At 39.2% G+C, this 288,358-nt stretch overlaps 11 protein-coding genes across 18 annotated transcripts; 6 read left to right on the top strand and 5 right to left on the bottom strand.

Moving 5' to 3' along the window:
• Positions 1-540: 540 nt before the first annotated feature.
• Positions 541-3,260, bottom strand: phax (phosphorylated adaptor for RNA export). The gene is made up of 2 exons (XM_041780326.1): positions 3,123-3,260; positions 541-2,623 (listed from the first exon to the last, which is right to left on the bottom strand). Exon 2 carries the CDS (start codon positions 2,614-2,616, stop codon positions 1,411-1,413), a length of 1,206 nt encoding a protein of 401 aa, XP_041636260.1. The 5' UTR covers positions 2,617-2,623; positions 3,123-3,260; the 3' UTR covers positions 541-1,410.
• A 1,660-nt stretch (positions 3,261-4,920) lies between these two features.
• pmpcb (peptidase, mitochondrial processing subunit beta) lies at positions 4,921-11,800 on the top strand. The gene is made up of 13 exons (XM_041781226.1): positions 4,921-5,020; positions 5,664-5,801; positions 7,222-7,308; positions 7,531-7,660; positions 7,781-7,979; positions 8,242-8,321; positions 8,569-8,681; positions 9,045-9,188; positions 9,313-9,473; positions 9,556-9,641; positions 9,723-9,811; positions 10,225-10,300; positions 11,592-11,800. Exons 1-13 carry the CDS (start codon positions 4,937-4,939, stop codon positions 11,654-11,656), a joined length of 1,452 nt encoding a protein of 483 aa, XP_041637160.1. The 5' UTR covers positions 4,921-4,936; the 3' UTR covers positions 11,657-11,800.
• Positions 11,739-22,051, bottom strand: dnajc2 (DnaJ (Hsp40) homolog, subfamily C, member 2). The gene is made up of 16 exons (XM_041781225.1): positions 21,707-22,051; positions 19,353-19,543; positions 18,762-18,837; positions 18,570-18,668; positions 18,261-18,483; positions 18,079-18,144; positions 17,902-17,993; positions 17,672-17,793; positions 16,255-16,404; positions 15,741-15,829; positions 15,508-15,577; positions 15,042-15,226; positions 13,543-13,643; positions 13,165-13,275; positions 12,013-12,173; positions 11,739-11,894 (listed from the first exon to the last, which is right to left on the bottom strand). Exons 1-16 carry the CDS (start codon positions 21,759-21,761, stop codon positions 11,826-11,828), a joined length of 1,860 nt encoding a protein of 619 aa, XP_041637159.1. The 5' UTR covers positions 21,762-22,051; the 3' UTR covers positions 11,739-11,825.
• Positions 22,052-22,128: 77 nt separating this feature from the next.
• On the top strand, positions 22,129-28,151 carry psmc2 (proteasome 26S subunit, ATPase 2). Its single transcript, XM_041780463.1, has 12 exons — positions 22,129-22,292; positions 22,594-22,631; positions 24,346-24,427; positions 24,585-24,684; positions 24,991-25,122; positions 25,229-25,301; positions 25,453-25,548; positions 25,675-25,839; positions 25,931-26,018; positions 26,142-26,344; positions 26,490-26,586; positions 27,889-28,151. The coding sequence occupies exons 1-12, from the start codon at positions 22,223-22,225 to the stop codon at positions 28,044-28,046; spliced, it is 1,302 nt and encodes a 433-aa protein (XP_041636397.1). The 5' UTR covers positions 22,129-22,222; the 3' UTR covers positions 28,047-28,151.
• Positions 28,124-54,136, bottom strand: slc26a5 (solute carrier family 26 member 5). Its single transcript, XM_041780462.1, has 18 exons — positions 53,990-54,136; positions 49,032-49,320; positions 47,987-48,126; positions 46,891-47,001; positions 41,129-41,310; positions 40,749-40,913; positions 40,421-40,656; positions 40,101-40,248; positions 37,401-37,514; positions 37,214-37,291; positions 37,025-37,120; positions 35,334-35,440; positions 35,178-35,247; positions 34,990-35,082; positions 32,905-33,006; positions 31,069-31,275; positions 30,861-30,915; positions 28,124-29,673 (listed from the first exon to the last, which is right to left on the bottom strand). Exons 2-18 carry the CDS (start codon positions 49,211-49,213, stop codon positions 29,510-29,512), a joined length of 2,250 nt encoding a protein of 749 aa, XP_041636396.1. The 5' UTR covers positions 49,214-49,320; positions 53,990-54,136; the 3' UTR covers positions 28,124-29,509.
• Positions 54,137-58,162: 4,026 nt separating this feature from the next.
• Positions 58,163-95,265, top strand: LOC121505466 (chloride anion exchanger-like). 2 transcript variants are annotated; one of them, XM_041780832.1, is made up of 22 exons: positions 58,163-58,195; positions 58,278-58,346; positions 71,237-71,410; positions 75,830-75,969; positions 78,165-78,275; positions 78,361-78,521; positions 81,083-81,247; positions 81,324-81,476; positions 81,748-81,830; positions 84,341-84,488; positions 84,569-84,682; positions 85,663-85,740; positions 85,839-85,934; positions 86,022-86,128; positions 86,564-86,633; positions 88,346-88,438; positions 88,633-88,728; positions 91,603-91,833; positions 91,917-91,971; positions 92,224-92,369; positions 92,450-92,509; positions 95,203-95,265. In XM_041780832.1, exons 3-22 carry the CDS (start codon positions 71,280-71,282, stop codon positions 95,227-95,229), a joined length of 2,265 nt encoding a protein of 754 aa, XP_041636766.1. In that variant the 5' UTR covers positions 58,163-58,195; positions 58,278-58,346; positions 71,237-71,279; the 3' UTR covers positions 95,230-95,265. The 2 variants fall into 2 exon arrangements, with proteins under 2 accessions (XP_041636766.1, XP_041636765.1); XM_041780831.1 differs by lacking the exons at positions 58,163-58,195; positions 58,278-58,346 and adding an exon at positions 68,557-68,855.
• A 908-nt stretch (positions 95,266-96,173) lies between these two features.
• Positions 96,174-108,531, top strand: LOC121505467 (chloride anion exchanger-like). Of its 2 annotated transcripts, XM_041780833.1 has the most exons (20): positions 96,174-96,418; positions 96,559-96,698; positions 98,368-98,478; positions 98,576-98,736; positions 99,094-99,258; positions 99,592-99,744; positions 100,505-100,587; positions 102,383-102,530; positions 103,754-103,867; positions 103,987-104,064; positions 104,150-104,245; positions 104,327-104,433; positions 104,705-104,774; positions 104,845-104,937; positions 105,034-105,129; positions 105,215-105,436; positions 107,473-107,527; positions 107,616-107,749; positions 108,094-108,149; positions 108,241-108,531. In XM_041780833.1, the coding sequence occupies exons 1-19, from the start codon at positions 96,291-96,293 to the stop codon at positions 108,127-108,129; spliced, it is 2,190 nt and encodes a 729-aa protein (XP_041636767.1). In that variant the 5' UTR covers positions 96,174-96,290; the 3' UTR covers positions 108,130-108,149; positions 108,241-108,531. The 2 variants fall into 2 exon arrangements, with proteins under 2 accessions (XP_041636767.1, XP_041636768.1); XM_041780834.1 differs by lacking the exon at positions 108,094-108,149.
• A 3,952-nt stretch (positions 108,532-112,483) lies between these two features.
• cbll1 (Cbl proto-oncogene-like 1, E3 ubiquitin protein ligase) lies at positions 112,484-120,471 on the bottom strand. Of its 2 annotated transcripts, none has more exons than XM_041780454.1 (6): positions 120,398-120,471; positions 116,559-116,723; positions 114,774-114,880; positions 114,566-114,649; positions 114,409-114,482; positions 112,484-113,800 (listed from the first exon to the last, which is right to left on the bottom strand). In XM_041780454.1, the coding sequence occupies exons 1-6, from the start codon at positions 120,408-120,410 to the stop codon at positions 112,795-112,797; spliced, it is 1,449 nt and encodes a 482-aa protein (XP_041636388.1). In that variant the 5' UTR covers positions 120,411-120,471; the 3' UTR covers positions 112,484-112,794. The 2 variants fall into 2 exon arrangements, with proteins under 2 accessions (XP_041636388.1, XP_041636386.1); XM_041780452.1 differs by lacking the exon at positions 120,398-120,471 and adding an exon at positions 116,918-117,157.
• A 1,543-nt stretch (positions 120,472-122,014) lies between these two features.
• ppp6r2a (protein phosphatase 6, regulatory subunit 2a) lies at positions 122,015-152,401 on the top strand. The gene is made up of 24 exons (XM_041780451.1): positions 122,015-122,434; positions 130,602-130,771; positions 136,161-136,415; positions 138,678-138,864; positions 138,961-139,098; positions 139,186-139,251; positions 139,355-139,467; positions 140,934-141,047; positions 142,405-142,531; positions 142,770-142,922; positions 143,834-144,058; positions 144,163-144,227; positions 144,452-144,567; positions 144,666-144,751; positions 145,778-145,858; positions 146,186-146,283; positions 146,523-146,580; positions 147,286-147,413; positions 148,495-148,619; positions 148,723-148,864; positions 149,048-149,136; positions 149,262-149,454; positions 150,242-150,349; positions 151,873-152,401. Exons 3-24 carry the CDS (start codon positions 136,189-136,191, stop codon positions 151,919-151,921), a joined length of 2,688 nt encoding a protein of 895 aa, XP_041636385.1. The 5' UTR covers positions 122,015-122,434; positions 130,602-130,771; positions 136,161-136,188; the 3' UTR covers positions 151,922-152,401.
• Positions 152,402-176,428: 24,027 nt separating this feature from the next.
• On the top strand, positions 176,429-185,883 carry LOC121505776 (NXPE family member 3-like). Its single transcript, XM_041781330.1, has 6 exons — positions 176,429-176,443; positions 177,096-177,575; positions 181,940-182,235; positions 184,778-184,848; positions 185,056-185,262; positions 185,336-185,883. Exons 1-6 carry the CDS (start codon positions 176,429-176,431, stop codon positions 185,881-185,883), a joined length of 1,617 nt encoding a protein of 538 aa, XP_041637264.1.
• A 4,963-nt stretch (positions 185,884-190,846) lies between these two features.
• sbf1 (SET binding factor 1) lies at positions 190,847-282,068 on the bottom strand. 5 transcript variants are annotated; one of them, XM_041780366.1, is made up of 43 exons: positions 281,872-282,068; positions 239,659-239,744; positions 239,019-239,156; positions 238,758-238,886; positions 236,448-236,558; positions 233,707-233,784; positions 226,498-226,527; positions 223,107-223,212; positions 222,886-223,018; positions 222,624-222,732; positions 220,745-220,858; positions 215,159-215,236; positions 212,336-212,449; positions 212,092-212,220; positions 211,868-211,966; positions 211,451-211,658; positions 211,153-211,265; positions 210,905-211,054; positions 210,250-210,318; positions 209,972-210,133; positions 209,542-209,807; positions 208,086-208,258; positions 207,921-207,994; positions 205,548-205,740; positions 205,328-205,455; positions 204,957-205,132; positions 203,624-203,760; positions 203,110-203,317; positions 202,814-203,010; positions 202,556-202,693; positions 202,372-202,467; positions 201,410-201,484; positions 200,792-200,964; positions 200,523-200,699; positions 200,344-200,445; positions 200,079-200,264; positions 198,089-198,215; positions 197,875-198,005; positions 197,434-197,778; positions 195,728-195,933; positions 195,541-195,628; positions 195,337-195,468; positions 190,847-195,034 (listed from the first exon to the last, which is right to left on the bottom strand). In XM_041780366.1, exons 1-43 carry the CDS (start codon positions 281,924-281,926, stop codon positions 194,936-194,938), a joined length of 5,838 nt encoding a protein of 1,945 aa, XP_041636300.1. In that variant the 5' UTR covers positions 281,927-282,068; the 3' UTR covers positions 190,847-194,935. The 5 variants fall into 5 exon arrangements, with proteins under 5 accessions (XP_041636300.1, XP_041636304.1, XP_041636301.1 ...); XM_041780370.1 differs by lacking the exon at positions 233,707-233,784; XM_041780367.1 differs by lacking the exon at positions 226,498-226,527.
• Between the last annotated feature and the right edge of the window lie 6,290 nt (positions 282,069-288,358).

Here is a 288,358-nt window from a genome sequence, read left to right on the forward strand (position 1 = left end):
AAATTTGCAGAGGTAGCAAAAAAGGTTTCGATACCTTGCATCTAGCTCTAGATTTGGGTACCTCCTGTATTTCTCTGGTTTTGTTACCTGAAAAGAGGTGCTTTTCACACAAAATTCAAAAGATCTAGGACAAAGTCAAAGAAGGGAGCTTTAACTTTGAAAACTGTTAGGGTGTGCTAGTGAGGCGATTCCCAACATCCTTTGCGGAGTCCCATAAAATATCAAACTTCCATTAGACCTGACGCACATGCTGAAATTCAGGACTTTGTGCACATTTAGACCCTTAATCTACAATTAAATGTGAGATATAATAAGAAAAACAAAGAAGAATCCTATGAAACCAGGTAAGTCCTTGCACCGGTTTGGTGCTCTGGTCCTAAAAATGTTTCTGAATACTCCCAGGGTCAAAACAGTCCACTCAGGTTTGACTGTTGCTTTGTCTCAGTATTAATACCATTCCCACCATCATTAGAAAAACTCTGCTGCCACCTACCTGCAGTGTTTGATAAACACAGGAATTATTTTGTTAGGAAATATGGTACAAGACTATGTATTTGTCTTCCTTCATTTATTCTTTCTTGATATACCACATTTTTTTCTTCTGTGGTTTCATTTTTTTCCTTTCACCCAGTGAAGTCAGAATAAACCTCAAACTTTGACATGCATCATTTGACTGTCACAAACATTAAAAATTCTCTCAACTCTTTCTGAAATGGCGTCTCATATTTAAGATGTTTGGAGTTGCTAATTTTGCCTCAAAACCCTGGGACCTCAGTCCTCCCAGGGAATCATCAGCTCTATAAAATAAACTATCAAACTAGTGGCACAAGTTTCCTTGCATCCTCCAGTCCCTAGCCCCCTTTAACTGTCAGAATTGACTGTTTACATCAGATCATGACAACAGATTTTAAAACACTTTCACAACATGTATCTTTATCAAATTGATATAAATTGTCCATATTTGTATTAAATGTTTAAATATTGCTACATCCCTTGTGACTGGCATTGAATGAGCGGAGTGTGCAGATTCATTTTCAAGTATCTCTGCCAGATTCACCTTTATTTATATTCCATTCGCAGACAAACAAAGGAATTTAGTAAATCAAGACCTCCTTAACTTATCATAACAAAGAAAAGCTCTTCAGGAATCAACAACAGGGCTTCACTGTTACTCCAAGATTTTGTCAAAAGACATGGATTTAACAGTAAACATTTAATCACACATTGCAGTAGTTATAAATGCTTAATTTTGTAAACCCATGCAGTTCCAAACAAATTACTTGTTAACATATTTTCTCTTAAAATATAAAACAAAAAAAGGTGTGATTCTGATCTCAGTAGAGAATCTTCCTACGCAGTGCTTAAACTTTAATTCAAAGTGTTCTCACTCTAACCCTGACAGTTTGTTCGTCAGAAAACCTCCAGATCTGCAGAGTTGTAAACCACCGCCGTCTCTTCAATCCCCACAGCAGCTTCCTCGTGCGCCTCCTCTTCCTCCTCCTCCGCGGCCTCCTCTAACGACTCCAAGGCCTCGTTGGTATCACTGGCGAAAGTCTCCCTGGAGACGTCGTCATGCTCCTGGAGGTTCAGCGTGCCGATGGCCTGCTTCATTTTCTTTGCCACCAAGTGCCGCCTCCTCTTCTGAGCCGCCTTCTTGCTCTTGCACTCCTTCTGCTGCTCGTCAAAGAAGATCTTCTTGACCTGGGTTTTGCTGATGCTCGGCGTGTTCTTCAGCAAGTTCAGAAACACTCCACCTGGCGTTCGTCGCCTGCTTCCATCCATCGTGTACACTCCGCCGGATTCCTCCAGCGTGGCGGTTTCTCCAAGGAGCTCTATAGCTTTTTTCTTCCCGATGACTTGAACTACACGCTCTATGAGGTCCTTTTTAGGCTCTTGCAGCCTGTATGCGATCTCATCCACCACCTTTTCCTCAGGGTCATCCTCTGTGATCTCATACCGGCCCTTGATGTCCATCTCAGCTCTGGGGCCCAGTCTTTCTTTAGCCGACCTTTTCCTCTTTGCATCCCCTCCCGTGTTCCTCTCTTTCATGTACTCCTCTAGTTGTGCATCCAGCATGCTCACCTCTCCTTGATCCTTTCCCTGCTTCTCCATCTGCCTCTCCTTCTCCATCATCTTTTTAGCCAGAACAAAGTTATATGTCTCCACATTCCTGCTAGACATATTGACCTCCCCCTCCATGCCGAATATACCCAGTTCTGCAGCCACGGCATCCTGGCACTGCTCCTGCACCACAGAGCCCCAGATGTTGTTCACTTTGCGGCCCCCATGGGCGCCTGGAGTGGGCATGCGGATGTTGCTGGAAGGTGGCTGAGGATTGTTGGTCACTTTCTGGCGTTTTCTGCGCCAGAGAGCAGCCTCCTCGTCTGAGGAGTCATGGTCACTGTCGCTGGACTCTACTGGCCTTGAGGTGCTGCGGTAGGCGGCTGCAGAGGGCTGGGGTGCAGCTCTGCTGGAGAAGGACTGACCACTAAAAGCTGGAGGAGGGGGCTGGGGTCGAGGCTGTGCTGCTGCTGTCCCCATCTCATTATCAGAGCTGGACCCGGAGATCTCTCCATCCTCCAGATCACCATCCATTAAATCTCCACCATCTGCCATTTCTCGTCTGGAAAGTCACAGCAAAGATAAACCAATCAGGAATTTGTTTAAAAACCCATGTGTGCAATCCTGATGCTAAAAAAGATAATAGCTAATGAGCCTTTTGTGCAATAATCTGTATATGTCTTGCTCATGTGCAATCTGTTTATTGATTTTGTATTCTGTATATAGTTTATATCTTCAGTTCCCTTAGCCTTTGAACATAGGTTTATAATTTCTTCGTATAGTCTGGGTACGTATTGCTTATTTCTACTGCCTTCTGCCATACCTTCATTGTATTTCCTACAGCTATATCGCATATAGGAGCAGCTGTAAAGTCCGAATATCCTCCTGTGGATTTACAAGGTATTTATAATTCTGATAAAGGCGGTTAACTTATGATTTAATGCCTCAAATAAAGTTAAGGCCACTCCTCGTCGATGATAGCTAGCTAGCTAACGACAACATAGAACTTCATATCAGAACTGGCACAAAAATAAAACAACTCTGCGTTTAAATAGAAATACCTTCAGTTATGAGACACAGCAGCCGATATTTCCATCCAAAGTAAATAATAATTAAGCCTTCTTCGGCTCTTTCGCTCACTATGAACTATATAAGCGAGGTTGACAATCTACACACAAACTTAGGACCTCCTGAAGAAAATTCGCGCTAAGCTAAAGCCAGACTTCCGCCTGCCAACTGTCACACGCTTTCAAAATAAAAGCGACCATGGAAAAAAAATAAAGCAAGATGCTGTCATTATTTTCAGTAATGAGCAGGAATAAAAAAAACCTTCAAAATGAATATATTTTCATCCACTACATTATACATAGCATTAATTATTATACCGACTGATAGTAAAAAACGGCAAAGAAAGCGTAAAGAAAACCATTAGCCATATTTTAAACCAAAAGTTGCTGCTACTTAAACCAGAGCTGTAGTCCAGGGCATGCGCAGGTATTCAGAGTATACCCACTTATTTTAGTCTCCATAGAGTATACCCACTTCTAAATAGAGAGTATACCCACTTCTAAAGAGTATATAAATTAAGAGTATACCACTTCTGCACACACTACTGCAACACTGACCAAAAAATATTAAAAACAAAAAACATTAACCAGTGTTTAGTGCCAAGAACATGTATTTTGAATTTAAAAGGTTTTAAGTAGAAATCAATCAAACCCCATATTAACAACAAAACAAATTAAAAGGGAAAACAAACGAAGAACCTTTTAAGCTATACTGGTAAACAATACACACTTTTTACATTAAATATATATATAAATAAATAAAATAATACGTGAGTGAGGCAAAAGGGAATGTATGAAGATAAAGTTTGTATAAGTGCTGTATGCTTTCAAAAATATATCTAATTGGGATTATGTTGACTCACATTGCAAATACAATTTGAATTGTTGTATTTGTATACGTTTCTATGTTCTCATTTCTAAAAAAAAAAATGTTTAAAAAAATAGGAAAGTAGGAATTTTTGCAAACTATTCTAGAATAAACAACATTTAAGTGTTGGCATGATATGTGGAGCAGCCTCTCCCAAACTTTAGTATGCTGTGGCCCAATTTGAGACCTGAAAAATCTATTGGGGACCACAAAAATCTTAATTCAAACATAACATGAGACTTGAAGTATGGTATACTGTCTTATTTTCATTCCACAAACAGAGGATTTTAAAGCAATGCTGGGTTTTCAGAGACATTTATGTCACAAGAATATGTTTGTATTGTCATCAAGTTCAAGTAATCAGCCACCAGCATCTATTTCAATTTAACATGCATTAGTAAAGTCAAATATATTTTCCTTTTTTCAAACATTAATCCCTTAGAATGTATGTTGTTACTCCATAAACCCTTTTGTTGTAACATTAATTCAGCATAGTATAATATTTGTGTCACCAGTTTATTCAGCTCTAGTTAAACCATTGCATCACAAAGTAAATGTTGGTGTAAAATCTTCTGGCTGTGTTTTGTAAGTTATGGGACTTCAAACCCGTTTTACCATACCATCAAATATGTTATGTCATTTAAAACTTGATTTAAAAAGCATATTAGAGCATAGAAGCATAGCATAGAAATAACTCACCTCCTTTGCAGTAGGACATATTGTCATGTTATTTCACTGATAGCCGGGGCTAGTTTATATGAAACATTTTACATGAAATATTTTCAAAAAATATAATTTTACAGGTAAGATATGTTTTGGTTTTATTTTAAAAGACATCCACCGAAGTTCATTTCGCTTGATTATCTTGAAAATTGGCGGATGTTGCGTCATGTTTACGTAAGAGAAAAACTACGCGTGCGCAGTCTGGCAAATAAACAATATGGCGGCGTCCTTACAGCGCCTCACGTCTGCTGGAAGATTACTTTTTCAACGACATCTTTCAAAGACAAATTCTTTAAGTAGGGTAAGAAAAATGTGTGATCTTATTTTTGATACAGCGTTTCCTCGATTTCACCTTGACAGTTATGATGCACATTTTAATGTAGAAAACGCCATGTCGTGGACCGTTTAGTGTAACAGATTATACTAAATTGTAGCTGCGACATTGACAGCTGATCGTAGATGAGTTCTGAACTTTATGTTTTGAACAGTGTGAGTTTAAAACAGGTAATCTATCGTTGACATATGCCATTTAAATGCTTTAAGGCAGGTAGTTTACTGGTCCAGCCTACGTGACGTCACTGCCCTTGATTTGCAGTTTCACCATGACTGGCTGTGTTTTTTCCTTAATTCGAAAATCTTACATTTGTACATTGATCATGAAATAATAATGATTTAAAAAAAAACAAAGAAAGGAACCACCGAGAGCAACATTGCCAGGGGGTTTAGATATGGTCAGGGGTAGTTAACAAGAAAAAACTAATAATATCAAATGCCCAAGACAAATGATTCACAGAATGCGCAGGGACCTTATTATCCCGTTTAAACCGTTAAGGGGTAACTTGAATAAAACGATGAATTATTTTAATTTTAATTGTATTCATAATTGCATAGTTAGAGGACCAGTATCTGTCTGTTAACACCTGTTTGCCTGTTCGCACCTGCAGCTTCCAGCTGGACCTTATAGACTCTTAGCCACTCAGGCTGCTCATCAGGTGGTTCTCAATGTTCCTGAGACCAAGGTGACCACTCTGGAAAATGGACTCCGGGTGGCTTCGGAGGACTCTGGACTCTCAACCTGCACAGTAAGTTTGAAGATGCATTCTTATATATTTTGTAAACTTGTTTAGAATCGCCTCTAGACCAAAGACTTTAGCTCTGACCCAGGACCTAGGTTTTTATAAAATACTAAAATTAACTAACCAAACTGAAATATGAAAATCATTGAAGTTCACTGATTTTACATCTTAAATAGAAGACTTAAATAGAATAAAATCTATCCATCCATCTTCTGCTTACCCGGGGCCGAATCGCGGTGGTAGCAGGCCAAGTAAGTCAACGCAGACGTCCTTCTCCCCAGCTACACTGTCCAGTTCCTTCTGGGGGATCCCGAGATGCTCCCAGACCAGACAGGATATATTATCCTTCAAGCACATTCTGGGTCTTCCCAATGGTTTCCTCCCAGCTGGAAATCCCTGGAATACCCAGGAGGTATCCTGATCAGGAACTGAACCACCTCAACTGGCTCCTTTTGATGCAAAGGAGCTGTGGCTCTACTCTTAGCTCTCCCCAGATGTCTGGACTTGTCGCCCAGCCATCCCCCAGAGAAAACTCATTTCAGATGTTGAAATTTCACCCAAAATTCTTGACCATAGGTGAGGATTGGGAGGTTGATCACAAATAAATCCAAAGCTGTGCCTTCTGGTTCTGTGCCCTCTTCACCACAACAGTCTGGAACAACACCTGCAGGACTGCTGATGCTGTACCAGTCCACCTGTCTGTCTCACACTTCCTTTTACCCTCACTCATGAACAAGACCCAGAAAAACTAGAACTCCTTCACCTGAGGCAGAGTCTCATTCCCCACCCGGAGCAAATGATCTTCTGTTTTCTGACAGATCACTGAATTAAACTGCAAAAAAATGTTGTACATTGTACAATGACAATTAAAAAAAAAAGGACATGATTCTGAGATAACCATGGCCTCTGACTTCGAGGTGCTGACTCTCATCCTGGCCGCTTCGCACTCAGTTGCAGACCATCCCAGTTCCTGCTGGAGGTCCCCAGCTGAGGAGGCCAACAAAATGGCAACCACCACCCCCGTCTGCCACTCTACAATCATGCTCCCAGACCTCCACACGACATTGCAAAGGCGTGTTGGCCGTGACAGCCCAACAACGTCCAAAGCCTCTGGCATCTCAGGGCGAATCTCATCTACTTCTGGTGCCCTGCCACCAGGGAGCTTTTAAACAACCTCAATGACCTCCGCTAAGAGGCAGACAAAATATTCGTAGTTTGATCTGTTGACATCGGCATACTGACTGACTTGTTAACCCAAGCATGGGGATTGTAAATGGTTGGATTTGAAGGAAAAAGACTTCATACAATGGTTATTTTAGATCCTTAATTGCAGTCAAACATCCAATTTAAATAATGAAATGCGTGAAGTTCTGGTACAGAAGTAGAAGACATTTCGTGGTGAATATTTATCTCGGACTTCCTCTAGGTGGGCCTGTGGATAGATGCTGGGAGTCGCTACGAGAATGAGAGAAATAATGGCACAGCTCACTTCCTGGAACATATGGCTTTTAAGGTGAGATGATGATGTTTATAATGTACAGTTTACACTGAACTAAATGCTCTTTCTTCTCATATTTGTATTTACATGTATACGAGAATAAACAAGAAATACAATAGCATTATAACCAAGTTGTGCCTCTGTATTTGTAAGAAAAAATGATACTTGTAAATGTTTGCCTTCAGGAAACAAAAACATTCAGAGGTTTACTCACTTCTTTGTGTTTGTGTTTGACAGGGCACAAGGAAGCGCTCCCAGTTGGATCTAGAGTTGGAGATCGAGAACATGGGGGCTCACCTGAACGCCTACACGTCCCGAGAGCAAACGGTCTACTATGCCAAAGCTTTCTCGAAAGATCTTCCACGAGGTAAAACACAGCGATAAGTCTGCCCACATTGATATGAACCAACCAGACTGACCTGTTTAAACAAACACCATGGTTTAATTTATCCTAATTAGTTTTTATTTGCTTCTTTTCCTTCTGAAGCTGTAGAGATCTTGGCTGACATCATCCAGAACAGCACGCTGGGTGAGGCGGAGATCGAGAGGGAGCGTGGGGTGATCCTCAGAGAGATGCAGGAGGTAGAGACCAATCTGCAGGAGGTGGTCTTTGATTATCTTCATGCTACAGCATACAGATCCACTGCTCTGGGTCGAACCATCTTGGGCCCCACTGAGAACATTAAGTAAGACCAAAACATCTCTTTATTTACTTACAGTGCCTGTAAAAAGTATTCACCCCGTTGGATGTTTTACCCTTTTTTTGCTTTCATAAATCAGCCACCCCCCCAAAGTGAAAACAGTGCCTGTGCAATTTTTTGTGTATCCGTCCTCTGACTTGAACTTTTCAAAAACCTTTCCCTGAGTTGCTAGGGGTGTTCTTTTGTATTTATGGTGTAATGGTAGCCAGGAACACTTAAAGTGACTGGATGATTATGGTTGTTTCAGGACGATCAACAGAGGGGACCTTGTGGAGTACATCACCACTCACTACAAAGGCCCCAGAATAGTCCTGGCTGCTGCTGGAGGTAACTGCTGTTTATCTCATTCATGATTGGTTTATCTTCTATAGGTGCATGTCTTTATTTCTGGAGATTTGTCATTGTCATTTCCACATTTTTGACATTAATAATAACACCAATGGAAGAAGATGCCTTAGTTTTATGGGATTTTCTTTATTGACTTTATGACGTAGATTAACATTGCTGTCAATTTTGTATGAATTCAAACAAAAACCAAACCTTGTGTTATAAATAAACTTTCTTTTTTGATCAGGAGTTTCACAAGATGAGCTTATTGATTTGGCAAAGTATCACTTTGGAAAACTTCCTGGCAGATATAAAGGTGAAGCTCCATCTCTTCCTCCATGTGATTTCACTGGGAGTGAGGTAAGTTTGACCTAAATGCATCATGAATCTGCTCCGCCTCTCCACTAGCTGTCACACAAATAATACAAAAGTTTCAGGGGCATCTTTATCAGGATCTCCAGATGATCTCAAGAGACACTTCTCCCCTTGATGATAAAAGTGATGTTTCCATCTCTTGTCACACTCCTGAAAACCTCACACCAGAACATTTATACCCTTACCAGATAGCATTAAAATAGGAACTGGCCGTTTATGACCACAGCATGAGACACTACCAAGCATGTCTTTGACAATCTTATTAGATGTTTACTTGTGTTTATCACATCAAAAATACAGTACTACAGTTACCAACAGTGGGAAAGTGATACCATATTTCCTCTACAGATTCGCATCCGTGACGACAAAATGCCCCTCGCTCATATTGCCATCGCCGTGGAGGCGGTCGGATGGTCACACCCCGACACCATCCCTCTCATGGTTGCAAACACACTGATAGGAAACTGGGACCGCTCATTTGGTGGAGGTGTGGTGAGTACAAATTAAATCTCAGCATCAAATCTGAACACATTTTATTAATCTTTATTGCAGTTCCTTGGTAGATTGATTCAGTGCTACATACCATCTAATTCTCGATTGTCTGCCTGTGACTCAGAATCTGTCCAGTAAGCTGGCTCAGATGGCCTGTCAGGGTAACCTGTGCCACAGCTTCCAGTCCTTCAACACGTGCTACACAGACACGGGTCTGTGGGGGCTCTACATGGTGTGTGAGCCAGGGACCATCAATGACATGATGCACTTCACTCAGATGGAATGGTGAGAGCGGTTAGATTTAAGTAAAAAAACTCAAAATGTGATGGGATCTGGTGTGAAAATGCATCTTGTCTCTTTCCATCAGGATGTCTCTCTGCACCAGTGTGACTGACAGCGAGGTGGCTCGAGCCAAAAATCTGCTCAAGACCAACATGCTCCTGCATCTGGACGGTAAGGCAGCCGGACTGTCTGATAATAAATGAAGTGTTTTGAAATGCTTCGCTAATGTCAGCATGTTTATCTCCACTCTAGGATCCACGCCCATCTGTGAGGACATCGGCAGACAGATGTTGTGTTATAGTCGAAGAATTCCTCTGCACGAGCTGGAGGCCAGGATCGATGTGAGTAGATACAGTCAGATTTCACCCACATTTAAACCATACAAGAAAAATGTTAATAGGCACAGGATTGAAATGGATGTTTTCAAAGCCCAATAAATATGTTTCAGTCCCCTAAAGATGAATGAGAAAAATGTCTCAAGTTTCAACCCTGGTAATAAGAATGCCACCCATCTAATAAATCACTGCTTTTCATTGCTGAACATTTCAGAATGTTTGCAAATATCGTATTAGCATAGAGCATTAAGCATGCCACCCATATATGGAAAAAAAACTATTATAGTGCACTAGATCCAGCTAAAAAAAAAAACAAACATTTTTTAGAAAGTTCTGGTACTAAATGTTTTTTTTTTGTACATGTGTTGTGTAAACTTTAGAACACTAATACTGTTTTATATTTTTCTGCTCTTAAACAGGCTATAGATGCTAAGACTATTAAGGACGTATGCACCAAATACATCTATAACAAGGCCCCTGCCATCGCAGCTGTTGGTATGTTGTCTTTTTTGTTTGCTTCAAATGTTCTCTATATTTTGGTTCTGGTGTATTTATAATGTTACTCTTTGAGTAAGGTGATATTTATACCATAATACAGGATGTCATCCTAACTCTAATTGTGTTACACAAGCTGTAAACAAGATAGCTGTTCAAGTAAACAGTGTTGCTGCTTTTCCCCACCAAAAAAATAAAATTGAGGTTAGATCCTTCTTTCTGTTACATTTTTTTGATATCAGTGCAGGTTGGAACCTATCTTATTGTATTTTTATCCATTTCTACACTATATAGACTAAAGTATTTGGCCACACCCATTAATTATTGAATTCAGGTGATTCAATCAGGCCCATTGCCATAGATTTACATAATCAACCAAGCCATGCAGTCTCCATTTGCACATATTTATGATGCTAAATCGAGTCGTTTGGAAGAGCTCAGTGACTTCAAGCTTGGTACTGTGAGGGATGCCACCTTTGCAATGAGACGTTTGTGAATTTTCATCCCTGTTGGATATTCCACAGTCAGCTGTAAGTGATATTAGAAAATTGAAACATTTAGTAATAGCAACTCAGCTACTGTTCAGGGTGAACCCTGCATATTTCCTCTATGGGAATTAAAGTCAATGTAAACTAATCTGATGTAGATCAGCCATCTCTACAGTTATTACAGTGTTTTTATAACTAATTGCAAGAGCAACAAGAGTCCCCAGGTATCTTTATTCATCCATTTTTTTAAAGACCCTGTAAAGTGAAAATAAATCTTTATTTAAAGTCACTGTGTTATGAACCTCTAGGTCAAATTTCAGTCATGAAAAACAATCTCAACGTTCATAAAATTAAGCTTCAAAATCATGAACAATGAGGCAGTAAAATCTGCTCCAGGATAGTGTGGATTGAGCAAATTTGCCTCACAATAAACAAAAAAACGGCATTAAACTGTTAACTCTCAATAAAGGCAGTGATATCAGCTAACAATAAACTATACTGAGATGAACTGCTCTGATTTTATATCATTGTAATGCTAGAGGGGAAGGGTCATCCCCTACTGTGGCCTGGTGACATCACCAGCCCACATATTTGTCCCACCCAAATTATACCAAGCCAGGAAAGAGGTGAAAAACTTCCTGATAGTCTAAATCCAAAATTCTGTCACATGTAGATTTCAGTGTTTTCACATGTTCACAGCAACCATATTCCAACATATCTAGTGTGTTAAGACACAAATTTTGGATTTCACTTTACAGGGTCTTTAAATGAGATGTTCATGTTTCTTTTTCTTTCTTTCTCAGGTCCAATCGAGCAGCTGCCTGACTACAACCAGATCCGTAGTGGAATGTTTTGGATGAGATCCTGAGCAGATATTAATCTATAGACTGTCCTGCCCCCTCCGACTGTATAGCATTTCAACAAACAAAATATTTATGACTCATCTGTAGTACTTTTCCTCCTTTAATTTTTATTATAAAATAAAGACCAACACAATAATGTTAAAATAACACAGATACTATTCTTTGTGGTTCTTGTCATTTTTTACTCTTTGCTGCCACCTGTTCCTGCGCAGCTTTCTTGGCTTTAACCATCTCCACCAGCTCCTGCAAGAGAAACACGGACAAATACATTAGCAATATTCCAGATTTCTTATATTTGGTTTTCCAACTTAGTACAAAAGGGCTGAACTAACCCCAAGTCAACAACCAAGACTCTTCTTACCTTGTACCTCTTCATACAGTCTTTTTTGCTTCTTCCTGGGACGGCTGCAGCAATCTTCTCCCACCTCTCTGGTGTGCTGACGGGATAAGTCTTCAGTGCTTGTTCCAGAAGTTTCTGTTCCTCTGTAGTCCAGGGGGCGGCGTTACCTTCACCACCAGCAGCTGAAGGACAAAACATGATGGGTTAGTGTGGAACATTTGTGGCAATTTTAACTTGTCAGCATAAATAGTGAAAAAAAAAAATCCACAAAGGGATTCAGGATTTTGCAAAACTGAATGTGATGAGGAAGACTTAGGAAGATAAGGGTTGTTTTAAGTTTTTTTAATTCAACTTTATTCATAAACATAGTTTTGCAGTTGCACTCATGAAATAACCAAATTGCAAACATTACAGACTAAGAAACATTTCATATAAAAGAAAAATGTCAGAGGTCTAATTCAGGATTAAATTATGTTTAGACCTGTTTTCAAAATCATAACATGAACTGTGGCTCGCTTTCGTTTCATTCGCTTTAACTGCAATTAATAAAGCTACGCTAGCCATGCAGTGAATGTTACTATGCAAGTCAATGTAGCTATGTTAGCTTTAGCAAAAGTGGCTAATGCTAACATAGCTACCTAGCTATATTAGCATTAACTTCATGAATAAAATATCGGTTTATGAGATTCGCAAAACTTAAAAAGTGTACAGTCTCCAGCTACGTTACTTATAAGTAGCTTTGTTACATTTAGCCTTAGCTATGTTAGCTGTGTTTTAACAGAGGCTTTATTTCTGTAAGCAGTGTGTTTAATTGGCTTTGTTAAATGTTTTGTAGTAACGTTTCACAGATCAGACTTGTAGTTTTAGGGATCCCAGCCCTCACCCCAAGTCCTATCCTTACCAGAAGCTAAATCTGATTTTATTTCCAAACTTTTAGCTTGTATTTCCGGCCTGACAGAGGTGCAGCTAGCAGCAGTGGTTTGTGTCTGAGTCTACTCTGTTTTTTATGAGGGGCGGTTAACTTCATGTTAACTCATGGTTTAGGCTCTTTTATTAAATCCTTTTTTAGTTAATATCCCAGTTTTTGTGTACCTCGTTTCTAAAATCTTACCATGTTTGGGGTATCTGCTACATTTTCAGACAACTTTAAAAACACTGAGCAGAAAAACTCACCATCAAATCTCTCTGAGGGCACGGCATTGTCAATGGTTGGAGGGACTGAAGAGTGTTCTTTCTTAAACTTCTCATAAGCTTTTCTGTTGATGTCGTCTTTCTGCTGGGGATCTGCAAAGATGGTAACAATTTATGTTTGAGTTCAATCAAAATCACATAGATCAAATGTGTAGTTCAGTAAATCACCATTCTGGATGACTTGCAAAGAAAAACTGCAGTACCTACATCTTTTTTTCCCCTATATTCTACATCAGTATTTTAGGCTCACTACAAGAAGAGAAACTCACTTTAAGTAGCGTACCATTCATGCTGTTTCAATTTAAAAAAAAAATGTCTGCAATGATTTGTGGGAAACGTATTTTCTTTAAGTGAACTCACCGAGTCTCTGCAGGTTCTTGGCTTTGTTGATGACGTCTTTGGCGGTCCTCTTCATGCCGCTGGTGGAGTGCAGGTTCATATAGTTGGCAATAACTTCCCATCTGGAGAGAAAATGACACTTCTTACTAGGGCAGCATCAGAATGGATGCATTTAAGGGACATTTCGGAAAAATGGGACATAAAACAATACTGGATTAATTGTACACTATATTGAGCATTTTTGGAGCTTTTATTTTTCACCCAGAATGCTTCTGTGTTTGGCACTATTTTGCAATGCGAGCTTCAGCTATCTGCTACGTGCTCTTCGGCCTCAGTCTGTCTGAACAGCTGTTGGAGCCTGTGGGCTAAGTCAGAGGAAACGAGCTGAACTAACACTAAAATTAGTGATATCAACTCGAGTGATGATGACATGCCGTTTACTGTACATGCGAGGGGATACTTTTACAAGCCGGAGGGACTTTTACAATGGAGACTTGGCAGAAAGAAAGAGGAAGAGAAATTTTAGATGGAGACTAGCTAGCAGCAGAGATCCTGAGTAACCTGGTGATGTAGATGTGGAAACTTTTAGCCCATTCCAACGAGAGCTGCTGCTGTCATGAGTGGGACTTCAAAACTTCTTCAGGACATTTCTGATCAAGGACAGCGGCTCACACATGCCTGCAGCCTGCATCACTTCCTATCCAGAGTTCCCTACCGGTGTTTTACAGACCTTCGTCAACTTATCAGAGATAAATCGGAGTGACCAAACAACCAACCAAAAGAGTTGAATGGAATGGGAACAGGACATGGTGGAGCTAAAGTGCAATGCGCCTCCAAGTAAGACATTTTAATGTTTTAGTGTGTGATCTCCAAAGTAAGCTTCCTTGCTTATGCTAGGAGGAAAGAGGAGAAAGGATGATGGTGAGTTAAACTGGGCACTTGGAAATGATGTTAGAAAGGGAAAAGACTGGTGTATGCGTCACTCTGTCTCGCTGTTATTTGTGCTGCCCGCTACACTCATCCGAGTAAGCTTATGGCTGTTTTATTCTTCTGATGGCTGACGCTTAGAAAAACTATAGTCAGCATGATATGTTTACTTAATAAAAGCATGTTAGCTGTTTAAGTGCAAACCTGAGTGAAAATAACTAGTTTGAGCTCAGTTTGGTTGTGTTTTCTCTGACAAAACCAGCAGACCCAAACAGCTGTCCAGATACTATATAGCCTAGCTTCTCCAAGCATCTTCTGGTTTAAAGGGCAACACTCATTGAAGGCTAATGACACCAAGTAAATCAAACAACTCAACTTAAAAAATAACAACATATCCCTTTAATCACAGATGGTTCTACTTTTTCATGTTTCTGTAGGGATGTTGTCATTCCTCTTCTATTCTAACACACATTAACCTTCCTTAAACTATTTTACACATATTTCTCAAGTCTACTGTGAGAGTGCTTTTTGAATCTAAATGACCTACTCTCAGTTGTGTCCCTTAACACATCACGTGAACGTGTTGTTTGTACCTGGCATTGGTTCCAGCAGGAAACAGATTTACAGCTTTGATGAGCAGCTGGAGATCGTCTTCGTTCCAGCCCTTCCCTCCCCCTCCACCTCCTCCCCCGCTGGCCTGCTCGGCGCTGCGAGCCGCCTGCCTTGCTTGGACCTCCGCCTCCCGCTCCTTCTGCAGCTGAGCGTTCACCTCCTGCACCTAAAGGGGAGGAGATACAAAAATGTTTGGACACTTGTGAGGACTTGGGAACATGAACGGAAGGATGCAGAGCTGGAGAGACTAATTTAATACCTGTCCACTAAATCAGGGGGGAAAATTTTCCTCTGATTAAAATTTGTTAAATGATATTTATGTCTTTACTTTTGAAAAAGACAGTAGACTGAATAGGTCTTAGTTGGAAGGAATGATCTCTATCCTATCATCAGACATCAGAGAAATCTATAAATAAAAGAAAATTTAGAAACAAAATGCTTTCCTACCTGCTTCTCCACAGCTACCTTGCTGTCCTCTTTTGAACCCGTGGACAGGATTTCATTCAAGGACTGCAGACTGAAAAAAGACAGGCAAAATGTAATAATCTTCCACCTAAAACATGTTAAAAGATTGAGTGCTCTATGATAATTAAAATGGCTAAAATCAGCTGAAGAACTGAGTCTAAACCATCTTTAAATATTACATGAGCTTAATCTCATGATCTCGTTCTTATCTGTACCTCGTCAGCTCCAGTCGATCACACAACTTCTCCACCTCCTCCATCATTTTCACACTGTCAGCTTCGTTGTCAGCAAAATAATTCCAGTTCTGTCAAGTAAGAAATGATGAGGGAGACAAAAACTGCTTTAAAGGAATAGTTCCAATAACCTGAAACACCGCAGTGAGCATTTTACCATTGCATTCTGCAACGGTAAAAATGAGCTGTTTTATCAGTCAAGACTAATGTCTTTGAAAGAGAAATCAAACATTTTTGTATAAACTCCGCACATTGTCATAAACTATAAGTAACAATCAGAGTCCATCAGGCTGCAAATTGAAGTAAAAAGATCCCTTCTGTAATGTTCTGATGCACTAAGAGTAATAGTCTGAGTTGTTCTGAGCCAAAACAAGCCAGTTTTGTGTCTGTTTTCCTGTTGCAGCCCATTTGTATTTTCATTTTGAGGAAACTTTCTAAGGTGCTTAACAACAGCTATCTAATGCAAGACTTAAAGAACACAGAGGTTTTTCTGAACCTTGCATGTAGTCCTGAGTTTCTGTCTCTCCTTTTTGATGGCCTTCTTCTGGATCTCTTTTTCTTTCTTGGCCTGTTGAGCTGCCTGTTTGGCCTCCTCTTCCTCCTTCTCCTTCGCCAATCGAGCTGCCTCCAACTCTGCCTGACGGGCCTGAAAACAAACACATTATTGACTGATGATCAGGTTTCTAAAATCCCTAAATGCTGAATAATCTCAAGCTTCACATCCATCTTTACGCAGTTTGAGTGATTTCAAAATCATTTTTTAAAACATTTAATTATTTTGTTCATTAAGGAGCCCTTCATTGTATACTAGTACGTACATCGCCTATAACAAGTATTCATCCGTTGGACATTTTGTACCCTTTGATTTTATAAAAATCAATCATGATTTCTACAAAGTAATGTGAATTTTTAAAAAAAATCTGTAATGTAAAATAAGGGGCTGCATAAATATGTAACCCATTTAACCCCAACTGGTGCTAGTAGTCTCACCATTAGTGAAATGGGGATCATCTGAGTGTAGTGAATGTGTCTCAAGTGATTGTAGTATAAAGACACCTGTGTCTGGAAGGTCTTGTCACTGATCAATAAGTATTCCTGGCCACCATTACACCATGAAGACAAATGAACAGCCCAAGCAACTCACAAAAATGTTATTGAAAAGTATAAGACAGGAGATGGATACAAATAAAATCCAAACATTCCCCAGAGTTCAGTTAAATTCATCATCAACAAAAGAGTTCACCAAGACACCTATGACCCCTCCGAATGAGTTACAGCTTCAGCAGCTGAGATAGGAGAGACTCTGCATATAAGAACTGTTGCCCAGGGTCTTCACCAGTCAGAGCTTTGGGAGAATGGCAAAGAGAAAGTCATTGTTGAAGAAAACTCAAAACTAATCTCGACTAGAGTTCACCAGAAGGCATGTGGGAGACTCCATGGTCAAGTGGAAGAAAGTTCTTCAGTCTGATGAGACCAAAATGGTGCTTTTGAGCCACCATGTTTGGCGGACACCAAACACTGAACATCACTGCAAACACACTGTCCCCCCTGTGAAGCACAGTGGGGGCAGCATCATGCTGTGGGGATGCTTCTAGGTCCCAGCCCTGGAAGGCTTGTAAAGGTAAAAATGAATGTGGCAAAATACAGGGAAATCCTGGAGGACAATTTTATTCAGTCTGCAGGAGCCTACAGCCTGGGATTAGATTCATTTTCCAGCAAGGCAATGACCTGAAGCATGCAGCAAAAGCTACACAGAAATAGTTTAAGCACAACAAGGTGAGTGGCTGAGTCAAAGCCAAGAACTCAGCCCAATAAAGAACTTGTGGCTGGACTTGAAAAGGGCTGTACGGATGGAAGCTGAGTTTAGCAAAGGCTGTGATGTCAGCTGGCAATATGCTTAGTTTAAGACTTACTCTCTCCTTCTCCTCCTGCTCTCTCTTCTTGGCATCAGCTTTAGCTTTCTTCTCTGACTCTTTCCGTGCTTTTTCTTCCTCTTTGAATTTCTTTATTCTAGGGTCACAGCTGTACGCCGTATCTGAAACAAAGAGAAATCTTTAAGTATTCAAAGGTTTCATGCAGCTTTGGTGTATTTTAGCTGTTTTTGATCTCCTTCAGTGACGTTGCAATGGGTGAGAGACCATACCAACTAATGTTCGTATTCTGTTCATCTCCTCTTTCTTTCTCTGAGCTCTGGAGGCTCGATTTTGCTTCTCAATCCATCTCCTCTCATCTCGACTGTAAGGAAGAGTTTGAGCATGTCAGTCAGGTGATTAAAACTGGGCATCTCAGCAATGAACAGCCATCACAAACTCCAGATTACCATTCAGCCTTTTCCTTTTCCTCCTCATCCAAGTAGGAGAACTCCCTCCATGAATCAAAGTTGTACCTGTGAAAGACACAAAATAAATGCTATAAAATGCTCTCTTTCCAACACAATAAAAAAACCTCTCTGATAACAGATAAATGTAATTCAATGCACTAAAATAATACTCTTCATCTTACCAAAACGAGTAAAAATTATCGACTTCTTCAAAAGAGGAGTCCATGGTTCCAAGTGTGGGCACGTGCTTCTTAGAAGACCATCTGGCATTCCTCTCAAAAGCTGCAGAAAAAAACTCGAAAAAGTTCTCTTTGCCGTCTCCTTTTGAAGGCACAGAGTTGTCAAAGGTGGGGTCTACGCTGTCAAAGGCTCTCCTCTTCACCGGGTCTGACAGGATTTCTATCGCTGAGGGTCAAAGAGAGAAAACAGTGTGTTCAGGAGCATCAATGAATGACATTAGGGCTGAAAACATTTAAAGATGTGTTTCATACCTTTAGTTATACATGTAAAGTAGTCGTTGTCTCCTTCTACTATCTGCTCCCCTGCAGCTTTCCTCTTGTCAGGATGGTGCTTCAACACGATTGCTTTGTCTGATGAGAAACAGCAGAGAGTATGACTGAAGTAAGTCAATTATTCTAATAATAAAACAGTTCAAGAAGAGCAGGATGAGGAGTGATACTCACGGGCAGCTTTAATCTGTTTCTGTGTGGCTTTGTATCTCAAGTGTGGCAGCCCGAGGACAGAGTAGTGATCCTGATTCTGTCACAAAAACAAGTAAATCAAGATTGTAACTGCTGAAATACAGGATGTTGACTTTTGATGACACATTAGCTATAATTTAAGCACAGAGTTTTAGGTTGGGACCATTCATGTTCTTTTAAAAGGTCTAAGTCAGAAATCAATGATTAGACCACTAATGCTGCAAACTCCAGAGGCAAGACTATTCAGAAAGAGAAAAGGATTTTTTAATGGTCACCCATTTCTTTTGGAAATGCACTTTTGGGCTTTTTGCATATTGATAAGACAGATAATAGAGTTGGAAGCAGGGATTATGCACAACATAATCCTTTAGAAATCTGCATCTAATATCCACATAGTGGCTTATGCCATTACAAGTATTTCAGATTTTTACACCTATTTATCACCATTCATTGCTTGTTTTTCCAGAATGTTTAAATGTTAAGTTGTTAATATGGAGGTTGGACAATGAGTAACTCTGTTTAATGATCAAGATCTCAATTAAAATCGAAATAATTGCGATCGAGCAGCCCTACCTTCCAGTCTTTGGGGTCAAGTGTTCGGAGCATGGGGTACTCCTCCAGCTGAAACTCCTCATCCTCCTCCTCCTCTGAGGATTCCTCCTCCTCCTCCAGCTCCTGGAAGGAGGTCGATGTACTCCTGTTCCTCCTCCTCACATAGGCCTCAAACCAGCGACCCACTGGCTCCACCTGGACCTGCACAGAGGCTGAGGGAAGGGCAGAAAACGAAGTGAATCTGATGTTTGTTTTTTTGATACTATGAAAGATACTAGATTAATAAGCCATAGGTTGGCATTAGAATATAATTATTTTACACAACTACCCAACTCTAGACCACTAATATTTTATTAGCCTCTTGATATTTTTATTCTTCCTCTATGACATTTGTTTTGCACCAAACATGAAGTCAAATTCCTTGTATGAGGAAATGTACTTGGCAATAAACCTGATTCTGATAAGATGTAAAATATTTCATAATATTTCTTCAGATTTGTCTCCTGAGACCCCAGATTTTGTATGAAAAATAATTTCAGTGTCTCCTACTTATTTGGTATAAGTATAAAACCTAAGCCACATCTTTGAACAGGAAGAAGTTTTCACCGAACAGGAAGAAGTTTTCACCAAATAAAAAAATGTCTGCATATGAGGACAACAGGCTGATCATATTGTACAACACAAAACAAATAAATTATTTCTTCACTTAAAGGAAGCCCTTTTCTCAAAGATAGCACAACACATCTCCAGAAGACCCTGTTTCTGCAGAAAAAAAAATAATAACTGAGTAGGTCTTTGACTACACAATTTGTCAGTTCTTACAAGCACAAGAACTCGTTGAGGCTAGGTATGAATGAAAATATCCTTTAAAATTACTAGAGATTTCCAAAAACAAAAAATCCCCACCATATCCACTAAAATTTGCATGTCTTTACTATACAAATCTGAAAATTTTCATATATGTATTTTAATCCCATAAAAACTTTTGGAAAAAGGCTAAAATTTCAATTCTTTGTTTTTTTTTAACCAAAGTTTCCATTAAAATGCCAGAAAATTTCAAGCAAAGAAATGTTAAAAACTATAATTACAACTAAAATCTTAATCAAGATACATAACCATTTCAAAGAAAATACCAATCCCAAATATTTAAAAGTAAATTCGCCAAATTCAAGTTCACAATAACTCTAAATCAAATGTCAAACCCCAAATTTTCCCAAATATTCCCAAAACATTTAAGGGAAACTTTCTTAAAAAACCCCAACATTAAAAGAAATTTAAAAAAATATATCAATTAAAACTAGTAATCTGTACTGATTTCTTAAAATGCCTAAAATATTCTCTAAACATGTTCTGGAAACTTCCTGAATAAAAGCCTAAGGATTTCAATAAAAAAGGAACCAAAAAATTTATAAGAAATTCCTTTCATTTTCAGGCAAATTCCCAAAAATGTCAAAGCCAAATTCAGCCAAAATTTCCAATCAATTCCAAAATTTTTTAGAAATAAATTCCCCCAAAAAATCTTTGGAAAATTTCCAAACAAATTCCCCCAGACATCCGAAGAAATTCCCTGAAATCTTGATCAAAATACAGGACATTTTTATCAAAAATTCAAGCACAGATGTACAACCAAATTCCTCAGAATTTTAAATTCCACAAAGCCTCAGGAATTCAAAACAAATCCCCCTATAATAACTTAGAAATCAAACTCTCCAAAAAATATATCCCCCAAATAATCCACGAAAGCTTCACAGCAAATTCCCCCCACATCCCAAGCAAATCACACAAACGTCTTTAGAAGTTCTGGACAATTGTCCTAACACATTGTGATAGCAGGGGGTCTCGCAGAGCTTTTGTTTATTTTGAACCTATCAATTGAGTTGTTCGATTGAGAGGCTCGACTTTAATAATAAATAAAATACATTAATTTTAACCTAAGTGAAAAACTGTGACAGGTGTCTGTCTACATGTAAAACAGGTGTCTGGACATTATGTAACAGACCTATTATGACTGTCAGAATCGTGGAAAAGCTTCTAAAATATCGAACAAAATGGCATCTTACATTAAGTGTGTTTAATAACAAGCACTGCCAACAAGAATAAACTGAGGTAATGAAAACGTTTCATAAATCACAGCAGCAGTGAAAGCATGAGTGGGCAGCAGCTTGGCTATTTTACCACATTATGCAACACACAAAAAGGAAACCGATAAAGAATACACATATTAGGGAATAAACAGACCATCTCAAGCCCTAAGAATGCTTATTAGGGGTGTAAATTGGTGCTATTTTCCTTTTAAGCTCAATGCTAATGAGTCTAGCACACTCTATATTTATAACATTGGTAGCTTAGCTTAGCTTGGCCTCCTTCATGCTTACCGGCAGCTGTCGTAAAAACAACCGTTTCATCTCCGTCCTGCGCTTCTAACAACATTTTAAAAGAACTGACTACACGGACATTCAGGTGCCGAAATTATCAAATGAAATCTCTCTAAAGTGCTGAAGTTTGTGGCCCGCTCATTAATACACCACATGGGCCTCCCTTTACAAGTGCCAATCCGAAACGAGCTCTGGTGTCACGCCGTAAACCACTCCGTCGTGTAATCCTGCGCAATGGTTCCACAGTTCCACTACAAACTTTTAAACCAACGCGGTTTTGCCACGAAAAATAAAAGATGCAACATTCAAGTACAACTATCGTTAAGTGTATAATTTCACTCGTGTTCAATGGTTAAAACTATTTGTTATTCCATGTCCATCGTCATAATAGGCCCGACGGCCATTTCCTGTGAATAGTGCCGTAACCGGAAGCTCAAAGCTGCTGTGTAATGGTTCAGTTTGGTCGGTGAAGAAGCTCGGTATTTTTGTGATAAACGATTTAATAACAGATTAAATATGCCGGATTATTTAGGAGAAGACCAAAGGAAGACTAAGGAAGAAGAGAAGGATGATTCACCCATCAGAGGTAACCTCTATACTTAAATAAAACTGAATAAATTCTTAAACATCAGTCCCTACTGAAAGGAAACGATGTTAGCAGCACAGCTAGCGTTAGCTCTGACCGTTAAACTAGTCTCTTCTTATTTACCGCTATCTTTTCAAAGCTTTGTGTTATGAGATATGTAAGGATATTATCAGTAGGGGCATAAACGTTAATTGCATCTAATTTATATATTTGATCAACACCAGCCAGGTTCACATAGATGCTTACGGCCCGGTGACAGTGTCATTCTGCGGACTCATTCATGTTGTTTTCATCCTCACAGCTTTGGATGAAGGGGATATCGCTCTGCTGAAAACATATGTAAGTATGAAGTTAAATGAGCGGAAGTCCAGTTTTAAAAGATGTTATTTACATTTATTCGGGAAGTGACGACTTTCCCGATTCACATGTAACTGTACTGGGTTATCAATACGAGTTAATCACGATTTTCTTAACGAGAGGACCTGGGACTGACGTTAATTTGTGATTGAGTATGATTATTAAATTCAAACGATCCGTCTATGGATATGCAAGCTGTTTCTTGTCCTATTTATTTGCATACAAATAAGTTTGAGCTCAGGATGCACTGAAACCAGTGCCAAAACCTAGTCAACTTGTCGTCGTACTCATATACAGGTGCATCTCAACATTTATTCCAGAAAGTTAAATTTCATATATTCTAGATTCATCTCATACAAAGTGAAATATTTCAAGACTTTTGTTTTCATCTTGATGATTACAGCTTGCAGCTCACAAAAATAGAAAAGAAATCCACAATTTCAAAATATGGGAAAATTGTTGAAACGTCCAATTGCAAAGGTTTCCCAAGCCTTCATTCTCTCACTCTGGTTTAGTACTTATAACCACTATCATAGGAAAGACTGCTGACTTGACAAATGCCCAGAGGACAATCATTGACACCCTTCACATGGAGGGTAAGCCACAGAAGGTCAAGGCTGAAAGGGCAGGCTGGACTGGAAGGGAAAGGTGTAGTAAGAAAAAGTGCACAAGCAACAGGGATGGGCTCAGCCCTCAGAGAATTGTCAAACAGTGCAGATTCAGGAACTTTGGGTAGCTCCACAAGGAGTGGACTGACGCTGGAGTCGTTGGATTAAGCACCACCACACACAGACGTGCCCAGGAAATGGGCTTACAAGTGCCATCTTCTTGTTGTCGAGTCACACCTGAACCCCAGAGAGTGTCATCAGTGTCTCACCGGGGTTAAGGAGAAAAAGAACTGAACAATCAGTGGTCCAATGTTCAGTTTTCAGATGAAACTAAATTTTGCATGTCATTTAGAAAAAGTCTTAAAGTTTGGAGGAAGATCTGAGAGGCAGAGAGTCCAAGGTGCTTGACATCCAGTGTTTTCCGTTTACAAAGTCAATGATGGTTAAGGTGCCTTGTCTGCTGATGTTGGGCCACTGTGCTTTATCAAGTCCAACGTCAACCCTGTCAGCCGTCTACCAGGAGATTTTAGAGCACTTAATGCTTCCATCTGCTGAGAAGCTTTATAGAGATTCAGATTTCCTTTTTCAGCAGTACTTGGCAACTGCTCACTGAAGCCAAAACAACCAGAAACTGGTTTGCTGATGAGAGACACCAGACTCAACGCAGACCCTGAAGGCTGCTGTCAAAGCAACCTGGGCTTCATAACACCCCAGCAGTGCCACGGAATGATTGGCTCCATGCCACACTGTGTAATTTGTGCAAAATGTGCTCCAACCAATTACTGAGTGCATAAATGAGCATACTTCCTGAATTTTTCCTATTTTTTTACTTTCATGAGCTGTAAGCTGTAATCATCAACATTGAAAAAGTAATGAGATGAATGAAGAATAAATGGAAGTTTCCCTTCTTGAAATAAATTGCAGGAAAAATGACTTTTCATGATATTCTAATTTTTTTAGATGCACCTGTAATATTGCTGTTATTATACTTGATACCATTTTACAGCATGGAGTCAGCCACATTATGAGTGCATGAAGGCATGCCTATGTCTACTGTGTATTTGTTCTAACTTGTCACTCATCATTAGGGTCAAAGCACGTACTCTAGACAGATCAAACAAGTCGAAGATGACATCCAGCAGCTGCTTAAAAAGATCAATGAGCTGACAGGTGAGTGAAAATAAATAGTTCATATAAAGGTTGTGTGTTTGCAGACAGAGGGAGATCTTTGACATTATTTAGATTTGTCAGTAATATAGGCTATCAAATGCTGTAAATGGATATTTGCTTGTATTGAAAGTTTTTGTTATGTTTTTGTCTTTTGTAGGCATCAAGGAGTCAGACACAGGCCTGGCTCCTCCAGCTCTCTGGGATCTGGCTGCCGACAAACAGACACTGCAGAGTGAACAGCCACTGCAGGTAGCAAGGTACAGAAACCTTTGGCTTTCTATTTAGTTTATAATAGCCATATTTTTGGACATGACTTTTGTCTTTTATACAAATAATGACATGTAAAGAAAAAAATACTTGTAATTTGGCTGATATTATGAAGCTGATATAGACCAATCCTGGATTCTTGATACGTCCTAAAATGTGCAGTGGTAGACAACATTTCACCATCTTCCATTGCACTGTAAAGACGTGCTTCTGTCATGGCTTTTTGTCTAAAAATATGTTAAGAAAATCCATTTTATACACCCTATTGTTATTATTTCTGTTTTTTATTCAAACAGATGCACAAAAATAATAAACGCAGACTCAGAGGACCCCAAATACATCATCAACGTCAAACAGTTTGCAAAGTTTGTAGTGGACCTGAGCGATCAGGTGGCTCCCACTGACATAGAGGAGGGCATGAGAGTCGGGTAAGGCAGCTTGTTATTGGTTGGTCTGTTCATCATTTAAAAGTCACATTTATCTCAAACGATCTTGACCCAGTGGCTTAATTAAGTGTATATTCTCCTCTTTCAGTGTTGACAGAAACAAGTACCAGATCCACATTCCTCTGCCTCCTAAGATTGACCCCACTGTCACCATGATGCAGGTATGAATCAAAGAAAGATCCCACTCCTATGAAATGTATGAATACTTTTTTTTTCCAGCTGGTTTTCAGATTTGACTAAAATTACACAAAAAATGACCATTGTTGGCTTCTGCTGTTTTCAGAATTACCCTATTCTGTTCTGTTATTGTAGGTTGAAGAGAAGCCTGATGTGACCTACAGTGATGTTGGTGGATGTAAGGAGCAGATTGAGAAGCTGAGAGAGGTGGTGGAGACTCCACTGCTTCATGTAAGTCTTTAAAAATGAAGAAAATCCTTCAGATAAGCCACAGCCAAAGCTTTTCTATGCTACCATGTTAATTAAGAAAAGACCATCCCCATCCTGATTGACAATCCTGTCTGTCTTTTTCCTCAGCCTGAGAGGTTTGTCAACCTGGGTATCGAGCCTCCTAAAGGTGTGCTGCTGTTTGGGCCACCCGGCACAGGAAAGACCCTTTGTGCCCGAGCTGTGGCTAACAGAACGGACGCCTGCTTCATCAGAGTCATCGGCTCTGAACTGGTTCAGAAGTATGTGGGAGAGGTGAGAAACACAGCTGGAAAAGTGGAGCCACCGTTTGAGATAATGCATCCTGATCTATTTGAATATCAACTCTGGGTTTTTGTGTTTGCAGGGAGCCAGGATGGTGCGTGAGCTGTTTGAGATGGCCAGGACTAAGAAGGCTTGTCTGATCTTCTTTGATGAAATCGATGCTATTGGAGGTAAAGCTCATACCAGGGCTTAAATGCCCTCTTAAGATAAAAGCAAAGAAACAGAAATAAATCTTATTAAGGGCCAAAATTAAAAACGCTAGAGCTTGATTCGATTGTTTGTGAACCTGCCAGGTGCTCGATTTGATGACGGTGCTGGTGGAGACAATGAAGTCCAGAGGACCATGCTGGAGCTCATCAACCAGCTGGACGGCTTTGACCCCCGAGGAAACATCAAAGTCCTGATGGCCACCAACAGACCCGACACCTTGGACCCAGCCCTGATGAGACCCGGGCGTCTGGACAGAAAGATCGAATTCAGCCTGCCCGACCTGGAGGTGAGTTAACAAACCTACAGACACATTCTCATAATTTAACATTAGACAATCTCTTTTCTCTTTGTTAGACTTTGTGATCTTTGAATGTAGTCTTAGCTTTGTAGACCTTTTGAAGTTGCTTAGTTTTTTGTTTCACGCCTTTCAGGGTCGCACACACATCTTCAAGATTCACGCCCGCTCCATGAGTGTGGAGAGAGACATTCGCTTTGAGCTGCTGGCTCGGCTCTGCCCCAACAGCACCGGTAAGACTGAGACACAATCCCGTCTTTGGGCCTTTCTCAAACTGCTCCCTCTTCATTCTCACTCTTGACTGCTTGAGTTAAGATGGAGGGTTTTAAGTACAGCAGCTGGCTTTGGGACAAACTCCCTCACTGCCATGGAAACCACAACTTTACATGGCATGTTTGTAAGATAAGGAGTCCATATAAATCATGTTAGGCAGCTCATTAGAATCACTCCAACGTGAGGGAAAAACGACATAAAGGTGCATCAGAAAAATCAGAATATCATGTACAAGTTCATTTTTTAAAATCATGATTTTTATAAAGTTCAACTTTTATAAATTCTAGATTCATCTCATAGAAAGTGAAATATTTCAAGCCTTTTTAGACTGATGTTTAGTGGTATTTTAATATTTTAAGTTTGTGTACTTTTTTTTATTTTAGTGAGCTGTAAGCCTTTGTCATTGTCCTTTTAAGGCTGGATATTCACTTGATGATTGTAGGCCCAAATTTTAGCCTGGTATGCCTGGGCATGGTCTAATTCAAGGCTTCTCAGTACCAATTCAAAAAATAACTTGGTTATGATTGAAAATCTGAGAAACCTGGGTTTGGATTTTTTTTTTTTTTTAAAGAAGGTGGTGGTGGATCTTGACCCTAGACCAGTTGAGAACCACTGATCTAGTGTGTAGCTAGGCTAGGCTAACACCATAAAATATTTTTTTTAATATTATTATTATTTACTAGCGTCACTTTGGATGTTAGTTTCCCTTTGCTCTAAAATTTGCCCTAAAGCATTTTGTCACAACATGTAGCTCTGTGGTACGGCCACAAGAGTGCACTGTAGCAACATATTACCAATGTTTAAGCAACTTAAAAGAAGCCATGTAACACTCCCGACTGTCAAGGCAAATCTCTCTGTGAATGAAGTTAAAACAATTTAAAAATAAAGTCAATAGCTAGTTGAAACAAAGCTGTTAAAGGACATTTTTTCTTCATAAAGGTCATGAATGTTAATGATGTAGGGATAAGACATTAAGGGGATTTTTTATTATTCATCACTAACCACTTCTATTGCATCTATGTTTAAGTTCAACCAGATTGAGATGACTATTAGGACTGTAGTCAATGCAATACTCAGATCTTAATAACTTTTTGAAGTATTTCACTATAAAAAGACCACACAAGCATTTTATCCAACTCCTAAAAACTTGCAAACATAAGATTGTAGTTCCACATATAACCCAACCTCTGTACACCATCTCCTGTTGGCCCTGAAAAGTGCTGTGCATGCAAAAACTTGACAATGTGCATCTTCCTCTCCAGGTGCTGAGATCCGCAGCGTGTGCACAGAGGCCGGCATGTTCGCCATCAGAGCTCGCAGGAAGATCGCCACCGAGAAGGATTTCCTAGAGGCCGTCAACAAGGTCATCAAGTCCTACGCTAAGTTCAGCGCCACCCCGAGATACATGACCTACAACTGAAGAGTGTGTGTGAGAGAGAATCCTGTTTGGCTTTTTACTGTCAAACAAGTAAAAAATACAGTCCTTTTCTGTCATTGTTCACTTAAAAATAAAGTTTATTCCAGATTTGAGTCTGTGGTTTGTACAAGGACCAAACCGTACCTGTGATTTGTAAAGGCATCCTGTGTAAGAGAGTAACAGCACAACTTTTCAGAGAAGAAAATGGTTTCCAACAAGCTGTTTGGTTTAGTATGGTGTGTAGTTATTAGCATTTCCAGGGTCTAAAGTTGGGAAAGTTCCAAAATGACCAAACTGTACCGTCCTTTTTTGGTACCCTAAAGACCTAAAGAAGGATCTAGACTCACTGCGGTCTGTTTATTGGTGGAAAGACTTCCATGCAACAAATGAGTATGGACAAAACTATAGTTTGACTGTTACCATCTGAATCATGGATCAATTTGTTAAATTGTTGCATAATATTGCCAACTTTGGTCTGTTTACATAGGGGCATTTCAAGTGAGCCAAAATATCCAATTTGCATTGAAAACGCCCTAGGATTTGTCAGAATTTCTCATGGTTTATGAGTACAAAGTATATGAGTATGCAACATTGATACTTTGATCCAAGATAAACAGCAAATAAATTATTCTGACTCTGTAATAAGTCTCAAAATATCTTGTAAGGAGCAAACCTTGTCCATTATAGTCCCAAATGAAGAGCTATCTGGGAGCCGAAAGACTGGCTCTTTTTGCTGAGCTTAGTCACATGATCTGGATCTCTGAAAACAGCTGAGACTCCCATCATTAGCAGCAGGGCTGGATGAACAGTGGCTGTGAAAACAAGCATGATCAGGGTTTACTGGACCAAACTGTATAAACCAAACCATACAGCATGGTGGAAACACACCATCAGAAAACACTTGCAGTATTTTTACATTTAACTGGCAGCATGTATAATACTACATTAGTGTTGCACTCATTCTGCAATATACTGTAACAACAAGATAGTGCTTTTACTGGCTTAAATACACATGTACACAAAAATACAGCAGAAAATATATCCATCAAAATATGTTCTCAGTAACTGTTTACAATTCTTGAAGAGCATTATAATGACATGGAGCTTCTGGTCAGTTTCCACTTTTACATAAATCATCCTAATAAGGTCACTCAGACCACAGCAGCAGCCATCCGGTCTGATTTTTCAGCATAAGAGCAATGAAGATTTTCTACAAAAGCCTTAAAAGTACATCTCTAAACAACCTCAGAGGATGCAGATATGGGAATGTCAGATTGAAACTCAGTACTGAATTTCAGATTGGCCAGGAGCCTCATTAAACTACCTTAGTGGCACTTTAAATTAACAAACACTCCTCTATTCAATATGAATGACTGTTCAGTTCATCTCTATATGATGCTTAGTTATCGATAGATAGAGATTGCTCTCAAACAGCTGGATATCAGAGATTAAATTGGCCCTCCAAGTCAGGATTCACTGGCAGTCGTTACTTCATTGGTTGGAGCAGCTGAAGGGCGGGGTTTTGAGTGTAGACATCGTAGCACGGCATCGTGGACGGTGGGAAAGACCATCTCTGGAGTCACGACTCCAGTGAAAAACTGCAGACTGTCGAGCTCAGTGAGTAGGGTTCCTTTAAGACAACAGGAGACACAACATAAATCTGGGTTCAAAATTTTCACAAAACCAGCCAAAGAATTTTAACTGAGTCCAGTGAGGCCTGTTGGCACCTCCTGGATGAGACGCCGAAGTGCTCTTAGAACAATTTGGTAGGCCGGCCACTCCTGGGAAAGTTTACCACTGTTCCAAGTTTTCTCTATTTGTGGATAATTGTTCCCACTGTGGTTCAGTGGCATCCCAAAGACTTAGAAATGGCTTTGCAACCCTTTCCAGACTGATAGATGTCAATAGCTGCGTGGTCAGTACAGATCCTCAGCTGATTAAATGTGTTCTAAGAGCTACTGGTTATGTCTTTTACCTGTAAGCATAGTCCTGTGACGTCTGATTCACAGCTTTATAGGGGAAGGACCAAAAATTTGTGAAGTCCACTGATATTTATCACAGATTGAAAAAAGTAGCTTTTCTAAATAAATCCAATTTCTATTTGGTTAAATACTGAAGTTATTTCTGTGAATGCTTTATACAGTGAATGTATCCAACGCTATTAACAGTTCATATGGCATAACAGACCTTAAACCACACTTTCACGTAGGGCCATGTATGTTTAGATGGCTTTTTCCCCTTATAAATGTAATCATTATTTAAAAACACAATTTTGTGTTTACTCAGGCTATCTTTGTCCAATATAAAACATGTTTGATGATCTGAAACATTTACGTGCGACAAAAGTGCAAAAAAGGAACCTGGAAGGGAGCAAATACTTTTTCACAGTACTGTAAGACAGTATAAAATGTGTGCAGGCATCCACAGACACTACATTCCCCTATTGTTTTTATGGCAAACAATCCTGTGATTCACTGTAGCAGTCATACAAATTTAAAAAAAAAAAAGGCGGTTAAAACAGTCATTGATTTGCATATGTTCTCATGGGAATTTGCCTAATCTTCATGAGGAAGAACAGGCTGTCTTTAGCACTTTGGAGTTACTCAAAGTTTCAGTCTTTTGTTTGTAAACACCAGTGATGTTACTCTAAGTCAAACAAATGGATTCAGGTTCAACTGTTACTTAAAAAGGGGAAACTGAATGTTAATAAACCCAGAAGTTGTTTCTGTACTTCTGTTTTAAATAACTACCAGTTTGTCTCCTGCCTGCAGTTCTTCTTTAAACAAACAGAAGAAAGAAATAATACAGAATACTTACTGTTGCAGCCAGCTATGAAAACTTTGACATCCACAGCCTGGTACTCTTTAATAAGCTGCAGAGACAGAAAATCAATCACTTAACTTTAGGCCAACATTTGCACTTGCTGAATATTGGTTAACTATTTTCCAGGTTTTCTAGATACTGAAGCACAACCTCCCATTACATCTGATGATTTAAAAGCTTTTATTGAAATGGATCGATGAACCTGTTTGATGGCTTTGGCTCCCACAGAGTCGATGAAGCTCACGGGCGTCCAGTCCAGGATGATGGAATGGACACCACTCAGAGGTTTGAGGAAGGCGGCCTCCTCTAAGTCTGTGTTGCTGTATCGGTCTCCGAGCTGACCATTTCTCTGCTCCTCCTCCATATGGTTCTCGGATAAAATTTCATGGGTCACTCCCGCCTCCCTATACTGGAAACAAGGACATATTTCAGTTAAAGCACTTCAATAAATAGCATGTGTAAAAAGTGGTCCTTTTGTGTTAATCAAGTGATAATCATGTTAAATTATGGCCTGGTTTTTTTTTGTGACTGTCTATAGTCACAATACCAAATGTTGAATTTTGATATGACACCATTAAAAAACAAATGCTATCTAAACTACTTACACGACAGAAACTAAAATAGAAGTCAAAGGAACACAATCTTAGGATTTTGTTGTTTTCTCCAAATATTTCATGCAGACTATAAGACACTGTCTGAATGTGACCCAGAGTTTCTCTGATGATCACGAAGGTCACAGAGTTTCTTTGAAGATCACTCAAAAGTCACAGAGTTTCTCTGATGACCACAACAGTCACAGAGTTACTGTGATGATCACAACAGTCAAAGAGTTACTCTGATGATCACATCAATCACTGAGTTTCTCTGATGACCACAACCGTCAAAAAGTTACTCTGATGATCACAACAGTCACAGAGTTACTTTGATGATCACAACAGTCACAGAGTTACTCTGATGACCACAACAGTCACAGAGTTACTGTGATGATCACAACAGTCACAGAGTTTCTCTAATGATCACAACAGTCACAGAGTTACTGTGATGATCTCAACAGTCAAAGAGTTACTCTGATGATCACATCAATCACTGAGTTTCTCTGATGACCACAACCGTCAAAAAGTTACTCTGATGATCACAACAGTCACAGAGTTACTTTGATGATCACAACAGTCACAGAGTTACTCTGATGACTACAACAGTCACAGAGTTACTTTGATGATCACAACAGTCACAGAGTTACTCTGATGACTACAACAGTCACAGAGTTACTCTGATGATCACAACAGTCACAGAGTTACTTTGATGATCACAACAGTCACAGAGTTACTCTGATGACTACAACAGTCACAGAGTTACTTTGATGATCACAACAGTCACAGAGTTACTCTGATGACTACAACAGTCACAGAGTTACTTTGATGATCACAACAGTCACAGAGTTACTCTGATGACTACAACAGTCACAGAGTTACTTTGATGATCACAACAGTCACAGAGTTACTCTGATGACTACAACAGTCACAGAGTTACTTTGATGATCACAACAGTCACAGAGTTACTCTGATGACTACAACAGTCACAGAGTTACTTTGATGATCACAACAGTCACAGAGTTACTTTGATGATCACAACAGTCACAGAGTTACTCTGATGACTACAACAGTCACAGAGTCACCCAGATGATCACACAGTCACAGAGTTACTCTGATGATCACAACAGTCATGGTCTTTGTGATGTCAAAATTAGTGTGAAAATATGCAGGTTTGAAAGCAACCACACATACAGCTACAGTTCGTTTATCTAGCTACCATGGTGACGATGTCTTTTTTTCACTGACAATGACAATCCTGAGATTCTTTGAGCTGCTGATGTAGACACGCCCCGCCACATGCAACAGTCCTGGAAACAAGTTTTTCACTCTCTCCCTGACTTCAACAAAGTTCGTCATGACAGACACATGCAGCCTGACGCATATTTATACTGTCAACAAAGTTGACGGAGAACATCGTGTTCTTTCTGAGGGAGAGGAGGGCTCACCTTTGCACAGATCTTCACAGGAGAGTTGTGATTCCCGTTTGCCTTCTCTTGTTTCTTTTTGGCTTTTTGACCAGCTTGTAAATCCTCTGGGTTTACTCCAGTCTGTAAAAATAACAACAGGAACAGCAATCATGTCAGACAAACAGTGTGTGTTATGTTTACTTTGGCTGTTACAAATGTGAACCTTATCAAGAGGAAATACAAATTATGTTATAGTATTTTTTCTATAAATGGTTTTGTTTCATGTTTATTGATCTGATTGATATAGGCACTGGATGGTGATATGTATGTCCTTGATTCCACAGCTTCTTGCTGCTGATATAACCCTTTACTCCTGGATATCAGGATGATAGCTTCGATATGTTGCTGTCAACAATTAGCCTTCACACATGCAGCTCACCTGCTATGACCATTGAATTTTGAGTGAAGTATTTCATAAAGTGAGTGATGCTATCTAACCCTTTTTACGTTAACTTATTGTAAATGACTACTGTAAAATAAAGCAGAAACACAAAATATTTAATTTAAAGAATAAAGCATGTCAGGATGGCCACCCCTATAATAATGTCATTATTAAGGTAACACTTGTGTTACAAAATTTTGCAATAAACAGGAACGTCAACCAAAAGAGATTTAATTTAGGACATTTGTTTTATAAGGATACAAATTCCATGCACCTGTGCAGATGACTAAAATATAATTGGACCTTTTGACATTGGAAAGCAGATGTTGAAACAATATCTGCAGTAGGTTTATACAAGGGAATCTGCTTCAAATCACAAGTTCATTACACTCAGTTGACATTACGCTACACTACAACTGTTTGCATACAGTTCAAACATTTACTTGATACATGAGTCTGGTTAAATATAATTATAGCTTTCGTATAAACAATGTCTGTAAATACTAACTTCATTTCAAGTTTCATAGACCAATTAAAATAATGAATAAACAGATTTCTAATACTACAAATATTATCAATCTTTTGTATCTGAGGTCATAATGTCTGCCCTGCCCCTGCCTGGAGAACAAAAAGGACACACTAATTCAATGGTAAACTGAAAACTAATTTTACAAAGAGATGTCAGGTAAATAAATTATGTTATGTTAAACAAGTAACTGCATGAATGTTCAACCCCCTCAGGTCAGTATTTAGTAGATGCACCTTTGGCTGCAATCGCAGCTCAGAGTCTACCATTAAAAAGCTTCCAGGGCTAGCTGTTGAGAAGCATCCCCACAACACGATGCTGTTGGCCATCGTGCTTCACAGTGGGGATTATGTGTTTGCAGTGACGTGCAGTGTTTGCTGTCCACCAAACAAAGTGTCTTGTCTGATGGCTGAAAGCACCATTTTGGTCTCATTGGACCAACAAACTTTCTTCCTGTTGACCATAGAGTCTCCCACATTCCTTTTGGCAAACTCTAGTCCAGATTTAATGAGTTTTCTTCAACACTGGCCTTCTCTTTGACACTCTCCCATAAAGCTTTGACTGGTGAAGAACCAAGGCAATAGCTGTATGCAGAGTCTCTACCATCTCAGCTGCTGAAGCTTGTAACTCCTTCTGAGTAGCCAATGGTGCCTTGGAATTTTTTTTCCATCCCCTGACTTTTCTCTGAGTTGCTTAGAATTTTCTTTTGTTTTCAAGGTATAATGGTAGCCAGGAAGGATGATTAACCAGTGACTACACCTTTCAGACACAAGTGTCTTTATGCTACAATCACTTAGAACATATTCACTACACTCAGGGAATCCCCATTTCACTAATTGTGAGACTACTAACATCAATTGTCTGGACCTCTGTTGAATTAGGCCATTCACTTTAAATGGGGTAAATATTTATGTAATCCCTTACTTTACATTACATGTTTTTATTCGAATGACAATCCTTTGTAGAAATCTGTTTTCACTTTGATATAAAAGGTTTTTTTTAATTTTTTGTTAAAAACCCAAATAATTTTGACCATTAAAATCAATGAAAGGGTGAAACATCCAAGAGGGTGAATACTTCTTGTAGGCACTGTATGTATATAGATATTTGTTAGTGCACTTTATAAACCCACTCAAATACCTTTATCTGACATTACCTTTTCTTTGAGAGTGTTCACATAAAGGTCGCTGTTCGCAAAGTAGATTGAAGAGTTGGAGTGGAAAATCTTAATCCCTTCATATTCAGCCGCCTGGGAACAAAAACACAGATCAGAGACGATGAGAGCTCAGACAAAGAGACTCCCTGAGAAAGTTTTAGTCTGGAATTAGACGTTTGTGTTCTCACCTCCTCATACTCAGCTACATCACAGTACAGGCCTGAGCCGGGAATATGACCCAGGACGGCACTTTTAGGGCTGAAACACAAGAAGAAACGGCTTTACACCTTTTTACAAGTATTAATGATGAATTAACAAGACAAGCGGCTGCTTTTGACTGGTACCTCTGTGTTCTGTAGATGACTGTTAATATGGCAAATGCGATGGCCACCAGGAGGCCGTAATCCAGACCCAACAGTACAGATGCTACAAAGGCAACCAGCCAGATGGCCTGAGAGAAAAAGGAAATAAATGCTGGTATGAGGAAATAAATACATAACACACATTTACAATAAACATACAACAGTTACATCTTCATACATCTTCTTACATCAGATACTTATCTGATTGTCCGGATAAAGCAGTTCATTTTACTTTGCCCTCCTTAAGTTATCATTGGTGTGAATTAGATGCCCACAATCATCATGTATCACCAGTAACAGAAGAGGAGAATGACATTTTCTCAGGCAATGACCTTTTGATATCTAATAAAACAATAGACTATTCACTTAAAAAATAGATTGGTATCTTTCTTACTCCTCTAACATGTTTATGATTATAGATGCTCATTCAGATCATGGCTGGCTCTCAATCTGTGGTGGTCAACCCAAAACGTCACTTTTCTCTGAGAACCATTTTTATATAAGGATATGAAAAAGAGTTAACAAATTGAAGGAACGAAAGCAAGATGTATAATGCAAACACGGATAGGGATTGTCATTTTTACTGAAACTAAAATCCCTATAAATACTGCTTAATGATTGAAGGCCTTGTCAGTATCCTACTGAGTAGCAATATACGAAGCAGAACTTGTGTTAAAGTTACACAAAGGGATTTGAACCGTTATATTTTTTTATACCACTGGAAAAAATATTAAATTTCACTTTAAATAACTGGATCTAAGAGAGTGTCTTGTTAAAAGGTTGGGGAGAGTTTACTATGGCTGGTTTTAGAGGAAGGGGGATGACTATCCTACAGCAGCAGCTAATTAAGCTTAGCACAAGAAGTAAGGAAATTAGTGTTTGGTAGATTATTTCTTTGTTGTAAAAAAAAAAAACATTGGAAACCCCATTTATTTCTCTTTTAAATGGTGCCATGTTTGTAAGAAACATGCTTTTGTGGGATGAGCAGCAGAGCGAAGTATGTGGGTTGTGCACATGAAAAGTCAATGGCAGAATAACCTGTTTGGCATTGGCAGAGAAACTTTGGCAAATTTTTTCATGGGTGCAACCCACATACTCAGCTCTGCTGCTCATCACACAAATGCATGTTCCTTACAAATGTAGCACCATTTATGAGAGAAATTAAAAGACTTTCCAGCAGTGTGAGATTTATTGTCAAGAAGCATTGCTATAACAAATAAATAATCTACCAAATACAAATGTTCTTACTTTCTGTCTTGTAGTAGCAGGCAGGGTTAACAGTTTTTTTTTTTGGTTTTGTGTTAACCTGAAGGCTGTCAAAGTGAACACTTATTGGTTTCATTTGATGCACAATGCCGATAGGCCTGGAAGTCATGTCTTAATTGCCCTTGGTCTTGTTCCCCCAGCCATAACTGATGTTTGTTTACATCCTAGTGATTTGATGTAAATGTGATGTAATTAAAACAAAGAAAACACTGTTTTGTCCTGTTTGTGCTTAACAGCAGAAATCTTAAAATCCTTTCTTAAAAATCCTGTAACCGTCTCTTAAAATGCTGAGCTTCACTATTATTGAAATAAAAATATTAACGTAATCTCAAAGAGCAGAGACTCAGAGAATCTGATCAAAGACAGAACTTAGACTGTTATGATGAAGTTTAATCTAACAGACTGACCAGTTCGATCTTGCTCGTCCTCCATAAATTAGGAATGTCTCTGAACTGTTTGAACATCCCCAACAAGTTTACCATGATGATGGCAGCCAGCGCAGTCTGGGGAAAACAGCAGATGATCAATCAACAAGACAGCAAAACAACAAATACACATATACAAAACAAATTTAAGGTTTTCAAAGAAATACCCACCTGGGGAAGTGGTTGGAAGACGAAACCGATGGCCACCACCACTAGCAGCACCACCAGAGACGCCAGCAGCCCTGCAATCTAAACATGATAATAATAGTGTCGGTATTAGCGCTAAAACTCATTACAGCTTTACAGCACCAATAAACACCAGTGAGATAAAGCAACCGCTGCTGTGTATGTGCCTTACCTGGGTTTTTCCACCTGTGCTCTCCTGTACCAGACTCCTGGACATGGAGCATGTGATGGCAAAGGTTTGGAAGAATGAGCTGATGAAGTTACACAGACCAAGAGCGATCAGCTCCTGAAACAGAAATGTTTGGTGTCAGAGGCATTTAAAAGTTCAATATAAGAGAATGTGAACAGAAGCAAAAAGAACAAAAAGACAGACATTATTTTCAATGAGGAACTTCAATAAAGCATACAAAATATTAGCTTAAATCTAGGTCTTTCTTTATGGAATATAACTTTTATTTAATCAAGGTAAGTTTTAGCTAACACAATAAAATATCTCTCATTATTCTCTGACTATAAACCAGGTCTTGGTCATACTCTTAAAAATACCCACAGAAACCTGCTTGAGTTCTCAAGCTGGCCCGCTCCTGCCTATACGCAAACTACACAGCGTGTAGGGCCTCATCACCTGGGGGGCCTCACTTTGAGAGTTTTTCTTCTCTCTCTCTCTCTCTCTCACTACACATCACTCAGGTGTTTGCATGATAAATATGATCCAGGTAATGTGTATACTACAAAGTTGACCAAACATAAACTTTACCTGACCGTGAGTAAATTAACCCTATCTATTTTGGTAGATCAGTGCCAACCGTGATCAATAAAGTGTGCTTGCTCACCCTTGCTCTCTCTCTCCTGATATTTGCAGCACAGAAACTGTCATCGCAGTGGTCACCCCTTATCCTGCAACATCTCTTGTCAAACACTAACTTCTACTATCGTTTAGTTTGTGAATTTATGATAAAACCGGGGGGGGGGGGGCTCATATCAGTGTTTGCTAAGGGCCTCACTTTGGCCAGGGGCGGCACTATTTGTAGTCTAAGACTGTGAGGGAATTCATTTAACTGAGAACCAAAAAACAAAAACTAGAAAACTGTGTATGTGACACCCCACTGTGTCTGGATAAGACTATGTGTGTTCAGAGATGCTTTGCTTTTAGGGAATGTCTTGTTCCATCTTGTTTAATATGTTAAATTACCAGTGGAATTTTAAATTGTTTGGAAAAGAACACTTTTCATGCACTTAGTGTTTTTTTTAACAATTCTTCAAATTCTAATGCAATAATATTCTCATTCCTCTTAATTTGTTTTTATATATAGGTTTAAAAAAGTAACTCAAAGAAAAAAGGAAATTCTTTGGCATATTCCCTTTTAAATGTTTGCACTGTGCAGCATGCTGTAACATCGGTTTGGCACAGCCCTTTATTTGCTTTGCGAAAGGTAATTGGAGGCTACGTTTATACGCTCTTTGGTGACCTGTTAACTTTTTGTTCATGCACACGTGCAGCAGGTGAGTGGCTAGAGGTGAGTCAGCTTTACTGACTTTTACATTCAGGTTGAAGCTTTTCCTCTCCCCACAAATACAGTGGGTTCAGAAAGTATTCAGAACCCCCTCACTTTTATCCATTCTGTTATGTTGCAGCCTGATGCTTCAGTCTGAAGAATTCATTTTTATTCTCATTAATCTACCCTTAGTATCCCATTGTGACAAAATGGAAACAAAGTTATAGATATTTTTGCAAATACAAAAAATAGGAAACTGAAGTATCCCATTTACCTCAGTGCTCAGGTACAATGCAAAACACTTGAAATTTAGCTTGACATTTTAACTGGAGTCCATTTAAGGTGTAGAATTTCTCATGGCGTTTTTGCAAACTTCATGCAGGCTTTCCTGTGTCATATGTCAACGTGATATTCGGGGGTGGGGGGGGGGGGGTGTCATACATTTGAAAAAAGAAATCTAAAATTCTGTTTTAACTTTTTCTTTATGGGGTGCTGAGTGATAAATAAATGAAAATAAAAATGAATTTAAATTACTGTAGCATTAGGCTACAGCATAAGATAATTGAAAAGGGGGTCTGAATACTTTCTGAATCCAGTGTTTCAAAATATAATTTAGACTTCTAGGGGGTACATCTTTGTGCAGATAGATTATATGTCTTTCCTTTGTCATCCAAATCACTCTCATGCCTTTAGGGTTTTTTTTACTGATTACAAGCTGATCAGACACCCTCAGTCAACCTAACAAACTGAAATACATGATTTTTGTGTCTTTAATGATGCCACTATGTCAGACAATGCAGAAAAACTCTTGCTCTGTCTTTGCCTACACACTGATAACAATACAAGTGTGATTTGACCAATTGTTGTGTGCAGTTATGATGTTATCTGCTGTCTTCATGACTATACATGAGTTATTAGGTAGTCAGGGAGACAGGTCTAGGAGGGTCAATCATGGCTACAGCAGAAGCCCTGTGTGTTGCTAACATTTTGTGCTCTAAAAAAGAAGAAACAACAAAGAAGAAACTATTGTGGACTCTTCCCAGCTAGCCTAGCTAAGCCCTGTGTGTTAATCTGTGGGACAGCACCAGGATAAATGTCATTCCTGTCAGGTCAGGGTGTCAAACTAAATGGAATCTGACATGCCAGTCTTGTTGAATCAAGGCCATGGGGCACCCTGTGAAATGGCCCACTGTAAAGCCATTTGTCATTCCCAACATTCACAGTTGGGCCTAATGTTTGACGATGGGGAGCAGCAACACAATCGAGTCAAAATCTGGCAACATTTTAGTAGTGGGATGCAGACTTAAGTGCCCTTAAGAAAACATGAGGTGTCAGACATCAAAGTAATTTCAGTGTGTGTACAGTGTCAGACTCACCTGGTTGCCATTCACACTGTAGCCGTGCTTCAGGGCAAAGATCTTTGCCAGTGAAATGCACATTGAGAATCCCACAATTGCAACAGCGAAGGCATCAGCGACCAGGTTAGGCAACAGGGAAAACATTGGGGCAGCAGGAGGGAGAAGCCTGAGAATGGATAAGATTACACTTACAATACACCTAGAATTAGGGATTGTGTCACATTTTGGGCAAATTGAAATAATACAAAGCATGTTTTATTTCTTGGATTTTTAGACTGAGATACTCTAGTAAAAATTCTATCACAATCAAGGTATGCTCTAAAAGTATAAAAACATACCCTGTCGGTATCTTTCCAACCACATCCACCCTGTAGTTGTCATGTAAAGAGAGACCAAACGAAACACCGGTCGACACAATGACCACGATGATTTCTCCCGGAATAGGAATGGGCATTTTCTTCTTAAAGCGCTCATTGAGGTCTTTAATAATGTACAGGAATATGAGACACGCGATGCCCAGGATGAGAGTGGGGACTTTGGTGTTTGTGATGTCACTGAGAACAGCTTTGATGCTCTGCAGAAAGAGAAAAGGGGCATAAATATGACATAGCAATAAAAAAACAAAAACAAGCTTAAAAAGTTAGCTAAAAATACATTTTCTCTTACATAAATGACAGACAAGGGCCCACTGAAGCGCTGTGTTTTCACCCCCAGCAGGTACTTTAGCTGAGAGATGACAACGTGCACCGCTGCAGCTGTGGTGAAGCCTCGCACCAGGGGCTCTGTGAGGTAGATCGCCACAAACCCAAACCTGAGAAGACCTAGGACAAACTGAGAGAGAGGAGAAAGAAAATAAGAAAAGGAGAAATAATATTAGAGGCAATGGGAACAGGCACACAGATGTGGTTTTGTTTCAAATAAAAACATGAAATCTAAGTGTTGATAAAACAACAGTGATCCAGCTTCTTTGGATAAACAGTGATTTTCAGAGCGTGAGAAGGTTTCAAGCTGACAGTAACCCTTTGCTGTGATGTTTTGAGGCTGACCTGAATGATTCCAACCAGCGTTGTAAGCACCACAGCCACCTGTACCCTCCTTGCATCTCGAGCCTCCACGTCCAAGACGGCAGACATGTTGGATCCATTTGTATGCATGACGTAAAACATGGAGTCTGGGGCCTCTCTTACTGCAACACCTCCAATCATCAGACTTATGACTGCAAAGGTCCCTGCAAACAAACAAAAATCATCCTTAAGACCCTGTTATTAGGATTTAATCAACACAGTTTGAAATCAATCAATCATCAGTTTCAATCAATTGAACAAAAACATATATTGTAACATTTTTTGTTTTAAATCAGCAGAGGGACTTGAGAAATGTCAGTGTTTTTCTCAAAGCTTACTGTACTTCAGTTCCAAACACAAGCTGCGAATCAGCTTAATTAAAGTGATATTTTCTTTTTAAATTTTTTGATTGAACTTTTAAAGGTGCAAGATAGACAATCCCCGTACCACAGTTGCCCGTTTGACCTTAAGTTCTGTGTTAGTTTCTTATTTTATACTTTAAAAAAAAAATAATACTGTAAACCCAGTAATGTGGGATGCATCATATCGTAAGTTTGGTGATTTATTAGATTATTTGTAAGAACTAAACTATGAACGTTCACTTTCAAGGCTTGGTTCTCTGCAGATATATGACATCCACTGTAAATTTAGATCACCTAAACCATGTGTCTGTTTATGACAGTGCATTTCTTTGAATGAAAAGGCCATCCTGCCCAGCACTTGAACAGAAGCCCAGTTATTCCTTCTCACCCTCTGCCAAAAGTCAAGCGCCAAATCCACAGCAACCTTCTTTGGACTGACTTTCATTTGAAGTGAGTTAAAGTGTTCTCTAAAAACACCTTTTGTTTTAAAAAGGTTAGCAGGTTTGGTTTATCGTGTCCAGTGGTCAAATGGCCGCAAAGGTTAGGGCTGACACCTGAGAAGACTTGGAACTCATTCTTGGAAAGACAGAAGTCAGCTGAGTGAGCGGTCGGGTCAGAGGGGGTCACCACGTTTCACAATCCAGCTGCTCATAGCAACTGTGGCCACAGAGAGACCCCGTGCAATGAGAAGAGCTTGCAGTATATTTTAATTTTGCATGCTTTTCTGTCTTTCTCAGCACCCCTAAAAACACTAGGTAATCAGACTCAGCATGCAACTTGAGACTCTCCAGATAGTTTTTATAGCATGCCCGCTGTTTGTTGGAAGGACACATTTGGAAGTTTGAGCCAATCAAATACTTCTTGGCACTAACACTGGAGAGAAACCCAGCAGTCTGAAAAGGTCACCAGTTATTTAGACCAGGGTAACAATCTACAAAGTTAGCACTAGGATGAAAAGAAATGCCACAAACATGTGTATCCTCAGCATAGTTACCAACATTTAACATACTTTGATACTTAACTAATGATACCACATGTTGTAAAAGGATACAATCACTAATATCTTATTGATCAATACTATTGAAAAGTGTGAAAACTTTAAAAGTCTTTACATATACAGTGCCTATATAAAGTATTTACCTAGATCAGGGCATCCTCACAAACTGGAGACCATGCAAAAAGGAGACTAGTGTGAGAGGCCACCGTTGACTTCTCTGAAGGAGTTGCAAGTACTGTACAGTACTGCGATTTCAGCCAAAGGTGCATCTTAATACTGACTTGAAGAGGGTAGCTTCAATACTTATGCAATCATTTATTTTACATTACATATTTTATTTAATTGACATTACTTTGTAAAAATCTGTTTTCACATAGATGTTAAAAATGTAAAAGGGTAAAACATCCAAGGGGAGTGAATACTTTTTATATGCACTGTACTTAGCTCAACATGGCTTTGCCATGGGAGTGTAAAAAGTGTGCAAACTTTCCCTTATCATGGTTTTCCTTCAGGGTAGGTAAAAAAGCAAACCAACCAGTCACATTTCACCTTTGCCCCATTTACAGTATGTCCAGGCTCTGACAGGAACATGGGGTCTAGCTTGTGGCTTTCAGTCATGTACTCTCTACGTAAATGTGTCTGTGAGAGTCTGTGTGTTTCCTCTATCTTGCCCAGCCCTTGAACAGTAGCCCAGCTATTCATCCTCGCTCTCTGCCAGGAGGAAAGAGATAATCATATGTGCAGCAACGTGCTATGAGGAAGTGAAATTTCACAATCCTGCTGCTTGTGACAGCTAGGAAACAGTTATCACATCTACAGGAAAACATTTCCTCCACATTACATCTCTAATGCTTCCTAGTCCAACTCTGTGATTTGATATTCTAATAAAGCTGACTGATTATACCGATGTCTTTCTCATTACTTCTTCTGTTGTAAGACTCTCACTTTGTCTGTATTTCTCTCTCATGTTCAACCTTGAAAACAAATTTGATTTTGATCAAAGCCATGCTGTTGTAACTCATTAAGGATGTGGCAGTGTCTCGCTGAAACAAGCAGGGAAGTCCCTGAAAAAGACGTCACCTGATGCTTCAAAACCTGAATGTACCCCTCAGTATCAATGGTGCCTTCACAGATGTGCAAGGGACCCATGCCATGGGCACTAATACACCCACACACCATCACAGTTACTGGCTTTTGAACATTGTGTTGAGAACAATGTGAACAGCCTGCCCTTTCAACAATTGTGGCTGACATCTGTATGACTGTCAAGGCTGCAGTCTTCCCCATGATTGCGGTAGTGTGTACTGAACCAGAGTGAGGGAGTGAAGGCTCAGGAAACTTTTGCAAATTGGATTTTTCCCACAATATTTTGACATTTTGAGATAGTGAATTTTTAATTTTTGTAATCTTTAAGCCGTAATCATCAGGATTAAAATTTTAAAAAGTACTAAAAATGAGATTAATCTTGAATATATGGAAGTATTGTATGAAGTATTATGGACTGTAGACAGTGAACTCTCTCTCTCTTGTAGTTGCATATTGAGGGACATTGTTCATGTTGGAATATTTGCCCATGCAGTCTTTCATAAAGTGGAGAACCTTGCCCTATTGTTGACTGTGAACAGCTGAGCCTATCAGAAGTGCTCCCCTCATACCACACCATGATATCATCACCTGTTACCACTTGTCTGTTGAGTGTTCAAGGTGTTTCGTGAGAATTCAAAAACTTTCCCAGTCTTTTCTTGCACCTGTCCCAACTTTTTTGGAACACATTTCCAGAATTCAAATCATAGCGTGTGCATATTTACCCCCTGAAAAACAAAGTTTACCAGTTTAACATTAAGTATCTTGTCTTTCTGCTTTATTCACAGGAATGTGAGTTGAAAAGGACTTTCAAATCACTATATTCTGCTTCATTCCCATTGTATCATCCAAACATTTTTGGAACCTTTGCTGTATTATTCAACAGAAAAGGAGCAGAACAACCTTGTTAATGTTTGTCTTTCCTTTTGGAAGTGGCATTAATAGTTAGAAACTGTACAAACAAGCAGTTAGTCAAGTACAGTAGCACTTTGGAAATGTTAAGCCAAAGGCTGGCTAAGTGCCAACAGCCTGGTCATCCCTCGTAACTGTGAGAAATGATTGAATGCACTCCCTTCCCTGTTGACACGCTGTTAAATGCTGGCAACTATTATTAAATCTTGTCTTAGCAACCTGTACCCAGGCATGGAGCTCTGTTTATGCTTCAGTTGTCTCCCTATGCTAACTCTGCAAACATAGAGCTGTTTAAAGACAGAGACTTAAATATAGGATTTTTGTGCCTACGCCAAATAAAAAAGTGAAAGTACCAATAAAGCAGCATGAAGAACTAGGTTAAGGTTAGCTGATGTTAGGATGAGCCTGTCTGACACAGGAAATCACATGGTGTGAGGTGCGTGAGTGAAAGAGGAGTTCATGAAAACAAATCCGAGCCCGAATTTCCTGAAATTATCTAGAAAAAATGAGCAGTCCATATGTGAAAACAAGCTTTACAGCTCTTTCCAAGATAACAACAATCAAGTATTTCTTAGTTTTGAGGTTGTTTTACACTAAATTTATTGTATTTATCTATTTATTACTTATATTGGTTAATTTATTGCTTTCTGTTATCAAACACTTCAAGCAAACTCATGTACACTCTCTAAATTGCAGAAAACCTTTGCCAGTTTCACCCCTTTTCCAAATGTTGCCTATATCCTCTATATTGCCAAAAGTATTCGCTCACCTGCCTTGACTCACATATGAACTTAACTGACATCCCATTCTTAATCCATAGGGTTTAATATGATGTTGGTCCACCCTTTGCAGCTATAAGGTTTAGGAGTGTGTTTATGGGAATCTTTGACCGTTCTTCTAGAAGTGCATTTGTAAGGTCACACACTGATGATGGACGAGAAGGCCTGTCTCTCAGTCTCCACTCTAATTCATCCCAAAGGTGTTCTATTGGATTGAGGTCAGGACTCTGTGCAGGCCAGTCAAGTTCATCCACACCAAACTCTCTCATTCATGTCTTTATGGACCTTGCTTTGTGCACTGGTGCACAGTCATGTTGGAACAGGAAGGGGCCATCCCCAAACTGTTCCCACAAAGTTGGGAGCATGGAATTGTCCAAAATCTCTTGGTATGCTGAAGCATTCAGAGTTCCTTTCACTGGAACTAAGGGGCCAAGCCCAGCTCCTGAAAAACAACCCCTCACCATAATCCCCCCTCCACCAATCTTTACACTTGGTACAATGCAGTCAAACAAGTTCTCCTGGGAACCGCAAAACCCAGACTCATCCATCAGATTGCCAGATGGAGGAGCATGATTCGTCACTCCAGGGAATGCGTCTCCACTGCAGTGGCAGAGTGCTTTACACCACTGCATCTGACGCTTTGCATTGCACTTGGTGATGTATGGCTTGGATGCAGCTGCTCGGCCATGGAAACCCATTCCATGAAGCTCTCTATGCACTGTTCTTGAGCTAATCTGAAGGCCACATGAAGTTTGGAGGTCTGTAACGATTGACTCTGCAGAAAGTTGGTTGTGGTCGTTACGTGGCCTACCACTTTGTGGCTGAGTTGCTGTCAATCCCAATCCCTTCCACTTTGTTATAATCCCACTGACAGTTGACTGTGGAATATTTAGGAGCGAGGAAATTTCATGAGTGGACTTGTTGCACAGGTGGCATCCTATCACAGTACCACACTGGAACTCACTGAGCTCCTGAGAGCTACCTATTCTTTCACAAATGTTTGTAGAAATGGTCTGCATGCCTAGGTGCTTGATTTTATACACCTATGGGCATGGAAGTGATTGGAACACCTGATGTCAATTATTTGGATGGGTGATTCAATACTTTTGGCAATATAGTGTATTTGTGCAATTTGAACAGAGTTCTCTCTGATAGTTAGAGCATGACTCAAGACCATTAAGTTTCTGTACTTTCTGACATCACCAACCATTAAGATAACGCAGATGTTATCATTTGGTAACAGATGTAAGGAAGTGTTGTCAATATTGTGTGCAATCTAGACAGTGTGTACGAGTTTGTCTGCAATTTATTATGATTAAAGATAATAAATTTGGGTGTCTATGACTTTTTTTTTGCTGTGGTATTGAACAGGTGTCAACATGGATTTTACATCTGCACGTTCTTAGTTTGCTAAAGTGTGCCACCATATTTGCTACCCCTGTAGAAACTTTAAAATATTAAAAGCAGCCCAAAGATCATACATTTATATTGTTAAAGGAAACACTGGGCTTAATTTGCACTTGATCATGCATTTTTTAACTTAATTTTGCCTCCAGCCACAGCGTAAAGGAGGATGTTTATCACCCCCAGAGTTAAACCTTAAGTCCTCACCCACAGATACGTGTCTGGATGTGCCAAAGAAGGTGTACAGCAGGACAGGGTAGAAGGAGGAGTACAGACCATAAACTGGAGGCACAGCAGCCAACATGGCATAGGCCAGACCTGTGGAGCAGATGAGAGGAGGGGGGGAGATGTGAACAGGGCTGGATGTAAAAAAACAGCTTGAGTTACCAAACAGCATGTACTTTGCACACATAAACAGTAAGGTTGGGAATACAGTTGCTGTTAAATGTGTGTACACAAAGGCATGATGGATGCCATGCCTCCCTTGCGTTGGTTTAATGCCTCAGCTGTGCACATCCTTAAAAAAAATCAATGGGACATGAAATACAGGGTGTTAGACATGAGGCAGGGGCAGTTTGTTGGCAAGGAAGCTGTGACAATCACAGCAGCAGGGACAATAATGGGTCAAAGTTTAAAGACACACTGATAAACCAAGTCCAAAATTCTCCACACCTTAACATTGCCTAATTGTCTCTTCACTGAGACAAACATGTATGCCAAACCAGCTGGGATGGATAAATTCTGATTTAAAAATTGACATTTAACCTGTACAAATAATGAAAATACTAATCAGCATTTCAGTCCAACTAGTATCTATGAAAACTGGTGACTTTCAGCTTAGTACGTCTATGGCTGTATTCATTTTTTTTTGTCATTATAAGCATATCTGATGAAGATATTCAGACTTTCTCTCACTTGGTCTTTTTTTTCCTCACACAGCTTCATGACATTGATCCAGCATGGTGCCAGATAACTTTAAGTGCTTTGTAAATAAACAGAAGAGTCCCAGGAGCAAAATGATTTCAACAGTGTCATCACTGTGGAGATAGAAAAACAAGCACACTGTGAGGCTGGAAAAGCCCCTCAGGAAGAGTCAACAGCTGGTTTCTAACAGAGTTAACCCTTTATTTTAACCTGTACTAAATTGTCCGGTTTCTATTGTGCTGCTTTAAATAAATGGCATAATTAGTGTTATTAATCAGTGAAGGTGATGTTTTTCAGGCATACAAACAAGCCACAACTTAAGATTTATAATTCCGTGGAGCTCAACTGCAAAGAGAACACCATGTGGTGATTTGCTGACCTTGTGGGAGCTGCACGACCCCTGTGCTGAGACCCGAGACCACATCTGAAAACAAGTACTCTTTGACTGGGTAGGATGGCAGCCATGTTAGAATTGGCAGGAAACTGAAAACTGCTGCCTTAGCCTTTTCTGATGAACACCTAAACAAGGAAAAAAAAGAAGAATGATTCATTTAAAATAGATCATCTTTATTAAGATTAACTTCTTCTCTTTCTGAGATCTATATCTTAGGAAAAAGAGCAAAAGCACAGAAGAGCATAGAATTAAAACCCATTTCTTATCAAATGCTGCTATGTTTGGGTCAGTGACATGGCGTGCATATCTTTGTGTCTGATTCTATAATTTCCTTTTGAAACAGAATCAATTCATGGCATACGTCAACTGGTTCTATAAAACTAACTTTGTTAAAATGCATTTTTATTATGAATAATTTTATATTTTGGCATCCAAAACCTTCGAAATGTCAGGTGGCGCAATCATAAATGAATGACGCCTCATATGTCATTGACCCGTTTACAGTCAGCATCTAATCGAGTTGCTTAATAAAGTTAGCACATCTTTATGGTTAAATAACTTCCTGTAAAAAGCACGCAGAGACAGTGAGTAAGATGGGAGTGTTGCGTTTCCCAGGACAGCAGCCATAAAAGTGACCAGCCCAAGATGACGATAGGGCAATATAAGCGCTGTTTTTACAGCCTTTTACCAGTTTTATAACCATAAAATGAAATTAAAACCAAGAATGTACTGTCAAAGCAAAACGTTACTTGGCTTTTAACAGATCACGTTAAGGTTTAATACAGAAGATGATGACTTGATAGCAAACCCGCTGTCAAAATGTGTTGATAAATGTCTGTAGGTCAACAAACCAATTGAAATCCATATTTTTACCACTTTGTCTTGCACTTTTGCCATTTTTGCATCCAAGTTTCTGATCTACATGTAAAATAAGTTCAACAGAGTCCTACAGAAACATAAAATGTTTGATCATCATTGATATTCCCATCATAACTTAACTCTACAGGATGACACGCATGTCTGAACACACCTGAAGTGTTGTGCCAGCCTCTGTCGGAGGGTTGTGGAGTTTTTCCTGCGATGAGGAAGCTTTGTCCTGATGAAACCTTCATCATAGACTGGACGCTCTATCCTGTACATCAGCTGTGACTCTGCATCTTCCAGAGCTACAGCTCCTTCTGGCTCCATACCAGAGCCAGCAGAGCTCATCATAATGAGTCAGAAAGTCTTTGGTGTCACTTATGTGTCCTGTTGTTTCTTCTCCATCATTGTGCTGGCTGGTTCCTCTGCATTTTTTATCTGTTGATCTGCTCTGCTTTCTGCTCAGACAAGAAAGAACATGTCAAATATATCCTCACTTCTGAGTCAAACAAGTTTCACCTATAGATCCCAATAGCAGGACTGATAAGAACCAACTATGTTTGTTCATTTTTTTAACCAGTAAGAGGGACTTCAGTTGGATTATAATGCCACCACCTTTGAGTGAAATGCTTTAACTTTTTTTAGGGCAAACGTCTGTGTTTTATGTGACTGTGATGTGTTGTGATAACAGGATATGTGATGCATTTGTGGGTCAAAGTCTTCTTCACAAAAACACATCGGGTAAAAGTCTATGTTTGTCTGTTGTAATGGGCAGCTATATCAGAGGACAAAGACCTTTTGTGTGGAGTAAATGTCTCATTCAAAAGTCACGCAGCTGCATTTTTCACTGGAACAATAATGTAGCAAACTCTTGCATTACAGCAAACTCAAAATTTAGTAGGGCTGGGAAGTATGTCACATTTTAAGATATAGTCTATCCCACTAAGGCTGGGAAATTAATCACAAATTAGATTAACTCACAATATGGCTTGCTGCAATTTACAAATGGCAAAAGTCGCAAAAATTTTTTAACTGGAAATATGCCCAAATTCCAGTTTAATAAATCTTTTTTGCAGCAGCAGCAGAGATTTTATGCACATTATGCAAACACTGAAGTGCCAGTTTTTTATAATGGTTAACAAAAATCCCCCTTTTTTGTGTTTTATGTTTTTTTTCTACATTATAATGAGTGACATAAAAATGATACTGCCCTTAGACAAAGCATCACATTTGCAATACAAGCAAAAATAGTTATCCTACCTAAAACTGATGAAGCCTAGTGTTACTTCATGAAAGTCATACCCTAGCTGCGATCAGGTGGTATCCAGCCTCACCTTCTCCACCCCAGCTGCCTCCTTTATAGCTTAAAGCTTGTTGCACCCCTATATTCAGATTGATGCTACTATGGATTAACTGCTTCAGAAATAATTTCATTTCAATACACATGGTCTTATTTATGAAATTATTTATTGCTTGAATTTCTCAAAAAAAAAACAAAACATAAGATTAACCCAAGAATAATCGCTTATTAAATCGCATTCTCAATATTTGGGAAAAAAATTGCGATAAGGTTGTTTTGGCAAATCGTTCAACCCTATATCCCACATACATTACACTCAGGTTGGCCATCCAGGTATATTTACAGCCACCTAATTGTATTTGCCAACCTTCTTTTATTCTTCTTCTTTTAAAACCCAAACATAATCATCATCCATGCACAAGAGAGAGGCTTCCACAAGTGCAACCCTTGGGTAAATGCACAGTTTAAGAAGTACCGTCTAAGGTTAAAAATTAAGCTTCTATCCTCATCATTTTAATATTTCCTGCAGCTGCTTGCAATAGATATAATACTGGACTCCTGGACTCTACAACGATGTTTGTAACATACAATCTGTTATTACCAATTATTAGTCCCCAAATGAAAAGTTATGCTTTTCCCCAGTATTTTCCAAGTGCTGTTGAACAGAACAAGGAATTTTCTTCACAGCTTTTTATTTTGGATGCTTACATTATTTTACTTTGCACATATATGTGCAAAAAAAAAAAAAAAAAAACCAAAATGTAACAAAAAACAAAAACTACCAGGGTCTGAATTATTAGCCCCCCTGGTGCTAATAGTCAACTGTGTCTCCTTTTTGCTGGATAACAGCCTACATTGGTTGTTGGTAGTTTTCGTCATGTCTCAGAAACATCTCCTGAGGAATCCCAGCCCATTCTTCTTTGACCAATCTCTCAAGCTCCTCCAGATTTTACAGTCCTCCGGTTTGAACCTTGGTCTTCAGTTCACCCCTCAGATATTTAATGGGAATCCGGCTGGTTTTGAGCAAGCCAGTCCATAACATTCACTTTGATCTTCTGGAGGTAGTTCTTTACCAGGAACCATGTATGTTTTGGATCGTTTTCTGCTGAATGCCTGAAGTTTTCTTTCAAAGTCTTTGCATATCCTTCTTTCTTCATGATTTCTTCCACATTTATGAGACTCCCAGACAGACTGAAGCATCCCCACAGCATAATACCCCCACTGCTGTGTTTCACTGTGGGGACAGCGTTCTTTGGGTTATATGCCTCTCCCTTCTTTCTCCAAACATAAGTGACACCTCTTTGGCCAAGGAGCTCTAGTTTGGTCTCATCTGACCAAAGGACATGCTTCCAGAATGCATAGTCTTTCTCCAGGTTGTCTGTAGCATACTTCTTCTTGGTCTGCAACCTCCCAGTCCGTTCCTGTTTAGGGCTCTAGTGACTGTCTGCTTGGAGACTACAGTTCTTGACTTGGATAAGTCTACTACAACCATCTTTGCAGTTGTTCTTGGGTCTTTGGACACATCTCTCACTAGTTTTCTTTCCAGACTCTTTTAAATCTCTCTCTTCTTACCTCTGCCAGACTTGTTCAGTACTGTGTGGCTCTCTTTGAACGTCTTGATGATACTTCTTACTCCAATTCTTGACACTTGGAAATACTGTGATAACTTTGTAGATCCTTCTCCTGCTTTGTGAGAATCAACAATTCTTTTTCTCAAGTCTAAACTGATGTCTTTTGTTTTTGCCATGATGCTTTCCCCAGTGACAGCTCAAGCCATACTTAAGTTTTTAACCTGTGATCAAATTGCAAAATAACCCTCAGTTTAAAGTTGATTTTACAAGCTTTGAGCAAGTCAAAGGGGACATATCGTGCAAAAATCAATTCTTTAGGCTTTTCTAACACAAATATGTGTCCCTGGCCTGTTCACCTTTCAGAAAATGTGTGCTAAAACAAGCCGTTCTCAGATTTTCCCCTAATGATGTCATGTGGGGGGGTTAGTACCTCCCCCAGGTTCAGTTGGCCCTCCATGCTTGTAAGAAAGTTCCGCCCTCCTCTCCTGATCCTCCTCTCGGCGAGAAGGTAATGGCTGCGCACCGCGGAAAGGCGGAGTTGGATCATCCAACTCCACCCCAAAGATCCAGCCCCGTCCACAATACATCCTTGGGCATCACATGATGTCCTACCATGTCGTCATGCAATTAGAAAGAGAGGGGTCCAGCTGCAGACCTCCGGTGTCATTCGGCTTAATGGCTCCTCCAACGAAAAGCGGAGGCCACCTCCACTCGGGTTTTAATAGCGTCGCCCCAGCGAAGGGGTCGGGGTCTGCTACTGCACGGCCCGGTGTTGACCCACGGCCCGGCGTAGACCCATACGCTGGGGCTTGGGGTCGGGGTCTGCTACTGCACGGCCCGGCGTGGACCCATACACTAGGGCTTGGGGTCGGGGTCTGCTACTGCAACTGCATGGCCTGGCGTAGACCCATACACTGGGGCTTGGGTTCGAGGTCTGCATGGCAAATATACACCTACCCCAATGAGCTACCCCCAAACTTAACCAGTTAAGATGACAATGCAAAAACTAACCAGTTGAGATTAAAATGCTAAACCTAAGCTAAAGCTAAGTAAAGGATGTGGGCGGAGTTGGATCATCCAACGGACATTGGATCATCCAACGGACGTCATCGTGGGCGGAGTTGGATGATCTGACTCCGCCTTCCCGCAGTGTGCAGCTGTTAATAGTAGCTCTCAGCTGCCATCTGAGAGGAGGATCAGGAGAGCCACATCCATTTCATGAGGGGGCATGGTCGGGGGTGGAGTCAGACAGCTCAGTGACATTCAACGCCACAGACACAGAAACGGCTCATTCCGAGCAGGTCTGAAACAGAGGGGTTTTTAGACATGCAAAAATCCAAAACTGGAGCGTTTTTTCAGCAACAGACTTGACAGTCATGTTTTGGGGACCTTTGAGACCAATACTAACTTGTCTTAAAGAGGTAAAATATGTCCCCTTTAAAGCACATCATCGCACATCAGTGCGGTTTTTGGGAAACAAATTTTGTTTCTGTGTGTGAGTAAAATTATATTAGCATCCAAAAACTAAATGTGTTGTCAAAAATTTAGCAGATAACATCTATACCTATGCCTTCACAGCAGTGTTTGATATCGAAAGTTATGTATTGACAATCTTAACCACGTTAATTTACATAAACGTTGTCTTTCGGTTTGTTTCAATTTCAATATGTCAGATTATTATCTTTTTCTTTCAGCCATATTTAAGGTATGCAAGTAGCTCTTATGTAACAGCTTCAGTGTTATTTCAATGTTTTGGTTTCTATGTTGGGAAACTCGTCTTTCTAGAAAAGACGTTAAGAGTGACAAAAACAGCTTTATCCTCCCGAAAATATTCTGATGTTGGAAATGATGCCAGTATAATTTGAACCTGATACAATACTTTAAAGAGACATAAACGGACTAAAATGTGTAGATATGTTTCTTGTTTTCTCAGTTTTTGTTCATATTTATTCGAAATGTGTCAAATTTTCGAGATTTTCCATCGTCCTCGTCAATTTTCCAAATTCAATCAACTGTCTGACGCACGAGCAGCGTTTGACAGCCTCGAGCTTCTTTGACGTTTGCTAACTTAGCTAACACCGTATCAACATAGGACAGGAAATTAACTTAAAATAGTGAGGAAAAAATAATTATCAGCTCTGTATGTGTCACAAGTATAGACCACTGTCCAATTACACTACCGTCTCAGTGACAGGAGGATTTTTCTGCTTCAGCTTTGACGCTAACTAAAAGATGCTAACAAAGATCGCCTCTTACCTGCGCTCTCCTGTCCTCCGGCTCCTGAGAGGATGCTGCCGGCTGGAGGTTATTATCAAATTAATAAACTGATGTCTTCAGTTGAAGTTTAACGAGGAGAACGTCCTTCGAGGGCAGGAGCAGCAGCTTATGATACACCGATAGAGATAGGTTACACCGACAGGATGGTTCACTTCAGAGGGAAATTCCTTCCTCACTTCCGGTGTGGCGAATGTAGCAGTTGGTCCACACGCATGCGCTGTTTTTTGAGAAGAACATCACAGCAAAGGCACTGCGTTTTGTTGTTGTTGTTTTTTTTTTTTTGCTTTGCAAGTTGATATATTCTTGACTATATTTAAGGTTATTTGTGTCACTTTTCAAAAACTACTCCTTTTCATGGCTTAATTTATAATCTGAGTGATTGATTTGTTGCGTAATTAAAGTTTAGCATTATGCTTTGACAACCAAGAATCATAGCTTCAACATGATCTCAGTGGTGTAACTTGTTAATCAACGGTTAAATAAATTATTTGTTTTTATTCGTTGGTATTTTTGGAATTCATTATTGCAAGAGTAGCTGTGAGGGGCAGAGACCAATATACGTCTTATATCCTCTCCTCCCAACGAGAGGAGTGTTAGTGCTCTAAATTTGCTTTCAGAGGGAGAGCTCTTGATGTTGTGGATCTCTGGTCGTTTGGGGGCAGGGAGCTGGATGATGAAGGCGGACCCGTCGTTCATGACCTGACGTGTGAAGTCACGAGGCTTCCTCCTGCGAGCTGCTGTTTCACATGAACAACAACGCTGTGGAAACTTTACTCATTGTGTTGTTCTACAATCTTGAGGAAATAGCTGATGAATAAAACATTTGTTACTGCTGTTTGTTACCATGCTTTGTTGAAATCCACTCAGCTTCACAATGGTGTTATAAGTGAACAATCACCATCTAACATGCTTTATCTGACCATCACACTTCCCATATACAGTGTTGTAGTAATTGTTATGCTACTAACTCCAGCCAGAGTTGATTGCGTTATTGCCAGTTGTATTTGTGTATTAACAGTTTTATTCCAGTAGAGGGCAGTAAGACCTAAAGAGTTAAAAATACAGGAGGAGAGACCAATAACACATAACGTGTAAAACAGAAGGTGAAATATAATTAGACTGCTAAAACTAGTGCTGGGTTTTGTTAAATAAAAATAGTAATAAAAATTTGTCACCATGTTTTTATGTTACGTATATGTGAGACTTCCCAAGTCCTACTGAAAAGAGCACAGGATGGAGGCACAGGTGCTTTAAAAAGCCCTAATTCCCGTGTGATATATTCATCACCACAGGGCGGCGTCCTCTTTCACATCATGATAGCTTCTCCTTCCTTATCTGAAAAAAAAAAAAAACATTTACATTTTAATGGCGTGTCTGCTCTCCCATTTAAAAAGCTTGAATTATTCTTATTGCTCCACAGGATGTCGTAGTACGGTGTGAACTGCAACTGTTTTACAATTTTTTTGTTTAATTTAACTTTTTTTTTCATGAAATGTTTGTTGTTTCAGAAATTATTTTTAGTCTAATCAAATTACTTTATGTTTCATAAAATGTTCTCATAATTGGAAAAAAAAAGTTTTGATTGTATTTAGTTTCATAATTTTTTGTTTTATAAAATCTTTTTAGATTCATTAACATTTATCTTTAAAGATATTTTTAGTTCCATGATATGTTTTTGTGTTCTACAAAATGTTATTTTCATTATTTTTGTGCTTTTTTTCTTTTAAATTTCATAAAATGTATTTGTGCTATTTAATTAATTCTTGCAGTCCATGACATGATTTGCATAACTTATACAACTTTTGTGTTTTATAAAATGTTTTTTAGCTTCATAAAATGTTTTTTAATAAAATGTCCCTTTGAGTTTCAAGAAATTTGTTTGTGTTTTGTAAAAAAAAAGAAAAGAACAATCATTTTATGAATTTTTTTTTTTTTTTTATGTTTTCACAGACCATGAAATAATTTGCATGCTACATAACGTTTTCGTGTTTTTTAAATGTTTTTTATTTTCATTTAAAAAAATCTCTCATAAAGTGTTATTTTTTAAATTTCATGACATTTTTGTGTTAAATATAGGTGTTTTATTTTCATGGGGTTTTGTTGTGTTTTATGAATTGTTCTTAGTTTCCTGATTTCTTTTGTAATATATATATATTTCATGAAATATTTTTGTGACTTATAAAATGTTTTTTTACTTTCAGGTTTTTTTGTGTGTGTGTGTGTCTTTTAAATGTTTTTGCTGTCTGTGAAATGATTTGCGTGCTGCATAAAGTTTCTGTGTTTTATAAAATTCTTTTGGTTTCATGATTTTTTTTCATGCTTTATAATGTTTGTTTTATTTAATTTAGTTTCCTGAGATGTTTTTTGTGTTTTATAAAATATATTTATTGATTTATTTATTGATTTATGTATTTATTTATTGATTTATTTATTTATTCATTTTGTGGTCCATGAAACGGTTTGCATGCCACATAAAGTTTTGCATTCTATAAAATTACATTTTTCCATACTGTGTAAAATATTTTTTATTTTTGAAATGTTTTTGTGTTTTATAGATTTGACTGAGTTTATTTTTTTTATGAACAAAATGTTTTTTGTTATATAAAATGTTTTTGCAGTTGACCTTGAGTGCCATCATAACTTCAGGAGTTAGGTACATTGTCTTTGTATTCATGAAAGTATTTTTCAATCATCAGATTCTTCCTCTCTTACTGTCCAGAGACTTTTACTCTAAATAAGCGTCTAACATATGACAGGTAAATGCGACCTGAGCATACATAGAGTTAAACACTCTGCTCCTGGTGTTTATCAAAGCTTGAGATATTTTAGTGTTGTTGTTTTTTTCCAGTAGTGTAGAAATAACGTTGTTTACTACTCCATGAATGAGAAGTGAATGAGCATTGTTCTTATGAATGACTTTCTCTACGTCGTTCTGCCGGATGACCACTTCCTGCTTCCCTGCATTTGAAGCGTTTGTGTAAGTCAATAGTTGTTGATGAATTTGGAGCTACCTGAACTACATTTATACTCCTTTTGCTTCAACAGCTTGTGTCTTTTTTTCCACCAAAGTTTTCCATGTTTCTGCAGCAGTTTTGTCTTTTCCACCAACATTGACGCAGAGTCTCATGGCGGCGCCAGCATTTTCCCAAACAGAGCACTTCCTGTTCTTTGTCCTGTCCTTTATTTTTTATTGGCACAGTTCAGCTGTCTTTATAATGTCACTGCTAAGTAATGCAGCAGACGGGATTAAATAAGTGCTGCCAGAATTAAAAAACAATGGCCAATGACTTCAGGGAAGTGAGGTAAACTTGTAAATCAAATGTACAGCAGTACTCCTGCTTGATGACACTGAAGTGTCACCATCACTGGCTGCATGTGCTGATTTTAGGAATAAGATACAGGTTAGGATACAACACTGTACCATAAAATTCAGTTTAATGTATACACTGAACATTATTCCATTCACCCCCTCATCCACGGTCGGGTCACAGTGGCAGCAGGCTAAGCAGAAATACATTTTACAAAAAGATTAAACTGATTATTTTGAAATTTTATGCCTAAAACATACTCAAAAGAACAGCGTATCACTAATAAACATGAAGAGCAAGGGTTAAAGGTATTCTCAAACATTAAGGAGTTTGATTACAGGATTATAAAACACTGATAATAGTCAGACTACTGTAGCCACTACTGCTGATTAAATATTTACTCCACTACTTTTTTGGAACACGTTAAAGGCAACAATTCATAATTTGTCCATATTTAAAAAAAAAAAACATTAAGCCAATGAGTTTAAACATAAAACATTGTGTTTGTGATGCATTCTATATCTTGTCTCTGTGCTGTATTCAACTAAATATATAGAGAGAGAAGGATTTGCAAATCACTGTATTCTGGTTGAATTCACATTTTACACAATGTCCAAGCTTTTTTGGAATTGGGGTTGGCTGAAGATTTGACTAAAGTTCAAAAGGAAGCATTTGTCAGCAAAAATCTTTGTTTAACTCTTTTACTGTCAGTATTGATCACTCAGGCCCACATACCTGAACTGGGAAACTTTGAACCTCTTGTTGGCGTTTGTTCCCAGGTGGAGAGCTTTGAACAGCAGACATCAACACAATGTTTACTCTGTCTTCAACCACGACTGCAGAACACTGCATTAGCATTGGTCACGCATGCTTACATGTAAGAAAACACATGTTGGACATACTCTAGTAGTGCAGTTTTATGGCATCTATTCACAGCTCATTTTTGCATGTTTTTTCAGGGTTTGAAAAGTTATAAAGGCAGGAAGACAAAAACAATAACATCAAAGCCGCTGAGGCCTGAACGTGAGGTGAGTGACCTTCCTGCAACTGCAAGTGAATTTTATTGCTCAGTATTTACACGTTTCTTTGCATCTTCACCTCAAACTAGGATCAGGGAGTTTCAGGTCAGCACATTATGAATTATTAACTTTCTCATTGAGAAATTATAGGACGTTTCTTGATCCCAAATCTCCCGTTGATTGTCATTATCAGTGCCTTGGTGTTAATCTTTGATTACATCAGTTATATTTGAGCACTATCTCTGATCTGAAATTGGTAAATAGTTCTGTTGTCTGCAAGCTTTATGGTTATTGTGTTATTCCCTGTGAGGGGATTAAAGTCTCGGCCATAAAAAAAAAACACTTGATGTCTCGAACCTTAGCTGCTCTGTGTGTACACAAACACTCTATTGGAAAATTACCTGAACGACGGTTTGTTCTAAGGACTTCTTGGACAGTGTCTGTGCCATGGGTCGTAAACGTGTGTGGATATCGTTATCATAGCTCTCATAACTTTCAATCTCTAAATCAAAACAGTCACATAATTTAAACTAAGTTTCCCTCACTTGCAAAAAAAAAATAGAAAAGAACATTTTGTAACTAGAACTACTGCCTGGTGGTTGTTTGTCTCTGCAAAGTTTCTGACTGGCAGACTGTAAGAGTACAGTGATAGGTCCAGAAGAAAGGCCGGGATATTTTCCATCGTACAAATGTCATAAGTAAGGCTGAATGAGCTTTACCCTCCCCCAAGCCATAGTTCTCTTGTAGACTGATTAAAATTGTCCTCAAGGATTTTCCTATATTTGGCTGCCTTCATTTTAACCTTTACCTTCACAAGCCTTTTAGGGCCGGCTGCTGAGAAGCATCCCTCCAGCATGATGCTGCCACCACGGTGTTTTGCCATAGTCCTTTCATTTCTTGATTATGGATTTAACTGATATCTGGTGGATGTTAAGCTCCTTGGATTTTTGTGTCTCCATCCCCTGACTAAAACTTTATAATAACCTTTTATCTGAGTTGCTCTAAGTGTTCCTTTGCCTTCATGGTGTAATGGTAGCTGATTATCCAGTGACTGGACCTTACAGTCACAGGTAATACAAAAACATCTAAGGGTGGTATTTGTTATAGGCATTGTTCGTACAAAATTTTCATGCAATCTCTCAAAGCTTCATTGAGATATGAAGTTATTAAGCAAAGGAAGCACATGGACCTTGACCTTTGACCTCCAAAATGTAATTAGTTCATCATTTAGTTGGGACAAATATTTGTACAAAATTTTATGGAAATCCCTCTAAGTTCTGTTGAGATGTTAGGTTCACAAGAACCTGGATGGACAAACCCAAAAACATAAAACTTCCAGAGGCAAAAAAAAAAAGGAATTTATAAGTAAAAATAGATGTTTGCATGAATTATGTCTTTTGATTTTGAAACCAAACAAGCTTGTGTTGTTTTGATAAAGAATGTTTTTGATTGGTCTTTCAGATCATGTAATGTATGACACATGAGGTCTGATGGCAGGTATTGCATCTTTTTTGCATCAAGTACATTTGCACAAGGGCCAGATTTAGTCTTGACAGAAACTCTGGGGGCCAGACTTTCAAATAAACAAAAAATAAATACATATTTTGGTCTGATTAACATATTATTGTAGTAGTTATTGTATTTTTTTTCAAAACCCAGGATATTTTTAAGCATTACCACTGAGATCCAGCCCTTTTATCTATAATGCAGCAGGCCACAAGGAGACAGGCCTGACTACAGAATTGGCTGGGCCCCTGAAAATCTCAGAGAATGGGTCCTCCCCAGTTGTAATTTAGTACCAGTATTAACTCGTTTTTGACCCTTTAACAACTTTATGATACTTTTTGCCACTTTTAACAAATTTTTGCCTGTCTTTAACCCATTTTAAAGTAATTTTCTTGCAGATTTACTCCTTTTGTGCCACTCTTTTACCCATTTTGGCCACCTTTTAACCCCTTTTCATTATTTTTTGCACCATTTTTGCCACTTTTTTGATACTTTTAGCTCTTTTTTTCCTCTTTTACCAATTTTTGGCACATTCCTGCACAATTGCCTGCAAATTTTAGTCTGATTATGCCACTCCACAACCCAGTTTGCCACTTCACACCTATTTTTTGATACTCTCAAACCCTTTTTTATCACTTTATCTGAACATTTTGGCAACATTTCTGCCAACCTTATCCCCTTTTTTAATATTTACTAAAACGGATTTTATATTTACTATGAAAAAAAAAACTGTTTCAATATTAATCATTTTTGGGATGGCTTTAACAACTGCAGACATTTAAAGCCAAAGGATACTCTTAAAACCACAACATCTTCTTTCCCCCCTTTTCTTAATTTAATAATCTTTTGGGGGCTAGACAGGAAGCTTTGTGGGGCCTGATATGGCCCCCAGGCTGCCAGTTGATGATCAGTGATCTATAGAGTACAAGCAGATAAACAGAGCAGCTACTTAGTGAGCTTTAAAACTGTGAAATGGCTTTTTCCATAGAGACATTTTGGCTAACTTTAGAAATAGATAATGTCTCCATGTTGTGGCTATCAGAGTGATTTGAGTATAATAAAACTGATGCTCATGTTCAAAATAATACAAGCTTGGTTGAAAAGGAAATACTGAACTGCTTTTATTTACTGTAGGAACAAATGTAGGTAACAAATGAGTAAGAAACTCCTTATCAGTCTGAAGCTCCACTTTACAGCAGGGGATACAAAATGAGTAACTGATGAATAGCGTGCTGATACTACATGCTGAGTCACTGCAGACTCAGCTATACCCTGACTGACCGGATTTTGCTTCCTCTGATTGGATAGTCAGTAAAAAGGTAGTTATACTGACTGACTGGCTCAGCTGAGCTGTAAGGAAAGGGTCGAGATTCGTAGGTGTAACTCAAGGCTCGTAACTTCAGGATTGCATATAAATATTTAGAAATGTGTGCCTCACTAATTCGAAGCTTGGGCTGCACTTGAGGATAGGAAATTTGTGTGTCCATAACTTGGTCAAAACGTTAAAGATGAATTGAATTGTCCCACTGGAAACAAATACGTGGCAAAATATGCTTATTATGATGACTGGTATCATCAACAATCCTGCATATACATTCAAGAGATCCATGTGGGAGTAAAGTAACAAAAAGGATCCCATATTACATAATTGACAAATGCAACTTAAAAACATTTATTCAAACAGGCTAATGCAGATCTTTTAGATTCTATCATGTCACTTACAGCTTTCTAATTCACGTTTATCTGCTTCTTGTTGAACTAAACTTCCCGAATGCATATATTCACTTCCACTCAGCAGCAATGCTTTGATATTTTCTTACCGAAGAATGGGCATCGCATATTGCAGCACCAAAGGAATTACACAAACTGCTTCCCTGATTTCACTCCCCGTCTTATCTGTGTCACAACGTCCTGTTCACATCAGCAGCATGAAGCAGGACGCTCTAAATGCTCAAGCTGCAAGTTGTTCTTGTTCTCTGGAAGTTACAGTGTCATTTGTAGAGTACATTCTCTCCAGTGTCGTAATGTTTCATATGGCTGGTGATAAAAAAAGAAAAAAATGCAGCAGATGAGGACGTGCATAGAAGCAAGTAGGATTGCAATGTTTGGTCTGTGTCCCTTAGCTTCAAATGTTCAGAAATAATGGTGAAATAATTGCAGAGTTCGTACACATTTCAAACATACACCATAACTGATATGTAATATAAATCCTTATATTGAAAGAATAGCTTTTTTATAGATTGCGAAAGTGTGCAGGTCTGTCTGCATGATAGGAACTATCCTGAGTGTAAACACGTGCATGTGCATGTGAACACATGGTTTTATTCGCCACTCTCCCTTTTATTAATGGAAATAAATCCGTGCCAAGAATAAATTGTCTGACCTTTATCAACAGTAGTTCAGTGTTCCAACATTAATCATTACACTGTGTCACTTTGGCAGAACAAATGCTGGCAGAAAGTACGCAGTCACATCACACCAGTTCATCGAGGTCAAGATTTTCCACTCGTGGGTCACTTTTCTAATGAGTAAGAAAAAAAACAAAAATCACAACAATGAGCAATTAAAGTACACAGATTCTAAAAACCAGTGTGTCACTTATTGTTACAGACCATTAGACCCTGATTAAATCTTGTATAGCATGATTTTTACTAAGAATGTTCCTAAGCATCTATTTTCCCATTCAGGTAAGTGCAAATAAATGTAGTTTAACCGACTAGTCTAAAGAGGAGAAAATCCTTTGAAAACAGTCAAATTCATCACTGGGTCATTGTGTTAGCAGCTGTGATGTGAGCCTGCTATACTCTCTACAGCGTGGCTAACATTAAAAGCCAGCGCTGGCAGCTTTTGTTCATCTTTGTAGATTAAAATCATGCTTTGATGTGTGGCCTCTTTTCACTTTGGCTGAGTAGTTATATGTGAGCTCAATCCTTGACAGCCTAAATACCACTTTATTTCCATTTACCACTTAAAAAACCGTAACGATGTGCTGTTCTTGCTACACACTAACTGCTAAGCTTCTCATATTTATGTCCAGTGAAGTGTGGTTAGAAACATGCTGACTGAACATAGCATCATATTTGAGAAAATACTTAAGTTCCTGTGAGGAGATTTATCTGGTTACAAAATAAACTGAAATGCACACAGGTAACTTTAGATGTTATCATACCTAACCTGGTTGGTCCATTCAAAACAAATTATTTGCGAAGTTAGATTGTCCTCCAGGATCGTCAAATGTTTTGCCGCACTGATTTTATCCAAGCCTTTCAGGGCCGGCCGCAGGGAAGCATCCCCATAGCATGATGCTGCCACCATTGTGCTTAGCTGTTGGGATGGCGTGTTTGTGGTGATGTGCAGCGTTTGGTGTCCCTCAGGTCTTGTCTGATGTCTTACTTCACCATGGGGTCCCCTACATGCCTTTTGGTGAACTCTAGTCCTGATCTGACACAAGTTTTCTTCAACATGCCACTCTCCAATAAAGCTATTTCTGCCATGTCTTGGGGGATGTTCAGTGCCTTGGATATATTTTTTTAATCCATCACCTGACTTGTACTTTTCAATTACCTTTTCGCCAAGTTGCTTGGAGTGTTCTTTTGTCTCTATGGTGTAATGATAGCCAGGAATACAGGTGTCTTTATACTACAATTACATTCACAGTACTTTTTACTCAGAAACTGCTACCACCAACTCCCTGGACCTCTGTTGAACTAGGTCAGTCATTCTAAAAAGGGGTGAATATTTATGCAGTCACTTATTTGACATTACATATTTTTATTTGATTTGTATGTCTTTGTATACACCTGTTTTTACTTGCACACTCGCAAAACTCAAGAATGTATTTTTAACCTCCTGAGAGCATGACTCTTCAAACTGTCTTTGTGCTGAAAACTGCCACTTTGTCCTGAGATTTTCTGTGTTTAAAACGCCTGCTTGCTCTCAGTTGCATGCTCAAATTTGAAAACCTCCAATGGACCGTGTTTGGGGAAAGGGCAAAGCCTTTGAAAAAAAAAAAACAACCTCAGAGGATTGGATGAATGTTCTGTCTGTCAAATCTTTGGCCAATCAGAGCAACAAAACGTGACGTTGTAGGTGTGCGCCGCTACCGAGGCATAAACTCCATAGAGAACTGTGGCCAACCGTGGCGACTGTAGACATGTTTTTGTCGTTTTGGAAAAGAAAACAACTCAATGCTGTTCTTTGTTTTTCTTTTAACGTAAAAATGTCGTCAAGTTCTGATAAAACTGATGCTATAGCAGCATCCACGCTAATCTCTTCCACCATAATTGTGCCGGCCTCTTGTCGCTGCTTGCTTACGTTATGACTCCACTGCGCCCGAAAGTACTGCCTCTTACTCCTGATTGGTCCTGTCCCTTGCTTACAAGGCCCAGTCTGTTCAGATGGGAGCTTTGCAAGATGGATTCACCGGTGAGAAACACAGAAAGGGGCAAATCCATCTGCTTTGCAAGGTTACAAATTTCCTGCAGTCATACTCAAACTATTCCCTTCTTTCACTTTTCTTGTGCTCTAATTTTCTCTGTGCATTCGTACGAAACTTTCAATTCAAGCTCAAAATTTTTCTTGCAGGTGAACGAAACTCTTTAGAATAGAACAGCAAAGTGAAAGTTGGCGGAGCAATCAAGGTTGATCAATCCTGTACTGAATTAATGCAGTCTGCATTTTTATGTCTACATCTGAAACCCAACATTTAGCTTTCTACTTTAGACTAAATTGCAACCATACCTTTGTCATGTAATTTAAGAAATAAACAGCAGATCCTTACCTTTTTTAGGAGGCAGATGGAATAATGACGACACATTGAAATCAATTAGAATTTTTAAAAAATGTTGGTTAAATATGATTTTGTTTAGATTGAACTGTATAATTTTTGCCATTAAGATTTATTGTTTTAGAAGCATGCTAAATGACGTGGCATGTTTGTATTTTGAATGGCTTAAGAATTGAGCATGTAAGTGCCTGGTAGGCCAAAAATAGACTAAGCGAGCATGTCCCAGGATCTTAAGTTTGGGTTAAGCCCTGAATATTGAACACTTAAGGCTCCACCCCTGGCCCATGGGCAAGAATCTTAACCCCAAACGTTCCCACTGCTGCGTCACGTTTGGATTGGTTTGAATGGGATTAGTTAATACTGAGGGCCACTCTACATAGCAGCCTTCGCCAGCAGTGTGTGACTGTGGAGTGAGTGGGTGAAAATGGGTAAGTGTGAGCTGCAGCATAAGAGTAGTCCGTAGTTAGAAAAGCCCTGCACTCTTAACCTGAATCAGCTGACATAACTAGAGATCTGCATGGAAGCCTGTTGTCTTAAATGATTTTAGTTTTTACAAATGGTAGAACTATAACTACTAGACTGGAGTAATGATAACAATGGATGCTGATTGGATGAAGCAGAAATCACAAGCTTTTACTGGTAGTCTACTCATAATCATTAGTTAGCATGAATATAACATAACAGTTACCATGTATGATTACTTGAAATGATCTGTTACTTTACATCGGGCCTTTTTTGTATATTTTACTCAATTATAGTGACAATTGGCCATTGTTGTGGCATATAGTTTGTGTTTAATTTGGTAAAACATTATCAGATTTTGATGAGGTTAAATCTGCGACATGTGAAGTTACAGTAAAGAATTTACATTATTTTTGACATACCAGACATTGGATATGGATAAAAATATGACCACACCTGTGAACTATTGAATTCGGGTGTTTCAATCAGGAGATTAAAATCACCTAGTCATGCAGTGTCCATTCGCAAACATTTGTGATACAAAATCATTCTGAAGAGCTCAGTGACTTCAAGAGTGGTGCTTTGATTAGATGCCAGCTTTGCAATAAGACAGTCTACGACTGTTGAGGCACACGGTGCGTAAAAGTCTGCTGATGAATCCATAGCCTGATAATTCAGAGCTTCCACTGGCGTTAGTGTAAGCACAAAAACTGTCTAGTAGGAGCTTCATGGAATGGGTTTCCATGGCCGAGCAGCTTCATGCAAGCCTCCCATCATCAACTCCAATGCCAAGTGTCAGATGGAGTTGTGTAAAGCACACAGGACTGTGGAGCAGTGGAAACATTTTCTCCCGAGTGACGAAAGAAAAGAACTGCTGCTATACTATAGCTACATCCAAGCTAACCACTACACTGGCAGCAGCCATGGTTTAAACCAGATTAAAACTAAACCCCACCTGTAAGTGTTGCAGGTTGGCAGAAGAGCATCTTTTCCGCCATGAGAAGCTTCCAGTGGCGTTCTTTAATCTTTATGACACAATTTAAAAAGTTGGTTCAGTCCTGATAAAACTGCCACTATATTATAGCTGCATCAGTGCTAAACACTACGACAGCGGTAGCCGTGGTTTCTGTACAACTAAACCCCGCCCAAAGTTATTGCGTCTATCTCCTCAGATGATGCTAATTGGTAAGGTCTGTTTTCAGATTTTTTCAGACTGGAGCTTTGCAAGATGGATGACAGATGTGGATTCTGGCCAATACAGATAGATAGATAGCCGTTTATTGTCACTGCGTTGTAATAACACTAAATTACTTTTGGCAGTCTCCTCTGTAGCAGTAAACACAGTCGACCAAGCGGTGGTTAGAAATCCGCAGCCTCACATCATCCAGGGAGCAGCGAGGGAGCGGGCACCTTGGATAAAGATGTTTAGTACAACAGGTTTGTGTGGGGCCGCTCTTAGCCTTGCCTGCAGCCCAGCTTGTTTGCCCCGCTTCAACCTTCTCACACTATGCCGTCTCTGCCTCTTACTACCAGCTGTAGGTTTTGTGCTGCTCCACCTCCTCCTCCTTTCAGTCTCCAAGCACCCCGTTCTCCGACTAATCTCTGTTGGGAAAGATGTAAAGTCCATGGGCACGCTGTCAGTTCTGGTGTAAGTGTAGAGCTTTGTTTTGCTGCTAGTGATGGAGCACCGGGCAGCTGTGTTCGTACGCGCCGCCCCATGCTATCTCGGTAGGTAGCATTCAGTTGCTCAGGCAGTGGTCTGTTGCAGTTACTGGCAGTTGTTGTCAGCTTTTAAGCTGGCCAGGAGTTGTACTTGAGACTGGGGTCTTCTTTTTCACCTTTTATGGGTTTTTCTTGATGGAAATTTCCCATGCTTTCTCTCAGAGGTGTCCTAAACTATCCATCCTCTTTGTTTTCATAGGTTTCAACATATGTTGTCAACTAAATGTGAAAAACACTACAAGTCCAAGATATATATATTAAAATACAATACATTTGCTTTGCAGGATTAGTAGAAATTATGAGGAGTCAATGTTATGAGAAAGTAAGTCAATATTGTAGAATAACTTACAATTTTAATAAAAGTTATTATTATAGGATAAAAAGTCAAAATTTGTAAAGAAAAAAAAAACATTTAAAAAGTCAGAATTATAGGATAAGACGTCATGATTGTAGCACAAAGTCATAATTATATGATGTCATGAATGAAAAAGTCATAATTTTGAGGTAAAAAGTCCCGAGATAAAAAGTCAGAGGTATAGGAATTTTAAAAAGTTTCGATGAGATAAAATAAGATAAAATATTCCTTTGTTAGTCCCACAAGGGGAAATTCCAAATGATTATGGGATTAAAAGCCATACTTCTATGAAAAAAAGACAAAATAAAATAAAAAAGTCATCATATAAGACAAAAATATCACAAGATAAAAAGTCATAACTATAAGAAAAAAGTTATTTTAAGATAAACAGTCAAATTTATATTTTAAAAAAATCAATCAGGAAAAAGTCATACTTATAAGATAAAAATTCATGATTATGGGATAAAAAATCTGATTTATAGAATAAAAAGACCGGAATAATTAAATCTTTAAAAACTATCGGATAAAATTCATGATTATGGAATAAAAAGTCTGATATACAGGATAAAAAGTCAGGATTACTGTACTTGATTAAAAGAAATACTTATTTGATAAAAAGTCATAACTATGAGATAAAACATCAGTTATTGGAGAAAAAAAAGTCAAAACTGTGAAATAAAAAGTTGTAATCATGAGATAAGTCTTTAATATGTCCAAAAAAGTTTACATTTTGACTTTCTCATTACAACTTTGACTTTTTATCTCATAATTTGGACTTTTTATCTCACGATTTTAAGCTTCTACCTTACAATAACGTACTTTCTCATAATTTCAACTCAAGATTTTTTAAAAATATTACCTAATTTCTTTTTTTGAGATGTGTAAATGGGTTTCCCTGCAAACCAAGGGGTTTTTGTACCTTGTTTGTCTACACACACATTTCCCATGAACCTGGCCTGACCCTGCAGACACCAGCGGGAGGTATCACTTCCACTGATCCTGAGTGGGCACATCGATAAGATTTCACTGAAACCAGTGAGCAAACCAGTGAAACCTAAACACACATACACTCGCTCTTTCTTATCAGCTGTTTGGTGCTGTTTTGAGGCAGAACCACGCTTCCTTCCCGTTAGTTTTCTTTTTCCTCTCTTTTGTGTTGGAAAAAATTTAAAGTTGGCAAAGTTTGAAGATTTCTCGTAAATTTACCTGTCGTGACACTATCATAGTGTACCATCAGGTGGATAAACTCATGTAAAGCAGCAAGCATAGTCCTGCAGACTATTTTTACCTCCAAGAGCTGCAGCGGACCTTTAGCAGCATCCTGAAAAGCTACTTGATTTCCACTTTATAACAATGACCTGCCCTGTCCGTCGTGTCCACATCCTCCCTACCCTGCCCATCGGTACAGTTTATTCCAAACAGGGGCGGAAAAGCCTCCAGTGAATGTTGCAGGTTAGAGATATCAGTAAGAACAATGGTCAAGGATAAGGCAGGGATCCAGGATTTGTGCGAAGCAGCAACTTTATCATAATTGCTGTTAATAATTACAGTGGTGATAAGTGGCAGAGGTGGCATTTATTGATGGAAAAGTCATCTGGGGTCTCAGTATATCTACCGGAGCTGGAGGAGGAGGAAGCAGAAGACACAGAGGGAAGTTTGGATTTAAGACAGATCAGGACATAAGCAGGTAGGTGGAACGAGCTGCTGAGGATGTGACAGACTTTTTAGGCTCTTGATGGGAATTTCTTTAAAATTTGGGAGGATTTTATGGGCAGCAAAAGGGCCAGATCATAGAAATGTTATCACATTTTTGGATATTAAATGGATCCAGTTTTGAGACTGGGTTGCTTATAATGTAAAAGACTTCTGATTAGTTGAATTTGGTTGTGTTTCTTTGTATGGCATGATTTTCAAAAAATTTGGGTTAACAGTCTACCAATAAAATCAGGATCTTAAGGTTGGATTTCAGCAAAGAAAAAAGCCATTAAATTGTAACCAATGCAATAATTTTCACTTGTAATGCTACTGAAAAAGAAGACTTGAGAGTCTTAGGCTCAGTATGAAATTTTTAACCCTACCATTTAATTTCAAGAGCCTTCTTTGCTCTTGAACAGTTACAAGGAGTAGTGGTGAAATTGTCCAGTTCGAAATGGGATGACCCTTTACGTTCCTTGCCTGCATTATGTAAACAGAGACAATGATCATACTAGATATTTCTACGTCGGGTGAATTTAAAATGCTTGTTTATCTTATCAATTAATTTAGATCCCCATTAGTCACTCCTGAGGTAGCAAGATACTAATACTATAATCATATATTTAAGATTTAATAAGACCTATTTAGAGATCCTGACACATTAGATATTGTTTTATTCTAAAGGAGGTTTACTAGTTATCCTTGTGGTGTCTGATGGAAGACTTTTCCACATTTTCATACCTATAAACATGACTGTACGCTGTCCTGAGTTGGTATTGTGAGTGGAAGAGTGAGATACCCATTGGAAGCTTCCCTTGTATTGAAATCATGACAGCAATTGAAATCAGAGAAACAACCAGTGGCCAACCTTATGTTATGTGCATTTTGTCATTGTGCATGTTAGCTCTTCTAACACAGTTTAGTGCCAGTCTGCAGCTTTATTCTGGACTATTGGTACACAAACGGAAAAAATTGTTGGTGTTCACTGAAATAAATTGAAACAGAGAAAACTAATAAACAGAGTAATGTGAATAAACCAGTACCAAGTAAACGAAATGGCTGTGGTGAAAAAAATATATATACATATTCTATAAATAAAAATATCAACAGAGGTATATAAAATGGAGTGATTAAAAAATGTGTAGTAATGCAAAATATGGACTGACTGTTGAGTGGTCTTCAGAGTAACTCTGTGACTGTTGAGTGGTCATCAGAGTAACTCTGTGACTGTTGAGTGGTCATCAGAGTAACTCTGACTGTTGAGTGGTCATCAGAGTAACTCTGTGACTGTTGAGTGGTCATCAGAGTAACTGACTGTTGAGTGGTCATCAGAGTAACTCTGTGACTGTTGAGTGGTCATCAGAGTAACTCTGTGACTGTTGAGTGGTCATCAGAGTAACTCTGTGACTGTTGAGTGGTCTTCAAAGTAACTCTGTGACTGTTGAGTGGTCTTCAAAGTAACTCTGTGACTGTTGAGTGGTCTTCAAAGTAACTCTGTGACTGTTGAGTGGTCTTCAGAGTAACTCTTTGACTGTTGAGTGGTCATCAGAGTAACTCTGTGACTGTTGAGTGGTCTTCAGAGTAACTCCATGAGCGAGTGGTCATCAGTCAAGGGGGATCAACCCTGATGGCATTAGGTCATTCAGTTTCAGTTTGTCTGGTTCAACTCTTCAGAGCTTGTTTTGAGTGGGATTTTGATAATTCTCCTGAAAACCTGGGATTACTCTGGGTTTATTTTAGCACCCACCTAAACAGAATGAGTAAACTGTGCTTGCATTACTTAAGATTGCTGTGACATTGCTGATGTAATTGGCATAAGAGTTGTCACATTCAAATCTAGAAACATTCGTATATCATTAAGCATAAAATCTAATGTTGTCCCTCTGCCAAACCAGACTCACATTTGTTACCCAATGGTAGCAGCTCCACATGCTACTCTCTTGCTTTCAATTCACCCAATGAGAATCATGGAACTAAAGGAAGCATTTATAAGTAAAAGTATTGTTCCAAATACTGAACTACAGATCGCCATAGTTAATTTTGGTATGAAAAAAGACGCCACATTAACATGCATAAACTGAGATTGATCTGATAAATATGGTTTAAAACAACTGTTTCTACAATGCCCAGTAATCATCCTAGCTTTTGTAATAAAATGTCATGGTCAATCATGTTAAATACAACACCAAGATCTCTGATTAGCAGAGCTCAGATAGACTCTGACTAATCCAGCAGCTCCTGGCCTGGCTCGTGTTCTCTGACTTCATTTGAGGGTCTGGATCTTTGTTGTTTTCTGTCAGTGCTCTTTGATAAATCCTGTTCAAAGACAGCACAGGAACATCTTCCTAACTTAATGTGATAACTTGATTTCAGAGCCACATAGAGGAGGCAGCGGCCCTCACAGAGCAGCGGAGAGATGATGACAACAGGAGCGAGGCGGTACGTGGTCGCCAGGCCGCTCTACTCTGAGGAGTCATTCAGTGAGGAGCACGAAAAGATCTACAGGCAACGCAAGACCCTGCTGGACCATATCAAACAGTACTTCACGTAAGAAACATACACTACTGCCATCTTTTTTCATGTTTTCTGCTGGTTTTTGAACCCTTATTTGAGCATTTGACTTGAATGGCTCTCGTCTTGTTCTAACTCCATACTTAAGAAACATCAAATTGATCTAAGCTACAAAAGACAAGAAGGTTTTAAGATTTGTTTTTGTTGCCAAGTTGGAAAAAAGTTTCTAATGATGCTTAGAAATGTCACTTCCTGAGTTTTTTTCAAAGGCCTTTTATTAGAAAGCAATAATGAGTCAATAATGCAACATTTGAGTCTAAAGAAAGAAATAACAGGACATACAAGCGTCTGAATTAAGGGATAAAAAAAACATCAAATTTGATTTTCAAGAAAAAGAACATTTTATAAATTGTTCAAAAAGTAACGAAACAGCCTGCAAATGCTTCTGGAGCTGAAGTAGTTTCATTTTACCAACCACTATTTCAACATATTCATTTAGTTCAGGTTTTGTGTAGATCACCTTTACAACTTTTCTTTACTAGTCACTTTGAAGTGCTTTTTTCTGCGCTCTGTACACCTCTTTATGACCAAAGTAAACATATTCCTTGTAAATAATTATTGATAATCTGCAATTACTGAGCCAACTTGCGTGGAATATTTCTATATACACAGGATGTTTATTTGCTGTCTGTTCCAAAGGTCAGAATGAGCTGGACAAGAAGGCATTTAGGAGAAGTGTGCTGCTTCCTACATGTAATGATTTAATGATTTACAAAAAGACTTAAAACTTAATGAAGTGATCTCATTGGACAAATTGGACACAGGAAATTAAATGACTTGGAGGCAGACACGTTTTGATTAATTCACAAATGTGGTTGATTTTGGTGGTTTGCGTATGATTGCTCATTGTTGGTCTGAGACCCTGCCGTCCTGCCAGGACACTCTTGAAAAAGAGATTTTTAATCACAAAAAGGATTTCCTGGTTACATGAATGAATAGGAATGTAACAGTATCAAAATCACACGGTAAGATAATTCCTTGGTAACAAGGCCACTGAATGGTATCAGTCACAGCATCACGAAAAAACTCAAACAGCAAATGTTGACTCTGAAGACTCTGAGAGACAAAGATTTTCAACTGGAAATAAATATATAAACAGGGTAATGTGAAATGGACCAGTGCAGGGTAAACAAAGTGTTTGTTGTGCAATACAATGAATTATATATTTTATGAGTAAAAATAAAAACAGAGGTATATAAAACTGACTTGATAAAAAAAGGTGTAGAATACAAGTTACACCTGTGAATGTTGAGTGGACATCAGAGTAACTCTGTGACTGCTGAGAACTTCAACAATCTCAAAAATGTCACTCAGCTCTCCCTCACCACTCATAACATCCACCTTTTTTGGGCTGTTAGACCAGCCAGCTAGAAGAGCAAAAAGGATGATGTCTCAGCGTCTAACTTCTTACTCTTTGCCTACTACACTTCTTTGGAATCATCAGAAGAGACTGAGTTGTGTCTGTTTGTTTGTTTGTTTGTTTTGCAAGGGTGTGAATGCTTGGACATACCACTTCTTTTCCTCTTGTGTGTCAGGGCATAGGTCAGTGGATAAGAGCTTTGTTTATAACAGGCATGCAGCCACCCGTCTATTTTCTAAGAAGTGGTCCTTTTTTTACAGTTTTCCCAATTATTTATTTCATTGATTTTAAGACCAATGTCACTGGTAAACCAAGTGCTCTGCACAACTGTTTGTCTGCCATTACAGAGTGGATAACTAATACTTTCTTCAGTTAAACACTGATACAACAGGAATCCTCACCAGTCACTGTGCCAGCATTTCTCCCATGCTTCTGAATGTTTTTGGCTCTCTGTCTGTTTCTTTAAAACAACATTTAAAAAACACCTTGGTGTAATTTTTGATCACACAATGCTTTTGATCAGCATGTTTATTGAGGAAACATTGCCAAACTGAAACGTGAGGTGTGTTGAGCCAAGTTTAAATAAATGCTTATTCATGCGTTTATATCTTCTCTGCTTGGCTACTGTAATTCCCTTTTCACGTGCCGGGATAAATCCTCCCTCAATCGTCTGTAAATGATCCAAAATGCTGCTGCAAGACTACTCACTAGGTCCAGCAGGGCAATTCACATCACTCCCTTTTGTTCTGTTAACAATGCTGTATAAAAATAAAATTAACCTACATTCAATATTATAATTTTAGTGTTCTTTTTAATTTTCTTTTTGGCCTTTATTTGGTGAGGACTGGACAGTATATAGCATAGGAAATCAAGGGTTAGCTTTTGCATTGGGAGAGCTACCTTAATGGAAGGAAAAAGGTGCACATCTTGTCCTAATATTTAGCTATTTATTATGGGCTTCAAATGATGTGCAGCTTTACACTGTGTGGTAAAAGTTATTTATATATAATAATTAATAGGAGAAATACAAAAGAAGGTCTTTTTTACCCTTCATAGGGCCTCTTTGAAATATTTGGTACACCCCTACACCTTTTTACTTTTGCCATATTTTTCTCATTGTTATGGCAAAAATCAAGGTGAACAAAGTGACCATATAAAGTCACTTTATAGAAAAAAACATCCATAAAATGTATGCATATTACAGTTTTTCTCGGTCGCTTTGGTACATTTCTCGAATCATCCTCGACATTTGCAAAACAGTAAGTGCATTTCTCAAACAATTCGTACAAATAGCAAAACACCATGGATTACCTGCAAAAGCCAGTCTCCTGCTCAAAATCCTTAGTTCATCTCTCAAAAGTAAATATCTGTGTCAATGAACATGTCAATGCCATCAGAATGACAAGTCCTCGTGTCATTGTGTACGGATAAGACTGTCAGATTGCTTAGTCATGTTGTCAGTATAACAGTGTACTCTGGAGGGATCTTCTGATGTAAACTATGGTTTAAGTTTTGATGACAATTATTGTAAATTGTAAGTTACACCTTAGTGTATGTGGGAGATTGCAAGAGACTGGACAAGATTCACATTTACGCTTTTACTGTTTGTACTATAATTTGTTGACAGACCATGTCATTGCGATACAGAAAGAAAATGACAGCACTGCATATCACAAAGAAAAAAAACAAAGAAAAAACAAAAGTAGAAATGTGAACACAGGAAAATCTTCTTAGGGAAAACTGTACATGCAGTGCTGTAGGAATTACAGTGCAGTCTTCCTACACCTCCTGACGTTCCTGTATGTTGGGCCACAAATTCTCATCCACATCACAACGAATATCTTCTCTTGTGACGCAGCGTGGAAAGAGTCTTTTAGAGTGTCTTATCCAGCCTCTGCAGGTATCTGCTGTGATGTCATCACATGCTGCATCCATGGCAGCCAGAAGGGTCATCTGTGTATGTGGCTGGCGATCATATACTTTCCATCTCCATGCTGAGAAAATTCCTCAATTATCAAATTCTCCTCAATCGAATTCCTTGATCATTGGTTGATCTAATGCTTCACACATTTCCCTTCGTTAGAGAAAGTCAAGATTCACCTGGGAGCAATTTACCAATTCAGGACAGATTTAGGAAAAAAAAAGTCTAATGCTTGACATAGCTATTATGACAACATGTTCAACCATTTTGCATGTGAAGACTTGTGCGATGAACTAATGCCTAAATGTTGTGAGGGGTGAGACTATTCAGCAGAGACCCACGATAATACATTTTGATCAACATGACATAAGCAACTGATAACGTAGGAAACAGCAAAGAATTGTACATAATCATTTGCATGGATGAACCAAAACATTTGCAACTTGTTGAAAGAAATGAGAAACTGCTTTTTTGATGTGCACAAGTGACACAATGATGTGAAGATTGAACAAGTAGTTTTGAGAATTTCAATTCTGATCTGAGAAATGTACCAAAGCGACTGAGGAAAAACTGTAACACAGACGTTTACAGGTGTATGTCCAAATATGGTTCCTCCATTTTTTCATGCTAGAATTTCAGTCATTGCTAGAATGCTATAATGACATTTAGCACTTCTATTCACCTTTAAAATGTGTGAGTTCCATTACTTTACCATAATTAGTTTTAAGGGCCGTTTGTTTGGCAGAGAAGAGATATTAAACTGTATTTTTCAAGTTCTAACTGGCTGGATTTTTTAGCCATCACAACATAAATGGGGGGATGTATTGATCAAATTTGTGAAATATTTTCAGTGAAATTGTACTTCATTTTACCTCAATAACTGTGCATTGGAACTTTCTTTTTACATTTAAGATCCTGATAACAGATACACAGATATATCAGATATATTTATAGATATGCCCAAGACAAATTTCTCCCAAGGGAGACTAATAAAGATACTTTGACTTTGAGATATATCTGTAAATATATCAGATAAACTTCCTTGAGCTGACCTATACATTTTTATATTCATCAACACACTGTTTATACATTTCTGCTGTTTTTGTTTCTGCAGATGTGATGCCAAACGAGCAAAGAACGCCGCTCTCTCTATTCTACCCATCATCGGATGGATGAAAATCTACAGATTCAAAGAGTGGCTGTTCAGTGACATTGTCTCAGGTGTCAGCACAGGACTGGTTGCTGTACTGCAAGGTAAACACTTGAAACTTCCCTTTAGTGTATAAATTCAAAGTTGCCACTTCAGGAATGGAGATCCTCACTGGAAACATGAGAGTGAGAGAGGCTGATATTGTGATTGCCAAGAAGTCTAGCATGGCAGTTCAAAAGCTGGAACAGAACAAACTTCCTCTGAGTTGGTCAGAGGAGAGGAATTTGTGGACGATATAGTGAAACCCCCGCACACTTCAAAGAGCTTGGTTTAAGAACGAAGGCCAACTTTAAAGTGAACTGCTACGTGAGATGTTGCTCCAAAGCTGAAGAAAAACTGATTAAACGTGACATAGGAATGATTTATTTGTGGACCATTATCCTTTATAAAAGCAAACTCTGAGTGGTCTGACATTAAAGTGATGTGTTTATCAGTAGCTTCATTCCTGCTGTGTGAGAAAACTGAAGGGAGCAGACAAATGAATCTTTAATGACTGGTGGAACAAAGATCCTCGGTTTGAATGTTAAGGGAGCTGAATGCTTAACTGACCGCAAGAGAATGGTTGGTTCCCACGTTTTAATTTGTCAGAAATCCCATCTCATGTAAAAAAAATCCTTCAACCTTTGGTGTGTCAAAGCTGCACCCAACTGGCACACTATAGATAGATAGATAGATAGATAGATAGATAGATAGATAGATAGATAGATAGATAGATAGATAGATAGATAGATAGATAGATAGATAGATAGATAGATAGATTTTTCTAGGGAAACTGTGACTTCTAAATGGACATCAGGGTAACTCTGTGTCAGTTGAATGGTCACCAGGGTAAGTGTGACAGTTGAGTGTCTGTCAGGTTAACTCTGACAGCTGATTGGTTGTCAGGGTAACTCTGTGACTGTAGTGTGGTCGTCAGGGTAACTCTGTGGCTGTTGAGTGGTCCTCAGAGTAACTGTGACAGTTTAATGGTCGTCAGGGTAACTCTGTGACTGTTGAGAGGTCCTTAGCAACTGTACGATGACTTCAGATAAAAAATGTTGTCATTTGAAGTTAACTCCTATAGCAAGCCTGTTGTATTTAAAGCCTTATTACTGCCAGTGTTATTTGGGTTTTTTAATATTTGTCCACTGAGCTGTCTGAGATTTTTAAACTGAAATAAGACATTAAGGAGCAGTGGTGGACTTATATTAAATCACTAATGCTGTAAACTCTGTGATAGTTAAATGGTCGTCAGGGTAACTCTGTGACAGTTGAGTGGTACTCAGAGTAACTGTGACAGTTAAATGGTTGTCAGGGTAACTCTGTGACTGTTGAGTGGTCTTCAGGGTAACTCTGTGACAGTTGATCGGTTCTCAGAGTAACTGTGACAGTTTAATGGTTGTCAGGGTAACTCTGTGGCTGTTGAGTGGTAACCAGAGTAACTGTGACAGTTAAATGGTCGCCAGTGTAACTCTGTGACTGTAGGGTTGTCGCCAGGGTAACATTGTGACAGTTGAGTGGCTGTCAGGGTCACTTTGTGACAGTTGAGTGGTCGTCAGAGTAACTCTGTGACATTTGAGTGGTCATCAGGGTAACAGTGGCTGTTGGGTGGTAACCAGAGTAACTCTGTGACAGTTAAATGGTCGTCAGGGTAACTCTGTGATAGTTGAGTGGTCGTCAGGGTAATTCTGTGACAGTTGAGTGGTCCTCAGAGTAACTGTGACAGTTTAATGGTCGTCAGGGTAACTCTGTGACTGTTGAGAGGTCCTTAGCAACTGTACGATGACTTCAGATAAAAAGTGTTGTCATTTGAAGTTAACTCCTATAGCAAGCCTGTTGTATTTCAAGCCTTATTACTGCCAGTGTTATTTAGGTTTTTTAATATTTGTCCACTGAGCTGTCTGAGATTTTTAAACTGAAAGAAGACATTAAGGAGCAGTGGTGGACTTACATTAAATCACTAATGCTGCAGGGATGTACTGAAACTTCACCAAAGTGTGCTAAAAATAAATGCATGTGATAAATGCATTAAAATCTTTGTTTAGCTTGTGCTTTCATTGTTCATCTTTCACATGGCTTGATTTTTTTTCTAATCAGCTCTTGTTCCTGACCTGAAAACAGATGATAAACTTACAGACTCTATATGAGGTGTCTAGTGTGATAATATGGCCTCATGATAATGTATTGAGAGCAGCAGGTCAGAGTAGATAAACAACCAGGACTCAGACAAAACAGCAGAATGATCATGTTTTAATCTCAGGTCTGGCCTACTGCCTGCTGGCCTCTCTGCCCCCCTGGTATGGACTCTTTTCCGCCTTCTTCCCCGTCATCATTTACTTTTTCCTGGGGACGTCCAGACACATCTCAGTGGGTGAGAACTGCTCCTTCCTCTTTAAAAACTGCTATGGAAATTTTACAGCCCAGTTAGGTTCATCCTTTCTCTTGTTTTATCACAGGCCCGTTCCCGGTTTTGTGTCTGATGATTGGCTCAGTGGTCACCAGGTTGGTCCCAGATGACGGTATGCCTGCTAACATCACCGGGTTTGAAGGTCTGACCAGAGATGACCAGAGGGTGCTGGTGGCTTCATCTATCACATTCCTCACTGGTGTCATGCAGGTAAATAATTCCCTCTAGGAGTGTTCAGGCTTTTATCATCTCAACGTTGCCCTCACTGAGGAGTGAACTACCCAACAATGGCTTGACAGGCAGCCACTGACATTACTATCAGTAGAGCCAGTTGGTGAATTAGACTATTGTTAAAGCCAGTCAGGAGGAGAGACAAAAACATCCAAGCCATGCTAAGCTCTACACTGGCCACCATTGTTTACAAGCTTGCCATTGCTTCAGCTTAAGTACCGTAGATTTCCCCTCTTTCTCCACAAATGAGGCCGATTGGTTCCATCATTCTTTGACTGGGAACAGAAGTATCAGTTTGAAGCTTTGCAAGATGGATCTGCTTGATGGCAGACATGGAATCTGGAAAACCCATCAGCTTTGCAGGGTTATCCCATTGTTTTTAATCTGGTCATTTTTGTCCTTAATTTTGAGAAAATAACATGAAAGTTAACTTAATTTGACGTGTTTAACTGATGTGCAGATCGATACTGAAATATCGATCCTTCCAATACCAGAGATTTATATTCTAGAATTGATTCTCATGTGAAAATACTGGTATTTTAATAACTGTGGACAAATGTATAGTTTACCATTATCAGGAACACAGTGGAAAGTAAAAATACTATCACAAACTTGTAATCATTCCCAGTTGGTTGGAACTACTTCTTCTTCCGCCTGTAAGTCACATGCGTAATACAGCTCTGTAAGAGCGTCACAGATTCGCAGCACGCTGCTGCTCGCTAAAATGCAGTCACATGTGGACATTTCAGCTCCACAAACAGCAACGATGTGGCACATGATGTGTGTGAGAAGACAGTTAAGTATTGATGCAACACCACAAACCCCGTTAAACATCTGAGAATCATAAAACAGAATATGATGAGGCGATCCAGAGGGCAGGAGAGGAGAGAGACAGTTGCTGCTAGGGCGAGATAGACTTCACTCTCGGAGTCTTTTAGTGCTGTGGGCAGACAATATCCAGGTACAGATAAAGAGAACAAGGAGCTGTTGGAGACATGTAGCACTGCCTCTGAATTTTGGGAAAGTGATACGTCTGTCTAGGTTTTGTTTTAATGTTCAAACAACGTCAGTTCCCTGCATTCTTAAAGCTACGGAATCCTGTTCTATTCAAATGTTCATTAATAAATATGGTTATTAACTTAGTAATGAAATTAAGAAATGCTACAATAAACAGCTGCATGAGTTCAGCTTGGAGTAAAAATCTATGTCCCTCAGATCACCTTACATCCATTCGGTAGGCCTAGATTTAGTCAGGTAAGGTTACCTGTAAAGTAAAAAATTTAAAGTGGATTACATAGGCTAGGTCTTACTAAAATATGCATAATTCTTGCAATAAAACAGCCATTGTGGGCTTAAAAAAAGATACCACTGAAAAACATTTTATAAATAAGACAGGTAATAACATTGCATCTATAAAATATTTCTGTTGTGTTCTTTTCAGTTTCATTTCTTTTGACTGATGGTTAATTGAATATTTTAAAATGTAGGTAGTGACAAACTTATGCAGTTATTATGACATTTATTTTATTTTCATAAAATTATGTATTTTACTGGCAATTTCAATGAGTCACATAACTTTTCATAGTATCGGTATCAGATTAGTATCGGCGATACCAGCCTGAATTTTACTTGGTATCAGATCGAAAAGAAAATCAGTGGTATTGCACATCACTACCGTGGACCCATCAGAAGAGCGAGGCTACACAGATTTGTGGGAGCTAAAGAAAAAATTGTATCTGTTCCCTGTGGAATGCCTATCAAACAATGATTGCAGATGAGTTCAGAGATTGGCCTAGCTATTATGGCACACTCACCATGTACAGATGTCCTTTAGTCTTTGAAGCTGGATAATCCAGAATCAACCAGAGACACATTGCTACATGTCTCTGCTCATTCTATCTTATCCTGATTTACTACTGGCTGGAAAAAGAGATGTTTCCCCATTAGGTCTGAAATAAGAATGCCCATACAACAGAAATAAATATGTTTACAGCATGGTTCAATATACTAATTTGGGTTAAATCGCACCTTTATTTTTTGGCACACAACATAGAATATTGTTAAAACTCACTTTTTTCATCTCAAGGTCAAGATTTATGCAGAATTTTCACAATTGGAGGTGTTGATAGGATGACTGATAGGAGGCTGAAGACCTGGCTCTTTGCCTTGATCGTATTTAGACGTTAGCATTTCCAATATGGCAGCTGATATCGTCAGGTTTCATAACACCTCTTCAGAAACCAATGAATGACCGCACTGAGACTATGTCCATGCTTTATACAGCCGACAGTCAATCTGCATGGAGAACAGTGATAAAGCATCCATTTCTATAGCTTAAAATTTATATTTTTACAACAGAGAACAGAAGAAGATTTTAACCTCTTGAGCTAATTTTCACATTCTACATAGCTGTGCAGGGAGTGTCACTTTACATTGGTCAGTTGTTGTGTTTTTATGAGCCTTAAACTTTGGCATAGTTTCATGATTTTTGCTGCTTATCTTTGCATTTACAACCACATCATCCTATCTGTGTCCTCAAGCTGGCCATGGGTGTCCTCCAAGTGGGCTTTGTTGTCATGTACCTGTCCGACACGCTGGTTTCTGGCTTCACCACGGCGGCCGCCATCCACATCCTGGTGTCCCAGCTTAAATTTGTGTTTGGTCTGCAGGTCCCGGGCATCAGTGGACCGCTCTCCCTCATCTATGTGAGCCCAGACTAATTTAAGGGGGGGGGGGTTGGTTGTATTAAGTCTTTTAAAATGTAAAATTTGTCTTTTTCAGACTTTGGAGAGCATCTTTAGAGGGATCACCTCCACAAACGTGTGTGACGTGGTGATCTCTTTGGTCATCATGGTAGTGGTGTTCATCGTTAAAGAGCTGAATGACAGATATAAATCAAAGCTGCCGGTGCCAATCCCCATAGAAGTCATCATGGTGAGAAGCACTGTGCAGAACAGTCATCATAATAGTCCCATCATGTTCTCTGTAAAAGGATCAGTCATATAAACAATAATCAGGGTTGTTTTTATGCTATAGGATGTAAGTATTGTTTATAGCAATGATTAATCAGATTTATGAGGTCATTTAAGACACTTTAAAGATCTGCTTCATGTCAGTTAAGAAACAGTTCCAACTCTAGGAGTTGATAAATACTTATACTGATCCTATGTTTCAGCCCTAACTGCTTTTTATTTTCCCTCTCCAGACTGTCGTTGTTTGTGGAGTTTCTTATGCATTCGACTTCAAGAACCGATTTGGCATTGATGTTGTTGGACATATTCCTAAAGGGTAAGGTTATGAATCAGATTTCTGCACTTTTAAACATGGGCAAAATAATATAACAGGTGTCCTTATGTTCTACCATAATATCTTTGCAACCTGAATAAACAAAGGCTTTTCAAACAGCTGTAAGTCAAAAATCAAAGATGTATGTCTCATGAATTAATGGTTGTCTCACTATCTATCAAAACAGACTCATTCATGAAGTCAAAGATAACGAGAGCATTTAAAACATCATACCTTTACCTTTATCTGAGTTTACACCCATCAGTATCTATGTAAAACTTAAACAGATCCACAGTCAGATTATATTTATCAGCTAAAAGGCTGTAAAAAGCTGTAAATAGGAGACAGTTACTTATATGGCTTTGTCTTAATTTACTGTATGTTATCTGAAGCAAAAACAACCTTTAAGTTACTGTTTTAAGAGAACCATAAAATCATCAGTATGCTTAATGTGTCGATGTGTTGCTGACCTCAAACAAGAACAACAAAGCTAAAAAAAATCAAAGCTTGCAATATCAACATGCAATACCATGATATATAATCAAGGCTACATTAAAGAAGAAAGGGTGTTCAATGCTAACGTATAATCATGATTTGATGAAGGTCAGAAAGTACCACATTACATTTTTAAAATCACATTAAAAACATGCCATTTATTGTTTAGGGCTCACCATAATTAAGCTGCTGTAAGCAGCAGTTGGATACTACCCGCTAAGTCAATCACTACTCTGTAATGTTGCATTTCATTTAAAAAACTTACATATAGCTCAGTAGACAAGTCAAACATCATCTGCACCATGTGATATAAGTGATGAATGGTACTTGGCAACACTATCTGAAAAATTTGATATTCGTCAGTTAGATTGATTTCAATGAATTTACAACTAAACTTAGTATAATTTGTTGAGGAACCTTGATATTATTTGTTAGGACCACTTTACATGATGGAACTGAAAAATTTGATAGCTTTGTGAGAAAAACTTAATCTTTTCTAAGATGATATCGCTATAACATAATACTATTATTTGTTAAGGGGAACTATGGTATTATACAGATTATAAAGAATTTGAAAGCATTTTTTAAGAATTGTGATATAACTTGCCAGGAAAACCTGCTATAACTACAACTTTTTTTTATGGGACGTTTATATTAACTGGAAGGAAATCAATGTAATATTTTAGAGATTGTCTGGATGCTGACCATTCATTTCCAACAGCCATTCTAACAACAGTATATCTTAGATGCTGTATATCTCAGTATGGAGATACACTCTAAAACTTTCAAAATAAAATTCTTTAAAAAAAACGAGTGAACAGTCTTCAGGAAAAAAAGCTCCACCTCCAAGGAAAAAAATACCAATGCAGCCAACATCACTTCTGTAGCTCCATTAGCTATGTAAGCTATGTAGATAACGGAGCAATGTAGCCAATGAAACTATGTAGCTGACACAGCTACATAGCTAACAGAGCTAAAGCTAAGCTCACGAAGCAGCTATGTAAACTACATATCTATGTTCTCTGTGTAGCAAAGTTAGCTTAAGCTGCCTTTTGTAAAGCTCACTTTGCTAAAGCTAACTTAGCTACATTGGCTTATTTAGTAATTATGTAGCTAGTGTAGCTATGTTAGCTTTAGCTAAAGCTAATGAAGCTTAAGCAGACTACTTCTAAAACCAGTCTATATTTAATTTTATCCTGGATTAGACCTCTGACCTTTTTCTCTGTTTCATTTCTGAAATGTTTCTTAATTGCTAATGTGTGGTGTGGCTATTTCGTGGATGTAACGCCAGATGCCAGATTTTGTGAATAACATTGATTTTTTTTTTTTTTTTTAATCTAAAAGTGTAATACATACTATTGGTAAACTATTGTACTTCCTTTCTGAGATATATGGTGTCTCAGATGAACTTTCTACATTCATACCACTCTCAAGTTTTTAGGAAAAGTTTTTATTATTTATTAAGAAAGCTTTAGGTTACTTATGAGGACAACTTGATATAATTTTTGTAGAAAACTTGGTATTAATTAAAGGAAAATGAGACATTACTTTCTTACCCTTTTAAGAAATGAAACACTTGATTTAATTCTATCCAGACTTGCTTCTCCTTGACAAGAAAACTATTATTTTTATTTAGGAACAAATTATTTTTTGTGAGGAAAAATCTGGTATTATTTATCAAGAAGACTTAATATTACTTTTGAGGAACACGTGGTACTATTTGTCTGGAAAGCTTTGTAGTATCTGTGAGAAGTTCTTTCTCTTAAAATCTTTTTTTAGTCTGATTGGAAAACTGGGTAAGAGTTTGAAAGACATTAGTTTTGCACCATACACTTTTAATTTCATGTTGGCACAACAAGCCCATATAGAGGTTTAAACTTCAAGTAATTCACATTTGCATTAATGCTTTTGAGTCTAAACACCTCAGCACTTTTAACAATGTACCTGGAGAAAGCATCTTTTTTGACAAAAAGTATTAACAATTATTTTTGACACTCAAAATGACTATGTGTTCCCAGGTACGAGCCTCCAGTGGCCCCAAACCTGTACATTTTTCAAGAAACAGCAGTTGAAGCTTTTCCCATGGCTATAGTTGGTTTTGCTGTTGCCTTCTCTGTGGCTAAAGTCTATTCAGTAAAACATGATTACACCATAGATGGGAACCAGGTATGTAACAGTGCTCAGAATTGTAACACTGAGTCCAAAGATAAACAGGCTTCAGATAAGAAAATGTGTTTTTGTTTTAGGAGCTGATAGCTTTTGGAGTCAGCAACATTTTCGGAGCCTCATTCAGATCGTTTGCAGCAAGTACGGCCCTGTCTAGGAGTGCTGTTCAGGAGAGTACAGGGGGAAAGACTCAGGTACAGAGAAAAATAATGTTGAGTATCACTGTGAGCCCAAACCTTTCTATTCAAGGCCTGTAGGTTTTTGAAGCAAGAAATTTATACTGAAAATGTTTTCCAGTGTGCCTGCACCTCATGGCAGAGAAACTTTCATGCTAAAACATTGCTGCTTATCAACTTATCCTTACTTTGAATCAGGGCCATGTCTTTTCTCCTGGCTGGCTCGCCAAAAAGTCAACTCCAGTTGTAGTTATCAAATGATTGTGGGGGTCTGGTAAAAGGTGCAACAAAAATTATTTAACATCATCGAGCATGCAAAAAGTATCCAACAAATCCCGAACTTTTCTGTGGAAAACAGATTCAAATACCTAAAACTAAAGGATAACACTTTTCAGACATTCCTAACAAAAAGAGCTTTTCCTGTTTCAGTATTTCACCTATAGACTGTGTAAAAGATTGACACAGCCCCAGTGGCACCATCCATTGGTTCCTAAAGAGGCATTTTAAGGTAAAAGGTGGTGGTGGCCTTGTTGGGAACACTTTCTCCCATCTACCTTCTGATCGGTCTAATAAAACTGGCTAAAAGGTGGAGCTGTGGGGGGCCTTGATCCTCTTGGCAAACAGCTTTAAGGTGACCACCTGTAAGTCAACTTAACCAGCCTTAAATTGGGATTCATGCAAAACTCTGAATGTTAATATCATCAAAATGGATGTGTTATATACAGTACTAGAAGACAGAAAAACAATAACAATAGAGAATAATAGTAAAACAATAGAGAAGAAAAAGATTGACACCAAAACCATTTCTGAAGCAGGCTGTAAACATGCTTATTTCTACTGTAAAGAAGGAATGTTTTAACATAGGACTTAATGGGGATTCGTTTGTTTTCACAGCCAGCCTCCAGTGGACACTCAAGAAACTGCAGCTTTCAACACTGTAAAAACTGCTGTTTAATTTGCTAGTGGCCTTTTAAATTGAACATGCCTGTCTTTTCCAGGTAGCCGGTCTGTTGTCAGCCATCATTGTGATGATTGTCACATTGGCCATCGGATTTTTACTGGAGCCGCTCCCAAAGGTAAACACAAGACTTCCTGCTAACTCTGCAAATGTAAATATTAGCCTTTGATGTCTTGACTGGTTGAAACATAACTTTTGATTTACCACTTTCAACAGTCAGTGCTTGGTGCTGTGATCATCGTCAACCTGAAGGGGATGTTGTGGCAGTTTAAGGAAGTCCCGTACCTGTGGAGGAGAGACAAACCAGACTGTGTAGGTTCAAACACACAAAGAACGGACAGATTTTTTAAGTTTTAAGAACCAAAAAGATATTAGCAGCTATTCTTCATCCATGTCCAGGTGGTGTGGTTAGGTACGTGTATTGCATCAATCTTACTGGGGCTAGATCTCGGTTTGGCTGTAGGCCTCGGTGTGGAGCTGATCAGTGTCGTCCTCAGGGCTCAGTTGTGAGTATATGACTATGAAATATTTACTTTCTTTTTCAAACAATACTCAAAAACCCAGAATTCTTCAGCCCAACCTCTCTGAGGTTCCAACAAAGTTTACTCAACTCAAAAAGTTAATTAAACTCAAGTTTTTATTATTCATTACTTACTTTTTAAGGAAACAGGTTTACAAGATTTTATTTTAAAATCTCTGCTTAAGTGGACTTAACATAACTGACTTGACAAAGGCTGGAGGATGGGAGGGTAAACATCTTTGAACCACCCATATACAGTATAATGATTTGTATAATGAAAACAATTTAAATTTGTTAATTTTGAAAGAAAAATATCTCTCTTTCATGTGGGTCCTGGGGAGGGGACAAGCTTCATTTAGACTCAGGTAGCTGGGGAAAAAAGTTGGTACCCTACATTGTTTTGTTTCTTTTCCTTTTTCAGCCCGCGGTGCAGTGTGCTTGTCAACATCAAGGGAACCGACATCTACAAAGACAGAAAAGACTACATTAATGTGAGTTAATTTGTAAAATGTCTGTTTTCTGCTATTTAGAGAAATGGAAAATGTTGACATTTTGGAAGGGGAAAGTCAGAGAAAAAGAAGATAAATACAACTTTTGTGCTATACAAAGCATTTAGCCAGTTAGCTTAGCCGAGGATAAAAACTGTAAACAAGGAGATACATTTATCCAAATTGTACAAAGCAACAAAATGCTCTAACAAGTGCCAGTTTCAGCTTTGATATAAATATGTAATTAGGCCTGGGCAATATCCGTTTTTAATACTGCTGAAATCCCCCAAATTTTCCTGTGACATGCATTACCTCCAGGGTGGAAAGTAGCTAATTGAATTTAGGCTACTTCAGTTGAGTAGCTTTTTTCGTGTTCTTGTACTTTTTGAGTAGTTTTTTAAAACCAGCAGTTTTATTCTTGAGAATAAAACTGCTGGTTTTATTACAAAGAATTGCAATTCATTACGTTTTAAATAGCATTAATTACTGAGTAAAATGCAACAACTTAAAACCAAAACAACATTAAACTGGCCAGTAGTTTGGGTTGAACTATACATGACCATCAGTGGCACGTAGCAAGAGAATGATTCAACATCGCATCCATAAACAGCTGTTGTAAGTCACTTTAAGTTCAGCCACACATTAAAATAAACAACCTGGTTAGAGATTCATTTCCTCAAGTTGTTATTGCACATAAATCAAAGATCGTATTTTACTGTGCAATGCCCCTGGGTAGCCAAAAGCAGCTACTGAGTACTTTGAGTAAACTTTAAATTATTTACTACAGCTCTTTGTAAGTGACCCAGCACTCGGTACTCGACCAAGTAGTGCTTGTTATTTCTTTACATAATGTCAGATCCTCCACGATAGGATATTATTAAAGAGATTTTGATTGATCACTACGGGATATAAATGAATAAAGTCTGATTGATGTACAAAGGCGTTTATTAATTTACTTTTTTTATTCTGGCAAGTGAATATTCTGATTGTGTGAGAGCTGTCCATGCTTCATGTACACACTTTGCTTGATTATATAATGAAAAACATGACACTAATAAAGTCAGAGGCAGAATAAAGGAGGAGCTGGGGTGGAGGAAAGCTATAAAAAGTGGCTTGCAGAGGGAGCAGCAAAGCGTAGCCAGGCAGTTTAAATATGGCAGCATGAGTGCAATTTGCCAAAAACCTGCTCTGAATGAATCAGCTTGTCGTCAGCTGATGAGGGTATGAGTGAGATCACCCATTCCTACCTTGAATGTTTATTTCCTCTGTATCAAGCAAAAAGTCCTTCCTTAATTGCTTATTTTGCACTTTTATAGTTGCAGAGCTTTAAAAAAAATTAGATTAAGCAAACCATGTTGTTAAGTTTAGATGGTTGGAGCTATTATTTTTACTGTTTTATGTTGAGTTAACCAGCGACCCTTACAGCTGCACATTAAATAGTTTTATAAAAGAGAACATTCTCAGTCTTATCACAAAATTAAAGCAATAAAATTAATTAACTGTGATACTTTTTTCAGCAAACTTGTAGAGTGATCTAGATTTGTTTACCTTTGTGATTCTTTCACCTGCAGGAAATAAACACAAAATCGGCCTTTATCATATAGACCTGGTGTCTTTATGCTCCTTATCAGAACATCTGTGTCTTCCTTCTTCCTCATGTCAACTTTGTGCTCAATTTTGCAATAAACTGAGTATAAATGGATGACTCTCTACAGATTTATGAGCCTGAGGGAGTGATAATCTTCAGGATACCATCACCCATCTTCTTTGCAAACATCGAGTTCTTCAAGAGCAAATTAATTGAAGCTGTGAGTATGTTTATATCACAATTTTATTGAAACAAATGCATAATAAAGTACAAAAAGTTAAAAAAAAAAATGAATTGAATTAACAAAACAGCATCAGACTCAGTTAAACGTGCTTTAAAGTATTCCTTCTAATCATATTTGACCTGTTTTTAACCCTAAAACTTGTTATTGATCTTACTATTCTGACTTTTTAGGTTGGATTTAACCCTTTGAGAGTGTTAAGGAAAAGAAACAAAGCACTGAGGAAGATCCGTAAACTCCTACAGAAGGGAGACCTTCAGTGGACGACGGTGAGTTATCACTTTGCCCTCGTTCAGAATAAAAACAACAACACTTTCACAGGAGACACGTTCAGTAAGCTGTAAAGTCTTCGATGGTTATCGTGGTCATTTCCTGATCTGTGGATTGTTAAAGGTATTTCCTCAGTAGATGAGACAAAGTGCATTTCCCCTTATCTCAGATTGTAGAAAAAAATGTGAGCGTGGTATGATCAGGTCGGTGTGGCGCTAAGAAGATGAAGCTTTGCTCTTTATTTTTACAACATGTCTAAGACTTGTCATGCAACATTTACAGCAGGAAGATTTTAATTGTTTCATGTAGAGCATAAAAAGCAGTGGCAGCCCCCTGTAAACCTAGAATATAAAAACTGAGTCAGTCGATGGACTCTTGCCTAATTTACTTTATAAGTACAGACATGTGCCTCACGATACCAAAAAGTTCACTTTTCACGTTTTACAAAAATATGGTGTGTTGTAACACCTCTGCAGAGACCATAAAAAACATAAAATTGAGAATTATGAACACTCAGGTAAAAGCCATTAAAGTAGATTGCATAGGAATTGGAACTATTTTGCAAACACAAGAGACTGGTACACGTTGAAGGACAGAAGAGCACAAACGAAGGGAAAATGGCATCAGCACTGTAACCCTGACTTTTTGGAAAATTTTACTTGGAGGCCAGCTGAAAGAAGCACAGATAAAGTTTGTTTAAAAGCTTCACAATTGGTGTTTTCACTTCCACCCCCCCAAAAAAATAGGGCTGGCTGCAGACCGTTCATTTCTGAAGGCTACTTTCATGTACTGTTTATCTGAGAAGCTATGTATCTCACAACAGAATACACACAACAACCTCTGAAATTAAACCGGATCAAACTTTAGTTTAGGGTTAGGGTAAGGGTTAGGATATCAAAAGTTAGAAGTCCAAAACCTGACTAGCAGAACAGAATAAAAAAAGATGTTTAATAAAACTGAGTAAATAGTCTGCTTACAGTAAAAAAGCCCGGCCTCCATAAAAACACTCGGGTAGTTTCCACTTCAGCTAAAGCTCGTGTTGCCAAAGCTAACTTTGCTATAGAAAATGCAGCTACGTATCTAACATCACAACACAGCTAACACAGCTAAAGCTAATATCACATAGCAGCAACATAAGCCCCGCGTCTATGGTAACTCCAAGGCTAAGTTTGCTTTAGCTATGTTTGCTAAAGCTCACATTGCTAAGGCTAATGTTGTTTGAGATTATGTAGCAATGTAACCAACATAGCTTCATAGCTAACAGATCTAAAGCTAAGCTCACAAAGCAGCTATGCAGGCCACATATCTGTATCACTTGGCAGCTAAGGTAGATTTATCTGTGTTTGCTGAAGCTCATGTTGCTAAGGCTAACTTAGTTTTAGATATTGTTGCTACATAGATAACAGACATATGTGGCTAATGGATCTAAAGTCTAGGTCACAAAGCACTCAGGTAAACCATATATCTATGTTATCTTTGTCAATAAGTTTGCTAAAGTTCACTTCACCAAAGCTTGCTTAGCTATAGATGACGTAGCTGCATGGCTAATGGTGCTATGGAGCTAATTGAGCTACAGAGTTAACAGGGCTTAATCTTAGCTCACAAAACAGCTAAGTCAGCTACTTCTCTATATTATCTTCATAGCTAAGTTAGCTTTACCTATGTTTGCCTAAGCTCATGTTGCTAAAGCTAACTTAACTATTGATAATGTAGCAACATAGCTTACAGAGGTACATAGCTAATGGAGCTAAAGCGTAGTTTATAAAGCACTTAAGTAAGCTACATATCAACGTTATCATAGCTTAATTAGCTATAGCTATGTTTGCCAAAGCTCACCTTGCCAAAGTTCACACTGCTAAAGGTTGCTTAACCTTAGATAATGTGGCTACATGGCTAATGGAGCTAGCAGAGCTCATGCGGCTTGAGCTTAGCTCACAAAGCAGCTATGTTTGCTAAAGCATACATTGCTAAAGCTAACATAGCAATAGAAAATGTAGCTACAAAGCAAATGGAGCTAAAGCTAACCTTACAAGGCAGCTAAATAAGCTAGGCTATCGTTATAGCTAAGTTAGCTTTAGCTACCTTTGCTAAAGCTTGTTTTTGCTAAAGCTAACCAAGCCACATTGGTTTGTGCAGAAACTAATTACATAGGGAGCGCTGCTATGATAAAGCTAAGGAACCTTAAACAAGCTATGTTTGTATAACTACTTGAAAAGAGGTCTATGCATAATTTAATCCCGGGTCTTTTGAGCTTTTTGTCTGTTTTATTTGTGAAATGTTTCTTAGTTGTTAGTGTTTGCAATGTGGTTGTTTCACGAATGTGATTTCCAGACTTGTTGATGTATAAAGTTGAAATTAGAAAAAAAATCTAAAACTCGAAATATGTTGTACCAGCAACTTACAGCACTTCCTTTCTGAGATATATGGTATCCCAGATGAACAGTTTGTGAGAGTGGGGCCCAATATACATCATCTTAATTTGTTTTCACACACAATCTGATTTTAAACCAGCTGATCTGCACAAGGAAGTTCAACAACGTCAATAAATTCCTCATTAGAACCAGCGTGGGAACTTTATGAAGATTTATTATTAATTCACAAACTAAACACTGGTAGAAGTTAACATTTGGCAAGAGAGTTTGCAGAACAACAGGTGACAGACGTGATGACAGTTTCTGTGCTGCAATGTGATGAGGCCCTATGTGTTATGCATATTCTGCATATAGGCAGACTACATGCTAATTTCACTATAAGTTATTCAGCTAACTCCATCCATCCACCCATAAGATAACGTAGACATATTTTGTCTTCAATGCAGGGCATTTTGAAGCCAAATATTGTAAAGGAAGTATGACTTTCTTTAACCACTGCAGAAAGGCTTCTTGAACACGTCGTGTGGACACATCCAGGAGTCAGAGGAGGATGAGAGTAACATGGAAGAGCTCGACCTGCCCACCAACTTTAAAGACCTTCCTGCACGGGTCGACTGGAACGCTGAGCTTCCTGCAAACATTGTTGTCCCAAGAATTGACCTCCACAGTCTGATTCTGGACTTCTCTGCTGTGTCTTTCCTGGACATCTCTGCTCTGAAGGGACTCAAAACGGTCAGTTGATCATCACTGTTACAATAAAGACATATAAGTCTGAAGCTTTCATTTTTTTAAATCATATTTTACTTTTCCCCCAGGCACTGAAAGAGCTCATCAGGATAGAAGTTGAGGTCTACATCGTGGCTTGTGATAGTAAGTATAAACCCACTAACCCTTTGTTTGGCTGGCTGCACAGTAGAGGATAATAGGTATGATTTTTGGCTTGATTTCTATGAGAAAATGGTTATTAAGTTAATTTTTCTGCTGTTTGCTAGTTCAGTATGAGACTCACTTTCATATATCCAATCTTTTTGTCTTGATATCAGTCCTTAAAAGATCCTGAGTCTTTAATCATTCATATTCTTTATAGACATCTATGTGAAGTGTTTATATTCTTCTCTTCAGCTTACATCCTGGAGAAACTGCACAGCTGTTGCTTCTTTGATGATGAAGTTCAGCCCTCAATGTTTTTCCTGACGATTCATGATGCCATGCTACATATCTTGGAGAAACACCCAGAGTCAACAGAGAAAAAATCTAACTTTGGCAAGGTAAATGCAACATATTGATTTTTCTATGACTGAGCTGTTCACTTCTTTATAACACTGGTCCCCTTCTGTTTTCCGTGCAGATAATAACAACAGTCACAGTCCACCACACTGGCGGCGGTTTGAGGAGCAGAGATAAAAATGTAAGTAACTGTCTTCAGTTTTAGTCTGCAGCAGTGCTTTTCATCTCCTTTTCAGTAGCCATGTCTTGGACTGTATGCTCTTTTCTTTCAGGATCAAACCCTTTGATCCACAGGCAAAAAAACAATATGTACCAGAGTTAACAATCGCTGTTCATTTTTGTTTCAATTTAATGGCTCAATGGGGAATTATGGATACTTTAAACCCTTTTATTTTGGGGTCTGAATGACTTTTAGGTACAGAACACTTTGGAGTTGCTCCATAAGATTGTTCTAGCACACAGAGATCTGTTACAGCTGCAACAAAGGCCCACATTAGGGAGTCTGGACCCAGATCAAACTCAACCCCAAAATCCTGTCTAACTCGATCAGTGTAAAATCAGACGTACTGGACTTGAGCACTGTGTGAGAATCTGCTTGAGAAAATGGTGTTGGTGAGTACCTTAGGAAATTAAGACGTCTATGTTTTCCAAAAAGGATATTAAGTCAAATAAAAGTCTGTGGTTTCACCATAAAGATTCACTTTTCTTCAAAGTGCAGAATGCTTTTGTCCAGTCATCAGTGACTGGCTGAAGTCATGTCTTCATTGCTTCCCATTCCTTGTTGTAGCTTTGAAACTGTTTCTTTTTTCAAGTCTATCTTGTATTTTTAATCCACATTTGTGCAGGAGCTGAACAGAACCATTGAAAAAAAAACTTGTCTGGCTTTGAATGTAGGTTAATGTTTTCTCAGTAGGTAGTAATGTAGTTAATGCAGTAATCTAACACAGTGGTTCTCAACCTTGAGGTTGGGATCCCCTTTGGGGTCACAAGACACTGAAAAGGGGTCACCAGATGCCTTTAAAAAAAAACAAAGAATTTTTAAAAATTACACTGTTGCCACTTTACACCAATTTGACCAAATTTGAATCCTTTATTATCACTTTTAACACCAATTTAAGCACATTCTCGCCACTTAAAACCAATTTTTGTCCATTTTAATCCTTTTCCATAACTTTTCTCTGCTTGTTCTTGCCACTTTCTGCCTATTGTTGCCTCTATCAACCACTTTTTACACTCCTTTTTTTCCCATTTTAACCAGAGTTAACCCATTTTTGCCAGTTTATATAATTTTTTCATCCAAGTACACCTAATTTCCACCAATTTTTGCATTTAAAAGCCATTTCAGCCACTTTTTAATCCAATTTTACTACTTTTTGGGCCAATTTTTACCACTTTTAATGCATTCATATTCTTTAAAAATCCTATTTCATCACTTTTCCCACCATTCTTTGCCATTATTAATCAATTTTTGCCATTTTTAACCCATTTTAATTATGTTTTTACACTTTTTTTTTCATTTAAAGAAGGCTACTTACTACACAAATGAATAAATAAAGATGTCTGTTTCCTTGATAAGATTAATTATTATTCAGGTTAAATATAAAATATTGTTTTCACAGCTTAACTTTTCAATGGACCATGGTTTTGCTGGCCTCCATGGACCCCCAGAGTGGCTGGGTCCCAGAAACCTCCCCCTTTACCCCCCTTATAGACAGCGTTGTTTGCACACGACTGTTCTTGATTGTGCATGGCTGTGTCCAACCAACTGCTGATACAGTGGGGTTCCCCGGTCTCCGGCACCTTTATTTTGGGGGACGTGGTTGAGGTTGAGACCACTGATCTAACAAGTTAGTTTTAAATGCTACCCAACACTGGTTAGTACAAGGATCAGTTAAGTGTCGCCGAGGGACTACAGAGAAGTAACAGCAAAATACGGGGTAAATAAGGGGCGTCCCATTCGGGACAAACAAATTTAGCTCAAATACGGGACATCCCGGCTAATACAGTTCAACTGGCAACTCCATTCTACAGGCCCCTGGCACACCTTCCCAGACCTGATCCAGCTCACTGCATACTGGGTGCCTGGGACTTGGTGTGTTGGCCCCCTCATGGAGGGGTCAGCTGGGAGGGCACATGGAGACATGGGGCATGAGCCTGGAGAAGCCCTGGATGATGGCCATCAGGAGACCAGAGCAGTACAGAATCAAGGTTCATGCCACAAAGTGCTGAACCAACAGATGCTTCCATACCTGACCCGGCCTGAGTGGGTATCATAAGAGGAATGGGGCATAGCTGGACTGTGTGGAAATTACAGTTTAACATAAAGGTCTATTTCCTTGTCCGACTCCTTGGAGTTAAAATCTAAGCCGGTTCATAGCAAAAAGAAGCTCCTCTCGTGAATAACATCAACCTATGTGATTAAAGACTGTGTGATTGTGAAGTGTGGTAATGTGAGGGGTTTTTTATCAGTATTTACTGGCTAATCAGCCTCTGGAAGTGCTGGTCAGTTCAGCCCTTCTACTGAAAAACTGACAGGAGCACATGCGCAAAAGCTGTGCTATACATTGTGGCAGACTGGTACTTTTGCTCCATGCAATTTTGCTTAATTTAAGAAGCTGAAATGGATTTTAAAAAATCTAAGACCTTCTGCTGGAGCAACTCCATCAGTTTTTGCATCTTTAAGTCATTCAGGTCTAAAAAATATGTCAAACCAGGATCAAAATTCAACAATATTTCACATTTATACCTTGAAGGATTGGTGGCATGATTTTAAAAATCCCTTCTGATAATTCTCCATTAAGTAGAAGAAATTAAGGCATCTTCATTTAAATGTAAAGTGATTGAAATCATCTTGTTTTTCTTCTTCTCCTGCAGACTTTGGATCCAGAAACAAAGTTCTGATGTTGGTTTTCATAAGAAGATTTTTCAGGAAGAAAACATAAAAAAGACCAAAGAAAAAAACAGGGTAAATGGTTTACTGATCATGCTGTAAAAATATTGATTCATACTTTATGAAAGACAGTTTTTGACTATATATGATAATCTAAGTTTATGTTTTTACTGTAATAAGATAAAAAAAATTTCCATGTTTTTTATACTTTAAATAGTGAGTTTGTAGAATTTTTAGGTCTTATATTTTGTACAATTTCTACAAAAAATGCAATAAATGCACTTTCTGACTCCCTGAAGGAAGAGCTCTCTTTTCAGGACAAAATTAATATTTTAATGACTGGATGTGCAGTTGCTGAAATGTAATAAATATTTTATCACAGTAAATATTGGCTTTAAGTGTTTCTGTTATTTTTCTGGTGTGAAAGCATTGGTATAAGACAATGCAGTAGTTATAGTTACTAATTATGCTCAATATTTTTTCAAATGTATTGACTCAATTAAATCTCCCTTCATTGTCTTTTTCATTTTATTATTTGGAAGGAGGTTAAGTGATCATTTTTGTTCATTTAAATGCAAAACTGTTATTTTAACTTTATTACAACTACATTTGAGATTCTTTACAATTAAAAACGAAAAAAGCAAACTTGTAAGCATGTTAAACAGAAATGTTCACCATGAAGTCAGAAGCTGTGATTCCTATTTGTTTGTCTTTAATTCTTTTTACAAATAAAATGAAGATTTTGACGTTAACTGTTCATTTAAACCAAGAAAAAACAATCTTTCTGTCTTTGGGAATTCCCAACCCATACAGTCTCAGCTGCACAGCGATGGATAAAAAAAGGAAGTAAAATGTCATATCATGACAATGAATCACAACCTGCTTGTTAATGATTGAACAGAGTGAGAACAAAACAGATACAGTGAGGAAACAGTGATGAGATTGATCTCAGACCGCAGACTAGATCAAAACATCGACAGACAGAGAAGTACAGCTAAGGAAATTTTCCTCTATAATTTAAATGGTTTAGTGCATTCTGGGATTAAATTCCCAGGATACTTCAGTTAAAAGGATGGTGACTTTAAGGAAACAATATGCTGTGACCAGGCCGGTTTACTCTGAGGATGCTTTCCATGAACATAACAAGAAAGTCTTCAGGCTGCGGAAAACCCTCCTGGACCATGTCAAAGATTATCTAACGTACGTGATGGAAAGTCTCTTTAGAGATCACAACCATTTTTGCATTTCCCTTCATCATTAACCCTTTCAACCTGAAATCCTCTGTAACACAAGTAAGTGAATTTGTCTTTAGAGTTGAATTTTATTTCTGTTAAATTCAGCTGTGATTCAAAACGTGCCAAGAATGCAGCGCTCTCTCTTCTGCCCATTATTGGCTGGATGAGGATCTACAGGGTGAAAGAGTGGCTGCTGGGAGATGTGGTTTCAGGGATCAGCACTGGACTGGTGGCCATCATGCAAGGTGAGTGGCAGTGGAGTCCTTTTAATTTTGGTGCTTTGGATGTAAAAGAAACCTAGTGACAAGGGAGAGGGATGAATTAAACTACTTTATCAATATGATTTCTTGTTTTTAATACATGTTCCCCTTTAAAGCCACGGTGGTTGGCCTTTGATATCCAATCCAACAGAAAGCAACCATGTAACATAAAATTACTGATTTTAGAATATCAAATAAATAGGCAATAAGGAAAGTTTTTTCATACCACTGTGTTTACATTTATTTCAATTTGCAATATTTTCCATGGAAAGTTTGCGTGTGGTTTCTAATACAGCTACCACTTACACTACCACCCAGCACTTAACCTTGCATAGCAGATGAATTCACCTGTTTCCGTGTTTCTCACTGGTGAATCCATCTTGCAAAGCTCCCGTCTGAACCGTTTGGGCCCGGTTAGAAAGTGACAGGACCAATCAGCGACGAGGGGCAGTACTCTCAGGCATGGCAGAGTCTTAGCGTAAACAAGTAGCAACAAGAAGCCCGTGCAATTATGGTCAGTTTTAAACTGACGCTATAGTAGCATCCATCTGGCGTGCCAGGTTACCTAGCACTACCATTGTGCAGTAAAAGTTCACAGTTTAAAGAGCTGGTTTGGTAGTCTAAGTGTTTGCTGCTCCCAGAGGGAGTCCAGTAATCCAGATTTCATATCTGTCATCAAGTGGATCCACTTGTTCCCAGACAGAATGACGGACCACTCAGCGTCATTTGAGGAGACAGAGGCGGTAGCTATGAGTCTGGTTTAGTTGAAGTGACTTCAAGCCTGTAAACAACAGCGGCTGGTGAAGAGATTATTGTGGATGCAGCTAAAGCAGCAGTTTGATCTGAACTAGATAACATTTCTCTATTAAAAGAAAGAGCAAAGAACGGCACTGAAAGCTTTTCTTGGTGGAAAATATATTTTTGCTCTTCTACTGACCGACTTCAGTGAATTTAATTTACCAACAGGCCTTAATGATGGTGAAGAATCGTGTACTGGCATTAAAGCAGCTGCCTGTCAAGTTGGTGTTGTGTAGTTTACCTGCATTTGGAGCACTCAGTTCTTTACAAAAGGAAATAGGAGGAAATGTTTTATCATTTGCATCCTAAATTGGAAACTGGTGTATGCACCTTTAGCCATTTGAAAATAGTCTTTGTAGGTTCTCCTTTATCCAAGTCATGGTAGTCCAAATCTTGGTCCAAAGGTGGACAACTAGACTTGACTTATGGTTCTCGAAGCACCTCAGTAAGTCCACTCCACCCTGAAGAAGTCTGAGAAATCTTTCACCTCTAAGGCCTTTTTTATTTGCCTTCCTCAGAGAAATACTTAATATGTAATTTCATAGTACAGTTATCATCTAGGCCTCCACCCTTACTTATGATGTTCTGTACGATCATCACAAGGTTTGCATTGTCCAGATTATTGCCTTAGCTGATAGGTAGCTTAGAGCTTGTGAACACTGTCACTAAATACATGGTCTGACTCTTACGTTGGTCAGCTTCACAACATTAGCTCTCATTTTAATCTTTACCTTTCATGTACTGCTACAAGGTTAATCGGAATACCTGGTCATTTTAAAATTGATGGGCGAAGTAGAGATATTTGGCTGGAAAATAAACATAAAACAATAACATCTTTCTCTGTTTCCTACCGAAGGCCTGGCCTTTGCTCTTCTAGCCTCGCTGCCTCCCAGCTATGGCCTCTACACCGCTTTCTTCCCCGTGCTAACATACTTCTTCCTGGGTACTTCAAGACACATTTCTGTCGGTATGTAAAGGACAGCTTTGTCAGTTATGATTTATCATTTAGATACGATTAGATATGATAAGGGTTATCTTTGTCTTCTACACCCACTATAATCCAGGATCGTTCCCAGTCCTGAGCCTGATGGTGGGAGCTGTGGTGACCCGTCTGGTCCCAGAGGATGGACCAGCAGCCAACATCACTGCCTTTTATAATCTGACCATGAACCAGCAGAGAGTCATAGTGGCCTCCTCGCTTACCTTCCTCATGGGGATTTTCCAGGTAAGTTTGACTCATAACTCATACTAGAATAAACCTTATATTGTGTCTTAAAACCAATGTTATACTGTACAATAAAATACAATTCCATGGCAAATAAAACTGCATATTTCAAACAATACCATCAACACATTATCATCTGAGAGTAAACCATACCCATCCCACCCATATCATACCATAGAATTCCATGCCATGCTATCAAATCCCATGCCATATTATACCATGCCATGTCAGGCTATGCCGTATCACACAATGACATATCATACCATACAATACCATACCATGCCATACCAGACCAGTGAATCCAAGAGAGCATTTAAAACCAAGATTCTTTTCTCTGATTATTTTTGACCCCTGCAGCTTGCCATGGGTCTTCTTCAGGTGGGCTTTATAGTAGTTTACCTGTCAGACACTCTGGTTTCTGGCTTCACCACAGCAGCTGCCGTCCACATCCTGGTGTCCCAGCTCAAGTTTGTGTTAGGTCTGGAAGTCCCGGGAATCAATGGGCCTCTCTCTATCATTTATGTAAGTCAAGAGGTATTTTTCTTTTATACTTTCATTTTCTACAGCTGGAGTGTATTGGCTTAAAAAGCAGAATTATTTCAAGATATGCCCAAGCTCTGTATTTTATTCTAACTCTGTCAGTATAGCTAGCAATCACATGATGAATCAAAGTACACAGATACACTCAGCCTGAATGAGTAAGTTACACTAGGAAGTTTTCTGCAATTTTATGGCCTTTATATGATTCAAATAAGGTCTTTAAGTGTTTTGCCTTGGAGTTTTGCCTCTCAGAAGTGTGATCACATTAAATATGATCAAAGTGCCGACTGAATTACATTCGCCTCTCCTGCACAGACCCTGGAGAAAATCTTTGCTCAGATCACCTCCACCAACATCTGTGACCTGGTGATGTCCATTATCATCATGTTGGTGGTTTTCGTCGTGAAGGAGCTGAATGACAAATACAAAGCCAAGCTGCCTGTTCCCATTCCTATAGAGGTTGTCATGGTGAGATAAACTTTTAAAGAAAGGCCCTTTTGTTGTTACACATATTCAGATAAACATACAGTGCCCTTGTTAAACCACGAATAAACTGTGATTCACACATTTTCTGAAAGCTAAGTTCAGTTTTACAAGTCACACCCAGCCCTGATTACTGCCAGACCTGCTAAATCAAGAAATCACTTGAATCAACAGAAGCTAAAGTGAAGTTCCGGAGGGCAAACTTTGCAAACATCATGTACAGTATGACTCCAGTCAATAGCCAAATTCAAGTAGGTGGACAACAACTGACAGGTTCTGTTTCAGATTTACCAGCTTTGTAGATTAGAGTACATGGAGTAGTAACTCTTCCTCATTGCCTGTCCACACAACATTAACTTGATTGCAATTTTTGTATTTTTTTTTAACTTCTCTGCTCTGTAGAAGGAAGAGTATGTGTGCATAATGGACTGTAGTAAATACTGAACAAAGCCTGAGTGACATCGGCCCGTTGGTTACTGGGGGAAGCTTTTGAGTCGAATCAGTGTTAGCCACCACAATGAGAACACTGTCTCAGATTTACTTTAGATCAACTTAGAAATAGACAAAGCAGGATAGATGAGGCTGGCTATAAATATGTTTTTACTACTGTTAAAGTAGTTATTTTTAAGATGGAGTGTGTATATGACTTCTCTGTGCTTCTGCACACAGCCTCTAGTGGACACTCAAGGAACTGCAATTTGTTACTTACATGATTAACTCTGTTTTGACTTGTCTTCTGTCACAGACGATCATTGCGTGTGGACTGTCCTATGGCTTCAACTTTGAGAAGAGATTTGGTGTCGACATCGTTGGTGAAATGGTCAGCGGGTAAGTTTCAAATCTGTTGCGTTTAAAGGCAGGTAATGGCTACGAATGGAATTGACTGGTTTTTGAATTCTTCAGTTTGAAGCACTAATAGTTGTTGTTTTTTAGTTTGTGGTACAAGTGCACAAATATGACCTGTCAGTGGTTCTCAACTGTTGGGTCAGGACTCAAAAGTGGGTTGTGGAGCTCTTTTAAGTAGGTCATGCCTGTTTTTAGGGAAAAAAATGTGCAAAAAGTCTATTTATATATATATATATAGAATCCTTGAGTAGATATGCAGTAAATCCATATATTTATTTTTTTAGGTTTTCCTATGACAAGTAATTAATTTTTTTTTGTCTTGAAATTTCTACTTAATGATCTCCTTTTCTTTCGCTAACACAGCTGGTGTCCCCAAAATAACAAGGAAAGTCCTTGAGAAATTACCAAATTTCCAGGTTGTCTCTGGAAAATGGAGTAAAACAAGACGAATGCATGCACATCCTTCTGTAATGATGTGTATTTAAACTTTTTTTTTTTTTTTTTTGCACTGTTTAGGGCCCAAACTGCAACTTTTCACTGAAAAAATTCAAGTGGTTGTACACTTTCAAAAACTTGGGTCACGATTTCTCTTAAAAAGGTGGTGGTGGGTCCTGTTGCCCAGCCAGTAGAGAACCCTTGACTTAAGTTATACACTTGAACTATAATAAAGCTTGTGATTTACAGAAACCATAACCCAAAAACTTAAACATTATGATTGGTATTTTTAAAAAGCTCCTTCCTTCTGGGATTCTCTTGTGACATATGAAGCAATGGCTACCAAAATTTAAACCAAGTTGATATTTTCCTGGAATGAATTCTTCATATATGCCACAGCATCATCTTTTACTTCGGCCTTAAATCACAAAACAGATTAAAAAAAAAAAAAAAAAAGACGCTAGGAGCTTGATGCTTCAATTTTCCTTAGAAGCTGGCTCAGAGTTTACTTTTGTATGGCTATAAAAGCTGAAACTAAATGCAGCACTGGTTGGCTTTTAGTCAGCACATAACCTTTGTTGTAAAATGTTTTGTATGTGGAGTTTATATGTATTCAGGTAAAGAGTTGACAGGTCTTTATGGAGAAAGCTTATCATATGTTTTTTCATACAATCTTAAGATGAAACGTTTCAAGTTAAAACTGTTTGTAAATGTAGTTACTGCTCTCTGATAAAGCATAATACTTAAGTTTACTTCAACCTTAAGTCTGATCATAATAACATGATATTTTAAGCCTTATTTTGCGCATTCACAATGAAAGTTACTATTTTTTCCAGTCCCTCCTGCATCTTAAAAGCATAGTTTGCTCTGAGTTTTTAAAAACTGCCCGTGATCTTGATGACCAGTTCAGTACAAACCCCTCTCCTGATGTTCTACCAGTGCAGAGTGAAGTCAAAGTCTTTTAAGAACCTGTTTTACTTTGTGTGCGATTAATTTAGAAAATATTTGTTTAACTTTATGAATTAAATTATGGGGCAAAAAAATAAACTTTGCCATGAAAATTAAATGTTTTAAGATTACCTGAATTTGGGTTACCAGTTTTTAGGCCACTCTATATCATCTTAGATGAGGAGGTAAAAGCACAGTGTGTTTCTCGAGAATGCAGTTGCACTCAAAGACTTCAATCCAAAAGTAACGTAGTGCTATGCTCATAAAAGATTAAATGTTGGAGCTCTTTAAATAATTTAAGAGAGAGGAGGGTTTAGACTTATTTCAAACTGTCTTGCTATGTAAGACACTTTACAAATAGATGGATTGACAATTAAACACAATGATCTTCCAGGTATGAGACTCCCATTGCCCCAAGCATAGAAGTCTTCCAGGAGAGTGCAGTGGAGGCATTTCCTATTGCCATTGTGGGGTTTGCTGTTGCCTTCTCTGTTGCCAAAGTCTACTCTATCAAACACGATTACACCATCGATGGTAACCAGGTGAGTTAAAGCTAGCCGTATAGCTATACAGTGCCTATAACAGGACTTCACCCCCTTGGATGTCTTTCTTTCATTGATTTTATAAATCATTCAAGGTAAACATAATTTGCCTTTTTTGACAAAACCTTTTTTTAAAAAAAAACCCTTTTTAATGTCACCGTGAAAACAGATTTCTACAAAGTAACATCAATTTAATAAAAAATGCAATGACCTTCAAGTCAGAGTTTAGTGGATACACCCTTGGTTGCAATCACAGCAGGGAGTCTGTGTGGCTAGGTCTCAAAAAGGCTTGCACATATGGACACTGCAATTTTACAAAACTGCTCAAGCTCTGTCAGGTTGTGTGGGGATTGGGCTTTAGCAGCCCTTTTTAAGTCCAGCCACAAACTCTCTGTGCGGTTGAGGTCTGGGCTATGCCTCAGGCACTCCAGAACATTCACCTTGTTATCTTTAAACCATTTCTGTGTAGCTTTCGCTGTATGCTTGGGGTCACTGTCTTGCTAGAAACTAAATCTTCTCCCAAGCTTTCGTTCTCTTGCAAACGTAATAAGGTTGTCCTCCAGAATTTTTCTATATTTGATGCATTCATTTTACCCTCTACCTTTACAAACCTTCCAGGGCAGGCTGCTGATAAGCATCCCCACAGCATGATGCCGCCACCATCGGGCTTCACAATGAGGATGGTGTGTTTGTGGTGATGTGCAGTGTTTGGTGTCCCCATACATAGTGTAAAATGTCCAGATGTGCAAGCCTGATTGAGACCTATCCCCACAGACTCAGTGTGGGATTGAAGCCAAATTTGCATCTACTAAATACTAATAAATTGATATTACTTTGTAAAAATCTATTTTTACTTTGACATTTAAGAGTTTTTTTTTTGTTTTTTTTTTTTTTGTCAAAAAAGCCAAATTACATTGACCATGATTGATTTGTAGAATTAAAAACACAGCCAAAGAGTTGAAAACTTTTTATAGGCACTGCATATTGATACTTTTGTCTGGCTTTGAGAGAAGAAAAGAGCTCACTGGTTACTGAAATTTCATAAATTTGAGAGTATCTATCATCATAACTTTGGTTCAGAAGATCCAAAGTTTATTATCTTATTGCTTTCATGTCCAGACTGCACGTGGACTTTCATGTTTATGAAGAAAAAGCTGAATCATTTAAGCTGAAAAAAAAGTAGTTGGTTGTGACACAGCAAACTTTTCATTATTACGTTGCAGGAGCTTATTGCATTCGGGGTAAGCAATATGTTTGGTGCAAGTTTCCGGTCGTTTGCAGCCAGCACAGCCCTCTCCAGGTCGGCTGTGCAGGAGAGCTCAGGAGGGCGAACACAGGTCAGTTAATCCACAAAAGGTTTATTGAAATTTTGCTTTACAAGCTGCTTGGTGTCACATGTAGTTCCTGCTTTGACGCACTTAAATGAAACATTAACTTTTATTTTTTATAAATGCAGATTGCAGGACTGATCTCAGGCTTGATGGCCATGATTGTGACTTTGGCGCTTGGCTTTCTGCTGGAGCCACTTCCTAGGGTATGATTCTATTCAGCAGTGATTATAAAGTCTGTGGAGGCCATTTTCTCTTGCACTTACCGATTATTTCCTGACTTCCCATCAGTCCGTCCTTGGTGCCCTCGTCATCGTGAACCTGAAGGGCATGCTGATGCAGTTCAGAGAAGTCCCATACCTGTGGACGAGGGACAAAACAGAATGTGTAGGTGTTCAAAACTCAGCTATACTGTTTTACTGATTAAACCTGCAGAGTCAGCGGTTGACTTCAGGTGTTTGTCTACAGGTTGTGTGGGTTGGAACATGTGTTGGCGCCATCCTGCTGGGATTGGATCTCGGTCTGGCAGTGGGCCTGGGGGTGGAGCTGCTCACGGTCGTCTTCAGGACTCAATTGTAATGACACAAATCCAAACATGTCATGTAAACAGAATAAATAAGCAAAAGCTGGAACTACTACCGGCCTTCATGAGGTATACAAATTTAGGACAGTAAAAGTATTGCCATGGGTCAAGAAGGTGCCTTCAAAGAAGCTCCAATATGGTTCAACAGTGGTGAGCCCAGGATGTTAAAGGGGCAGTGGTAAAAATATAAAAAAGGAGCACCAGGGTTCTTAAGATATTGCTCCATTGCCTTTGCATGAAGGCCGTCTCTTCTGCCTTTGTAGTCCCCGCTGTTCTGCTCTGGCAAACATCCCAGGGACTGAGCTCTACAGAGACCGCAAAGATTACATCTATGTAAGTATGCACATAACACTAAATGTTTTTAACTGCACAGATATGCCTGTTTTAACTATGCTCTTTACAGATAAACGAGCCACCAGGTGTTAAAATCTTCAGGATACCCTCGCCAATCTTCTTCGCTAATATTGACTTCTTTAAGGAGAAACTTACAGAAGCTGTATGTATGAAAAGACGCATCTTTCCTCTGCTTCAGCTTTTCTTCACCTTAGTAAATAAATATACCTGGACTAAACGCCAACACTTATTCTTTCAGGTTGGGTTTAACCCTCTGAGAGTTTTAAGGAAAAGAAACAAGGCTTTCAGGAAAATCAAGGCCCTGCTAAAGACAGGGAATATAAACATGACAGAGGTGAGAACAGGAGTTCAACTGCACCAGTGAGGGCTTTAAATGTTCTTCCTAAGAATGTATTACTCTTTATTTTTCTGTCCAACAGAAAGGCATGAGGGATTTTTTCTCCCAGATGGCTGATGAGTCTCATATAAACATGGAGGAGTTGGATCTGCCGTCTGATTTCAATGACCTCCCCTCTAAAATCTGCTGGAACGCTGAGCTGCCCAACAATATCAGTGTTCCTAAAGTGGACATCCACAGCCTGATCCTTGACTTCTCTGCTGTCTCCTTCCTGGACATCTCTGCAATGAAAGGACTCAAAACGGTACTTAATTATTTATGAGACTCTACAAATCTATTACCTCTGGTGTTAGTGAGGGCTGGCCAGAGAATGGGCCCTCCCTAGTTGTTATTTACTGTATTGCATCAGCAGCATGGGCGCAAGCAATTGCCCTGCCTCACAGTTACTTTATTTTGGAGCTGAAAAGTGTCAAACTACTATCAGGCTCTGAAGTTGGAATTATTTATTCATGCTACTTTAAAACCCCTTTTCACCACAATTTACTTCAATTTTTGCCACTTTCAGCCCATTTTGCCGTTTTTTTACCCCACTTTTACCACTATTTTACCAATAACAACCCATGTGCAGCTTGCACAATATGTAGGCTAACTTTTCACCACTTTAACTATTTTTGCTGCCTTTTGCCCATTTTAAATTGTTTTTATGCCACGTTTAACCTTTTTTTTTTTTTTTCTTTTTCTTTTTTTGCCATTTAACATTTTTGGCATTTTGAATCCATCTTTTGCCACGTCTGTTAAGTGCTTTTATCCCATGTTTTTTTCTTCCCATTGTTGCCAGTTTCACCCTTTTAATGCCCCGTTTTATCTCTTTTGTTTTTTTGCACCCATTTTGGCCTTTTAAGCCTATGAACCCAGTTTTGCTACTTTTGTGCCACTTTCAACCCATTTTGCTGTTTTTTTCCCCCCATTTTGCCACTTTTAATCCATTTATTGCCACTTTTACCACTAACAACCCATGTTTGCCACTTCTATAATGCACTTTTACCTATTTTTTTGACGCATTTTGCCATTTTCACCCTTTTCAATGCCCTGTATTTTGTCACTTCACTCATTTTTCTGCCCTTTGCTCAAATTTTGCCAGTTTCCATGCTCCTTTTAACCCTTTTTTGCCATTTAACACTTATTTTGCCACTGTGTTGCCACTTCTTTTTGGCATCTTCGTCCCACTTATTGCTGATTTTGCCCTTTAATTCTCCCGTCAACCCATTTTTGCCACTTACAACCCATTTTTGCCACCTACAACCCATTTTTGACATCTCTATTATATAATTTTATCCCATTTTTCTGCCATTTTGATCATTTGATATAATTTTTGCAGCTCTAACTCACTTTGCTGTCTTCTGCCCATTTTAACTAGTTTTTATGCCACTTTTAACCATTTTTTTGCCATTCAACTCACATTCTGCCACTGTTGCCAACTCTTTTTGGTGCTTTCATCCCACTATTGCTGCTTTTTGCCTTTAATTGCCACTTTTTACACATTTCTGTTGCTTTTTGCTCATTTATGCCACTATCAACCCATTTTTCCACTTTTAACCCATTTTTGCCACTTTTTCATAACTATTTAATTATTTTCCATTGAAGCTGCCATGAAGACTGACATAACTTTGCTAATGGTTTAGTTCAGTGTCCCCATCTACATTGTCAACATCATTGACAAAAGGGTAATTCTGTTTTTAAAAAAAGAGTTTACATGAATAAGGCCACACAATGCAGCATGAATTAATTACATTTATGTTTTTTTTATAAGAGTGATTATTATTCAGGTTAGAAATAAACTATGGATATCACAGATTAATTTTACAATGGACCATGATTCTGCTGACCTTCATGCACCCCCCAGTTTGGCTGGGGCCCCAGATAGCTCTCCTCTTTATCTGCCCTCATGGACGCCCTTAATAGTAGTGAAGCTGAGAGTGAAATCTGCTTGAAGATTGTTAAACTGAAGGAAGTAAATGTCAGAAATTTACAGTAAGATGCGCATCCAGAAGTGAATGCCGGATCAAAAATGAACAAGCATTACAAAGACAAAAACGGCCTGCACACCACACCAGGAAGTGACATTTTATGCCCAAAACACTTAAAACATCACGTGTTGTTAGATAAATCTAGCAGCTTCTTGGTGTGCAGACCTTTTTTGCTTCTTTAAACTAAAAGATGTAACCCACAAACTAGCACACACTTGAAGACTTTAAAAATCTTAAATATGAGCCTATAATGACCTATAATGACAGATTGAACCGTTTTGTTCTCATGGCTTTGTCCTTGTCTTCTCCACAGGTACTCAAAGAGTTCATGCATATTGACGTTGATGTTTACATTGCGTCGTGTGACGGTCAGTTTTATCATTGACATCACCAGATGAGTCACAATGCATGCATTTTTATTAAAAACGTAAATATATGCTGCGACTGTGTTAACAGAGTACGTCCTGGAGAAACTAAACAATTGTATGTTCTTCGACGATGAGATTCAGACCTCCATGTTCTTCCCCACCATTCATGACGCCATGATGCATGTGCTTGATAAACAAAAGGACGTGTGTAAAGGCTATGTGGTGAGAAAAACTGTTGTCAAAGTATTATGAATCATATTTGATTCTTTTTCCTTTTTTGACTGCAAAATCTTAAATCTTCACAATTGCACTAATCAGATTTCAAAGAAAATATCTTATTTCACTTTTTTAAATCCAAGTTCACAGCACATCTAGATCAACATCTTATTTCAAGATATTAAAAACATAAAGTAAAGCCTGAATTGCTTGCAATAAGTAAAACATCTGCAAGAAAAACAAGCAAAACTTTACTTAAGTGTCTTGAAATGAGATGCCCCTTCAAAATAATTTTAAACACCTCATTTCTAGACACTCAGTGAGTAAAATTTTGCTTGTCTGACTATTAGAAACCGGATTGGACAGAAGCAACAGAAGACTTGTAGTGGCATAGATAAAAATCTAAGTGAGTCATCTTATACACCAGTAATCATGCTTCTTTTACTGTCTTATAACTTTTTACAGCTCTAACTCTAGTTTATTTTTTGTTTTCACAGATCTCAGATACGCCGCTGTAGAGGGACAATGGTCTCCTGGAGGAAATATCCAAACCTTGTACACGTGCTGTTTTATATTCTGTATCATTATAGTCTACTGTTCTAGTCAGCAGTATTTTGTACATTTAGCTGTAAAATAGATTTTTTTAAACTGCATTAGATACTTGTCTTTTGAAGCACATCACATGATGGTTTAATGATTGTCTTATTGTCACATGTTACACTCAACAAAAGTGTCATTTTCCAGCCTGTCTCTGATAAATTTAACATGTTAATGAGATTAAATAAATGAAAAAGCTTTTGGTGTAACAAACTGTGTTATAATATATTCAATACTTCATTAAAAATCAAGTTTAGAATAAATCTGCTGCATGTTGCTAAAATCAGCCATCTCCAGGTTTCTCAAAGGCAATTTTTAAGAATTCATTTTTGCCTTTATTTTACAAGATTAGAGCAGGGGATGGTGAAGGAAATCAGAGAAAGATAGAGAGTAAGAACTGAGCAGGAAATTTTTGGTATCAAATATAGTATTATTAATTTATTCTGAATTATTTCGCGAACCCCCGAGGGTCCCTGGACCCCAGTTTGAGAACTACTGAAATATAATATTATTAATGGACAAAATGAATTTATTTATATTTTTTTGTTTTGTTTTTTTTTCAAACATTAAGGACATTCTGGAGTGCTGGATGGCAAAAAGGATTGGTTTTAAGAGTCTGCTTTGGGGTCATGAAAATGAGGCAATATTAGGGGATTTGTCTGTCACCTTGAAGGAGGGGCTCTACAAAATAATCATTGTAGGTTTACAGCCTTTTGGCTTTTCCTGCACTGTGAGAGCAAAACTTGTGGCAGTAGCATATTTTGTATATGATTTTTGCAATCCTGGCTCATACTGGAGAAATTAGCCTAATCCATGCTTACAAATCCTCATCAGGAGGGGGAAACGTATGGAAGCCAAGACAGAGTAAAGTAGGTCAAATGCTGGTGTATATATGGCTGACAATGTCTTTCTCAAGACGGCTGAAATATGGAAATGCTGACATGGCCTTGTCAGTTTACATAGGCAGGCGTCAATTTACCTGGGTGGGCAGCCCAAGTATAACCTATGTGTGGAAAAAGCTGTACAGTACAAGATTTTGTCAAGATTTTTCATCCGTACGGTTGAGTTAGTATAACTACTGCTTTGTAAAACAGCACTGGGTTGCACCAGCTATATGTAAGTTAAACATTACTTAGAACGTTTAATCTCAATTTATGAAGGTTATGCATTGTTAAATATTGTGTGTTTCATAAGCCAAGACAGTTTCAATATAGGCTTACTTAAATCAAACACCTAGCTTTTTTGGAGATAGCAACCAGGTCACACCTCGACCACAAGGACACATCATCAGTTGTGTACCTCAGCATCAAAGGGTATTTCGGCATTTATCACAAGACATCCTCCGCTGGGGCAGGCCCACCACAGGTTGATCAAGCCTGCGTGTGTCCTGTGGTTAGCTGGTTGCTTTGGCAGCCTAGGTGGTATCCTTCCTTTTTATCCACAACTAGCACTATCAGCCGTGCTGGCCATGTATTTAAGTGCTCTTCAGTGGGCCTGGTCCTTGACTTCTAGTTCCCTGTTGAGCTTTGGTGTAGAGCTGGTAACAAAGCCCCCACAATCCACTTCAACTGGGCGCACTTTCACCTCCCAGCCTTGGTCCTCCACTTTGGCTGCAAGATTGTAAAACTGCAGATTCTTACTCTCATGGGCTTCACTGATCTCATCCTCCCAAGGGAATGTCAGTTTGATGATTTCAGCATGTTGGCTGGACATGGACCCCTCTGGTCCACAGCCCCACAATATGATGCGTATCCTGATGTTGATCTGGGATCATAAACATAAGCTTCTTTAAAAAGACTGGATCTGGGTGCCAGTTTAGCTCAGTTGATAAAGCAGGCACCCCTCAAAGCCCAGGTCATGGGTCCATTCCTGGCCTTGGTGCTGTTGGTGCATGTCTTTCCCCCACTCTCTCCCCATATTTCTTCTCTCTCTTCAGCTATCTTATCTAAATAAAGCGAACTACAACCACAAGGACACATCGTCAGTTGTGTACCTCAGCATCAAAGGGTATTTCGGCCATTTATCACAAGACATCCTCCACTGAGGCAGGCCCACCACAGGTTGATCAAGCCTGCATGTGTCCTGAGGTTAACCGGTTGCCTCGGCAGCCCTGATGGCATCTTCCTTTTTATCCACACCCAGTTACCGGCCCTTTTGGCTGTTTCAGCCAGCTCTTTAAGCGCTCGTCTATGGGTCTGCCCCCTGACTGTTTGTACCATGAGAAAATTTGGTGTACAGCTTCTTATACTCATAGGCTTCACTGATCCCAGCCTTCCAAGGAACCGTCAACTTGATGACATGAGCATATCAGCTGCATTTGGACCAGAGGATCGGGTCCGGTTGCAGGGTGGTCATGGCAACCTCCAATGGGAAGATCATCCTTTGGCCTAGGCCCCCTCACATTTCCCAATCCCTGGATGCATTCAGTGGGCCTAAAGCAGGTGGTGAGGGGTTGGTCTTGAGTTTTTTTGCCTCCCTGGATGTGGGGTGGGGGTTGTTGGCGGCGCACATGCAGGCAGTCTGAAAGCCCTGACTTGTTAACGTGCAATCAAACTGAAAATCCAGACGTGTTGCGGTCGATACGCGCGTCACGCTCCCAGTCTGAAACTGGCTTTACGTTCCTGTTAGACACGTGCGTGTGAATGAGGCTAGAAATTTCATACACATATTATGATCATGAATTAGACTTTTTAGATAAAAACAAACACCACTGCTATGATTAAAACAGTCACTTATTTTGAAATACCAGATTTAGTCAGTGTTTCCACTGCACTACAGCCTATATTTGTAGAAAAAACTTCATCACCTTAAACTTCAAGTGTCTAATAACATGCATATGTACAATGTACAATATGTTCACATAAAATAGAATTAAATCTATCTTTATTTTCCTCTTATAAAAATATGTATTGAAGGTTAGAGTCAATAGGATTATTACACAGGGAAAATATGTAGGCTGCAGCTTCCATTTTAACCATCCTTACCTTGGTCAATATCACTAGTTTCCCTTGACAGGCACATGAGCACATATTTCAGTTTAATACAACATAAAATGTGAGAATTAACTTCATTTGCAATGACAGTGAAAAATTACGCTTCCCCCCTGCACCACCTATTTTTTAAATTCTAAAAAGTTTCAATTAGTCCATGTAGACAAGTCTTGTAAAATGGCAGCTACACACAATTAAGTCAAATGACTATCACCAAAGATAAATTGCCCACCTAAAGCCTTTACAATGTAGTATGCAGTTAAATGACAGTGGTTTTATTTGTCCATCTTAAATGAATAGCCAACAGTTGCTTTCCAACAGTGATAATGATTATAGGACCACTTGAATAAATGCAGAAAATTTGTGGGAATTATTTTGTACGCAAGATAGGGAGACCTGAGATGTATGGCCTCTGACATCAGAGGGCAAGTGGATTTATAAGTCTCAAGTTTCATGTATGAAATCTCCTTATAGCATACAGGCACATACTGGTCTCCAGGACTTTGTATGGCCACTCATTATGTTGGCCTGGGAGGAATTTTTCCAGGGCAGAAATTTTCAACAAATCACATGAGCACATGGACAGTAATGCTTACTTTACAGCTGTCACATTGCTTTCATCATATTTTTCTGGGAAGGTAAAAAATTCTAAGTCTTCTCTGTGTGGTAGAAAACATCTCTTCTTTTCTTAAACACTGAGGGACAGGGTTCAGAGAGATAGGTTATGTACCGGCAGCACTGCTGTAAATGTCATTAACAGAAATGTATGCAAGCATTATAGGCAAAAAGAATGCTTGAAATCAAAAAATGGATGAAATACATCCTAGTTGAAGTGCCTAAAACTTAAAATTAAAGACCTCTCATAGGTAAAAATAAGACTTTTTAAGACCACAGGTACTCTGTTAAGAAAATCAAAACCTGTCAGCAACCAGTCATGCACAAGAGATAAAATGTGAACCATTTTGCTCAACATATTTGAAACTACTGTGCTTTTAAAGCGTACATGATGCAGTGTAATTGCAAGCTTATTATGGAGGAATCAGCTTCAAAAACACTGGTAAAAATAGTCTAGATATCAAAACATCTTTGAATGTGAGAAACATGTAGCTGACTGTAGCTCTTCTTATATTAAACAAAGATGAGATAGTTGTGCTGTTAAAAATTTATTGAGACAAAGTTAACATCTTTCAATGTACAGTACATATGCGTGTAATCAGCTGACATATATACAGAAATATTTATCATACGCTATTAGAAAATGGGGACATTCCTGTTCTTGTCCATGTTTGTTCAGCAGGGAGTTCAGTACACTTAACTAAATGTGCAGAACAGACACATTTACTTTGGGGCAGTTTTATCAAAATAAAAGTCCTACATCCTGTAACCCTGAGGTTTACTATCACATTAATCAGACAGGTGGTGTTGAACAGAAATAGACTGCTGCCCGTACAGTCAGTTGGCAGTTTACTGATAATACGGCCGATAGCGGCCTTGATCTGGGTGATGTGGTCCGGGCATCTGACCCTGGGGAGGGGGACCCTGCATTCGTGGAGGAGGGGGCCCTCTTGGAGCTGGCCACATCCCAGGACTGAGCCCTCCTGGCTGGCTGAACGGGGGGCTGAGGGTGCCCTGGTCTTCAGGGAACTGTTGCATGGAGCTGGGGTTGTAGTGATGGGGAGGCGGGGCGTTCACAGGAGGGCCACTGTGTTGTGGTGGAGGTCCTGGGGGTGGGTGGTTCAAATAAGGGGGCAGCTGGCCCATGATATGCCCTGGTGGAGGGGTGATAGGTGGGGGAGCAGTGGACATAGGTGGAGGTGGGGCCTGGTTGTACACCATGTGTGGCGTCCCGGAGCCCTGGGGAGGATGCTGCATGGGGTGGCTGATAGGCGGAGGAGGTGGAGGTGGGGGGCCAAAGTGCTGCTGCGGTGGCGCCATCATGTGGTGAGAGTGGCTCACTACAGGTGGCTGGCCAGGGTAGTCCCCAGGGTGGTGGTGGGGGGGCTGACCAGGGCCACCAGAGTGAGGCTCCCGAGAGGAGGAGTCATCTTGGATGGGCACAGTGATGAGATTACTGTGTTTACGTGTTGTTACCGTGGCGATGCGGAACGTCTCAGGACCAAGACCCGAAGATGGTGGCGGGGCGTCATGAGCAGAAGGAGGGGGCGGCTGGCTGTAGGGGTCGTGGCCGCCGTGTTGGAGCGGGTTGGGGAGGTGGACGTGGTTCTTGGGGAGGTGAGGAGGAGGCACACGGAAGCGGTCGGGGATGTCAGATGAAGGGGGCATGTGGACCTGGTCCTGGCGACTTCCAGACTTGGCGGCCCTCAGGTGACGGTGGTTGACATGAGCTTGCAGGTCACGCTGGGACAGGTAGGTGCGTTTACATCCCGGAACAATGCTGCACATGTAGAGGGAGCCACGCTGGCACTGCTCGATGCGCTGCACGGGGTCTGTGCAATTATACAAGGTGAGACTGGAGAGAAAAGGACAAAGGTTTAGTAATAAAACATCTGCTGAGTCACATTAGACAGTATTATACACCTCTTTAAACAAAATACTGCTGCATAAGGCTCATTAAATAATAATAATTAAAAAAAAAAAAAAACAGTATTGACCACATATAATTACACACTTGAGCTCAAACCCAATACATCCCTTGCCCCAATCAGTTAGCCCTTCCCCTTTGTTTTCACACTGAGGGGTAGCGTGTCAAAAATCTTGTTGGAATGGAGGGGATGGGTGAAATTTCAAGGGTGCCCATTATAGAAACTGTCATCATGACTGTTTATGAAATAGTGTGTAATATTTACATGCACTCATTCACAACTCACTTTGCATGTCACTTTCACTGTGCTGCTATTTCCTTATGAATTAAGTCTTGTTATGCTTGGTTGGGTATGAAAGAGGCACACAGCCTCCAACCATGTAAAATGTAAATCTTGTGGCTTGTAAAATGATTGTCAGAGAAAGGGTTACCCTACTACATCCCCATCTTATAGACAATTCATATGTTGAATCTAATGATAAAACTATAATGGTATTAAAGCGTTTAAAAAGACCACAAAATACTGAAAATCTTACCCCGGGCACATCTTATCTCCTTTCTTCTCATGGAGTAAAGCACAGTCGTAGCAAAAAACATGTTTGCAGGGGATCTGAGTGAGTACAAGAAAGTGTTAATAAACATTTACCTTCATCACTGAATGGAAAAAAAAAAGTCAGCTTAGTTAAAACATACCATACGTCCATAGAGCTGGATTGGTAGGCCGCATTTATCACAGAAGTGAATGGGTATTTCATCCCTTTCTCCAATCAAATTTAACTGTTGGGAAAAAAAAATCATCACAGATGACTACATTTGAAACAACACATTTAAAAATCAATATGAAAAGGCTGTACACTATAGTCATGTTGTGTAGTACATTCATCTTCTGCCACTAACATACCTTGTAGTCCCAAAACAGCTGCTGGGGGAATCTCCTCTGACTTGCAAACACATCTCCTGCTTTGGCACCACAATCAAACCGCTCCTCTTGTTTGAAGACAAAATTATCTGCAAACACATGAAACTAATAATGATGCAATGTAGAATCAGTGAGACAGGTATTAAACAAACTATTATTAAGTAGCAGAGAAAAGTTAACTATAGCCAAAGAAATGACCAATGTCCTTGGTGTGGCAAAGTGTCTAATTTGCAGAAATTCTTACATATTTCCAGATTATACACAACTAACTACATTTGTCTGATTTCCACCCCTACCCACAATACGGCCTAAAATGATACCAAGGTACCTTTTTTATTTATTTAACACTGTTCAATTTTACCACACTTGAAACAACAACAGAGGAGACTGCTGGTAATTTGTTGAGTCAGTGGCCCTCTCTGGTGGTGGAAAGGTAAACTGCGTGGTTTTACTGCCCAGTAAAACACCTGTACAAACCTCTTACATCTCATCTTAATACCAAGGGCATAACATTGTAAAAAAAAAAGGGATCCTCCTTTTGTACCCTCGCAGCAAATATTTAGGAAACTTTTCCACAACATTTTAAAGTATGAAGAAAAAGAAGACATATGCATAGGCAAGGAATACACAGCCTTTAACAAGCAGGATCCTTTGGACTTTTACTGATGGAGGATGAGGGGCTCCTCTATCAAAAGAGGGTTTTGTGCCTTGCTCAAGGGTGCCTTGGCAATGATTGGGAAGTTACCTGGCAACTTCATGTATGTGTAAGTAGGGCTGGAACAACCAATTGATGTATGATTAATACATCTACTGGCTGATCATATATTTAATCAAATTAGGGCTGGACACCAGTATAATGATTATAAGTAGACTCTTCTAATGGATTCTTTTACATTTGTATGCAGGAAGGGTGAATTCAATAACAAGTTTAATTTAGCACACTTTATTTTGAGAAAGACATGAGACTGAGTCTCACAAACTTTTACAAGTAATAAATAATGCCATGACAGGCCTTCAGCTCAAAAAAAAAAAAAAAAAAAAAAATCAACCACTGCCAGATGACATATTCAGATTTGTCCATCTCCTCCTCAAAGTAGATTAGTCAGTCTCCATCTCAAACTACCATCTCTTAACACTGCAAACTCTCATTGGCTGTGTTCACACTTTCCACTCTTTAGGTGCTTCTCCTGCCTCCTCTGATTTAAAAACGCACATACACAGAGGAATTATTTTAGGGCGGGGAGCATTCTGTCCACTGTGAGAGAGGATTTAGGAGATAATGAGAGAAGCAAAACTCCAGAGAGAAATTTAAAGTAGTTTTTACTCATTTTGGTAGTAGCTTTCTTCTTACATCTGTTAAACGTAGATTTGTTTGTAAACTCTCTACTCAAAAGAAAACAAAATGAAGGGTACACTTTAGGAATGCTTTATGACATCCCGAGCAACATTTGATATCGATCACTGTGATCTGAGGTTTTTGGGTAGCTGCTTGGGCAAGGAAACCCATTTTATGAAGCTTCCCTTTGCAGAATTCATGAACTTATGTTGTTAAAAGAAGTTGTCTGAGATCTCTGCCCTGAGCAAAAGCAACTTTTAAGCACTTTGGAACTCCTTAACCCTGATTTAAAACCTTATTGCTAAGCTACTATGAACTTCTACTTATTTGACACTTAAAACTGAGCAGAGATTAAATTGTAGGGTATAAATCTAACAAATGGACTCTCAGGCAAGTTCTGTGAAGCGTGATGCACTCCAGGCTGAGCTTACCGTCGTCTCCAGGCTCATTTTTACATGGCCTGCTGCTTGGTCTCTGGGTGCGCGGTGGAGGTTTGCTCCTTAGTGGCTGCTTTGAAATGAGTTTGATGGGGATTCTTCTCCTGACATCTGGGCCTCCCAAACTCCCAGAGCCATCACTGCCTTGAAGATCATTGTCTGCAGGGAGAAAAAGGCCATCATAAGAAAAAAAGTGTTTTTAAATCTTACAGATTTCCATTCGCCAGAATAGTGTAATCTCATCACCTAAGAATGAGTAGTTGATCACATAATAATTATACATTTTTGGGCACAAATGGCCTAGTGGTCTAGTGGCACCCTATTTACCCAGGCGGCCCAGGTTCAAGTCTGACCTGTGGCTCTTTCACCGCAACACACTGAACTCCTTTGAATCTGCTTTAACATGGCCAGCAATGTTTCTGTGTGCTGCATGTTTGTGGGATTGCAATCTCGGCTCTGACTGAAAGGACAGGTGATGATAACATATGACTCAGCTGTGAGACCCATCAATATGTTGCAAGTCAGCCCTCAATTCTGCTGGGCTTTCTTCATGCTTCATTCTACTCTTGTAGGTGTTGTTAGCCTTGATGGAAGCTTGAACTATTGCTCCATAAATGCCATCAACTTGTGGAAGTCTTCTTCTGCAGGGCTGGCAAACTTGCTTGTGATGATGTGAATGTGAGATGAACTGTTGTCTGTTTCCATTGATTTCTCCTTGGGCTTTAAGCAGATCTGTTTAAGCATCATCCTAGTATTTCTATAATATGCTAGTTTAATACAAAGTATCTGTTTTTCCATTTTACTGTTGCTACAGTACTTTCATAGATCCCTTTCCCTGCTCATGGCTGACATTGTACATTTATACTGATCAAATTAAGCTATTACAGCCTAAAACATGTGTGTAGATTTGTGAGTAGCAAAATGTAACTCATATTGAGTTCAACTCGAATTGGTCTTTATTTTGTTGCACATAACCCAAAAAAAAGTTGATAAATTACACTAAAAGCAGACTCTTCACAGTGACTGCATCAACCAGTCTACATTTAGAGAGAGAGAAAAACACATTTAGTTTTTTAACAAGAGTAGAACGAAGCTGAAACTGATCTAGTCCTGCCGCTTCCTCACAATTTCAAATCACATTATAAAGTAAGAATCTTCCTCAGCACCTTGCAGTATTAGCAAGGTGCTGCTGTTGTACATCACCAAAGTAGAAATACATAAATACTACCTGAAACTAGTGTCCTGATTCGGATCAAGTGTATCGGATTGGAGCAGATAAAAGCATTTATTTTATTGATCAGAGCTCAGCTGATCATTTACGTCAGCTGTCATAAACAGAGCACAATTTGCAGCAAGCCATAAACGTGCAAGACAACAGTAGTAGCACCATTAGCAGTCCTGTGGCTAAAATGAAAGCGGTATGGAAATGCAAACGGGTGAAACGGGTGTGTTATACTGCCAATTTGATAAGACATCTTTGAATTAAACATGCAACAGAATCTGGCAACTTCAGCTACAGTAACAGAGGGGGCTGCTACACTGAAGCAACAAACTCTTGACTTTAAGAGGAAAGGTAAATACCATTGAAGCGTGATGAGGCAAAAAAAGATTACAGAAAAGGTGATCATGATGCTGGTTTCCCTAAACATGAATCTTTGTATCATTTTATGGTAATAGTGGGTAAAGAAAGCACCAGTTTCACTTCAGAAAAGTCATTGTGGTGATAAGAGTGCCTTGTATTTGATATTCAGATTTTAATGCAATGTTGGTTAGTGTTTTCATTTACACCTCAGATTACACTGCTACATTTAACAGGGACTGTTGTTTTGAATCTGCAGGTTTCACTTTTTTTTTATCTTGTGCCTATTCAAGTCAAACTGTTTACTAGGGCTATAGTCAACCATAGAAAAACTTGGTGGACTAAAATTGCACCAGATCATCAATTGGTCATTGGTCCTCGGAACCCCCCCCCCACCCCCCCCCACCCAAAAAACCTTCATGTTATTTCTACATCAAACTTATCAGTGACAATGTAGTCAGTGCATTTAGGTGGTAATTAAAAATTCAAAATGAACCCAAAATGAACTTAAAAATCATACGATTTTTGCAGTATAACCACCTTATTTTGTAATTAAATAATAATCCTTTCAACAAAATGTTGCCACAACGCTGAATTTTTCGACATGTTGTCAATTAACAGGGAAACAGAGCATAAACATGCTTCACAGTCTTTGGTGGGAGGGTCCTAATGACGTCGTTTTGACTTTCTGGGTATTTAACCTGTAATTAATTACCCTGAAAGACACGAGTAAATTATATTTGAATAGTTATATTCTTTTTTTTTTTGTAAATTATATTTTGTAACACTTGATAACTGAGAAAATAACAACACATGACGTCTCCCTTCTCACCCCTGCAAAAAAAATGGATTCTTCCAATTAAAGTAGCACGAGCGATTGTTAGACCAATTGGATTTTGGTAGGACATGAGGTCATCGACCAATCCACTTGAGGCTGTCAGCCCTACTGTTTACACCTCTTTAAAGTGGGGCTGGGATATTTTTAATTCTTTTTTGTTTTTTGAGTTCTGAAACAAGCAGCAGCTGCAGACTTAAAAATTACCCTCGAGAAAAAACGATGAAGAAAGACCAGCCCGATCGGTTTCTCTTCCATTATTGTCAGGAAGCTTGCCCCTTCTTGATTTTGATTGGCAACTTTACTTTATTTACTCTATTCTAATAAGCAAAAACAACTGAAACTCTAATCTAGGCCAATATGAGGATCGCAGACACTCAATATTTAAAAATCGGATGAGAATCAGAGGGAAAAAATACCTATCGCGACAGCCCTACTTTCAGGTGAATTGATTTTTAATCCAGAGTTACAAATATTCAGTGTATCTATTTACCTTTAAATGTATTAAAATCAACACTGATTGAGCAAAATTACTTAATCTGTTAAAGAATATATTTTATTGGGGATTTAATATAACACTTGATTAATTTCTAATGCAGATGCAATGTGACAGTGTGGAAAACAGTGACCCGTGTCTATCCCAATGTTGAAATCTGTTTAGCTTGCATATCTTTAAAAATGTTAATAAAAATTGGATCTCAAAAAAGAAAAGAAAAAAAAGAAAACTGTTTAGCTAATCTAATATCGATGTTCATGTAAGGTAACCCCCAATAGCTATTTTTTGTGCAACCGTTAAGGGAGAATGACAAATGCGATGTTATCAACGTCCACTAACGTTTGTAATTTTATTTGTTAGTTTGTTAAATGCCTCTTAAATGAACCCATCTGTAATTGCAATAGATGTTTCCTTGCAGAGCTAAAAGGTTAACCGGTCGGACAAAGACTAGAGTTTTATCACATATTCGATAGATGTCAAGCTATCATTGCTAGTGTGGTTAGCATAATGCTAAACCTGGTCAGGTATGATTCGCGCCGCAACTACCGTAAACACAAGCTTATAAACTATTTTACCTACAAGCAGAATATAATCTTACGTTGATCGTGTAATGATGGAATTATATGTGCTTGACTGTAGCAACACAATAAACCATCTATTATCGTTCAGAACTTAATGCTAACTTTCAGCGAACACAAGTGCCATAGCGTTACTCTAAAGCCTGTTTTCGGCTAGCATTAGCCTGGACCATGCTAGCTTTAAGGCTACTTTGGGTAATAACAGGGTGTCTCAGAAAACCCTTCTCATCTGAAATACGTCAAGGCCATCTGAACAGCTATTACAGCAAGAACTGTGGCATCGTAATGTCCAACATAAACATTTAAGGCGTTAATACCGTCGGCCGGACTAAGCATTTTGCTTACCGCTTTGGTCCATGATCCAACGAGTGAACGCAATGCATTGTGGGGTAGAGAGAGAGAAGAAGAGGGGAGGTGAAGGGAGAAGAGATGAAAGAAGGGAAGGAAATTAGATGAAGAGAAGAGTTAAGATAAGGGTAGAAGAAGCGAAAATAAGCTAAAAGACGTAAAAAATATAAATGGCTTAATGAAAAAATAAAGTTTATTTTAGTTGCTCATATTCCTTGTTACTACCCAATTTCCAAAAAGTTGGGCCGCGTTGTGTTCTGTAAACAAAAACAGAACCCAATCTTCTCAATCCATATTTTATTCATGTTAGAACATAAAGCACATATCAGATGTTGACCTGAGAAATTGTACTATTTCATGAAAAAAACATATTAGCTTGTTTTGAATGTGATAGCAGCAAAACATATATATAAAAAAAATTTGGGATAGGGCAACAAAAGTCTGGGAAAGTAAATGGCACTTCTGGAAAATAGCTGGAGGAGCATTTTGCAACTAATCACATTAATTGGCAACTGGTCTGTAAGGTCACTGAGTATAAAAGGAACATTTTAGAAAAGTAGATCTGTCCCTCAAAAGTAAAGATAAGCACAGGTTCACCAACCAACAAAAAACTGCATCTAATATTTTTGCAACAATTTCTGAAAAATGTCATCAAAAGATTCAGAGAATCTGAAGAATTCTCTGTGTGCAAGGAACACGAATGCAGGTCAATTTTGGATGCTTGCAATCCCCTGCATTAAGAAAAGGGTTAATTCTGTACTGGAAATGCAAGTTAAGGCTGTATAATGCAAAGAAGAAGCCGTATGTGACCATGATCTAGAAACACAAACCCACTGTGGGTCAAAGCGCATTTAAAATACACTGAGGCAAAATAGAAAACTGTTCTATGGTCAAATTAAACTTTCAGTTCTGTTTGGAAACTGCAACCTAAGATGAGAGGGACCATCCAGCTTGTGATCAGTGCACAGTTTAAAACCATCTCTGATGATATGGGGTTGCATTTGTGCCTATGGCGTGGGCAGCTTACACATCTGGAAAGGCACTATCAATGCTGAAAAGTATAGAAGTTTTAGAGGAACATATTCTCCCACCAGACAAGAATGAGACAAACTTTCTCCACCAAAACTCAAGCAACTGGTCTCCTCACTTCCCGGATATTTACATACTGTTGTTAAAAGAAGAGGGGATGCAACACAATGGTAAACATGACCCTGTCCCTACTTTTATAAGGATGTGTTACTGCAGAAAATTATTTAATATTTTTGATGAAATGGTAACATGTCTCAGTTTCAACATTTGATATGTTCTTATGTTCTATTGTGAACAGAATACGCCATATTCACATTTAGAAATCACTGCATTCTGCTTTTATTTACATTTTAAACAGCGCCCCAACTTTTCTGGAATTGGAGTTGTATAATGGTCACGCTGGGTTGCAGGTAAATGTCTAAATTGATACACTGCGGTAATGTTATCAATAAAGAAGTGAAACCCTCAGAATTTACCATGAGTTTGATCAAAATCATGGAGATAACCGTGTCGCATCATACAGTACTCCTCTATGCTTTGCTTGAAGTCAATGCACGTGCCCAATGTAGCTCCGGTGCGCGCTCTCGTAGCATGTCGCCATTTTGATTCGAAAAATATGACTGAGTTTTTCCTGCTTTGCTTGCTAAACTTAGCCTCGCGTTTGAATTATTCCGCTCGTGAGTACGAAACATAAACTCATTGTTGAAACAACAGTTTTTCCTGTTTGCGTCAAGTAGCCGTTAACGTTGGGAAAGCGCCCATTTGCTAGACTTTAAAGCCAGATTTGACTAACGTTAGCCAAGTTGAGCTAGCTAACTGTAGCCTGAGCTGTCGCAGACTGACCCTTCTTCAAAACAAATCACTCACAGGCTAATGTATGTTAGCTTACACGGCTAGCTGAGAGTTAGCTGGAAAGCTAGTGACTTAGTAGCAGGCTGCCTGACGAAAAACTCCACCAACAGTCTCATACAGACGGAAGGAATAGCAGCGGACTTGCAATCAAAGGTAAGTTTTTGGACGAAAATATCCCCGTGAGTTTGGGGGGCTAGCTAACGTCAACTCTGCTGCTGCATGGACAAAGTTGAACCTAAGTTTAGAGCTATTTAAGTTTAGCCTTGGACACGTTAACTGTTGGTTGCTAATTAGCTTACGTGCTAAACAGCAAAGGAGGAACTAACGTAAACGGTAGCCAAATGTTTGCTAACTTGACAACTTTGTGGTTCAAACGTATCAATTTAAATTGTCATAAAGCTGATGTTTGCTAATCGGCTAAGTTTGCCGAAAGGTTCAGTTGAGCTGTTTGAGCACTTGAAGCTAGTTAACGTAACGTAGTTATTAACTTGTGTTTTACCTGGTTACCATCGCAATCAGCCTTCATTACTTTTGTCCCATTGATACTTCATTCAAAATAATTTATAGATTCTATACTCAGGTTATTTATATCCGAAACTAAAGAGCTAGTCAACCAAAGAAGTGTTTCTCAGTGCAGCCATTCGGAGTTTCTGAGGCCAGCAGCGACCAAGTCTTGCTGAGTTGCTGAAATCAACGTTAAACACTGTCGAGATTAATAAATATATGCTTTCAAAGTTCTATCTATCTATCTATCTATCTGTATATTAGGAGCATATGTTAAATCGTCGTATTAAATAACTGTGGAGTCTGCCATCACAGTCGAGCAGATGTCTTCATTTTTTGTGTCTTGTATTATTTGGTAGTGGTGCCTCTACTGGAGTTGAAGTAAACAGAAATCTGAGCTCCAGCCACAAGTCAGTTGATGTGCACTTCATGCCAAGGCTACAGCAGCTCATTTTACATTTCTTAAGCTACACACAAGTGCGTGTCTTTCATTGTTATATCGTCTTAACAAATGTGCACCCCTTATGTGGTAGATTTTTTACATGGAAGGAGGGCTGGTATCAGTATATACTGTATTTTTCATTCTACAATTAAAACGTGTTAGTAGTGAACACACTTCTAATATTAAGCCATTAAAGTCTGAACTAAAGGTCTATTTTGTTGATAAAGTTGATCAGTTTTACTGTAATTGAAAAATACAAGAAACACATTGCACCTTTGCAGATGTAATTGAAAGCGATTTTGTGCTCAGAAAACCAAGGAACATACACTTACATTCACAAATATCCACTGTACCTTTGAATGCAACTATGAGAAAAGTTTGAAGAAAATAATACTGGTCATTGTTTAGTCTATTTTTTCTTGTTTAAAATGGCAATTAAAAAACATTCCTTTCAATACATTTTATATACTATTTGCAATATGAGTGAAATTAATTGCAGTTAAAGGTTTTTGCAAAATCTTTCAGCCCTAATATCAGTATCATTCCCTCATTCTTTATTGATCAATACACATTTTTAAAATGTAAATACTGTAAAATTATCTACCCCATAAAAAAAACACTCTGCATAGGTACATAATTTCTTGTCTTGTTTATTACAGCACGATTCATATTCCTTACCTATGAGCTGTAGCATTATGTAGACTTAAACATATGAATATATTTATAGTTTAGACAAACTATGATCTGTTTTCATGGTTAAATGTGAGAGGAAATGTCGGTGTACTCGGAGTCTTATACTAAAAGAAGGGATTTAAATAAACCTTGGTATCAGCATTGTCTATAATGTGATGTTAAACATCTGTATCAGTGTCTGCCCCAACTGTCATGATGGGCCTAGCTCTACACCTGGGCAGTCACTGTGCCACTTTAATCCGATTCAGCCACACATTTTGAGTCACACGACTCACTTGGAAGTTGTGCTGACTTATGATGTATCGTGTGTTGTTTGTCATACTGTGCACAGGTAACCCTGCATAGCAGATGGATACGCCAATTTCCGTGTATCTCACTGGTGAATCCATTTTGCAAAGCTCCTGTCTGAACCGTTTGGGCCCGGTTAGAAAGTGACAGGACCAACCAGCGACGAGGGGCAGTACTTTCTAGCACAGCAGAGTCGTGACTTACGCAAGCAGCAACAAGAGACAGATGCAATTATGGTGGAAGACATTAGCGTGGACGCTGCTGAAGTGCAGTTTTATCAGAACTTGACGAAATTCCTCTGTTAACGGAGGATCAAAGAACAGCATTGAGTTGTTTTATTTTCAAGAAGTTCTGTACTGACATGTCTACAGTCGCCATGGTTCGCATTATGCAGTTTCCTATGGGGTTTAGTCCTCGGTATGGGTGCAGCTTGATAGCGGCCACGTCACATGTTTTGTTGCTCTGACTGGCCTGTGAATATGTGACAGAACGTTAATCCAATCACCCTCTGATGTTTTTTTTTAAAGGCTCTGCCCTTTCCCAAACGCTGTGTATAAGTGGTTTTCCAGGTGGATGTGTGAAGCAAATCCATCTGGCATGTCAAGTTAGTGTACAGGAGGATATGACGGCCAACCATGGCCTGACTACAGTTCAACCTGCTGCTCCTGACCGGTCGGATGGATTTCTGAGTCCAGACATCCCCACAGTGAGAGCAGAACCATGAGCTCAGTCCTCAACTTTGTGGTATTTTTTCATTTGTAAACTGTCAGACAGCATCTTACAGCATCATGGCAATAGCAAGGAATGACTTTCTAATACCCCCACACCCCTGCTTTAGTAGAAGATATAAATGTGCAGTAAATATTCCTGACATGGATGGTGATGCTGTTTGTGTGTGTAGGATGGGGGGGTTTAAATTGGATACGACTTCAACATCAGTGTGAGGAAACTGCAGATTTTTGTCGCTGTTTACTTTAAATAGCGCGTGATGATCGTATGAGCTAGTATGAGCTAACATTCCACCACAACTGGCATAGAGTCAGCTTGAAATCACACAGTGTATGCCCAATTAAATATATATCACTTTAAAGGTACAAATCATAGAATTTTCAAACTAAAATGTCTGACTAAACCTATCTGTGCACTTAAATTACCTAAAATTTTTCCAACAGCTTTCAAGGCCAGAGAAATTCCAGGTTTTCTAAAGTTGTAACTTCAGTGTCTTGTCACGGTGGCTATCCAACATGAAAGCAAGCTATGTTTATTGTTATTGTGCTAACACCAGATAATAGGTCAGCGATTGCCATGTATGGAAGTGGAAACAGCTCCTGTTATGTTGCTGTAACTCACTCAAGTTTTATACTTATGATGGACCACGATTATTCTCTGCCATCAGCTACAGGTTCTGTCGTCCAAGCTCCCTCTGCTTGTTTCGACTACGGTCCATTAGGAGACCATATTCATCTGGGTCTGTTGGGGCAGAATAGTAGGGAATCACTCCGGTGATTCACGGCTACCCTTGACATTCTCTTTTTGTAATTTTGAGAGCCCTGTGGTTGTGGAATTGACATACTGTGTGTTTAATAGTGTAATATTTCATGTTTAATGCTTTACTTAGAGAGCAGAGTTATGCAGACATTGTATGTAAACATAGCTGGCCAATAAAGCTTATTATTTTTTCCGTAAAACAACTAAGTACCAAAACATTAATGACATTAATGACAGAGCTGTTTACTTATTTGGCAGCTCCAGCATATAGCTAAAGGTGCATTGAAGCAGCAACAGGCTGAGTGTAATTGTAGATTTGTTTGTTCTCAGTTCACTCTCAGAGATTGTTAGATCTTTCTGTGCACGTATCCTGCTAATTATCTTAAACAGCATTGTAAAATTTTTCTCTCCAGCAGTTGTGTCTACATTTTGATTTAGTGGGAGAGCTTGCATAAAAGTTTAGGTGAGGTTTCCCTTTTGCTTGATTAATTTACAGACTATTGTCAGCGCATGGCATCAACATATATGCCCTTTACATGTGCTATTGTTCCTCTTTTCATACTCTGTGTGCCAGTAGACTGTTTTTGTTGAGGTTGCCTCTGGTGGGTTCTATTTTGGATGTAAAGTCAAGCATTTGCTTCCCTGCTCTGTGTCCACAGGGAGCATTCAGCGGGGTTATTATTGCACTTGTGTACTCTGTAAATGTATGCCAGATGGACACTGCTGCTTGCTGCTGCATGTGCAGGGACGGGTCCTCCTCAGGAAAAAAAAAAAAAGAAACTAGAAAAGGAGGAAGCACTTTAATTTCCTCCTTCAGTTTTACTTCCACCATCAACAGTTGATAGCATGTTGCTAAGAGAGACACATTAGCAGCGACAAACCTAGCAGATGTAAATGTGTTTTGTCACACAAAACGTTGTCCAGATTAACTGCCACAGTAACCATACGAGGCAACACGAACTAAGCAAAGCTGTGTAGTTGCAATAGCATCATATACTAAATCATTTAAGATGCACTCCTTATGTACCACCCTCTGGTTAAGGTTATTTAAAAACCTGTCACACGATGTCAATGAGACATGAGAAGTAGATGTTGACTAAACTTTGTTAATTATGTTTTAAGTATAGAGTGGGGGGTTGGCTTTCTGTGTATATCTCAGCATTAAACCCGGCTGAAAACTGGCCTTAATCTTGATTGACTTGGCCAAATCTTGGCCTAACATGTATTAAAGCTAAATGATACTGTACCATATACTGCATAATAATGTGAGGCTAAATGTTTCATTTGCAATGGTCCTATGCAATTTATTTAAATGTCTTTTCATGACACTAAATTAATTCCTAAAATAGTAATGTAAAAACCAGGGAGATGTAATTTCCTAGTCGGTTTGTTGTTATGAAAGGTTTGCCCTTACAGCCATTTTGGTTGCTTGCGAATATTCTCACTGGGATGACCTAAAATTACTGATGCATGCATAATTCACATTTTTGGACTAAACTATTGGGTTTTATTCTAGGGTATGTGAGTGGTTTTTATATAAAATTAGGGGTGCACCGATTGCAATTTTCTGGCTGATCACTGATCTTTAAAAAGCCTCACCTGCCGATTCCGATTTTGGCCTTTAGTCTTTCATTTTTCACATTTTAGTAGGTAGAGGCATATAAAACCAAACTTATCCACCGATCTTATTTACAAGGATCGGCCGATTGCTGATCTCCTAAAATTAAGGAAATCGGCGCCAATACCGATTTTGGCCGATCGATTGGTGCACCCCTATATAAAATGTCATGTTCTGCCTACAGAACTTTTCACAGTCTTTTGAAACTGATACCACTCTTAGGCCATGTTCACATTGCAGGCCTTATTGCTCAATTCAGATTTTTTCTCTGATTTTTTTTGTTTTGGCTGTTCACACTGCAGTCAAATCCCAATAGATCAGATAGGTATCTGATTTAGAACCGCATACAAAAGTGGCCTGAATCTGATTGGAAAAGGTCAGATTCAATGTGACTAGTGCTGCTCACACTGTCAGAAAAACATCAGATGTGAGTCATATGAGCAAAAAAAAATAAGATTCAGGTCACTTTTAACTGCAGTGTGAACATAGTTTTAGTTACTCTTTACTCTTTTAGATCCTGGTCAATGTATGGATATCAGATCATTGGCTGATAGAAGCCTAGAACAGTTGTATAAGTAATTGCTAAGGATGGGCATCCTTTCTAGTCTCACTATTCGATTTAATCTCAATGTATCACGATTGGTTGTATGTTTAATTTTCTATATAACTGCACATTAGATATGAGAAAATTAATGCCAATACTGATGTTGATATTTGAAATGAAAATTAAACCATTGGCTTAAGCAATCCATGACTTCTTTTGGTCTAACACTCCCATAATGACAACATGTTTTCTTGTGTTTGACCATAAAACATAGAAGAGTTTGTCCAGCATGTGACCTCTACTGCCCAGCAAAAAAAAAAAAAAATCTCTGTTGAATGAGCAGTTAGGCATGCCAGATGCCGGCATCAAAATAATAAACATTGGACACTGATATCTTTTTATGCCACATTATTTGCTGATGCTTGATGTTTGTCAACATGACTGATACTGGCTGATAGGCCTGGGCAATATGGCCTAAAAATCTAATCCCCGATTTTCTTTAAAAAATTCTATTTACGGTTTTGAACGATTTTTTCTTATCCTTGTTTAAAAAACACACACAAATGACCAAAAAAAGAAAAAACATGTTTTTCTTTTAATTTCTGAATTAAATGTAACAAATACCAACTGAATTTTTACTGCAAGGAGAGTGTACATCAACACAGAAAGGCTGCAGTTATTTGCAGAAACCTGTGATGGCATACAGAATTCATGTCTGAACGTAACATAAAGAAATGTTTGGTTTTTTTAATCTCTGTATGTTCAATATTGTGATACTGCTCCTATAGGTTTAGGTTTCACCTCTGTAATGCTGAGATGAGTCAAGCTTTAATCAGCTACTCCTTAATTCCCATTGGGGGCGTTCCCAATAAAAGCCCTTAATAAATATCAATTGTCGGAAGTAGCGTTTTTATCATTGTTCAACTAAGTTTCTGCAGTGGTACTGGCGACTTTCTGCAAGTGCAGCATGACTGCTGCATCTCTTCATACATCTCCGTCTCATTTAACGCCACAGCTCGCTTCTAGGACTGAGCATGGACTTCTTAAGCGAGTCAGGAGTTTAAACACATTTCAAACTGTTGTTTAAGGGGAAGCACTGCAGCGCTGAGCTAAAAACAAACCGAGGTGACCCAACTTGTGTTAAAACCCCATATAGACCGACAGATACACTCTGCAAAGCGAACACAGTCCTTAATTATTACAGACATTAAACTAAGAGAGGAAAAACACAGGTTTAACCTGTTAACTGTATTACAGTTTAAATACAGCTGCACGAGTGAGTGACATTCAGTTAGTTACGTGGCTGCTTTTACTGCTAGAGCAAAACTTACTGCTGACTGGACTCAAAATAAGCCGTCTCCTATCACTTTACTAGCTAGTGGTTGCTTCTTGCGTGGGCTCTACGGCTGAACGCACCCATTTAAAAACTGGTTACGCGGCGATGCAGAAGACCATTCCATGACAGAATTTTTACAATTGACAGTATTGATACTGGTTTATTGCCCAGTGCCCACCGCTAGATTTCAGTGCTATTGACTGCTTTAAGTGTGTGTTTGATGGACGCAGTGGATTTGTCAATTCTGTGGTGAGACACACTTTCGCCTCTCAGCTGCATGTCTTTGATTGAGATGTTGACACATGTTAGCTGTGCTGCTTCCTTTAGTTGCCATAGCTTTTAAACAAATATTGCAGCGTGCTGTTGTGTGTTCATGGTCCGAAGCTGCAAACCTGAACCAGGTACAAACAGCTGACAAAAATATACAGTTCTTATGGGATCAAACTCAGGATTTGCGACCATAGCCATGCTGTTGTGTGTGCGACTCTGTGATGAAGGAGGGGAGGGGTGTAAACTACAGGAGCCCCAGTCTAAGAAATCCTTGTTGATATGGATCAAAGAATCAAATAACAATTGAGTACATGAAGTAATTTCCATGAGAAAAGAATCCCTTCATTATTTACATGTTTTGCAGCTTCACATGTCCTTAATAAGAAAAAGTGACTACTTTCCTGTGTTTTTCATGTCTGATCGTGTTCATATAGGAAAGAGATAATGTGACACATTTGCACGGGTTCCTTTTGAGATGAGCTTTTAAAAGTTTGGATGAATGAAGGGGAGGGACTATGCTAGTCTGACTTCTGTGGGGAGGAAACACTGATGTTCCAATTTTGTCTGTCATTAAACTAAAACCTACACTATGCGTGGGACTATTAGAGATACTAACAACATATCAGTCCTCCCTGACATCATAATCATCAGCTGTCACTTTAAGCACCAAGGCCACAACATCATGACTAACATGGAGCCTGAGAACGTGGCACAACCAGATTTGTTTTTAATGTGTTTGCAATGCTGGGTCTTACTGGAATGATGGTACCAGTGACTTTTTAACATAGTATTTACACTGAGTTATACATTAACAACATAGTACCATAGTTACTGACAACAGGTAGATCCATGCTATCAAGCAGGTGGTTACATTCCTGCCGGTGTACATTTTTCTGGAGATACTAGATTGAAGGACTGTGATTGAAAACAAAGTTTGCTTTGTTTATAACAACAAACATGTTTGAATTTAATGCACTACCTGTGCAAATATATATATGACCAACCTCAAGGACAACGCAACTCTAAAAAAAAACATATATTCCAAGGAAATAAAATCATGTTCAGCTGATGTGTCAGCAGATTTTAATTTCTTTCTTCTAAAAGTTCATTGATAATCTCTGTCTCATGTCGTTGCAGGTTATGGTGAGCCTCTCAGCGTCTCATCTCCTAAAGAGGCCTGCGTTTTAAGAGGAGACCCATGCTGATAAATGCCAGGCCTCACCACACTCTCTGTCGTCTGCACAAACACAAATGCCTGCCTGCCCGTGGGGGAGGTCTGATTAAAGATATCCACATTTCATCCACTGGTATGTGAGAGCACTTTGCTGTATGGCATGTTTGTCTTTTTTCATATTTATCTAGTACATGACTACTTCTATTTGGACAGTAATAACCCAACCGTTGTCCTTTATTTATTTTCTGTAGTACAGGGGTCATTAACTCCATTTACTGGACATTGAAATGAACTAAACTAAAATAAATATTTTGGTCGAATTAACATATTCTTGTAAAAATGTTATTTCTTTAAAAATGAATGGAAATTTAAGCTTTTTACAGTGTGGCAATATACCTGTCACCTCTTATATACTACTTATCACCTATACTGAAGCCAGCCACAAGGGGGCAATTGAGATACTTTAGCTATATTTCTGGAGCCCTCTTTATGTCTATGGGTGCACTCACTAGGCCATCCGTACTGTGCCTGGGCCCGTTTCAGCCTAAAGTCCAGTATGCTTGGCCAGTGTGAGTGCAATCGTTACGTGCTTTCTGCAATGGTTAATACACCATTATGTAGAAGCTCTTTAACCGAAATGATATTTTTGATGCTAAAATATAATTATTATTGTTATCCCTGAAGTTTCAAATTTACCAATTTACAAAAAAGCTGAAAAAACAATAAAGCACATTAATATTTCTTGATTAATCTGTCAAATTATAGTTATTTACTTGCATTGCTGAACAGAAAAATGAGTGAGCTGGCTCAAATTTGGGTATAAAAAGGTAAATTCAGTTTGAAATTCCTCATTCCTGTTCAAAATGGTAAAACGTGGAGAGCTCACTGAAAATGAAAGAGTCCGCATTAAAGCACTTCATGATGCTGGATAGTCTCTGAGACAAATAGTGAAAGACATAAAGTGTTCTCACAGTGTGGTCAGGTATGTTATGGAGTCAATTGCTGAGACCGATACTTACAAAATGCGCCAAGGAAGAGGCAGGAAACAAAAGTTAACTGAAGCAGATGTCAGACACCTCAAGATTTTTAAGTACTAGAGACAGAGGGAAGACCACTGCTGATCTTCAGGCAGAGATGAATGCTTCTAGATCAGAGTCTGAGAAAGTCTCCAGAATGACCATAAGCAGACAACTGATGGAACAAGGCTTAAAGGGAAGAATAGCTGCTAAGAAGCCATTATTAAGGCCTGCAAACATCCAGAAACACCTCAGATTTGCCAGGGAGCACAAACACTGGACTGTTGATGACTGGAAGAAGGTACTCTGGACGGACGAGTCCAAGTTTGAACTCTTCAGTCAGCATTGTCGTGTTTATATCCGCAGAAAAGCTGGAGAACGTTTTGATGACAGATGCATTGCACCCACAGTGAAACACGGTGGAGATTCCATTATTAGATTCCAACAAGACAATGACCCCAAGTATACTTCAAAGCTGTGCAGAGACTATGTGACCAAGAAAAAGGAATCTGGAGTACTGGAACTGATGGACTGGCCAAGTCAAAGTCCGGAATTGAATCCAATAAAACTAATTTGGGATTTAGTAGATTCAAAGATTGATCGCACACAAGTTTCATCTAAAGCAAGTCTGTGGGAACAGCTAGAAACTATTTGAAACTCAATAACAAAAGAGACTGTGGAAAAGTGCATAAAAACAATGCCAGCAAGAATGCCAGCTGTTATCAAGGCCAAAGGAGGCCTTACAAAATATGAAGTTTTTGGTTATTATGTGTGAAAAAGGACTATTTAGTTGTTTCAGTTTGTTGTTGCCAAATAAATAACAATAACATTTTTAGTTTTAAACAAGTTTTTGAAAGATTTCTAAAATATTTATGTTTTCTTGTTTTTATGACAGGTGGTCTAATAAATTTGTTGAGCACTGTATATTTTGTCTCTTTGATCTTCAACAAGTTACAAGGACTTTATAAGAGCAAAAGAATTTAACTTCACACAGCTTTACTATGACCTCGTTCTAATGGATCCCAGTCCAGTCCACATTTCTGACCAGTTTCGCGCCAAGTCAGGCTTTAACCACTGTGAGAGGATTTTTGGTTTGTAAAATAAAGCTTCTTCCCTTAATTGAGTCACAACCAGCAGCTCACAGGATAACAAACACCTTTCATCCTCTGTGCGTAAAGGAGAGTGCCAATTATGCGGACATGTGTGTGCCGGTTATTCTCACGGCTGATTTAACCTCTCTTATTATAAAATTATAATGCCAAACTGTCATCCACTGAATGAACTTACCTCTAATTCTATTTCTTGTCACCAAGAAGTGAAAGTGGGATCTTGATCGCTGCCGTTTGGACGGAACATTGTTTTTTAATCCTGAGGCGCATTCACCTCCAGCTCTCATCAGGTGGTTAAAATTGCTCTTGTCACCGTTAAAAAAATGTTATCTGAATATTTAATCCATTCTCTGGACACAGGCTGTCCTTTGACATGAGAGCTTGTTTGGTGCAGCACTGACAGGCATCCAAACGCAGAGAAAAGGCTCAGTTCATGGTGCATAAAAGAATTCCATGGGGATTCAGATAGTATATTGACACGCAGAAGAGCGGCTGTAGGGGCTCATACGAGTTAAAAAGTCCGGGTTTCATTCATCAGAAGTGCTTGGAACTCTGATCAGGCTCAAGATTATATGCTGTGAGCGATAATTCTCCGCTATGAACTGCTTTCTCTCTCTCTCCCTCCTCACTGTACCCTGTATAGCTAGTTAACGTAGCTACAGATCCCAGGTCAGCTGAAATAACTCCGGTGTCAGACCAGATATCGTATAAATCTGTTGCTATTTTACAGCCTAAAAAACAACACTTATATGTACTGAGTCATCAACACGTATAAGTTCATCAGCGGTGGATGCTTCGTGTGATGACGTCGGCGCTTGACGTATCCGTGCCCAGGCCTGGATGCGTTGAGCAGTGTGAGTGCGGGCCAAAGGGGGGACAGGGGAGGGGGTCAAATGGGCTTCAGCACGGTTAGAATACGGCACGATACGGATGGCCTGTGAGTGCGCCCTATGACTGCGACTGATGATAAGTTGTGTTTTGATTGGTGAAATACACATGCAGGAAAATTGCAACTTCAAAGAGCCTTAAAAATGAAGCTTGAACCAAAACAGGAATGATAAGTATTTTTTTTTAATCATGCAAAATTACACAAATACAATAATTATCTGATTCTTGTTTGAAAAGTAGCTAAGTTGAAGGTTTTATTTAAATGTAAGAAAAAAAAGTTAAACAATAGCATGTCATATTTTTTCCTTCTCAGATTTTCAGAATAAAATTATCCTCCAAGGGCCCAATGGGGAGCCATGGGCAGTCTGTTGTGTCCCCCCAGCTTATGGTGATTTGACATCAGTGCAGTTTTTGCTACACTGAGCATGTATGCTGTTTGACATGGGGGTCATAGCTGTTACTGTAGAGCATGCACAGAACACCAAGGCCAGTTTTGGTCCTATTAAGGCATTTAAATGCAAGGGTTGATCAATCTCTAGCAGCATTATCCAAATGTCTTAGCTTGACTCTGGAAAATTTGATTTGCTACAATTTCAGCGAGACACATTTGTTAATATGTATTATGAAAGTCAAGTTTAAAGACTTTTGTTATTTTCAGATGCATTTTTGGATACAGTGTATTTCTTTTTCAGTTTGTTGCAATCATTCACAGTATAAGGATAAATGGTCTTTAACTCCATGAAACAAATTATAATGAAGCTGATTCTGTGGTACAGTAAAATAGAAAACCACACTGAATAATTTTAAAAAACAGGGAAGGAAATATTTAAAAAGCCTTTATTATAATAGCCAACTAATTTAAAAAGCCGCCATGTTTCAGCCATGTAGGTCTCAGGGCCTACAGTAGTCCAGCGCAAGAGTGAGAAAGGAAAAAGCAGAGAAAGGAGCCACAGCTACTGGTCTGAGAAGTCAGTCAAGCATTCAAATGACTTGGATGGATGCGAAAAACTCAAAAACATCAACCAGTTCTGATAAAAAATAATCTAAAATGTTCCAGAGTCCATGTGCAAACATGTTAAATAAAACAAAAGATCATGTTTCTTTATTTATTTTCATGCCTTTAGTTGAACAAAACTATAATTTGAGTTTTTATAACTGCATGTCATTATAATTAAATTTAGCAGAGGAGATTTTTTGCTGTACTGAGGTGGAGTGCTTCCTGGGTTTTACTCCTGGCACCCCAGGGCTGACCTCTCTGTAACCTCATTGTCTTCATTGTCCCTGCTGCCCAAGTCAGAGCCACAGTTAATCACCTTCATACTTTAGTCCCTGTTATTAAACTGGCCTCCATCAGTCCCGGTCCTGTAGTCTTCACTCAGAGGCTGCAGGGTAAAATTACTGTTGTCTGCTCCCCCGCTTCTTTGTGTAGGTGCATCTCAAAAAATTAGAATATCATGTAATAGTTCATTTTTTCCTGTCGTTTACCTCAGAAAGTTTAAATGTCTGTATATTCAAGCTTTATCTCATACAAAGTGAACATTTCAAGACTTTTTTTGTCTTGATGATTACGGCTTACAGCTTGTGAAAACCAAAGATCTGCTACTTCAAAACATTTGATTATTATAGAAAAGTCCAATTTGCAGAGATTTCCGAGCCTTCATTCTCTTACTCTGGTTCAGTACACACAACTGCAATCATGGGGAAGATTGCTGACCTGACAAATGTCCAGAAGACACTCACTGACACCCTTCACAAAGAGAGCAGGCCACAGAACGTCACTGCTAAAGGTTGGCTGTTCTCAGAGGCTGTATCAGAACATATTTATGGAAAGCTGACTGGAAGGGAAAGAGAGATGTGAAGCTAATAGCTACAAGTCAATCCATTAGAAACATTTCCACCTCTTTATCTCTAAAATAAGATCCAAATTCTAAAAGGCTGAGTTTTTGTATGTTCACCAATGATTTTCTTTGATAAGATCTGACTGAAAGATGGCAGAAAAAAGTCATGACAGTGCTCCTGTGTAAGTTTGAAGGATTACCTGATCAGTAGGTCCGTTTAGAGTCAGTTTAAAGTCCATTTTGTGGTTAGAAAAATTATTTTATAAAGTACTGATATATTTTTCTGAGCTTAAACATGCAGAGTTAGTAGAAATGAGCTTCTTGTTTGTATTTTTACATGGAAGATTTAAACAGTAGTTAATGCTGTTGGTTTTAATGGAAATTCTTGTGAAAAATTAGATCAAGGCTCTTTTTCATTAAGTTTAATGCACTACCCTAATGGCCTATGTCCTATTGCAGCATGAACTGGGATACTCCCCTCTTAATTTACTGTTCAGGCTTCAGTTTATTTCCTACTGTAGCTTACATCATTGCTTACATAAATTTGTCATATTTCCTTCTCTATCTTTCCTTTTCTTTCATTGCTCTGTACACTGCTGGGCCCTTGTGTCCTCTTAACTTCCTCTATCTTTGTTTCCTTTATCCTTCCTCCCTTGTCCTTAATGCTTCAGGGCTGTGTCCCCCGTCCCAGCGGCCACCATGTTTTGGAAGTTCGACCTGCACACCACCTCCCACATCGACCAGCTGCTGGACAGGGAGGACGTGACGCTGAGAGAGCTGATGGAGGAGGATGACGTCCTGCAGGAGTGTAAGGCCCAGAACCGCCGGCTGCTCCTCTTCCTCTCCCAGGACCACTGCATGCAGGAGCTGGTCAGTCTCATCACCACAGAGCCGCCAGCCGACCTGGAGGAGAGGAGTCGCTTTAAGTGAGTGCAACACCATGAGCAGAGGAACAGAGATTGATTTAATGATGGGGGTGTGAACTGTGAAGAAGTTAGTGTAGAGCACATGATGTCAGGCATCAAAAAGGTGTTATTAGAACATTGTCGGATTATTCCAAACGGTTTGTTCAGATCAGAGGCAAAGCTTTTATTTTGTTTGGTATGGTACGACTTTATCCCAAAAGACCATCAATGTTCACACTTTTTACAGCATGATATTATAAAGGGTCCATTCAAACTGCATAAAACAGCATTTTTATACTGATTCACTTGTCCTCTTTGTGACACAACAAAGAATTAATCTAGAATGTTCAAATATGCATCTTGATTTATGTTTTAATGTTTCCTTTTTTGAGTCTACTACAAGATTTTATGCAACAACTTTTACCCTTTTCTGCATAAAACTCCTGGAAATCAAACTCCAGCTTTTGGGTTTAGCTGCATGTGTGACAAATGGCAGAAAATGAGGTGTGGCTGTTGAATAATAAGATGCGCTTATAAGGATAAAACCACCTGGTTCACAGTCACACTGAGTGTAATGAAAAGTTGGGTATTAATGCACAACTGTTGTAAGTTTCCTATAAGTGACGTCTTTAGTTCACTGATTTTGAAATTTTTTGTGAAATTGAACAAAACAGCTGCCGAATCTTTTGATACACTAACTGAGGTGTATGGGGAACACTGCATGTCAGATGCACATGTGTTTGAATGGCACAAAAGATTTTGTGAAGGCATAGAAGATGTCCAAGATGACTCAGTAGAAGAATGGTAGCAGAAATAGTCTCCACTGATGAAGAGACAGTTTGGCACATTTTAACATTTGAACAGGAAAAAGGTGTTTGCCAAAAGTTGTCCCAGAACTCCTGATCAAAAGAAAAAACGCAGGCAAATTTGTGGAGACACTTTGGAACAAACTGAAGGAAACCCAAATTTTTGGAAGGAGTGATTACGTGCGAAACGTGGATCTTTCAATAGGATCCTGAGTCCAAAGGACAATGCATTAGAAAACACCATCATCACCCAGGATGAAGAAAGCTGCATGTCCTAATTCAAGGCCATGCTGATTGTTTTCTTTAACATTGAGGGCACCGTTTTGGAGGAGAGGGTTTTAGAAAGGTTAACCGTTAATCAACACTATTACAAACAAGTTCTAGAAAAACTGCAAGAAAATGTCAGAAGAAAGAGACCAAAATTGTAGAAAAATGGTAAAGCAGTTTCTGGTCCAAAAAAAAATCACAGTGCTTGAGCTCCCTCCCTTTTCACCTGATCCAGATCCGTTCCTCTCAAACTCTGTACTCAAAGGAACATGTTTTGTGTCTGTCTGTGTCAGAAGTAACAACGAATGACAGAGTACTGCTCTGTACTACACTGCTTTGATCAGTGGAAGACCCGAATGGGGGTTGATGCAGAAGGGGAGGAGATTGAAGGAGAAAGACACTGAAAAATGTTTATGTTCAGTATAATTAGATTAAAGCATTTGTCTTGTTTTAGCAGCCATACCTTGTTTTTAAGTCGGCAAAAACTGCAGTCACAGCAGCCAACTCTGTTGCTTTGTCCACCATTTTGCATGTTTTAAATATTACACCAGAGCTTTGCGTCCTTTTTACAACATGCCTTATCTCCCACTCTCATACGTGTGAAAGAAAAAACTTCAGATGTCAGACTGTGCTGAATATTCTGGAAATTTCAGGATTGCATGTATGAAAGGCTCATAATAGGCTGGTATAGATTTATAGATTGATTTGATCTGATCTGGAACATACCCCTCACTGTCAATGCATCACACAGTCAACAAAGCAAACATGAAGTGTTTGAGAATAAAGCTGAAGCTTATCTAGTCTCCTTACAGTATCAGATAAATTTATAAATTAAGGTCTCTCTCAGTGCCTCGATGTATAAGCGTATCCATCTTTATGATTCAGTTGTTATGTGACTTGTTAGATACAATGACCATTAAATGATTATGCTATGTCAGCATTAAAAACAGGACTCACAGAAGACAGACAAAAATGTACACAGCACCTTTTACAAAATGCGGGTAGCTAGTATTGTTTCAGGACTGCCATCAGTTTAAGCTAACTTGTCATTGAAATTTGCAATTTTCTCAATTATCTAAATTTGATGAATTACTTTTTAATGACTAATCAAATTTAGATAATTAGGAAAATCCCTTATCTACCACTTGAGTATCATTTTATGGAAAGGGTCTCCTTATCTCTGTATTTCTGTATTCTTTTTCATGTTCAGGTTTCCTAACATTGCATGTGAGCTCCTCACATCAGATGTGTCGATAATAAACGATAAACTGGGTGCAGATGAGTCTCTCCTCGAGATGCTTTATCACTTCCTGGAGCAGGACCCACCCCTCAACCCACTATTGGCCAGCTTCTTCAGCAAAACCATTGGGAATCTCATCGCCAGGAAAACCGAACAGGTACACCAAAGATAGATGAGCTATGTTTCAGAAACTTAATAGCTTTTGTCCTCTTATCAGAAACCACAGCATTAAAGTCTTTGTTTTGTTCTCTAGGTGATTACCTTTCTAAAGAAGAAGGAGGGATTCATCGGTCTGGTGCTGAAACACATTGACGCCTCTGCCATGATGGACCTGCTGCTTCGCCTCATCAGCTGTGTTGAGCCTGCCCCCTTGAGGCAGGAGGTCCTCCATGTGAGAGCTCTAAATATGAGTTTGTGTATTTGTGTAAGTTAACACCTGCTTTATAAGTATTTAACACTTCTAATTTTCTTTTTTTAGTGGCTGAATGAGGAGAAGTTGGTACAAAGACTCACAGAGCTCATCCACACAGGCAAAGATGAGGAGGTGAGAGTCAGAGCTTTGACTGTGCTGTCATGATGGAGAATCATGCCATTTTGTCTGTACATACATCTCCGTATTAAATAAGATTTAATCTTTTGCATTTCAGAGACAATCAAATGCATCCCAAACACTTTGTGACATCATCCGCCTTAGTCGAGACCAGGCCAATCAGATGCAGGAGAATATGGAGGCTGATCCACTATTGGCTGTACTAGAGTCGTAAGTTTGCATCAGCTTTTTCTGTTAGGCTTGTTGAATTAATCACTCATGTTCATAATGTGTTTTTTTTTATTTTAAGTAAGGCTGGACGACTTTTAATCAAATTGTGATTCACACACATGCTCACTGCAAAATAAAAGAAATGGGTGTGTGTGATGTAATCAACACTGTCAGCCCACGTAAGAAAACAGACCAAAAAAAATTCAGACTTAAATATCCTGATGATTAGAGCGTACATGCCATTGACAACCAGATGTCTTTAACTGTTTGAGATGGTGATGAGCTCTGATAGAGGATGAGAAATAGTTCTCTAAGTTTGATGCAGCTTTTTTACTCAGTCTGTTTTACCCACATTTCCTCACATTTTTCAAAAATAAGATAGTTCAGACCTATCAAACTGCTTCTATTATCTTTGTTTTCATTGGAATTGTAGCTATAGGAAGTGAAGTAATGAGGATGTTACGCTATTAACCTTCATGAATATTTGATATTAAGTGCTGTTAAAATGTATATTTGAGTCATGACTAGACAAGACATCAGCTATATGTTTGCAGAGTTAATGGTTAAACCTTTAAAATAGACCTGCAATCTGCATTTTTGTCTTCCCTTGAACGAAATCAAAACTTTCTAGTCACATATTCTTTTATCAGAGTAAAAAGATCTTGTCTCATTTCATGAGCTCAGTGTGTCATCACATCCCTATTTAGGTATCATATTTAAAGCAATAACAAAGGTAGAGTCAGCAAATGTTTGACATTTTAAGACAACTATTACACATTTCTAACATTTTTGATTACAATTACTTTAGCTTATTTTTGTCATTTAATGTAGTAAACAAAGAGTTTGTAGTTGTTTGACTGGTTTGAATCAAAGGAGGATTTTCAAGGCATTTTTGTTCTCTTAGACATTTTGGCTATTTTTGAAAATGAGAGATTAAATAGCAAGGATAAATGTTGTTGTTGCAGCATTGTATGTGAAATTGTAACACAAGTTGGGGGTCATAATAGTTAGTTCTCATCTGATTTTAGTGAAATTGCCTCCTTATGGGTCTTTAGTTTTTTTACTTCAAAATCTCACCCTTTAACCAAGGGCATGTAACGTGGTATTAAGATGTGAGCTTTTGCATGCCCATATAGGCAGGGATTATAAACTAACTGAAACACTATTAAGTGACAATGTTGTACATGAATGGCCCAAGAAGTTTGGATTAAAGACTTCTTTAGGGACCCCTCATAGCTGTGTGCCAAACATTTGCTGACAGAGCCTGTTTGACAACGGTTGTGATTTTTGTGCAGGTTTGTCCTCCTGTCATGGGCTAATATCATGATTTCACCCATCTCACTTCACAGTAAACTTCAGCAAACAGGATGGCTGTTTTGCTCGTTATAAGAGAAATAAATCTCATTAACCTGTAAACATGAATGTGTTTTTAAAATTTTAACACTTTCTGAACCTTTTTCTTTCAGGCAAGAAAGTGTAGCGGGGCTCCTCAAGAACATGTTTGAGGGGGAGAGAAATGAGGCCTCCATTGTTAACGGAACTCAAGTGCTACTTACCTTACTGGAGACCAGGAGGTCTGGGTGAGTCTTCTTTGTAAATCTAAATATCTAAGGATAAGTTTGTTTTTGTGTCCCAGCTACCCCCAGACCATTGAAAATAAATAGAAAAATTTAAATTCTTTTATTTATATAGCACTTTTAAAATCAAGGGTTTACAAAGTGCTTTGACATGCAGAAATACAAAGCAGCAGAACCCAACAAGAGAATGACAGCAAAACATTAACACAAGAGAACACTCAAGGTAAGAGAACCTAAACAAGATCAAACCCCAGGCTACATGTTCAATCCAAACAACATTACTGAGCCAACAGGAGACATTATTAGAACTAAAAATCCTAAGAAATCAAATGAGTATTGATATCCCATGACATCATCAGAACTGAGAAACCTAAGACGTCATTAGAACAAGACATCCTGAGATATCACAAGAACTAGGAAATCACAAGACATCATAAGAACCCACTAGTACCCGGCCAACACAGGAACCCAAGCACAAAAACCTGAGACCAAGGGGACTGAAGTTTTAAAAGGCAAGTTAAAGAGAACCAGTAAGAACTAAAAACATTAAGAGAGGTAAAATTGTTAAGGAAAAATAAATGTAAAAGAATGAGTCTGAGGAAGGAAAATGCTAAAATGATACAAGGATCAAGAGGGTGAAAACAAAAACCAGTAAGAACTGCCTAAATAAAAAACTCAAGATCATGGATATAGGAAATCAAAATAATAAGAGGAGTAAGAGATATTAAAACACAAATAAGAAGAATAAAAGAAATTGAAACAAGCTAAAGATCAGAAGTGGTAATGAAATAATAATAAAAATAATAATAACAGTAAAATAGCAAAAGTAGCAGTAACGGTAATAAAAATAAAAGTGGAGATAAAAAGATAGAATGATGAATGAAGTAATAAAAAGGAGTAGAAGACGACATCACATAAAGGCAAGTCTATAAAAATGAGTGTGAGATGTGATTTAAAAGTAGTGACTGTTTCTGCAAGCCTTATCTCCTCGGGTAGGTCGTTCCAAAGTCGAGGGGCTCTGATGGAAAAGGCCTTTTCACCTTTAGTTACAAGTCTCAACTTTGGAACAACCAGGAGGCCCCCACCTGAGGATCTCAGGGTGTGGGCTGGCTCATAAGGGCTTAAAAGTGCTGTTACATATATTGGAGCCAGACCCTTTAGTGCTTTAAAAGTAATGAGTAAAATCTTAAAATCAATTCTAAAACTAACAGGAAGCCAGTGAAAAGATGCTAAAATTGGGGGATGTGATGTCGTTTGTAGCTCACTTTGGCTAATATATTGAAAAATAGCAAAGATGCCAAGTATCTTGAACATTTTAAGTCTACTGACTCTCCTGTGTTTGTCCTCTTGTGTATTTCAGGTTGGAAGGGCTGATGGATCTGTATTCTCAGGGTTTTGAAAGGTCTTACACTGTCAACAGCAGTATTTTAAATGCCATTGAGCCCCATTTAAAAGACTTCCAGCAGCTTCTTCTGGACCCCCCCAAGGTAAAGCTATGGGTTAGTCTGCAGTCACGTCCCAAACACTGGTGCTCCCAAAAGTTTGCAAAGATTAGATGTAGCATTCAAGCTTTAAGGCTTCTTTTAGCTGCTTCTACTGGGGCTTCTTTTTATGAGAATATGATGCATTTATGGTTTCGTTTTTTTGTTTTGTTTCTTGATTTAGAAAAAAAAAGAAGCATTTTCTGGTTAAAACCTGATTGTGTCTTTCGCTTCCATTCCTCAGAAAAGTGCAATATTGACGACCGTTGGTGTTCTCGAGCAGCCACTGGGGAACGCCCGCCTTCATGTGGCCCGGCTGGTGGCCGCCCTGCTGCAGACCAGTGCCCCCAGTATCTGCCAGGAGCTCTGCAATCTCGCCACCATGGACCTACTACTGGTTAGCTGAACCTGGCTTCTCTCCCCCAACATTAAAACTTCAAAGCTTCTTGCTGTCATTGCATCCAAATTTTTGCTCTTAGAGGTTATTTTGTAGGATGGTTTTGATTAAAAAAGTTTCATCAAACTTGCACATGGTTGCTTCTGAGATCAGGAAGCTCTGATAACTGTATGACACCACTGTGTAGATGAATCAGCAGAGGTTCATTTAAGACCAGTGAAGTGTTTGCAGCTGGGCACATCTCCACTGTTATCCAGGGTTAACATGTCAGCACTGGGGAAGTCCTTAGATACAATATTACAGATATCAAACAAACATGAAGCTGAAAAGAGTGTCAGAAGGACAAAGATTTGGTGAAGGTGTGGCTACCTTTGAATTAAAAAACAAAAACCTTTAGAGCATCATAGACAGGGCTGGGAGAGGAAGGGATGAGACAAGATTACTCACTTTTTCATGCCATCACCTTCAGCTGCATCTTCATACAGTCTATGCAGCTTTTTTGGATTTGATTATCAGCCATAATGTCATAACCATTCAAGGCGGACTCTACCAAGAGCCACCAGAGTGTTAAACAGTGGTTTATGCTCCAGTAGGAAACTTAATTCTGAAACCAGAAATGTTGAAAAATTGGGCAGTCCTGCATCCAGATTAACCAATTGAAAAAGTCAACTGCAGTAGCAGGTTTCAGTCTGTAAAGGGCTGTAGAGTTTAAATGCTCAAATGTCAACATTGAGACCAGAATTGATTAATAACACTACTAAATACCCATAAACATAGGTTTTCGGTTAAGTTTAAGCTTAGTTACTCTTTAATATGTGACATTTACCTATGGATAGTCTGCTGTAGGTTTAGTGCAGTGTTCACACAGGTCTGTGCTTCAGCTCATCGGTCTGTCTCTTCTCTCTGAATAGGATCTGTTCTTCAAATACTCCTGGAATAACTTTTTGCACTTCCAAGTGGAGCTCTGTGTGGCGGCTATCCTGAACCATCCTTCCTCAGAAGAGCGGCCCAACCCAGGCCTCCAGAACCACGATGGGAAGCCTGCAGCGTCCAACCTTGAGGCTCCAGGGGAGGCAGTGGAGACAGGCCGGACCAGCGACCCACAGACCTCCATCCACAACGCCCTCGTGGCACATGTAGGTGTTACTGAAGCTGCACTCAGAACTTTATCTACTAGTTTAAGTTAAGTTTTCACATCACTTCTTCTGGTCTTCAGCTTATCTTTCTGTTGAACCCACAGCTCTTCCAGAAGTGTCATCTGGTACAGAGAATCCTCGATGCCTGGGAGGAGAACGATAAAATACAGTAAGAAACCTGCTTCAGAAAGTTTTCTTTGATGGACTCCATCCACTGGAGTTGGTGATTTTTGACTTCTAAACCTCTGGAAATATATTTGTGTTGTGTTTCTAAAACAAGGAGTCTCCCAGGGTCTGATCATAGATATCTATGACCAGTTTCGGTTTAGGCGATGAAGTGAAGTCTCTTTGCCATTTGGATGTTAACTTAACTCTTGTACCCTTCAATCTCAGGGCTGAGGGAGGCACCAGGAGAGGAAATATGGGTCATCTGACCAGAATTTCCAACATGGTGGTCCAAAACCTGGAGAAAGGACCGGTACAGGCCCAGATGGCTGACCTCATCAAAGGTAAGCTTTCATATGAGTAAGCCTGGCGCAGATTAGTTGCTTTTCTTTTTCTTTTTTTTTTTTTAAAGGAAACCAAGAGATCTTTAATGCTTTTGCAGAGCTTCCAGAGGACTGCAGAGGTCGCTGGGAGAGCTTTGTAGACGAAACCCTGAGAGAGACAAACAGGAGAAACACAGTGGAGCTGGTGAGATGTTCTGTGATATTCAGGATCTTTTCTATGATGTATATTTCTCTTAACATCCTCTTCTTCTCTCCCAGTTTCAGCCTGACGTATTCAGAGCAGCCAGTTGATCAGGACAGGAGCAAGCAGCCCACCACGTTCAGCATGTTTTTTCATTAAAATAAAGTTATGAGTCGATTAAGAAACGTCAGAAGTGTTGCTTTAATTAGTAAGGGATGGCAGTGACCTAAATAACACTCAAGCGGTTTAAGGGCTAGTCGGCACTTTGTGCACCGGCAGCACCCATAGTCAGTACGTAACCAATGTAGTCCTGCATTTCTAGCTCTCAGAATCTTCATTTTTAACTGTTTTTGTTGCTGCACTCACAACGCTTTCAATAGAAACAGTTCAACTCGTCAATGTCACTTCTCCGTAACTGACCAGTTGAATCAGGAAGAGATTGGATTTTTGATACAGCCCTCAGATGTAGAGCTGCTAATGCCAAGACAGGATTCTTGTACTTTTTTGTAACATTTCCTGGTGATGTCTTTGAACAGAGGAAAATACCGCTATAAGGCGCGTCGTGCCATTTTAAAAAAGTTTGATAGATAGACCCAAAAGAAGCAGTAGTCTGTCACCAAGTAATAAGCGCTGACTTGAACCATTGCATAGGGACACAGGCTGGAAAGCAGGAAAGAACTGAATTTTTATAAATAAGTGATGGTAAAATTAAGAAAAGGATTTTCCTGCACTTATTGTAGTTTAGGATACAAAGAGAATCTTCTTTCAACATAAGGTAAAACCTGCAGAGTTTGACAGAGACTCTATTGTTTACCGTAGGATATCAAAAATTTTGCTCTCATAAGAAAATTACTTTTTCAGCACCAGGATTGCTACATCTAGTCCTCAAAAATGTATCTGTACTGAGATTTAGTTGTTATTTTAAGCATTTTGTTCCATAAATTTATTCCAAAATTTAAACAGCTGACATCTGAAAAATGCTGTGTAGGGCTGTAAAAAGTTTACCAACCTCTGCTCTGCTTCCTGCAGGTGAGCACACACAACATGCACTCGTCCAGTGAGGACGACGACATGGAGAGCCCCTTCCCCAACGACCTGTCTCTCCAACAGGTAGGATAAATACCGTCATAGGAACTTAAATGAGACTTTTTCCTTTCTAGTGTGATGTTCTGTCCCCATTCTGGGATGCACTAGTTTGCAATTGTTAAATTCTGACTCTCATTTCTTAGTAACTTTAAATCTTTGTTTACAGACACTGAAACACTGTATTGCCTGTGCATTTCTTTTAAATTTAAGACAGTTGAAACAGAAACACTAAAAAATTGTTTGACAAAATGTTGATCCCCTCTTCTGATGATAAAAACTTTTGACTTCAAGATGGCAATCCTACCAGTTACTTCTTCTGTTCAACACTGTTACCCTTCTTCACTCCCTCAGGCCTTCTCAGACTATCAGATCCAACAGATGACCGCCAACTTTGTGGATCAGTTTGGTTTTAATGATGAGGAGTTCAGTGAACACGATGAAAATATCAAGTAAGTAGTGAAAGTCTTAACACGTCTTTATGCTTTTAGAAAAATAAAGCCAAATTTTCTACCCAGGATGCTAAAAGCTCCTTGGGTCAGAGCTCTAACAGATTTTTATGTGTTTATTTTGTTTTTATTGTTTTATTATTTTAGTAAATGTATCTTGTTTGTTCTGTTTTCCCTGTGAAATCCCTTTAATCAACATGATTTTGGCTAATAGTTTTTTTTGTTTTGTTTTCTTTCTGCAGCGCCACATTTGACAGAATTGCCGAAATAAACTTCAATCTAGATGCTGATGATAATAGTGTAAGTGATTGTATCTTATTCTGTAAATAATAAAATTAAATTACCAACTTAAGGTACAATAATTGCTGCTTGTATTAATTACATCTTTGTTAAAAGCTCTACAAAAACTGTAGCTGCAAACAAGGGACCACCACTTGACGAGCAGCTAGGTTTCTTACATTACTTTAATTTGGAACCTCATTATGATTAACATAAAAATATGACACTGCTGATCCCATTTGATACCATTGCAACAATAATATAAGTTAAAGTCACCCAATATAAGAAGATTTTTTTTTTTTTAGTTACCAAAAACTGCAAATAAATTCCTGAACACTTATAATAAATTGCTCATAAATTTTGCAACTTAAACTGTTTTCTCTTTGAGCTGTTGGTTAAAAATAGATCAGACTGACTGAACACCTTCACTACTAAAATGTTGCCAATAAAGACTGCAATTCAGACAGTAACACCTCCTCTGCTTTCTAAGAGGTATTAACATAACTTTTAACACCATGAAGTCTTAGAAAAACGTCCTGTGACTTTGAATGAACCATTGCAGCTATCTCTCTTGAGTTGTAGTGGCTTTTGGTTAAAACTGGTGGAATTCTGTGTGGCATCCCTAAAATATCAGAGTAGCAGAAATTTTGACAACCTTACGTCTGTTTAAAGTCTTTCTATTGGACTGTGTTGCTGAATTAACTGAAAGTGAGTGTTTGTTTTCAGGCCAATGCGGCTGCTTTTGAAGCCTGCTGTAAAGAGAGGATACGCCAGTTTGACGATGCTGAAGAAGAAGAGGACATTTGGGAGGAGAAGGAGATGAACTATGCAACACAAGTTAAATCCAGAACAAGGTAAACTTGATAGGGAGTCCTTAGGATGCACTCAAACTAGGCAATCTGTACCATACTCTGGCACATTTTGAGGCTTCTTCGATATGACTTTTGGCCACACCAACCCAAACAAGCTGTGCTGATTAACTTTTCCATCACCAGTTTGGCCATGCTGAGAATGGTCCTGCTCTGAAGCAGGGCCAAAGCGTGCCTGCCCCGCCTCCATGTGTGCTGCATTGGTAGTCTAATCTCAGCATTCACTGTGCGGATAAAACATTTCTGACATACAACCAGAACTCGAGATTTATGTGCTCATACTGCGGACATCGTTTATACATCCTGTGGTGTGTTTGCCTTCAGCTTTCATCAGATGGTTAAAATTCCTCTCTTGATGGTAAAAATTTCTTTATAACTGAACATGTAATCCTAATCTTGACACTATGACTGTATGTCTGCTTATTTGGTCGAGAGGCAGCACTAAAAGGGATCCGAAATTTTGTAGAAAGATGGCCAAGTTCATGGTGAGTGCAAGGATGTCAGGGGGATTCAGATAGTGTATTGAGATTCAGAAGAACAACTGAAGGATTCATACGAGTTCAGAAATCAAGGTTTCATTCAGCAGGAAGAGGACTGGTACTCCTGAGTTGAGCAGGCTCCAGATTAGATGCTCTGGCGAGGGATAAATCTCTGCAGTGAGCCTCCCTCTCTCTCTCCTCACTGCACTCTGTATTGTTAGGTCACTGACCCCAGGTCAGGTGATATAAACCTGGTGTCAGATCAGGTATTTTATAAATGGGTTGCTATTTTACTGGCTTAAAAACAATACTTAATGTATGCTTATGGTTGGTCATCAAAGCTTATAAATTCATTATCAGTGGATGAGCTGCGTGATGACATTGGCACGCGATGTATCAGTGCTCAGGCCTGAATCCATTGAGCAGTGTGAGTGCAGGCCAAAAGGGAGACTTTAGAGGGGGTCCAATGGCTTTAGCACGGTATGAGTACAGTTAGTCTAGTGTGAATGCGCCCTTAGGTTTGTGTTTTCTTGTCTGTGAACATCATTATCTTGATTAAACTGATATCAATCATCACGCCCTTCCAGGTTTGGTGTGACCCAGACCTCAGAGGGAAGCTCCAGAGGCAGCTTGGAGAACGGAGGCAGGGAGCGGGACCACGGGTCTGAATCTGACGAGGATGATGACTCTGAACAGAACACATCAGATTCAGGTGAGACAGCAGTTACAAACAGAACACAGAAAAATGCCATTCTTAGTTGTTGCTTTAAATAAAGACTACTTCCATCAATTAAAAAAGTCTCATCTGGTTTCAGGTCACGGCTGGTCGGCAAACTTCAGGGACTCTCGAGGAACTGCAGCATCTCAGACCCCTGCAGGGTGGGAGAGCTCAGGGGGGGCAGCGGAGACGCAGGGAACCGGCTGGGCCAACTTCACGGAGTTCCAGCCTTTCTCCGGGTGAGAGGCAAAATTAACAAAGGACTTTCTTGGTACCACTAATTTCAGAATGATGTGACAGTACAGTTGGGTTGCTTTACTGCTGTTTGGATTCAGTCAGCATTGACTGGCAATAAATTGTTCTCAAAAATAGATTTTTTTTTTAACTTGTTATTTTTGTGATTTCTTCATGATCCCTTACAGTACGGAGACTGAGCCCAGGTGCAGCTCTCCTGTGAGCACTGGCAGCAGTGATGCTGAAAAACAAGCCAAACAGAACCACGAGAAAAGGGGTGAGTGTAGACATTAAAGCTGTCGACATTACTAAGAATCTTAGTTGTGTTTAACATGAATGTAAGGGTCTTTGCAAATTTCAACAGCACAACAAATTGCTTTTTTTTCCATCATCTTGTTTCAGGAGACGTCAGTGCCTCCTCTGGTGCTTGGCCTGTGGGAGCGGGGAAGAAGGCTCCTCTCGTTGCCTCAGACAGCAGCTCCTCTGGGGGATCAGACAGCGAGGAGGAGAGAGGAGAGGATAAAAATGCTGCTGCTCCTCCTGTTGCAGCTATCGCCTCTGAAACCCCTGCCAACAAGACAGCTGACCTCAAAAGGTAAGAGGAAAAAAAGTCCTCAGCTGACCAATCCACTCTGCAGCGAGAAGTTGATGTGTTTTAACATCTAAATTTGAAACATAATGACCACATTGGGATAATTATAGACTGGACTGGGATTGGAAATGACTGCATTCATGCAGTTTTGCCTTTTTGAGTAAAGTTTGTCCAGAGAGCTTCTCTTACTGAATCATGAGCTTAGCAGTTATATTCACAAGTTTAGATTTTCATGTGGAAGATGTTAAAAAAATCCAGACAGAAATATTACAAGGAAATATAAGAGGGAATAGAAAGAGGAAACAAGCTTATTAGAACATTAAGATTGAAATATGATGAGAATACATCAATACAATACCAATTTACACTGATCAAATCAGCCAGATTTTGGGGTCAAGTGTACTCAAATCCAAGCCCAGGTCTTTAATGTGAAAACATCTTAGTAGCAACATAGCAGGATCAAAACGTGATACATTGCTATTAAAAACCAACATTGATTTTAATTGTATCATTGATAAAATCCTTCATTTACATATAGTACTTCATAGGTGTTTTGTCACGACTTTAGTTCATTTGTGCAAATCCCCCCTACGTGTAGAAAAAGCCACATGAAGCCCTGTGTTTGTTGAGCCCAAAATAGAACGTCGCTGTTGTCTGAGTGCTGAGGTCAAAGGGTCAACTACAGAACAAAGACGTCTTTAGCCCTGCCTGGGGCGAGTGTTTACTGTATCCTGCACACATTGTGCTATAGAAGCAGACTAATAAATAACCATGTGTTTGTGTTTTACAGCGAGGAGAGTCCGGTGTCTCTGGAGAAACTCTCTCTGTCAGATCCTCCTAAAGCATCGGAGCAGCCGCCCGCTGACGACTCACCTGTAGCTACACAGACAGACAGGAAGTAAGTGGTGACTGTTTGTTTAAACAACAGAAAAGTTATGTTGAACTTCAGCCCTCATTGAACTGCCCCAGAATGCAGAAAAATGGTTTTCATTAAAAAGAAAAACAAGTAAAAATGAAAATCATGGTCTTCAAAATTAAAAAGCAAAAAAAATCATTTCAGGTTTTTGTTTTATGGTCAATAAATCTAAGAGACTGTTTTCATAACTTTGGTTTACCATTTCAAACATGTTAATGGACCCTGAGTTATAGTTTACTGGACCCTTAAAGTAGCCCTACAGCAGAAAAGATAAAATGATTAATCTATTAAGTAATTACTATTATATATGTTGTATTCAAATAATGTCTGTTTTGGAGCTTTCCCTGAGAGATTCAAGGTTTAAACTGTCACCCACCTTTTACATGTTCAGCAGAATCCACAATGTGCAGTTTCTCTGAGGCTGTGTAGCTCTTTCAGTGCAATGAGGTTGTAACCCTGCTGAGAGTTAACAAATTAGTGTGACTCCCAGCCTGTGGTAAAAGATGTGAATCATAAACCAAAAACTTTTTTTTGGATGAAGAAAAATTGTTATTTTATTTGAAGTCACATACAGACATACATACATACCTTTTAGGTTGGCAGGGTTTGAAAGTTTTTGTATACGTATAAATACATGCATACATATGCTGCTCAAAATAATAACACACTAAATAACACATCCAAAATCTCAATGAAGGAAATATTCCAGTTTAAAATCTTTATTCATGACATAGTAGAATGCGTTGAGAACAAGATAACATAAGAACTATCAATGGAAACCAAAAGAATAAACCCACAGAGGACTGGATTCAGAATCATACTCAAAATAAAAGCAGAAAAACTGAAATGCCTCAACGAAAGTTTATTGAAAGGGACAATAAAGCGTGTGATTAATTGCAATTAAGGAAAAACATAGTGCATTAGTTGTGGACCTTGATTAATCATGATTAACTTGATTAATCTTATATTTATACATTTAATCACGTGTGAGATTTTTATTGTGAGCTATGGCTGATCAGCTTCAACAGAAAAGTGATCACTGACACATCAATGCTTTTAAAATCAGAAATAATGAATAGAAGTATCCTGAAATTGCCAATCATACCTTGCTTTTACCTTGTACCCGATTGTAGGCTTTTAATTTTTTTCTTTTTGTAAAGGCAGCGTTTGTAAATAGACACCTCCAGATTTTAGGACTATTAATTAGATTAGATTAGATTAGATTTTAATTCATCTTAAGACATTCCAAGAAAGCTCAATTATATGCTACAAAAAGAACTACTACTGTCATTTTCTTTCTTTTTGCCACCTTCTTGTCTCACTATCATCCCAAAATATTTACTCAACTGTGTCATTAATATAAGTGCTTAGAAACTAATGATTTGATAGTTCCGGAGACGTATGAAGAAGGCCTTTAAAAAGGTCTTAAAAAGTAATAAATCCAAATGTCAATATAAATCCTGGTTGTTCATGTCAGTGACTGATTCCTCTTGTATCCGTCACAGAGAGGAAACGCCCCCGCCCCAAGAGGTGTCGGTGAACGGGCCAGTCTGAGCGCTTGCGGACTGCTCGCATCCATCAGCGACGGCGCGGCGGACTCTTGGCCTCCTCCAGAGTGACTCCCCTAGAATAACCTCACTGCTACTATGGTGTTTTTTACTGAATCACTCTGCCATGTTATTGGACCTGGACACTGCCAATCGACACCAATAATGAGGCGGCGGAACGTGTAAAAACAAAATCATGACAAACCAACGAATCCAACAGACAGAGCGGAGGAGCGCAGAGGAATCATCTTCGACGCCTTTTTCCCGATGTTGCACAGATTTAACGTGCGGTTTTAATGTAGCAACGACAGAATCGAGGGGTAACATCATCATTCTTATTTTTTTATGTCCTCAAAGATTTCTCTCCCTCCTGTTTGAAGCTGTTGGGATCCCGTTGTTTGGGATTTTTTACATCGTCACCCCTGAATGGAATAGCACAGGCTAACTTTTAACGATGCCTCAACAATAAATACCTTTTTTGACAACATTTTTTTCTTCAAAGCTTAAAGAGAAAGCACTTATGCAGCCATTTACTGTACATTATAGCACAATGTAAGTGTTCTACCCTCATCTCTGCTGGCTGTCTTATCTGTCCTCTCACCCACGGCAAGGTTTTTAGCCATCATGATTTCTTTTCTTTCTTTGGTTGCTGTTGATGAAACATCTCGTTGTCACCAGGTTTCTGAATGTTTGAAGTGCTTCAGGAGGGTCCGTCAAAGAGGAGGAGGAGGAGAACAGAGCTCCAATAGTATTACTGTCTTTTTGCTCATGTGCAATAATGTCAATTAGCCATTTTATTTAAAAAATGAAATTCAACATGTATTTCTTTTTAAAAAGAATCAATCTAGCGTCACATTGGGTTGTAGGTTTGGGCAAACAAATTTGGATAAAATCTCTTCTGATTTTAAATTTTTATTTTGTTTGTTTTTTTCCTTTTTAGTGCATGTATAACCGGTTCTCTGTTGACCTAGCTAGTGAGCTAAGACCTTCTGATTGTAATGATCTTCAAGTTCTTATTGCTATTCCCCTCAAATCAACCAAACATTATCTACCTATATACAAATATTATCTACATTTAAAAGTAATTTTACAAGCAATCTTGAGATTACTCTTGTCGTCTGTTCCTGTTTCTCTCTCTCTCTCTCTCTCCACCGAGCACTTACTTACTGGCGAGAGTGGCATCTGGTTAGAGTGACGCTGTATGTTTTTTCTTTTTTTAAAGTTTAATTTTATTTCTCTCTGAGCAGCAGGAGGATTGGACGAGGGCAGGTCGGCGCTCTGCAGAGCTCCAGGCCTCTTTGGTGTACTTACTTAAATCATTTGACAGCGATTAGGTTCTACGATCATTGTTAAAACAACAAAATTGAAATTAAAAGTGTCTGGTTGACCACATTAATACCAAAATCTTGGCTTCTGCTCATCTCATTGCTTTCTTTCCGCTTCTGCAAACATCAGCCACAATACAATGTTAATGTTTTGACTAAAAATCTCTAAAAATGCCTCAGGTTTTTTTTTTACAAAGAAGACAAAACTTAGAAAAATAGCTCTTTAATGATAAAAGCTCTCAAAACAGTTTAAGGTATGGCTATTAAATAATGAGACTGTGCTTACGGAGATAAAATCACGTGGTTCACAGTCATACTGAGTGTTATCTTATTAATTAAAGGTTGTGTATTTAGGCCCAAATGCTGTAAGTCAGTGGATCCCAACCTTTTTCCTCAGGGTCATCCCACTCGTCTAAGAAAAGCTAAGCCCCAACACTGACCCATGTGGAAAAATTAAACATCAATTTTGATTGTTTTCATTGACAAAATCCCAACATAATAGACCAACATACAGTTGGCTTTGATAAAAGATCTATGTTTGAATCAATGTCCAAATATATTCTTTTAAAACCATGATCAGAAACAATGTATTAGGGCAAACCTAAAAGATAAAAAGAATGAAGAGAATGTGTTCATTTTTGTGCAAAAACTTTAAAATTTTCAGGAAAATAACAGTCATTTTTTGAGATTATAAGTTCTATATTTACAAGAAACTGAACTCAGAATTTTAGAGTTTAAGAATTTGGAAACTTAGAAGAAAAAACATGAAATTTCCAAGTTTAATCGCTCTTAAATTTTTACACTAGGAACTCAAAAATGTCAAGTTTTTAAAAATGTTTTTACAATAATGTTATGTAAAAGATTTACATGAAACCAAACTGGAGAAGATAATGGGATTTTTGACTCAAGAATTCATATATGTACAACATCTAAAGTAAAAACATCATCAGACCGGGCTCCCCTGCCCCCCCTAGCAGTGCCTGGACCCCAGGTTGGGAATAACTGCTGTAAATTTTCAATAAGTGAAGTCTTCAGTTCACTACTAGTGCACAAGCGAAAAGTTGAGCCACGAGTTACATTTTTGGTGAAATCAAACAAAACAGCAGCCAAATCTTTTGGTTCGTTAACTGAGGTGTATGGGGAACGCTGCATGTCACATGTGTTTGAATGGTTTTAGAAGAGATTACATATGATTAAACCTGGATCTTCCAATACGAACCTAAGACAAAACAGCAGTCCATGTATTAGAAAACACCATCATTGCCAAGGATGAAGAAAGCATGTTAAAGAAAGTCCAAATTCAAGGCCATGTTCATTGTTTTCTTTAACATTAGGGGTATCATTTTGGGGGAGTGGGTTCCAGAAAGGTCAACGGTGAATTAACACTATTACAAACAAGTTCTAAAACGTTTGGAGTCTGTTAGAAATCAAAACAACCACAGAGGTTCTGAGACAGAAGAAGACCTATTGCGCTGCTTTGATCAGAGGAAGACCTGAATGCAGAGGTGTGTTGATGCAAAAAAGGGAGGAGACTGTAGGAGAAAGACATTGAATGTTTATTTTCAGTTAAAATGTATTACAGCATTAGTCCAGTCTTTTAATAGCCATACCTTGTATGTTCACTGTTATCCAACAAGACTAAAACAAGACCAGAATGTTAGTGCTGGACTGTCCAACATTTAAAATCTGTGCTATTTTTCCGTTGTATAATCTGTAAAAACACAAGCAGAGGTAAGAGCTGGGGCTTGTTTCATAAAGCAGGTTTAGTGGGTCCCAGACCCCAGGTTGGGAACCAAGATCTAAATCAGTGAAACAGTCTTTGATGCTCTGTAAACCTTACATGTGATGCACACAAAAGCCTTGAGGCTCCTTGGAGTATGAGGTCCCAGGCAATTGCCTACTTTTGCCTGATGGTTAAACCGCCAATATTTCAACTTCCTGTTTTGAATTGAGCTCTCTGATCGATATAAAAATAGTTCTCCATGTGATGAGTTAAACCAGCATTTTGGTCATTTGGTCGTTGATGACTTTCTCAAAATGAGGGAGAAAAGCTGTTAAAAGTCCCCACTCTGTGAACGATCCAGGAATGCTTTTGCACATAGCTCACAGCCCGAACTAGGAAAGGCACTTTTTTGGAGCTTTTGCCTTTATTTGAAAGGACAGCTGAACAAAGACAAGAAATACGGGAAGATGGAAGACATGCACCAACCAGTGCCAAGACCAGGAGTCAATCTACCGACCAGTGTGTCGAGGTAAATGAGCATGTGCTGTATTTCTAGACTTTTTTTTTTTATATCTTGATGATCGCTGCTTACAGCTCACAAGACGATGTAACTGGTCATCAATATGACCAGTTGAAAATTCTTATAGCTCAACTTAACTATGCATGCAAGTGCAGTTCTAGAGGGAGGCTCTTCTCTGCATTTTGGGGTGTATTTTTTATCCTTTTTCACATTCAAGTGTATTTTGTTTGGAAATTTAGTCAATATAAAACTGTTTCTACTCATTCATTAGCCACCACTCGTTCATATCTCCCTTTTCCATTCCTTTCTCCTGCTCTGGTGATCAGCTGATTATGGACATTCACTCTCTTAAGTACTCAGCTAATCAGATTCTGCCATGTCGTTTGACCAATCATCATGCACCTGTCATGTTAAATCTGTCATTATCTCTTTTACAGTCAGCCAGTTACTTCAGTGTGGATGCTGTGACCCTCCTCCACCCCAGCCACCTCCATTCTGTTAATCAGCATCTAGTCCAGATCCCACAGGTCTTCTGCTTGTCTCATCTGCATACCAGGGCCAGCTTCTCCTTAGTCTACTTCTCATCTGATCCTGCATCCCTCATCAACACCACCACCAGTGTCTAGACTCCACAGGGGGGTATCCTATTCCTGCTGTTTGCCTCACTACCCCTTCAAGTACATGTCATCACAATGGAGTCAGATCGCACATGTCTTTCATTGAATTTGTAGAATAAACTATTGTTAGACTTGTTTCAAGTCTCTCCTGATTGAAATATCATGCACACTGTTAAGATTGTTTTGAGCTACTAGCTTACCCTTCTTCATTGTTTTTTAATGGCCAAAATTTAACTGATTTTTGAAATAATTCACAACAAAGTGGCTGATAACAGCACCTGGATCATCTGCAAATTTTCCAACTCCTGGGCTCTCACAAGAATTCTGAAAAAACATTAAACAATGCATGCAGAGCAGAATTAGGACAAAATTCTTTACTTACCAAAATACCAAAGGAAGCACTGAAATCTTATGCTCATCTGAAAGTGAAGTGAACCTGACATAGTCCATGACAAAGCCCTGGCCACCAGAGAGACTGCTGGGAGCTTCTCCATCAGACAGCTGGTACGGACACTCTTTCCACCTGTAGAGACATGAAACCAGCCAGCTTAAACCGAATTATTCAACAACAAAAAGAAAATAATTTGACTCATTGGCAAGAATCGATGGAAAAACAGAGAAACTGGAATGCTATTTTCTCCTTCTTAAGGAATATAAAGATGCAGAATAATAAGCACAGTGACTGATCCACAGCTAAGGAAATGCTTGACCATGTACAGACTCTGAACACAATGCCATCTGCCAAAACTGGATCCCTAAAAAAGGCAGACTGTGCACCCACTGCAGCCAACAGTAAGTGGAAACAGCTGCACTTTCTAACTACCTCTCCTTTAGACAAGGTATGGTGGCTGGGAAGGGTAAACGGCCGGCAAAACCCATACGCATTCCAAATGAAATGAAACAACTCCAGTAAGAACAATGCTTCAACTTTGGAGACAGAATCAAAACTCCAAACAAACTTCAAAAAAGGGAAAGGCAGTGCAACTGACAAACGCTCTCCAAGAATCAGAAACCAATTCATGAACGGCAAATGCGCTTGTAATACAGAAACGACTCCACACTCAAAACGATCCTAATCCAAAAACGCGCTTCAAAACCAGAAACTTCAAAAAGCTCCCGGCCTCCAGGGGGCGCTCAAGCAGGAAGAGTGAGAGACGGAAGAGAGGACAAGCCAAGGACGGCCTTGTGATTGTGTCTTGCTGGAGCGGTTTTGTTTCATTTAGAATGTGTCTGGCTTTTGCAGGTCGTTTGACCTTCCTGGCCACCGTAACAAGGACATCAAAAAACGTTCTAACCACTACAAACAAAACAGAAGCTCACATATCTGTAGAGTGATGTTTAGATAATCAACTTTCCGGTGTTATTTAATTATTTTCATTCAAAAAAATTGTGTAAATCTCAACATTGAATCGAAACCTTGCTGAAAGAAAAAGTGTGAAATCCAAATGGCACAGTGAGACCTATTCTGCAGGTGCTGCATCGCCATCTCAGAAAGATAGCGAATGTCAAACCACAATAGGGGTGGGAGAAAAAATATTGATACAGCATAGTATCACAATATTTTCTCTGGTGACATATCGTATCGTCTCGTCCACCAAGTATCGATTTTTTTCAAATTAATTCTAATATGAACTGAGGTCTATGATAATGGAAGAATATGTGGAAAAATGTTTGTCAAGTGAGTAGGGCAGAGGTGAGAGGAGAAAGTTAATACAACAACCATGACAGCACCAGGGGAAGGACATTAGGAGTGCAAGCAGGGCCAAATGAGATGGAAATGACACAAGGTTTGCAAGAAGTACTACATGAAAATAAAATACTGCAGAAATACAACAAACATAAGGGCAAGACTAATGCTAAATCAGCTGAACAGTTCAATATATGGTATAGCAATACCCACTGTGTTGCAAAATGTTAAAAATCACAATAATATAGAATCGTAACCCAAGTATCGTGGGGCCACTAGTGAGTCCCACCTCTAAACCACAAGGGACTCTTTGTTTAACTTTTGAACTCTCAGTTTCTGCAAACTTGAAAACTTTATCTACATTTGACCTTAAAGGGGCGGGACTTTCCATGAAGATATGTCAGCAAAATCAGGTATAAAAAGGGGCCCCAGTTTGCCCATCAGGTCTCAGGCAGACTCCAACCTGTCGGCTTGATCGGCGTGTGCGTGTGCTTCAGCCCTGAGACCTTCTGTGGGGGATCAGCTGTAACTCTTATCAGTGAGCAAACCAGTTAAGGATTATAGCTACTCTTGGTGAAAAGGAAAGCCCTCTCCTAATAAGGGTTGAATGGAAGCCAACAAGTGCTACCCAAAAACTAAAAAGCTTTTTGTTGGAAGAGGTAGAAGTCTGTGTGATCCTGACTGTTATTTTGTTCACTGAAGGCAGCGTCAGCTGATTGGAGAGTACAAAATTGACCACGGAAGCTATCTTTTGTGAATCTGCTCATTAGGGTTTTTTTTTATCTTGTTTTGATATCTTTTACTTGTTTTTCCTTTGTACCATTTTTCATCAATGTAATCATTCAAAATCGTTCATATGATCCATTTTTGCTGTTGTTGAATTTATTTTTACGTGTAATCTGTTAAATCTAACAACTTGATTACTAATCTGGCTTTTTTGAGTGATTTGATACATTTTTGGCTGAGCTTAAAATAAAATAAAAAGGTTATTTAAAACCATATCTTAGCTTCTGGTTGAACTTTGTTAATAAAACTGCTGGAGTAACCTTACACACTGTTGAGAATTTAAATTCTTCCTGTTTCTTGTTGGATTGTTGAGGACGCAGTTTGATTACAGGAGAGGTTTTCCTCCGACCAGTAGGTGTAGGTGTAGGGCCCCTGTAGGTGAGTCTCAAGAATCTTCACAGCTTCTCTTTTCTTTTCTAAAACGCAGCAGGCCCATTTTACACACATTCAGTAGAGAGATATTGTGCTCTGAGTTCCACAAACCCTAACACTGCAGCATGTACAAGTGAGTAAGGAGCTGCAGATTTAAGTTGGAGGGGTGGGGGTTCCTATAAAAACAGTTCAAAGTTTGCCTTAACTAAGAAATGAAGACAGCAGAGGGGTTGATACTGTCTGAATACAGTGCATTCAGAAAAGCATTCAGACCCCCTTCAATTTTTCAATTCTGTTATGTTGCAACCTAAAGCTACAGTGAAAAAAACATTTTTCATTCACTAATCTTCACTCAGTACCCCATTATGACAAAGTGATAAAAGAATGTTAGAAATTTTTGCACATGATTTGGAAAGGTTCCCAAGAACCCAGTGACATCCGTAATCCTCAAATGGAAGAAGTTTGTCACAACCAGGACTCTCCCAAGAGCTGGTCGCCCAGCCAAACAGAGCAACTGGGGGAGAAGAGCCTTAGTAAGAGAGGTGACAGGAACCTGATGGACACTCTGACTGAGCTCCAGAGCAGTGTTGCCAACTCCTCGGTATGGAAAGTAGCTATTGGCTGTCCTTAAAGTTGCCAGATGTCGCTAAATGATGTCATAACCTAATTTGCATAATCATGGGTATGCCTTTAATTGTAATGGATGCTGTAGGAAAGAGGAAAAACGTCATGAGAGAGACAAAAAGCAAGTAAAACGATCTTTAAGATGTATAGAACTACAAATGAACTTGCTTCTGTTGATTCCTGTTTTTATAGCGTAACAATTCCAACCCTCTATCTGGGCTTGGGACTGGCAAAAATGACTCGAGAGATACTCTGGCAGAGTAACTTAAATTTTTATTTTTAGTTTATTATTCTATTCATTATTCTATTTTTCTTAGAAGTTTAACTTTCTTACTTTTTGTTTAGTTTTAAGCCTTATGGTCCACTTACAAGCCTACATCAGATTCCAGTGAAACATTAACATTTTTAACCATAACATTTATAAAAAAAAATTGTATAAAGTCTTCATTAACAAGTTTAAATCGACCAAAAAGAGACAATAGAAAAAATGATTAAGGCACCTTCACAGAGCGGTTAATTTGCAGTCTGACATGTGGGCGTGAGCATCTCCTGTCTGACTGCAGCTGAGACAGACTGCTGCGAGGACTGTGCTGCCTGTGAGTACTTTGGGACGGGGAGGGGCCCACGGAAATGAGCAACAATGATACATGCTTTAAAGTCGGAGTCTCCAAAAGTCTCGAGTAATACCAGAGAAAGTCGCTAGATTTGTCGCTAGTCACTTTTTTGAAAAAGAGTCGCTAGAGGGGTCTGAAAACTCGTTAAATATAGCGTCAAAGTCTCTAAGTTGGCAACACTGCTCCAGAGATCCTGTGAGGAGATGGGACAAGATCCAGAATGAAGGCAAACATCACCAATCTAGGCTTTATTGCAGATATGCGAGATGAAACCATCTCCTCAGTGCAAAACACATGCCTGCTTGGAATTTGCAACAAAAAAACAGGGAAATCCAAGCATGCTTTATGCTTTAATCCAAGCATGAATAATGGAGGCCACATTATTCTAAAGAACCTCCAGTGCAGCAGAAGCTTTTTGTAGCCTTCCCCAGATCTGTGCCTTGCAACAATCCTGTCTCTGAGCTCTGCAGCTAGTTCCATTGACCTCATGGCTTGAGTTTTGCTCTGATATGCATCGTAAGCTGCACGGCCCGCTATAGAGAGGTGTATGCTTTTCCAAATACTGTGCGATCATGTCAATTTACCACAGGTGGACTCAGATCAAAGTGTAGAAAGGTCTCAGCAAACTTTGAGAGGAACCTGAGCTAAATTTCAAGAGTTGTTGCAAAGAGTCCAAATACCTACGTAAATGTGATATTTCCGTTTTTTATTTTTATCTAATTGCAACATTTTAAAATTCTGTTTTCATTTTGATATGATGGGATACTGAGTGTGGATTAATAAGAATCAGAAAATATTTTTTTCAACTTTAGCATCAGGCTGCAACGTAACCTAATAGGAAAAATTGTTCTGAATACTTTGTGAATGCACCATAAACAGGTAATAACTGTTGGAGAAAATTTCCCAGCTGGAGAAAAAGATCCACAAAAGGATGTCAGGAGGAGGACCTCTGGTTTATCTGGTTTCTTTCTTCTTTGTTGTCTACCCACGGACATCATGCCCTGAGGGAGCATTGCCATGGCAGACCTGGAGGATAGTTTACCTTTAGGGAGGGATGATCTTCAAATAAACCCTAATGACTTCCTCTTTCACAATTGTTCTTTTTCATGATGTGAACAGATCTCTCTGACGCATGCATTATCACTACAATTTAATTCACTCAAACACATCACCTCTTTGCATAATCAGATTTATTCCCCACTCAGGTAAGATGAAATTTGTACTTTGTTAGGTGTAATTTAGGTTAAAGTTAATAGACCTCTTTAAAACAACATTCTGCCCTTTTGATGGACTTTGCAGTCTACACTCTTTTTTTCTTTTTGAACTTTTATTAAAACAAATCCTTGACAAATAGTCACACGCTTATAGATAGAACATCATTGCCTTGTATATACAAAAAAAAATCTACATTGAAAGAGAAATAACATCACATGTTCAGGGATACATCATATAACCTGCACATTTAAATCTTCTCCAAATAGGAGATTACACATGACCACTTCTTCAAATAGTTATCTCTCCTCAGTCTCAATATTGATGTAATGTCCTCCATACAGCTCACTGACTTTAATCTTTGAGTCAATTGTTCAATTGTTGGTGAATATGGTTTGAGCCAGTTAATGGTTATTAATTTGTGAGCAATTAACAGAAGAACTTTTAACATATACCCTTTGTCTTTGTCCCAGGTTTTAGGCATTGCACCACACAAGACCACCTGATAGATATTGAATGGTGTATTGAAATTTAAAATTTTCTTTATTTCCACTGTCACTTTATCCCAATATTGTTTCACTACAGGACATTCCCAAAATATGTGGGAAAAATCACCAATTTGTCCACTTTCTCCAGCAGAGGGCACTGACATTATTGTTATAGCTGGCCAAAATAATCGGTGTCTTAAAGAATCTCATTCTTAGTTTCCAGCTATACTCTCTCCAATTTGGACTGTTAAGACATTTATGCCACTCTTCCCATAAGTCTTCCCAATCTGAATCATCTATTACTGTGTTAAGTTCCAAGTCCCATTTGTTCTTTACATCTAATGTTCTTTCATCTTGTTCACTGCCTATTTTTCTGTATAAAACAGAGATTATCTTCCTTAATTCTTTTTTGTTCTCTACCACCTCTATCCAGTACTGTTCAAAGTCTTTTGGCTGTGCTTTAATCTGATCAAGTTCTTTGTGCTTCTCAAGATAATGTCGTGTTTGAAAGAACCTAAAAAGATCATTACTAGGGATGTTGAATTCATGTTGAATTTGGGAGAATGATTTAAGAGTTGTTCCTGTAAACAACTGATTTAAAATTTTTAGTCCCTTCTCAGCCCATCTGTTAAGGCCACCATCTAGTCTCACAGGTGTAAAATCGGGTATATTTGTTATTTTTGATACTCTTGATAAAGATAGAGGTAATTTAAACTGTTTTCTTACTTTTTCCCACACACCTAAAGTAAATATAACCCATTCATTATGTATTTTAAGTTTTCTCCATTGTTTTCTGTCCATAAAAAGAAGGGCTGATATTGGCCTATCCACCACTGAACACTGCTCTAGTTGTAACCATTTTGTATCTGTATCCATTCTACACCATGTAACAAGAGCTTTTAGCTGAGCTGCCCAGTAGTAACTTTTAAAATGCGGAAGGGCCAAGCCACCCTTGTCTTTGGGGGAACAAAGAACTTTGAGCCTCACCCTGGGCTGTTTGCTTTGCCAAATGAATTTAGTTATAAGCTTGTCCAGGAGTTTGAAAGCAGTACGAGGTACTGTAACTGGGAGGGAATGAAAAAGAAAAAGAAATCGCAGTAACACGTTCATTCTTATGGATTCTATCCTACCTACTAAGGACAAGGGGAGTATCTGCCATCGCTCTAAATCACTTTTAACTTGAGACATTAGCTTTCCATAACTGGAACTATATAGTTTTGATGTGTCTGGTGTCAAGATAACTCCCAAATACCTAAAGCCCTCTTTTGACCATTTAAAATCCACATCAGTGTTTAGCTGGCGTGGCCATTGTCCAGAGATCATCATTGCTTCAGATTTTTCGTTATTTACCTTGTAGCCTGATATGTCACCAAATCTGCCAAGACAATGCATAAGAGGAGTAATAGAGGTTAATGGGTTTTTAATATATAAAAGTATGTCATCAGCAAATAAGGATATTTTATGCTCTTCACCTCCTTTGTCTATTATGCCTGCTATTTGATTATTTGTTCTAATCCATTCTGCCAAGGGTTCAATACTGAGAGCACATAGAATTGGTGCTGCGGGGCTACCCTGATGGACCTCCCTTTTTACTTTGAAAAACTCTGAACAGTATCCGTCAACTCCTTGAAATTGGGTCTTTGTTGAGAGTATTGATCCAACTAACAAAAGTAGGGCTGAAACCAAATTTTTCCATTGTATAATTTAAGTATACCCAGTCCACCCTATCAAACGCCGTTTCAGCGTCCAGCGCAAGAAGCATTGAAGGGTGAACCGAATTCTTAGCAGCAGTTTGGATATTCAATGCTCTGCTGATATTGTTTGAACCTTGGCGCCCTCCTATATAAATCTGCATTCTCTTTGCTAGAATAGAGCCAAGGATCTTAACATCATTACCCAGGAGACTGATAGGCCTGTAGGATGTGCACTCACCAGGGTCTTTCCCTTCTTTGTGTATAACTGATATTATGGCCTCTGACCAACTGTTTGGTGGGTCGTTTTCTTTTAAAGCATAATTAAATACAGCACACAATATTGGAGTGAGTTCTTTAATAAAAGCTTTATAAAATTCTCCACTTAGACCATCAGGTCCGGGACTTTTATTATTTTTCAGTAATTTAATGATTTCTTCTATTTCTTTTTTTGTATTAGGCTTAGTGAGATAAAAATGTTGTCCGTGTCACTTCCCTTGTGTGATGTTTCTGGTGTGTAGAGCTTTTCATAAAATTCCTGAAATGCTTCAATCTGCTGTGGGTGTGTGACTTCTTTTCTTGTTGAGGGGTGTCTTATTTTTGGAACGACACGACTGGCCTGTGTTTTTCTTAATTGAAAGGCCAGTAAACGGCTTGCCCGATTGCCCATCTCATAGTATTTTTGGCCTGTAAAACGCATTGCTCCTTCTGCTTTGTATGTCAATAGTTTGTCTAATTTAGTTTTTTTATCTTTAAGTTGCGATAGTACATTCTTATCTCTATTACTTTTATGAATCTGTTCTAACCTTTTGATTTCACTTTCTAACTCTGCCTGTTTTGCCAGTCGTTGTTTTTTTAATTGAATTGCTAATTCAATACATTTGCCCCTCAACACTGCTTTAGCTCCATCCCACAAAATGGATGGGGACACCGATCCATTGTCATTTATCCAAATATATTCATCTATGGTTTCCTTTAATTGTTTATGATTTTTTTCATCATTCAACATTGAGACATTTAATCTCCAATATTTAAAATGCTTGTCCTTATGCAGACTCAGTGACACCCTAACCAGCCCATGGTCAGATAAAGTTATAGGCTCAATTTTAACATCTGTGACTCTGTGAAGGTCTTGTTGAGTCTCAAGTAAGTCTTGTCTTGTTTAGATATACATATCATATCAATTCTAGAATAAGATCTATGCACATTAGAATAAAAGGTGAAGTCTTTTGTCTGTGGATTGAATGCTCTCCAAGGATCTACAAGTCCTACCTCTTCCATTAGATATTTGGCTGCTTTATTTTTTTACTTGGAGTGCCATATTCTGGAGGTAGCTTGTCTTGTTTAAAATCTAATACACAATTAAAATCTCCTCCAAAAATAATAATGCCTCTTGATTCCTTAGCAACAATAGTCAAACTTTGATAAAAGTAATGTATATAGGCACACAAGTGTGGACAATAACGTGTCAAGGAAATTGAACCAATAACAAATGAATTATTTGAACATAAGAATAAACATGACTCCAAAAACCCGGCTAGATAGTTTTAGTTTAAACTCAGACTGCCAACACGATGTCACATAGAGTGATCTGACATTGACTAGCCCCTGTTGTTCATCAGGCAGAGCGGCGTGGCCTCTACATCGCTCTGGGGAGACAGCACTAAGTGCATTCACAATCACAAACCAAAGTAAACGATATTTTCTTTGGTGAGATCGTAGCCCTGTGGCGGGTCTCATAACAAAAAGCGGACGGTGTAATAGCTACTCGCGCATACACACAAACAAAAATACACTTACTATTTGCAGTGACCTTGGCATTGATTTACTATCCCTACATTAAAGAACTTTAGGCACACCTTTGTAAATGATTGTCCATATAAGTTTAAATGAAGTTCTGTCTCTTTTTCGACTTAAATATAAGCTCGAAGATCTACATCTGATAGAGTCCCATTTCCTCCTCTTCTCCCGTTCTCCCATCTGCTCCATGACTCCCTTGAAAGCTCCCTGTCAATCCTCTCTCTTTCACTGATCTTGACCGCGATGCCCATCTCCTGGAGTGTTGGTATGGCCTCGATCAGAGTCGGGAAGGTCTTCATGCCACTTTCCAGATTGATACTGAGTTGCGCTGGATAACGACATCTGGCCTGGACTCCTTTTTCTTTCAGCTGCTTTATCACACTGCGCAGCCGCACTCTCTTCCTTTGAACTTCTGGTGAATAGTCTTGATCAAAATAAATAGTTGTGCCCTGAAAAACCACTTGTTTCTGAGCCCAGGCTGTCGCAGAACCCCCCCTTCTTTCACGGTGTAGTCCATAAAACGGACGATGATGGAGCGGGGCGGCTTTGCGTTTGGGGGCCTAGCTCTGAGGGCTCGGTGGGCACGTTCAATGTGGATATCTTCTTGTGGGAAGCTAAGCACGGTTGTGATGAGTAGCTTCACAAAGCCAATCATGTCCTCCTTTTCACTTCCCTCTGGCACCTGGTAAATTCGCAGGTTGTTGCGGCGAAGGCGATTTTGTAGATCATCACATTGGTTGGCTAATGCAGCCTCCCTCCGCAAAAGATAACGGAGGGCCCTCTGGTTGCGCTGGCTAACATCTTCAGTCGCACTACTTCTGCGTTCAGCCTCTTCATCACAGTGTTCCAGTTTGTCCAATCATTCTTTAACGGAAAATATCGGCCATGCTCATCTCCTTAGCTACAGGTGTGGCCGTGGAACTCGTGTTAGCATCAGAATTAGCCTGTTGGCTTTCTGTCCTTTCTTTGGCCTTTTTCTGAGCGGCTTGCTTTCCAGCACCGTACCTTGTAGTTGCCATCCTTTTTTCTCACTTATCTTGTAGGGGTTTTATACTGTTTCATCTAAAACTGACCAAACTGTCACTAAGTTCACGGGAGCCTACACCTTTGCGACTGTCTTACATCATGGCGCCACCGGAAGCCCCGCAGTCTACACTCTAAAAATTTCCTCGTTAAAAAACAGTAAACAACTGGCAGTAGGGTTGCCAGGAAGTTACTGTAAAATTAACAGTGTGTTGCTGTAGCTGAAATTTACAGTTAGTTACAGTGTTTTATAAATAGAGCAAAAAAACTGTTATTTTAAACCTTAACAAGAAAATACTGTTGAAAAGATTAGCAGTTTTTTACCGTTTATTTACACTTTTTCTTAAGAGATAATGTTAAAGATTTTTACCGTGAATTGTAGTAAAATACTACACCTTGCTGTTAATTCATTTCCCTCTAGCAAAATTGACAATATATAGGGCCTATTTATTTTTCTAAACCTAGTGATTTGATAAATTACTCCTTGCATGTCATGTTATAAACACCATGTTTTAATGTAATAAACATGCAACTTAAAATGTCAAGACAAATAACAAAACTTCAAAGTGTCTTCTCAAACCATGTCTCTTTATTGAAATTGAACATACATACAGGTATGTGTTAAGTATCACTGCCGTCGCGCTAAAACCTTCTGCAAAAAGGTCAACTTTTCAAGCTTTAACAAAAACTGGCCAATTTTAATTTGTATATATATATTGGGTTTTTAATGAGTTTGATGGTTCTTAGGATCATCAAACTTTCTCATAACATAGAGAATAACTTAAAACTTCAATTCTACTTAAAACACTAAAATAACAAAACAAAAATAAGTTGGTTTAGGACTGACAACAGCAGTCTGCTTCAAGCATTGCTGTCTAAGAAAACTGTAACGCAAACAATAAATATAGAAAAAATTTGGTTGAAAACGATTGCATCACCATAAACTTAAGTTTCCCATAGGCCACTACAGTACTACATTGATGTCCACAGATCTGGCATGGAAACAGTACTAGAGGTACTGCAGGAAATCCTGGAATAGAGACATTTTTACTGTAGCTCCCTCTGATTTTCCTTGCTGGACAGGAACTGCAAGGATTCTGTACAGGGAAAAAACAACACTGGAACAAAAGCAATAATGCATTAAATGAATTATCTGAATTCAGTTTTTAGCAACTGTTAAGATCAAGCTTATGTTAGCTGGCAAAGATTTTACTCACTCTGTGTGCCTGTGGTGTTTGTGCATCGTGTCAAACTCTAGCTAATGCTGATCTTACAAATGACCTCAAACTTAGTAAGTGATGGTTTTTGCCTATTCTAACTAGCAAAGCAGTAAGGCACTCACCTGTTTATTGTTAGGATGGAGTTGGATAACAGTTTTTTTCCCTGCTTTATATTTCTTTGCTATTACTTTTCAGTGGTATTTTTCTTTCTGTCAGATTTACTGTTTTATTGCTAGATATTTGTCAGCCCACATCGACACTGGTCGAGAGACATATGAGGAACCGAGAGCCAGTTCCCGTTGAGAACCGTTTCCAACTGGTTCGATCCATCGTCATCATTTACTTTTTATCTTAATGATTCCCTTATTGATGCCTTATCACCCACGTGCCATAAAATACAGGCCTCACATCTGGCAGTACGCAAACATGAACAGAGAAGTTGAAGACATGGACAAACATTTAAAGGACTATACAGTATCTCTGCAAGGTGTTTTAAAACACATTGTCATGAACCATGGACTAGAACACAGATAAAGGCAGGACCCAAATGCACCACTCAGGAGACCAGTTGAGGAGAAGCCAAAAATCAGAATCTTTAATTCAGTCCGAGTCAAAAACCAGAGATCCAAAAACTCACAGCAAAGGTACAGGCAGGGATCAGGCAAGAGCAGAGTCGGGAAAACTGGCAGAGTCGTAACAAAAGACAAGACGAGAGCAAACTAAAGAGCCGGAACGTGAACTAAGGAGAACAACGGTCTGACAAGGAGGTGAGTGTGCAGGTGAGTATTATACTATGACTAATCAGTGATGCAGGACAGGTGTGAGGAGCAGCATGCAGGACGGAGAGCAGCAGTGGGAGGAGATGAGGTGAGTGACACATGAGGGATCGGGAGTCAGTGAGGAAGGGCGGGCGAGGTGAGCGGAGCGGAATCAATCTAAAACAGAAAAGGAAAATTAGAACACACAAAACATAAAACAGACATGAATGTGCAAAAAATAAAAGTGAACAAAAATAGACTTAACAGACAGGGATCATGACACACATTAAACAAGCTCCTGTTGGTGTGCACACATACGCACAACGAGTAGAGTGTGCAGCACTTCATCTAACCATTTATCAAAATGCTTCGAGTCTAAAATAAAACAGGTTTAAAAGGAGATGTTTACAGGAGCAGGAGAAGTGAATCATTTAAGTAAAATAGGTTACATCAGGGCAGGGGATCAAATGAAGTTTCTCTTTTTTTTCTTTCAATGACACAGACGTGCGCTCTTTTTCCTCCCTCGCCTCCTCCCAGGAGAGGGACCCAACTGCAGTCAAGATGGCGGACATGGACGTCGCTATACATCCAATCCATGTCGGAAGTCCCAAGCGGAAGTTTCCTCTTTTTGTTGGACTCAGCTGCCAGTGTCTAAGTCTAACCCTTGGTGCTGGATCTCAAATATATCATCTTCCCCACTGCCTTACCCTGAACCTAACCACTTGGGTTTTAATGCCTAAGCCCAACCTTAGACGTACGGACTTCCGGTATGGATTGGATGTATGTCGGCCATCTTCTCTGCAACAAGGTACTCTTGCCTCCAAGAGATGAAATGAGAAGTGATAATCTAATATCACAGAATCTGTGAATGTGAAGTAATGTTCAGTGTGCTTTTAAACAGATGAAGATTGGACTTTATTATCATTTTATGTCCGTGTTGTGCTTCAATGGCGAACTCGTCCTGCTGGTTGTTTACTTTATGACGATCTTATAAAAAGTTACAGAATACTCAAACGCATAAAATGACCAACAAGCAGTGAATATTTTCATCTACATTTCACATTAAACAGGTAAAAAGAAGCTTAAACTTTTCTAAAAACCCTCAGTGGTTTCTTTTGTACATGGCATGGCTGCAGCAGGACGCAGTATGAGTGCACGTAATAATATCTCATCACTGATGTATACCAAGAAAGAAGAGTTAGAGTGTTTTTAAAGCCAGCGGTGCTCGTCTAACAGTTTGACTTTAGATAAGACCATATCGCGGTGCCAGAACTGTGCCCGCTCCGTGCCTGCGCCATGGCGTGCGAGTATCTGTGCGCGGGTCTATATGTGCGCTTTCGTCTTTTGCAAAACTCTCCTGGCATGATTAACAGGAGTTCTGTCATCACTTTTAAAATGTCAGACACAGGCAGTGGTGCTGCGGGTGGAAAAATACACATATTCTCGAGGAATTGATTATTAATGTGTGCTCATCACACAGCCCAATCTTCATGATGGTAATCAAAGTGGTTATTTTTAGTACCCCAAGATACAGTATTACAGTATTACCACCCATTTTTAGTGAACTGTCACAAACACAGACTATAGCGGTAAAAAGTGTTGCTTAATTTCTCCAATAATTATGCACACACAGCAATGTGAAACGTCTGGTAAACAGTGATGTCTAATGCATGACATGCATCTTTTTGCCCAAGACCTGTAAGTTTTGCACAAGAGTTCAATTTATTTGATACCTCTGGAGATCTAGGATCCAGAGATTAGTTTTATATTTATCTTAAGGTTTTATCTTTAAAGAAAATGAGCAGTAATACTGTATTCTAATTCCAAGTTCACAAATTAAATATCTAGAGAGCAGTTTTAACTGAGATATATCCAACAAAAAATGTTTTTTTTTTTGTTGGTATATTTTAAATGTTTTCCTCCCAACATGAAACACTTGATGTTTAACATTTTTAGCAATCCAAAATAAAATTCACAGGAAGGAACTGAAGGAATTGATAAAGAATCAAACCGATAAGAAGAATCAATAACGGCGTTGATATCGATAAAATCTTTAAATTCCCATCCCTACATATGAGTTTAATACATTTCCTAATTCTGCATTCTCTGAGGTTGTGCTACTAAAATACACATGGTAATGCAGTGGTATAACCTGACATGCTAGATGGATTTGTTTATTACACCCATGCATTCCGCCAGCCACTGGGTTTTGGTGTTAGCTCTAGGTGGGTCTGTTGACTTTGGATGGATCAGTGTAAAAAATCTGTTTATTCTACTCGCTTCTACCTCTGGAGTCCATCTGTGTTAAAGTCACACTTAAAGAGTTAAATTTGACAGTTTCCAGTGTGTATGATCCCACCCCAGATTGGTTTTAAATGGACTCTTTCCCTTGTGTTAAAAGTTAAGAGTTAAAGTAACTTTAAATTCAGTAAAGTTTTAGGACTCGTTTTCACTGTAGAGCAGGGGTGTCAAACTCTGGCCCATGGCAAAGTTTTATCCGGGCTACAAGATCATATCATGATTTCACTGTAGCTCGCCCACCCGTAAGATGTCTGCAGATTTCCTCCAGTATAAAAATGTAAACTTAACACTGATGATTTGAAATGTCCTTTTTAAGTCATAAAAAGTACACAGTAAATGTCATTAGATAAAAAGTTAGGAATGTGGGAAAACAAAATAATTTGTGGTTTCATTACATATTTTAATTTAGTACTTCACAAAATCTTAAACTTGACATTTTCACATTTTAACTCAACTCATATTTTGACCATTTTGACTCATGAATCAGCACATTTTGATTTTTTTAAAACTCATGATTTTAAATCTATCTCACATTTTGACTTTTTAAGCTTTTGATTTTTAATTCATCTCAAATTTTGACTTTTAAAACTTTTTATTTTTAATTTTATCTCACATTTTGACTTTTAAAACTTTTTATTTTAAATTGTATCTCACATTTTGACTTTCCAAACTTTTGATTTATAATTTTATCTCACATTATAACTTTTAAAGTTTTTATTTTAAATTTTATCTCACATTTGACTTTTTAAACATTTTGATTTAGAATTTTTTTCTCATATTTTGACTTTCCAAACTTTTGATTTTGAATTTTATCTCACACTTTGACTTTTTAAACTTTTTATTTAAATGTTTTTCTCATATTTTGACTATTAAAACTTTTGATTTTGAATTTATCTCATATTTTGACTTTTTAAACTTTTTATTTTAAATTTTATCTCACATTTAACTTTTTTAAACTTTTGATTTAGATTTTTTTTCTCACATTTTGACATTTTAAACTTTTTATTTTGACTTTTTACATTTCTTTATTTTATCGCACAGTTTGACTTTTGAAACTTTTGATTTTGAATTTTATCTCACATTTTGACTTTCTAAAAACTTGATTTTGAATTTTATCTTGTATTTTGAAATGCATTTTATTATATTAGGCTTTCAATCTGGAGTCATTGCTTTAAATTTACAGGCTTTCCTGTTTGTCATCAGATGTCAACTCTTGTCCAGCTCTTCTCCTTTGTTTCTTATGGGTTACTATTATAAGTAAGGGTTAATGCCTGAAGAGGTGTCCAATTATCAGGGATTGATGGAAGACATGGAGGCCTGAACGTCTGATGTGCTCTGCGAAGTCCATTAAACCCTGTTAATTGGACACCTGAAAGGGCATTAACCCGCTTATACCATGGTCACTTGCCAACGAAAATAATCAATGAAACTTCAAATTTATAATTTCATACGTTTTGTGACCAAAATAGAAAGTTTTACTAAAACAACATTTTCTTGCCCCTAGCAACACCTAAGGGCTTGACTAATAACTGGAATAGCCATTCCAATCCCATAACGTTCTTAGGGAATGTAAACGTTATTCGGCACTCCAGTAAATAGGGCGGGCCATAGACAAGGAGTCACAATGGAACAAAAAAAACTAGTCCGCTCAGTGCACTTTCTGAACGGATTTATCAATGAAAAGACATGAGGTCAAGTGAGAGTCATTTGTGATCAGACTATAAACCCGTATGTTAACATGAACAGTCATCTGATAGAAAGTTAGGTAAAGATAGAAAGAGATTCCCAGACACAGACTTTCCACTTTAGTTACTGTCTTCAAACGTGTTGATGGACAAGCTAAGGAAAAGAAGTCAGAAAACAGCGTCAGAAACGTGGTGAGGTGAGGAGGAGTACAGCTGGGCTGATCATTTTCTAGACCAGTAAGTCCCTGTTTGCTTTTATGCAGTTTGGATATTATAAGATGACTGCTTATTTCTGTAAAACACAGCACAAATTAATTTGGCTGTTCAGTTTTATTATACAAATTTGTAACTGTCAGTGTGTCTGTGAATATGAGATAGAATGACAAACTGGCAGGAGAAATAAAAGCAATAAAAGAAATAATAATTTAAAAAAAAGTGGACACATCTGTATCTATATTTCATAACATTTATATCTGTTTACATCACACATCTTTCTGTCTTTACATATCTATATTTATATATGTTAGACCTGAGTATATTTTTCTATCCTAACCTGTGTTGTCAAAATAGTTCAAAATTTCTGATTTTGTCCTGGTTAAAATGATGTATGGCACTTGATGTTGACTACTAGCAGATTTAAAAAAAACAACAACATGAATGTAGACAAGTCAGGCATGCCCCAAACTGGTCTAGGTCTGTAAGGGTTAAACCTCCTTCCCTCCTACACTTGTTTTTGTGTACAAGTAAACAGAACTCAATCATGAAAATACTAGCAGCTCTAACCAGTTTTTGCAAATGTCAGATAGAATACAGCTGTTGTAGTGTCTCCAGGATCAGATGAGCTGTAAGGTAAGCCATGATTCACAGATGTATGGGCTTGTTCAGTACTTAATGATTAATTATAATACATTTTTACTAATTAATTAATTAACTTATTGATGCATTTAGGCTGGCTTTATAGTGACAGAAGTAGTGTGAGATATTTATGTCTTTTAGTGAGAGAGAAAGAGTATAGTTTCTATTATGTCACTGAACCTTTCTAGTAATTCTGAGATTATCTTTCTCAAGTGAATGCATGCTTATGCATATTAATGATAGCAACCGCAGCAGCTTCCTGTAATGGCCTTGATTGTACATGTCACTGTTTGCTCGATAGCAGCGCCTTAAATGGAGAAAAACAGCACTTCCCATTGGCGTACATATAAACTACCTAACCATTGATAATAGTAATAACATTATTATTAGTAGTAGTAGTAGTAGTGGTAGTAGTATTAGTATTAGTATTATTAGTATTATTATTACTAGGTCAGCAAGCAGTTCTGGCACCTTTGTGCTGTTGTGGTTTGGTGAATTTTTGTGATCATGGTTAAACTGCAAAATAGGCTGCCAAAGTGATAACACAAAAGTTAGAACTGTCCTGTCTGTTGAGCTTAGGGAAAAAGACAGAGTAAATGTCAGAGTGAATAATGAATAATGTCATATGGGGCTGAATTTGTTAAACAAATATGTAACAATATTACTGGTATGTTGGCACAGAGAAGTCAGAGGTCTTCTCTTATTACAGTCCAACCAGTGCAAAGTGAGGCAAATATCCTGTATAGCTGAACTGGTTTATGGCGATACTTCAAACTCTCAGGAGGAATCCCACCCATGCCCATTAAGTGTGGATATGAAGCAAATAAATTTCTGTCTTCAAGGTAATTTCAATACCATAAAATACTTACATAAAATGTTACTAAGGTTTTGGCTTATGTTGTTCGAGCATTACATAACAGAATGAGGCCTTGGCTTATTTTAAGTGGTGTTGTTTATAATAAAATTCACAATGGAAAACCTCCTGTTCATTTGTCAGTATGGTTTCAAGTAACTCAGCCAAACCCAACACAAAACTATGGATGAAACTTTAATTTTCCCACTAGTCTTGAATCTGCCAATATCTGAGGGTGACCAAGTGTTTAAAGACCCTGACAAAATGACTTCCTGTTTCATGGCGAAAAACAGTTTGCAACAGCTCTAGTCACAGTCCTGTGAGCTTCATTTAATAGAGAGATTTGGACAGTCTTAAAGGGATTGTCTTGTTCTTTTATTAAAAAAACACTGTCAGTACTGGAGTGAGACATCACACTATGAGGAGGCACAGGAGTTGAATCCGTAAAGATCTGGATATGAGCGACAATGATCAGGTTACTTAGGTTTTGGCTTTTTTTGTAGTAGTAAATAAAAGAATGAGCCGGCTATTTGTAGTTCTGAAAACTTTTAGGGGTGAACAAGTTGAAAGAAAGTATTTTGTTTATGTTTCCTTATGGTTAAGATTGTTGCAGAGGGGGCCATCTCTGAGCAGGACAGGACGTCCAAAACTTGTAGGAGGCATTCATGATAACAGGTTATGTTACAAGAGTGTCATATGAAATGTAAATGCATTACTGTCTACATTTTAGTGTCTTAAATTCACCAGAATGTGTGTTTTGTTTTGTTTGAAAATGACTTGTTTTTCTGGGGTTGAGTTGACTGTCATGGTAGGTCTTCTTTGTATTTTTCCTGATTCAGCCCTTCTGGCTTTCACAAACAATGCAATGCAGTCGGTGGTAACGTTAGCATTAGTGCTAGTAGTTAGCAAGCTAGTAGTTATTGCTATCTACCACATAGCAATCTACCACTTAATAAGGCTATACCTTTGACCTTTAGTTATCTAAGGTAAGTATTGCCACATTTTTACTCCTACACATCCACAGTCTTTATGTGTTTGCTAGTATAAGCTAGCTAAAACTGCTACTTTGCACTGTGGGGTTATCCAGTAGAAAGACAGGCCTGAGTGAGGAAACACATTTGAACACTAACATATTTAGTACCTCATAAAGGGTTACATTCTCTGGATAAACTTGTGCCATGGTATATCAGTCTTTAACTAAAAATTAGTGAGATATTAGCAACCTCTATATTCCATCTTGTTACTGACAACAGTAGTTGCCACTGGGACAAAAGACTCCACACACGAAATGCCATACATCTGATACCATTTGTGTTATCTGGGTTATTCTGGAGACTTTCATGATTAAAATGATACTCATTATCAACCATAAAAACGTCATTATTACAACAAATTATTATGCAAATGATGTTTTTCTCTTATTTTCCTAAATAGTCTACGTCAATGAAGGTCAGTGTAATTTTCGAGTCACCATCTGTTAGAGCATTATTCAGATTTCACTGAACAAACCTCACAATGATAACTAATTCTTTTCAAAAATAAAAAACTCAAAATGCACTGTTCTAAATTATTATGCACAACAGGGTTTCAAAACATTTCATAGGCTGTAAAGAATTGAAAGTGGTCATTTGTTGAATTTGCAGCATGAAGTCATATTTATTGAAATCAAAAGCTATTTCAATCAAAAAGAAGTAAACTTAAGTAGTTTTCCTTTAACTGGGCTCACCTGGCAAACTAATTATCACAGGTGTCTGAGATTGATATCAGTGATCCAAAGAGCCCTGAGACACAACACCATCCATGAGTTCAATTGAAAAACAAAAAATTGAATAATTATGACACTAAAATCCAATTTACAAAATAATTTGGAACTTGGTGTAAATGAAACAGATCTTTGTCACTTTTCTGTCTTGATAAATGGATCAGGAATACACCAAAAGTGAAGCAGAAAAATGACAGGAATTATACGGAGACTTTTTTTTCCTTTTTCCCAAGGTGTCTATTTGCATATCACTGAAAGAAAAACTTGCAAAATATTTAAACATGTATTTATAAAAGTGAAATGACCGCTATGAACTTCAGCAACTATTGTTGCCAGTGGGTTTAACTGGTTAAAGCGCTGTACTGTTAAGCTATATCTACTGATTTTGAATAACAGTTTGTGAAAAATGAAATATTTAAGAAAATTCATATAATCATTTGAAAAAGGAGTCTGTTGTTCTCTTTTGTGTTGATCCAGTTCGTTAGGAGAACCAATCACAATGCAACAAGCTTTTACAAAAAACAAAGTCAACAGGAGAGGTCTGAAGATCTGTACCATCATCCTCCTTCTGGCTGGGTTGGTTTTTATACTTGCAAGCATGGACCTGCTGGAGGTAGGAACTGACTTTTTAGTTTTCACACATGCACTCCCACACATTGTCTAAAAAATCTCAGTTGCTCTAAATCAAAAAAAGAATCTGTGCTGTCAGATTGTATTCAAATTTCCAAAAGTAAATGTATTATATAGTGTGTCAATAGTCTGTCTTATTTTACCTGACAAGGTAAATAAGTGATTGAATATATTCACCCCCTTTAAAGTGAGTGGCCTAAGTCAACAGAGATCAAGCCAACTGGTGCTAGTAGTCTCAAAATAGTGAAATGGGGATCACCTGAGTGCAGTAAATGCCTCTCAAGTGACTGTATCATAAAGACACACGTATCTGGAAGTCCCAGTCACTGGTTAATCAGTATTCCTGGCTACCATTACTCCATGAAGACAAAAGAAACTCCAAAAAACTCAGAAAAAGTTACTAAAAAGTCTAAATCAGAGGCAGGATACAAAAAAGTCCAAGACACTGATGTCCCCCAGAGTTCAGTTAAATCCATCATTGAGATATGGAAGGAACATGGCACATGCCTACATTAGGCCATCCTCACAAACTGAGTGAATGTGCAAAAAAGAAGACCAGTAAGAGAGAGGAAACCTAGACACCTATGACTACTCTGGAGGTCTGACACCATCTTTCTTTTTCCACTCCCTGACAGGTTAACTACAAAGAAAACATAACCATCTTCTTCAAGAAAGTGACCTCTGCTCCTCCCTCTGCTGCTCCTTCTGTTACTCCCTCTGCGCCTTCCAATCCTAATGAATTCTGCACCTTCAAGCCACAAATGTCGTCTGCAGACGCTGAGGAAGAACGCCTCTTATTAAACTCCGCTTGGCCTGAAACTCCAGTTTTGACCTCTCCTCTTTTACTGAATCAGACAAGCCATGCTACACGCAGCACCTTTACCATTCTCCCAAGGAGAGGTGGAGGAGAGTGGCGTGTAGGAGATCAGCTGGAGGTTATGATAAAAGTCTGTGACTTCCAAGGAAACACCAAGAAGTTTGGAGGAGATTTCTTAGTCACTCGGTTGCACAACAGGCAACTTGAAGCAGGCGTGGCTGGGCGAGTGGTGGATCACCTAAATGGCTCCTACTCTGCTGTGTTTACTTTACTCTGGGAAGGAAGCGCACAGGTGGAGGTAAAGCTCAAGACTTTCTACAGCGATGTAACGTTAACATAGGGGATGCTAAAGTCATTTATTATATCAGTTAATTTGTCACAAAAACATTTCTGCTCCCTCCTTCCTAATGTCCCTTATCAGCCAGAACACCATTCAGTCTATCATGGGCGTCGCCACAATATAATCGAGGGGGTCACGTCCCCCTCACCTTGAAAAAAATGTAGTTTGGACCCCCCCACATTTGGGGGGGGTCCAAACATTGAAAAAAAATGTAGTTTGGACCCCCCCACATTTGCCATCCTGACCGGTCTACTCCAGTGTTCTTTCCATTGCTTCACAATCAAATCCGTTCCAACCCTCAACCTCAACCCTATTAAGAACCTTTGGAGCATCCTCAAGCTAAAGGTCTATGAGAGTGGGAGTCAGTTCACATCAAAACAGCAGCTCTGGGAGGATATTCTGACATCTTGCAAAGAAATTCCAGCCGAAACTCTCGAAAAACTCACAAGTTCAATGAATGCAAGAATTGTGAAGGTGATATCAAATAGGGGGTCAAATGTTAACATATAACTTGGCCTGTTAAGATGTTTTTGATTGAAATAGCTTTTGATTTCAGTAAATATGACCTCCTAATGCTGCAAATTCAACAGATGACCATTTTCAGTTCTTTACAACCGAGGAAATGTTTTAAAACTCTGTTGTGCTTAATAATATGGAACAGTGCATTTTGAGGTTTGGCTGATGACTTAAAAAATATTCTGTCATTTGCAATATTTAGGAAAATCCTCCATCCCAAGTAAAACACAGAAATAAAGAAGCTGCTTCCGCTGTAAGGTTTATAATAATACTGCGTTAACTTAAGCACTGCCCTTAACAAATAAGGGTGTTCACTGTTGTAATTAAAGTTTTCTCATTGAATAAAGCATGAAAGAAAACACTCACATCCTCATCAGTCATAACAGCTGGCAGCCTGGACTAATTCAAACCCTGGTTATATAAATAAGAGTAGAGTCAGGGCCATATTTACAGACTTTTGTACACATTGTTTTTAAGCTGCAGGTGGAATTATTGTCCTGATAATTGTTTGTGAGTGCCAAATTGTAATTCCACCTAGGGCGCCAAAATAGCTAGAGCCAGCCCTGAGTGACTGGTTGAGTAAAAAATATAAATGCCAGACCTGAATTCAACAAAAACGTTTAAACAAACAAAACTATCGTTTATTGATTTACTTACCTATTATTATTAGTCTAATATGCCATCAGTGTACTCTCTCCCTCTGTCACAGCTTTGTTGCTTCATCCTGATATCTGGCCAGACAGCTCCAAGCTCTCTAAGGTTCTCCTCCAATGTCCTCCTCTTAAAAGGCCTTATTCTTAAACACTCAACTGAGTTTTCTTATTGCATTTTGCTAACTGTCTTCCTAGCAACTCTCCATGAGCTAAACAACGAACACAGGCACACTTTCTGGCAGAAAGCCAGAGATTTACCATGATGGTGCATGACTTGCTCGGTGTGTATCAAACATAGACTGTAGAAAGAATTGGACAAACCCCGTGTGACGTCAGTCGTCTGCTTACAATAGGCGGACTCAAACGATTCTTGAAGCCAATCCGTGGAGGTTTCCACATTGAAATTGCGGTCTCAACTGAACTTTGGATCAACCTAACAGCCCACCCACTAAGCGCGACTTCCTATTAACCTGATAGCTAGCATTCTGGTTGACAGAAATGGAGCCCCTGCCTGCCGAGCTATCTGTCAATCAAATGAGACGCACCAATCAGCTTTCATCCTAAATATAATCCAAATGATCGTGGTACAAAAAAATGAACCCCCCATACAGTGGGAGCACAATAAGACACTAGCTAATGAGACACGTTTGGTGTTTTGAACCAGGCTGTAAACCAGTTTATTTTGTGTGTCAAAACTGGCTGCTTAACATGTGTGCAGACGGGACTTCCTGTGTTCCAGGAGCCAGCCTCAAGTGGACACTCGTGGTATAGCGATTTTGTGCACTTCCGCATTGGCTTCATTTTTCAGGACTGAAGGTTGCCGCTTGGTATCAAATAATGGAGTGTATTTCTCTACTGCCACCTGTTGGCGTCTGGCGATTGGTTAGTGGTAATTCCTTTGGGGGCGCTGACATGTTGCGCCCACAGAGCTCCTATCTCTTGTACTGAAGAGGAGCGCATGTGCACGCACAGCTTATAACTGTCGTCTATGGCTGTGGGCGCAGGGAGGAAATGAGTGAACAAGAAGTAAAGCAAACACGTAGAATGTTTTTGATCTACTGATTTATTTCACATTACACATTTTAATCTCTTAATAAATCATATAAAAACAGTGCATGATAGAGTTTATCTATATTCATAAGCTTTACTGCTATTTAAAGCAAATTTTTACAAAATCTATTAAATGATCTTAAGATCTCTCCTGTCTTTGTGAAGTAAGTGATGGGGGCGGCGCCCTAGTGCCCCCTATTGACCAGCCACCACTGGCAACTGTAGACATGTCAGTACACGACTTTTGTTGTTTTTGAAAGGAAAACAACTCAAAGCTGTTCTTTGTTCTTCTTTTAACGAAGAAATGTTGTTCAGTTATGATAAAACTGACACTAAAGCAGCATCCACGTTAATGTCTTCTGCTATAATTGCACCGGCCTCTTCCCGCTGTTTGTATATGTCACGACTCTACCACCCAAATGTACTGCCCCTCGACACTGATTGGTCCTGTCACTTTCTATCCAGGCCCAAACTGTTCAGACGGGAGCTTTGCAAGATGGATTCACCAGTGAGAAACACGGAACTGGGCGAATCCATCTGCTTTGCAAGGTTAGGAAAAATAGCTCATCCTCCGTAGCCAGCTTAACTTACATAGCTCTGTTAGCTTAGCTAATGGAGCTACATAGCTAATGTAGTTCAACTTAAGCTTCTTGGTCTGTAATGTTTGCAATGTGGTTATTTCCTAAATGTGACAGCCAAACTTTGTTGATAAAGTTTATTAAAAAAAGAATCCAAAACAGGAAATATATTGTAGCAGAAAAGAACGCCACTTCCTTTCTGAAAAATACAGTGTCTTAGATAACGGTCTGTGAGGGTGCCTGTCAGAAATGAAGGGTCTGCAGCCAGACTCCTCTCTCTCTCTGATAGAATGGGGTTGCATTTGTGCTTATGGGCTGCTTACACATCTGGAAGGCACAGTCAATGCCGAAAAGCATATTGGGGTTTAAGAGCAACATGTGCTCCCTCGCATATTTCAGCAAGACAAACCACATACTGCATCCAACACAACAGCATGGCTTCACAATAGAAGAGTCCAGGTGCTGAAGTGGCCTGCCTGTAGTCCAGACCTCTCACCAATAGAGAAGATTTTGCACATCATAAAAGGAAAAATCTGGGAAAAAGGCTCAGGATTGTTTAGCAGCTAGAATCCAGCAACTGGTCTCCTCACTTCCCAGATGTTTTCAGACTGTTTTTAAAAAAGGGCACCCCACATTTTTTGGAAATGGGGTTGCAGAAGCAGAGAGGAGTGAGATTAGAGCGAGATTAAATTTATTGTCATAGATGTGGCTACAATGCTAATACGTGTATACCAGTAATGGCAATGTTTCTCTAAGACTGAACATTCTATTATTAGCATTATCAGCTTAGCTGATTATGTCATCTTAACCATTCGACAGTCAAGCAGTTTTCATTGAACTTAAAGAACAGCTTTAATTTCAGTTTTTATAACGTTTTTTGTGTTGCCCTTCACATCAGACCTTCATCTTATGAAGCTCAGTGATAGTTTATGTTGCACACGGTAGTCATATGCCCAGTGGTGATCAGCTGACAGCCAGCTGATCCTAATCATCGCCTCCCTGCTCCCACAGCCAAACACAGCTCTTTCTCTCAACATAGCGGTGTTTATATGCCATACTTCTCACTAACCCGCAACGCTTAACCTCCTCCACCCCAGCCTCCTCCTTTATAGCATAAAGTTTATGCACCCTCATACTCAGATTCATGCTACTATGTATGAATTTCTTTTGAACTAATTTTATTGTTCTCAGTACGCATTGTCATAAATGTATCTGTCCATTTCAAGCTGTGCGCTCCCTGGAAAGTCAAAGCATGCTGCATGAATAACCCAGGGAGCATCTTTAGAGCATATCCTTCTCCGCTAAGTAAAACTGTATATCTATTTTACAATAAAATGGTAAAATGTATAATGAGACTAACTAACAGTTTGCGGAAGCTTTAGAATTTACTGGTGACTAGTCTGACTGGGATTGACTCCTGCCTAATGCGACCCCCACTGAGCTAAGCTGTATAGATAAAGGATGGATGAATGATTTAGCTGACTGCATGCTATGATTTTAAAACTCTTGTTATCTGTTCTGTCAGGTGAAACTTATTCATCCAAGCGAGGCTATCACAGCCCTGCGCAGGCTGAACAGAGAAAACCCAGACAGGATTATCTTCAAGAGCGTCTTCCGCTCAGGCTCTATCTCTGAAACTAGCAACTGTAGTATTTGTCTACGTCCAAACAACCAGCCACTGTGCAACTTCACCGACCTCCGCACGGGTGACCCTTGGTTCTGCTACAAGCCGAAGAACCTGGGCTGTGAGGCCAGGATTAACCACATGAAAACAGGATATACTAATGAACTCAAGGCTGACGAGAAGAAGCTCTTCCAAAGGTGAGGGAACACTGAAATAAAGTTTAAATAAAACAAAATGTAGTTGACTGGAAGAGAAAAATGTGAAAAGCAGCAGGAATGATCTCAGCCTTCAGAGGATTGTCAGACAAAGCAGATTCAAGAACTTAAGGGAGCTTCATAAGGAGTGGACTGAGGTTAGAGTCAGTTGATCAAGAGTCACCGCACACAGCTTTGTACAGAAAATGGGCTACAAGTGTTCAGCAGCGTCTCTAGGAGAATAGAACAGTTGCTCAGCGATCCAAAGTCTGGTTCTCAGATTAAACTAAATTTTGTATTTCATTTGGAAATCAAGGTCCAAGAGTCTGGAGGAAGATTGGAGAGGCATAGAACAACCTTGACTGTTTTATATATCCATTGCATTAAAAAAAAAAAACAATCACGGTCAGTATAACTAAGAATATGTAATGTAATATACGTTAGTCATCATTTGCTAATCCCATTAAGTGTCTTGCCCAGTGACACATCGACATATGACTGCAGGAGCTAGGGATTGAACCCACAACTGTTCGATTATGACATGATCCACTCTTCCCACTGATCCATAGTTTCCCTGCACTATTTGCCCACATCTGTTAATAATTGAATTCTTATGGAAAGCCCTCTAAAAAGAGAGGAGGCTGTTATGGCTGCAAAAGGGGATAAACTCCATGATAAAGTACATATAAGCTAAATTTAGCACAGAAAGTAAGAAAATTTGTGTTTGGTACATTATTTCTTTGTTGTAACAATGCTTCTTGGCAATAAATCTTATACCGTTGGAAAGCCTGTTTATTTCCCTCTAAATGGTGCCACATTTGTAAGGAATATGCATTTGTGGGATGAGCAGCAGAGCTGAGTATGTGGGTTGCACCCATGAAAAATTTGCCAAATCTTCTCTGCCAATGCCAAACAGCTGATTCTGCCATTGACTCTTGTTTTGAGCTTCTGGCACCTGTGAGCATGGGTCCTGCTACAGTGGTCAGTAGGTGTCTGCTCCAAGAATCGGCATGCCACGTTTGACTGATCTGGATAGGGCCCGTTGGTTGGGCAACTTCAAGCTGGTGTTCTGCAAAACCAAGTTGCAGCATTGTTTGGAGTGAGCCCTAGTACCAACTCCAAACTGAAGGCCAAGTTCCATAGAGATGTCAGAGACAGGCTGCAAAGTGGATGCCCCAAGACGATGTCACCCCAAGAAGACTGTTTCCTCACCCTGTCAGCACTTAGGTACCGTAGGCTGTCTTCTACGGATTTGCAGTCAAGGTTTGCAGGACGATATGGCTGACGGCTCTCTGCCCAGACAATATGGAACAGACTGCACGCAGCCAATCTCTGGTTTCATAGAGCTGCCAGGATGCCTGCCATGACTGCCCTTCCCTGTCAGGCCTGTTTGCCCTGGTGTCAGCAACACGTGCACTTGAACCTGAACCGGTGGAGAAATGTTATGTTCAGCGATGAGTCCAGATTCTGCCTATTGCAGTTGTATCACAGGGTCAAAGTGTGGAGAAGACTTGGAGAACTCTATGCTGATTGCTGCACCAATATAGAAACATCTTTTGGGGGAGGCAGTGTGATGGCGTGGGGTGGCATCTCCCTCACTGGAAGAACGAGGCTTGTCATCATTGGAGGCAATCTCAATGCAAAGAGATACCGAGATGAGATTCTGCAACCACTGGCAATCCTATATCTCCACAGTCTGGGACTGAACTCTATCCTCCAAGATGACAATGCTCACCCCCACAGAGCGGGGTTTATCAGAGACTACCTCCAGAATTTAAGAGTGGAGAGGATGGAATGGGCTGCCAGCAGTCCTGACTCCAACCCCATTGAACGCTTGTGGGATCAGCTTGGGTGTGCTGTTCTTGCCAGAGTGACCAACACAACCACATTGGCTGATTTGCGACAAATGCTGGTTGAAGAATGGGATGCCATCCCACAGCAGTGTGTGACCAGGCTGGTGACCAGCATGAGGAGGAAGTGCCAGGCTGTTTTGGCTGTGTATGATTCTTCCACACGCTACTGAGGCTCCTGTTTGTTAAATGAATAAATTGTTAAATTGCCAATATGTCTTGTTTCTTCAAACTTCAATTATCTAATCCACCAAACACCAAACAAGAGTCGATGGCAGAATCAGCTGTTTGGCATTGGCAGAGAAGATTTGGCAAATTTTTCATGGGCGCAACCCACATACTCAGCTCTGCTGCTCATCCCACAAATGCATATTCCTTACAAATGTGGCACCATTTAAAAGGGACATAAACAGGCTTTCCAACGGTATAAAATTTATTGCCAAGAAGCATTGTTACAACAAAGAAATAATCAACCAAACACAAATTTCCTTACTTCTTGTGCTAAGTTTATTTGAATACAATGTCATCACAGCCCCTGTTGGTGTAATTATTACTTGCACTTTTGTCCATATAGTGTATGTTTAAAGGCCATATATGGAGGCATAGTGTGGGTATCTACTAAAAGCTTCACCTGTTGGTAACAGTGATTATGTTGGTGTTTGCCAAAGCCACTAATATTTTGAAGTTGTATTTAGGAAAGTCAACCTTCTAGTCTTCATTCCGGCTTCTGGGCCTTCCAGTGTCAATGTTTTGCCACAAGGGAAAGGTAAGCATGATTTTTTTTCTTCTTTCCCCGATAAATATATATAAAACACACCCGTATAATATACTTGTATCTAAAATGGTGTTATATAAGCACATCAGGTTATATTACGCTAACTTCCATAGTGCTGAAACTGCTTCTAGATGTTGCTACGTTAGAAATTTTCCCCATGCCACTGACCCCTTTTTTTTTTTTCTTTTTTCATCTCAGGGGAACCCAGGGTTGATCAAGCCAGTAGGAAGCCTGGACTCTCTGGGTATTACTACCAGGGTCTGTGGCGATCATTAGGTGGCACTAAAGTCCACCAGTTCAACAACGCCTCTGCCATCAGTCAGTGTCTGAAAGGCAAGGTGGTCCACCTGTATGGAGACTCCACTATCAGACAGTGGTTTAATTACTTCACCACTTCACTGCCAGGTAGCTGAAATGAGTCACACATTTAGATTTATTCATATTATGGTGTAATCTGTCCCTTCTGTCATACTTTCAGATGCTACGGCGGTAAACCTGAACAGTCCAGCACAAGCAGGACCTTTAGTGATTTGGGACCATGCTAACAAAATAATGGTAACATACCGGATCCACGGTCTTCCCCTTCGGATCTCCACAATGCCAGCCAGCAAAGAGAGCTACATCGCCAATGAACTAGATACGCTTGTTGGCGGTACCAACACCATTGTAGTTTTTGGCGTCTGTGCCCACTTTGGTACTTTCCCAACTGAGCTTTACATCAGACGGCTTCAGAGCATCCGCAGGGCAGTGGTCCGCCTGTTAAATAGGGCTCCAGGCACGCTGGTGGTCATCAAGACTGGGACCCTCACATATACGGATCTTTCTTCTGTGGAAGGCAACATTAACTGGTTCTCAGTTCAGGCGGACAAGATGCTTAAAGACATGTTCAAAGGAATAAACATCCAACTGGTGAATGCCTGGGACATGGTTCTAGCCCACTACCTGCAGCACAGCATCCACCCACCATATCCCATCATTAAGAACATGATTGATGTACTCCTGTCCTACGTATGCCCTCATATGTGAACAAGTGGGAGGAAGGAATATGGTGAAATTTAACAATGCAGGGCAAAAGGCAGCTTTTGGTGGTGGTTAATTCAGGTTGTTCACGAGGAACAAAAAAACAAAAGCCCTTAATACGGATCAAATAGTTTGTCAATTGATTGGCCCAATCAGCCCGTAGTCGTGTGGCCCTTCTGGCATTTTCCAAAAATCTGGACGGCCTGGTCTGTCCCTGGATTCTGATGAATGTCAGATGGGGGGAAGGAAATGAAGAACACCAATTAGGAATCAGAGGCAATGGAAGGCCTGTGCTCCTCCACTGGACCCCCATTCTGACATTATCTGTAACCAACAGTGTTCCTCCTATTCCTTTATGTTTTTGGATTATTATTATTTTTTGAGGGCAGCACGGTGTTTAAGTGGTTTGCTCTGTCGCTAGGACAACTGTCAAGTCAGCAGTCTTCACCATGATTGTGGTTTGTGTACTGAACCACAGTAAAAGAATCAAGGCTCAGGAAACCTCTGGACTTTATTACACTACTCTGATATTTTGGGACTGGATTTTTATATTCTGTTTGAGCTGGAAATCATGATCATCATGATTAAAAAAACCTTTGACATAGTTCGCTCTGTGTGGTGAATGTAGAATATATGAAATTTTCACTTTTTAAATTATGGGGGTAAATAAACTGTCCATAAACATTTGTATCTAATTTCTTACTATGTGCAAACGTGCAACAAGTTAAATGTGCACTTAAGTGAATAAAGTGCACGGTTTAAATGTGTATGATAAAGTACACTTCTAAATGTCAGTTGTCACTTTCCATGAATTTGTGTTGCAAACATGAGTTTAGTGCTGCAGGATACATAAAAAAGAGCTTTTTAGTTACAACAGGTGTCAAAAATCATTTAATTGACTCAGACCAATCCTGCCGCCTTGATTAGACAAAGACAGTGAAGAAATAAAACAACAAATAAATGTGGAACAAGATCAAGGCAAATGGATAGAAAAGGATATTGAGATCAAACGTTTTCAGATTCTGAGATTAAAGTCAGAAATCTGAGACTTAATTCATTTACCTAAGATTAAAGTCTGAATTTTCAAAGTCAGAATCCTGACACTGAAGTCAGGACTCTGAGAAAAAAAAGTCAAAAGTTGGATTCAGAGATTAAACCTGAAATGCTAATAATAGAGTGGGAAATCTGAGATTAAACTAATCTATCAACAATTAAAAGTCCAAATTCTTAAATAAAAATCATAAATCCTGACCGTAAAATCTGAATTCTTAAAGACAGAAATCTGAAATTAAAAACAAAATTCTGAGAATTAAGTAAGAATTCTAAGATTAAGCTCGGAATTCTTAAATTTAAGTCCGAGCTCTTAGGTTAAAGTCAGAATTTGATATTGAAGTCAATTTTTGCGATTAAATTCAGCATTCAGAGAAAAAAAAATCTGAAATAAAAAGCCAGAAATCAGAGGTTAAAGTCCATTTTTAGATTCAAGTAAGACATTGGGGCTTAAAGTCAGCAATTCTGAAATATAAGTCAGCATTTTGAAATTTATGGACTTTTTAGATTAAAGTCAGAATGTTTAAATTACAGTCAGAAATATCTGATTAAAGTGTAGTTTTTGCAATAAAGTCAGGATTCTGGAATTAAAATCAGATATCTGAGATTAAAATAAGGATCCTCAGATAAAAGTCAGAAATTTGAAATTCAGTTAAGCATTGAGTCAAAAGTCAGAGTATTGAAATAAAAGTCAAAACTCTGAGATAAAAGTAAAAAATCTGAGATTAAAGTGAGAATTTTTAGATTCAAGTAAGACATCGGGTCTTAGAAGTCAGAAATCTCAGATTAAGGTTTTAATTCTTGGATTAAAGTCAAAATTATGAGATTCATGGACTTGTGAGGTTAAAGTCCATTTTTAAATTAATTTCAGAACATGATTTTCAGAAAAAGTTGTTTTCAGAATTTTATTTTTTTCTGAGGATTTGAAAAAGTTTAGAAAGAAAATTCTTTTTCACCGAATTCTGACTTTTACGTCACAAATTCATACTTTTGACTGTTTCGAGAATTATGACTTCAATCCAAAATTCAGACCCTAATCTCAGAATTCTGATCTTATTTTTTGATTTTAATGTAAGAATTCATAATTTTGACTCTTTTCTCCTCAGATTTCAGAATTCTGTCTTTTTTCACAGAATTCTGAGAATCCTTCCCGTACATAAACACACGTCTCCAAATATGGTTCTTAGATATCAGCTGTAAGCTTGTCTCAGGTCTTCTAGGGTCAAACTTGATGAGTAAAGAGAATCTACAAACACTCCAGAGAAGTCAACATTTAAACCCACAGTTTTTATTTGGATCTAGAAACTATATTGACATGATTGACAACATGACCCGGCTCAGAAAAAAATCATTCCTAATAAAAAAGAACAAAATAAATAAAAAGGATTATGTGATACTGTTGTGGTTAAAGAATGTGGCAGAGATGAGTAAACGAGAGCGAGAAGACGAGCTACATGTGTCGGGATGCCGGTGACAGACACAAAGATGAACACACAACGTGACCACAGGAGGCGGGGTCTGCTGCTGCCGTCAGTGAGGTCCACCTGTTTATGATGGGGAGATTTAAGATGACATGAACACCTGAGAGTGACCCAGTGTTGTCAAGAAGATCTCCAGTAAACTGTTAAATTGTAAAAATCATAACATCAGTAGCAGGTTTCAGTCATTCTGCTTGTCTGAATCAACGACGGTAGTCACAAAAAATCAAAGAAAGCTCCAGATAATTTAAGATAAATCCAGGTATTTTTAAACCTAAGCTCTCATTTGACATATTTTGGCGTCTTATTGACTCTTAGAAACAAAAACCTTTTAATTGTAAGGTCTAACACTTAAATGAATTCAATTAAAGTAAGGACTGGGAGAGATCGTTTTTCTCACAGATGGACTCAGACTGTTGAGATCAATTTTGAATAGCTTAAAAGCAAATATATCTATAGAATCTAACATTTTCAACAAAAATCAAAGAACTTTTTCTTTTGCAAGACTCCCACAGTGCCGTTTTCTCTATTAAATGTCAGAGACTGTGGAGAGAGAGTGAGGAAAAAAGCCACAGGCTGGATTTAAACCTTTCCCATGTGCTTCAGGACAGCTAAACTCTTTTAAAAAGCCCCCAAAATATGAACAAATAAGAGGCAGAGACCAACTAGCGGTTAAAAATATGTGTTGCACAAATTCTGTGTTGGTCTGTAAAATAAAACTAATGAACAAGAAAAAAAAAGGCAGCGACAGACAAAAAACTGATTTGTCTTTAACTAAGACTAGTTGTTTTCAACAGAACAATTTATTTAGTTAGACCACATAAAACCCTTTAAAAAGAGTCCTGGTTGGAATCTACAGTGGTCTGGAACGCTTTTATAAAGCTCAAAACAACTTTACATTATCTAAAACATTTCTACATTTCATAAAACAAATAAAGATTACCAAAACACTTTAAAAAAATGACAAAAAAATTAATATTTTACAAAAAAATGTACAAACAGTCTGATAAAAATAGACAAAGCCTGATATGAATTTCCACTTTCTGCAACACTTTCAAGAGTGGATATTACAAGGTTAAAAACTTAAAAAACTACATTTAGAATTTTAAACTCGACAAAACAAGAAACACTTTTACATGAGCCTCACGTTGCAGAACACATTTAAGACAACAGTATCTTAAGAGAAAGAACCATAGTGACTCAAGTTTCAAGTTTTGTAAAAATGTTTCAGACTTTGTGTTTTTGTATTAGTTTTTAAATTTGTCTAAAGTTTTGTAAAAGTGTTCAATGAAATGTTAAAATATTTTGGTTAATGTCAAGTTGTTTCAAGCTTCCTAAAAGTGTTTTACACTGTTATTTTTGTATCAAATGTTGAAAATTTGTTTCAAGTCTCGAGTCATTCAGACATCGTAATTTTTTGGTAGACTTCTGTTAAATTTGTTCTTAAAATGTCAGGATTATTTCATTTGTAAATTTGATTTGCTAATGTAAATCTGTTTTATGAACTGTAAGAAGTGTTTTGGTTAATGTAAATTTAATTTAAGCTTTGTAAAAGTGTTTCAGACTTTGTCTTACTTTTGAACTGCACTACCAGTTTACCGTTGGTAATCTGATGGACTTTTGTTTTTAAAAAGTACATTTTTGTAAAATTTTGAAAAGTTATTGTTTTAAGAGTTCAAAATATTTTGTGTTGAGCCAATAAACATGTTGGACCTTTGGAAACCCTTTAAATAGGTCGTTAAAACACAAACTAGGAAACAAAGAAGAGGCAGAGGTAGACCAGCAACTCCTGTGCTTTAAAATTCCTATTTTTGTTGATAGAGCTTGGACGTTTTAAGAGTGAGATTACTCATTTTAAATAAGCATCTTACTCTTAAACATTTCAGTTAGAGTTCTAGTGTTTTATCCTTTAACAGAAGTTTCCACAAACAAAAACATCAGAGACAGGAGTAGACTAAGAACTCCTGTGTGAAACTGCTGTTCTTGTTAGTCGAGTTTTGTTTCTTTAAAGAGAATCAGCTGGTTCTGGTTTTAAGGAGACTTTGAACTCCTAGAAAATGTTGTTTTTATCTATAGTGATCTGTCTTGTGCTGTAGATAGATATGTAGAATTATGATTTTAGACTTTTGGTGGCCAATATGAGAACTTTCTGGACAGACTCAGAGTGTACAGAAACAAACACCTTCTACAATAACTCCAAAACTTTGATGACCTTTTGCCATCGTATGTAAAATCACGACCAGCATCTTGACAGGAAAGTAGCAGCAGAACCCGGTACCATGAAGACTTGATGTGTGGTTTTTATTGTGACTGTAACCTTCATCCAGAAATCCCACTACTGTGGGTGAGCGACACGTTAAAAATCCAACCAGCCTTTAAAAAAAGAAAACGCCACCAGCTCCAATAAACACGGCGTCTCGTCTCCTGCTGAACGGTTGGTGATGAGTAAAGACGACAACATTTACCAAAAACATAAGAAGACATTGAGGGTTTACTGGAACATTTTCAAAAAAAAAAAAAAAAGCATTAGTCACATTAATACAGAAAAAAACAAATGGCACACTGAATTCCTAATTTTAAAATAAAGTGGTGTTTGAGGAACTTTCTTACTGAGGAGACAAGTTAAATAAATTACTACCATAAACGTTACATACAAATCTGGAGTAGTATATACAAAGGAAGTATTAGACACAAAAAAAATCTACAATTTCAAATTTTTATGTTCAACAAAGACAGCAGTAGAACCGTATTTTACAGAGCGGGGGTTTGTGTTAACATGTGGGGGTCAGAGTGGCGTTTGTGTGGGTGTGGAGGAGGAGGAGGAGGGGGGGTGAAAGTTTGACAAACAACCCACAAAAAAGATAAAAAAGTGACGTGATGGTTGAAACCTTCCAGGTAAACGTGCTGTTTCTCTACAACTCTCTGACAGACTCGTAACTCTGAGTCTGAACTGCATCACACTGAAGCCTGGCATATGTACGCATCAAATCCATGCCGCTAAACAGGATCATCTTTTCTTGACACTGTGCATTAAGGACTCCAGCAGTTTAATTTAGGGGTGTCATACAGCTCAGACAGTGAACGGCATGATCGGCATATCTGTATCTGCAGATAATAGCTCAAATAATCATATTTGGTTTGACCAATCAGAGACACTGATGAAGAAAAGCACCTTCATTGCCATTGCCAATTCTAAAAGTTTTATTTATTTATTCATTGGAGATGACCTCTCTGCAGTACCTCACTTTGGGGAGGCACGCCAGGCTTTGTTCATTGGCTTCTGCAGAAATTCAGGGAACCTAAAGCGGCGTAGATTTGACACAGAAGTATAAATCAGGCTGAAACGCATTGCATACAGGTAAAGGTGATGAAACCTTGTAAATATATGTTACTATCACTCCTGGTTATGGCGTCATTAAAGGAAAATTCTCTGACTGATGGCTCGTGCTAAATTTGCATTGATTTGTTTGCTCACAGCAACGATGTAAGATGCAGTGACAATAAAGTATGTAAAATTAAAAAGATGGTGGAAAAAACTTATACGTTTTGCAGGAATTTTGCAATTAGAAGAATTGTTTGATACTGGTAGGCGCCTTCTCTGTCTTTGGTTAGCTGCAGTAACTGAAACAGGGGAGTTATTTCTGCATTTATCAACAGCTAGACATGAAGAAAGCATTTGATATTATTTCTATAAATATCAAATTTGACTTTTCAGGTATTAGCCATAGCAAAAGATGGGCCAAAATCAGCTGAATGCAACTGTCTGATACTGTTTGAGGGGAAACAGACAGTGATGTAAAAGGAAATAGGAGGCCCGTTTGCTGTTGGAATCATAAATGCAAATGTAGCACGGTCAGCAGTCACAATGGGATCTTATTTGAGAATTTCCTTTAATAAACCATTTTCTGACATCTTAGTGAGTCAACGTCCACCTCTAAAACATCTGTATTCTCTCTGAAGCATCCCATAATATCACTCTGCTCTGAAGTATCTCTCCTCTTCATGTCCCACCTTCCAGATCCTTCCATAGATAGTTTTTAAGAATTCATTACACAATAAATCCCTCCTTTTTCCTTCAGCGTCCCTTAAAATCATCTCAGCATTCATAGTGGTTGTACTGATTTGAAAACACACAGTGAGGAGTTTAGCTTAGTGAGGGAAGTATTCGACTTTGTAAACACTCTCAGTGAAAGTTCACCGACACGTCGCAGCGTCTGTCCAACCGGTCCCCTTCCCCCACCCCCCCCGCTTTGATCTCTGCGACTGATTCATGGCTTTCACAGTATTTCTTCATCACCGCCTGCTGCTGCCGTGAGCGTTGATCTCTTTCGGGTTCAAATTTAGAAAAGAAAAAAGAAAGAAATGGAAATCCTTCATGAGCCGTTGAGGAGCCCCCCTCCTCCTGTGGAAGTTTTTTCTCTGGGTTTTTCTGCGATTAGGCGAAGTCAGGCAGCGAGGGTTGGTTTGGTCCGTCAATCTAACAGTCAATCTTTAAGATCGTCTCTGAAAGAGTCTAACGAGTCTGTACGTGGCTGGGCCGAGCGCAGCTCCTCCGTCATTCCTCCTGGAGTGTTTTAAAGGGAGGGGAGGTTAGTAGTAGGACTGGGCGTTTGAGTTTTTAAGATACATGGCTGTATTCTTAAATGAAATAGAAGGTGAGACATTATAGTTTGTATCGATATACTTTACAATGATTCAGGTTTAATTTAGGAGTGTTTATGTTAGTAAAAAACAAACAATATTGATATCTGTTTAATACCAGAGCAACAAAAATAGTCCTAGACACAAAGTAGCAGGCAAGTTAATATTTTTAACCTTAAAAAATCAAAGGCAAACTCCTAGACTATGTCTAAATTGCACAAGTGGCAACATTTGGAAAAGTGGGTGGGACTGGTGAGGAATGAGGGAAAATGTCTCAATTGCACAAACAAGTGGGCAACACATTGTAGAGCAGGAAACTGTCTAAAATGCAAAAATGCATTTTTTAACATTAGAAAAAATGGCAAGAACCAGCACAGAATGATGGAAACTGTCTTAATTTCATAAATAAGTTGGCAACTGGTGGAGCAAGTCAAACTATCAAGATTGCACAAACATGTTGGCAGCACATTAGAGTGTGGGAAACTGTCTCAATTGCACAAAAATGTTGGCAACACGTAGAAGCAAGGAATTGATCACAATTGCTCAGCCATGTTCACTAAAATTGCACAACTATGTTGCCAAGAGGTTGGAGTAAGGAAAACTGTCTCAAATGCACAAATACATTTTAAATATTTGGAAAAGTGGCATGGAGCATGGAAACTGTATTGATTGCACAAATATGTTAGCAACACATTCAAATGAGAGAAACTGTCTAAATTGCACAACCATGTCGGAAACATGATGGAAATTGCAAATATATGTTGGCAACACATTGAAATGAATCTTAATTCCATCAATAAGTCAGCAACACATTGCAGCAATGGAAACTGTCCACATTGCACAAATATGTTGGCAATATACTGGAGAGCAGGAAACCGTCTTAATTACAAAACTCTAAAAAATTGCACAAACATGTTGGCCACACATCTGGGCAAGAAAATTGTCAAAGCTGCACAATTTATTGGCAACATTTGAAAAAGGAGGTGGAACTAGTGAGTGTAAGGTTAACCCTTAACCCATGTCAGTTTCACTTTCTTTTCTAAGTGTTGGCAACTTATTTGTGCAATTTGGACAGTGCTCTGTCTTTCTTTTGGTTAAAGATATGGCTGATAGTCAGTCTGACACCATGATTGTTAGAATAACAGATCTGATCATTTTGAAACATGTTATTCAAAAGTGCAGAAAATTCTGATGATCTCAGTATAAACAGAAATGTTGCCATTTTTTTTTTTCTGCAAAATTCCGACAGTGTATAGGAGTTTGTCTGCAATATTTTTTAAGCAGAAAAAATTGCCCAATACTGGAAGTTAAAGATTTCTATTTTTGTTGCAGTGGATGGTTGGATTTTGGCAAGAATCATATCAAAGTTTATCATTCTGGTGTTGTGACTTCCACTTCTGATTTCTTTACATCGAGCTACATATACACACACACACCCCCACACACATATGTGTGTACATATGTGTGTGTGTATATTGTGTTGCTTTTCAGCTATAGCGACATGATTTTTGGTCCATATGGCCCAGCCCTAGTTAGTAGGAGGGGGAGGGGTTTACAGGTGGAGGGTCTGGAAAGATCTTCATGCTGGTCTGGGCTGCAGAGATGAATCCACGTGCTGTAATGTTCATTGTTTGTGTTCAGGCAGACTTCCAGCGCACATATTGGTCAGACTGTTGAGAGGCTGCAGCTACGAGAGAGACGACAGCGAGTGGTTCTTCAGGGGACGTTTTTTTTTTTTCTTTTTCTCATTTTTATAACAAAAACACTGAAACGTTTGTGACGCAAAAGGTTATTAGTTCAATACTAGCAAACCGAGCAGAAGTGGTGAAAGGCCCCGGCCCCCTACTGCTGTCCGTCAGGCGCTCATTAAAGAGTCCTGCCTCCACACTTTAGGCGTCTGACAGGCAGCTCTGAACACTGTCCATCCACAGCTGGGCGTTCAGGCTGTCCTGGGCACAGAAGTTGTACACTCGCTTCGTCGTCTTCAGCTGAAAGAGGAGAGAAAGGAAGAAATAACTTGTCACTTCTGCCTCATGGTGGATTGTTTCACATACTAAGAAAACCCTGACATTAAATCACAGCATCATTAGAAGGTCTAAAAAATGTGTCTACTTCTATTTCAGTAAAGGTTATTGGACCTTGAGTGGTCATCAGAACTCCAGCCTGAGCCCTCACTTTTATTGGAAACTACTCTCAAAACAGCACCAAAAACACTGCTATACATTAAAACGGATTCTTCACAGCCTTTGAATAAAATGTTACTATTTATACATTTTGAGAATTAACTCACATCAAAGAAGGCTTTCTCCTCAATGTTTTTTGGCGCTCCCATGGCGGGCGTTCCTGGAATAACAGACTCCACGTCGGCCAGCTCGATCACTCCTTTACACTCCTTATCCTGCCTGGTCTCGTAGTATCTCAGCTGGAGACACGTAAGCAGAGTTTAGAGACAGATAATCAATAAAAACAACCACAAAACAGTTCCTATTGTTACCTGATGTTTGGTCTTGTCCAGGACGAACCATCGGGGTTTCCATGGCTTCAATAACGCCCCTTTCTTAAAGAGGATACCTTCAAAACTCCTGATGGAAGAAGGTCAAAGGAAAAAACACCACTTCAGTGACTTGTTTGGTATTTAACCGTGTCTGACTCTCTCCTCTGAAATAAACCAGTCTACGGACCTGTTCTCGCTCTCGGTGCTCTGGAACTGGCTGTACAGCGTACTTGTGCTTGGCCGACCTGCGACAGGCGTGGAGGTGGCGCTGGCCTCACACTCCAGAGCCAGGTTGATGGAGGAGCCCACGCCGCTCTCCTGCAAGTAGACGCCCTGAGAGCGCCGCTGGTGGCTCAGGTTGGAGGACATCAGCAACGAGCTGGAGAACGATGGCTAAGGAGAGAAGAAGGATTGAATATTTCTACAGGTAGTAGACTCCGCCCCTCTCAGGAAACGGATGTGGCTCTCCTGATCCTCCTCTCAGCTGCCAGCTGAGAGGAGGATCAGGAGAGGAGGGCAGGACTTTCTTTCATGTGGGGAAGGCCAGCTGAACCTGGGGGCAGAGCTAACTCCCCACATGACATGAACGGCTTGTTTTAGCTCACACTTTCTGGAAGGTGGAGAAAGAAAGTGGGAGAGGAATGAATTTTTCTGGTACTTGGGCAGGACTGTGGACAGGCCAGGGGCACATGTTTTTGTTAGAAAAGCCTGAAAAAGTGATTTTTGCTTAATATGTCCCTTTAAAACAAACATGTTGCATTCCGAAAAATGTCACAAGGTTGTCAGATCTTTTGTGTGCTTCTAAAATTGAGATGCTAAAATGTGCTTGATTTTATTCCACACTGCATCAAACTGACACTATTAGCCTTTATTTTAATGTAGTTTCCTTAAAAATCTTTCACTTCTTTTAAAGTTGCCCCTACAGCATATTCAAAAAAATTACAGGCTTGGTTCACTTCAACTGTGTGCAAATGCCAGTCTAGTCTGAGTTGACCTTTAACTGATGTAATAAAAAACACATCATCTGCACATTTTTCTGGCAAAAAGAAACAAATAAAACTGCAGTCTGATTTCTGACTTTCACATGTAGGTACCTGCAGATGGCTGCACTCTGCTCTTCCACCACAAGATGTCAACAAAGATCATCAAACACCATTTCTCCTCATCATGCATTTCCTTCAGGACATATCAAGTCTGATGTATTGATTTTATGTCTTTAAACTTATTTTGGGGCCTTTTTTTTCTATTTTATTGATGATTCAGCTGAAGACAGATGGGGGGGGGGGGGTAAGTTCCATCACGGTGAACCTCAAGTGTTCCCTTGATAATATTGATATTATCTAACATAAAGATTGATTGAAAACTCTGTCCCTCAACCTAGCCAACTTGGCTTAAAAGGGGGAGCAGCGCAATGAATGACACAGTGAACAAAGCACAGCACTGACCTCCTGGCTGTGCGTAAAGGCCAAGAGAGGCAGAAACATCATTTTATCTTCTGCTCCAATATATCACAGTTTATCAGTGGACAAAGGAAAACACACCTGAGACTTTTGCAGCACAAGTATTTTTTAGAATCTGCATAATTTATTCAGGAAATTGTGTTGCTCCTGATATGCATGTGTTAAAATTAGCCTCAGCATTCTCGTGCCATTTATTTGCGTCGTCCTTGATGTGCAAAGACCTTAAGATAGAAATTGAAATAGTAATCAGAATTAACACTGGTAGTAGGGAGTCAAACTAGTGAGCAATGCCTAGAGGACTGTATCCTCTGTGCATGCAACATGCTTAAAAAAACATTTGTGATTGGTCCATGACAGTTTGATTTGGCTGAGACAGACTGATTCTGGTAAAGGAGGCTGTTATCTTTCTCAGAATAGAAACATAAGTCCTCACCTTGCTCTCCAGTTTGGTCTCAGTTCTCTGCGTGGTCTTGATCTTGTCCCACGTGTCCTTCCACTTCTCTGACGTCTGTCCAAGCTCTGCCTCCAGACTCTGCAGGTCTTGCAGCAGCTTGGTGATGGCGTCAGGCACTACCTTACTCAAGCTGTCGTAGCACGGCCACACGATGTGTCGCTGAGATTTGGGACCGCTGCTGTCGGGTTTCTCCGGTGTCTCCTCTGCGACCCGCTCTGGCCGGCCCCTCAGCTCCCAGTCGTATGAGGGCCCCTCTGACAGAGTCTCCTCTGTGTAGAAGTCCCAAACCTTCAGGTTGGAGATGAACGTGTATGGCCGCAGAACCTGAAACAGAGATCCTCAAAGATCAGCTTCTTATGTTATATTACTTCCCTTACATTCAACTAGTAACTATTAAAAGAGGAGGAGCAGCAGCCTCACCTCATCGTCTTCAGGAGAGAACATGTAGTTGTAGAATATTGGTGTTTTCTTGTTCAGTCTATCGATGTAGTCCCACACAGACTTACACACCTGAGGGCTCTTCCTCTCACCTTTCTCCTCATAAAGCACACCTGGACACACAAACAGAGGGTTTGTCAGGTTCTAAACAACGGCTATGACTCTTTGGGTAAATAAATGAGTGAACTATTGTTACCAAGCTCTATGCGTTCGTAGTCAGAGTCGAGCAGGAAGGTACGGAAGCGGTTGGACACGTAGTGGTAGGCCAGGAACTTCAGGTAGTACTGACTGAACTCAAACTCCATGGGGAACTGAAGGTGGATCTGAAGGAGGGAAACAGAAATACAGATCAGGGTAACAGCTAAAAAAAAGTACAAAAAATAATTAAATAAAAATATGTGACTGCATAAATATCCTCAGTGATTGTAGTATAAGGACACCTGTGTCTGAAAGGTCCAGTCACTGGTTCATCAGTGTTCCTGGCTACCATTACACCATGAAGACAAAAGAACAGCAACTCAGAGAAAAAGTCACTGAAAAGTAGAAGTCAGGGGATGGACACAAAAACAATTCCAAGAGTCTGAACATCCCCCGGTGTTAAGCTGAATCCTTCATCAATAAATGGAAGGAATGTGGCACGTGTAAATCTGCCAACAAACTGAGTGACCGTGCAAGAAGGAGACTAGTGAGAGAGGCCACCAAGACACCTATGACTACTCTGAAGGAGTTACAAGCTTCTGAGATGAGAGACTCTGCATACAACAACTGTTGGCTAGGTTCTTCACCAGTCAAAGCTTTATGGGAGAGTGGAAAAGAAAAAGCTACTGTTGAAGAAAACTCAGATCAAATCTAAACCAGAGTTCACCAAAAGTCATGTGGGAGACTCCATGGTCAAGTGGAACAAAGTTCTTTGGTCTGATGAGACCAAAATGGTGCTTTTTGGCCACCAGACAAGACGCTATATTTTGCAGAAACCAAACACACCATCCCCACAGTGAAGCACAGTGGTGGCAGCATCATGCTGTAGGGATGCTTCTAAGCAACCTGCCCTGGAAGGCTTGTAAAGGTAGAGTGTAAAATGAATGCAACAAAATATAGAAAAATCCTGGAGGACAATTTTATTCACTCCACAAAAGAACTACAGCATGGGAGAAGATTTATTTTCCAGCATGACAATGACCCAAAGCATAGAGCGAAAACTACACAGAAATAGTTTGGAGAAAAGAAGGTGAATGTTCTGGAGTGGCTGAATCAAAGCCCAGACTTCAATCCAATAGAGAATTTGTTGCTGGATTTGAAAAGGTTTGTTCATGCCTAATCCCTGTTTAACCTGACAAAGCTTGAAAAGTTTTGCAGAAAAGAATGGAGTAAAATTTTACTGTCTGGATGTGCAATCCTGTTTAAGAACTATCCACACTGACTCAGTGCTGTGATTGCAGCCAAAGGTGCATCTGCTTATTTATGCAGTAGTGAATTGACATTAATTTGTAGAAATCTGCGTGAACTTTGACATATTTATTATTTCTGTGGTCATAAAAGCAAAATTATTTTTGACAAAACTGATTTATAAAATCAATAAAATGGTAAAGCTTTCAAGGGGGTTAATACTTTTTATAGGCACTGTAGTTGTTATTTAGTTATGTTATCAACTGTGCTAAACCGACGCCCTCTATTTTATTATGGTAAGCATTTTGTTGGATTATCTTCCAGTATCATATCAAAGTTTAAAATTCGGGGTTTGCATTAACCCTCATGAACGTAAACATTCTTTTAGAGTGTGCTGTCAGCAACACCTGGTTCCTCTTCCTTTCCTTGTAAGGATCTCTACGACCACTGAAGCTAAATTAAACAAACTTCCTGCATGTGATAGGAGGACAGAACAAACGTCACTAATCAGGAAAACAGGAAATACAACATGTAAACAACTTAAATATACAGTGTAGCATATAGTAAGAGAAAGAGAACAGTAGGCTGACCTGACATGCATTTTTAACCTCTGTAGTTACGTGTCACATCTTTTCAATTTGATAGGGTCAGACTAAATTTGTGATTACAAAGAACCTACAGATTAATGAGTCTAGTCTTAAATTTAGCTCATATTGCCGCTGCAGTACTTTTCTTTATAATAAAGCCCTGCTTCTTTAGACATTCCCATTATAACAGCAGTGTTTGTGTTGCTGACTCACCTGATGCACGCAGTCCAGAAACTGCAGGAAGACCGGAGTGAATCCGCTACTCTGACTGCCCAGTGTCTGTGCTCCTCTGTGGCTGAATCTGTGACCAAACGACAGCCACTCCTTCTCCACCAGCAGCCGGAAGCCGTCAAAGGTTCGGTAGTACGGATCAGACAGCAGCTGCACCAGAGACACCACCTAAACATACAGAACGAAGACATCAGCGCTTGCTCAGAGGACAGCTTTCAAAAAGAGGTTTTCTGGAGCTGAGTCAGACCTGTGTAGTGACATCCCAGCCGTCCTCCAGGCTGACCATGACCGATGAACCCGCATCAAGAAGCTCCACCACCAGGACTGACACCTGAAGCACCCGGTGCAGCTGAACACAGACAGATAGGGTGAGCAAAAACACTTAACAGGCTGAAAATGTAGCAAAGAGCAGCAGAGATCACCAACCAGAGCCATCCACTCTGACTCCTCCAGGCAACGCAGGAAGCTCATGTTGGGGTCAGGGGTTGGGGAGCTTGGCACGCAGGCCTTCATCAGCTTCTTGAAGCTGTTTTTCACCTGCCGTACGTCACAGACCTCGATGGGAACCACCTCCCACTGCTGGAACGAGTCCTGCTTCCCTCCCTGAGAACATCATTTCAGAGCAGGTTCATACTCTTCAGTGAGGTCTGTCGGCTTTGAATTAAGCTAAAACTCTACTCAAAGTGTGATGCTACCTTGAGCTGGGCCTTGTCCCCAATGATGTAGAGGTAGGCCTTCTGCTGGCGGAAGAACAGCGCCTCACTTGGTCCACCGTTGGGCTGTGGTGACTCCTTCCCTGCCAGACGTGTCCCTACGTCTGGGTTATAGGCACTTAGACGCCCACTGCCCCGAATGCTGCCCCATTTACCTAATAAAAACACACATAGAAGCAAAGTAGAGTCATTTAAAGAAACTTTTAAAAATGAATCATCAAACCTCATGTGGAAGTCAAAGCCATTAAAGGATCATTTTTCCTTTATAACATCAACAGCTACAGCCATGCCAGTAAAGGAGGCAGAAATCATTTAAGACCAGCTAGTCCAGTTAGCTACATCTAGCTCAACGACAGCTACATGACAATAAACGCTGACTTACAGGAAGAAGAATCAATCAGAAACATTAAACAGACGTCAGACAGCTGCAGCATGCACACACAGCAGCTTTCTGATCGACATAAGCAGCAACGACAAACCATTAGTCCGCAGAGACAGCACACTATCAGGAACCACGGCAAACACACTGATGCTACTGGGAAAGAGATCTGATTGGTTAGACAGGAGTGAAGGGAAGGGAGGGGGCGTGGCCTACTGTACCTCTAGGAGGGTTCCTGGCCTTGCCAGACACTTTGGGCTGTGAGAGGGAGATGACTCTGGCCCTTTGACCCAGAGCTGAGGTCAAATGACAGAGACGGCGAGTTAAACAACAACGCCACACAGTGGAGGATGGTTTCAAACAAACTCCTGGTCCAGTCCCAGTTTAAGTGTTTATCTTTAAAGGAGGAGTCTGGTATTTTTTACCCAGGCCCCTTATTTTAAATATTTCAGGGTCTAGATGACTAAAAGGTATAACTACTTTTTCCAAAATTCTCAAGACGGAAACTTTAGCAGATATCTGTAAAACAGGACATTATTGCTGCAAACTACCCTTGCAGGACAATGTAAGTGATCACAGAGTCCAAGAAAAGTGGGATTTTTTGCTTTTGACAGGCTCAAGTTTTTAACCTGTGTCAGACTCCACTGCTGATTGCTGTAGATATTTTTGCTAATGTGAAATCCTTTTTCAACCAAATAGAGCCCTAGAAAATCAGCTCTTCTGATGTTCACTGAAAAAAAACAGCTAATTAACCTTGCAAAAACATGGGAGTTGTTGGTCTTCCATTGCCTCAGTTCTTAATTGCAGCTGTAATCATGCAGCCTTTGGGAGTTAAGACAATTTAAGCTACAGACCTTATGGATAATACTGAGGAAAGCAGAAGTCATCTTTCATAACTTAACAGCAATGAATGCTGGTAGAAAGCACTGAAACTGAGGTTGTGGGCACTGCCAGCAGTGGTGGACCCAGTCTATTTTATCACAGCTGGTTAAAGCAATCCACTTTAGGAATTTAAGTACCTTTAAGTTATTTAGACCCAAAAATATATTTAAAAAACAGAACCTAGGTTTAAAAATACTTGAATTTTTCTTTAAGATTTCCTCATTTTGTTTTGAAACCAGGCCTGAAACTGAAGCTAACAGAAACTACAGGAGCAACAGAAGGACAAAAAGTCGAGTCTCACCTCCTCTGCTAAACGTCCCAGGAATGTCCTCCTTCGTTCCCATCACCTGCTTCATCAGAGCGCCGATCTTAGGCTGCCTCAGCTTGTCTGTTGAGTCTGTGGAAAGGAAAACCATCCTTTCAGTGACCAGCAAGGCTCCTCTAACAGAAACATATCACATTAGTATGTGCCTTTGTTTGCTTACCTGAGGTGCTCATATGTGTGGAGGTGAAGCCGCTGAGTGTGTTCCTGCCACTGCTCTCGCTGTATGAAGGCATGGAGCTGATGATGGCCTGCAGGTACTTCTCCTGCTCCAGACTGGTCGAGTCAGCCTGTGAGGGAACTGTAAGGAGAAGGAAGCATGAGTCAGGCTACCTAAAGGCGTAGGAAATTTCTGCAGCTGTGGTGGTTAACAATAAAAAACTTGACCATAAATCGTACACTATAGTGGAAGATTTCCTACCTGCAGAAGGAGCGTTTGGCGACTTAAAGAAGCCCACCACCCCCTTGGCGTGGAGTCCTGCAGACCTTAGCAGGACGGCCTTTGTTCGTGAATTCCTCCAGCAGACCACGGGGAAGCGATTTTGTCGATAGCAGCGGCAGATCCTCTGGATGGTCGTGTCAGGGATGCTCTGAGGCACAATCAGCAGGCCGGGGTAGCTGAGACAAACAAAAACACAGACATGCAGACGTGTTTAGAGCTACTGTCCATGAATGACAGGACATCCAGCTCCTCCTCCTCTTTGTGCTGTCACTGACCTCCTGCAGACAGTGTACATGCGGTTGACGGTTGAAATCCTGAAAGGCTCGTTCTTAGAGCGAGTCAGGCTGTTACTGAGCGTGCCCAGACCAAGCCGCTGGTAGTCGCGGCAGCATGCACGCTCAACGACATTGCTCATGGTCTGTCTGTCAGATGAACGGATGGTGGAGGAGAGGGTGAGGGAGCTCTGGTCCACTTCTTCTGAAACTGTGGAGGGAAATCAGGGAGACTTACATCAGAGTCAATATACCTAACAAGGAAAATGTCTTAATGACATTCTATGTCCTCTTTTATTTATTTGTTTTTGCAGAGTTCCAGGTAAGGCTGGCTAGACACAAGACCAATTTTGGTTACATTTTTCCATCAAGTAGCTGTTTATGGGTCCTAAGGTAGGACCAGTTGAGAACCAGGGGTCAAGTGTGTAGCAAGCCTGAGCTAACAGCAGGTACTGTAGCATGGAAAATCACATTTTGGACATAATACACTCATGTAGAAATCATACTAAGGGATTACCTGAGATTTCATCCTCGTCCAGTTCTGACTGGAAGCTGCTCCTGTTCTCCCATGTGGGGGGAGAATACTTCTTCCTGGTCACATACTGACGCCCGATTGTTCTCTTTGCACTCTTCACTAGGTTTTTAGACAGCGTCCTGGAAAAACACACGGATGCAGAAAGAGAGAGAGAAAAAAAAAAGATTATGTAGTTTTAAAACTCTTCAGAAGATGTTTTAATTTCAAGGTATTTCTGCACATTCACTGCCTTGGTTATTACCTTATCTGTGTTTGTACAATTTCTTCTTTTTTGCAATTTTTGCAATTTTATTTTAGTATTTTGTTCAGCTGGTGCCATTTTGAAATGTGCAATATAAATAAATTTGATTGAATTTTGATTTGTTTGGTCTTTAAGGACAGAAATCTGCATTAAGACTTGAGACAGAGTCCAAGTTCAGCTGACAATGAGCTGATTTTGACTCTGTGCATAATAAACAGGCATTAATTCAGTGGTGTGGAGCAGGTGTAGCATGCCACAGAGTCAGAGTGTGTATTAGAATGACGTGAGCACACACACACACACACACACACACACACAGTGCAGAGATGGAAACAACAAGGCTGATAAAACAGCAGCCACATTTTCCACTGATGAATAATTCAAATCCTTCTCTCATGCTCCTTTCATTCTGTGGAAAGAAAGGAGCAGAGAACTGCCTGTATGTGTGGTTAGGAGTTTGAAACTGAATAAAAGAAGAACACACTCACATTGTGGTTAGAGAAGGACTTTAACCAATAAACTGATCACAAAGAGAAACATTTTAGGCAACATAAAGCCACTGAGTCATCAGAGGATTTTTTAGCAAGCAGAAACAAAGTCAAAAGTGGAGCAGCAAATTTTCCTTCAAAGAAATAAAGCTGGAGTTATTTTTGCAATGTGTGATACATGCACAAAGAAAATGTGACACATTTTGCTCATGGGACTGAAACGCTGCAGTCCTCTCACTCTCTGCATATGTTTCACTCTCGCTTAATGCACCATGTCGTGACTGAAGGGGACTCTACATGCATGCACACACATCGCATCACATGCAAAGCTTTAGGAGAAATGCAACTCCACATCCTGCATGAGAACCTTCATGTTCCTTGGCAATCAGTTTAAGCTCATGCAGCTAAACCCCAGGAAGTCAGGGGTTGGTAAACAAACTGGCAGGTTCTTACACAGTTTTTGATTGTAAAGGTTTGCAGTAAAATCAAACAAGAAAAGTGCTGCAGACAGATTTCTTTTCTTTTCTTGTTCTTTCCTTTCAAGTTTAAAATATTCAGCATTCTAATTTCAGTACAATCTCCTTACTTGAGTGACTGGTTCTTGTCCTTGGTTTTGTGCTCCACCACCAGCTTCCCACACTGACCCACAGTAAAGGCGAAGGTTCCCTGGACATGCTGAGGATAGCGCAGCTTGTGCATGTGCTTCCTGAAAACCTCGGCCAGGTCTGACGCCACCTCTTCATCGAATGCAATCTTTATCAGCTACAGATGGACGAAGGAATCAGACAAGAAGAACAGTTAGCATTAAAAAAACAAAATGCTGTTGGTTAAAAACATCATCCACAGCCTGCAGATATGTCTTGATTATTTTTGGCCTTGTCCACATGTATTTTTTTTCTTTTGACTTTTTGCACACATGCAAACTTTTTAAATCACAGGTAGGAGATGAGAATGTACCTGGAAGGTGCAGGATCGCAGCTGTAGCCCCTCCTGGACAAACTGATCCATGGGTAAAGTAACATTGATCCTCTTCTCCTTTGTCAGGGAGGCGATGGGGAACGAGCGAGTCACAACCTGCTCTCCCACTGCAGGAGGAAACAAGACAAAGAGCAGGGTTTAGAGCACCTATCGGCCATCATCAGAACAGGAGAAGTATCATTCTATAAAAATGTTTTACCCAGTGGGTCGGTGGGCGTGCCCCTGAAGATGAGCCTGTAGGTAGTGAGGAAGATGGCGCCCTCAGCAGGAAGCAGAGGCGGACCTCCCATCAGGCCCGTGGCCTCCTCCCGGCCGTCAGGGATCAGGTGGACTCGCATGGCGTCCATCACCAGCTCCTCGCCGGGCAGGAGGGTCGGCCTCAGCAGCTTGGGCTGTAAAGAGACAGAAAAGAGAATGAAGATTAGTGATGAGAAAGAGGAGAGAAATGACTAAAGCAATAATTCAAAATTATATTTCTTTCCATGAAAGAACGGGGGAGGTTCTGCCTATATGAAACATACCAGACTGTTTATTTTCTCTTACCTTTATGTTCAAAGTTTCTACAGGGGAGTAAAAGTTTACTTCAGTGCTATTTGTCTAAGACATGAAGATGGTTCAAAAACAAAATTGCCATGTACAAAAATGGGAAGTTTTTTGCACAATTGTCTGACTTTTTGTGTTATTTGCGAAATTATTAAGACTTTTTATACAACTATTTCCAAACCAGGGTTATTTCAAAGAAAAATTTAGTTATAGCACTATTCACACAGGTATTACCTGAGGACAGGATTCACTAGGCCCCTGAAAAGTCAGTATGGTCCACCCTAGTTTACTATGGTGTAGTTGTTGGATCAGTAGCAATGATGCTGTCATCCTTTCTAACAGTTGGCTCATTTTGTAGCTGAAACGTGTGTCAAACTTTTATTGGGTCCTAATTAGGGCTGAATGATTTAGGAAAATAATCTGATTGCGACTTTTTTCCCTCAGTATTGTGATTGTGATTCGATAAGCGATTATTCCTCATATTATTATTCCAGGTTCCTCATCTTATGTATTTTCCAACAAACACAATAAATCATTCTATGTTATAACCAACACTATATTAGCTTAAACAAGGGCTGAACAGTTCTGAAAAAAGATCTCATTGTGATGATTTTTGGCCCGTATTGCAAATTGGATATGAATTGTTGATGACAAAAAGGACAAAAATGAAGACAGTAGGACTGTTTGTAGACTATTCTTAAAAAAATTCACTTGAATGATTAACTACTAAGTAATGCATGACATCTCTGCTGCTGCAAAAGAAGTTTTAAACTGGCATTTTTACATACATTTCAGGTTAAAGAAATATTGCACTGGCTGCAATTTGATAATTGCAGCAGACCGTATTGTGTTTTAATCTAATTTTCAATAATTGCCCAGCCCTAGTCCTAATGTTGAAAATACTTACTCCTGCTAATTCTAAACCCTTTTTCACCACTTTACTGGCCAATTTTGCAACTATTTGAGCACCTTTATCTCATTTTGCCTCTTTAAACACTGTTGGATGAATAAAAACAAATGCAATTTGTGAGACTGCTTCAGAATTGCAGCATTTAAAACTGTAAAACTTATTTACAATTTGTACAGTCCAAAACCAAACCACTGCACTCATCAGAATCACATGCCTCCAAAACCATGCAGATGTCACAGTTGGCTTATTTAAACTGTTTGGGACTATTCAATGAAAGAGGCTTAACTGATGTGTTATTGTTGCACAAGACACTTCAGTGATAGGCGGAATCTTTGCAGAGAAGATCAGGAAATCACAGAAAGAAACATACAAAAGTAATCATCAGGAGTTTGGAGGGTGAGCTTTTCTTAAAAATGACAAAGATTAGCACATTTGGACCAATATGAGAATCCAGAGTTTGATACAAGCCTCTAATGGCTGCTGAGCTTTTCTGTATGAAGCAGGATTTATCCTTTGGCCTCTTACATCACATCCTGTTCCTCCGTGAAGTTTCCTAAAGGAACTCCACCTCTCATAGGAAATGAATTACATCTCCACAAACCTGTTTCATAATCTGTTGCACAACTCATAATGCCACACATGTCCCCATTCCAGCTGCAGGCGCACAGCGAAGAAAAGGGCTGAGTTTCCCCTCTGCAGCTGAGGCCTGATGCCTTAAAAATAAACCTCTGGGGCTAAAGGACACGTACTGCAAATGAAAGCGCTAACATAAGGGAATCTGTATGCATAAAGACAATACTACTGGAGTGCTGAGCAATTATTTCCATTCTAGTCTTTATCTACAGACAGAACACACCACGTCATGCTCAGCGTTGACGCTGTCATCCCTCTCCAGCACACAAACATCACACTGAGGGCACTCAGGAGGGAGAGCAGTCACCCAGCATGCACTGCTCAGGCGTGCGGTGAGTCACACGCTTCTGTCTCTAGAGGACAGACGTACCTGCTGTGACACTGTGAGCCTGAGCTGTAGGGATTGGTGGAGAGGGGAGTGGGCGGGGCTGGCGGGGGTTCAGCGTAGCCTTTGTCCAGTGGGGTGTAAAAATAGGATTTGTTTACCTTTTGAATGGGAGGCAGTCTCTTGCTCTCCCTGTGGACTGCATCCAACGTCTCGATGTGCATCTGAACGATATCTGCAGACACAGAGGACAGAATCAGCTGATTTTTAGACAAGAAGCGTTCCAAAAAGATCAGCGACTGCAGGGATTTAGCGTGCATTCATACCTGGTATCATGGTGTGGAGAGCCTTCAGGTGCTCATTGGTCACTCCGCTCTCATTGCACACTTTGTCGACGAAGCGGTTAATGAAGCGAACCACTGAGTTGGCCACATCTGAGCTCTCAGCATCTTCGAAGCCACTCTCTGTGTCGTAGCTCTCTGCCATGCTGCCTGCAATACTGTAAGAAACAAAACAAAACAAAAAATACTCTCTTTAATTCTGCACATCCAGCAGTTAGGTTAGGTCCTTAAAGGTGCAGTGTGTAAAACTGAATATCAACATCTAGAAGTGGGTTCTAGATTGCATTTCTCTGCTGGAAACTGTGGCAACCAGTTGAATTTAATGTGTATCTGTAATGTGAATACAATACAATACAATACAATAACTTTATTTATCTTTTTTTCCTTTTTTCCTCTACGTTACCATGGAAACATGTATATATCCAAGATCCATGGAGGTGACCCTCCCTATGTATGAATTAAAGGTTTATTCTGAGTTGTTTTTTTCAAAATAGCTATTTTTGAATTTAGATGACTAAACACTTATTTAGATAGACCGTCTTAGAAATGTTTTGCTTTATTTTACCAAGTTTGTTCAGCTAAATGCTTCTAGGCTAAATATTACACACTGCACCTTTAAGCATGCAGCGTCACACTCTAGCTGTCCACTCTGCATCTGTTAACCCATTGAGACCTCAAGCTGCATAAAGAACACAGATGAAAACCTAAATACTGTGTGTAAACAATCCACAAAAACCTTACAGTTTTCCAAAAACTGCACAAAATTTCAACGTTTCCTAAAAATGGTGTTTCTCAGTCTCATAAGCACATAAAGACATGAAATAAAAAAATTTAGAAGTTTAAAGCCTCATCTTTTACTGTAAGTCAATGCATTTACCTTAAAATTTGTTTATATGTTAAAAGTCAAAAAGTCAAATCATCAAATTAAAATCATCAACATCCTCTTCTTCAAACATGATTTCTATCCGCCAAGTTTTCACCAACAAGCTGCAGGCACATCATAGCGCTGGGCATTGCCTATTTCATTGCTGTCATCTAGGTTTCCAAACTAGGGTTCGGGAGCCCCCAAGGGATTACTAGGCACCGAGAGGGGGTCGTGAGGTGACTATCAAAAAACAAATATTTTTATATGGTTTCAAATTGTATGTCTTATGCATTTTTGTAAAGATCTATGCAAAAATTAGTTTAACTGAAACTTAAATAAAAACATGGTAATTTGGTTAGATTTAGGAGCTGCTCACACTGCCATCTCTAAGCTTGAGGTTTGAGGTCTGAGCTCCAGTTCCTGCAGTCACATGTTCCCATATTTCCAAAAAGAATACTCAAAGTTGGGTTTTTATCCACTAGTAAAAACTGTAAGACCAGGTACAAATCCTGTACATGTCTAACTTTGAAAGTGATCTCTAAAGCCCCAAGAAGGCTGTGGAACAGCTGCCAGTACCTGTTTGTGACGTAGCTGTTGCTGACGCTCTCCACGTCTCCGAGGCCGGAGCTCCTCAGCAGTCGGTTCTTGCTGGTGTCGAGCGGCAGCAGCAGGTAGCTCATCCTGTTGGCGTAGTGGATGGCCTGGCTGAACACGGTGCTCTCCTCTTTCTGCACACGCTCTGCCTGCATCTCTTTACTGAGCGTCGGCCACAGACGGTTCTGCTCCGATGCTAGCTCCAGGGCGCTGATTTCCCGCTTGGTGGCTGAACCCTCCTGCTGCTCCTGAGGACAAATCAGAGAAAGTTTGTTCATGATTGATGACTGCAGGTTAAAACTGACAGTCTGCTCAGCAGACAGAGAGGCTGATTCATCATTCTACTTGCTGTGAAGGCTGACAGCTTCTAAACTTTAATTCTAAACTTTTTAGACAAGTTCAGGTAGCTCACAGAGGTATTCTGCTGCTCTCCTTCTTCCGTCTCCAAGTACAGAGCTCTGATGTGGTTCTGCACGTCGCTGTAAAACATGGCCTCCCAGAACTGCATGGTGGTCCACACCATGTGCTCCTGAACGCAGCTGTAAGCGAACTGAGTGATCCCCGCGCCCAGTTTCTGTCACACAAACACAGAGATGAAATTTAGAAGTATTCATGTTTAAAACTGTACAACCATCAACATTTGATCTAAGCTGTGCTTATATTTGGTAATGACTGTGATGATGAACTTACTCTGCAAAAAGCGGTAACCAGTGGAAGAAGAGCCGCTGCTATGCCATGTTCATCCATATGTGAGCAGTCCTAAACAGAAATAAGGAAAACAGGAATGATGAGCAAAGTTATAAAGCATGAAACAGAACTGAAATCATAATATTTCCTTAAATCTATTTTAGCTGCATTTCTTTCCTCTGTTTTCCACTATTAGAATTAAGTTTGTTGTCTCTGTTGAAGCCTGCGGATTCAAACAGATGATCAGGAGATGATGGTGGCAGAACATGTGGCCAAAAGTTGCAAAATATCCCTGCCGTCAGCCCAGTGTGCTCTCCTTAAAGGGGCAACATAAACTGCGATCTCTGGAGGCCAATTCCATTAATCATATTACTAAAATAAATCTAACCATGGAAATGATTTAATGACAAAAAGTTTCAGCAGGAATTTTAGCCACCAACAAGCTCAACTGTTCATAAAACGACAGCAGCGTTTACCTTTTTTAAAAACCTACCCTTCCCAGACACTTTGTGTCAAATCTGGTTTCCCAGATTTAAATGAAATATGTCCATGCAGTGGAGATATGAAAAAGATGAATCTTAACTAAAAACTGAACTCTATTAACGATCCAGCACTATTTTGCTCTGTGATTAATCGTAGTGATATTGTTGTCACTAACCTGTAAGGTGCAGTTCATCATTCGGACGATGTAATCAAACTGCTGATCATCCAGAACAGCTCGGTTCTGCAGGACGTGCTGATTCAATTCTTGGGTCAAACAGATCCGAGCTGCACGGCCCTTCAACGCTCGCAGCACAGCTGGCATTAACTTGAAAAGGGAGATAAGAACAGCAGCAGCAGATTAATCAATCACATGATCTCTTCACCAACTTTAAACTGTAGGGCCCTTTTCTCTCAATGTGTTACCTTCTTAGCCTCCAGCATTTTGTTCTCAAAGATGTACGTGATGCAGTTCCTGACCACCTCAAGCCTGCGGGCACTGTTCGCCATCACGCTGCCGTTCCTGTCGACAATGTCCCCTGTTGAGATGAAGGAGAAATGATCACACTAGTTTATCACTGCAGCACGTAACCCGACCCCATTAAACACACGCTGGGAGACGAGCTGTCAGAGGTTTAAAGATCACAGAAAGTTTTAGAAGGAAGGTTTAACTTTGTTTATAGTTTTTAAAGACCTGAAATCAAATACGATTATTGCAGCTCACCCAGTGGAGGTCCAGATGGCACCATGCCCTTTAGCTCAGCTTTGACCACAGGAGGTGCCGTTTTGAGTTTGGCAGCAGCGTGGTCGATGAAAAGCTGCACCGCGACGTCGTCCAGCATGGGGAACTGAGTCTGATTTTGTGCAGGCGTTTGACTATTTTCTGACGGCCGCTGGACTTTGTGCATAGCCACAGCGGGATACGGATTCTCCTGCAGAAGATGGCAAGTATGAAGTTGAAAACACAAGGATATGTAACAGAGAGTGAAATCTAGGCAAGCTGGAATCTCTTCAAACTAGGAAACTTTAGTTCATGCATCATGATAAATGAGTTAAGAAATAGATGAAACTTCAGAGCAAGAACAGAAACACAGAATTGAGTGATAGGTATTCCTTATTTTTCCACTGCTAGTGAACGTACATTTTTGAAGAGCTGCTCAGCCAGCTCCTTTATGTGATTCATCACTTTGTGTGGACACGCCTCTTCCTGTCGTATCCTCTCCACTTGATTGGCTACCAGCTGTAAAATGGGAAAAAACAAGCAATCACCCTCAATTTTTAACATCAAATGTGAAAAAACTACAGTCAATTTTCTCACAGTTTAACAGTGACATTTGATCTTTGACAACAAGTTCATAAACTCACATCATCAAACAGGTCGGTGGCTCTGTACGGAGGTCCTCTTTCTGAAACAAAGCCTGCAAATGCCATGCCGTCTAACACCTTCATGAGGAAGTCATCCTCCGTCAACGCCCTCTGACCAAGGAACGCCGCCTGTGGAAAGAGGCATCACAGTTAACATCTCAGGCCTTCCTTATAGGTTGTCATTCCTTCTCTCCTATTGTAACAAACAGATATGCTATTTTCGTGTGTATTGTTAATAACAGACCTTGTGGAAGCGGATCACTGGTTCTGGGTGGATTCGGATGATGTGTAGACACCAGCGATAGCCTTCAAAAAGCCGAGCGAACAACCACAGGAAAACTCCCCGGATCTCCTTATCCTGAAACACACAGAAGTTCTGTTTGAGCCAAAAGTCAACAGGAACATTAAATCAAGTCATATTCTTGTTTCAGTAGGGGAGGAAGGTTTCGGCTTGGCAAAGGATGGAAACTTAGAAGAACCGAAGGACACACAACTATTCTCCCACCTTAGAAGGACAATACGAGACCTGCACTCCTACTAAAGCTGAATCTTAACACCACCAGACTTTTAACTTGCTGGAACTGTGGAAGGAACATTAACTAACTAACCTCTGCTCACTCCTGGATCTGCTGGACATCAAAGTCAAATCACACACTGTGATCTCAAGCAAGAGGCTTTGATCGGGGCAGAACAAGCTGTATAGGACATGCTTCATGTGCATTCATTGAAAGCTGAATTTGCTTGTAGTCTCTGCTTATGAGTTGTTGATTTATGCTGCTGTGTCCATTTATCCAACCGGGACAGGAGTGCTGCAGAAAGCCCACTGGTATTCAAAGAAGGACACAAAACTCTTTTCCTGCCTCAGAAAAATGATATGAGCCCTGCTCTCATCCTAAAGTTGAATTTGCTGCCACAAGACTTTTAACTTGCTGGAACTGTGGAAGGAACATTAATGGACTAACTTCTGCTCACTTCTGGATCTGCTGGACATCACACTCTAATCACACACCAGGATCAATCACACACCAGGCAAAACTAACTGTAGAGGAAGTGCTTCATGTGCATTCATTGAAAGCTGCATTTGCTTATACTCTCTGCTTATGAGTTGTTGATTTATGTTGCTGTGTCCATTTGTAGACTCCTGGACCTTTTCTTTTTTCAAAGTCTACCATCTTTAATCTCACATGTGAAACCACTTGTGACTCAGCCATTTTTAGACCATCTTCAACACATTTTCCATGCTTTGCTTGTAAACAGTTTATTTTGTTGTATATTAGTAGTTATAATAATTATCTGTTGATCAAGTGTGATTGTTAACAACTGATGCTGCTTTGTTTAATAAATCCCATTAAAGATTTAAAGAGTTGTCTGTGAATATTGTGCAATTCTGTAATAATTTGCTGGTTGAGAGGGTCAGACATGATATAACTTAAAAAAAAAAAAAGTTAAAATAGGGAGCTGAGCCGAGAGGCAAAGCTCTCAATTTACCAGTTGATCTACCTCTCAACCCTCACCTATGGTCATGAACTCTGGATTATGACTGAAAGATTGAGATCGCAGACACAAGCGGCTGAAATGAGTTTCCTCCGGAGGGTGTCTGGGCTCAGCCTTAGCGATAGGGTAAGGAATTCAGACATCCGGAGAGAGCTAGAAGTAGAGCCGCTGCTCCTTCACATCGAAAGGAGCCAGTTGTGATGGTCCGGGCATCTGATCAGGATGCCTTCTAGACACCTCCCCCATAAGAGGTGTGTAGAGGCACGTCTGGCTTGGAGGAGACTTCAGGGGAGACCCAGAATGTGCTGGAGGGATTACGTATCCTGTTTGGTCTGGGTAGCCTCGGGATCCACCAGCAAGAGTTGGAAAGTGTTGCTGGGGAAAGGGATTTCTGGGTGGACTTGCTTAGCCTATTGTCCCCGAGACCCAGCCCTGGCTAGGCGGATGAAGATGGATGGATGGATGGATAGATAATGTTATGTTATTATTTAAATCTTAATTCTGAGACTGATTTTTGCTCCCTTTTGGTTGTTGTTCCCTGTTCCCTGGGAGGTAACCTGTATTTATCAATTTTGATTAATAATCTTATATATTTACATTAGTAATAATAATAATTTTTAACATTCTGATAAGAAACCAAAATCTTGCATTAAAATCCCAATATTTTCTAGAGCGAAATTTAGCTGTCGAGCTGCTCTAACACACAATATAGCAGTAAGTAAATAGGAATTTAATATGGATTAAGAGAAAATAGAAATAAGCAATGAGCCCAAAGGCAGTACAGGCAGGTAGAGCTAGTCTATGTGATAAACCAGTAGCTCTAAACTGGAGGGTCGGGACCCAAAGGCATATCACAGAGCTGTTTTCAGTGGGTCGCAAATTTTTCTAGAGTTTTGTAAAGCGCTTTTGTCCTAAGCTTTTGATGACAGAAAGGAAGTACAGATTGCTTTGGAGATTTTATTATTCCTCTGAACTATTCAAGCATTTCGATTGTGAATTTACCCACACTCATAGAAAATTTTCTCTCGGATTTTAAGGAAATTTCCCCAAAAAGGTTAAGGAGTTTTCTGAGAATTTTTGGGTGAGTTTTCTTTGTTGATTTCCAAAATGTTGGTACTCTTCAAGGAAACTTATCCTCCAAATCTAAAGAGGAACAAGGAACTCACAGGACCTTTCCCAGAAACTTCCACCCATCTTCTTTGCTGCAGGAAATTTTTGATGGAAATGTTCTGTAAATTTTGAGTAATATCCCAGAAAGTTTTGGGGATTCTATCTGGGATTTTTCCCAGAAACTCAAAAAATCATCTTTGATACTTTCCAGGAAATTTCATTCTTTATCCTTTCAATTAGCAGCACCATCCTTTCTAAAATAAATTTGATTGACTGACAAATGTATCATGAATTTGGGTCACAGTTTGTAACTATGGCATCGGTGATGGATCCCAAGACCAGTTGAGAACCACCGTGCTAAACTATATTGAAGACATTCAGTTGATTTCTCTAATAATTAAAATGAAGGGAGTTTAATATTTTGAAAAATGTCAATTAAAGGCGACAATTCAAAAATTCTCACCTGGATTTTTAGTGCAGAAGGGTTGGTGGAGGGAGGGGGAAAAGCATGATCAGCGATTTCCAGCTCTGGATCCAAAACCTGCAAAAGAACATTAATCACTCAGTAACTTAACATCAGAGCTTATTTTCTCCAACCCAAAGTGGCCCTATTTAATCTTCACATTTTTAAATTACAAATTAACAACAAAGAAAAGTGATTAAATCTGTCTTTTTTAAAAGACCTGCCCACTTAAGAGAGCACGTGACTGTGACATTGTTGTTTTAACAAATGAAAACCTGAATCCCAGTATTTTTTTTTTTTTTTTTTTTTGGCTGCACTATGAAAACTGACACAGTAGCAGCAAAATCTTATCCACAGCTAAATCACTAAACACTACCGAGCAAACAGCCTTCAGTCTCGGCTCAAATTTAATTTATCTCACTGTAAGAAGAGAAGAGAAGAGCTAAGCCCTGGTTTATGGTTGCTTCCCAACAATCTACAGAATCATAGTTTCTGCAACCAAACAAACTTGAGTTTACAGACAATTTAACAAACAAAAAACAGAAATTATCTCTTGGCGTGAGGAGGTGATTTATGATTCTGTGATCAGAGCAAACTGATAACAAACACCCCCTTGGATGTTTTACATTTTAATTGATTTCATTAATCAATCATGGTCAATATAATCTGTGTTTTCGGACAAAAAATGACAAAAAGCCTATTTAATGTCAAAGTGAAAATAGATTTCTACAAAGCAATGCCAATTAAACATAAATATGTAAGGTAAATTAATTGATTGCATGTTCACCCTTTAAAGTGACTGACCTAATTCAACAGAGTCCCAGCCAACTGGTGCTAGAAGTCTCACAATTTGTAAAACGGGGATCGTCTGAGTGCAGTGAATGTGTCTCAAGTTATTGTAGTATAATGATGCCAGTGTCTGGAAGGTCCAGTCACTGGGAAATCAGTAATCCTGGCTACCATTACACCATGAAGACAAAAGAACAACAAAGAAACTCAAAGAAATATTTTTTGAAAAATATAACACGGGGGATGGATACAATCTTTTTCTCCCCGAAGTTCAGTTAAAACCATCATCAAGAAATGGAAAGAATATGGATCATGCGTGAACTTGCCTAGATCAGGCAGATTTGTGAGTGACTGCAAAAGAAGGAGATAAGTGAGAGAGACCACCAAGACACCTATGACTACTCTGAAGGAGTTAAAAGCTTTGCACTCTGGATACAACAACTGTTGCCAAGGTTCTTCACCAGTCAAAGCTTTATGAGAATGGCAAAGAGAAATACGCTGTTGAAAAAAACTCAGATTAAATCTGGGCTAGAGTTGACCAAAATGCATGTAGGAGACTCCAGGGCCTAGAGGAAGAAAGGTCTTTGGTCTGATAGACCAAAATGGTGCTTTTTGGCCATCAAAACGCAATGTTTGGCATGCACCAGACATTGAACATGGAGCACTGGTGGTGGCAGCATCATGCTGTGGGGATTCTTCTCAACAGGCGGCCCTGTAAGGCTTGTAGAGGCACAGAGTAAAATGAATGTGGAAAACAGGAAAATCTGAGAGGGCAATCTTATCTCGTCTGCAAGAGAACTACAGCTTGGGTGAAAACTTATATTCAAGCAAGACAATGATCTAAAGTATACAGGGAAAGATACACAGAAATGGTTTAAAGACAACAAGGTGAATGTTCTACAGTGGCTGAGTCAAAGCCCAGATCTCAATCCAACTGACAGTTTGTGGCTGGACTTAAAAGGGCAGTTCATGCCAAATTCCAGTGCAACTTTACAGCCGGCTTTCCCAGCACACTTTCGGTTGTAAAGACTCCATTGCATCTTCACTTTCTAACCTGTTAAGTTAATTAAAATAAGTTTGAGGTATTTCCTATTGTAGTATGTGAATTAGGCTTTCTTGGAAAATGTTGAGAACACACTATGAGAAGAAAAAAAAACTGATGCCATAAGGCACCACAATCTAGAAGTGACTTTGTAAAGTTCTGCACTGCAATTCCAGCTCAAAGTACAACAGCAAACCTTCAGGTTTGAAGGATAAAAAAGTGCCCATTTCAGGATAATTAAAAGAGCCATTTATTCTGATTTTAAGCATTATAAATCCGACAACCTTTTTAGATTACTATATACTATCCCTAACCCTAACAACCACATTTGAGACCAAATGGTCTTGGATTTCAGACATTTTAAAAGCCTTAATTTTGACTAAATTGATTTATCATCTTTTAATACTTTATGAGACTCTGTGGACAACCTGAAACCAGCATTGCAAACAAGCTAAGCAAACAATTTCCCACTTATTTTGTGGTGGGAAAGCTAGAAAATGAAGAAGACAAACTTAATCCAAGTTTTTCTGCCAAAAGTCAAGTGATAAAATCCCAACTAAAGGACAACCTTCATGGGGTCTTACTGCAGAAAATACACCATTTTAAGAGAAGTAAGACTAAACCTACTACTGAAAAAACACTTCTTTATTTACATTTTCCCTGACATTGTTGAATGGCCTTTTTTTCTTTTTTTTGCTTTGTATTGGGACTCTGTGTGCTGGAGCAAACTGAGTATCTGCAAGTTGATATGATTTAAAATCATTTTTATTGTGTGCAATCTAGAATTTTAAGGGTCCATGAATTATGGGGTGGTCATTAAAACTAGACATAAAGAGTTTCTTCCCCAGCAAACTCAGAGGGAAATAACATATATATAAATATATTTATTAAATATGATGAGTCTTTGCAATAAAACATCTTACTGCATCCAATAAACAAAAACTCCTCTGACAGCCGTGTGGTTAACTTCCTCAAACTAAGTCAGCCTGTCGCACACTTTAAATGGACTTTTCAAAATAAAGGATATCCGCTTAGATAAACTCAAGATAATAAAACAATTAAGAGGATATAATTAAGATAAAAGAAGCACATCACAAGGTTGTGAAGTCTGTGTAGGGTCTGCAGATAAGAGGAAGCTGACAAACGAAAGGTGACATTAAGAAAAATCAGAAAACGGTAGATTGTGTGAGCTGAGTCAACATTTAAGTATTGATCCTACGTGACAAAAGGTGGATGTGTTTGAAAGAGTCATGACAGACTTTGAAAATTTAAGATACCAGTGAAGTTTTGTCAACACAGTTTTTTAAATATTGTTAAGAGCTATGTATCTTCCTATGACATGACAACGTACTTTTGCTTTACTTGAAAGTTTGTTTTGCCTTTTCACTCGGTGTCAACATAGAAAGAGAGATTGCATCTTCAGCATTTCTTCAACTGCAAATATTTCAAACACGTCCAGAGTCTGTGGGAAGATAATGTTCGATTCCCACAGTTTAGGCTCCACACAACATCCAAACACACTCGGCATGCAATCGAGAGCCAAGACAGAGTGGAGAATCCCAACTCTGGCTTCTCCAAAACAAACACATCCTTCCTTGTGTCTCTGAGACGTCACATTTACAAATCTATGCAGCCCGGCTCCGCGGTTAGAGCCAAGTCTGCCAATCTTTAACCAGAAACTATTTCATGAAGTAATCAGAGAAGGATCAAAAAAACCGTTTCATCATCACGTGACTGCAAATACAAGCAAAGCAATGAGGAAGGAATGAAGTATTTACCACACATGAGAATGTTCAAACAATGACTCATGGCTGGACATAATCTCTTCTATTATGCTCTGTTGACATTAATGTTTGACCTGAAATTATCCTGACACAGAGCATCACTTGCAGGTTTTTATCCACTTAAAATTCAAAATGCAACAGACAGAAGAAAGTGAAAATAAAGACATTAAAATCCCTTTGTATATCCCAAGCTAAAGCACCCACTCAACTGGGAAACAGCCCTTTAGATATGTTATTCTACATTTATTTACAGATATAAAGGAAAAATGTGCAACTTTGCTAAGCATGAAAGTTTGGATGGATTCAAGAATTAAGATTTAGGTTTATGAATTACTCAAAGACCCAAAAGACAAACTGAGTGACAAATATTCAAAAATATTTACAGTTTAGAGCAGTTTTTTCCTACTGGTTGGTTGTGGAGCCATTTTCGGTGGGAAAAAATGAGTCAAACTGTCTATGATGAACGTTTTAAACAAGTTTGTTTTCTTTATTTCTTTGATTTTTATGAGTTTTGTACCCTCTAAGGCCCGTACGTCATTGAATAAACTAGACTGATTAAAAAATAGGAAAAACTTGGGGTGCCGTGTCTTATTTGGATTTGGAGGTCCGTCCAGAGGCTAGACCAGCTGGTTAAAGCACTATTTTAGAGCAGTGTTTCACAACCAATCTTCCTTGCCCCTCCTTACACGTATCTAAGAAAAGCAGAGCCGAGAAGAGCAGAGCTGACCTTTTTGTTAAGCCATATCACAAACCACTGTTGTGCAATGATGTGCTTTGACTTTGTAGTGCTCAAAGCTTGTAAAATTAAGTTAAAAGTGTTTTGTAAAAGTAAGGGTTTGAGCTGTCACTGGAAAAAGCACCATGGCAAAAACAAAAGAAATTAGTTTAGACTTTAGAGAAAGAATTGTTGATGCTCGCAAAGCAGGAGAAGGATCTACAAAGTTATCAGAGCGTTTCCAAGTGTCAAGAACTGGAGGGAGGAGTATCATCAAGAAACTCAAAGAAAGCGACACAGTCCAGAACAAGCCTGGCAGAGGTAGGAAGACAACATTTCAAAGACTCTGAAAAGAAAACTAGTGAGAGATGTGTCTAAAGACCCCAGAACAACTGTCAAGACACTCATGAATGACTTAGCCAAGTCAGGAGTTGTAGTCTCAAAGAAGACCACTACTAGAGACCAAGAAAAACTCCACTTCTGCAGCAGAGACACCTTAGATTATGCAGACTATGCAGAATGGAAGGGTAAGACCAAACTGGAGATCTTTCATAACATCTAAACGACATCTACAATTATATAACACAGTACCACAGTCGGAAGTTAAGGGGCATAAACCCTTCATATGATGACTATAAATTCCTAAAATAAACAGCGTCATTACAGACTGTTTGCATGTCATGAGATGTTGAATAAGCAAGATAATTTTTTTCAAAAGACATAAAATCAAGTATGGCTCAAGTCTTGACAAAACATATTGTTGTCCACGATTTCCTCATTATGTTTTACAAGTAGCTGTGGTTAATTTACCATAAACTGAAGGCTGTTTCTTTCAGTATTGTGCGTGACTTGCATATCAATACTACAGTAAAACAACAGACAGCTCGTAAACATCAACACTATCAAAAGGAAGAAGGAAAGATTCTAATATGCTCTCTTAATTATCAATGATACAACAAGGAAGCAGGAAATATTTTTGAAAGAACTTTAACATAAAAAAATATTAAATAGTTTTAAAAATATGGGTAAAACTTGTCAAACAAAGCAATCTAACAAATTTAAATTTGCAAAACAAACAAAGAAATCCACACCAAACATTTAATTAAACAAATGAGAAGGAAGAGAATCCTTAAAGAGATTCCTGGCATCTCTGCCCATACAGCCCCATCAGGGAATTTACTGCCTGGTAGGAACCACCCACGGGATGTTAATGAGACTTCCCAGCTCTCAGTGTTTGTGTAGGCTGCAGCTCTTACCATGGAGAGAACCGTCTGGGTCTGCTGGAGGAGCGGCTCAGGCAGCAGAGAGATGTGGACACACTCGGGGATCGTCACCGTGCCGCCGTCCAGGTCTGCGATGATCACGTCCAACTGAGAACACATCACAGAAGCAATTTAGCACAGTTCAGATTAAAGATTCACAACAATTAGCAGCTGTGCAAGGCTCTGAAAACCTGCCAGTTCACACTGCTGCAACTGGAGGAGACAATGTAGCCTATATCCAAGATATAAATTGCATTGTTTTTTAAATAAAGAGGGAAATCATACCAGATAAATGCTGTTTATTTTCATATACATTACTACAGACTTTAATCTAAACCCCTTCCTACTTTAATCATGCATTATGTCTGCTTGATTAAGAAAGCAGAAGGACACACAACATGAAAGACGAGCGCGAAGACGGACAATGTCATTTCCATCAGCAACTCCTCATTACACCAAATGTACAAACACATTCTGCTGCAGACAGAGGGAAAAGCTGGCCAAATGGCAACCTCTGACCCCTAACCTCATGTCTGCTTGTACATTAATCATGCCTTCTTGTTTTCATGTGAGATAATCAGGGCTTCAATGACGGTCAGACATCTCTAATAGGATCCTTCATTAAACTCTCATCAGGCTTTAATAAGTCAGTCATTTATAAACTTTGATCATGAGATCCAGACAGTAATTATTGTTGTGCATGTTGGTGTAATTTATGTTGGCCAAGTCTGTAAAGTACAGACAGGTAGACAAAAAGCAGCTGGCAGTTTATTAAAAAACAGATGAACCATATCTTTATGGGTGAGTGAGATTTATATGAAATGAAGATCAATGTAACTAGTTAAAGAACTTTGAGCATCTTCTGCAGTGCTATTTTGGTCCTTTTTAGGGGCTAATTTGTCAAGCTACACACCGTAATCACTTCAGTTTTTATTGTCTCCCGTTTTCTGTGCATAAATGAAAATACATATAGATGAGAACAAAATAATTTATTCTACTTTCTGGAGCAGAGTGGGGAGGGTCGGGGTATAAACAGACCTTGGGCCAGTAAATTGTCATTACAGGGCAAACAACCAATGGGCCACTGTCCCTGCTCTGTGGGCCAGTGCTTAGCGGGAAAAAAAAAGAAGATAAAACATAACAGCCCCAAAGTACATCGGCTCACCAGGAAAATGCGCAGTTTGCCAGTCCAGCCCTGTTTACATGGCTGTGTCTGGCATATTGAAACACTGTCGCTGAGGGTTTTTACAGTCCCTGGGTGACAGGAAGCCTGGCTTTACATATTCATCATGCTAAGTGATTCGGGAACAAGATAAATTGTAAGATAATGAAAGATTCACACCTCTCATATGCACTTAATCTGGACTGTCTCAGTGTTTCTTCATTAAAAACAATAAGTGTCTTTGTGTTACAACAATGTAATCCTTTCCTGTGCACCAGCCCGTATTCAGGCTTTAACCCCTTACAGTTCATGTTTATCAGCAATGCAAATATTAAATAAACTTGGTTTATGTTATACACCATTGGAAAGAGGAGAATCTCCTGATCCTAACATCCAACACTTATTGCTCACAGACACACTGCAAAAGAAACTATCCTTTTAGTGAGAGGAAAACTAACGAAAAAAACAAACTCATCATGTGCTGCCTGCTGTCCCGGTCATGATAGTCCAAAAATCAGAACAGTCCATGTAATCCTGTTATCCAGTTGAAGGTAAGGTCCAACAATCAAAACTAGAACCCACATTTAGTCCCAAAACCACACTGATTTAAAACAATGTCATTTAGAGTCCCGTTCTCAAAAATGTGGGGCACCTTGAACAGGGTTAACGCAGCATTGCTTCATCATTCATACTGTAGTAATGACAACTCACCAGTTCCTGTGTCTCTGATCGAAAGAATGAATTAACACCAATGATGAAAGGGGTGGGGGTGCTGAGGACTTCGAGGAGCTTTCCTGGGAGGATGGGGACGTAGGTGAAGCTGCAAAAGATACAAACATGACACAGACTTAGCAAAAATGCTGCCAACACTAACTGACCTTATTAGATTTCTTTCGCCTAAAAGGAAATTTATGTCCAGTAAAGAAAATCCACATAAAGACCAGAACTGTGATGTACAGGACCAGAACCCCACCTGTATTTGAGGGGAAACATGATGGCCAGCAGACCCCGACATGCATCTGTTAGTCTCTGATAGCTGCTGGACAGGAACAGGATCTTATGCTCGGTCAGGGCAGCACAGAACAGATACAACACGTTGACAATACCTAAAAGTAGAAATCAGAAAAATACATCACAGGAAGTCCAAAAAAAAGAACAAAAACACGGTTGCATCATTACCAAAACTGCTCTCACCGAGCTGTCTGAAAAGCTGGGCCACGCTGGTACCGCTGACAGGAAGCGAGTCATCGATGGGGGTCTGGATGACTTGCCGGTCACCAGCACCTAACGTTATCGTCCTCTGTGGATTAAAAAGAGAAAATGAGAGAAAAGAGGGATTTATAAGAAGGTGAGATAAAAACACATGCTTATTCTCAGAAAATCAGGATTTGACAGCGTGGTTTAATCTCAGTCGTGCGTGTCCAAAGAGCAGCGTGATCAGCCACAGAGAGATGGAGAGAGATCCCAGAAGCTTAGCAGCTACATCACAAATCAAACACAAGCCATTCCAGCTGATCAGAATGAACCGAGCTTAGCGGGACTCCATGCCAACGACCTTACAAAAAAAACAACAACAACGCCGCCGCCGGCTTTTTACGTATCAAGGAGAGAAATCCCAGAGACACGGCAGGTTCATTGTGCAGGTGATTTTCCACTCGGAGCACAAAAAGAGATTTATCGGAGTAAATCTGCAGGGGTGAAATCGTTTAGGATTGTGACATTCTACCTTAGTGTTAAATTTAAAGGGATTAAATAAACTATTAAGAAAAAAAGCTTTTATAACTATGTCCTATTTCACAGGTAACTAAAGAGATTTTGTTAAACTAGCTCTACTGTGCACCAGAAGAAAGGCAAAGCCCATAGATATTGATTTATGTTTGTTTTAGATAACAAGCCTAACCCGGAGGGGAGAAAAGGGATGATTGAGACTGGAAAAAATCAATACTGGGGTAAAACTGTAACAGTATGGCAAATCATTGGAAAAACGCATACTGAAGAGTATTGTCTGTTTGCATTTAGTGGTAATTTTTTATCAGTACACAAATAAATATATCTAAATGTGTTAACTGAGGAAAGAAAAGATCTAAACTTAGTCATACTCCAAAAGTAAACCTCTTGAGACCCTGCATGTACATAAGAGGACATGGCATTCTGGCTGTCTTACAAAACAGGTTTGAATTCTACTGTTAGAACTTTTTCGATAATTTTCCAGAATTTCCATTGAAGTTTAAGTAATTTGCCTGCAATCCTGACAGAATTTGCTTTAAATATTTCAGATTTTTTCAAGAAAAGCTTTGGGGACATGTTTGTATATTTTTCAGTGTCTGACTTAAAATTTAGAGGATTTGCTCAGAAATTTAAGGTGTTTTCATGGGAAATTTCTTTATAAATAATGGAGGAAATAAATTAAGATAAAGTCCAACATTTTAGGGAATCTGAAAAAATTTAAGTAAAAAAGGAGTGTTTGATCTGGAGTGATTTGCTCAGAAATGATATTTGATGTTATGATATTTATGCAAAAAAAGTTTGGAAATGTTTAATGGAATTTGGGGGGATTTTCATGGAAAATTTGAGAAATTTGATACAAATCAAAATTTTAGACTTTTTTTTTTTTTTAGAAACTTTGATTGAAACATTTGGGAAACATTTGGAGGAATTTGCCCACAAATTTGAAGTGTTTTCGGAGGAAATTGGGGAATTGCTTTGTGCATGCTCTGAAATTTGATTGGAAACTTTTGGGGAGGGAATATCTTTGGACACATTCCAATTTTTTCACAATAAATTTCTGGGAATTTGTGTAGAAATTTTCCAAGGTATTTTAGGGAAATTTATTGTAAATTCTTTGGAAACTGAGTGTAGAATTTTGAGGAATTTTCATAGAATTTTTGGTGAAAATAACAATTAAAATTTTAAGTTTGTTTTAGAAGTTTTCACTGGAACATTTGGGAAATATTTTTGAAAGTTTGGTTTTTATTTGATAAAAAAATGTTAAAGAATTTTCACTGATATTTTTGGAAATGTCTTGAAAATTCTGGGTAGTTTGGAGGGGATTTTTATGTTTTGGTAATCTCTAGTAATTTTGAAGGAAATGTTCCAAGACCTCCAGATGTTTTAGTTGAAATTTTGATCATACTTGGCCTTAATAACTTATTGTGGTCCATCATCAGAAAAATGGCAGCAACACTTTTAAACATTTTAAAAACATATTCCTTATGAAAGTGACTTCCTTTAAGTAAAGAAATAATAATTTTGTTTTGTGTTAGAATTATCAGATCCAACTTATCCCAAATAAGTGGGAAAATATAAGAATGCATTACAAACAAAGGCACATGTCAAGATGTTTTTCCATATAGAATTGATTTTAAGTTATTTTACTGGTTATAAGACTTTAACTGACTTCCAACTCTCATAAATCACAGATTCTCTTTCACTTTAGGCTCCAGTCAGATCATCTATGTCCTTGAATACTTTCATTCAATGGCGAGATGGCTAATAAATTAAAGATCTATCTTTAATCTACTTTATCCTCTTTTGGAGTGATTAAGTCAGTAGCAACAGCAGAATAAGCTGTTGGCATTGGCAGAGAAGATCTGGCAAATTTTCATGGGCACAACCCACATACTCAGCTCTGCTGCTCATCCCCCAAATGCATCTTCTGTGAAAATATGGCACTATTTAAAAGGAAAATATACAAGCTTTCCAACAGTTTAGATATGTTTGCCATGAAGCATTGTTAGAACAAGGAAATAATCAACCAACCAAAAACAAAATTCCTTTTTTTTGTGCTAAGTGGAAAATATAGAGAATAAATATGTAATCCTTGTGCGAATCTATCATTTTTTTCTTCTGTGACAAATGTCCATCACCAATATCAGTGTTGGGGATACATTTAGGGCAAAAATAAGAATCCACATCTTTTTATTTCACAATTTTGTGTTCTTAAAATTTATAAATAAATAAATAACCAAACATATGGCATATTTTGAAGAACACCTGACAGGCTTCAAGCAATCCTGAGACCCTCTCAGCCTATGAAGAAGACTTTTAAAGTATGTTAACAAGTCTTAATGGGTCTGCAATCCTTTTCTGAAAAAGAGCTTCGTTAGAAAGTCATTAAAATCTAAAGAGTCAGCAATGCTTTGTGCACCAGGCTAGCTATGGCGGAAATGTGCAGTGTTGTTTTTCATGCTCTCTACAGCAGCAGCCATCAACCACGAGAGAGCTGTTAGCAACTCAATACAGTGATCCAACATCTGATGCATTATACACTCTGTGTATAACAGATTTTGCTTGTTCTACTATGACCCTGCTGGAATAATAATTAACAAACAGTGATTAAACTACACCTTTTGATAATTTGTTAACACTTCACTTCTTTAAGCATTAGATATGTGACTACAAGATTTGTACTTCATGTGCAGCAAATGATCAGATGTTGGCCACACATTGAGTCTGTTTGAAAGCATCTGGATTGGTTCTTCAGTCACAGAGAGAGTGCATGGATTAGCTGAAGGAAACTGGTGGAGAAAAAGAAGCTGAGAAAACTCAGAGCTGATTGGCTGAGAATGAAGTCGGGCTGGCGTACCAAACTCTCCTCTCTCTCCTCCTGGCCCGGCTACACAAGCAGAGACACAGAAAAACACCCCACAGGATAAGACACAGGTTAGAAACAACAGCAGTTAGGGCACCCAATGCCCACACATGACAACAACATGAGGGTAATGACTGAGCACAAACATTTAAGCTGCATAAATGAAAACATGAGGAACTGTAGGATGAAGGCTGTGAATAAACATGAGCATTACAGATGACAGACACATGTGCAAAACAAAGGAGAAGCATTGTTCAGGATTCTGCAGCACAATAACAGCAACACATGATTTATAATGTCTTTTTCTTGCTGACAGAAATCAAGAAACACAAAGGGACAAAAGTACAAATATAGAAGAGTATTTGTCAGATCTTAACGCAATAATTGGGGATGAAATAAGCATGTGCAATCATTTTATTAAAGTGAAATGGTGAGCTGTGGCACATTCAAATTTCACTTTCAATATAACCTTCCAGAGAGTTGGAAAAAATACATCTAAATTCTATAATCTGTCTGTCTTGATTTGCATGCCACACTGTTTCTCCAAGTGCCCTCGATACCTCTCAGGAGACTCCTAGGGTGTACTGGTTTGAAACTGGTGCAATAAAAAAGGAATAAATAAGTACAGGTTTTCTGCAAAATCCAATATTGTTGTGCCTTTCGCTTCAGTTTGCCTTTCCTTCCCGTCCCATCCCCCATTGCGTCACTTTCCCTGTAAAACACGCTCGCTCGCTCCACCACAATGCTGAGGAGACGGCCACCACTCTCAGACAGAGGCGGACTTTACCATTAGGCAAAGGAAGACATAATTAACTCATCCCTTGTCTCCTGCAAAGCCCTATTCTGGCCATCTGATATTTAAAGTCCCTGTAAACTGATAAAAAAAATTCCTTATTTTAGGTTTGTTGTATGACAGGCCACTGTGTTCTGAACCCCCAGGCCAAATTTCACAAAAAACATCTCTAAGTTTATAAAATTAAGCTTCAAAATTGTAAATCACAAGGCAGTAAAATCTGCTCTGGGATGGTCAGTTGAATGAGCTGAAGCCACGCCCACTCACAAGAATTACCATCCTCTCAGACTGCTTTTGATCAGAGCCCAGCTGCCTGGCTCTGTGCCAGAGCAGACAGATGTTGGGGATTAAATTTACTGTTTTCTGGCACAAATTTCTCCATTATGATACTTTAATGACCTGTAGGCGACCGTGGCTGATAGATTTGGGAATTTTTTTGCACAGTGAACAAACACACAACATGTAGCTTGCTGTTAACTCTCGATAAAGGCAATGACACCGGCTTTCAACAGACTCTACTGAGTATAACTGCTCTGTGGTTTTACAACGTTGCAGTGTTGAGAGGGTGGAGTGATTCCTCATAAAAAATGGTGACGTCAGAGGCCCTGATTTTTATCCAGCTCAAATAAAACCAGGAAAAGAAGAAGGTGAACAAATTTCAAATGGTTTAAATTAAAAAAAAAAAATCAGTCACACGTAGATCCAAGTGTTTTCACATGTTTCACAGCAACTTTATTCCAGCACATCAAGTGTGTTAAGACACAAATTTTGGATTTTACTTTAGGGGGACTTGAGGTGGTAAACAAACTGATAAAAAGCCAGAAATATTGAGTAATCTTTAATCATAAATATATTCATGTAGATATTAGGGCTGAACGACTTGTGTAAATAATCTAACTCTGATTTTTTTCCCCCAAGACTGCAATTACGATTTAATATGTAAATATTCTAAGGTTCCTCATCCTATATTTTTTTAACTAAAGACAAGAAATAAATTATTCTATATTATAACCTAAACCATATTAGATATAATACACTGGGGCAAAATTGTGATTATTTTGGCTTATATTGCAAATTTAATATCAATTGCCATAACAATGAGGATGACCATTTTTATGTCAATCTTGCTTTAAAAAACAAAACATATTTATTTGTAAAGCAGGGATTTTTATCCTTAAAAAAAATTGAATTTTTATAATGCATAATGTGCATAAAATCTCTGCTGCAAAAAAATAATAAATCTGGTATTCTGACACATCAAGTTAAAGAAATATTGTAACTTTTGCGATTTGTAATTGCAGCAGGCCATATTGTGATTTAGTATAATCTGGGATTAATTGCACTGCACTTATAGACATGTTATTAAATGGTTACTTTTTGAGAGGTTTTGGACGGCAAAAAATGACTAAAAAAAATCCAACATGGACCATGGACTATTTTCTATGAGTAAATATTCATTTCTTATTTGTCACTGAAAACATTCAAACTTCGTTAGTCATTTGGTTTCCAGATCTCCAATTTAAAGTCTCTGAATTGACATTTTCAAATCCACTTGGACATGTCTATACAAAAACATTGTTAAACAGTCACTTTTGGTTCATTTAACATCAAATTTAAACTCACGTTTGTGTAGGCATTACGTTTTAGGCTGAAATAACTACATTAATCACAACATAGTTATTTTCAGGCAAGAATAAAAATTGAGATTTTATTTCAGCTAGTTATTTGGAAAAAGACCACTTTTTACCTAAACATGTACTGAAAAAAAGCCACAGTTCGGCTTTTCCTACACCACATGACTAACTTTTACAGGTAGCCAATCTGACACTGCTATCAGTTCCTGTAACAATCTCATGTTTTCAGCCTCAAACTCAATGTTATGGTAAAGAGGAAAAGAGAAAGCACAAATGTGTCTTATCATGTGAGCAATAAAGTTCCAATAACTGACTAATGCAACTTTTCAAGGCAGGGATTTCCCTCAGGTGTAACTCGTCGTGTGTGACTGTTAAATATCAACTGGAGCAGCTGGCTGTGTGACAGAGCATGTCAGGAAACAGGGTTGTAATACCCTCTGTCACTTATGTTTGTTTAAGAGACAGAAATATGACGTTCCTGTAAAAGTTCGATCACTAACGACAGTAAGAGGAGAGCTTATCTTTCCTATGATCTAATCAGGATTCATCACACTATCACACAGGTCAAAGGTCAGGGCTCATGTTCTGATTCACAATGCTGGTTAAGGAGATTTTATGGGAAAGGATGCAAAAATACTTGAGTTTACTGTCACTTCCTAAACACAAGGCTGCACTGCAGCTTCACTTCAGTGATCCATCATCTCTGCCATCAGGCCAACAGCCTGCAGTTCACTTCACATCAGGGTTGTGTAAACTAGTCTGATGAATAAGTGGAGTTTTGTAACGACCCGCAGGTCGACCTGTTCCTGCAGACACTTCTAGAAAAAAAATCTTTCACAAGAGCTGCTGCAGCACACAGAAGCGACACAGAGTACAGATCATTTTAGAACAATAATGTGGACAGTTTGCTCTCGTTGGTAAGTCTGCTCCTAAAGTTACAAAGGAGACCTCAAATCCTCCTGAGAGACTCCCACTCATGAGCAATTCATGTAAATGTAGCTCAAACATTGTGACGTGTTAGTCTCAGCCTTAGGAAGAGCATTTGGTTGCAGGGTTGGAAATTAACTTTCACTTTTGCCACTTTGGGTGGTGGATTCAAAATGTTTTTGATCATAAAGTTGGTAAAAACAACCAGAAAATGGGGCTCAATGTGTGCTGTTTACTGTTACAAAAACACTCTGTTATGTTACTTTTATATTCCTGCACTAGTGGCAGTAAAGCTGAGCAAATTCACCAGACACTGCTCAAAAATACCAGCATTTGGCTGGTGGTGGGTGCTAATTTCCCACTCTTTTTGGTTAAAAGAATCACTAAGAATACATGCTATTAGATGGCTAAGTCGCAACATGATGTTGACCTGACATAAATGTGAGATGTTTTGGGAAAAGAGGGATGATTTTGGAAAATACTGATATCTAATCTCTACAAATTAAAGTATCTCTAATACAGATGTTTGCCCATATATTGTCAACTATTTTTAATTAAAGGAAAGAAGAAGGTTAATATGATACAATAAATTATTTAAATGAGGCTTCATCTTTATGGCAAAGAGTGATATTTTTAAAACGTCGGTTTTCTGTACACACCAGGCAGAAGCTACATGCTCAGCAAACACACTATCCAGAAAGAGAGAGGCTGACAGAGACTAAAGGATTTTTCAAGAGGGCTGGAGTAAGGACTGTATTTTATCTAATTTGATGTTAACAAGTTCCAAAGATTTTATCAGAGCTGAAGAATTTAACCAACTCTCAGCCCCACTGTGACCTCTCATCCTAGAGCCCGGTCCTGTCTGTATTTCTGACCACAAACAGCTGCTCTCTAGATTACACTTTCATACTCTGTATGTATTAGACACCGTCAAATATGCTGACAATTGTAACCAAAACTCCACGTTTTCTCATTTTTATGACTTATTTAAATCAAATCCATCTGATATCACCATCAGGGATAAGAGGACAGAGGCCCATGCTTGCAGTTTTTGTCTCCTGCATGTGAAAATGCTCAAGCTACAAGTGATGATGTTGCCATCACAGATCTGAACCTGCATTCAGAAAAGAATAAAAGACAAAAATGCTGAGTTTACCGTGCCTGTTTACATCAGAGCTGTAGAGCCTGATCATGTCTGTACTACAGATATGTGCAATGATATAGAACATTTAATATGCAACCAATCATTATGCATTGTGATGATAAACTAAAAAGAATCAAGTCATTTTCAGAATATCTACATGACCCCTGTGAAGATGTACAGCCCTGGCATTAAGTTAAATGTTGAATGAACTTCCCACTCCTGGTTAAAATACATTAAAAAAAACAGTCCAAAATAGACACTGCGTAAGTTCAGAGGACTGTCTATTTTTAATGTGTTCCAGTGATGTAGCAGAGCTGATTCTAGTGTCACGTTGCTGGAGTTTTCCTCTTCTGGGCTGAGTTTGAACAGACAGACTCTTTGCTAACCACAGACACTCAATGAGGCTGACTGATTAGTCCTGTGTGATTTAACAGCTACAGGAATGTGTGTTGGCTTGTGTTGCTCCTTTCTAAGTGGCCTGTGCTCCTCTCCAGTCGAAGGAACGGAACTGTTTGTGCTTGGCTTCAAAGAAACAGGACAAACTCATTTGTTAAAGCCTGGAGGATCTGCATGCATACACATAAAGGTGTTTGTTTAGTTAAAGTAAACTGCAGACATTAAAAGAGCGATTATTTAGCTGCTGTAATGCAAGTTTGTGTTCCAATGTGTGTGAAAGAAGAGCTGCACTCAGGCTCTGTTGTTTTGCTCTGTATGTGTGTTAATACAGATTAGATCTGATTCTGTCATTCAGACGCTGCGCTGCCCAGTAGGAAGCCATCTGCCGTCCCATATGGTCACCTAACAACTGAACTACAACCTGCACAGCAACCGGTGGACGTGTGCGTGTCCTAAATGGTTCATAAACATCATGTGAGAGATCACTGAGCCTCATTCACCAACATCTTCCTGAGATTTGTTCAAAGGAAGTGATATAGCCCACTAATCATACATGGATATTTTTTAGCTTAATTGTGATGTTTCTTGATATTTTCTTTAGTTAAAATATAACAAATGGTTGTCACAAAACCAGACCTACAAGCTCTTACATGACTCTAGTGTAACCTGTTTGACACCACAGCAACAAAAACAGGAGGTGATCAACAATGGGAAATTTTACAAAAATTGCAGGCAAACTCCTGCAAACTGTCTTAACTGCACATAATCATCACAGGGACGCCTGCCAGTGATGAGCTGCAGTAGTCAACTCAAGAGGCTGTAGCAGGAGCTGCGTCTGTCAGGTAGGGTCTGATCCTCTTGATGTTATAGAGGGTAAATTGGCAAAGCCGAGCAATCGAGGCCACATGAACCTTAAGGGTAAGCTGGTCATCAATCATCAAACCCAGATTCCAGGCAGGCTTAGGGCCAATCCCATTTCTACCCCTTAGCCCTTCCTCTTCATCTACCCCTTCCCCTTGCCTCTTGAAAGAGTGGTAAGGGATTGGGGTGAAAACCTATTCTTAAGAAACAAGACACCACTTGATTGCAGTTCACCATCACATATTGCAGATAAACAGCACGTCATCAGAAGTGACAATAAAGCTTCAACCATCTCGTTCATACTATGGATTTCCGTGTTGATCTTCTCCATCTATTTATACAGTTAACAGCCCTGGTTTACACGTGTACATACACAATACAAGAAACTCCCAAGTAACTAAAGACTGAGTATCTGAGAAAACACAACTGTTGTATTTTCTCTAGTCAATACTGAAAATATTTACAGTTGTGCGCCTCCTACTTAGTCCGTTGTGCCATTTCACAAGCGAACGCAGTGCATGGTGGGAAATTCATCATACCCCTGGGTTTCAAGTGTGGTCCTGGAAAATCTTTGTTTCACTGGCTATGTAGCCCTTGGCCCTTAGCCCTAGCCCTCAGTTCAAAAGAGAATTTCAACACCCCTTCACCCCTTCAAATGGGATTGACCCTTAGTGGTCTTAGGTTTATTTGATACAAGCTGGATATTGATGTGTGGTTGCATGGTGAATGACAATAAGCTCAGTCTTGGGACAATTTGAGCTGAGGGTGACGTTTATCTTTAGTCTTGTTTAGTCTCCGTATACTTTCATTCATCAGAGATTTTATCACCAAAGATGTTTCTTTAGCTGATCTTCGTCTAGACTTCCTCATGGAAAAAGGTTGCTGACTTACATATTTATAATCTATGCAACGTGTTCCAAATTATTATGCAAACTGGATTTTACTGTCATAAACATTCAATTTATTTTTACTCATGGATGGTATTGTACTCAGGGCTCTTTGGATCAATGAAATCAATCTCAAAAACTAATATATAATTGGGTATTTAAGGCCTCGATGTGCTAAAGATTGCTCTCTAGATTTTGTTCTGTATGTCAGAGTCCTCTTAAAAGCTGCAGCAGTGGGGTCAAAGAACATGTTTCTTCCTAAGAGTGGATGATGAATTAAGTCTATTTTTCTGAAACAATAAAAAAGCTTTGACAAATCAAGTTGATGTCAAAAAATATAAATAAACGTATGAAAGCATGAACCGTTTGATCACCAAACACATTAAAAAGCAGGTCAAAAAAGCCAAAGCATCATCAATCACAAATGATTTGAAATGACTGCAGAAAGAAAGAAAACACATTCCTTACAGAAAAAGGCAAACTGGGCTCTGTTTGATTAACAGAATCAATAACATCGAGCTGATCGTTGATTGGTGAAGCTTGCAGAAATGAGAGAGTTACCTGGAGACAGGCCAGCAGCCAGTCACAGGCCAGGACCTGAGGAACCATTTCTAAACTACAAACTGGGGATTCATTTATCTGTAACACAGAGGAACCAGTGTACAGTAGGGTGCACACAAACGACACACAAAAACATCTGGAAACCAAAGGACGAGAGATTAACTCGTGTGCATTTAGAGAAATTAGAAACTCCCTTCTGTTTGTGCACCAATTGTGATAAGTTATTTTTTTCTTTAATGCACAAAACACAGTTAAAAAGCAGAAAGAAGTCACTATTTTCCTCATGCGGCATGGCTTTAACAAAATATAAGAAATGTGATAAAAAAAGACATGAAAATTAAATAAAAAGCATCAAATGTCATGAGAAAAACTTAAAACTGCTTGCAATAACTGCCATCTTTTGACTTCAGAAATAAGGACAAAGGTTGGGCTTTCGGCCGAGTTATTTCAGTTATTCAGCAAGTAAACAAAGATAAACAAAAAACAGAAGCATGGTTCCAAGTGTGGAGATGTGGAGTCTAAAATATGATAAGTTATGTAACAGAAAACAAACATGTTTTCTTGGTTCGTCTGGTTATAAATAGAAGGGTAGATTTATTTCTGTCATGAAAAATATCACAAAAAGAAGTGGATGATTCAGTCCTATCGAACACAGAGAATTTTTTTTAGTAAAAATTGACTAAAAAAAGATGCTAAAAAATGTAACATTCTTGTAGGGAGTCTTACTCAGTTGATTACAAGATCTAGTGTTAGATTAAATCAGATCAAAAAGGAAAATTTTAACCCTCATGATTCTGCAGAAAGTTATACATCAGTGGCTCAATAATGCATGCACAAAGTAGGTCTGCATGTTGATGGCTTTTTGACACCTATAGCTCGTTTGCTCTGGTCTGTATTGTGGAGCAGGTACATTTATAGGGGTAGAAGTGGTAAAAGGCGTACAAATAGGTACATAAACATCAGCAATTCTTTTTCAAAACAAAAAAAAACAACATTGACAGTATTTTTGGCTAAACCTTAATACAGAAAGCAGACTTGTGAAGATCCAAAGTGATATCAAGCCCCGTATGAGCAGATCAATTACAGCTACAGAAGTGTGTTTACATTTCTCAGAGGCTGCACATAATGCTACATATCACACATGTGTAAGTGACATCTATGCCAAGCTCTACTTCTGCTCTGCTTTCTGTCTGGAGAAGCTTCCCTGCTGAGCGAGGAATGGGAAGACGTGAGGAGCATCGACTACCAGCAAAGACATGGAACAGCATAAAAATGAGGCTGGCTGCACACTTGATGATTTTTAAGCCTGGTTTTAGGCCAGTTGGGTTGCTGCACAGGCTGAGAGTCAGCAGACTGGGTAGTGTCATTAACAGGATGCTATACTGACTATGAAAAGTATTCATCCTCTGAGATGTTTTCCCCCTTTATTGATTTTATACATCAATCATAGTTAATATAACTAAGTTTTTTTCTTACAAGAGAGTGGCAAATAGAAAGCCACTGTTGAAAAAAAACTCATATTAAATCTCAATCAAAGTTGGCCAAAAGGCATGTGGAGGACTCCACGTTAAAGTGGAAGAAAGTTCTTTGGTCTGATGAGATCAAAATGAAGCTTTCTGGCCATCAGACAAGACGCTATGTACACAATCCCCACTGTGAAGCACAGTGGTAGCAACATCATGCTTTAGGGATGCTTTTCAGAAGCCAGCCCAGGTAGGCTTCTAAGGGTAGAGGGTAAAAAATGTGACGTAATATCAGAAAATCCTGGAGGACAAGCTTATTCAATCTGCAAGATATCTACGGCTTGGGAAGTTTAATTTTTGATACAGGGAATGCCACACAGAAATGGTTTAAGTAGCCAGGTCAAAGCCCAGACCTCAATTCAATAGAGAATTTGTGCTGGACTTGAAAAAAGTTGTTCACTCTCGATTCCCGAACCAGACAGAGCTTGAGCAGTTTTGCAAAGAAGAATGGAATAAAATTGCAGTGTCCAGATGTGCAAGCCTGAGCGAGACCTATCCACACAGACTCAGTGCTGTGATTGCAGCCAAATGTGAATCTAATAAATACTGACATCAAAGAGGTGAATATTCATGCAGTCACCTATTTTACATTACATATTTTTATTTAATTGACATTAACTTGTAGATATCTGTTTCCACTTTGACATTAAAGAATTTTTTTGTATTTTCTTTTGGTCAAAAAAGCAAACTTATATTTACCATAACTGATTTATAAAATCAATAAATGGTAAAAGGTCCAAGGGGGTGAATCCTTATCAAAGGCACTGTATGTATTTTAAAGCTCACAAATGTAAATACTATTCCTTTGCCTCAGCCAGTTTTTAGTCCATAATCTTTTCATTGTTTCTTGTTTTTCACTGAAACTATAAGACATGCCATGGCCAATCGTTGAAGACTTCTGCATGTTTGTTTTCCTTCTATAGCCACATTTGATCACGCAAGTTTCTATGGTGTGTCCTCTGTGAAATCATCATGTTACTGCTATGGTTACTATTAAAAATAAGTTGAAACAGTCCTTATTTCTGTGGTGTCCCGTGTTATAAAATTCTGTTAAATTCTAAAAATCATCTAGTGTGTAGCCAGCCTTAGTCTGAAGAACGGTGTCAACGATTAATGTTTCTATATACTTATGGTCTATGGTTTCTATATACTTATGGTCTATATACCTTTAACTCTGCAGGTGTCTTTGTGAGAAAAGGATTTAACTTCTTCAGTTACCTGTGAGCCTCCGGCGATGGGGATGACACATGTGAGGAGGTTTCCAATCACCGTTTCCAAAGGAACAGTGAGGCTATCGACATGGACGGTGTAGATCAGACCCAGACAGTTCTGCACAACAAAGTGAGAGAGAAGTGGACACAGAGATCAGACATAGCTCTGTACCATAAGCACAACACAACTAACTACATTTTAGATCAGTGGTTCTAAATTTGTGGGTTTGGACCCAAAATTTGCTCATGGAGCAGTTTTAATGGGTCACAAAGGAAAAAAAATGAGTGAAAAACCTATAATGGAGAATGCCTTTGGCAGACTTACATCCATATATTTTATTTCTGTTTTGCTTTGAAACTGAAAGATCTTGACTTTCCCATGTTAATGTTTTTGTAATGATGCATTTCTTTTAGGGCCCGACCGATTTATCGGCATGCCGTTTATAGTGTATCACAGATTAATCAACAGCGGCAGTGTAGCCGATATATTAACTTTTTGCTGCGCGGGTATTTTGTCTCTGTTCCTGTTGCTCTGTGTGTATCCCTGCTGAACTCAGCCCAAGCTTGGTCCTTCCCCCTCAAACACAGAGTTCAGCAGCAGCTCTCCCCCACTTAGTGTTGCCAACTTAGCAACTCTGTCGCTATATTAGCGAGTTTTCAGACCCCTCTAGCAACTCTTTCAAAGTCGAGTTTTAGAGACTCAGACGTGAAAGCACGTATCGTTGTTGCTCTTCTCAGTGAGCAGCGGCTGCTGCCACGGCTGCTTGTGTGTGCCGTGCGTGTCAGCTCGGGGTCGTGCCGGTGCTGCTTTCACACAGTTTTCTGCACGTTAGCCACATCTTCCTGTTCCCAAAGCCCTGTCCTTCTTCATAAGTTTTACCTCAATAAACCCCCCTAAAAGCGACTTGATTCAGTGTACAGAGGAAGTTTGTTGGGAACTATTCAAAATAAAAGCATTCTGTACAAATGGATGGAGTTTCTCTATAGAAATGCTAAACCGGGCTTTTACTTTGAAAAGCACAAACCAGAAAAGCATTTATACAGTGTTTATCTTTCCTGTGACATATTCTACCGGTGTGGAGACAGAATGTTTCACGAAAAGTAGATCTTTAGAGAACAACTTTATAAAATAGGCCCATTTAAGCTTGTGGCCTTCCTCAGAGTTATCAACAAACACATTGTAAACATATTCTATATGCATATTTGCCACAACAATGTAAATGTGGCTCTCCATTTATCATTTTCTTGTCTAATATTTTCCACAGTCACAATAAAAGACTGTTATAAAGCATTTTAACGTCGTCTAAGTTGCATCGTTGTGAAATAAACAAAGATAAATGCAGCTGTTAATTCACATGTCCACATTTGTGTTCATGTACAGTATATATCCTGTGTGTATCAATGTTCCTATTTCATGTATCGGCCAATATATTGGATATCGGCTTTTTTTTTAGCTACCAATATCGGTATCGGCCCAAAAAATCCCATATCGGTTGGGCTATAATTTCTTTAATCTGTTTAGTCCTGCCTCTTTGTTCAGTCATATCTCATTCTATCTAAAGTTCAAACTGCAACGTTTCTGTTGAATTAATTTAAGTGGTTACATCATGCATTAAAACTTCCTAATGTTAAATGGTTTTCATTTGAATGTCTAATGTATCTAATATGCACAGGATACTCATCACAAGACATGTCTGAATATTCAGAACAGGAGACTATTGTCTATAAAAATTTCTAAAAATTTTCTGTCATTACTGTGTTATTTTCTCAGTTTTAAATCCTTAGGGCCTGTGCCCATCGCTGGATTTTTTTGGGCTGACAGCGCTCAGGACCTCAATTCCACAATGCTCTCGCAAGCGTTAATTGTTGCTGTTACAACAAAATTGAATCCTGCTTTCCTCAACAGAATCCATAATGTTGTTATAAAATAGCTCTATGTGCTTCATATTTCTGTATTTTAATTAAATATCACACAGAAGACATGCAGATATAAAGGAATCCTATCCTGGCAGAGGCAGCAGCTGCAGACTTGAAAACTACCCTCTAAAAAATACAAGACGGATCAGTTTCTCTTTCGCTACTGTCAGAAGACCCGCCCTTTCTTGATTTTGATTGGCAAGTGAGGAAGAAGTGACACCAACGAGTGCAGTGATGTTCCAAAAACGCTCTTCTGCCCAGGCGCAGACCGCTGGGCTACAATGGTTTTGAATTAAAAACAAGCGCTGTAGACAGAGGCCCTTAATAATATGTGATGTGTACAGATGCAGAGATGGACAGAGAGAGGTCATATCTGTAGCTGTTGTCAGTTTTTCCGTACCCTGAACACCTCGGGGTAGTCCAGTCGGGACACCAGCACCAGGCTCTTTGGAGAGAAGACCTGAGCTGACTGGACAACAGCTGGCTCTTCATCCGCTTCATCTGCCTCGCTAGCTTCGGCCTTCTGCAGCTGAACACAGAAAGAAACGTATATTTAACTGCAGTTCAAGCTGATTTGAACAATAATAAAAAACAAAGAAGAAATAAAAAATATAATAAGGACATGTGAGTGTGTGGATGCTCTTGGTGATGTCTGTCTTACCTGTTGTCGGTCGAGTCCCTCCCAGAAGGTGAAGCAGGCGCAGTAGTGACGCTCCGAGTTGATGTCAGTCAAAACAGCTACAAAGAAGGAGGCGGGCTGCCGCTCAGGAACCAGCTGCCAACCGCTGGGCTGACAGAACTACAGAGGAGGAAGAGGAAATTAAAGAGGGAAAAACCAGTGGAGGTAAAGGGGGAAGGATGCACAGATTTCATGTTGATGCACAACGGCATGAGCAAGATATCTGACAGCAAAAGTTCTTACAACACCTCAGTAATCATAAGAAAATTGTGTTGCAGTTATTAGTGTTACAGTACTTGTAATGGACCAAAGCACACGCCAATGATTTGAAAACCTTTTTAGTCAAAATTCAGTTTCTTTTCAGACCATCAGGGTTAAATGATTTCATCAAAATTAATAAGTCTGAACAATAATGTGATTTCTTATGCCTATAAATAACTGAAGGCTTGAGGTAATAATACTCTGGGAATAAAACAAGAAGCTGTTTCTTTAAAAGCAGAGGATTCTTACTTTTCATCAGTCTTTTCATTAAACCATGGTAATATTCATAACATGTGATGAATCCCTCCTGTAAATCCTCTCATGTTTGCTTGCTTTAACATGTCTCTAAGTGTTAACTTACCAGCTCTATGCCTTGTGGGAACGGGCTGTCCTCCCAGTCTTTCTCAGGAAACCGTTGGAGAATGCGACCTTGACCTTCACCCTCCACTGCAGACAGACAGAGAGAGAGAGAGAGAGAGATGGGGGTCAGTCTGTGTTATTTACTCTGTTTGTTGTCTGTTTGTTTCTATAAATAAACCTCTTTAGGTGTTTTAAATCTATGTCAACACAATAATCAAACAAACTGCTTTGCCACACTGAACCGCTATGTTTTGAGAGACATGTTTGTGGTCATAGCGGGCAGATGTTCTCCAACAGCTCTCTGACCTGATTTCATTGACCTGATAAGTAATTTTAATGTGCACTAATTCAACATTTATGACAGCAATTTCATGCCCTTTTGAATTTTCAGAGCCCCCTAAAATGCTGAAAATGCTACATTTTGCACTTAAATTGCAATACACCTATTTTTAAACTTCTGCATCAAATCAATGTTATAGCAAAGCCATGACATAGCTATGCTGTCATGCAAACGGCATATAAGTGCCTTGGTGTGTCCACATCATGCTGCAATAATCAACCCTAAAGGTCAAACATTAAACCCTTCAAGACAAGTTTATATTGGCCTCAGAGGTCCCCAAAACATGCCTGTGAAGTTTGTTGCTGGAAAAAACACTCCAGTATTGGATTTTTGCACATCTAAATAAACCCTCTGTTTCAGCCCTGCGCAGAACAAGATTTTTTTTGTCTGTGGCTTTAAATGTTAATGAGCTGTCTGACTCCGCCCCTGCCAGGACATTGATGTGGCTTAATGGATGTGGCTCTCCTGATCCTTCTCTCAGCTGCCAGCTGAAAGGACGATCAAGTGAGGAGGGCAGAACTTTCCTCCGGGAGGGTCAATCAAACCTGGGGGCGGGGCTTACTCCCCACATGACATCATGAGGGAAAAATCTGAGGACGGCTTGTTTCAGCACACATTTTCTGAAAGGTGGTGGGGGGGGGGGGGGGGGGATTTTCTGATTTTGGGGCGAATTGTGGACTGGCCAGGGGCACATATTTTGTTAGAAAAGCCTGAAAAAATGTGCTTTGCATAATATGTTACCATTAACACCACTCGTCATTACAATCTTTATACCAGTTCCTGGCGCTGCTGCCACATATCCTACTCCTTTGTGAGTAGGAATCATGGCAAAAGCACCTCAGTTTTGTAAAGGATTCAGAGAAAAATCTGAAAAAGATGCCAAAAGGATAAACAGCACTGAGTACCTTTCCCATTTTTATGCTTTTCATTTGGAGTGGTAGGGTACCAAAATGAAGAATCTAAATCTGTGTTTTTATTGGTCTAGTACTGGTATGACACATGAAGCAAATACTCGGAACTATTTCTTGAGTGAACCACTGGGTGGAGTGACACAGTGCAGCAACCATGTCTGGAGTGTAGTTCTGGCTTTGCATTTAACTTTGAAACATCTCCGTCTCGTAATGTTCCATGATTGTTTCATAGCGTGGTGAATGTGCAGGTCACAACTTGTCCACCAGAGCGTTTTGGAGTTGTTGGATTGTGTATTGGATGAGTTTGATGAGGGAAAGCAAAAATTCCGTCTGCTAAAATAGCATTCGCGGTGCAGCTAGTCTAATGGTCCCCCCAGATCTAGAAACAGCTTGCATGGACAACTAAAGGAAATGGACCTATTACTAAGACTATAGGAATTATGGCAATGGGCGAATTTGCCAAAATGTTTAAGTATCCCTTCAAATACAAACTATGACTTAACCTCAACATTGCTACTTCTCATTTCCTATATAAAGTCAAACCTTTAATGTCTACATGCCACAATAAAAATGTAAATCTATCAATACAAACTGGTTTAACAGTGTGGGAAGTGTTAAAATGTTGAGTTACTTCTGGTTAATGAGGCCACTTCCACTGTTGGCCCGGGCCCGGCTCATCACAGCGACACAATGACACGACAAAGAGCGACTTATGTAACCACCACAGGCCTGTCTTTCAGCTCAGCTCCATCTGAAGCCCGGCTGGCTGCTTAATGGCAGCATTCATCCACACAGAGAATACACTTATCCTCCCCATACAAAGGATGCAAATCTAGCATAAAACTGCAACATAACTAAATCCCATCCCATACTAAATGAGAGGAGTTTCCAGCTAGAGTTCAGACCCAGAGCTGCAGTACGAGGACTAAACGCTGCCTCAGAGAAATAACAAAGCCTCTGGGCTTTTACCGAGGGAACTTAAACAGAGACAGAGACACACAGAGACAATACACAAACAGAAAGTAGGCCAGCTCCCAAAACACACAGGGAAATGCAGAAGTTGCATCCCTAGTGAACTGGGGAGATGTGGAGGTTTGTGGGAGTGTTTCTCTGGGATCAAGTAAGCAAAGAAAAGAGGATGGTTTTATTTTATTATTGGTTAAGATCAGACCTCCCTCTTCAGCCTGATGTACTCTAAAGATGTTTGATAATTGGATCCTGAAGGTTGATCACATGTATGGTCTAGTCTGTTTTTATTTGGTAAATTCCAGAAGAACATTAGAGGTATAGAATCAACATATCAGTGGGTAAAAGTTTGATTTAGAGATTTTCAAATATTGTAAATTATTCTAATGTTTTCTGTGTATGAGGCTCCATACACATGCACATGTCACAACAAAGTGCATTTGTATTTGCAGTGCTGGGATTTGCCAACGTGGCATCAGAGACTCAGTGACCGACCTAATTCAATGGAGGTCCAGCCAGCTGGTGCTGGTAGCCTCTCAGTTAGTGACATGGGGATCACCTGCGTGCAGTGAATGTGTCTCAGGTGGTTGCAGTATAAAAGCATCCATGTTTGGACAGTCCAGTCACTGGTTAATCAGTATTCCTGGCTACCATTACACCGTGAAGACAAAAGAACGCTCCAAGCAACTCTGAGAAAGGGCCATTGAAAAGTTCAAGTCAGGGGATTGTTACAAACACATTTCCAAGGCACTGAACCTCCCCTGGATTTCAGTTAAATCCATCATCAAGAAATGGAAGGACTAGGGCACATGTGTAAATCTGCCTGGATCAGGCTGTCGGAGAGGCCACCAAGACACCTATGACTACTGTGAAGGAGTTAAAAGCTTAAGCCGCTGAGATGGGAGACTCTGCATACAGCAACGGCTCTGTGACTGTTGACTGTCATCAGCATTACTTTTCTTACTTTTTTGCAAATGTTTTTCTTACTTAAAATGAGAATGACATTAAAATGACAATTCCCTTCTATACAGCAATTCCCACTGCACCTGAAATATGGGTCAAAATAATCAGTAGGTATTTTTAAAAATATATTCAGCCCTTGTTGGCATGATACAAGGCTGTCATACTGACATTTATGCCCGCATAAAGAACAGTGTATGTTTACTCTATCTAATATTGTGCTGGTATTAATATAGAATTAATTATTGTTTGTGTTTGTTGAAAAATATGTATGATAAAGAACTTAAAAATAATTGCATGTCAAATTGCGAATGTATTATTTAAAAAAAAAGATTATTTTCAAAAATCCTTCAGCCCTATCATGAATGTAAACATGATAAACCACATCCACAAAAACCTATGTGAATTTATATGTCATTTTCCCCCTCCAAGACCCCCAGCCTGGATCCAGCCCTGTGCCAGAGTACTTAAAGTCCTGAAGCAATGAGCCTCGACTGCTTAACGGATGTGGATTTGATGTGATGTTACAGAAAGCACCAGTGTATTATGTCCTAATCAGCTCCACATCACAGAGATAAATTCATCCAAAATTCAGTATGACCGGAGCTACTTTCTTCACAGCTGCCAGAGTCAGTGCAGAGTAGCTGCACATGCACTACAAAATTAAAAACATTTTCAAACATCAGACCTTTACTAGATATGGATGTGAAAATCCCATGAATAAAGAAAAATAATAATAATCACAAAGAAAATCAAACTACAGCTGCGTAACTGAAACTAAAAACACATTTCAGCTACTGTTGCCTGTACTGTGAACATAGTCTTCGATTTGACACTTGAAGCCAACCCTCCAGTTTATCAGAGTGAATGATCTGGTACTGATGCATGCTGGGACTTGATGTCACCTCCCATCTCACTCCTCAGACACAGTGATACGAAACAGCAGTCACATGTGACCTGGCCTGCCTTTGTTTTGTTCTGTAGCGACGTGTTTGGAGTGGATGTCCACATGTAGGTGTGTCAGGAACCCACACTCACAATGAGAGAGCAGACACAGCCAATCGAGAGGCAGGGTGGGGATTATTCGGCCAGTCAAAGCAGGACATCCTGCAGCCGGGGAGGGGTGTGTGAATGAGTCTGCTGGGAGTAAAAGACACTAAAAAAAAACCTCAGCAAAACTACAGCCAGCTCACTCCCTGCACTGAGCCGGTTCATGCAGAGGTGTGCATGCGACCAGAAGTTTCTCCTTGTCACAACACAGAGAGTGATTTTTACTCTAATCCAATGATGTCAACAGTATGTGCATGTATACAGAGAGGAATCCCAGGAATGTAAACAGGACTTAAAGACCTTCAATTGGCTTCACAGAACCAGCAATTACCCTGAGAAATGAGAAGGTAGAGAGCGAGACAGTGAGGGTGCCACGTACAAAACTAATTACAACAATCCACATTTCAGCTACAACACAACTTTTAAAATATTCTAGGCAAACAAAAGAAAATTACAACTGTATTCTTATTACAGCTAGAACCACAATGTGTCTATAACAATACCAAGTTGTTCAACAGTGTCTCAGTAAATACTCTGAAATTCACTGCAGCTGCAGAATCATCTGTCTTTTTAACTCTGGGCCCTAAATCAGTCACAAACAATAAGTGGTTAAACCAGAAAAAAAGAACTTTTGTTTCTTTGGGAAAGAAAGAGCATCCTATATTAGGTTTGAACTGTTGGAAAACAATGCCGACTGGCACCAGGTTGGCGTCAAGTAATGTCAAATATGAATGCATTAATCATACAGTTTATTCTTTCAAAAAAATATCTAAAAATGTCTAAATGTTTCCTGATGCAGTTCTGCAGATTTTATCTACTGTACTGCGCCACAGTTAACTGTCCAGGAGGAGAAAAGGAAACCAGGAAATATTCACATGTAAGACTTTAAAAGTTCATTTTGTTTCCTGTGATTTACTTAGAGAAAGTTAAATCTCCCTATATTCTAGGTTCATCACATACAAAGTGAAACATTTCAAGACTTTTTTGTTTTAATCTTGATGATTTCATTTAACAGCTCACAAAAATCTTAAAATCCTCTTCCTCAAAATATTAGAATATTGTGGAAGTCCCCTTTACAAATGTTTCCTGAGCCTTTTTCTCTCACTCTGGTTCAGTACACACAACCACAATCATAGAGAAGACTGCTGGCTTGACAAAAGTCTAGAGGACAACCACTGACATACTCCCTAAGGAGGGTAAGCCACAGAAGGTCACTGCTGAAAGGGCAGGCTGTTCTTCGAGTTCTGTATTAAAATATTCATGCAAAGTTAAGTTGAAGGGAACAGTGTGGTGAGAAAAGGCACTCAAGCAACAGAGATGAGCTCAGCCTTCAGAGGACTGTCAAACAAAGCAGATTCAAAAACTTAGGGGAGCTTCACAAGGAGTGGACTGAGGCTGGAGTCTGTGGATCAAGAGCCACCACACAGATGTGTACAGGAAATGGACTACAAGTGTCAACCCAATCCTGGACCACAGATGTCATAAGCTTCTACCCTGTATGAAGGAGAGAAAGAAATGGACTGCTACTCAGCGGTCCAAAGTCCTGTCTTCAGATGTAAGGAATGGTCCCTTCTTAAAATGGTATAGAAATTTCAGTGCGAAAGTTATGCAAATTGCATCTTTAAATGGAAAAAATTTTTAAAGTTGAGTATAAATACCTCCTAAAATTGGCTTCAGTATGACAGCTCAGGGGAGCAAAGTTTACTGTGTATGCTACCAAAGACTTGAGAAAGACATGAAAAAAAATCTAAATTTACATTCCTTATGCAATTCAAGGGCCTACTGAAGACGTAAGCAGCTTGAAAACTTCAAGCTTTTTTATGGCCTCTGTGGGAAAATTCACCAGGGAGTAGAAAGTGAAATAAATGTGCGGCTGTAACACTTCCTGAAGAGAGTTGTGACAGGCAGAAGACAATACGGCAAAGGTCAGACATGGAGCCATAAGCCTGTCAGTCTGAGCATGGAGCTGCAGGAACACGTAGAAATCAGCTGCTTTCAAGAGGACAGAAACAGATCTAACCTGCTACAAGACAATGAAGACTCTCACATGAAGGGACAAATTAAATGGATATTTCAAAAACAAACATGACTCTAAACTCCCTAAGTGGAAATTTCAGCCTTAAATACCATTGTGATTTGGAGATCAAAGTCTGAAGTGCTGATCAGAAAGACTGAGTGTGAAGTGAAACTAATCTGCAAACACACAGATTATCTCAGATCTCCTAATAGTGAAACACTATACATATAACATTATTACAGCATCATCATAACATGCTTTTATGGTGTAACTGGTACAATCAAATGCTGAATTAATTTAGAAATTAGTATACTTTTGTTTTTTATTTTTGATTGAGTACTTGCATTAAGTCAAATGATGTGCCATGTCTACCATGACTTGGATAATATGTATTATTACCTCTGCCAAGAAGGTTATGTGATCTGGTGGGTTTGTTGTTCGTTTGTTTGTTAGTTTGTTAGCAACATACCTCAAAACGTCATGGACAGACTTTCATGAAATTTTCAGGAAATGTCAGAAATGGCATAAGAAAGAATTGATTAGATTTTGGGACTGATCCGGGATCCAGGAATTTTTTAAAGGATTCTTTACTATTGGGACATAGGGCTAATGGCGGAGGTCTGCGCTGTTCCCACTTTACACCAGGAGATGGCGGACATGAGTAACTTCAATCCCAGCAGCATGTTTTTGCTGCGATTCTATTCAAAGTTTTGGAGTTTATAGAGTTTGAAAGACGCACGCCCAGTCGAGGAGACGAGTCGGAGCTTAACAGAGAGAAAGACAGCACTTGAATGTTTGCATTATGTGTAGAGCAAAACACCTCTGCATAAAAAATGTATTAAACTGGTATTTCAAAACGCATTTCAGATCAAAGAAATATTGCACCCTCTGCGATTTAAAAATTGCAGTAGGTCACACTGCGATTAAATCTACATTTGATAAATTTCCCAGCCCTAGTTTTATCACTCTTAAAACTACACATTTGCATTCATCAACAACATACATTGCAAAATGTTTAACAAAGATGAGTAAACAGTCTGCTTAAAGAAAAAAAGCTTGTCCACTATGAAAACATTCTAATGCAGAAGGCGTAGCTTACATAGCTCCATTAGCTGTGTAAGCTACTTAAATAACATAGCTACATCTCTTACATAGCTAAAGCTAAGCCCACAAAGCAGATACGTAAGCTATGTATCAATGTTAAAGCTCATGTAGCAAAAGCTAACTTAGCTATAGATAAGAGAGCTCATGTAGCTAAAGCTAAGCTCACAAAGCAGCTATGTATGCTACATTACCTATGCAGCTACATTAGCTTTGGCTAAATTTGCTAACGCTCATGTTGCAAACGCTTACCTAACTACATTGGCTTATGTAGTAATGTTAATTATGTAGCTAGCGTAGCTATGTTGGCTTTAGTTAAAGATATGAGTAGGATATTAAGCAGAATGGGAGAATTAAAAAGTTTTATGAGGATCTTCCACCAGGTGGCTGTGTGGCAAGGTAGGCCAGCACCATGTCAGCAGTAAAGTAGACAGCTGTCAGCTGCCTACAATCAACCTATTAGTTTTATACAGTGCAAGCTTCAGCAGTGAGAGAAAGCATGTCCACTACGAACAACAAGGACAGCGATTTTCACCGTAATACCTCTGTGTTTACAAGTGAACAGAACAGTTTACCCACACCTACCACAGAGCCGACGCTGAACAACACGCTTATTGAACCTACATGCTAAAGGTTACAGTCACATCAACACACACTTACAAGCAAGAACCCACGTGGACAAAATTACAATGACCTGTCTGAGGAGTACAAAACACAACAGGTTAGCATACAAGCTAGCTGGTTAGGAGGATGCTGCTGAATTATGTTACACAAGAAACATAGCATCTGTATTTAATGCTTCATCCCCATCTTGCAGCATAAAAATACCTGACAGGAAGATTTTTCTAAAATTACAAATTTATGATGTTAAAGCTATTAGGTGTCTCTTTTGGGTGCTTTTAAAACAACTGAATAGCTAGAGAAGTTACAAAAGGGTAAAAAACGTTTGTTACACGTCATTATAGTGGCATACAGTCTCTTTAGTGTGAGATTTGATGATCAGTTAAAAGAGAGGGAGGGTGACTGAACACTGGATAAATACAAAATTGAAAAAGCAGGTTACCAGTTAGGCTAATATTTTTCAATATCTTCATTAAAGATATGGAAGTCATACAGACAAAAGGTGACAATTCATTTTAGATGTTTCTAAAGTGAAACACAACTAACACTGAAAAAACTAACCCAGAATGAGGCGAACAGTGGAAAATGCTGGTGTTTTATGGGAAGCATTACTGGGCCTGGAATGTGATTTGGGCCTTTCAGGCTGCTTGGATCAAACTACCCATTACTAAATCTATTTTCCCAGCTCTTGCAGAAATTCTGTTGCGTGTCACTGGATTGATCCGCTGTTTGTTGGCAGAGCGGCGTACTGCCAAACACAAGAAAACTTGATTAAACACATTTCTCAACAGCAAAAGACACAAGTGTTATTTGATGTTTCAGAAAACAAATATGATCAAATCCTGCGCATGCAAGGCAGTGTTTCTCTGCTGAGTTTCTGTGACAGCACTCAGGACATTTAGCTGCTGTAGATACAGTCAATCTGCTGTCTGTGTAAGTCAGTTAAATATACTGCCATGCTGTCACTAGGCTCCAAAATGGTCTTTCTTTCATAATAAATCAAACCAGAATTTGTGATTGAAAGGGCAGTCCTAGGGTGCTGATAATTATCATAATAATCTTATTTTCATATTTAGGACATTGTAAGGTTGTCAGCTTTGGTGTAGAGATTTGAAGCTTATAGACAAAGGTCTGCATAAAGAAAACCAGGAAACGTCACTGTCTCCCTCCTCAGCTTTCCGTCTCTCTGAAAAAGCAAACTAACATGAACGTATTCATCTTTATGACATTATAAGGGCACTTACCAAAACTTACTTGCCAACTACTGAATAAAACAGTGACTGAGGGTGAAGCAGAAAGCACATACGACGGGCAAGAACAGACGGCACTTCAGCAGCTATTGAACAAAATCCGGCAATTTCCTGCAAGTTTGTGCGAAGGTATTGACATCTTTTTTAATTGCAACTGTTGACACAAATAATATCTCCTAAGCTTTGGTGTTGGTGTTTAATTCCCTCAACCTTGCCTGGAAGGTCTGCAGCTCCGATCGCCTTCTGATCAGGTGAGGTCATGTGCTTCATCTCTCATCCATCCAATCTCATCTCATATAGATACTACATTAGACATAGACTAGTTAGTTAACATTAGCTACCTTAAGTCCATCCATCCATCCATTTTCTATACCGCTTTTCCTGTTGGGGGTTGCGGGATCTACCTTAAGTCAAACCTGAAAAATATCATAGATTAATTAACATTTGCGTAGCAAAATATAACCTAATAGCTAATAAATACAAAGCAGCATTTTAATTAATGCTTGTACACCAAGCAACTATGCTAGCTTGCTTGCTAGCTTCTGTATTAGGCATACATTTATTAATAAGAGCTACCTTAAGTGAAATCTGAATAATCTCATAGATATAAAAAAAAACAAGCAAACAAATTGCCTAGCTGCTTTCAAGGATGCTTAGCAACTTTTTTATATCGAGCTGAGCTAACTTAAAGGCAGCTAAAAACATGGTAGGGACATGTTAATATCTTCAAGGCTTCTTGTACTAGCTCCCTGCTAGGCATGGGGTGGGTATCATTTTGTTTTTTTTTGTTTTTTTTTCTGATACCAGTGCCAATTGGATACTTTTATACTGTGCAAGTGCCTAAACAGGGTTTGAATCGATACTTTTGAGAGGAAAAAAAGAGTGCTGAAAGTTGGCGGGAGAATAAAAGCAGGGTATCATTAATGATTTGCAGAAATAACCTTGCACAGATGCCAGTAGAACATGGGATAAGAAAAGCAGAGAGCGGGCTTTACATTTGGGGTGGCAGAGAGTCGCATTGGGGTGGCGAGGTATCTAAATGAGGTATCAATAATGTAATTCAGTCCTGTAGGTATCAGATTTGTTAGTACCACTTCCATGTTGGTAGTAGATTTTGATACTCATCCCTAGCAAGGCAGCCCTTTGGTTGTGGATAACCATAAAGCAGTTGGGCATAGTTAGTTAGAGCTTGCCTTCCAGGAGACACATATACTAGTTACCTGCTAGGCAGTGACCCCTTTCAATTGTCTACAAACAACAGGCTGCCTGGCAGGTTGCTAGTTTATAAGTAGGCTGAAAGGCAAAAACTAAGACTGAGGCTGTTAACTCCTCACCAGGTAATCTCCACCAAAAAAACAGACCAAAATTCTCCTCCAAATGTCTGAAGGATTGACTGGAGAAGAAACCACAAACTCTAGTAAACTGTCCATTTCTTTGCCAAACTGTTCCCATGATGCCCAGACAAGAAAATGTGAACTTATTTGTGCTTCCCCTACCAGGAAATATTCTTTTCCTAAACAGCATCAATCAATCCAAAAAAATCAAGCAATGCACATGTCTTCAATGAGCCTGGTGGTAACCACAAATATACACCCCAAAAACAGAACAGTAGGATTTCCCATAATATGGGCCGCTTTTGTGTCACACAGATGCTTTCCAGTCAGATCCAGTTCAGTGACTCAGTGGCAATACTCCAGCAGACTGTTTGTTGAGGAGCCCCCACACACAGCAGCGATGCACCAGATGTATCAAATCGAATCAAACTGCATGACCTTGATTTTTGTTTCCACCAGCTGCAGGTTGGAACTTAGAAGTTGAGACATTTTTTACTAATGTTTTATTTAACTGACAGAGAATCTCATCTTTAATTAAGGACAGACTCCTCTCACTAGTATAAGCTAAAGAGGTCACACAAAAATCATCGTTTAACACTTCATTTCACTTCACTCACGTGACCCCCGACATGTTTAACATTGACCTGGTTTTGACATCCAGTACATTAAACACACAGAGAGTTTATGTTCCACTTAGCATTTAAATTAATTTTAAGGCTAACCACCATGGTTATTCTCGGGGTGAAGGCATGAAAAGATTTGGCAAATGTCGTCTTCGTGTGTACATGTGAGATGCTGAAAATTCAACAAGGAGCGCTGCTGTTTAGGAAATCGTGAGTGGTTTTCAGGAGCGACCACACAACAGAGCAACAGATCTGACTCCCACAGCTCACTATCAGTCTGCGGTGTGTGAGGAATGTGAAGTGTGTGGAGTCAGATGCCTCGCAAGGATGTAACATGCGGCAGATGTCTGATTAGGAGGATAATCAGATTTAAAGCTTGATTATAATCAATACATTCATGTTGCTGTTTCTGATACAGTACTGTCCATGGTTTGCACTGTTTCTCTTTGGAGCCAGATTGTCATGCAACCTCTTTCTTATTTAGACAATTTCCTCCAGTAGCACACTATATCCCTAAATTTCAAACTCTGGACATGACCTTGAACTCCACCTGCAGGTTTCCATCTGTGCATCTTGCCTTTATTTCCTCCTGGACAGACTATCTACGCACGACTTGCTGCAAGAACAAAAATGAAGAGCTGCAGACAGCTTTGTCACAACACGTAGACAGCCGTGCATGTTTCTCAATATACAGTGCCTAAAAAAGTATTCATCCCCTTGTACCCTTTTATAGATTTTATAAATGAATCATGGTGAATATAATTTGTCTTTTTCTGTCACAATTTCACAACAGAACTCTTTAATATCAAAGAGAAAACAGATTTATACAAGGCGATGTCAATTAAACAAAAATATGTAATATTAAATAAGCCACTGCATAAATATTCACCCCCTTTAAAGTGGGGGGTCCAGCCAATTGGTGCTAGTAGTCTCACAATTAGTGAAGTGGGGATCACCTTAGTGCTGTGAATGTGTTTCAAGTGATTGTAGTATAAGACACCTGAGTCTGGAAGGTCCAGTCACTGGTTCATCAATATTCCTGGCTACCATTACACCTTGAAGACAAAAGAACACTCCAAGCAACTCAGAGAAAAGGTTATTGAAACGTTTAAGTCAGGAGATTGATACAAAAAAATTTTAAATGCCTTGATCAAGCTGTCCTGAGGGACCATGCAAGAAGGAGACTACTGAGAGAGGCCACCAAGACACCTATGACTACTCTGAAGGAGATACAAGCTTCAGCAGCTGAGATGGGAAAGACGCTGCTTACAACATCTGTTGCCTGGGTTCTTCACCAGTCAAAGCTTCATGAGCTTGGCAAAGAGAATGCCACTGTTGAAGAACATTCATTAAATCCTGACTACAGTTTGCTAGAAGGCATGTGGTCAAGTGGAAGAAAGCTCTTTGGTCTGGTGAGACCAGATGCTTTTGGGGCATCAAATAAGACGCTCTGGCAGACACTTACTACAAACACGTCAGCCCCACTGTGAAGCACAGTGGTGGCAGCATCATGCTGTGGGGATGCTTCTCGGTAGCTTCCCTGGAAGGCTTGTAAAGGTAGAGGGTAAAATGATATGATATAAAGTGAAATGTAGGAAAACCCTGAGGGCCAATCTTATTCAGTCTGCAAGAGAACTACGGCTTTGGGGAAGATTTATTTTATTAGACGATGACAAGGATCATACAGCAAAAGCTACACAGAAATGGTTTAAAGACTCATGATCTTATTCCCTCATATGGTAAAAGGTGGTAAAAGTTTAACAGCATCTTCCAAATGAACACTATATTCTACCTACCCATATGCTACTGTGGCATTTCATTATTTTGTTTTTGATGTTTTGTGTCTCTTGTTCACTAATTTGTGTCACTACTTTCTCGTAATGTTTTTGCATGAATAAAAAATTAAAAAATAAATGTAAAAAAAGTTTAACAGCAAAAAGCATGCTAGATAATGTTTAAAAAAGCCATAACAAAGAAAATATAGACCAAAAGTTTATAGCACTACATGCATGGCAGTCTGAACCTTTAAAATCTCCACATGGAAAACTTAACACACCCAAATGACTGGTTAAAACATGTTAACTCTAGACTGGAAATATTACTATAAAGCTTTAAATGCACACTATGTGAATTCTACTAGAGGGAGCTAACAATCAAAATCAATTACAAAAGATGACAAGTACAGATGAGCTGCTCAGCTCTACCCACCTCTGTTGCTAACTTTGTTTTGAATAATGTGTAATTACAAACATTTGTCATGGTTGGATTTTTCAAGTAAGGGAGAAACGCAGTTAAATGTGGCCTTCCTGGTAGCTGCAAGCTACCCACAAAACATTCAGGGATCACTCACAGTATTAACCAAGAAGGGCACTTCTTAACAGCTTTTCTCCCTTATCATGAGAAATGCATCCAAGAAACCAAAACTTTGGCTTACTGTTAAATAGAAACACCTCATGGAGTACAGTTTTCAACAAACAGAGCCCTGTTTTCAAAACAAGCACCACGTCTATACTTCACTTAAAAATTGCTGGTGGGTTCACAGAGTTACAAAGGTAGAAAGTCAGAGGGAGGGAGTTTGGCACTTCAGGGGACTATTGCTGAAAGAACGTGCAGCTGATAGCAGAGAATAATCATGGTCCAGCACAGGCAACAGCCCTGCAGCTTCCAGTAGCAGTTCAAACTTCCTCAGGAACAGGTCTTTGCCATTAACAGACAGTTTTTCTACAGAAACATTGAACACGTCACGTCCCAGTACAGCCATACAAATCAAGGATTTCTCTGCCTTTGAAAAAACAGTCGGAAATATTTGAGATAAAGTGAGTACTCATTAAACGTATATAACAGGTTTAGTCATTTTCTATTCAATGAAGACATTTCAGTGCCAAAAATCTGCATATTGTACCTTTCACACCAATTGTTTATGCACCTCATGACTTGGACAGAGTATCTGCAGCTGTGTGTTTACACTGTGAGAAAAACAATCAGCAAGTCACAATCAGTGCATTCAGGTCCCACAGTGCTGAGCAACCAAAGAGACTCCCTCAATGTGCAGACTGTGAACGGGCTTTTCAACCACTGCTGGACTCTCTTTATTCAGCAAATAAAAGACAAATCTGGCCTCCCTCTTTCCCTAAAGCCATCAACTTCCATGCACACTAGCTCAAGTTAGCTATTTCAAAATGGCCTGCAAGTTGATTACAGCCTTCAAGAAACTGCAGATTGAAAATGTCTTTTATTTGGTTATTGACAGAAAGGGGGGAGTTTTGTGTTTACTTTCCATCTGTGTTAAACCAAGTAGACTTCACTTGAGTTTTTTGGAAGTTCAAACATTTAAATTTTTAACAAAAGTACATGTCAGTCATGTCAGTTTTTATTGAACCACTTTTGGGCTCAAACCAACCAGTTGAGAACGAAGCATCTAGAGATAATAGACAGTAGTGTTTTCATAGTAGACTGGCTGTAAACTGTGTTATTTCAATAGATCATGAAAATTTCCATAAATAAGTAAAATTTACCACTGGACTTGATGTTTTTTTTTTTACAAAGCTTTTAGCAACATCCAACTTTTATTCTACACTATAATAGCCTGTTTGTCAAGAAAACACCCTTTGTACGGTTGCTGGATGAGTTGGCCATCAGTCCTAATACAGACAACACTTTATAAGAGAGAGCTTGTCCAAATATGGTTCCTCCATGGTTTCAGTAACTGCTAGAAATCTTCAACATAACCCATGATGACATTTAGCACTGCTATTCACCTTTTTGATGTTTAAGTCTTAAAGTCTCCCATTTGTTTGGGACAAAAAAGGAGATGTAAAACTGCATTTTTCAAGTTCTGAAGGAAACAGGAAGTCTGAGATGCTCTGGGCCTCTACTGATTGGTCGGATGGTGTGATGTCAATTTCCATGATGTTGACTGATCTCTACTGATCATTCTGGTTCTACTGAGTCCCACTTTCTCTTTCTGACAGCTGCTTTATCACTAGATAAACAAATCCAAAATTTTACTTTTACTAAAGCAAAATACAGTTTTAATTATGATTTTTCTGTTTAGAAAAATTGTATCCCCCCACAGAGAAATACCACAGATATAATCAGAAACTCATCTCCCAGAGCAGTAATGTCACACCAAAAAGCTGATAGTCTGAACCTGAACTCAATATCTTTGGTATAAACCCCATTAGGAGCCTTGTCAAACGCACACAGACAGAAGCAGGCCTGTAAAGGGTGAAAGACGGAGCAGAGGAGGAAATGTGGGTCACACGTACAGCTTGTGTGTTGGAGCGATGACTCCTCACACAGATGACGACTGGCTGTGATGCTCTGTGACACAGGAGGGAAGCAGACCGGCTGCTCATGTGATCTCTGAATGATGGCAGTCAGAGTGTGTAGTTCTGTGCATGTGTCATGCTGTTGGTGCTGAACCAGACCACAGCTTCTCGTTTGCAGGCCTCCAAACCACAGTGACACGACATCAGGCCGTTTCCACGGCGACAGCAGCAGTTGGGACAAAAGACCTTTGAGCCTTGTTTGTTTCCATGCGTCTTTGTGTGCATGGACAGAGCGCCCAAACCTGCAACTACGGTCAAAATAAAGTAGTTGAAAGTAAGTGCATCAACTTTATCTTTACTAAAGAAAGAACACTGAGCTGAACACTCTTTGCCTCCTTAAGTTCATTCAAATGCTGTGTGACCTTTTTGGTTTTCAAGGTGCAACTTCACCTGCAAACCTGAGATGGCACCTATAGCATAATTCACAAGAATACTGAAGACTGAGCGAGGTTGAGGGGATGTGTGAGACAGAAGCTGAAGGGGTTGTAACTGTCTTTTTTATTTAAATCAAGGACATGGATGACATGTTGGGCTGGTTTCAACACACAACCTGCAGATTTCCCAGCAAGTTTCAGTATGTCCTTTACTTTCAGTGTGTGTCATCAGAGTAAAGACACCTCATAACTTCACAGAGAAAAAAAACATCAAGTATGCTGAACCTCTTTAATGGAAATATGCTTGATAAAATGTCAAACTAATAATGTCAAGTGAAGTCAAAACTTATTCAATAGCATGTTTTAATAACCACAGCTGACCAAAGTGCTGCACAGGCTAATAACATAGAAGAAAATAAACGCAATACAAAGAGTTAAAAAAAAACAAAAAAAAACAATAATAAACAGTTCAGACCTACAAACGCTCTGACACCTCGTGCTTTACACTTGCACCTTCTAAGAGCTTCTAATGTGTTGACCGCAACACCCTGACTGGAGCGTGATGATGCAACAACTCACAAGTATTGTGGGGCTAACCCATGCAATCTTTTAAAAACAGTAAAAGAATCTTAAACTGGATCTTGGAGCTGACAGGAAGCCAGTGGATGGATGTTAAAACTGGTGTGACATGGTCATGATCTCTTCCCTGTCAGCCTTGAGGGACCCCATAACCTAGTGAGCCGTAGCAGAGGAGTACTGGCCTAAATGTACGATAAAAGTCCTCCATGCGAGATATGATTGGAACCACTTTAGGACAGTACTTCTAATCCCAACTGATGCCTCATGACTTGATAAGAGTCTGGTGGTCAACTGTATCACAGATATTATCTCCTTATAATTGGCTTAATCTCTAGGTTTGAGTCACATGATTGGTGTGTGGTAGAGCTGGGCAAGTTCTAATGCTGTTTTGGCTTGAAAAATGGCTGAAACGGGATAACTGAAAAAAAACCATCGTCCAGCCACAAACCCAGCTCCATAAGGAATAGTTCCACATTTTTTCTAAACCAGAAAATCTACATTTGAGCTGATGAGGCTCATAGGCCCTGTAACTCAACATGATACCGTGAGTCAAGGGGCGTCTGTTAAATCAAATCACTTTCACAATCACACATCACCTATTGAATAAAGTCTCTGCACAGCAAACTCCCAGAGTGAAAAAACTGGGAGTTAAACAAAAAGAGTGAAAGAGTTGGATTTTCAGAGTACATTCACGCGCTTAGACTCCAGCTTGAGTTCAGTGATGCTCCTGTGCTCCTGTTTCGACGTTGCCTGTTGTACTGTTATCACTGCTTGAATGATTTTGCTCATGTTTCTGGTGGATTATTGTTGATTCTGATGTTAGACACATCTGGACCATGACTGATGCTGTCCGTTGAGTTATACACTTCCCACACGTGACAAGGACTGGCTTTTAGTAAAGGAAGAGGCGCTCTCTGTCTCTTTGCCCCATCCTGACCAGAGCACACCAGCTTAGCCACAATGGCCAATGGGAATTGGTTGTTTTTTTTTTTGCATGGTAGAACTTCATCTAGCAGTGTTTAAAGTGGTCTATAATATAACCTCTGTGCATGAAAATATATAACACTGTGAAGTGTTAACTACTAACACTGAGAAAGAGTACACATAACTCAGCATGGGAGTTTATTTTACTCTTAGTGAGAGTAGTAATTTAACTCCCCTAAGAGTTTATTTTAACTCCTGATAAGAGTTAAAAATAAACTCCCAGAAAAGCGTTACTTTACCCTGGCGCTAGAGTTTATTTGATGGTCTCACATGTACACTCAGATTGAGTTGATTTACCTCACCTTAGTCTGTCAAGATGAAAAAACTCCTTCAACTCATCTGCTTCCGGTGGTTAGTAATCCTCTTTTACTCGCTGGAGATGTGGTAAAATCCCCCAAACTTTGTCATAAGTACCATTAAAATCAATTAGTCAATAAGACAAATTATTTTATTTAATTGGCATTACTTTGTAGTTCATTCTGGAAAACTCTCATCATATATTTAACCATTTTATTGCAAAATGGATATACAGTTTTACTTGACGGAGAAGGCTGTGCGTAAAAGAATGCTCCCAGGGTTAGTCAAACAGCATGCTTTGACTTACAGGAAGTGCACAGCTAGAAACCCCCATATAAATGTATTTATGACAATGCATATTGAATACAGGAAAATTGGTTCAAAAGCAATTAATGCATAGTAGCATTAATCTGAATATGATGGTTCTACAAGCTTTATGCTGTAAAGGAGGAGCTGGGGTGGAGGAGGTTAAACTTTGCCAGTGGTAGCAGCAGCATGGTGCATCAGCATTAATGCTAGCAAGAATTAGTGAGAAGTAGTCATGTTTAAATACACTGCTGTGTTGAGAGAAAGAGCTGTGATTTGCTGTGGGAGCAGAGAGGTGATAATTGAGATCAGCTGGCTGTCAGAGTGCAACATAGCCTCATGGTCTGAGTATTATTACATAAACACAGTTTGCATTTTTGCCAAAAAAGATCATCCCAAGTTTTCAACAGGGTATCTGTTATATTGTTGAAGTGGTTTTGGGTATACATGAGCTGCCATTACTGCACAACTTTTACAACAACCATGTTTGCACTTTGAGAAGAGTGTATCTCCAAAAAAGTGGTCTAAAGTCCAAATGTGTAGATGAAAACAAACTAAAAAAACTATGAGATAATGATATGGACTCAGCTTTCCACCACACCCTCTGACAGCGCTCTCCTGCTGTCCACCCATCTTTTATTACACACACTCATGAAGATATGAACGCTCAGGCACACTCTGTGATACACTCCTGCAGGACGGTCCAGTTGAGTAATATGAAGAAGTGTGAGTCACTCTTATTAAAAGCAGCAGACTGGGGCCTCTCATTGTGTCAGAGGAACTGAAGAAACTCATCAATAAGTAACTCTTGACATTTAAAGCTGTCTGAATTTGGTCTCAGATGACAGTAAAAACAATAATCCTGCATCAAACCAAGAGCCAGTCCTCTCTGAAAAACTGCCTGTCTGAGCGGCGCTGCATGAGGAGCCGAATGAGGGCTGAAAGAAAAAACCGCTCCATCTGGCAGCGACCGTCGCCCTGGAGACAATGTGGGACATTTTCTTTGTGCAAAAGCTCTTCAGCAAACTCACATCCTTCCTGAAAAACTAATGCCCCCCTCCTCCACCAGCAGAGCCCCCCAAAACAGAAAAGAAAGGCTTTCCAGGAGAGGAAGCAGCCTCGGAGAGCAGCACAGCAGCTAAAGTGATTAAAATGAACTCTAACCAAACTCAAATCTGATGGACCTTCAGTTTATCTCCTTTTCTCTCTGCATCTGCAGCGATCTTCGCAAGTTTGCAGACATCAAACCTGCACAAAACATTCAAGACCAACTTCTAAGTGTGCAGATTCTTTGATACTTCTACACTTTTCAATCGGACAGGTTTTAGAATAATTCAGTCTCTGTTATTCAAATGATGTAGAAACAAATGAAAGTGCTAAAAGTACAGAGGCTTTGAATATTTTGATGTATTTCATGAGGCAGGTGCATGGAAGAGAATTAACACAAAAATCAGGACCCTGTATGTTCTTACATCAAAATTAAATGAGAATATACTTTTTTAGGATCATGATTACAAACATAATGTACAGTGCATTAGAACCACCCTAAAATATTGAAAGAAAACATAAGAGGATCCTTTGATTTTTGAGGAAAAAAATGTTTGAGATTCTAAAGATAAAAATTCACAAAACAACAAACTAACAATTTCTATGAGGGATGCATGATATTGGATGTTTGCCAATGTCCGATATGTTAATATTTAGAGATTCACTTTAGCCAATACTGATATCGATACCGATATTTAAATATGCTTTACATAAATAAAATTCAGTCCTTTGATGAAAATTTAAGGTTTGAGGATGAAAAAAGACACTTTTTTCTTAAAACACACTTTTAAAAGTAGACTGAAGTTGTTGGAGGATGATGCATCAGACTGTAAATGCTTTGATGGTTGATTTATTTCTCTTCTGATGTTAAACTGGATATGGTGATCTGCTTTTGTCATTGTTTTGTATCTTTGTCTGTAAATGTGTTCTTTGACGTGCTGCTGTCTTGGCCAGGACACTCTTGTAAAGGAGATTTTTTTAATCTCATTGAGGCTTTCCAGGTTAAATAACTTTTAAATAAATAAAATAAAAATACATTTTAAAGAATGAGGATAAATAAAGAAAAAAATCTCAACTTACACAGATCTGTTGGTCCAGCCTAAAACCACTCATTTATTAGTACAAATGGCCAAACTTTACAATCGATATATGCTGATATTCACAGACAAAATATCAGATGTAAATATTGGCAGAAATTTTGATATCTGCCAATACCGGTATTTGCATGTTTTTTAGTTGATAGCGATATCAGGCCGATAATATCGTGCATCTTTAATATCTACATTTTAAAAAGCTGAAAATTTAACTCATAACTTCTGAGTTCAAAAGTCGTAGATTTTAACATTTTTAATCTCGGTTTATAAAGTCATAAATTTCTGATATCGTAAGTTAGAAATGTACCAATCTAAAACTAGAAGTTGGATAACTTTGCAACTTGTGCAAGGAAAACAGCTGAATCTGTTATAATTTTCTTCTATGCAACCAGCTACTTTCAACTATAATTTTAAAAATACAAATCTTTAGTTCACTTAACTAAGTTTATGACTTTTCAAGTCAAAAACTGTGATTTTTTTTTCTTTTAAATGTGTGACTTTCCAAACTTGACTAGTTTTCTCAAAGATTACAGATCCTCTTTGTTTTTAGTGACCTTAACAAGAAGAAGAATATGCAGGCAACAGGTTAAACCTAGAAAGTCTACTTTATCCAAGGAGAAAAATATGCAGAATTGATAACAGCATCAATATCAATGAAATCTTATCAACTCCCATCCCAACTATCAAAACCAAAAGCTGCACAAGTTTCAGGTCCATTTTTTTTTTCTTGTAAACCATATGATGTGGCATTTTCCCACAGAATCTAGCTCTTGTTTTGTAAAGAGGAGCCATACATGACATTCAGTCTTTGCAAAATCTCATAATCTGTGACTTCAGAGTCTTTTTATGAAGAAGTGAAGGAATTTAGTCATTTAAGTGTATTGTACGGATATGTATAAACTTCCCAGAGTCATATATAAAGTGACAGCAGAGTGACAGGACGGTCAGTGCATAATGATCACATGAGGAGAGTCTACATGCTGAGACGATGCTGTCACAGATAGGTTCAGTCTTGTGGCTCTTACAGAGCTTTAAATGGACAGGAGGATGTATGTATGATGGTGAAAAACTGAGATTTTTTTAATTGTAGCTTATAAAAGGCTAGGAGAAGGAGGGATCATTACATGGCTGTGAAATAAACATGGTTACGCCCACACCATGTAACAGGAAACAGTGTATACTCCTAATGCAAGCAGTACACTTAGAATGAGATGAACACAACCATTTCCGTGAGCTAGCCCAGATTAGTGCAACAGGAAACATGATAGCTGTGAGCTAATGCTCTCAATCACAACTTATCTCCTAGCACCAGGGCCTTTGTCTTCACTCAGCAACACATCACATCCTTCAGACTCTTCTTTTTTATCACTGGAAAGATAACGTAGTGCCGGATTGTATTTGGCTCTAAATTAACCCTTTATCTCTTTCCTCTGCATTAATCGCCCACACAGATGGCCCGTAAATAACATCTCATCACTTAAGCGACCAGCAGCAGAGAAACATGGGCATGATGTCTCAGAAGCCAACAGGCAGCAGACAGAGAGACTGGAAGACAATGAAGACAGGCAGATTGATGATGAAATTAGTACAAAAATGCTTTCATATTCCTTCTTGCATTAAAATCATGAATGGTCTTCAGCTTGTTTAGAACTTTTCAAGCCGTCTTACTCAACAGTGCTTAACCAGTCACTCACTGATTTCAGTAATCCCATTCATTCACATTCATACAGCAAACTGGGGTTGAGGGTCTATAGCAGGGATGTCAAACTTAATCACAGCAGGGGGCCAAATTCTGAATTTGGGTCCCAGCTGAGGGCCAAACAAGGCCAACATTAAACCATAAACTGTCAACCTCATTTTCACCAGAGATTTAAAAAAAAAGTAAAAGGGGTAAAGTTAAAGGCTCAAAATATGAGAGAAAAATTCAAACTTATTAGCTCAAAAGGCATTTATAGTCAAAATCTTTTTTTTTTTTGAAAGGCCAATATATAAGAAATTTTAAATCATGAGTTTTAAGGGTCAAAACATGAGATAAACATTTGAAATCATGAATTTTTAAAAGGTCAAAATATGAGATAAACTTAAAAATCTTTGAAAAAAATGTCAAAGCCTGAGGGGGAAAAAAATCTTGAGTTTCAAAGGTCAAAATATTACTTAAGATTTAAAATTGAGGGTACAAAAGGCCAATTTATGAGATACAAGTCAAAGTTAGTTGCTAAAAAGGTCAAAACATGAGAAAAAAAATAAAATCGTAAGTTAAAAGGCCAAAATATTACTCAGAAGTTTAAAATTGAGGATCAAAAAAGGTAAAAAATTAGATAAAAAGGCAAATATGTGGCGCGCCAGGTAGTCGAGTGGTTAAGGCGCATACCATATACGCAGGCAACCCGGGTTTGAATCCGGCCCGTGGCACTATTTCCTGCATGTCTCTCCCTGCTCTCTCCCCTGTTTCCGACTCTATCCACTGTCCTATCAAATAAAGGCAAAAAGACCAAAAATAAATCTTTGAAAAAAAAAAAAAAAAAAAGACAAATATGTGAATTGAAAAGGTCAAAATATGAAATAAAAAGTTAAATCCAAAACTGAGAGGCAAAATCAAGAATATGAAATGAAAACAGAAATGTATTCTCCCACATTCCTGACTTTTTATCTAATTCTTTAACCTTTTTCTTATTTTTATGACAGAACAAGGACATTTTAAATCATCAGGGTTAAGTTTACATTTTTAAACTGTAGGAAATCTGCAGATCAGTGGGCCAGTTATAATAAAAATATGATATAATCTAGCAGGCCAGGTACAACTGTACCACGGGCCGGATTTGGCCCCCGGGCCTTGAGTTTGACACCCCTGGTCTATACAGTATGGAGTAGGAACTGAGTATCCAACCTCTGACCTTCCAGATGACAGACAACCAACTCTACATCTTAACCTGAGCCAACCCTTATAGAAGTTGATTGTCGGGTCCACAATCCCAGTCAAAGGCTCCATCTAAACTATAACACAGTCGCTTGCTACTGGTAGTAGAGGTGCCATAAAAATTCGATTCACATCAGAACGGCATTCACTAATTTCTACGATTCAGAATTGATTCAGAATGTCCAAGGTTCAATATTTTTTTTTTACGTACTTCATTACATCCTGAGTGTTTTTAACATCAAACACACCGCTGGTATTTTCCTCCGCGTGACGTCTCAGCTGCATGTGTAGCTCGTTAGCTGTTAGCATTAGCTAGCTCAGTGTCGGCAATGTTCACATTATTGTGTCTGTCAGCACCGTCTGTGGAGCTGTGTGTTCATGTCTGAGTTCACATATATAAACATTTACCCGGAGTGAAAATAATCAGAGCAACAGCCAACAACTGCAGACCAGCACTGAAAATAAAAATGACAGGATGTATCATCTGTTTCACATCAAAGACTGGTGTTACGGTGTAATGAGTGGCCATGTTAACTTGTGACTCAATGATCAAGTGGAAGGAAAACTGCTTTTTGCCCATCAGGCAAGACGCTATGTTTGGGAGACCTCAAACAGTGCACATCACCACGGACGCACTAGCCCCACTGTGAAGCAGGTTGGTGGCAGCATCATGCTGTGGGGATGCTTCTTGGCAGCTGGCCCTGCAAGGCTTGTAAAGGCAGATGATAGCTGCAAAATACAGTAAAATTCTGGAGGACAATTTTAATCAGTATGCAAGAGACCCCAGATTGGGAGTGTCCAAGTCAAAGCCCAGGCCTCGATCCAATCGAGAATTTGTGGATGGATGGAAGTTTAGACTTCTGCTGCTTTAAGAAATACTCCAAACTAGTAGGACTGCAGCAGTGACATCTGCTGAGCATTACACTGATTCAGGAACTTTTTAAGGGACATCGAATTTGCATCTATCTTCAAGTACTTTTTTGTGCAAGCTAATTTTTGTTGATTAATCAAAGCTAATGTAAAGTATTCAAGGTCATCAATCAAATATTCACTTCCAGTATGACGAAAAACCTTCAGCAGTGATCTGCACAATCTTTAAACACCACAAAGCTTCTTCTGGGGAAAGGGAAGGGAGAGCAGCAAAGATGTAAAGACATCAAACCAGGCCTGGACCAGTAACCAACCTTTAATCTGCACATTTAAACCAATCACAGGCTAGATTAAAGCCAGCAGCACAGTGTGTGTCTGCGAGGCAGATTTCCTTTTTTCTGAAGGACAGATTTGACCTGGAAACTGTCTTAATAAAGACTTAATCTTCCACTAACATTCATCCTCCATCACCATCATAGTGGCCGCTCCTTCTATTAATACACCAAAGAGAAAATGATTCAGATATTATGATGCAAGAGCTTAAATAAAAATAGAACTATTAGGTGTAGATGTGTCAAACATCATAAAAACATCCACCAACCTCACAAACAGGCAACATTTCCCACAAGCCTCTATACAAATTGGTGACAGATAAAGGCCCTTCAGTGATTAAAATCTTTGATAATAGATCCAAGCAAAGTGGTACTGCTACAACAGTGGGCATGTGGTAAACCCTATGTGAAAGTTCAGTGAGGTATTTTTACCCCAGCATCCACTCAGGCATCTCCTCTAATCCAAACAACCCCCTATCTTCAAATCAAAAGTGGTCTGGACACGCTGGTAATCGGCCCCCAGAGATCTGAACGATTGCTCCCTTGGGCTCCAGCTGGCCGGCTGTGAGCAGCTCTGACTCAGCCTTTGTCCTGAGAGGGGACCGAGACATTCCCCAAATTCCAGGGAAACCATCAAAGACCAGGACGGGGGCATCCCTAACACACATACACAACATCCACCGCCATGTTTAGATATCAGTGTCTCCTCTTTCTACTTCCTTTAATTTAACATGGCAGTGTTTATCTTGAAAACCAGTGACAACAAACATGCAGCTGCAATGAAGCAGAATCATGCTAATTAAAAAAAGGGGGGTTGTTACATGGGGTCCAAGAATTTAGAGCAGGAAGAATCAAGAATCTTTACATTTTCTCCATGAATTCTTGAACTGTGGCTCTAAACATCAGCTGTGGCAGGCTCTGTGTTTAAGAGATATTTGATGGTTGTTCAGTGGTACATGCAGTCAAAGGAAATCAAGGCTATGTCAGTGAAAAGCTATTTGTTTTTTAAAAGATCTACAATAAGACAATAACATACTAGTAGCAGGGATGTACAATATTATCCGCATGAGATCAGTATCCACAGATATTAACTTTAATTGGTATCTGCTATCCTTCAGTTTTAAAGTGTGTAAAAAGGACTGACTTTAAAATCTGAACTACATTTATATATAACATCAGCTAAAATAATTGTGTAAATATCTGCATATCAGCAAAAAATCCAACCTTGTGCATCCCTAAGTAAGAACTACTGTTGTGCACAATGGCTACCATTGCACCATGAAGACAAAAGAACACCCCCGCAACTCAAAGAAAAGGTTATTGAAAAGTTTAAGTCAGGGGGTGGATACAAAAAAATTTCAAGGTACTGAACAGCCCCCAGAGTTCAGTCTTGACTAGAGTTCACCTGAAAGGCATGTGGGAGACCCCATGGTCAAGTGGAAGATATGGTGCTTTTTGGCCATCACACAACACTAAGTTTGGCGGACACCAAACTCTGCACATCACCACAAACACACCATCCCCACTATGAAGCACGATGGTGGCAGCATCATGCTGCGGGGATGCTTCTCAGTAGCTGGCCCTGGAAGGCTTCTAGAGAAAAATTAATGTGGCAAAAAATAGGAAAATCCTGGAGGACAATCTTATCAAGTCTGCCAGACAACTCAGCTTGGGAGAACATTTGTTTTCCAGCAAGACAATGACCCCAAGCATACAGCTCTGAAGCTACACAGAAATGGTTTACAGATAACAAGGTGAATTTTCTGGAGCGGCTGAGTCAAAGATCTCAATCCAGTAGGGAATTGTGAACTGGCTTAGAAAAGGGCTGTTCGTTCAGATGTGCACCTCTTCAACAATGTAACTCGGATGAAAGACTGCAAGTCCTGTGATTGGTCCATTGGGTAGCATTGACTACCAGTCTGAGTGACGTATGAAGGCATATCATGTGCACTCTGTAGCGTGAGATCAACTGCTGCAGGTGGCGACACAGCTCATCAAATCTACTTGCTGGCATCCAACCTGCATTTCCTCACCCATACGCATCATTGAGTAGCCAATCAAGAGGAAAAAATCTCCTCTCTTGATATCTTTCCAATAACTTCAGTATAATCATCTGCTGCTCAACCTTTATCAGCTCCTACTCCAACATAATACACTTAGTTTCAATTTTCTGTTCTGTTTTCTGTTCTGCTCACAAACAAGCAGAAAATGTGGCAGCAGGACCAGGAACTGGCATTAAAATTGCACAGTAAGTACAGTAAAGTGAGGCAGACTCATCAACCTCAAAAACATGATGGTGCAGGTCACTACAGCAAAGCTCTGGAGTAGATTGGACACTTAAGTATAAACCAGGCTTTAACCCTTAGTCTGTCTGTTGAAGAGACCTCTGCGGATAATTCAGCTCATGTTAAAATCTTGTCATCAAGGAGAACTGACGTTTCTATACGAAACACTGTCAAATTTAAAGCCTAACATGCCACTTTTTCCAGCTTTTTCCAGCTCTATGCAAAGAAAGATGAAAACCACACAGATTGAACTGGCTAAGCTGGATACTTGGGGTTTCCCTCTGACAGTTTGAGCAGCAGAGTTTTAGAAAGAAGTCCTAATCTAAATCTAAATCTAAATCTAAATCTAAATCTGGGGCAAAGAGCGTGCCCTCTGTGGCCCCCCTGGGGTGTGATTCACATTAATTAAAAAACAGACTCATGCGGTTAAAAATGTATTTGAGTCTAAAGTTTGTGACAGAAGACAAAGAGCCTGTGGACAGAAACGGTCCAGAGGCGCTCTGAGTGTAAAGAAGCATGTGTTTGAATCAGCATCGTCCCCCAACACACTCACACTCTCCTCTGTATCTGTGTAATAGGAATGGGGGAATGAGGGCAGTGTTGGGGCCCCGGGGCCATCGTCTTCCTCATGAATAACAAGCATTCAGCACAGCAGACAGACTGTGGTAGTGCAGCCACACACTGAAACACACACAGACTGTTACTACATCTCTGCAGGGACAGGAGGGAGGTTTCTCCACAGCACCATGACAGCTCTCTAACAGCTGTTATGTGTGTTTCCTGCTCTAATCAAAAGAAGTCACACTTTTCGGTTTCTGCTTTAATAAAGTGGACATCTACCTGCTTTTATATTCTGTTAAACATAAATACAAGCAAACCGTGGCTACCCTTAGACAGCTTGCATTGATCAGTGGGATGGATGGTAATGCTTTGCCAATAATCAATTTGCCAATATTTCCAAACTCATTTTAGCCTTCAATTACACGGATAATACAAATTAGTTACTTCTATTCTGAGGAAAAGTCTCTGCTGTACCTGAAATTATTTGTCAAAGTTATCTTCAAAGTCTATTTGACACATTTTATTCTAAAATAAATTAAAATTGTATTGTAAAAAAGGCGTTCTTTGGACTGCAAGCATATCATATGCAACATTGTACAGATAAATCCACTGGTATTTAACGCCCATATATAGGCTGTAAATATCAGCAGAAATTTCAACATCTGTCAGTGCTGATAGTGACATTTTTTTCAGCTTCAATCTGCTGATACCAGTATTATTGTGCATCCCTATTAATGAGTGGTCAAGTCTGCAGATATTATCTTTATATTAAAAAAAAAAAAAAAATTTACCTAAAATCCTCAAATGAAAATTTCCAATATACATGTGAATCTTTTTTTTGTCCCACTCCAACTTAATTTTCACCAATCAGGAAGCAGGCTATTAGCTTCAAACTCGGTGATGGACAACATGGCAGCTTCAGAAAAATGTACCTAAAGTATTTAAAACTAAAGTACTGAGTTGGCTGATCAGTGATATCTGATTTTTTTTTTTATCTGATTTTAAACTAGTGTCTCATTAGGACTTTTTGTCTTAAAAGGCTTGTTAAACATCAACCCTGTGGTGCACAGTCAAGCTCTAAACATCCTTTTTCAGGACAACACGGGTTTTAAGAATATGTGTACTGCAGTGATGTCTCTTGAATTTAAAAAAAAGTTATGGGACTATAAAGACAAAAGAAATAACTAACTGGAAATTAAAACTCAAAGATTTGTATGTATTAAACACAGAAAACAATAATGACTAAAAGGTTTTTGTACAAACTTGTTTGTTCCCATCTCATTTAGGCCAAACAATTAAAAAAAATAATCATTCTGTGTCAAAAAGTCTTCAAAAATTTACATTTTTACAACAAAGTCTTTGCACTTTTGAGAATGTGAGTCATTCTTTAAAGCAGTTCCTGTCTGCAATGACTCTGAGGGACCACATCTGCCTTTAATATCTGCTGATACCGATATCAGGCAGATAATATTGTGCATCCATATCATAAATGGATAAAAGACGTACAATATCAGAGTTACTGGTGTGATTAGAGCCCAACCGATTGATCGGCGGGCCGATTAATCGGGCAGATATCGCGTATCACAGATTTATCAACATCGACCAATATGTAGCTGATATATTAACCCTTAGAGGTCATGCGGCACGGATCTGTACCGCAGGCACATCTCTTTATAAATCACTTGGTAATGTTTGAACCATAAGTCATGGGCACTAACTTTTTTTTCCTATGAAAGCTCTCTGTTGTGACTTTCTAATCTTGTCTTCCAAGCATTTATAGCTCTTACAAAACATTTTCTAGTGAGCCCGGAACTTGGCTGACTTTCCAGAGTCTCTGAGGACAGTGTTGTCCTATACAACAATACGTGACACAGTTTATAAAAACGTTGGTAACTTTTGAACCGTAAGTCATAGAAACTTACTCTTTTTTTCCTCTGAAAGCTGACCATTTTGCAGTTCGTTACCATTGCTGCTACTATCGATGTCTCCGTAGCTCTAAAGGACGCTGTTGTAGCGAGCCTGGAACTTTGGTGACTTTTCAGAGTCTTTGGAGATTAAATCCACAGCGTTACATCCGTTAATAAGCGTCTTTTTATCCATTTTTCATTCATTTTCGATTATGTACTCTGACTTTCTTCAGTGGGCAGGCATATTTGTTGACATGCAAAGCATTGTGGGACTTGTAGTCGACCAGTTGCATCTCTGCTGCTTAGAGGAGTAGAGACGCAGGAGTAGAGAATAAACAATGATAAATGCAACTGTTAATTCACATGTCCACCATTATCTTATATAAGACTATTACACAGCGTTTTAACGTCGTCTAAGTTGCATCTTTGTGAAATAAACAAAGACAATATAAAAATCTGTGTTCATGTACAGTATATATCCTGTGAATATCAATGTTCTTATTTCATACATCAGACGATATATCGGGTATCAGCTTTTTTTAGGCCCCGATATCGGTATTGGCATCGGCCCCAAAAATCTCATATCGGTCAGGCTCTAGTGTGGATTTAATCTTTAAAGACCCCAGAAAGTTTTCCAAGTTCCAGGCCTGATAGAAAACGTTCTGTAAGAGCTTTGAAGGCGTGGTGTCATTAGAACGGCACAACGGAGGGCCTTAAGGGGAAAAACAAGTAGGTGCCTATGATTTACAGTTCAAAAGTCATTTAACTTTAAATGATGTCTCTCTTTTCGTATATGGTGTTGCTGTTGTCAGAGGGTTACTCAACCAATCGATGTATCAGTATACATCTTTGGATTGTTATTCCCCTAGTGTCAACGATGCTTTGCGAGCACTTAGAATTGCTAGTAACGGTGCATCCCTATAATTAACAACAAAAACAACAACAACAAAAATTGTATGTTCCAAAACACATTATTTTAAGCAGGGGGTTTGTTTGATTAGGATTGGGTGACTGTTTTTCAGGGCCTATACAGACAACAACTTAGGAAGTTCATGAGACATCAGGGATTTTTAAAACAAAGTGCTGATACAGATATCAAAAGCCAAACAGTGGTCCTAATAATCAGACTGGGCCATCATTGATAGACTCACAAAAAGAAATGAGTTGCTAGAAGGTTTTTTAATCCATCAGCCACAGTGGCAAGAAGATGAAAAAGTTCATCTCCAAACTCGGTGTAAATTATTGAACAGTTGGAAAAGAAAAACTTTAAAGCCTTCATCCCTAGATATTAGCACTGCAGTTGGCCATGAACGGGTGAATTTTTATCACTGCTTGCCACAGCCATGCAGCCAGCAGGGGGGTAAACGTTGCCGTGGAAACGCAGCAAACACCCAGAGACAGCCACAAACATTCAGGCAGAGATCTGAATGGCCGAGTGGAGAGCGACTCGCTCTCGCCAACACGCAGACACACAAGCACCGCAGCCATGACCCAGCGGCGCTCTGTCCCCCTATGAAAGGCAGATTGTGACGGCTATTTCTGGAGGGCTGAAAGGCTGCAGCCCGGTGATGGAGCGGTGGAGGAAGTGGCTGGCCACAGGCAGGCACTGCTGGCAGCGTCACAGACACTCCTCTCTCCTCCACTCACTTCAGTCTGAGGTTTGTGTTTCCCTTCCGAGCTTTCTGGAGACACATGAGGGCCGACACTCAGGAACACTCTCAGAACTGGACGCACCAGTGAGGCAGAACTACAAATGAGTCACAATAAAACAAGAATCTCTACTTTAAAACTACAGAACCAGACCAAAAAACATTAGAAGACTTACCAATGTCACAACTAAGTCATCTTTGAGTACAAGCACAGATTTCTTCTTATGCAAATTTAACTTTTGATGTGTTGCTTAAGCATCCCTATAGGAGTGTACAGACTTTGTTTGTGCTGGATGCAGCCAAAGACACCTGGTTTTCCAGCAGCTGTTTCTTTTAAAGTTGCAGTGAAATTTGCAATCTTTTGAGCCTTGATTAGGTCGATTAAAGAGCAATTCATTTTTCCAAAATCATTATTTTGATTTACACTCTGATCATCATAATCAATTATGATTACTAAACAATTTCAAGATTTTTGTATTGTTTAAGGTTTATTTTCAAAACATTAATAGCCTGCTTCTCATCCGTTGCCAGGGCTGGACTGGGACAAAAATCAAATCGCTTTACTTAGTGTTTAGGTCTCTGTGAGTCTGTTATTTTTGGATGTGATATTTTTTGGATCTGAAATCTGAAAAAAAAAAAACATCACATTCACACACCTTGCACATCAAGTGTGATGCATTTTACTTGTATAAACTGAAAATTTGTAGAAATTGTTTTTAAGTGCACAGAGAGCAAAATAATGAAAATAATTCTGCAACTCCCTGACACTTTAAAAACACACTGAGCCATCCATCATGAGCTCCTGGGTCATAGCACTGTGCCATGTTGGAGAGATGGAGAGCTCATTTTTAACTCAGTGTCTGTTAGTCTGCTCTGAGTACAAACCCTTGCATGCTATCATTACGTTCCATGGTTGATATCCACATAATACTTGGCCAAATCAAGGTGTTTAAAGTGAGGATTCAGTACGAGAGAGAGAGAGGGGAGGGTGACAAAACTCCTCTCTGAACAGTGTTTAGGTGAACTAGATTCCAGCGTTATATTGATTCAACACCACAGATAAACACCAGCGGATTACATCAGTTCACATCACGTAATTTGCAAATGGACTGATGTTTAACAACAAGGCCAAATCAGCCAATAAAACTGATGCATCCTGAAACAACAACACATGAAAATCCAATACTGCCTGAAAGCACTAACAGAATGATTTGCCAGCCATGACTTTTAGATTCAAGTGTGTGGTGTCAGTATGATTATTTTACTGCTTTCTGATCGAGCTGTAGCCTCCTGAATCTGGAATCATAAATATCAAACATGATTAAAATTCCATGTTGATCAGGACACCTGCAAATGAGTGCAAGCAGACCGGTTATGGCACACTTTTACATCTCACAAACATGACAGTAAACATTAAAACAACTGTGCTGTAAGCCAAGAGGAATATTGATATTATAATGCTGCAAAATAGAACACAAGCTAGGAGAGCAAGCTGATGAAGTTGATTGTCCCATATATTTATTTTTCTTCTGAAGTCATATTTGATCACGAAAGTCCAGCTAGATTTTGTGTCTGGAGTCTCCACTGTGTAATCATTACTACAAATAGCAGATTTCACAGTCTTAAATGGGCATTGCGAGGATTATCATGTTAAAAAATCTGCTGACTTGAAAAGTATCTGGGTTTTAGTAAGCCTAACACAGTCTCTTGAGCTGGCATCTCTATACTGCATATCATCACAGCACCAAAACCTCCCAGCTCACAAAGCAAGTGATGATCTACCACTTCCAGTACCTGGACAGGAACAGAAACAATCCTCTTCTTAACAACTTTTGTTTAGCACATTTATGTGTAAAATGAGCTTATTGTCAGTTTAACTACAAGATGGCGACACTGTGTTGCAGTAACTGCTGAAATGTTAGACACAACGGCCCTGATGCCCTCTCCATCTGCCCTGTGCGCCCCCTTTGTGTCCTCGCTGGCCTTTCATGTTGTCAGTGCTCTTAGTTCGACTGCATGCTGCAGGGGTGTGTGTGGTTGTCACTCCAGCCTGAGAAAAACAATCCTGCTTTCTGTTTGAGGCTGTTGTAGCAATGACTGACCAGCACCCGCAAACTGCACCGCCAGAGGCACACAGATGGAGCTACAATAGAGCCTGTATGCTAGCATCTGTGCTCCCTCGTCTGTGTTGAATGAAACCGCCTCACACTTTCTCACACAAACACGCCCCTTCTTTTGGTTTTGCTCGGGGAGACAATCTGGATTCTCGTTCTAAACATAAGTCTCCCTCGGGTCCTCTCTCCGGCTTCCTGTTTGGGCCTCGGACTGCGGATCCATTTAGCTGCCGGTCCTCGCCACGGTGGAGGAACCGCTGTCAAAACACAGTGACACACTGAAGTTACTCAAGAGACCCTTGAAAAGAAGACCACACCCAGGTGGCCACTATGGATTCTTCTCAACCCATACACAGCAATCTTGGCTCTGAATTAGATCCACTGACAGTCTAAGTTCACATCTCAATCGATGTATTCTCAAACACACATTCCCCTTACTCCTCATCAGTTCCATGCCCATCTCCACATGTTTTCAATGTATTTGTGCCATTAGGACAGTGTCCACCGCTGCCATTCAATGTAGACCAAATGGCTGCAATGACAGCTTGAAAAGGGGGGTCTCAGTCTGCTTTAATTCTGACTTTGGTGCCGTTTGTAGTGAGAACATGAACTGACCTTGATCCGACATAACTGGAGGAAGCATTAAGCTTTTTGGATCAAACCAGCTACCATACATGGCAGATACATGTCAAAAAGCACAGGCAGACCTGAAGAAGCTTCAGAAACAACTGGGCAAGTGGGTTATTTACAGGCTGCAGTATATAAAAGGAATATTACAAAAATATTGAACTTCAGTGTTTCCCACACAGACTTTATCATGGTATCACTCCAGGGAAGCTATGACTGTTTAACTGATTTATTATTTTTGGAGGAAAAAATGCAATTAGAGCTCAATCAATAGACTTCCACTTTTTGCTCACTGTGACACACATGTGATGTGAAGCATGCTCAAACAAACTGGTTGTTTTTGAACTTTTCCTGTTAAATGTTGTCTTCTTATGACAACAGCAATGATAGACAACGATCTGACAAGCTGTAGCTGCTCACACTCTCCAGCGGACTGTCCAGATCAGCCAAGTTTGCAGCGCGCTGCAGCTCTGATATGGTTGACATTGGATGAAAAATAGGATTCACTCTACTGTTATTTACTCATGCCAGCAGCCTGAGCAGATACAGTCTGGACCCGGTGCTATAGTTCATTTAAACATGATGCAAAGTCTCAAGGCAATAACACACTCGCCACATATGCCACAGGCTATGATCTCCCTGTAACTTTAACTGCAGAGCAGTTAATATGAAATCTTCATCACAATTCTGTCTCCATTTAAACAGCTGACAAGTGTAGTGAGTGTGATGCATTCATCATCTGCTGAGGTGTTCCTCTCGGTATGAGCCCCAAAATGTCTTATCATGCACTTTGGTCACACTTAATACTACACTAAACTACTACTATAGACTACTTTATTGAACAAAAAAGAGTTTGATCCACTTTGCTGCACCTCTACATTCTTAGATGCTATTACAAGGACCGCTATTCTGAAGAGAACATTAAAAAAAGCACACAAGGGCAGTATTACTTAAAACTGATTTGAATGCCAACAACTGCTGCTTCGCAAATCCTGGATGAGAAACAGACTGAGCTGCAACAAAGCAGAGATGCTAACTTTTGAAGAGAAAATTTGCACCTTACTAAGAAGTAGACTTTGAGGTAGGGCTGGCAATGCATCACTGTTTTATATCACTATATTTTTACATGAGACACAGAATTGAAGTTAACAATAAAGATTATGTTGAGGTTAATTTAAAATAAGAAAGTGTTGATTTCTTTCAGGCTAATGAGGCCATGCTGCAGTTATTTTTTTACAGTATCTTCCATTGTGAAATATTCTTCTGTGGATTTTCATTGTTGGAATTGTGGAATTGTGGTCCTAGGCCTCGATGATGAAGGTAACAATCTCAAAATCAAGTAAGTATAAACAGTTACAGAACCCCACCCCCCCACCCCCACAGCAAGCGTACTCTCTGCAAGTTGCTGTTTTATACGCATTAAACTTAGAGAGGAGAGAGAGCACACGTTTTACCCCACTGTTGTGCATAAGGTTAATTACACCGACACAAACGCTCCAAGTCTGGCTTGTTACTTGACTGTTCTTTTCATGTTGTGCAGTGCTCTCTCACATCTTCACATGGCCATGGTAAATTAACAGACATGGACACCACCACCATCACAGTCTCAATATGAATATTTTAAAGCATCATTACAGCAGTATCATAGAAATGTACCACTTAAACACCTTAAAATATTACCCAATATTGGCTACTATTTTCATTGCTGTGGTACTGAACACATTGTAGTATTTCAGTACATAAATCAAAGCAGTGAATACCCCCAGGACAGATGAGGCAAACTATGAACCAGGAACAATGAATCTACGAGCAAAGAGTCTGTTCTGCCTGTGGGACGTTCTGTGAGTAAACACCCACCAGGTTTCTGCTGGTGACGGCAGATGAGCAGCGATGATGTCAGGCCTGCAAACCTGTCAGTGCCCACGCTTGCAAAACATTCCTCCGACTGAGTGACAAACAGCAACCGCTCACTCACACAGACACGTACAAAAGCACACACCAACACACACAGGATGCATGAAATATTTAGACACAAGAGGAAACTGTACTGTGCTGCAGAATTCCTGGTATTCTTACAATCGAGGAGCGCTCTTTTCTTGGTTGTGGGTGTTTTCTTTACAGTCATTCAGTAAGAAAAAAATAGAAGTGAATAAGATTCAAATAAGGACTTACTGAATATCTGCATAAAACCTTGGAAATTTAAAAGGTCAGGCTTTAAATTCAACTCTTTCTATCATTGAAACTGTAGCAGATATTGATTGGTGAGTGTACTTTCAATTGTGACACTCATTTATATGTTATTTAAGCTAAAGTGTGTGATTTATTTTGAAAGCTTTTCAGTTACACTTGTCAAAATTTAGCCACATTTCTACATGAAATAGCTATGATTGCCCCCCTTACTTTTTACCACACACTGATCCAATCCTGGTATCAGATATCCGTCCTATCATGACTCAAATAGCTAGATCTGATCAGCTAGATATTGTTACAATGGGTTGATACATGAGGCCGAATCTATGCTATTCTGTGTTTACATGTGCTGCATCACTCTCTTCAGCTCTCCAACCTGTGCAATTTGCTGTGCACAAAAAAAGGCAAAGCACTTTATTTTTCATGCATGTTATACTAACAACTTCTGTGGCTACAAGCAATTTAAGCATAGATCATATTTGGAGGGGCTGTGGTTCTACCATGAGGTTTGACCAAATAAAGAAACAAAATGAAGCCGTTAGCTTGCAAAGATGGCCTGAAGGTGACATAATGGTTGGAACCTCAGTTCAGTTTGTCATGAAGTTAATACTTTCTAAAGGCACTTTGCCCAACCTCTACAAGAACACATGAGAGTATTTATCATAAGAAACGTAAAAGCAATGAGCTTGACTACAGATACAGTGAGGTGCTATGGGCTAAAAGCTTCCACAGAACACAAACTCACAACTCACTTTCATCAACCGTCAAGGAAATGCTTTGTCATGATATTTTAAGAGTCAATACAAGCAATATGAAAAATATCTGGACAACTACTGAGTCATGGCTTCAGCTGCTGTGCACATACAAGGCAGCTAAACAAGGATTTAATGTGACAGCAGAGGGTGAGTGATGACAGAACCTGTGGCAGGGATCCCGAAAGGCCCTGTGAATGGTTCTCCAGCAAAACATCAACAAATAATATCAATACAAATACATCAGATTAGCAGTGTTGGTGCTAGCCTTTTGGCTAACATTTCTGAGATTGTTCTGGATTTTGGAGCAAACTGAAAAAATAGTTTAACAAGCTATATTTGTGTTAAAATGAGCAATCAAGCTCACTCCTTTTCTTCTTCTTCTTCTTTCTTTTGGCAGTCCAGATTTTTTTAAGCTCCTGACTAGAGATACGTATCGAAAACAAGTAACAACGCATTTGATTTCAATGCTTCATTGGTACCCTGCCATCCTGACGCTACTCCCCAGCTTTCCCAATGAAAGGCACAACATATGCTATGTTTGAGCCCCTTACACAAACAAGTTTCACCTATTTCTTTTCATTCTATGTGCAAACTTTTAAGATATTTCTCTGAATTATTTACAAGACAGCTTCTATTGACCCAACTACTTGTACACTTTTTTCAGTATTGGGAAAAAAAATCCAAACAATATCAAACACAGTACTGGCTAGGGTTGAGTATCACTTGAGTTTTTTCTGATACCGATTCTAAATTACTTTTAGATGGTGCTGGTGTCTAAATGATGCCTGAATCAATACTTTTGAAGGAAAAAATGTGTTAAAAGTTGGCAGGAGAATAAAAGCTGTCTTGTTATTGCAAATGGTTCTTAGAAGTCTCTTTAAAAGAGCCAGTGGAACATGAAATAAGAAAAGGATATGAGTGTAACTTCTTTGTGTAAGAGGCTTAAACAAAGAATGGCAGGTAGTCATGTTGGGGTGGCAGAGGACTGGTACCATGTTGGTACCAGATTTTGATACTCATCCCTACTATTGTCATGGCAATTTAAGGTTGAAAAATACTTGTCTTACAGCTGAGTTCAAAGGAGCAGCCCAGCATCGTATTTAACTATAAAAAAAACAGGCTTATACCATTCTAGGAAGGTTTACGAAACAGGCTACTTTTACAGAAGCAACGGTACAGTTAAAAAATGTATCTTTGCTGCTAAATTTTGGTCAACGATCAAATATTGTTGTCACTGCTTTAAGGTATGATAGATTATATTTAACGGACTTCAATGGGCCCTTCCATAGGACTGAGAGCTTTTTTAATACTGGCTGATTATGAGCCATTATTCAAAACAGCTCTTATCTGCAGTGACACAGAAGGCCACATCACAGCCTCTCTGTCTCCCTTTCTCTCCATTATGAACCACTCAGGCCCTTTCCTCCATTTTCCAACTGCATGCTCATGCTTTTTGTCAAAGCATGACATGATGACAGAACAGCCTGCCACTTGCTTTCACAGTCCATGTGACATCCATTTTGGGAAACGTTAATGGTGGCTAATGCTAATCTAGCAGCATAGAAGCTTGAAAATGGATTAAAAAATGGATAACAAGACACTCAATATTGGAGTAACTGGTGTGGATTTAATCTTTAAATGCCCCAGAACGTCACCCCTGTTCCAGTCTCACTAGAAAAGCTATTATAAGGGCTATGGTGTTATGGATAGCATCATTAGAACAGCACAGCGAGGGCTTCCGGTGGGAAAAAAAAGTAGGTGGCTACAACACATGGTTCAAAAGTTATTCAACTTTTTATAGCCTGTGTTTCATCTTGTCATATACAACTTTGGTCAGAGAAGGATTAACACTGATATTGGATCAGATCAGTATTCATCCTGGCAGATACCAAAACTATTAAGGGTCGACCGATACTGGTACTCATTATTAGTAGTGCATGTGACCGAAAACCAATATTTGGAGCAGGTATATATTGGTATATATTTTAAAGTGATTAATAGCAGCATCAATTATCAGCCAGGCTGATAATCTGTCCACACCTACAAAGTATTTAAGCTTAAAAAGCTGGATCAGTCAGTGCATCACAATAGAAAACCACAGTTGAGCAAAAGGCAGTTTAAAAAGCAAAATGCGCTGAGGTGTTTTGATCTTACTTGAAGGGACAAAAGTAGTCACAGTACCAGAATCTAAAACTTGATATGATACTAGTAGTAATCAAATGATAACATCTATTTCTAACATAAGGCAGCAAAAAAGAAGTCTTATGCTCCTACTGTTGTTTTTCCAACAATCAAAATTGCAAGCAAGCTCCTGCACACTTATATTATACAAAGGAGTTTGCTTGCAACATCTGATGGATTCTTTCCTTCCTGTAGACTTTTCAAATGAAACATGCTATTCTTTAAAGCTTCTGATAATAATTCATCGAAAACAACAGAAACTGTACCACTGTAAAACCTGGCATCCAAACATAAACAAGGTTTGAAGATTCTGACAGGAGGAAATTTACAAAGTTGTGGTGGTGATGATGATAACGGTGGTAAAAATGCCATCTTTGATACAACACACGCCTCCACCTAGATACTTCAGTAAAGCTACAGTAAACAGTGAGGCAACAGTAGAGGGGCAACGCCAACAATCATCATCACCCTTAAGTGTTTGGTTTTACAAGCATGGGAGCCTTGATCCATTAAAGCCATTGTGGCTTTAATGTCTGGTTCCCAGATGCTTTTTACAGGCTTGCTCTGCTCTGCATTGCATGTAGGCAGGAAGGAGTTTTTCTGCAGCGTTTGCAGTGTCCACGTTATAACATCCTGTATTCACCGCCCCTCTACTCTGAAAGAAGAAAACACAAGATGCAAGAAGCAGCGCTGGGTAATTAATCAAGTTTACAATATGATTTTGGCTACCTATGATCCTGAAAACAAGATCGTCTAAATGGTTGATCTGCCTCACAACGTGTTGCACTAGTTTCGGTTTTTATTATTCCTCAGGCATCACTTTAATTTACTAACTTTTAAAGACACTGAGGACAAAAATATCCACTTCCAAAACACTGCTATAAAAACTTAACAGATTGTTTTTTCTGCATTTCTTGCATAAATCTCTTAAACAATTCAGCTGTGCTCAAAACTACAAAACATTCAATAATTTTAAGGATTTTAACCCTTTACATGCCAGTTTGATGACTTAAAGTCAATGTTGTTTTTATTAAAAAAAAAAAAAGGTGGATATCTTCCTTAAACCAAATGTTGGATCGCTGGGGCATTATTTCTAAATCCAGCTTAGACGTGTCCATGATTAGCCAAAATATTGACTCTGATGCATTATTAGTTTTTGTGTAGCATCTGATTTAAAATTTACTACCCTTTCGAGTCATTAAGGACAAAAACATCCACTTCCAAAATTGGCAATAAAAATAGTATACATTCATATTTTTTTCTGCTTTTTTTGGTTAAATCTTTTGATCAACTTCAGTTCTAATCAAAACAATCCATTATTGAACAACTTAATAGGATTTTAACCCTTTAAATGCCAGTTTGATTTCAGGATGGTCATATTTTTTCTAAAAACCACACAAAAAAGTAATTATTTTTCAAATAACTAATGTTGGGGGGGGGGGTCAGTACTGGGTATTTCAAATACTAGCCAAAATATTGACTTTGATGCATTATTAGTTTTTGTGTAGAAACTGATTTAAAACTTACTACCCTTTCGAGTCATTAAGGACAAAAACGTCCCATTGACTCCCATTCAAACCACATTTTTTGATCTCATAGCCATTGCATCAATTGCATGATATAATCATGCATTCTGTAATGTTATGGTCTCATTATTGAGAAAAATAGTCAAAGTTGTCATTTTTAATGTTCATCACTAAAATCCGCCATTTCCCCATTATAGGCCTATAGGTCTTTGAATTTGACAGCTTGACCTCAACCTTACCCAGGTCACACATGCACTTCAAAGAGTTGACTGTGGAGAAAACCAAAACGATGCTTAGTGAGTTTATGCACCTGCTTGTATTCCTATTTATGCAAAAAAAAGCAGAAAAATTATCTTAAGTTTTTATAGCAGTTTTTTGGAAGTGGACATTTTTGTTCTTGATGGCTTTAAAGGGTAGTAAATTTGATTCACAGTGTTCCCCTGACCTATTAGACCAATTCAAATTTGAATTCAAAAATTTGCCTAGGAAGAAACTTTGTTGCCAAACATTAGACCATATGCACTAACACAGCCAAATGGTGAGCAGAGAAAGAGGAAAAATTATCCCAATTGGAAAAAAATGTCCCTATGCCTGAGGGTTAATTATCAAAGTGTTCATAAAGTTGAAGTGTTTAAAGTGTTGACGTTCACAGTCTGCTTTTAAAGTTGTAGAAATAAAGATAAAAATACAAGAAACTTCAGCTGATGTCTACTGGTTCTGCTAAAAACACACAGTCTGTATGGCTGATGTACTGGCTGTGAATATCAGCAGAAACGTTCATATCTGCAGGTCCCACGATTATCTGGCAGTAATGATATTATGCAGGTATTATCCCTAATCAAACGACATAAGTGCAATCAGAGAAGTGATGCAAGTCATTGACTTGAAAGCCAGTTCTTTGCTTGCTTTTAGCTGGAAAGGAGTCGTCATGTTACAATTTGCCTTCTCTGAATAAATCATAGGTAAAACTCCACTCTGAATAAAACACTACAACGTTACAAGATGCATGCCTCCATCGGATATGCGGGTTGAATATTTCATGATTAAACGGGCCATTATACTGCACAGATCTAGGCCAAGGCTCAGGCCGAAGGGAGGGGGGCAGATAACGGTCCAAACCCCGTCCCTGCTACACAAGAGGGGGAATAGAGTCCCGGTCCGAGGGGGCTGAGGGAGGGGCAGAACAATCTGGGTTAATCCACGCAAAAACACAGACAAAGAAAACAATCGGCAACAACAACATCGATTTCCAGTTTAAAAACCCAGCTTAGAGCGGAAATCAACACCGTGGTCAGACTGTCCCAAGTGAACTGCTCAGGACCCTGCAGCCACAACACTGACACCCCGCTGACCGGCAACCTTTTGGGGGAATTTCTGCTTTTAAAATGCAACTTTTATTTTGTTGCAATTGTTGGTTTCTGTTGCGAGAGGCAGTTGAAGAAGATGTGGCTGAAATTGTGAAACGGCTGAATAAATCCGTCTTAGGTCACAGCCGAGCAAGCAGCCAGCCCCCCTCAGTGCTAGCCTGGTGTAATGTGCAACAAGCGGCCGTGTTAACTGGTGACTTTCATCCGAGTGTTGCTCAGGTTGTCAAGGATGTTGACAATGGAATGTGTCTTAACAAAAGCCTGTGTGGTGAATTACTTATTTTATGATATCAAAAATACTGAACAGCTATGTTGATTATGAGCATTTCCGTCTAAAACATTATTGAAGCAACGACAACCACAGACTCATTCAGCCGAAAGTCACCAGTTAACACGGTCACTCTTTAAATCAAAACACCGGCTAACGTTAGCTCCTAGCGGATAAAGTTAGCCCAAGTTTGCTGTCAACAGAGTGACACAGTTTGTTTTGCTAATGCTAAAACAAGGTTGGAAGTTAAGCACTGAAGAGGAGTTTAACGTTCGGTGTGTTAACAACAGCAGAAATGCGAGACAACAACTGACAAGCTGCCATTTAAGTACACTAATCCCGTGAGGCCTGCGCATCCCCGGCCCACAGTCGAGCACTAATTCCCAACTGACTGCGCCGACTTCGGGTCAGGTGTGGTTAGCGGCCTGGCCTGTCCCCGCCTCCTTGCAGCTAGTATTACAGGCTAATTCAAGCACTTACCTCGCTTGTCGAGGTCGTAAGTGACCACTAAAAAGTAGTCGGCGAGCCTGGCCATCTTGACAGCTCACGTCGACAAGCCTTTCTCGGTAAATCCTCTCCTGGTTTTGTCGTCAATACTCCATTTACGTCCTACCGGCGATAGACACATCACGGGCGACGGTAGCATCCTTCCAGCTGCACCCCGCCGCCATACTGTCAGTCTGCCTTGCCCTGACAGCGGAGAGCCGTGAGCATGCGCACTGGGGGCCTTCAGGGAGGGGCTGCTAGGCAGGAATGTCCCATGTGAGGAGCCAAACCAGCTCAGGGGCCAAAAGTCTGACCGAAACCTATAATAAACCCAGCAGAACCGTCGCTAGACACGAGTAAAAAGGTGGCGACGATTCTGGGAACCCTAAACCTAAGAAGGCCCACAAAAACATCCAAGACAAATATTATTTAAAGGGAAGCCAGGATTTCTCAATGCGACTATGATTAGAGAGGCATATGCTAACTAAGGCTGTCAAAATTTTAGATGCTCCGCTCAAAAAACGTATGTTTTCAAAAAATCATGATCTGTCATTTTAATTACGGACGTGCCAGAGAAATTCATCCATCAAATATTGGAAGCAAACTCCTACAAACACTGGATTGCAGAGCACTGATACTGTTTTGGTACCAACATATCTGTACAATTTAGAGCATGTGAGGGAATTAGTTTACAACCCTGAACTCAAAAATAATGAAATTTTCAATAATGGAAGCCAAGCAGTTCTCTTTTGGTTGCCTTTATATCAAAACAAGTATAACTACAATAATATTATTGTTCCTATCATAGCCTATTTAAGTTTAAAATACAGGTATAATGACAACCCTGCTTAAAAACAAACAAAAAATAAATTCCTGTATTATCCCACCAACTACTGACTTTTAACAGATTTAACTTCTAACATTTTGTTCAGTTTTATACCATATTATCTAATAAATACAAGAGTTAAAGTGCTATTAGGATGGATGGACGGATGGACGGATGGACAGATGGATGGATGGATGATGAATGGATGGATGGAGGGATGAATGGATGGATGGACAGACAGACAGACAGATGGATGGATGGATGGCCGGATGGATGGACGGACGGATGGATGGATGGATGGTTGGATGGATGGATGGATGGATGGATAGATTTTTCTCCAGCGGCTCACATCCACACCACTTTAGTAAATGGAGTTTGCTTTAACAGCCTTAGAAACATAAAAATGTCAGTGCGACTGAGTCTACCAAACTGCTGTTGAAGCATCTCTGCAGCCAGTTGATTTCTTAAACTCCAGTTCCCATCTCTAGATATTTCCCTACTGATGGCCCGATTCCCATTGCAGCTTTTACAGTGGAAATAAACAAAGCACTTGACCTGAAAAGTCAGAGAGTTTTGGTAATGAAACACCTGAATAATTAAAACTGGTAGTACAGTGTCACGTTGAATGTACAGATAATAACATGTCAGTGGGATGTGAGGAAGACCCAATGACAGCTCACATCCGTGTGGCCTGTCCTTGGCTGCCAGCGCTCTAACAGCCTCCAGAGAATTCCAACACTTCCTGCGCTGCGATCTTTGACCCAAAGCGCTTATCACTCTCTGGTTGAAAACAATCCCGAGCATTAGATGTCACATTTTTCTTAAAGAGCTTTATTTTTCGACACTCACTGACAACTCATCCCACTCACACGTATAACCACCGCGTATAACCAGCAGATATAAAACATGTGCATTTTATTTTCAGGAGGCTATACAGAGGCCAGCTTCTTACAGCTGAAGTTAACCGTGTCCTAACCTTGAACCACACTTGACAAACTGCCAGAGAGACAAGCGGGTGAGGAAGAGAGATACACAACAAGAAGAGCAGCTGAATCTCCCCTCAGGACACGGCACACAGTAATGAGGTTGTCTTTGCAAAACAAACCCAGACTCTTCATTTTCAAGGTCCAGTTACTTCAAATTCTGTCTTTAATCAAGAGAAAAGGTTGGTGAAAACTAAAAGTCAGGGGGACACTAAGTTAACTAAGTTGACATTGACATTGAGGGAGAAAAGCTGTTAAAAAGGCCCTTCTTGCTTCAAATTGCAAGCCACCTACAGATCATTCTAAGATTGCTTATAGAATTAACCAGGAAGGTTACTTTTTAACAGCTTTTCGTCTTGATTATGGAAAATTCAGGATGGAAAGAGGATTCTTTAATTTTCAAGAAAAAAAAAAGACATTTTTGAGATGTTAAAGTAATAGATTTATGAATAACCAGACTTTTTAACAGGAAAAAATTGTGGTTCAAAAAGTTGTAAATTTACAAGAACCAAAGCTTAAAAATGAGAGCTTATAAATCTTAAAATATCTTACTGTATAGAAGATAACCATCCCTCATAGCACCAACTTTTTGGCCACTTGTGGCAACTACCTAGCACCTTTGGCTGGGATGCACCGTGGCAAACCATATGAGGGCCAAATCATAACCACATGAGTTTTGCCATACCTGCAAAACTGGAAGATTCTCTTCTGTGAGACTTCATCCACATATTAGTACTGACCTCTGGACCACATGTGGCACATGTGGTACAGTGCCTATAAAAATATTCACCCCCTGGATGTTTTACCCTTTTATTAATTATATAAATAGATCATGGTCAATATAATTTGGCTTTTTTTATTGCAAAAAACAAAAAACCAACAAAAAACATCTTTGATGTAAATGTGAGAACAAATTTCTACAAAGTAATGTCTATTAAATAAAAGTATGTTGTGTAAAATGAGTGACTGCATAAATATTCATCCCCTTTAAGTCAGTATTTATAAGATGTACCTCTGGATGCAATCACAGCACTGAATTAGTGTGGATAAATCTCAATCAGTCTTGCACGTCTGGACTCTGCAATTTGACTTCATTTTTCTTTGCAAAACTGCTCAAGTTCTGTCAGTTTGCACTGGGATCAAGCATGAACAGCCCTTTTCAAATCCAGCGACAAATTTTCTATTGAATTGAAGTCTGGGCTTTGAGCACTCTAGAGCATTTACTTTTCTGTCTTTAAACAATTTCTGTGTCACTTCGGGTCCTTATCTTGCTGGAAAATAAATCTTCTTCCAAGCTGTAGTTTTCTCACAGACTGAATAAGATTTCCTCTACCAGTACAAGCCTTCCGACCAAGCGACCACACTGCAGAGAAGCATCCCCGCAGCATGATGCTGCCACAACCGTGCTTCACAGTGTGGATGGTGTGTTTGTGGTGATGTGGGGTGTTTGGTGTCTGTCAAACATAGCGCCTTCTCTGATGGCCAAAAAGCACCATTTTGGTCTCATCAGGAGTCACTCTCATGCCTTTTAGCAAACTCTGGCAAGGTTTTAAATTTGGCTTTTTGTAAATCAGCGACTTAAAGGTGCAGTGTGTAATATTTAGCCTAGTAGCATTTAGCTGAACAAACTTGGTAAAATAAATAAAAACATATCTAAGACGGTCTATCTAAATAATTATTTAGTCATCTAAATTCAAAAATAGCTATTTTGAAAAAAAAACAAATCAGAAAAAACCTTTAATTCATGCATAGGGAGGGTCCCCTCCATGGATGCCGCCATCTTGGATTTTTACATGTTTCCATGGTAGCATAGAGGAAAAAAGGATAAATAAAGTTATTGTAGTGTATTGTATTGTATTCACAGCACAGATACAAATTAAATTCAACTGGTTGCCACAGTCTCCAGCAGAGAAATGCAATCTTGAACCCACTTCTAGATGTTGATATTCAGTTTTACACACTGCAACTTTAATAGATTTTTTTTTATCTTGAGAATTCACAGATCCTATTCACACAAACTATTTGTGTGGCCCTGGTTCACTTTTGTAAATTCATCCATGAAATGAAACCATTGGTTTTCTTGTTGGTATATACATCTTACAGAGTGCAGTTTTGATGAAACAGACTACTCAGTTCAAAACAAGAAGTAAGCAGCAGCAGCAGGCAGAAAATGAGCAGCACGTCTCGATTTGGTAATGTCTAGTGGGGCCACAGTGTTATGGAAACAGGATTGAGGGGGCAAACACTGAAGGAAATATGAAGGGCTGGGGAGATTACTGATTTTTTTTTTCCTTTTTGACTTTGCACAAATGGTGCAAGGTCCTCTTGACCCATCATTTTTCTTCCATGTGTAATGTTCACTGTGCAGTATATACATGGCAAATTTCACTGTTGTTCTCTTTAACCTGAGGTCAACTTCGTTGGGTGTTATGAGGGAAAATACACTTGTTACAAATGAGGATCGACATTGGTTTACTGTACACACAGTCTCTAACCACAGAAACAGAGAAGCTCCAGTTACAGCAAAGGCATACACAAACCTGCATGTGTGAATATCATTCAGCATGAAGCAGAGCCAGACAGCCTGCATGTGTGAAACTCTAACATCAGATTAAGGCAGTGCTGTTAATATGTTAGTATCTGTTAATATCTGCCCCTCTCAGCTCTGCTGAATGAAACTGATGAAGTATATGCTACGCTTCACCTGAGCAGAAGAGAAGTCTGCTGCTTCAAGAGGAGCAGGGATGTGCAGAGAAGCCTACAGACTTTCAAACCACTTCCTATGAGCTGGTTAGTCTGCAGGAAGTCACATGGTTCACTGCATCCTGCAGAGATCAAGTGGCTTCATGCTCTGATTGGGCTGCATGAAGTCAGAATCAGTGACAGGATGGAGACCTCGCAGGCCCCCTTCCACAGCATTCTTAGAAATTAAAAAAGGTGCTAAAAATGTCATGATGACTAATGCTGAAACACATTCATTACCAATTTAACCCTGCTGAACATAAGACGCTCTTACGGTTTTCTAGCACTTACCCTTCTCTTGTGCAGCGAAGGCAATGCAAGTATGATTGCTATTCACAATAAAACATAAACAACATAGCAGATGTTGAAACTGATATTTTACCATTTCATAAAATTCTAACTAGCTCAATTTGAATTTTATGGCAGCAACACACCCCCAAAAAGCACAGACAAGGCCACGTTTAGCATTGTGTAGCATCCCCTCTTCTTTTAACAACAGTCTGTAAATGTTTGGGAAGTGAGGAGACCAGTTCCTGTTGTCTGGAAGAGAAATATTGCCCCATTCATGTCTGATGTGTGATAGCTGCTCAGTTCTGGGTCTTCTTTGTTCGATTTTTTTTATGCTGCTCCAAATGTTTTCTATTGGTTAATGGTCTGGACTGCAGGCAGGCCAGTTCAGCACCTGGACTCCTCTACTGTGAAGCCATGCTGTTGTGGTGGATGTGGTATGTAGTTTAGCAGTATTCACTTTCCCTGGAAGAGATGTTGTCTGGATGGGAGCATATGCTGCTCTACAACCTCTGTATACTTTTCAGCATTGATAGTGCCTTTCCGGATGTGTGCATGCGCCCCCATACCATCAGAGATGCAGGCTTTTGAACTGTGCTGTTAACAAGCTGGATTGTCCCTCTCCTTTTCAGCCAGCAGGAGACGGTGCCCATGATTTCCTAAAAGAATTACCTATTTTGAGTCATCTGACCACAGAACAGTTTTCCATTTTTCCTCAGCCCATTTAAAATAAGCTATTGCCCAGAGAGGACGGCAGTGTTTCTGGATTGTGTTCACATATGGCTTCTTCTTTGCATGATACAGCTTTAACTTAGGCTTGATTCCTCCCTATTTGTGCACTTTATTGCAGAAAACAAGCAGTTGCTCTGCCCTGCATTCTTGCACTTCACTAGTTTTATCTGTTCCTAGGGTAAGGACAGAATTTGGGAAAAGAGCCTTCAGCTTTGCTGCCCCCTCTGCGTGGAATACCCTACAGACGGAACTGAAACTCTCCGAACTTATTCCACTTGGAGCCTTCCACTCTATCCTGAGGGACAGACAGTGTGAGACCACTGAACAGTGCCGGTGTTTTAAATCTTAAATTGTTGTTTGTTGTTGTGTTACAGCTCCTGCACTTGAAAACACTACTGCACCTCTATAAGTGTATGTTTTAATCTATACTGTCACTTCTTTGTATCTGTTCTTATGACATGTGCCGCTGACCTCTTGGCCAGGTCACCCTTGTGAAAGAGATCCTGATCTCAATGGGTTTTTATCTGGTTAAATAAAGGTTAAATAAAAATAAATAAATAAATAAATAACTTGAAATTGTACCAGGCATGGCCAACAGACCTTGATTTCTGGAAGTGTTCCTGAGCCCATGCAGTGATTTCCAGTAGAGAATCATAACAGTTTATAATACAGTGCTGGCCTAAAACTCACAAATGTCCAATGTCACCTTTGGCCTTGTCCCTTATGGGCAGAGATTTCTCCAGATTCTCTGAATCTTTTGATGATATTATGAGCTGTACATGGTGGGATAATCAAAGTCTTGTGGAACATTTTTCTGAAATTGTTCTACAATATTTAGATGCAGACTTTTGTAGATGGTGAACCTCTGCCAATCTTTACTTCTGAGAGACTCAGCCTCTCTAAAATCCTC

The sequence above is a fragment of the Cheilinus undulatus genome, linkage group 23 (assembly GCF_018320785.1).
Source record: "Cheilinus undulatus linkage group 23, ASM1832078v1, whole genome shotgun sequence".
NCBI lineage: Eukaryota > Metazoa > Chordata > Actinopteri > Labriformes > Labridae > Cheilinus > Cheilinus undulatus.

What these genes read in the sequence shown, in the direction of transcription:
- phax (XM_041780326.1), bottom strand. Translation starts at nt 2,616, where the DNA reads ATGGCAGATGGTGGAGATTTAATGGATGGTGATCTGGAGGATGGAGAG.
- pmpcb (XM_041781226.1), top strand. Translation starts at nt 4,937, where the DNA reads ATGGCGGCGTCCTTACAGCGCCTCACGTCTGCTGGAAGATTACTTTTT. An exon ending in TGGAACATATGGCTTTTAAG is followed by an intron (nt 7,309 to 7,530) that starts GTGAGATGATGA and finishes TGTGTTTGACAG; the next exon opens with GGCACAAGGAAGCGCTCCCA. An exon ending in CATGCTCCTGCATCTGGACG is followed by an intron (nt 9,642 to 9,722) that starts GTAAGGCAGCCG and finishes TCTCCACTCTAG; the next exon opens with GATCCACGCCCATCTGTGAG.
- dnajc2 (XM_041781225.1), bottom strand. Translation starts at nt 21,761, where the DNA reads ATGTTGTTAGAAGCGCAGGACGGAGATGAAACGGTTGTTTTTACGACA. An exon ending in CTTTACATGTATAACTAAAG is followed by an intron (nt 18,484 to 18,569) that starts GTATGAAACACA and finishes TTTGACCCTCAG; the next exon opens with CGATAGAAATCCTGTCAGAC. An exon ending in ACTGTATGAAGAGGTACAAG is followed by an intron (nt 11,895 to 12,012) that starts GTAAGAAGAGTC and finishes TTTCTCTTGCAG; the next exon opens with GAGCTGGTGGAGATGGTTAA.
- psmc2 (XM_041780463.1), top strand. Translation starts at nt 22,223, where the DNA reads ATGCCGGATTATTTAGGAGAAGACCAAAGGAAGACTAAGGAAGAAGAG. An exon ending in TCGCTCTGCTGAAAACATAT is followed by an intron (nt 22,632 to 24,345) that starts GTAAGTATGAAG and finishes ACTCATCATTAG; the next exon opens with GGTCAAAGCACGTACTCTAG. An exon ending in TTCAGAAGTATGTGGGAGAG is followed by an intron (nt 25,840 to 25,930) that starts GTGAGAAACACA and finishes TTGTGTTTGCAG; the next exon opens with GGAGCCAGGATGGTGCGTGA.
- slc26a5 (XM_041780462.1), bottom strand. Translation starts at nt 49,213, where the DNA reads ATGATGAGCTCTGCTGGCTCTGGTATGGAGCCAGAAGGAGCTGTAGCT. An exon ending in CGCTGGTTGGAATCATTCAG is followed by an intron (nt 40,914 to 41,128) that starts GTCAGCCTCAAA and finishes CCTCTCTCTCAG; the next exon opens with TTTGTCCTAGGTCTTCTCAG. An exon ending in TCTTCCAACCACTTCCCCAG is followed by an intron (nt 37,121 to 37,213) that starts GTGGGTATTTCT and finishes TGTTTTCCCCAG; the next exon opens with ACTGCGCTGGCTGCCATCAT.
- LOC121505466 (XM_041780832.1), top strand. Translation starts at nt 71,280, where the DNA reads ATGATGACAACAGGAGCGAGGCGGTACGTGGTCGCCAGGCCGCTCTAC. An exon ending in ACACCATAGATGGGAACCAG is followed by an intron (nt 84,489 to 84,568) that starts GTATGTAACAGT and finishes TTTTTGTTTTAG; the next exon opens with GAGCTGATAGCTTTTGGAGT. An exon ending in CTCTGAAGGGACTCAAAACG is followed by an intron (nt 91,834 to 91,916) that starts GTCAGTTGATCA and finishes CTTTTCCCCCAG; the next exon opens with GCACTGAAAGAGCTCATCAG.
- LOC121505467 (XM_041780833.1), top strand. Translation starts at nt 96,291, where the DNA reads ATGGTGACTTTAAGGAAACAATATGCTGTGACCAGGCCGGTTTACTCT. An exon ending in TTCCTATAGAGGTTGTCATG is followed by an intron (nt 99,745 to 100,504) that starts GTGAGATAAACT and finishes CTTCTGTCACAG; the next exon opens with ACGATCATTGCGTGTGGACT. An exon ending in GTTGGTGAAATGGTCAGCGG is followed by an intron (nt 100,588 to 102,382) that starts GTAAGTTTCAAA and finishes ATGATCTTCCAG; the next exon opens with GTATGAGACTCCCATTGCCC.
- cbll1 (XM_041780452.1), bottom strand. Translation starts at nt 117,071, where the DNA reads ATGGGTCTCACAGCTGAGTCATATGTTATCATCACCTGTCCTTTCAGT. An exon ending in TTGCGGTGAAAGAGCCACAG is followed by an intron (nt 116,724 to 116,917) that starts GTCAGACTTGAA and finishes TTCTCCCTGCAG; the next exon opens with ACAATGATCTTCAAGGCAGT. An exon ending in AAATGAGCCTGGAGACGACG is followed by an intron (nt 114,881 to 116,558) that starts GTAAGCTCAGCC and finishes ATGTGTTTGCAG; the next exon opens with ATAATTTTGTCTTCAAACAA.
- ppp6r2a (XM_041780451.1), top strand. Translation starts at nt 136,189, where the DNA reads ATGTTTTGGAAGTTCGACCTGCACACCACCTCCCACATCGACCAGCTG. An exon ending in CTGGAGACCAGGAGGTCTGG is followed by an intron (nt 141,048 to 142,404) that starts GTGAGTCTTCTT and finishes TGTGTATTTCAG; the next exon opens with GTTGGAAGGGCTGATGGATC. An exon ending in GGAGAAACACAGTGGAGCTG is followed by an intron (nt 144,752 to 145,777) that starts GTGAGATGTTCT and finishes TGCTTCCTGCAG; the next exon opens with GTGAGCACACACAACATGCA.
- LOC121505776 (XM_041781330.1), top strand. An exon ending in TGTTTTGCCACAAGGGAAAG is followed by an intron (nt 184,849 to 185,055) that starts GTAAGCATGATT and finishes TTTTCATCTCAG; the next exon opens with GGGAACCCAGGGTTGATCAA. An exon ending in CTTCACCACTTCACTGCCAG is followed by an intron (nt 185,263 to 185,335) that starts GTAGCTGAAATG and finishes TCATACTTTCAG; the next exon opens with ATGCTACGGCGGTAAACCTG.
- sbf1 (XM_041780366.1), bottom strand. Translation starts at nt 281,926, where the DNA reads ATGGCCAGGCTCGCCGACTACTTTTTAGTGGTCACTTACGACCTCGAC. An exon ending in GCCAAACGCTCCTTCTGCAG is followed by an intron (nt 202,694 to 202,813) that starts GTAGGAAATCTT and finishes TTCTCCTTACAG; the next exon opens with TTCCCTCACAGGCTGACTCG. An exon ending in CTACGAACGCATAGAGCTTG is followed by an intron (nt 198,006 to 198,088) that starts GTAACAATAGTT and finishes TTGTGTGTCCAG; the next exon opens with GTGTGCTTTATGAGGAGAAA.